The following is a 288,358-nucleotide window of genomic DNA, read 5'->3' as shown; positions in this document are numbered from 1 at the left end:
ATCTTAAATTAATTAATTTAATATTCATACAATTTAATTATTCATTAGTAACAAATTAAAGTTATGAAATAGAGAAAAGTATGCAGAAATTGAAAAATAAAGTAATTAAATATAACTTTTGAAAATTATTACCATAAAATAAACTGTTGATAACCGAAATACCTCACAAAATAAAATATTTAAAATTAATAAATCATAACATTGAAATATTTACTTTTTTCATGAGTTTTTTATTGATTACAAAATTAACCCGAATCCTAAACATTGTTTTAACAGTTTGAACATTAATCTTTCATCTAAGAATTAATATTCAGGCCGTAAACTTTTAAATTTACTTCGATAATAATTCAAACTGAATCTTGAATTATTCAACACTATAAAAGTTTTCTTTCACTACTCTTTATTAAAGCACAGACACTAAAACAACATAGCGGAATATTTGACTTCTATAAATAAGCCCATTGCATCGATATTTATTTTTTCGATACATCATAAGTCCAGTTGGGCAATGTGTTTTCACTTAAAACCACAAACACAAACTCATCTGGATTTCGTTTCGCTAATCTCATAAATCATCCAGGAACAAACGTTTATCCCTCCGATCAGTCACAAATATTTGCGGACAATCTTCACTTGCACTTACCCGAGTTCCCTCTGTTGTATTTCAATGGTTACAAGATGTGGAGGATTAAAAATAGTTCCTGTTTATTCGGATAAATTTAGATTTTCAATGCGATTTCCTGCATTCCCATCTTTTGCTTGCATCATTGTTTCTGTTACGAACTTCGTTACTGCGCACTAAATTAATGTATTTGTTTATTAGTTTAATTAAAAATCAACTAAAAAGATTTGAGATTGTAAATTAATGGAGCAACAGAAGTTTCAAGTTACACGGAGTTTCAAACTTCATCAGCATAACAGAACAATTAAGACACTTAATCTTAATATTAAGTGAAATTATAATTTCTTGTGAGACTCCCTTTTGTTGAACTGGAAAAAATAAAAAAGGGCCGGTAATTATCGGCAATTATACACGTTTCAACTTTCCCACCGCATAATATTTCACGGCCCCTAAATCATTTATAACCCCATAAAATAAAACCCGAGTTTCCAAGGAATGATTTTATTATACCTGACATTTTCTGCCCGAATAAAAAATTGACTCAAGAAATGAAAATCCACTTGTCAGAATTTTCGTGGGGGCAAATCCAGGTGAAAACGGGGGTAAATACAAAAAATATGCCGGTAAGTGAACGGTTCGCACGCAACGCACTATCGATCGTCGGTTTTCCTTACATTTTCTCGTTATAAAAATGCGTACATAATAAAAATTCAATGTGTGTTTTTGCCGCAACAGTCGATTCAATAACGACCATTCCAGTCCATGAGAATTATGTATACGACTTTCAACCTTTCCTTTATGCCAACTGGAAACGTTTTCAAATGTTTTATTCACACTTCGATTCACTCTTTTTAATTCGTTTCCCTCCAATTTATTTCTAGGTTTCGATACTGAGTCGAGGTGAACACACAAACACGAGACAAGACAATTTAGTGCGACTAAATAAAATTAATGCGGGTAAATCGGTGTGTATTGTAGAGTGTGCGGGCCGCATCACGCCCCATCCGAAATGTGGGAACGAATCGGAGCATGTATGTCATATTTCCGGCCGATGAAGTAGTCTGTCTGTCTTACGGTCGCATTCTGTACGTTCCCCCCACGTCCCCGTCGGAAGCCACTGCCCCATTACCGCCCCCCGTACGCCAGAACGCAGCCCCCGCGTCGCCCAGTCTACCCTCGACAGCATCCAGTTCGACCAAGAGCAGGAAATCGACCAGGAGCGAACCAGGCGTAGTCACCGGACGGTTGGACATCAAAAGCGATTCCTGCAAGTCCCTGAACCCGGACACCGCCAACCCGGCGCCCAAAAGGCCCGAAAGGAAGAAGAGATCGTTCAAGTTCCCCAGCTTGTCCAAGCCCAAAACACCAGTTCCGGAAAGGAAACTGTCGTTTTCCGATTTCCTGCCGCAGAACCGGGAAATCATCTATTCGACTTTGCCGAATCAAAGTCCCAGGTCCGGCGGTACGAACGGACCGAAAGATCCGAGTTTGACGGCAACGTCCAAGAGTTTGGAACAGGTCAACTCGCCGTTCAACCGGCGGTCTTCGAGGAAGGAGAACTCGCCGTCGAAAGCGCCCAAAACCCCCGAGCCGAACAACTCCTTGTCCCCGCGTCGCCAGTTAAAAAAAGAAAGCTCACCCGCTAAATCGCAGACCAAAGAAGACACCAAACACCTCAGACCGTCGACGTCGAAGGACGTAGCGGTTAACGGTGCCAAGCCCGCAGACAAACACGAAACTAGGGAAAAGTCGCCGGGTTTTCGGTTTTTTCGCGACAAGGCCAACAGCACCGGAAGCAAGGACAGGCGTCCGGTCGATTTCGATTCGTTGTTCAATCGCGAGGTCAGTGTCGGAAAACTGTCGTCCGGTTCTTATCACAGCGTGAAGGAGGACAGTAGGAGCAGGCAGCAACAACCACCAGGTGATTGTGGTTAACTTACCTGAGGGTGAAACTAAAACTAACACATAACGGTGTTTTTTTGAGTGAAATTAATTCTTTCTATAATAAGCATGACTAATTTTTGATGATTAATAATAAAATATAAAATAAAATGTTCGCCTTGTCCTTGATCTATTCACTTTCGTACTGAACTCCTTCACTCAGTGTCACCACTTTGAAGAATCTCCAAACTCTATGAGGAGAGAGCTGATTTTTATGTGATATTAATTGTTTTTATGTAATTAATAACTAATATTTGAGGATGCAAGATGAGAATGTGTTTTAATATACAATATTTCTTAAAAATTTGACATATTAGAAAAACATTTGTATAGTCTTACGAGAAAAATGGTGATTTAATGGAAATGAAATATCAAATAATGATGGAAGTTTTCACACATCGTCTATATTTTATTTATAATTTGTTCCCTTTCATTTAAATATACTCAATAGTATATATAAATGTAGTGGTCAGTTAGTCATTAGCAAATAATTCTTCCTAAGATATCTTACTCCAACGCTACCTTTACTTTTAAGGCTGTGGAGATTGAATGTCAGTTTCCAGTCTATGATGTCTCACAAATGTTTAGTTGGTGATAAATTCAGTAATCTTGAAAGCAGTGGTAACAAACGTATACCAGTACATTGGAAATACTTTCAAGAAACCCTGGCAATATGAGAAGAACTGAGTTATGAAGGATAAGACAAAGCACCACATGGGGTTCCATATTTATTGAATGTATGGGTGGCCAAATTATCTCTACTCAATTTAAAGAATATTGAAGATAATGGGACCTTAAAAATAACACCAGTTATTCGATGTATAAACCTTTCTACAAAAAATTGTGATATATACCCAATCATTAAATAAGTCACCAATGAAGATGACCTCATTCGATTCAACTTCCGAAAGATGTTCTTCAACTTCAGTTCCTGATAGATTTATATAAACAAAAATGTAGCACAAAACCTTCAAAATTTAATCATTTTTTGTCCTCGTATGGATAAGTGCACATAAATTTTGATAAAATTAAACCACTGAATGTGTGTTAATAAGTACCTACATATTGGAAAAATAAGCACTAAAATAATAATACGAATTGAAAACACATTCAAGTAGTTTTTACACATTTTTGAAAAGCCTACAAAATTTCAAATAAATATTGTGGATACTCATAAAACACCTGAAATATCCATATAGTTTTTTTATACTTTTTGTACTTTGAATTTAGTCATCATGACAATGACAACAGTGAAGATTAATCGAATTAAAATTATCAATAAGTCACCAATGAAGATGACCTCATTCGATTCAACTTCCGAAAGATGTTGTTCTTCATCTTCAGTTCCTGATAGATTTATATAAACAAAAATGTAGCACAAAAACTTTAAAATTTAATCATTTTTTGTCCTCATGTGGATAAGTGCACATAAATTTTGATAAAATTAAACCACTGAATGTGTGTTAATAAGTACCTACATTTTGGAAAAATAAGTACTAAAATAATAATACGAATTGAAAACACATTCAAGTAGTTTTTACACATTTTTGAAAAGCCTACAAAATTTCAAATAAATATTGTGGATACTCATAAAACACCTGAAATATCCATATAGTTTTTTTATACTTTTTATACTTTGAATTTAGTCATCATGACAATGACAACAGTGAAGATTAATCGAATTAAAATTATCAATAAGTCACCAATGAAGATGACCTCATTCGATTCAACTTCCGAAAGATGTTGTTCTTCATCTTCAGTTCCTGATAGATTTATATAAACAAAAATGTAGCACAAAACCTTCAAAATTTAATCATTTTTTGTCCTCATGTGGATAAGTGCACATAAATTTTGATAAAATTAAACTACTGAATGTGTGTTAATAAGTACCTACATTTTGGAAAAATAAGTACTAAAATAATAATACGAATTGAAAACACATTCAAGTAGTTTTTACACATTTCTGAAAAGCCTACAAAATTTCAAATAAATATTGTGGATACTCATAAAACACCTGAAATATCCATACAGTTTTTTTATACTTTTTATACTTTGAATTTAGTCATCATGACAATGACAACAGTGAAGATTAATCGAATTAAAATTATCAATAAGTCACCAATGAAGATGACCTCATTCGATTCAACTTCCGGAAGATGTTGTTCTTCAACTTCAGTTCCTGATAGATTTATATAAACAAAAATGTAGCACAAAAACTTTAAAATTTAATCATTTTTTGTCCTCATGTGGATAAGTGCACATAAATTTTGATAAAATTAAACCACTGAATGTGTGTTAATAAGTACCTACATTTTGGAAAAATAAGTACTAAAATAATAATACGAATTGAAAACACATTCAAGTAGTTTTTACACATTTTTGAAAAGCCTACAAAATTTCAAATAAATATTGTGGATACTCATAAAACACCTGAAATATCCATATAGTTTTTTTATACTTTTTATACTTTGAATTTAGTCATCATGACAATGACAACAGTGAAGATTAATCGAATTAAAATTATCAATAAGTCACCAATGAAGATGACCTCATTCGATTCAACTTCCGAAAGATGTTGTTCTTCATCTTCAGTTCCTGATAGATTTATATAAACAAAAATGTAGCACAAAACCTTCAAAATTTAATCATTTTTTGTCTTCATATGGATAAGTGCACATAAATTTTGATAAAATTAAACCACTGAATGTGTGTTAATAAGTACCTACATATTGTAAAAACAAACACTAAAATAATAATACGAATTGAAAACACTTTCAAGTAGTTTTTACACATTTTTGAAAAGCCTACAAAATTTCAAATAAATATTGTGGATACTCATAAAACACCTGAAATATCCATACAGTTTTTTTATACTTTTTATACTTTGAATTTAATCATCATGACAATGACAACAGTGAAGATTAATCGAATTAAAATTATCACATGTTTAAATCAATAAAGAGAGTTTAACAAAAATCTGTTGGACGTTGCCTGTGATTCCCCTATGCTCCCCTACCCTTTAAACGATTGTAACTCTAAATCTTTGAGTAACAAAAGATAAAATTTTCACCCATGTATCAAATAATTCATTTATATTTCCTTTACAACTGACTTATTATTGAAATATACTAAAAAACAATACAGTCAAAAGTAATTACGAACTAAAAGCAAATACTGGTAGATTTTAACTCTCCCTAAAAAAACTCTTAATAAATATTGATTTGTTAGTAAAAAACCTTCAGCAAGATACATTTAGTTCTTTTCTACGTCTCGATTATTGATTCATTCGTCATAAAAATGATTTTATTACTTGAACTGTTGTAATTTAATCGAATTACAATTATCGCAGTTGGTGTCTGTTTATAACAAGCATATAAAAGGATTCGCTGCGGTTTTCAGTGCTTTAAACTCTCCCTACACGAAATCTAATTGGGGTAGAAGTACAATAATTTTACACATCTAAGCATCTATATTTTCTTTAAATTAATAAATCGTATTTAAAAAAATACTATTAAACAAGCTTTCAGCAATACACATTTACTTTTTTCACATCTCGACTATTTCCACTGAAGATGACCTCATTCGATTCTACTTGCGAAAGATGTCGTTCTCCAACAGTTCAAAATAGAGCTATATATGAACAAAAATGTAGCACAAAAACTTTTCGATAAACACCATTCAAAATTTAATCATTTTTTGTCCTCAAGTGCACATATCAAATATAGGTAAAATTAGACCACCGGATTTATGTTAATATGTTAAGTACATATTGGAAAAATAAGCTCTAGAATAATAAAAAAATACGAATTGAAAACAAACTCAGTTCTGAAAACCTCACAAAATTTCCAATACATATTGTGGACACTCATAAGAAAATTTTCAGAAATAACCATACAGTCTTTTTATACTTTGAATTTAGTCATCATGGCAATGACAGTAGTGGAGTTTAATCGAATTAAAATTATCACAGTTGGATATGTTTAAGTCAATAAAGATGTAGAGTTTAATAAAAATGCGTTTAGCAAGCAAAGGATGTTGTCTGTGTTTCACCCATGATTTATATTTTCTTTTATAACTGACTTAATTATTATGAAAATGTACTCAAAAAATCAATACAGTCGAAAGCAATTACGAACTGAAAGCAAATACTGGTAGATTTTAACCCTCCCTAAAAAACTCCTAATAAATATTGATTTCTTAATAAAAAACATTCAGTAAGATATTTTAGTTCTCTTCTATTGTTTCATTCGTCATAAACATGATTTTATAACTTGAACTGTTGTAATTTAATCGAGTTAAAATTATTGTAGTTGGTGTCAGTATCTAGCAACAATTCAAAGACAGAATTCCTAAGATTCTCCTGCGGTTTTCAGTGCTTTGAACCCTTGTAACACAAAATCTAACTGTGGTAGAAGTATAATAATAATGTTACACATCTAAGCATCTATATTTTCTCTAAAACAGAGCAATTTTTAATAAATGAAGTATACATTTAGTTTTTGTCTATGACTCGACTATTGTTTTAATTGACATGAAAATGATTTCATAATTTGAACTGTAGTAATTTAATCGAATGAAAATTATTACAGTTGAAGCCATTATCTAACAACTAATTAACAGATTGAATTTCCGGGATTCCCCTGTGGTTTCTACCGCTTCTACTACAATATCTAACAGTGGTAAAAGTATAATAATATTTTTAGACAACTATTTTTCTTATAACAGGGTCAATTCTTAATAAATTATGTTTAAAAAAGTACTAGTAGTAGAAGTAAAAAGCCTTTAGAAAGACACATTTAGTTTTTTATGACTCGACTTTTGTTTTAATCTACATAAAATGGTTGTAAAAAAACCTTTATAAAAATTCATTTAGTTTTTTCTACGACTCGACTATTGTTTCAGTTGTTATTAAAATGGATTTATAACTTGAACTGAGCTATAACAATTTAATTGAATTAAAATTATCACAGTATCTAATCACCATTTGAAAGGTCTAACACAAAATCTGACAGTGGTGGAAGTATTTTTACACATTCACCATAGCTGAGCCAACATTTATTAAAACATATTTACAAAATAAATACTATCTCTCAAAAGGAAAAAGAAATATGAACTTTAATTTTCCTAATAAATATTGAGTGCTAGTGAAGGACACTTATAAGTAACTAAACCTTCAGAAAGATACATTTAGTTTCCAAACAATGCTCGAATCGACGAACAAACTTTAAAACTTAACGGACTTTATAGACTGAAATTGCCCGTTTAAATTGTCTTTGAACTTAATTAAACTTGTTACATTACCATTTACGTTCGAAACTTTAAACGACATAAAAACATACAAACCATCATACCCATTTTTCGTATTAACTTATTGTGTTGACAAATGATACAACATGTAAACGGAAAAAACACGACGTTTCTACGAAACACAAACAGAGGTGGATGGGGGGGAAAATGTCTCTTGACGTTCGCATTGCCTCTTTAATTAATTAGAGCCGTCAGAAAGTTTTCGAGTCTATTAATGATCGTTCGTGTTTATTATTTAAGCAAATAAAACGGGAGTGGGACGGGGAATGTTCCTGGGGACGTATATTATTATTACGGTGATATGTTGGAACAGGGTGGGTACATTACGTATGTGTAGTTTTATCGCTTGACGTATGTGTGGAAGTTTCACTAGAAAATAAGTTTACGAAATGCATTTTTCTTGTGACCGGAGTGATTGATGGAGCGTATTAATCATGGTTAGTTCGCAGTCGGACTCGACTTTTCCGAGATTATTCCCGTTTTTATTTTGACGGTGAATTAAATTTTCGAACGGTGTGTGTCATTCTCGCAATTAGCCACTCAAAAACTAATTCTAATTTACTGCTTATTCAATGCTCCGTCGGCAATTTATCGCTCGCAGCTGGAAGTAATGAAATAAATCGTTTTTCGACGAGTTTCATATTTTTTGATTGATCCTTGCTGGTGCCGGACTGGAAGCGTGATGATTAATATTCATGGTGTGACATAAAAGCAAAATTAAACATTCGCAAAAACTGTGCCAGTCGATATTTAGAATCGTATTTTAAATTAAAGTGTCTCAAAAAGTTTCGGTAATATGCTCAGGAACGTAGAAATTAAAACACATAGACCTTGTGACCAAATTTCATTGATTTTTGGGGTAATAGAAAGTAATTATGAAAAATTCAGACAAAAGTATCGAGTAAATTGATCAGTATCAACTTTTAAAGCTAATAAGGAGCTGGATACCCACGGTGATCCAGACACTTATTGACTCGCCTTGTCGTTGATCTAATAAGGTGGTCAATTTCGAACTGAGCTCCCTCATTCCATGTCATCTCTAGTTGACTCCGAAGGTCTGCCAAAGTCTGTGGAGAGAGAGGGGACTGAATTTTTTATGTGAAATTAATTGTTTTTTTTTTAATTCATAACTAATTTTTTATGATACAAGAGTAAAATGTTTTCTGAAATAAAATATTTTCTTTATAATTTGCTCAATTTCATTTAAACATACTAATAATACCCAATGGTCACTTATCATTAATATTTAGTCTACATTTGGAGATAATAGGGAGTAGTAACTAATTCGTCCTAAGAGATTCCTCTCCAATACTACCCCCATTTGACGCTGAAGGTCTGCCAAATTCTGTGGAGGCTTAAATTCAAGATATTCTGTCCATTATTTCTCACACGTGTTCCATTTGTGATAAGTTCATAAATCTTGATAACAGTGGCAACAAATTTATATGGAGACGTTGGAAATACTACAAAGAAATCCTCACAATATGAGATCAAGGCTTTTGAAGGATTCTAAAATAAGACAACAAGTGGGGTTCTACAATTTGCTGGACATACCTTTAGTTTATTAAAAATAAGCTTTAACATAATAAAATAATATGACCTGAAAACACATGGGAGTAGTTTTTAACAGTTCTTAAACAAGCTAATGAATATTGTATGTTAATAAAGGATATTACTAAGAAAACCTTCAGAAATATACATGTAGTATATTATAGTATTCATAACAATGATAATATAATAATAATATTAACAATAATAATTGGAAAAGTAGTAGTTTAATCGAATTAAAATTGTCAGTGTCTCACAACTGTTTAAAACACCGAATTTCTGGGATTCCTCTACGGTTTTCTGTGCTTTGAACGCTTCTACCACAATATCTAAGAGTAGTAAAGTATATTTTTACACTAAATTATATATAAAAATACAAATAAAAACCAAGCAAACAGTTGAATATGATGATAAAATTTTTATCATGAATGTATATTTATATTTTATCTATAACATATCAAATTGTCATTAGAATATATTCAATACTGTACTGTCAAAGGCATTTAACACACTATAGGCGGGTAGCAAAATAGTCTAAACTAAGTTGTTAAATGATAACAAAAAATAAGAGGTAATTCTTTCAGTTCCATATGTAAACCAATAGTGTAAAATTACCTCACCCCGTTTTTAAAGTAAGTACATTCAAAAAGATAAAAATTACCCGGTCCAATAATAATAATAATCAAGTTCTCGAGACGGGTATTTTTACCCGACCCGCTTATAGTGTGTTAAGACACCCCTCTCCAATATTACCTCCACTTGACGCTGAAGATCTGCCAAATTCTGTGGAGGCTTAATTTCAAGATCTTCTGTTCATTATTTCTCACACGTGTTCCTTCGATGATAAGTTCATAAATCTTGATAGCAATGGCAACAAATTTATGTGGAGACGTTGGAAATACTACAAAGAAATCCTCAGAATGTGAGTTCCAGGAAAACTGGCTTTCAAAAGATCCTAAACTAAGGCAACAAATGGGGTTCCACAATTTGCTGGATATATTTAGTTTATTAAAAATAAGCTTTAACGCAATAAAAAAAATACGAACTGAAAACACATGGGAGTAGTTTTTAACAGTTCTTAAAAACGCTGTAAAATACCTAATGAATGTTGTGTGCTAATAAAGAATGTTACTAAGAAAACCTTCAGAAATATACATGTAGTCTTTTATACCTATTGAATTTTATAGTATTCATATAATAAAAATAATAATATTAATAATTGGAAAATTTGTAGTTTAATCGAATTAAAATTGTTACAGTAAATGTCAGTATCTCACTACTGTTTAAAAGGTCGAATTTCTGGGATTTCCCTGCGGTTTTCTGTGCTTTGAAGGCTTCTACCACAATATCTAACAGTGATAAAGTATATTTTTACACTAAATTATATTTAAAAAATACAAGTAAAAACCAAGCAGACAGTTGAATATGATTAATTAAGTAAAGGTGCGCATTTTAATAAAAACAAATATGAAAAAGGGGTTGTCTGTGATTCCCCCATGGTTTTCTATTTTTTAGAACGTTGGTAATTCATAATATATTAATGAAGTAGATGAATGTATATTTATATTCTCTTTATAACATATTAAATTGTCATTAGAATATATTCAATATTGAATTACGAAATGAAAGGTATATTTTAACTTTCTCTAAAAAACTCAATAAATCACCTATTAAATATTGAGTGCTAGTAAAAAACATTCAAAAAGAGACATTTAGTTTTTTTCTGCCACTAGATTATTGTTCTACTCGTCATAAAAATAATTTGATAACTTGAATTGTAGCAACTTCATCGAATTAAAATTATCATAATTGACGTCAGAATATTACATATGTCATATATTTCTGGTGTACAGTTTGGACTAGTAGAGGGTAATAAATGATTAAAAATTTAGACAAAAATATTCAATATGTTGATCAGTATCATTTTTTAAAAATAATTATAATACTTAGTTGTACCTCCACCATTATTCAAATTCTCATTGCCTGTTTCATCTTTACATGACTGTTTTTTGCTAAAGGCATACGTCTGAATTTCTCCTGTCTAGGATGTCTTACTCGTGATCAATCGGGGATAAGTTTGGAGGCCTTCCTTGATATAGCAAAAATCTGAATATTGGAAAATCTTCAAAGTAACCCTAACAACTCGAGATTGAACATGTTATATTGAAAACAAAATTGATTTGTATCGTTAGGTCGTTAAATTACCTCTATGACTGACTATGACATCTTATTCCATATCTCAAAGTCGTTACCACTACACTTTAAATAATTGGTTGGCAATTGCACAAGTTATCTGACATCTTCCTGAACCTTTTGCACGTCGTCCATGACCTTCATCATACCACGTTCTCCAGACAATTCCAGACAATGCTTCGACTCTGGTTCATTCAATTTCCACAAACGACTTTTTGCCTCTTTTAAAGCGATAATTTGTTCTGCATCAGATATACTTATATGATTAAAATTTGACACTTTTCGTAAAGTACTTACTCAAATGTATGTATATATTAATTAACTAAAAACTGTACAAAAAAGTGTTAGTGTAGACAATAATTTTGTACATTTTGTTTTACTTTTTATGTCACAGAGTATATTTCAGTATACTCTATTTCAATCATATATATATTTTTTAATTATATTTACTTTAATCATTTTAAAAGCAGAAAAATATATATGTTTACATTTAATACCTGAACAAACTGACGTTTGACGTGTAATTTTACTGCTGGGAAAAGGAAAATTATTTTTAAACCCGTCCGTCCTTGATAAAAATCACATTAATATAAATCTGCTGTAAATTTAATAACATAAATCCTTTTTAATTTATTGCCCATTGAAAATAATACGGCTAAACATAGATCAAAGAAAATGTGTATTTTGATACCTTTTATTTATTTCAGCCGTTTTTAATATACATAAAATTTCCTGTTCTACCGGAAATTGAAAATGTTTTTGCAAATGTACCGAGACAAATTATTTTTTCCACCCCAGTTTCTCTTTTTCCCTTGGACTAATCCCTAAAATTCTGCAACTCCGTCTGTTATTTCAACCTAATTCCTTCATTCCACCCAACTTTCTCGAATAAACAACGCACTTTCGGGTCGAACCATTTGAATACGTTTTATAATGCGACGCAAACGTTGCCTCCATCTAATTTATATGTTAATTCGCGTCGGGGACAAAAATTACACCGACGAGTTTTTACCACAGACATTCCGACCACGATTAGGAAATTAGCCGCAACACAAAAAGATGTAAAAAACCATCGTCTGTGCAGGAAAATTTGTCTTCGTCCGTAAAATTAATATGGCGTACAGAAATTTCCTTTGCCCGATTAAAAATCGACAAAAAAACACACACACAAAAAAAGAGAAACATTTCAATAAATCCACCAACAAGATCAAACGGACAATAATAACATTTTCCTACCGTAAAACCGTGTCTCGTCTGGAAATCGAATAAATCGGGTCATTGTTGTCGCCGAAGGAGGGAATATTTCTTCGGGGGTCTCGGTTTTATATTGGATTTTGCTACGTGGGGTTTCCGCGGAAAGGTATTGCATTATCCCCCATCGATTTTCCTCACACACACATTCACAGACGCACACTTTTGTCTTCTTTAACTGGAGTGCATGCACCTCAATCTATTTGATTGCTTCCATTTAATTTTATTTTATTTTATTTTTTTTGGAAGTGGGGCAGTGCGTTAAACTGAGCGTGCAATTATTTTTTATTGACATCTAAATATAATAGAAATTGTGCTTTTTCTGGTGGGCCTATTTTCGTGCGGTCTAATTATAGAGTTGGCACTCTATCTTACAAGTGTTATTGATTGTTATCAGCTTTTTCGAGGATTCACACTGATTTATTTTATATGTTTTATCGTCAGAGTTAAAAACGGATGGCACAGTATTAGTCTAACTACTTAATCGTTCAAGTAGCTTCCGAAAACTCCACGCCATTTTTCATACAAATGTACACAAATGCCGGTGAGACATTAAAATAGGTTAAAACGTTTATTGTTTATATTGCATGCGTTTGCTGTGTTTTTTTTTTCTGTGAGGTGTTCTAATAAACAATTTAATTAAATTGACTAACAAAAGTATTCGAAATGTTGGCGAGGTTAACTACATTTGTAATTTCAACGGTATGAATGCAATGTAATTCCACTCACTGTTAGTGAAACTGAAATATTACAATTTTCGAGCAGTTGAAGTTAATTTTAATAATGCGAATAATATTTGCACTGGTTTTGTCGCAGTGAATATTAAATGATAAATAATATGTATTCGAAATACATTTCATAAAATGAGTATTGTTTGTGTGCTCAATTTTTGCCTTACTGTCTGAATTTAAAATAAAATAAATGTTAATAAAGGAAGTAATTGGAACAGTTTGAGTTTTCTTTTACCTCGTTAGTTTTCTTTGTGCCAGTTAATTTAAGTTTCCTTTGCATGAAGTTAGGTAAGGTTTTGACATTGCCTCAAGGAAATTTGGATGATCCGTTTTACTTAAAATTTATTTTAAAATAACTAAACTAGTGGTAAAATATACTCAGTGACAAAGAAATTGCAACACCAAGAAGAGGGTGTTCAAATTTAATATTCTTTTGATAAAACATAGATGTTGTAGCGAAGAGTAAACGATTAAAACTTGATAATGTTTCGTATAGGTTTTCTCACGTAAACTCATTTTACACCAAATTCAAATAAATTTTATTATTCGTTCATTTTTCCTGTTTTCAGAAAATATTAACAATAAACAATTAGTCAAGATTTTCTATATTGGATGATTCCATCTTTCAAGATTTTTTATATTTATTCCAATTTTTTAAATTAATCTTTATATTATTTTTTAAATTAATTAATTAAATTTTAATATTTTTTATAATCTTTATTAATTATTAAATATTTATATTTTTAATTTTTTCTAATAAAACATGATCTTTTCAAGTTTTACGTTTTTTAGAATTGAAAATAAATTAAATAATGAAATACTTTCAGAATTTTGTAATATCAATTTTCTTTAATTAAATAAATATATAAACTTTAAGATGTTTGTATTAATGTAGAATTTCTGTTTAATTAAGTTTCATATTACTCATATTACTATTTCTTTCTCTTCTTAAACTCTTTCAATTAAATTTTATTTTACTGTAAAATTTTTATAATTTTTTAATGTTAATCTTTTTTAATCAATTAATATTTAAAATTTTATTATATTTTAATGAAAAGAAACAATTTTTCAAGACTTATCATATTTATTTAGAATTGAAAATAAATTACATTTTGTATTACTTCAGAATTTCAACAATTTTTAATGTTAATTTTCTTTAATTAACAAATATTTTATTCAATTCTAATAAATTTTAATTGAATGGAATTTTTGTATCATACTTTAACATTTTCATATTAAACTACTTAGAAAAATATAAGGATATTTTTGTAAACCTTTGAATTTTGTTTTAGACCTTTATGTAAAACCTGTATGTTGAGTTATTTGAATCAATTCTGTATGCAAGAGATCTTAAATCTAAAGGAGTTGTGAATATTGCTCATTTACAGAGAAATTCTTCTTCAAGGTATATCCCACACATAGATTTAAAAGTGGTGATTGTGCAGGTCATAATAAAACCTCAATTCCTTAATTGGTTATTCAATTGTGACTTCACACTCACGACATGTGGGTGGACATTGATGAGAATAAAGCTGAAGTATTCACTAATAACACCAGCCAATGGAAGGACAATTGGTTGTAGAATGCTGTTTAAATATTTCTATGCCTTTAATAATCCATTTGGGAAAACTAGATCAGTTTTACCGCCAATAATGGTACCACCTCTTTATGTAAAAACCTCCAGAACCTGTCTGAGACGTCCTAAATTCCTAGATTCCCTCCAAACTATCTACTCTAAATTAATTTGTCTTGATCTTTATGATCTATCTTCACTTTTATTGTTTGAGTATCATTTGAAAGCATTTTCTGACTATTTTATTAATTTTCTTCCTATATTGTATTGATCACACATATTTAACGTTTGGAAGATACTTTAAGTGATGTAAATCACAATTTTGGTTTCATCAATAGATAATAGACAGATCAATAGATTAAATATAAAAGTTAAGCAATATGTCGTGCAAAATCCTTATGTAACATGTTTGGAAATCATTCACCAGAAAGAAGCTTCATGTAATGAATTACATCAAAAGGTTAGACAAATGGATTCCACATATATTAAGTAAGGATAAGTAAATTAGATAATTACCTCCTTGCGCGCAATTAACAAATATTTTATTCAATTCTAATAAATTTTAATTGAATGGAACAGTATAGAAGGTGGTTTAAATCCCAAATTGTACATTTTCAGCTGTTTCCATAAATGATAATTTACTGCGACACTATCAGAATTTATTGTTGCCCGGCCATAATTTATAGAATCATTTTTGCACCGCCATAACGTTTGTCGCTTCTATCAAGATCCTTATCCGCACGCCATTAAAAAAAACACCTCACGGTTACTGTTCTAATGGGTATTTTTCGTAGAAAAGCCGTCACCAGCAAAGAGAAGGAGTGCGTTCGGAAGGCAAGTAAAAAAAACGCCGCCAGATCGTCCCACTGATCCAGCCGGTAGAAAGATGACGTCCGACTCGGTGCTCAAGGACCTGCTCCATCCCAGCTACAATGAACACCTGAAGCTGCACAATGGTGTCGCCTTCAAGCTGGTGCGAACAGGTAAAACTTAAACTCCAATTGCATGCTATGTTGAAACTTGTATTGTTGTGCGCCTGAAGGGGTGAAACATTGTGTTATTGTGCTCGCGTTGTCTGGCTTATTGGAGAATCGGTTGATTCGTTGAAGGAATATAACGGGATCACGTGCCCCGCTTGCCTTTTGATACCTCCACGGCAATATGAATATTTCAGGATGTTTGCTAGTTTATTGTGACCTGAATTTTATAGCAGGCGGGTACAGTTTTGGGAAGAGTAGCTTTCAGGATCTTAACGTGCCTTTTTTTATCGTTATTCACTGCAGGTCCGACTCGTACATGCACATAAATCCGGAGGAGGCTCTTACCTGAGCTTAGGTAAATTATTTCCCGCAGAAAACAATTTAACTTATCCCGAAGCGCAATAAAAGACGGGAGAACTGCACCCCTCGGAAGATGTACGAATCGGAATTATATTTTAAAAGGTTTTTACGATAAATTTAAAGCACAATAGATTAAACACATAACGGCGAGTATTTGCACGTCATCATTAATTAATAATTACGTGAGGGCGCGGCCCTAACGACGTAAACTTTTCAATCTCCGAAGGCCTATTTATTAATGAGCCACAGACGTAACACAAGGCTGCTGCGAACCTCATTTACCTTTACCGGCTTTGTTCCGCAACGTTTTGTGTAATGCGTTCCATTTACCGAAAAAGACAAACGACGTCAAAAGCTACTTTGACTCAAAGCCCATGGAAATTGTTTTTAACTGTCCACTTTGTTGTCGTGCACGTGGAACGACGTAATCGATACGTTTAGTTGTGCCACGTTAAGTGCATCCCTATCAAATTCCCTTCAAGAATGCGGTATCGGGCATATTTCGTACGGCGGCGGTGAATTTATGACCCGTATGTCCGTACGTGGTGGCCCCGCGAAGGCTTCGTACCTGTTGCACGGCGGAAATCAATACAGCGCACATAATTGCCTCCCAAACAAAAACGTTGGGGGGAAATTGGGGAATCGCGTGTTCGTTTCGGCGGGTTGATTTCTCAACCATTTGTCGCTAGACATCCGTTTTAAATTACGGTCCGCATCGCCATTGTGTGGGGGTTTGTTAAAGATGATGGCCTCTGATCTCTTTATTCCAGTTAATTGTAAATTTTAATTTCCCATTTGTTCACGCGAATGTGAGGGTGATAAATTGGCTTATATCTCTGAACACTTCTGAAATATCTACGAAAAATGTCAGGATACTAAAAAAAATTCTCTTTGTCTATTGTCGGCCATTTTTTTGTCAAATATTATAATTGATATATAATATATAATAATACTATTTTCCTCACAGACTATCGCTCATATGTGAAGCAACTAATTAAAACTCATAATCATTTTATTAATTTATACCGTAGGAAAAGCATTTAACTCGTCTGACTTTAGAGAGAGACATCATGCATGCCAGATACAGTAGCAGTCTGTCCTATGTATATATTACACATGACGTCTTTTTCAGGATTCAGATCAAACTCTTTTTGTACTGTATACCACCGCGCAACGAGTATGTTGAGGCATTACTTGATGTGTTATTGGCTTCCTTGTTGGACTGTTGTGTATTTTTGGTGGGCGACTTTAATGCAACAAATTTTAAAGGCGGATTGCCTGATATAAAAATAATATTCTAAATAATTTCGCTGGATCTATAGCAGTTTAACAAACTTGTATTTGATTTAGCTTACACAAATATATTGTCTAATGTGAAGATTGAACGTGACGAATTGCCATTATTAAGGGGAGATTCGTTTCATCTTTCACTCAGCATCTCGTTTCAAGTTGAAAAAAATCACCGCCCACTAGTGTTTTACCTTAGCAACAACAAACCACTATAAGTTTGGAAAGATCAACTATATATCTCTATATAATTATTTTCTTGCAATTGATTGGACTTAGCTTGCCATTTTTGAAGATGTTGAAGATCGTATCACAGAATTTTTTGGAATGGTTTATGGTATATTTGATGTATCCGTACCGATTTATAACGATTGTTCAAGTACTTGAGCTTTCATAAGAATAATGTATACCCTGCTCGTAACTCTGATCACAATCCAGTGCTGCAAGAACATTCTATGGATTGACTGTTAGTAAGAAGAGACATTAGATTTAACGTGCCAAGACTTAATTCAAGAACCAGCGTTTCTCTCACCATACCAATAACCAATATTCTACTGAAAAGCTCAGTTTTCTGAATGTGCAGGAATGCTAACAAATATTGCGATGATATGGACGAATAATTTCGTCATGCATAGCTCCACCTGTGATTTGGAGTATAAAGTTGTCTTCAAAGACGTCCTTATATGTGTTCACTTGGATTGTATTCTGAAGAATGCTGAGATCAGTACAGTATAGTAATGTGTAATGTCATGATTTTATAATACCAAAGTTGAGCAATTTTCGAGTAAATGGAATAATATTTTGTCGTGGTGGGTTCTAAGTTTAATTCACACAGCCACAGAATCTCCAAAAGCAAGAGTTGAAGCTACTTTTTGCTCATGATATCTCTCACCATATTCACGTCATGATCAAATATGGCTATTCGAGTGATATAATAAATAAACTCATCTGTGAACAAACAATTAAAGCATTCGAGACTTACAGTGTTTCTAACGTCTGTGCGAAGCTGGATGTAGAGAATGAGCGATTTCATCTGTAAGAAATAATCAGAAAACGGCCTCATCTTCTTGTCGTAACTCGTTGTCGACCACCACCATGTCGTATATTGACATTACCAATTTATTGAGAGCAATTCCAAGCTTGACTTGAACATACTTTAGAAGAACTTAAACATTTTAACTCAGATCGCCATGTTCTAAAATCAATAATGGCAAAATCTTTTTTAAAGCACTTTACACACTCAAAGACAATAAATTTGAGACACCTACAATGTAAACTAGATAAAGGCAACTTGTTCCATAGTTGCTCCAAAAAAATTTCTCTGTCTGTTGTCGCCCATTTTATGTTAAATATTATATTTGATATATAATACATAATAATACTATTTTCCAGAAAGACTATCGTTCATATGTGAAGTAACGAATTAAAACACATAATCATTTTATCTGTTGGATCTACAACAGTTTAACAAACTTGTGAATGGAGATGAATGTGTACTTGATTTAGCTTACACAAATATATAGTCTAATGTAAAGTTTGAACATGATGAATTGCCATTATTAGGGAAAGATTCGTTTCACCTTACACTCAGCATCTCATTTGAAGTTGAAAAAAATCACTGTCCACTAGTGTTTTGCCTTAGCAACAACAACAACCACTATAAGTTTGGAAAGATTAACTATATATCCCTATGTAATTATTTTCTTGCAATTGATTGGACTTAGCTTGCCATTTTTGAAGATGTTAAAGATTGTATCACAGAATTTTATGGAATGGTTTATGGTAAACTTGATGCATCCGTACCGATTTCTAACGATACCTGAAGTACTTGAGCTTTCGTAAGAATAATGTATACCCTGCTTGTAACTCTGATCACAACCCAATGCTGCAAGAACATTCTATGGATTCACGCTAGTAAGAAGAGAAAAAAAACGTGAGCGTGAGTTTCTTGTCGATATATTACATATATTAGTAAAATTGATTGTTTTTATATACCGGCCAACATTAGATTTAACGTGCCAAGACTTAATTTAAGAAGCAGCGTTTCTCACACCATACCAAGAACCAATATTCTACTGAAAAGCTCAGTTTTCTAAATGTGCAGGAATGCTAACAAATATTGTGATGATGTGAACGAATAATTTCGTTCACACATTTTTCTCTGAGAGCATGGGTAAGCTCCTTCAAAAGTCCGGTGATTTGGAGTATAAAGTTGTCTTCAAAGACGTCCTCATATGTGTTCACTTGGATTGTATTCTGAAGAATGCTGAGATCAGTACAGTATAGTAATGTGTGATGTCATGATTTTATAATACCGAAGTTGAGCAATTTTCGAGTAAATGGAATAATATTTTGTGGTGGTGGGTTCTAGGTTTAATTCACACAGTCACAGAATCTCAAAAAGCAGGAGTTGCAGCCACGTTTTGCTCATGATATCTCTCACCATATTCTCGCCATGATTAAATATGTCTATTCGAGTGATATAATACCTAGACTCATCTGTGAACAGACAATTAAAGAATTCAATCATCAGTCCAGAGAGGGTGATCGTTGGTCCACACTCTGAGAGCTACCAAATACTCCCTGTTTAGCAGAGTTTCCAAAAATGTCTTTGGGCTCTAAAACCAACTTCATGCAACCTTCTTTTGAGACTTACAGTGTTTCTAACGACTGTGCGAAGCTGGATGTAGAGAATGAGCGATTTCATTTACAAGAAATAATCAGAAATAGGCCTTGTCTTCTTGTCGTAACTCGTTGTCGACCACCACCATGTTGCATATTGGTATTACCAATTTATTGAGAACAATCCCAAGTTTAAGTTGAACATATTTTAAGAGAACTTAAACATTTTGACTCAAATTTAAAAATGAATGATGGTAAAATCTTCAAAAAAAGTCTTCTTTAAAGTACTTTACTGTACTAAATAACTGATAAATTAAGAACGAACAGAACAAAATATGTTCGAATACACAAAATGTGTGTAATCAACAAAAAAATCCTGCACCCTAAAATCAGTTCTCCTTTACCTCGTCTGAAAATACTTGTAACAGTCAAAGACAATAAATTTGAGACACCCTATACAATGTAAACTAGATAAAGGTAACTTGTTCCATAAATATTATGATAAAGATATGCTTGAGGGTGGTTTTCAGTTGTGCCCCTTCGTTACCTTGTTTCCATGTATTTATTTATCCCGGGACTCTCGTTAACTTCACATTGTTGACTTATCCGATTTCTGTTGAAATGTAAAGCCTGAAAAATGTAAGAATATTAAATTTTCCTTCAGACAATTGTAATTTGAATAAATCCAATGTTAAAATTAATTGCGTCTATAATTAAATGCATTAGATTATCCGTGGCATAAACATAATAATATTCACATAATAAATTGGCACTGAAAGTAGAAGCTGATCAGAATTAACAATCAGCACGAACGTTATTAGAAAATTTACGACTTGATTTTCGAACATCGGACAATATAAAGCAAGCTCCGATTTCCGTGACTCATTATAGAAACAAAACGATGACTTAATTCCAATTTATTTATAAATTTGAATCACTACAGTTTAAACAATTACATCTTAAACCAACATCCTTTAATGTTTTAAATAGTCATGGGACAGGTCAACTAACAAATAATCCATTAGTTAGTTTCTGAAATAACCAAAATAATTAGGTTATGGTACATGACTAACGACTGACCACACAATTGATAAATAAACAATAAAAATGGGTTGTAAAAATAACTTACGATATACATTATTCATATTCATGAGTATTCAATTGAATTAAGTCCAATTAAGATGTTTTCAAATAAATCGGTAATTCTCAACTCTAACTTTAACATTCACAGAGAACACGCCCATTCGGGTGCGCCCTGCATTTCTGCGCACCCGCGGCACCCTCTCAACTTGCTAATACTTGTGTTTGCAGTTTTAACACAGAAGATTTGTTTGACTGCGATTTAAATCAGATTGATATCGATGTCTGTGTTCAAGGGGCTAGAACAATGGGCGACCTTTAATTGCGATGTTCTCGCGAATACCGGCTTCCCTTTCCGGTTTGACGGCTGCTCCATTATGCATGGGAAATACATTCGGAGATTGAAATTGAGAGGAAATCCCGCGAGGAGTGTGGATATCTCGTTTCCGGTTCGAAAGTTTTCCGAGTTGAAGAATTCCGGCGTAGTATAATTGTGTTGTGGGATAAAGGTCGAAGGAATATGTTACGGGTATAAATAAAAATAGTGGTTTTATGCGATGCCATAATCCGGACGATAAAATATTTAACACGGGCTTAAACACAAATACCGGAGTTATTGCTTTCGGTCGCATGAATTTCGGAATTAGTTTAAAACCACTAAACTACGGCTAAATATGGTCGTATATCTTTCAAGTGTGCCGCCTATTTGAATTAGATTAAATTAAAATTAGGTGCAGGGAAAAAGTTAATTTGCGTTCATGATTCGGGGTTTATTTAAATAAATTTTTGTATTATACTTTAAAAGTGGTGATTGTGATTGATTTAATGTTTTTTTATTAATTAATATTTAAAATTTTATTCTATTTTAATAAAAAGAATCAATTTTTCAATACTTATTATATTTATTAGAATATAAAATAAATTACATTTTGTATTACTTCAGAATTTCAAGAATTTTTAATGTTAATTTTCTTTAATTAACAAATATTTTATTCAATTCTAACAAATTTTAATTGAATGGAATGTTTGTATTATACTTTAACATTTTCATATTAAATGGCTTTGAAAAGTATAATGATATTTTTGTAAATCTTTGAATTTTGTTTTAGACATTTATGTAAAACCTGTATGTTGAGGTATTTGAATCTATTGTGTATGTAAGAGATCTTAAATCTAAAGGAGTTGTGAATATTGCTCATTTACAGAGAAATTCTTCTTCAAGGTATAACCCACACATAGATTTAAAAGAGATGATTGTGCAGGTCATAATAAAACCTCAATTTCTTAATTGGTTATCCAATTGTGACTTCACACTCACGACATGTGGGTGGACATTGATGTGAATAAGGCTGAAGTATTCACTAATAACACCAGCCAATGGAAGGACAATTGGTTGTAGAATGCTGTTTAAATATTTCTATGCCCTTAATAATCCAGTTGGGGAAACTAGATCAGTTCTACCGCCAATAACGGTACCACCTCAAACAATTATTGTGCCACCTTTATATGTAAAAACTTCCAGAACCTGTCTAAGACGTTCTAAATTCCTAGATTCCCTCCAAACTCTTTTCTCTAAATTAATTAGTCTTGATCTTTATGATCTATCTTCACTTTTATTGTCTGTCTTCTATTAATTTTCTATTGTATTGATCACACATATTTAACGTTTGGAAGATACTCTAAATGATGTAAATCACAATTTTGGTTTCATCTGTTTAAAAGTTAAGCAATATGTCGTGCAAAATCCTTATGTAATATGTATAGAAATCATCCACTAGAAAGAAGCTTCATGTAATGAATTACATTAAAAAGTTAGACAAATGGATTCCTCATAAATTAAGTAAGGATAAGAAAATTAGGCGTTAGATAATTACCAATTACCTCCTTGCACGCAACGCAAAGGGGCCTTTAATTGATAGTATTGTTACATGCGATAGATCTCACTGGTCTGGACAATTGGTTAAACCTGGTAAACTTAGTGAAACTGGGTATAGAATAGCCTTAACTCAAGAAAGATTTAAGCTGGACTCTTCGTGGAATTTTAAATATTGATCAGATCTGCAACTCTCAACTTCTCGCAAATTAACTAAGTTGAAAACTCTAAATCAAGATTGCTTAGAAAATTCTTCTGCTTCTTGATGAAGACATCACACCACACATAGTAGTATAGACTAAGACATAGATTAAAAATGTTATTGAGTTCTACCTCATCTACCATAGTGTTCATGTACTTGTCCATTATTATTTCTCACTATTACACTCCTGGACAAAAGTTTGGAAACCCTAGGATATAATTGTTTAAGAAAAAGTACTTGTTTTGTCATGACCTTCAGTATCATTGGATCTAAACCTTATAGAACATCTTTGGGATTATTTAGAAAGGAATATATGACAGCATATATTAAAAAATAAGACAAAGCTACTGAATATGCTTCAAATGGAATGGCAAAAAATAGTTCCAGAATTTACCAGAAAATTGACTCCATGAACAGTGCAGGAGTCATACAAGTCGATGGTTAAGCAATAAAATTTTAATGCTTCTATTTGTTTTTGGTTTATTATTCGAAAATTAAATTTTGTAATGAGGTTTTCAAACTTATGTCCAAAGGTATATAAAATTTCTAGAAGCATTTTTATTAATCCGTTATACAAGAGATAGAACATTAATTTTATTTAAATCTTTTATTAAACAATTCAGTTTTAGGATTTCCAAACTTTTGTCCAGGAGTGTATATTATTATACTATTATTATTTTTATTTATTATTTATTTTTATAATTGTTTTTACTTAATTACTGACTTAATTCGGAAGAGAAAGTTAAAACTAGTTGAAGTTGATCTTTCTTCAGTTCCACAAATACAGATTTTTTCTTATGATGTGAATTTGCTTGTAGAATAAAAGTATCTTTAAAGAAAGTTATGTTTATCGTTAAAATTAACAATTGTTATATTGAGCTTTTTTCAAGCAATGTTGTTAGTTAATGAAGGAATCATTTTAATAATTTTTAAATTTTCTTTATTAAGTTTGTACAAAATTATTATAAAAATTAATATTATGATCCTCAATAGTTAGAAAATAATGCCTAATGTTCTTATAAATTTTTGGCTGATTCCAACAAATTCATTAGATTTCGTCTATCTGATATAGTTTTTGAATTTATAGAGAGAGAATTTTTAGCATGCTGCTGAAGACTCCAACAGCAGTATCAACCATTATGACTGGCATGTTATTTTCCTGAGAGATAAGTGACAGCAGTTTAATTAGGGTGGAAATTTGCAAAGAAGTTCAGATCTTTTATTGGTGGTAATTTGGTTCAAAATTACTTTCTTCATGTTTTTTTGTGCCACCAGTGCAGGAACACTGCTGAAGGACAATACCAATTAATGTATATTATTCGTGTCTAAGTTTTTAAGAAACAAGAAATCATTGTGATACTTTCTTGGTTTCCTCCAAATCATTGTTACTCCAGACATATCTGGGTCTCTCAAAGAGACAAAGTGTGGTAGGTATTCCGAAGTCAATTATAGGTTTTCTACTTCCTTACAGGTGTTTTTGCCAGACACATAAGAGAGAAAGTTTATGGAAAAAGCAAGAACAAACACCTCTAGTCAATTCACCCATACCATATGTAGTAGTGTAAAGAAGAAAATTAAAAATGTTAGATAAGAGCTTTTATCTCATCCACCATAGAGTTCTAGTACTTCCATTTTTTTACTTAATAAACGATTTAATTCTGAAGAGGAGGTTAAACTAAGGTTGATCTTTCTTCAGTTCCAAGAACCCAGTTTTTTCCTCTCGTGACGTAAATTTACTCGTAGAATAAAAGTTACTTTAAAGAAAGTTATGATCTTTCGACGTTAAAAATGTAAATTGCTTTTTCCAGCACCTAATAGTAATATAAAACGCATAAATATTAAAATAAAGGATCTCTAATAAAAACTTCAAAGTCCCGTGCCGTTGGAAAGGATTTTTAAATGACCTCCTTAATCTTTCATATCTTTTATCGAAAATATCGATTCGTCCCGCATCAAATGAAAATCCACCGTACCAGTTCGCGGATATTAAAAAACGATATTGAGAAACGTACTCAAAAAAATGCTGACCGGCCAATAACCAGGTAATTTGGAGTGTGGCTTACTCGACACAATCCGAAATAATAGAATGGAACTTCACCTTCATCGTCACTCGACATTTCGCGTACACGGGAAAAAATAAATTCACATCGATTTCAGATTTCCAGAAGTGGTATTAAAAGCGTCGAACAATGTGTAATGTAATTACAACGTACAACTGATAGGGGGGACAATATTAATCCTAAATCGTATTAATGTGTTCGGCTATCGATTATCGCTTAACAATTCAATGATAAGTTTTTAATGAGGTGTTAGCACATTCCGGCCTCGTGTTTCATACACTTAATTCACGTAAAGTAATAAAACTCGTATTGATTCAACCGTTATTGCTATCTAAACAAACATTCTATCCTCATTAACGTTCAAAAACAACAAAACACTCGATTCATCTCGCTTTTATTTTAGTCCAATTAGGAGTGTCGACTCCGATTTCGTTTTTGTTACACACGTAAAATTAGTAACAATGCGAGGATTTTAATCAGTCGGTAGACCCTCGTTGTGTTGATAATGGGACAATTAAACTCATTTTTGTGCGCATTAATATGTGCGCACGTTGAACTAGTTAAGTTGGGGTGATTAAAACACTGTAACGAAGAAATTTCCACTTAATCTTTAACGGTAATCGAGGCAATGAATTTTTAAACAGGCTCGTACAGCCATTAATGTTCGCAGTTTGAGGAGGGTTTGACGTGCACAATGTATTAATCATGCCAAATGGAAAAACTCCCCGGCGAAACACTGCGACATTTTTCTTTTATTAACTTGGAAATATTAATTAAAATAATACTATTTTATTAGAACAGGACGTTCCAAAAACGTCAACGTATTATTAATATGCTCTATGGTTTATTTTCGTGCGGATGATAAAAACAAAATCGTAAAACACACGAAAATACGCGTGGAAGATGGGCCATAACGAAAAAAACATTCGACATGAAATTTTTAATTAATTACCATTAAAAAACACTATATAAATATAGAGACTGCGTTTATTTTCGATTTTGCGACGGTGCCAACGAAAATCGTGCTGGCCAAACGAAAAAATAATGTTAAAGGTTAGTTATTTTGTGAATTTAAATTTGGTAATGTGGGAATGTCTTATTTTGTAAATGGAAGCTTCAAAGTTTTTACTAAGTAATGAATTTAAGCATGCACTGTAAAACAACCGGGAGTTTAATATACATAGATTAGTTTGACAATGGGGCAGCTTTTATTTCTAGTTGCAGACGGATTTATTGACGTTTCTCCTATGTAATTCGTTAAAGTAATTTTGTAAAGTTTTATCGCACTTTTTAGTGCTGATTAACTTATCTACACTATAAATTTTATTATCGACTAAAAGTTATGGCTCATCTGCACAATTTAGTTATTCTATAAAATTTCGCTGTCGTGACAAGTTGTTAGTGTAAAATTTAAGTTTTGCCTAAGAAAATTTTTCAACGATTACTAAATGTACTTAAATCTTAAAGGACTTAGAGGTTATAAAAAGAATAAACTGATATTTCCAATAAATATAGTTTATTAAAATTTCACAATTATCCAGTTAATTTAACAATGTTTACTTTGTTCTTCTCCAAATAATGTTACCACTTAAAGGAGGAATAATAAAATTAATATTAGGCTCCGAATGAATTAAGAAAATACAACACACAAATAATAATAACAGACATTTTGATGCCAATGATTTTTCAAATATTTTTAGTAATTTTTGGCTGCAGATTCCAAAAGCCATTCTTCAATCAGATATAGCAAGTAGTATGTACAATATTTGCTGATTAAAGCGTTAAGAAATTAGATTCAAAAGTACTGTCGTTTTGTTCAGTAGACGTTGATGTTTTTGTATACCACCTTCAGGCAGTGCAGGAAGACTGCTGAAGGATGGCATGAGTATCAACAGGTCTTCTTGGTGAATCAAGTTAATGAAAAAAGCAAGAACAAACTTCCTTAGTCAATTCACAATGACACATGTAGTAGTGTAAACCCATAGGAAAATTAAAAATGTTAAATGAGATTTACCTCATCCTCCATAGAGTTCTAGTACTTCTCCATGTCATTATTATTTATTTTTATCATTGTCCAATTTTTTTACCTAATAAACGATTTAATTCTGAAGAGAAGGTTAAAACTAAGGTTGATCTCTCTTTAGTTCCAAGAACCCAGTTTTCTTCACCTTCAGGCAGTGCAGGAAGACTGCTGAAGGATGGCATGAGTATTCCATCAACAGGTCTTCTTCGGGAATCAAATTAATGAAAAAAGCAAGAAAAAACTTCCTTAGTCAATTCACAATAACACATGTAGTAGTGTAAACCCATAGGGAAATTAAAAATGTTAAATGAAATTTACCTCATCCACCATAGAGTTCTAGTACTTCTCAATGTCATTATTATTTATTTTTATCATTGTCCCATTTTTTACTTAATAAACGATTTAATTCTGAAGAGGATGTTAAAACTAAGATTGACCTTTCTTCAGTTTTAAGAACCCAGTTTTTTTTTTCAACTTCAGGCAGTGCAGGAAGGCTGCTAAAGGATGGCATGAATATTTCATCATCTTAATGAATCTAGATCTAAATAATATTCATTGGTGTCTATTGTTCCTATTAATATCTAAGTTATTTACAAGACTATTAATACCCAAGTTGTTTACGAGACAAAAAAACAGTCATTATGATGATTTAATGGTTCCGTCCAAATTATTGTTAAGCGAATAACATATGTTTTACATAAGAAATATGGAATTCAAGGTGATGACAAAAACATACGCCAATTAATTGTACGAGTTGCTCACAAAGCATCATGCTATGATTTAGAGAAAAGGTAACATGAACCTATAAGAGGGAGTTAATCAATATATGAAAGACTGTCGAATCATGGGCTCCAGGTATATTTGGCATATCTGGGTATGTATATTTATATTTTTTATTTCGTATAGATGAAATCTGATGCTTACCTTAATCGGCCCAGGGATCCAATACTTCATCAATATTATGCTCTGTCCCATGTTTCCTGGGTTAGTTTAGACTTTTTTGAAGAGACCCATGTGAATCTGATCCTCATCTAGGATATGATGTTTTATCACCAAATATTAATAAAATTCAGTTAAATGATCACAGGGAGGACAAATTTTGTTTTTGTACATTGTTGAAAAAGATATATAAATAAATGTCTACTATTGAGTCGAGAAACTAAACAATTAATCTGTTCTAAACAACAATTCACATGTTCACTATGTTATGTAAACGTTTATATAGGGTAATTAACTGTAATTCTCCCATGTTGGATTGGTATAAAATATAAGTATATTGGTACATGCCTACTACTGTGTCGAGGAACTAAACAATTAATATGTTCTAATCAACAATTCACATGTTCACTATGTTATGTAAATGTTTATATAGGGTAATTAAACCCACTGTAATTATCCTATGTTCCAATAGGCAAAGACCAAACACAAATATTGTTCACATGTACACATCGGATCCAAAGACAAGGTATTTAAAAAATCTCTAATGGACCCTTTCCAAATCAAAGAACAGTAATCAACTTTGGTCACACAAATGACACGTCAATGTTTCAATAAGAATCTAAGGGATTTATATGTAGGACTAAATATCTCCATAATAAGTTTATTAGAAAAGTTGGTTTACCATCAAACAAAACTCCTAAATCTTTGGTAATACAGTTGCGCTGAAGAAAATTAGAAGGAAAAAAGTAATGGGCCCAAGATTAGATCCTTGTGGCATCCTAGATAATGCCAAGCTCACTAAGGTATGAAGATGGTATCAGGATAGAAGATTTGTTGAATCAAAGGGAGTTTAATTTGCTGGGAATTATAGAATGGTCAATCGTGTCTAACTTTCAAGAAGTCTGTATAAATAACGTCAACCTAACCACCTCTATCAATTTCACCTGACACTTACTGAGAAAACACTATTAAGTAAACCGATGTTGAATGAATTCGTGCCGGTTGGGAGATAGATAGCATCTCATTTGATACAATGACATATAATCTTTTCTTTTATATTTTTTACACACTGGATAGGATGGAAATTGGTTTGTAAATTCTGAAATTCTTGAATTTAAATAAGAGCAATAATTCACACATTAGAATTAAATTAAAATCTAATCAAACATGGTTTTCAAAGGTTCCAGCAGTGTGTCATTAAAAAACATTATGTTACATCATGTCCAAATATAGTTTTATTATGTAAGCTTCTATTATCTTCTATAATATTGTCATCAGTAAAATTTGACAAACTGATGTGGGGAGAATGTGAGAAAGATGGCTCAACCAAAATTGCTGCATTAGTTGTAAAAACATTTTTGAAGTAACCTACAAATCCTTCCAAAATATCCTGACGAGAGTGGAAAATAAAGTCACTTAATGACACCACAATTTTTCAATATGAATCTAAGAGATTTATATGTAGGATTAAAAATCTCCATAGTATGTTTATTAAAAAGTTGGTTTACCATCAAACAAAACTCCTAAATCTGTGGTACTATAGTTGCCTTGAAGAAAAGAAGGGAACTACTACACTAAAATTAATTTTTGGACATGTACACCAATCATCATTATAATTTTCGATTGTAAATTCTCACAATCAGAAACATAGTTAACAGAACTGAACATTTGGAAATCGATAAACAATAGGTTATAGAAAGAAAAGAATAGGTCCAAGATTAGATCCTTGTGGCATCTTAAAGTATGCCAATTTCACTAAGTTTTGAAGATAGTAGCAGTAGTAGATTTGTTGAAATAAAGGGAGTTTAATTTACTGGGAATTATAGAATGACCAATCGTGTCGAACTCTCAAGAAGTCTGTATAAATAACGTCAACCTGACCATCTCTATCAATTTCACCTGACACTTACTGAGAAAACTCTGTTAAGTTAACCGATGTTGAATGAATTCGTTCTGGTTGGGAGATAGATACCATTTCATTTGATACAATGACGTATAATCTTTACTTTTATATTTTTTACACACTGGATAGGATGAAAATTGGTTTGTATATTCTGAAATTCTTGAATATAAATAAGAGCAATAATTCACACATTAGAAAAGTGACTTTAAAATCGAATTAAACATGGTCTTCAAAGGTTGATGGTGATGCTTCATGTCCAAATATAGTTTTATTATGTAAGCTTCTATTATCTTCTAAAATATTGTCATCAGTAAACTCTGACAAACTGATGTGGGGAGAATGTGAGAAATATCGCTTAATCAAAATTGTTGCATTAGTTGTAAAAACATTTTTGAAATAACCTACAAATCCTTCCACAATATCTTGACGAGAGTGGAAAATAAAGTCACTTAATGACATGACAATTTTTCAGTATGAATTTAAGAGATTTATATGTAGGATTAAAAATCTCAATAGTATGTTTATTAGAAAGTTGGTTTACCATCAAACAAAACTTCTAAATCTGTGGTACTATAGTTGCGTTGAAGAAAAGAAGGGAACTACTACACTAAAATTATTTTTTGTACATGTACACCAATCGTCATTATAATTTTCAATTGTAAATTCTTACAATCAGAAACATAGTTAACAGAATTGAACATTTTGAAATCTGCAAACAATAGGTTATTAGAAGGATAAGAATAGGTCCAAGATTAGATCCTTGTGGCATCCTAAAATATGCCAATTTCACTAAGTTTTGAAGATAGTAGCAGTAGTAGATTTTTTGAATCAAAGGGAGTTTAATTTACTGAGAATTATAGAATGGCCAATCGTGTCGAACTCTCAAGAAGTCTGTATAAATAACGTCAACCTGACCATCTTTATCAATTTCACCTGACACTTACTGAGAAAACTCTGTTAAGTTAACCGATGTTGAATGAATTCGTGCTGGTTGGGAGATAGATAACATTTCATTTGATACAATGACGTATAATCTTTACTTTTATATTTTTTACACACTGGATAGGATGAAAATTGGTTTGTATATTCTGAAATTCTTGAATATAAATAAGAGCAATAATTCACACATTAGAAAAGTGACTTTAAAATCGAATTAAACATGGTCTTCAAAGGTTGATGATGATGCTTCATGTCCAAATATAGTTTTATTATGTAAGCTTCTATTATCTTCTAAAATATTGTCATCAGTAAACTCTGACAAACTGATGTGGGGAGAATGTGAGAAATATCGCTTAATCAAAATTGTTGCATTAGTTGTAAAAACATTTTTGAAATAACCTACAAATCCTTCCACAATATCTTGACGAGAGTGGAAAATAAAGTCACTTAATGACATGACAATTTTTCAGTATGAATTTAAGAGATTTATATGTAGGATTAAAAATCTCAATAGTATGTTTATAAGAAAGTTTGTTTACCATCAAACAAAACTCCTAAATCTGTGGTACTATAGTTGCATTGAAGAAAAGAAGGGAACTACTACACTAAAATTATTTTTTGTACATGTACATCAATCATCATTATAATTTTCAATTGTAAATTATTACAAACAGAAACATAGTTAACAGAATTGAACATTTTGAAATCTGCAAACAATAGGTTATTAGAAGGATAAGAATAGGCCCAAGATTATGTATCCTAAATATGCCAATTTCACTAAGTTTTGAAGATAGTAGCAGTAGTAGATTTTTTGAATCAAAGGGAGTTTAATTTACTGGGAATTATAGAATGGCCAATCGTGTCGAACTCTCAAGAAGTCTGTATAAATAACGTCAACCTGACCATCTCTATCAATTTCACCTGACACTTACTGAGAAAACTCTGTTAAGTTAACCGATGTTGAATGAATTCGTGCTGGTTGGGAGATAGATAACATTTCATTTGATACAATGATGTATAATCTTTACTTTTATATTTTTTACTCACTGGATAGGATGAAAATTGGTTTGTATATTCTGAAATTCTTGAATTTAAATAAGAGCAATAATTCACACATTAGAAAAGTGACTTTAAAATCGAATTAAACATGGTCTTCAGAGGTTGATGATGATGCATCATGTCCAAATATAGTTTTATTATGTAAGCTTCTATTATCTTCTATAATATTGTCATCAGTAAACTCTGACAAACTGATATGGGGAAAATGTGAGAAAGATCGCTTAATCAAAATTGTTGCATTAGTTGTAAAAACATTTTTGAAATAACCTATAAATTCTTCCACAATACCTTGACGAGAGTGGAAAATAAAGTCACTTAATGATACGACAATTTTTCAATATGAATATAAGAGATTTATATGTAGGATTAAAAATCTCAATAGTATGTTTATTAGAAATTTGGTTTACCATCAAACAAAACTTCTAAATCTGTGGTACTATAGTTGCGTTGAAGAAAACAAGGGAACTACTACACTAAAATTATTTTTTGTACATGTACACCAATCATCATTATAATTTTCAATTGTAAATTCTCACAATCAGAAACATAGTTAACAGAATTGAACATTTTGAAATCTGCAAACAATAGGTTATTAGAAGGATAAGAATAGGTCCAAGATTAGATCCTTGTGGCATCTTAAAGTATGCCAATTTCACTAAGTTTTGAAGATAGTAGCAGTAGTAGATTTGTTGAAATAAAGGGAGTTTAATTTACTGGGAATTATAGAATGACCAATCGTGTCGAACTCTCAAGAAGTCTGTATAAATAACGTCAACCTGACCATCTCTATCAATTTCACCTGACACTTACTGAGAAAACTCTGTTAAGTTAACCGATGTTGAATGAATTCGTTCTGGTTGGGAGATAGATACCATTTCATTTGATACAATGACGTATAATCTTTACTTTTATATTTTTTACACACTGGATAGGATGAAAATTGGTTTGTATATTCTGAAATTCTTGAATATAAATAAGAGCAATAATTCACACATTAGAAAAGTGACTTTAAAATCGAATTAAACATGGTCTTCAAAGGTTGATGATGATGCTTCATGTCCAAATATAGTTTTATTATGTAAGCTTCTATTATCTTCTAAAATATTGTCATCAGTAAACTCTGACAAACTGATGTGGGGAGAATGTGAGAAATATCGCTTAATCAAAATTGTTGCATTAGTTGTAAAAACATTTTTGAAATAACCTACAAATCCTTCCACAATATCTTGACGAGAGTGGAAAATAAAGTCACTTAATGACATGACAATTTTTCAGTATGAATTTAAGAGATTTATATGTAGGATTAAAAATCTCAATAGTATGTTTATTAGAAAGTTGGTTTACCATCAAACAAAACTTCTAAATCTGTGGTACTATAGTTGCGTTGAAGAAAAGAAGGGAACTACTACACTAAAATTATTTTTTGTACATGTACACCAATCGTCATTATAATTTTCAATTGTAAATTCTTACAATCAGAAACATAGTTAACAGAATTGAACATTTTGAAATCTGCAAACAATAGGTTATTAGAAGGATAAGAATAGGTCCAAGATTAGATCCTTGTGGCATCCTAAAATATGCCAATTTCACTAAGTTTTGAAGATAGTAGCAGTAGTAGATTTTTTGAATCAAAGGGAGTTTAATTTACTGAGAATTATAGAATGGCCAATCGTGTCGAACTCTCAAGAAGTCTGTATAAATAACGTCAACCTGACCATCTTTATCAATTTCACCTGACACTTACTGAGAAAACTCTGTTAAGTTAACCGATGTTGAATGAATTCGTGCTGGTTGGGAGATAGATAACATTTCATTTGATACAATGACGTATAATCTTTACTTTTATATTTTTTACACACTGGATAGGATGAAAATTGGTTTGTATATTCTGAAATTCTTGAATATAAATAAGAGCAATAATTCACACATTAGAAAAGTGACTTTAAAATCGAATTAAACATGGTCTTCAAAGGTTGATGATGATGCTTCATGTCCAAATATAGTTTTATTATGTAAGCTTCTATTATCTTCTAAAATATTGTCATCAGTAAACTCTGACAAACTGATGTGGGGAGAATGTGAGAAATATCGCTTAATCAAAATTGTTGCATTAGTTGTAAAAACATTTTTGAAATAACCTACAAATCCTTCCACAATATCTTGACGAGAGTGGAAAATAAAGTCACTTAATGACATGACAATTTTTCAGTATGAATTTAAGAGATTTATATGTAGGATTAAAAATCTCAATAGTATGTTTATTAGAAAGTTTGTTTACCATCAAACAAAACTCCTAAATCTGTAGTACTATAGTTGCATTGAAGAAAAGAAGGGAACTACTACACTAAAATTATTTTTTGTACATGTACACCAATCATCATTATAATTTTCAATTGTAAATTATTACAAACAGAAACATAGTTAACAGAATTGAACATTTTGAAATCTGCAAACAATAGGTTATTAGAAGGATAAGAATAGGCCCAAGATTATGTATCCTAAATATGCCAATTTCACTAAGTTTTGAAGATAGTAGCAGTAGTAGATTTTTTGAATCAAAGGGAGTTTAATTTACTGGGAATTATAGAATGGCCAATCGTGTCGAACTCTCAAGAAGTCTGTATAAATAACGTCAACCTGACCGTCTCTATCAATTTCACCTGACACTTACTGAGAAAACTCTGTTAAGTTAACCGATGTTGAATGAATTCGTGCTGGTTGGGAGATAGATAACATTTCATTTGATACAATGACGTATAATCTTTACTTTTATATTTTTTACACACTGGATAGGATGAAAATTGGTTTGTATATTCTGAAATTCTTGAATATAAATAAGAGCAATAATTCACACATTAGAAAAGTGACTTTAAAATCGAATTAAACATGGTCTTCAGAGGTTGATGATGATGCATCATGTCCAAATATAGTTTTATTATGTAAGCTTCTATTATCTTCTATAATATTGTCATCAGTAAACTCTGACAAACTGATGTGGGGAAAATGTGAGAAAGATCGCTTAATCAAAATTGTTGCATTAGTTGTAAAAACATTTTTGAAATAACCTATAAATTCTTCCACAATATCTTGACGAGAGTGGAAAATAAAGTCACTTAATGATACGACAATTTTTCAATATGAATATAAGAGATTTATATGTAGGATTAAAAATCTCAATAGTATGTTTATTAGAAATTTGGTTTACCATCAAACAAAACTCCTAAATCTGTGATACTATAGTTGCGTTGAAGAAAAGAAGGGAACTACTACACTAAAATTACTTTTTGTACTTGTACACCAGTCATCATTATAATTTTCAATTGTAAATTCTCACAATAAGAAACATAGTAAACAGAATTGAACATTTTGAAATTGGCAAACAATAGGTTATTAGAAGGAAAAGAATAGGCTCAAGATTAGATCCTTGTGGTATCCTAAAATATGCCAATTTCACTAAGTTTTGAAGATAGTAGCAGTAGTAGATTTTTTGAATCAAAGGGAGTTTAATTTACTGGGAATTATAGAATGGCCAATCGTGTCGAACTCTCAAGAAGTCTGTATAAATAACGTCAACCTGACCATCTCTATCAATTTCACCTGACACTTACTGAGAAAACTCTGTTAAGTTAACCGATGTTGAATGAATTCGTGCTGGTTGGGAGATAGATAACATTTCATTTGATACAATGACGTATAATCTTTACTTTTATATTTTTTACTCACTGGATAGAAAAGTTACTTTAAAATCGAATTAAACATGATCTTCAAAGGTTCCAGCAGTGTCATTAAAAAATATGATGTTGCATCATGTCCGAACATAGTTTTATTATGAAAGCTTCTATTATCTTTTATAATATTGTCATTAGTAAACTCTGGCAAACTGATGTGAGGAGAATGTGAGAAAGATGGCTCATCCAAAATTGCTGCATTAGTTGTAAAATCATTTTTGAAATACCCTACAAATCCTTCCACAATATCCTGACGAGAGTGGAAAATAAAGTCACTTAAATTTGTGAACCAGGTCGCATGTGATCAAAATCCAATATAGGTATATGATTACGATATGATTTGTGAATTTGGATGACAAATTATGGGGCTGAAATGAATTTTTCGCAGTCGAAGTAAATTAACAAATAAGCCGTCTAATAAAATACATCACAGTCCATTATAACGCGATATCTATTTAAAATTCGTACATTAAGCCGTATAATTGAATTTGCCATGGAACTGGGTCAAACGGATCTCGTTGCTCATTTAAAATTAATATTTAAAATCGATATGTGATTCGTACCTGAAGCGGAGCCGCACTCGCCGCCGCCACAAATAATTCATCCAAGAAAAATTGCACTTTTATTTTTAGGCCCGACATCTGTCACACCATCACGCTACCTGACACAAGCACTGATTGCGTCCGCGAAACTCCCCAAGGAGTTCGACGCCACCGCGGTCCGGAATCCAAGTCTCCACTCCGGACTAATTAATATAGAGGTTTTCGTGGGGGTGGTATCAAACGAAATCTGCTCCCCCTTAATTGATTGATGGGCTCCCGAAGACGGTGAACGTAATCCGAAACGGCAACCGAAAAACTCCCGTTCGCCCAAACAAACACCGACACGTGCTCAGCGTCCAGATGTTTCGGACGATTGATACGCGCAAATGTTTACGTTATCCTCGATTCGATCCCCGACGTAATACAATAACGGTGCCGTAAAAACGGGACGTAAAACTCCCGTTCATATTTTACCGAGGGCCTTTGCCTCGTCCGCAGGAAAACTTTACTACACCCGCAGTTTATAAACAATTCATGGCGACGAATGCAACATTCACGCGCGTCGGTTAACGCGTCCTCCTACCCCCGTCGTGTGCATTGTTTAGGAGACCGTGCGGGGTTGCTTGGTTTCTCCATCAACCGGAAAATCGGATCCGTTACTAGAGTGAGTCAGTGGAACTATTTCGATTCGGGATGTAAATAATAACATGTGGAGAAACGTATTTTTGCTCGGCTGTTTCGTCAAGGTTACCAAATTACACGGTGACGCTGTTCAAGATTAAAATAAAATTTGTTACAAAACGTGCACAATTCGTCAGGTTCACTTTAGCCGGTCGATGACTGAGTTGTGGATAAATATGGAGACAAACTGAATCACTGATGTCACCGCGTTTCTGACCAATTATATTTTAACGAAATTTGTAATTGAAAAATTAATAATTATTAATTTAAAAAAAATAATTACTATTAATTATCAATTCTTATAAAAACATATTCAGCCTTTAATTGCAAAATAAACTTCAATTAAAATAAAAACTTTACGTTTATTGATTTTAAAGTATTTTCAATGTTACTTTTTTTATTGTTCTATAAAACTTTTAGGTTAAGTCGCTTTATTAAATAAGTAATGTGGTCCGACGTTTAAACTAATCTAATAATAGAAGTGTTAATAATCCATAAGAAATTAACTAAATTATTTGTGACGCAGGCGTACAAAATAGTATTGTCAATTAGCGACATCTCTCGAACGGCATGGTAAATTTGTTTTTTGAAATTTAACACTTTTATTTTATTTTAAATAGTATCTAATTAGTACCATATTTGGGATGGAGAATTATTTATTATTATAAATTAATAATACAATAGTATATATAACTAATTTTTTTAAGAAACGTGAAATTTGAAACAACTTAAGATTTATAACAATATAAATAAATAACAGTAATTTATCAGTTTTAAAAGTATGTAAATTGTAAAATTCAGCAAAAATATGAACTTGAAAAAAAAAGAGTACAAAGAAAACCACTTTGACAATTTGTCCGCGTTCATCAAATCAAGAAATTCTAATTTTTTTAAAAATCAATTAAAAATTATCAAATTTTTATACTTATAAATAAGGCCAAATAATAAAAAATTATAAAAATTCAACTTTTCCAACTAAGTATTACAAAAAGTAAAAAATGTCGACATATTTTACACGACAAAAATTAAATATCCGACTTTAGTCGGATAACTAAGTTGTACGGTGTCAAAATATGGAGCTAAACTAAATTATTAATGTCACCAGTTTTCCGTTCATTCATATTAAAAATAATTAAATGAAAAGATTAAAATTATTGATTAAAATAGTACTGCAATTTTAAATTAAAGTAAACGTATAAATTATTATTAAATTACTATTGATTAACAATTTTTATAACAGCATATCAGTGCGTTAATTAGACGGTAAAATAAACTTCAATTAAAATACTAAACTTACTTCCATATTTATTTTAATTTCAGAATAACTAATAACTAATTAAGGAATTATAATTAATCCATAAAAAATAACGAAGTTATTTACGACACATGCGTACAATATAGGAAATTCAGTTAACGACATCTATCGAAAAATATAGTATTTAGTATTTTGCGGTTAGAGAAATCTGCAGTGTTAATTTAAATGTTATTCTGACTAGTGACCTTTTTTGAACAGTGAATTTAATAAAAGAATTTTTCCAACATAAGTTTTCACTAAAATATTGAAAAAAAGTAAAAAAAAATTAAGCATTTTTATAAGGATAAAATATATCAAACAGAATAGAAGTTAATGTTTATTTTTAAGAAAAATTTTAAAAATCACAAATTTTTCAGAAACAACCAAGTTATTCACGACGCACGCGTATAATATAGTAAATTCAATTAACGCCATCTATTGAAAAATATAGTATTCTAACTAGTGACATCTTTTTAACACTGAATTAACCAAAACAGGAAGGTGGAATGTGAAAAATATGAATATTTTTATTCATTCTCCTTTTTAAATTTTGTATTTAATAAAAGAATTTCTTGACTAGAAATAATAAAAGTCAATTTTTCATATAAAATTTATGAATGATTTTTTATGAAATGTGAAAATAACAAAAAGTCATAAAAATTCAACTCTTCCAACTAAGTATAACAAAAACTAAAAAATGTCGACAATTTTACACGAAAAAATTTAGATATGGTAAAACTCTAAGAAACTTAAGAAACTTAATTTTAAAATTTTGAAAATATGACAATTATAAAATTTACTAAGACATGAATACACGAAAATACAAAAAAAGTGCAACGTTTGTGAGGTTCACTTTAGTTAGTCGATAACTAAGTTGTACGGTGTCAAAATATGGAGCTAAACTAAATTATTAATGTCACCAGATTTCTGTCCATTTTTATTAAAAATAATTAAATGAATAGATTAACATTATTGATTAAAATAGTACTGTAGTTTTAAATTAAAGTAAAGGTATAAATTATACTCTCCATATTCATTTTAATTTCAGATTAACTAATTATAGAATTATATTTAATCCATAAAAAATATTCATTCTCCATTTCAAATATTGTATTTAATAAAAGAATGTTTCCAACATAAGTTCTCTCTGAAATATTGAAAAAGTAAAAAAAAAATAAAGCATTTTTACAAGGTTAAAACATATCAAACAGAATAGAAGTTAATGTTTATTCGGAAGAAAAATTGTAAAAATCACAAATTTTTCAGAAATAACCAAGTTATTCACGACGCATGCGTATAATATAGTAAATTCAATTAACGACATCTATCGAAAAATACAGTATTTAGTATTTTGCGGTTAAAGAAATCTGCAATGTTAATTTAAATTCTGACTAGTGACATCTTTTTAGCAGTGAATTAACCAAAACAGGAAGGTGCAATATAAAAAATATGAATATTTTTATGCATTCTCCTTTTTAAATATTGAAAACATGTAAAAAATAATCCATTTTTAAAAGGTTAAAAAAACCAAACATATTAGATGTTTAATGTTGAACAATTTAAAAAATAATTAATTGAAGTTCAAACATTGTTAAATCGTCTATGTAACACAATTTTTAAAACTTCCAAACTGATAAAAATTAAATCAAGAGTTGATGATTATTTTTTCATTTTTTTTTTTCAATAACAAATTCTTAAAATTGTATATTTATATACATAGTAAACATATGAAAGTTAGTAGGTAGATAGGCGTAGGTAGGAGTAATAGGCCAATCTTTTTACCACAAAAGTGAATTACAATTTAACATGCGCAGAAGATACATGTTTCAATTAGCGGCATCTCACGAACAGCACAGCAATTTCACATTTTAACGTAACATATCGTGGGAGCGAACCAGAAAATGCGATGTAATTAAATAACTGAAACTTTCCATTGTTTGACGTTTACTTTGCCCACATCGCCAGGCCCCGGAGCGTAATTCGATATGCATTGTGTTAATTTAAATTTGGGAAACATCCGAGGTTGAACAACAACTAAAAGTCGGCTAACACGACCTTTAATGAAAGCATAACATAATTCTAAAATGTGATCGTGTGGAATTATGAATTTGTAAGTCTGTCGAATCACACGAACTAACGTCTGGGATGCGACTTACAAGTTAATGTGGTTTAGATATAATTGGATTTGCGTTTAGCTAAATTGTGACTTTCAATGTTACATAAATGTTTTGGTTGGGAACAAAGTGGCTGTGACAAAACGCGGTGGATAATAGAATTTGGTCGCAGTTTGTGTTTCCCGAGATGCTGTAAAATATGGCTGGCCGATTTAACAAAATAATGCTGACCATTTACCCGACCACTCGATTACAACTCTGAAAACAGTCCGTAATTCCCCTCGGGGTTAGTTACTAAGTAATAATGTCAACATTATTGTTCGTGACAGTACATTAAGGGATGATCCAGGTTGTTTAACTAGTTAAATTCAAACCGCCACGTCACAAAATATTTCGGTCATCGCAAAATAAAAATCCAATCCATCAAAAACGTCGCACCGAGACACTTTTCCAAAGCAGTTTCAATTTATCTTTTGCTTTGGAAAATGCACCCGAGGTGTTTTGGGAAGTTATTCAGTGAATGGCGGCGACTTAATATCTCATTTCCGTCCCGTTTTCGTCGGGCTTGCCGGTTCGAGTCACGTAAGGCATCGCAGCAACTCAAACATGCCGTTAGTTTAATGGATGATCCGATTCGGATCACGTCCGGGTCGTTCCAAACAAAAAAAAAAAAAAATCGACCAATTATTTCGGATTGCGACCGAAAATCGGCTATTTGCATAACGACGTTTCGATCCGCTGAATTTCAGATTTCTGCATTAATTGTACCGGGCGACGGAGGTGTCGAAGGAATTGCCGGGCAAATAATAAGAACAACGTTTACGAGGTAAATATTTACGTCGTCGCCATCGAGAACTGCGAACGGTAAATACAGGGGAGGCCGGCCTCGTTAAAATTTAATAGATTTCGCCCCCGGGATTGTTTTCTTTACTTTCACCGTAATTTTTTGTTTAAGCCGCGCATCTCGGGATTACGTCGAACTAAACAAATTTAACGAATGTAATTTTACTCCCGGAGCTTGCAATTTTTTCTGTTTAATTTTTTTATAAACTGTAAGAGTCTTGTTTTTTATTCACGATCGATGATCTGGTGTCGGTTCTTCGGGAAGGTAAATATACGGTAGGTAGGCGGCGCATCCACCCAAATTTAAAATATGTGTTTAAAAACTGTATTTATTTTTATACACCAGCTCACAATTTCTTTATATTAATTATCAAATATAACAAAAGAGTTTAAAAAAATCCTCAAACAAGGATTCTAATATAAATTTAAAATTGTCTTGTGGGATTCGTTGGGTATTTATTTACTCGGCATTGAAAGTCTCCTCGCAAAAGTTTGACACTAACTGTACATGGAAAAGCTATCAGTCTGTCTAAGAAAAATAAATTGTCTGATATTGGTTGACGATTGTTTTTATCCGTTGATCACAATCTCACATTGAAACCAATTGTGTCTAGGGTTACAGTTCTGAAGTGGAATACACTTTTAATTCACAAGGTGAATCTCGCTATTTCATTGAAAAAATTCAATATAAAAAGGAGTTTGCTTAATGTTCTATAGTCCTACATAGTTGCTGCTATATTACATTCAACTTCCAAAGGATGAAATCTTTCTTAAGAAGAGAAAATTACTGGCAAATTATTTATATACACTATAATCAAAATATTGAAACTAGTTATTATTGACTTGGTAAAGCACAAGTTCAATGGAAGTTTGTGTGGTAAAGCTTTTTATGGGGAAGAATAAGCTTGGCTTTGATGACCGTACTGTCATTAATAAACCAGATTTCCGCCACTGGTGAAGAGCGTTCAAATTTGTAATTTCTTTCAAGAAGAGTAAATTAGTGTACCCAAGAAAATGAAAGTAGTTCAAGCTAATGTGGCAAAGTACAATGAAAGTTTATATGGTAAAGCTGCTACATGTCCAAATGTTGGTTGTTAGAATGTTAGATTCAACGTCCAAAGGATCAAATCTCCTTCAAGAAGAGGAAATTAGTGTTATGGAGTTTATATTTACTGTAACCTTTAAAAGGAAATTAATTATGGCTGATTTGGTCAAGTACAAGTCCAATGAAGGCTTGTGTGGTAAGTCGTTTTTATGGTTTCTAAGTTTCACTTCGATGAGCGCACTGTAATTAATAAACCAGATTTCCTTTACTGATGAGGAAGAGAGTTCAAATTTGATCGAAACAAATCGATATACATGTCCTATACTCTTGGTAGCTTCAATGTTAAATTTCATTTCCACAGGATGTAATCTCTCTTAAGAAGAGTAATTAGTGCAACGAGTTTATATACAGTTCACCCAGGAAAATAAAAGTAGTTCAAGCTGTGTGGCAAAGTATAACTCCAATGAAAGTTTATGTGGTAAAGCTGCTACATGTCCAAATGTTGGTTGTTAGAATGTTAGAAACAAACGTCCAAACGATCAAATCTCATTCAAGAAGAGGAAATTAGTGTTATGGAGTTTATATTTACTGTAACCTTTGAAAGGAAATTAATTATGGCTGATTTGGTCAAATACAAGTCCAATGAAGGCTTGTGTGGTAAATCTTTTTTATGGAGTTTAAGTTTCACTTCGATGAGCTCACTGTTATTAATAAACCAGATATTCTTTACTGATGAGGAAGAGAGTTCAAATTTGATTAAAAAAAATCTATATACATGTTCTATACACTTGGTAGCTTCAATGCTAAATTTAATTTCCAAAGGATGTAATCTTTATTAAGAAGAGTAATTAGTGCAACGAGTTTATATACAGTGCACCCAAGAAAATGAAAGTAGTTCAAGCTGGCGTGGCAAAGTACAACTCCAATGAAAGTTTATGTGGTAAAGCTGCCACATGTCCAAATGTTGGTTGTTAGAATGTTAGATTCAACGTCCAAAGGATCAAATCTCCTTCAAGAAGAGGAAATTAGTGTTATGGAGTTTATATTTACTGTAACCTTTAAAAGGAAATTAATTATGGCTGATTTGGTCAAGTACAAGTCCAATGAAAGCTTGTGTGGTAAGTCGTTTTTATGGTTTCTAAGTTTCACTTCGATGAGCGTACTGTAACTAATAAACCAGATTTCCTTTACTGATGAGGAAGAGAGTTCAAATTTGATCGAAACAAATCGATATACATGTCCTATACTCTTGGTAGCTTCAATGTTAAATTTCATTTCCACAGGATGTAATCTCTCTTAAGAAGAGTAATTAGTGCAACGAGTTTATATACAGTTCACCCAGGAAAATAAAAGTAGTTCAAGCTGTGTGGCAAAGTATAACTCCAATGAAAGTTTATGTGGTAAAGCTGCTACATGTCCAAATGTTGGTTGTTAGAATGTTAGAAACAAACGTCCAAACGATCAAATCTCATTCAAGAAGAGGAAATTAGTGTTATGGAGTTTATATTTACTGTAACCTTTGAAAGGAAATTAATTATGGCTGATTTGGTCAAATACAAGTCCAATGAAGGCTTGTGTGGTAAATCTTTTTTATGGAGTTTAAGTTTCACTTCGATGAGCTCACTGTTATTAATAAACCAGATATTCTTTACTGATGAGGAAGAGAGTTCAAATTTGATTAAAAAAAATCTATATACATGTTCTATACACTTGGTAGCTTCAATGCTAAATTTAATTTCCAAAGGATGTAATCTTTATTAAGAAGAGTAATTAGTGCAACGAGTTTATATACAGTGCACCCAAGAAAATGAAAGTAGTTCAAGCTGGCGTGGCAAAGTACAACTCCAATGAAAGTTTATGTGGTAAAGCTGCCACATGTCCAAATGTTGGTTGTTAGAATGTTAGATTCAACGTCCAAAGGATCAAATCTCCTTCAAGAAGAGGAAATTAGTGTTATGGAGTTTATATTTACTGTAACCTTTAAAAGGAAATTAATTATGGCTGATTTGGTCAAGTACAAGTCCAATGAAAGCTTGTGTGGTAAGTCGTTTTTATGGTTTCTAAGTTTCACTTCGATGAGCGTACTGTAACTAATAAACCAGATTTCCTTTACTGATGAGGAAGAGAGTTCAAATTTGATCGAAACAAATCGATATACATGTCCTATACTCTTGGTAGCTTCAATGTTAAATTTCATTTCCACAGGATGTAATCTCTCTTAAGAAGAGTAATTAGTGCAACGAGTTTATATACAGTTCACCCAGGAAAATAAAAGTAGTTCAAGCTGTGTGGCAAAGTATAACTCCAATGAAAGTTTATGTGGTAAAGCTGCTACATGTCCAAATGTTGGTTGTTAGAATGTTAGAAACAAACGTCCAAACGATCAAATCTCATTCAAGAAGAGGAAATTAGTGTTATGGAGTTTATATTTACTGTAACCTTTGAAAGGAAATTAATTATGACTGATTTGGTCAAATACAAGTCCAATGAAGGCTTGTGTGGTAAATCTTTTTTATGGAGTTTAAGTTTCACTTCGATGAGCTCACTGTTATTAATAAACCAGATATTCTTTACTGATGAGGAAGAGAGTTCAAATTTGATTAAAAAAAATCTATATACATGTTCTATACACTTGGTAGCTTCAATGCTAAATTTAATTTCCAAAGGATGTAATCTTTATTAAGAAGAGTAATTAGTGCAACGAGTTTATATACAGTGCACCCAAGAAAATGAAAGTAGTTCAAGCTGGCGTGGCAAAGTACAACTCCAATGAAAGTTTATGTGGTAAAGCTGCCACATGTCCAAATGTTGGTTGTTAGAATGTTAGATTCAACGTCCAAAGGATCAAATCTCCTTCAAGAAGAGGAAATTAGTGTTATGGAGTTTATATTTACTGTAACCTTTAAAAGGAAATTAATTATGGCTGATTTGGTCAAGTACAAGTCCAATGAAAGCTTGTGTGGTAAGTCGTTTTTATGGTTTCTAAGTTTCACTTCGATGAGCGTACTGTAACTAATAAACCAGATTTCCTTTACTGATGAGGAAGAGAGTTCAAATTTGATCGAAACAAATCGATATACATGTCCTATACTCTTGGTAGCTTCAATGTTAAATTTCATTTCCACAGGATGTAATCTCTCTTAAGAAGAGTAATTAGTGCAACGAGTTTATATACAGTTCACCCAGGAAAATAAAAGTAGTTCAAGCTGTGTGGCAAAGTATAACTCCAATGAAAGTTTATGTGGTAAAGCTGCTACATGTCCAAATGTTGGTTGTTAGAATGTTAGAAACAAACGTCCAAACGATCAAATCTCATTCAAGAAGAGGAAATTAGTGTTATGGAGTTTATATTTACTGTAACCTTTGAAAGGAAATTAATTATGACTGATTTGGTCAAATACAAGTCCAATGAAGGCTTGTGTGGTAAATCTTTTTTATGGAGTTTAAGTTTCACTTCGATGAGCTCACTGTTATTAATAAACCAGATATTCTTTACTGATGAGGAAGAGAGTTCAAATTTGATTAAAAAAAATCTATATACATGTTCTATACACTTGGTAGCTTCAATGCTAAATTTAATTTCCAAAGGATGTAATCTTTATTAAGAAGAGTAATTAGTGCAACGAGTTTATATACAGTGCACCCAAGAAAATGAAAGTAGTTCAAGCTGGCGTGGCAAAGTACAACTCCAATGAAAGTTTATGTGGTAAAGCTACTACATGTCCAAATGTTGGTTCTTGGAATGTTAGATTCAACGTCCAAAGAATCAAATCTCCTTAAGAAAGAGGAAATTAATGTTATGGACTTTGTATATACTGTAATCTTTAAAAGGAAATTAATTATGGCTGATTTGGTCAAGTACGAGTCCAGTGAAGGCTTGTGTGGTAAATCGTTTTTATGGAGTTTAAGTTTCACTTCGATGAGCGCACTGTTATTAATAAACCAGATTTCCTTTACTGATAAGGAAGAGAGTTCAAACTTGATTTAAAAAAATTGATATACATGTCCTATACATTTGGTAGCTTCAGTGTTAAATTTCATTTCTAAAGGATGTAATCTCTCTTAAAAAGAGTAATTAGTGCAAGGAATTTATATACAGTGCACTCAAGAAAATGAAACCAGATGATAATGAAGAAGGTTCATAATTGACTGAACAAGATGGACTTGGAGAGGAGATTGATACATGTACTATATGCTGGATTGCTACAATGTTAGATTCAACTTTTAAAAGTTGTAATGTCTCTCAAAAAGCGAAAATTAGTGTTCACTTAAGCGAAGCTTAAGCTTCAGCTACCACTGAAAGATCATTTGATGCCTTCATTTGATTCATAATAAGTGATTCGAAAGTTGGAGAGCACAAAATGTGACACTTATTGCGCATAATTGGAATTTAAATAACTACAAGGATGGTATCGCTACGTTTTCTCAAAATTAGAGGCTGGTTTCCATTTTCCGCTTATGTCGCGAAAACAGTTATTACAACTCTTAACATACATATTTATGCTCCTAAAATAGTAGGTGTTATCAATCAAACCACTCTGCTAAATAAATCCAGAGTTCCAGAACTAATCAGCTGTGATTTCAACAGGAACAGAGTTTGTTATAATGACCTAATAGCCAAAATGTTAAACTTTGATATTGATAGAAGTGGAGGTTCATTTACCTTTATCCTTTATGATATCAAGAGTGTGGCACTGACACATGGGTCGTCTCTCTCAAAGAGCAATTTTGTCTCCTATTTTATACTATATTTTATTGCAGATATGGGAGTTTACCACGAACCCGAGTGAGATATCTCACCGGTGAGTTAACTCACCTATGAAATCAACGTGGTAACAGCGCATTTCGTGTTTATATTTGGTAAATTTTAGGTTAATTTATATTTACAAATTTAAAATTTGACATCCAAACAAAATTCATACAAGTGTAAACAAGAATATTGAATTAACTTGGAAGAGTCCGTACATAAAACATATTGAAGCAAAAGATAATAATCAAAGAAAAAGGCATAGGAAAGTGATCAAATTCTTGTCGACACTTACGGCAATCTTGCTGTGACCATCAAGTGGCGATTTCAATGTTATTGTCAAAGAATACGAAAATCGACCAAAGAAGTTTGAAGATGAATTACAAGTATTATTGGACAAACATTATATACAAACCCAACAAATGATTGCGGAGGAGTTGAATGTTACTCGGTAAATCATTTCCGATCGCCTGAAAGCCATGGAAAAGATTTAAAAGGTTGGAAAATGGATTTCACACAAGCTGAATGAATAACAGATGGAAAAACGAAAAACTATGTGCCACATGATGCTTTTATCCCATAACGACAGGGTATCATAATCAAAAATGAATATATTTTGAAATTTTCAAAGACAAAAATTAATGGGTAACGCCCTCAACATTGGGTGTAATATCGGATAGGTTTGGGTAGATGAAGATGTAATGTGTGCGATAGGATCCGAAAGTACTAGTGAACTGCGTCCGTTTCCGACAACAAATTATCACTGGAGTTCAATGGAAGATGAAGTTCTTGTTTAGAATGGTACCCAAAAATTTCTTGAGAGATGAGCAAAATGTATAGAAAGAGTGCGCCGATACTTTGATAAAATCCAATCTTGTTTTCTCGTTCCAGTCCAATGTATGTGCCCAAATACATTTTCAATGTTGCAATTATTCTATATAAAAGAATCATTTAATTTTCCAGGATGTATCGTGACATTTGAAATATTTAGAGGTGCCCCACATATCTGCAATTTTGTCAATAAATGATGATGACTTTAATAAGTAAGCATAATTATTGATGGATTGATATCCTTCCCAATTCATACAAATATGTACATCAGTTTTTGGAGGAATAATGGCTACATGTGTGCAAACAATACGTCTTGTGATTTCTGGGAAATTATATTTTTCAGAAAAACAAGAATATATACATTATAATGTTGTATTTATGATTAAGTTTTACTATTTACCTTTTTCGTATAAATGTTTAACCCTTCAACATTTTGAAGATATCCATCTCATCTTGAGTGTTAATAACTTAAGTTTATTCAATGTATTTTTTACTAAGCAATTACTAATGGGAGACTTATAAACTTGAAAATTAACTCAGGTATATAAACACAAAGCTGCAAGTAGCTACAATTTTCAAATTATATATTAACTCATGAAGCATAAAATTAAATTTACCTTACACAGGTAAACCTTTGGTGTTGAGCTAAGGATTTATAAATAGATGGAATATTTCAACTATATGTGAAAGATATCTATTAGTACCCCACACAACTTAATAAACTCTACCTCACTTAATTATATGATACAGTGTACAGTATAAATTAAACTTTCTTCGTTAAGGTTTGACAATTCTTCAATCTTAATTGAAAACACAATCAAATCATTTGTTTTATTAATACTTAATAAACAACGGAATTTATATCATAAATATTTTTTATTGTTACTGACGTAACATGGTCATAATAGATCTAAAAAATATATGATATCAACAAAACATTCAACTTGAACTCACGACAAATTAACCTAAATTTAAAACTTTATATATTCCTAATTGATGTAAATAAATATAATAATGTCTTTAAAACACTCAAGGTATCAATATATATGTCAACAAATCCACATAATCTGAACTCACGCAAAATGTGACAAATCTCACTCACTCAACACCAACCGTGTAAAGTCATCGGGTTTCGGTGACATATTTCACCTATAATACAAGTAGCATTGTAAAAGGAGTTTGGACACCCTTACAAGAATAACGTCATTCGAACCGAACAAAATATCTCATAGATTTTCGTGGAAGTTCTCCTGGACTTTTTTATTACCAAGTAATAACTTATTAATACAATGATTCAATTATTTTTATTATTTTGGACTTTATGGTGGAGAAAATATTGTAAACAAAGTCGAAGTGTGCTGTTGCCACATTGATTTCATAAGTGAATTAACTCACCGGTGAGATATCTCACTCGGGTTCGTGGTAGACTCCCTGATTACACTTATAGATGATGTAATCTTTTTATCTAGCTATAGAAATACTACAATCCTTTATGACAAACAGCAGTTTATCCTCAATGTATATGTTGATCATGATGAAGGTAAAACTTAACCTAGATAAGTGTCTTCTAATGAAGTAAATTTTGACTTAACGAAGCCTTATATCTTGATGTTAACTTTGACTCTACATTTCTTTAACAACAGCAAAATTTTATAAAATTATATTCAGTTTTGTGTAAAACCAACTTCTTTCATTACCCTTTCTGTTAAGGTGAGAATCAATCAGGCCATACCGAAGAGTCAGCTAACTCATATGACGCACAGGTTCCCTCTGTGTGAGGATGTGCATCTAACATTCAACTTGGTAAACTAAGCTAAAAATTAACAAGGTCCTGTTTAGAATGATAGTAAATGTACCTTGGTTTGTACTCAAATACTTTTACAACTTCATTAGGAATGGGGCTGTTAAATTCTTCATTAATTTTGAAGTGCATCAACGTCGGCTCAGAAACCTGCTATATGTCTGGACAAATAAAATGAATTTGAAGAAAGCAATGTGCACATAATTTTACACTCTTTATGTTCACTCACTTTAATTGTTCATTCATGATGTTTTCTTTCAATATGTATAGCCTGATTCAGGAATAACGTGAAGCAAACAAGTTAGACTAAACTAGGTTTCTAAAATCGCTTTTTATACATAAAATTGAAATAAAAGTCAAACGGTTTTCCGCGTTTTTAGTATTTTATTTTACTTTAACAACATAAAAAACCACGAAGAACAATAGATTCCCGTAATAAAAGTAATTTTCCCTTTGTTCCAGTGTCGGACTTCACGCAGCAGCTGGGCCAGATGTACGAGCAGCACGCGGAAGAGCTCCAATTGTTGGTGGCGAACTTTCGCAAAAGAAACTCCGAACTCCGCAAGGAAAGGTGAGTTCCGGGACGACTTTTAATTGGAAATTTTTGCGCCCACTCATAAAATGCACCCTCCCACTCGGACGTTATTAAATTATGAACGAACTAATGATGTTCCGTGTTGATTTGCCTTTTTATTTCTCACCGTTCGCCGAAACGTCGATCGATCCAATCCGACTTTTTTCACTCCACGCGTACCGCTCGTGTTTCGATCGCGAGTGCGGGTAACGACTTGCCGCAATTTACCCCGAAACGGTCGGTCGTCGGGGGTTTTTTCTGTGAAACGCGATGATGACGAAAGTGCATGGACAAAAGCGCGGGGATGAAATTACGACGTGACGACGGGGAAGATGTCGACGCGCCGGCTGTTTCCCTTTATTTTTTTCGACAGTCTTATCTGTCTCGCGTTCGCGATTCACTCGCGACGTTCGCATTAATCACGGCCGCGAACTTGAGGCATCGATTAGCTTGGAAGACGTGAACGTTGTATGCATTATTCTGCGTTGGTAACGTACGTTTTTCAATTTCGGAAGCGAATTTTAATATTGAGCGACGTCTTCGTCGAGCTTTACAACGTTATTATGCGCGTGTTTTAAATCAAATTTGATGGATCAGAATTTGTGTTGGATGTTTAACAACTTATTCGAGATATTTTAACCACATATTCTTTTTTAAATAACAAACTGATACGAAAAAATATTAATAATAACAAAATACCAAAAATATGTTGAAAAACTAGAGTTACAATTTTTTTCAAAAAGAATTTGCTGATAGTCTGTAATTATAATATATATGTACACTGTTACACTCTTATGTATCATAACTGTAATAATTCAGTAGAGTAAAAAAAAATAAAAATTTTGTCTCGTTCACTGACCGACATTTACAAATTATAATTTTTAATATCACTCCTTAATTGACATCTGTAATTCGTACAGTACATTGTTATATTGTTATATACTAAACGTGTACAATTAAGCAAAATTTAAGTAATTATAATTTAAGAATTTTTATCCTATTTAGTTCTTGTTGGGTGAAATTACTACATTCTGTATTGTTTTAATTGGAGAATTATAGTTATTTAATATTTGTACATTGTTACATTGTTATATACCAGACTCGTTCAATTAAGTAGAATTTAAAAAATATAATTTTAAAAATTTTTATCACAATTTTCTGTTGGACATTTACAATTTACAAAATTTGTACTCTTCTTAATTAAACGTGTGTAGTTATATAACAGTTGTACCTTGTTATACTGTTATATACATAGTCACCCACTTAAATAGTATTAAAAAATATAATATTTTATTTCATAATGAAATTTTAAAAATGTTTACCTCATTCACTTTTGCATATTTACATTTTACAAAATATTCAACTCCTCTTAATTAAACGCGTACAGTAATATACTAGATGCATCCTGTTAAAGTGTTATATACTAAAGTCGTCCACTCAAATATAATTAAAAAAATGCAATTTTATTTTTTTTTAATTACATTCAGTCTTGTGCTTTTGAACTTAATATTATATAATATTAATTACTCTATAAATTGGAAAATTGTTGTTATATAACATTTGTAAAATGTTACTTTGTTATATAATCAAACAGATCTTTTATCTCATTCCCTGTCGGACATTAACATTTTACTAATTTTACAACTCTTATTAATTAAACGAGTATAGTTATATAATAGATGTACACTGTTACACTGTAATATACTAGAGTCGTTCATTCATGTATTATTAAAAAAATGCAATTTTACTTCTTTTTATTTCATTCAGTCTTGTGCTTTTGCAATTACAATATTAATTACTCTATAACCTGAAAATTTGTAGTTATATAACATTCATACAATGTTACTTTGTTACAGTTATAGTCACGAGTATAGTTATATATTAGATGTTACACTGTTTTATACTATAGTCGTCTATTTAAAAGAAGATGCACATTGTTACATAGTTATATACTAAACTCGTTCATTATTAGTATTATTAAAAAATGCAATTTTAAATATTTTTATTTCATTTGCAAAAGCACAAGACTAGCTTTTGCAAATTAGAATATTAATTTCTCTATAAATTGGACAACTGTAATTATATAACATCTGTACAATGTTACACTATTATATAAACGGTCCTACAATTAAACAGATTATGAAATAATTGAAAAAAAAATTGTCTTATTCATATTTGGACATTTACAATTAACAAAATATTCAAATTTTCTTAATTAAACGAATATATTATATAATAGTTATATAATAGATGTACCCTGTTACAATTATTAGTCACTGTTTAGGTAGAATTAGAAAAATGTAATTTTAAATTTTATTTCATTTAGTCTTCTACTTTTGCAAATTATAATATTAATTACTCTATAACATAAACATATGTGGTTATATAACATTCGTACAATGTTATTTTGTTATAGTTATAGCTATGAGTATAATTATATAATACATGTTTTATATTATAGTCGACTATTTAAGTAGCATCAATTTTTCAACTCATCTTAAACGAGCATAGTTATATAATAGATGCACACTGTTACGTTGTTCATTCAAGTATTATTAAAAAATGCAATTTTAAATATTTTTATTTCATTTAGTTTTGTGCTTTTGCAAATTACAATATTAATTACTCTATAAATTGAACCACTGTAATTATATAACATCTGTACAATGTTACACTATTATTATATGAACGGTCCTACAATTAAACAGATTAAGCAATAATTGAAAAAAAAATTGTCTTATTCATATTTGGACATTTACACTTAACAAAATATTCAAATTTGTTTAATTAAACGAATATATTATAAACTAGTTATATAATAGATGTACCCTGTTACAATGTTATATATTACAGTCTACGTTTGTAAATTACAATATTAATTTCTCTCTAAACTGAATAACTCTAGTTATATAACATTATAATAACATATTATATAAACGGTCATACAATGAAGTTGATTTTGAAATAATGGAATTTTAAAATCTTTTATCTCATTGAATGTTGGATATTTACAATTTACAAATTTTACAACTTTTCTTAATTAAATTAGAGTTATATAATAGATGTACTCTTTTATATTCTATAGTCATCGTTTAAGTATAATAGTATTAGTAAAATGTAATATTAAATTTTGTTATTTCATCCAGTCTTGTACTTTTGTAAATTATAATATTAATTACTCTATAAATTGAACCACTGTAATTATATAACATCTGTACAATGTTACACTATTATTATATGAACGGTCCTACAATTAAACAGATTAAGCAATAATTGAAAAAAAAAAATTGTCTTATTCATATTTGGACATTTACACTTAACAAAATATTCAAATTTTTTTAATTAAACGAATATATTATAAACTAGTTATATAATAGATGTACCCTGTTACAATGTTATATATTACAGTCTACGTTTGTAAATTACAATATTAATTTCTCTCTAAACTGAATAACTCTAGTTATATAACATTATAATAACATATTATATAAACGGTCGTACAATGAAGTTGATTTTGAAATAATGGAATTTTAAAATCTTTTATCTCATTGAATGTTGGATATTTACAATTTACAAATTACAAACTTTTCTTAATTAAATCAGAGTTATATAATAGATGTACTATGTTATATTCTATAGTCATCGTTTAAGTATAATAGTATTAGTAAAATGTAATATTAAATTTTGTTATTTCATCCAGTCTTGTACTTTTGTAAATTATACTATTAATTACTCTGTAAATTGCTTTACTGCAGTTATATAATATATGTACAATATTATTCTGGTATATAAAGGGTGATACAATTAAGCAGATTTTAAAATAATGGAATTTTAAAAGTTTTTATCTCATTTACATTTGGACACTTACATATTGTTATACATATTTTATATAACAATGTTATATATCAGGGATGGCCAAGCTCCTTGATAGCTCGTGCCATTTTTCAAATTTTGAAATGTTTGGCGAGCCGCAATTAAATACGTATTTAAAAGGTATGCAAAAAAGGTATTAAAAAATATGTTTACAGATATTAAATTTATTGAAAACTTATACATAAAGGCAGGAAATATGTGTATTGAATTTAAATATTAAAAATTAAACACATTTATTTCATTTCTCTTGATAATTCTGGAACGAAAAGGGAACTCGGGTACATTTATCGAGAGCCACAAGTAATCCTTCAAAGAGCCGCAGGTTGGCCACCCCTGTTATATATTACAGTCACCGTTTAGGTAGAATTAGAAAAATGCAATTTTAAATTTTATTTCATTTAAGTCTTCTACTTTTGTAAATTACAACATTAATTTCTCTATAAACTGAATAACTGTAGTTATATAACATTTGTACAATAAATTTGTTCTGTTATATACTATAGTCGTCGTTTAAGTAGTAATAGTAAAATGTAATTTTAAATTTTGTTATTTCAACCAGTCTTGTGCTTCTGCAATTACAATATTAATTACTCTATAAGTTGGATATCTGTAGTTTTTTAACTTTCATACCGTGCTACTTTGTTATATAAACAGTCGAACAATAAACATATTTTGAAATAATGAAATTTTAAAATTTTATCTCTTTTGGATATTTACATTTTACAAATTTTTAATATCACTCATTAATAGACATCTGTAATTCCTACAGTACATTGTTATATTGTTATACTACACGTGCATAATTAAGCGAAATTTAAGAAATTATAATTTTAAGAATTTTTATCCTATTTAGTCCTTGTAGGGTGAAATTACTATATTTTGTATTGTATTAATTGGAGAATTATAGTTATTTAATATTTTTAATTGTTACATTGTTATATACCAGAGTCGTTCAATTAAGCAGAATTTAAAAAATATAATTTTTAAAATTTTTATTACAATTTTCTGTTGAACATTTACAATTTACAAAATTTCAACTCTTCTTAATTACACGCGTGTAGTTATATAATAGGTGTACCTTGTTATACTGCTATATACTTAATCATCTATTTAAATTGTATCAAAATTTATATAATTTTTTATTTCATTTCGAATTAATGAAATTTTAAAAATTTTTAACTCATTCACTTTTGAATATTACATTTTACAAATTTATCAACACTTCTTAATTAAACGAGTATAGTTATATAATAGATACACACTATTACATTGTTATATACTAGAGTCGTTCACTCAAGTATTATTAAAAAAATACAATTTTATTTCATTCAGTCTTTTGTTTTTGCAATTACAATATTGATTACTCTATAATCTGGATATTTGTAGTTATATAACATTCATACAATGTTACTTTATTATATGTTACACTGTTTTATACTATAGTCGTCTACTTAAGTAGTATTAAAAAAATAAAATTTTATTTCATTCAGTCTTGTGCTTTTGTAAATTACAATATTAAATACTCTATAAAATGGACAACTGTAGTTATATAACATTTGTACAATGTTACACTATTATATAAATGGTCCTACAATTAAACAGATTATAAAATAATTGAATTTTAAATATTTTTGTCTCATTCATATTTGGACATTTGCACTATACATTTACATTTAATATAGTTATATAATATATGTACCCTGTAACAATGTTATATATTATAGTCACCATTTAGGTAGAATTAGAAAAATGTAATTTTAAATTTTATTTCACTTAGTCTTCTACTTTTGTAAATTACAATATTAATATCTCTATAAACTGAATAACTGTAGATATATAACATTTGAACAATGTTAGTCTGTTATATAAACGGTCGTACAATGAAGCTGATTTTAAAATAATGGAATTTCAAAACCCATTATATCTAATTAAATCTTGGATATTTATAATTTACAAATTTTTTGAACTCTCGTTAATTAAACCAGAGTAGTATATCTATTATATACTATAGTCGTGCTATAGTACACAAGTAGTGTTAGTAAAATGTAATTTTTAATTTTTTTTTATTTCATCCAGTCTTGTGCTTTTGTAAATTACAGTATTACTCTATAAATTGGATTACTGCAGTTATGTAACATATGTACAATATTATTCTGGTATATAAAGGGTCATACAATTAAGCAGATTTCAAAATAATGGACTTTTATTTTTTTATCTCATTTACATTTGGACATTTACAAATTTTTATATATATTTTATATATTAAATGTATCCTATAGTAACAATGTTATATTCTATAGTCACAGTCTAGGTAGTATTAGAAAAATGTAATTTTAAATTTTTTTACTTCATTTAGTCTTGCACTTTTGTACATTACACTTTTTTTTAAATTTTTATTTCATTCACTTTGGACGTTTACAATTTACAAAATTTTCAAATCTTAATTAAACGAGTGTAATTATATAATAGATGTACTCTGTTACATTACTATGTACTTATTGTTGGACATTTACAAATTACGTTTTCAACTATTCATAAATAGATGAGTGTGGTCATAAAATACATGTACACTGTTACATTGTTGTACGTTTAAGCAGTATTAAAAAATGTAATTTTTAAATTTGTTGTCATTCAGTTTCGTACTTTTACAAATTACAATAATTAATTTGTTAATTGAACTTTAATTAGACTTTTTTTTTGAAATCAGCTTACGGCGGAGTAAGTTTTTTCTTGCATAGTTTAGGGCTGTGTCATAAAAATGTACTGCTCATATTGGACAATTATCAAATGCACTTGCTCTTCCTTTTTTTCCTGTCGCTTTTTTTCTCTGTCGCTTTTACCAGAATATATCAACAACCGTGGCACCGCTATATTAAAATTCTTGAACTCAATCCAACGCAAAGCTAATTAATAAGGATTTTATTTTCGTGCGCTAGATTTTAATAATCCCGTACGGCTAAAATCCATTAAACGTATTGTACGAATTGTACGTTATAAAATTTCGACGCTTTACCAAGCGACTTTCGCCCGTGGCCGGATTACCCGAACGCTCAATAATTACCAGACTATGTGGAAAATGAAAATTTCAGTGTACGTTGTTAATTTGTTCTGTTCAAGTTATAATCGTCTGGTGAAATATTAAAATCCGAGTTGAAACATTTAATAATTATTACAGTTCATAATCAAATAATGCGTGTGATTGTTTTCAATTATAATTTTAATTAAATTTCTAGGCCGGCTTGTCCAAGTTCGTTGTTCCACACCTGGGAAACGTTGCTGCAGGAGGTCGAGATCGATGCCCAGGCCCTGGGTGACATAGCTTCGATATTGGGCAGGCAAGTGTCCAGGCCGTTGTTAGAAAGGTCCTTCCACAGGAAAATCCAGTCCAGGAAAGTGTTCACGCACCGGGAGAGTTACGAGACTATCATATCCAAAACTGAGGAGAAGCTTGCCAAGGTACTCAAAAGATGTCAATATTTACATTTATTATTGTGCTGTTCATTTTTGCAGTGTCGACAGGAGTATAAGAATGCTTATCTGTCGTATTTGGCGAACCCAACGTCGGACAGTTTGAGTGTGTACTTCAACACACACAATGCCTACGTCCAACAGCTGCACGCCACCAACGGAATGATGGAGGAGTACACAAAAGACACTTTACCATCTTTGCTTAAGGTAAAACACTGTATAAATGTAAATCCGAGGCCGAGTCGCAATAATTGCCCACCGATTATCTGTTAATTAGTGGTGTTGGCTTGATTAAATCTCCCCCGGACAGATGAAACGTGTCCGGATGGGCGTCCGCGTCGAGTGCCGGTAATATCCTGTTCGGGACGTCGAAACGCGGAGGGAGGAGATTATCTGGCGAAGTGTTCCATGCTAATGGCATCTGATGAATTGGAAAACGCTGCCAATTGACCGGCTGTCGTTTGCAAACATTACAAAGTCAAATTTGTGTTCCACGTTTCAGGATTCCGGCCGGATCGATGCGCGTTGCAATATTAATTAGAGACAAAATGGAAAATGGAGTGAAACGCTACTTCCACTGTCAAGATTCGCCGTGAAATTTTTATCGTCGGAAGTTGCACGGGAATTTATCTCTCGTTACCGCCTGCAATCGGTCCATTAGGAGTTGCTGTTAATCGATTTGTCTTACTTCGGTCTATTTTTAAGTTTTCAATTTAACATCAATTAGTTTTTGTAAAAAGATACGGAGGCAAAGTTAAATCAAGGAACTTCGTTGTCTTTTTTGCCTCTGTTCTCTCATTTACTTAGTAGTCTCCTTGTAAACCACTTAATTATTTATTACACCTACAAGAAACGAGGCTGAAGTGTGTCGGATCATTAATAATTAATCCGGGGAATGCAACACTGGGAGTTCCAGCAAAAACAACTTCACTAACCGTAGGTATTAAGCCGTCTTCGTACAAGTTACATGCGGAACGTTCTTTCGCTTAACGCAAGCAACACCATTAATTTCCTGACTCGCGAAATATGAATTAAGCCGCTTAAAATTAAATTGCAAAGTTAAATATTGAGCGGGGGAGGCGCGTTTGATTTATCTACCTCTCGTCTCCGGACTTACTATTTAGTCAAATCGGCTAATTTTCCCGTTCGTTAGCGCACACTTAATTTTCGTTGGAAAAAAATTACGTAAAAATCCTCGCAATTGAATCGGAAAAGTAAGAATTGTTCGAATCGAATAATGAATAAAAAATCCGGAGGAAATATTCAAATCTCACACCCGTGACTCCGTAATGTATTCATTTATTCTGCGTTTGATGTTCCCGGCAACTTAGGCAACACAGTTTGCGTCGTAAATCAAAAGAAAAATATTTACAAATGAGTCGCTAATTACTTAAACAAATCAGGATCGAGGGAGCTCCTTAGCGATAAGTGAAGGGGTCCCAATCCGCATCCTTCAACTCATCCGAGTTAATCCAATCCAATTATAACATTAGGCTAATTAATTCATTTTCGAAAGAGCCCCCAGGGATAATGGGTATAATTTCGCCGGATTTCACTTGCCCGTTTACACACGACTCGTTACGAAACATGAAATTACGCATTTGTTCGCAGGAACTGGAGGAGATATACACGGATCTCTGTGGCACCGTTTCCGAGGCAGTTCTTCAAGGTTCCGAAGTTGTTGCAAGCAGAGTAAGTTAAAGAAACCGCCTCACAGGCGCACACAAACTTATAAAGGACCCAATTAACTTTGTTTTGAGTCTGGAGCAGACTAATTAATTATTCCATTAGTTAAGAGCTAAATCAGATTATTTGCCATTTTTATCTCCGTCCCAAAGTCCTTTCATCCCTTTCGTGACTTCAGGCGATGGAACAGTGCAAGAGGTACGAGGGACTGGTGTCGCAGTGCAAGATGGTCTCCGGACCGGCCGATCTGTCTCATCTGTCGAAATCCTTCCCGGCGCCCACAGGACGCGGCCCCGTCACCAAGAGGATCTTCGTGCCGCCGCAGCCGCCCCCGCCGCCCGATCCCGTAGACGGCGAGCCCCCCGAACCGCAGAACGTAAGTTTTTTACGTGTTTCAATTGGTAAATGTAGTAGTAATCCGGGTTGCGTGTGCGTTGTGTGCGTAAACTGATACCATCTGTTGGCAAAAACCCGAGATTATGGGATAATCCTCCGGCATCGACCTAGACGGTTTTCGTCGGCGATTTATCTTGTAATCCAGTTTATTGTTAGTAAGTTGGCGAATAAATAATGTACACAAGGCGCTACTTAGGAGCGTTCGTCGCCTCGAGTTCAACTAATAGTGTAATGGTTTTATCTTGTACGTCCCATTCGTCCGTAATAAAGTTAATGTTGTGTAACTGTCTGTGCAGCCCGCGTTTTCGGAGGTCGTGTCTCCCGCTTTATTATTATGAATTGTAATAGAGTTATTGATTTCGCAAGGTAAAAGTTAAATTGTGGTTTAATGCACTGTTTGAATACGCCGTCACACAAAGCTTGGCGGGTTTAAAACTGATAATTGAGATCGTATCTTCGCGTCAACACAACTAATATTACCATATTGAACGCCCGAAACTTTGTGGCAGAGATCAAACGACCTCGTGTCACGCCAATTATTTTGAATACGTTTTCGATTTATCAACTTTTTCGATGCGTAAACTGATTAAACGTGAATGGGTCTCAGACAGAAGCGAGATCAAAAGCTTTTTTTCAACGTGGAATTATCGCGAGCACAGCATAACAGGCGAAAACAATTAAAACAATGTACGAAACTATATGAAATCACAAAACGCAAATTAAATTCAATAGAGGGCAACACGGAGTGATGACAAATGATATGTAACCCGGATTACACGTATTGCTTATTCATGTCAATGAATATACGACTTCGATATTGCTGTTGGCGGTGACAAATTGTTAGTGGGAATTTTAATGGGGTATTTATCGGTGCGGATGTGAGATGAAACGGTGCTCCCTAATGGGGTACGTTAGTGAATATAAATGCGTGGCATTTATTAGATCTAAGTGACAAGATAATCGCTTTATTGTGGAGCTTGTTAGAAAAATAAATCGTGGCGATTTGTTAAAGAAGTGATTTGAAAAGCGGTTGGTTAATATTGAGTAAAAGACGCCGTAAAATTCGGCTTAATGTTATTGGCGTATTAAATGTATATGACCCACTAAAATTGACAATGTAATACACAATATAATAAAATGTACGGAACCGTTTAGTTAATATTTATCACTCCTCCTATTTTCAGGACAACATACCGCCACCACTGAAAGATGAATTGGTGATAGATCGTTTGTCAGCGGTTCAAGTGAAACCCTCGCACGACGCCCTGAAAAAAGAGGCAATGGATTTGGAGTCGGAGATAAGACAAATCCAGGACGCCCTGGACACCCTCCTGCGTATCCAGCAGCGATCCGTCGAGGCGAATCTCTACAACAAGGCCAACGAACTTCAGGAGGACATATCGATGAAGAGATTCGATTTGCGCGTGGCGCAAATGCACCTGAGCGCTATTAATTCGCAGGTGAGTTAACGAAGTTCGAGATCCAGCAATTCGGTGAATTAATACGGTTCGTCCAAGTTCTATTTTGTCGAATTCAAAGTCTTATCTAGTCGTAGAAGTTTGCCGACTTTATATAGATTAAAGTATTCAGTTCTTGAGTCTGTAAACAACTTAGAATATTAAAATGTCATCAAGCATATTATAATTTTCAATAGAGGGCGACGCAAAGTGTTAACAAACGATCGGCAACCCACATGCCATCAAAAGTGTTTTCTGACTGTTGCATAAAGTAAATCAATATTTTCGAATTGTAATTATATAAAATAAGTAAAATGAAGGTCTTGGACGAATTGTTCTTTGTTGGTTGTCCACTGTAACTTAGCTAATTTGGAAAGAGTTACACTGGATATATCGAAATAGAGTATGTAAATGATTGTATTCGCAGGTCTCACTCTTTTTGCCACTCATGAACAATTACAAACTGGTTAAAGAACCAGAACCGCCGAAGATTAAGGTCAGTTTTGTAGAAAAGTCAGCACGATCAATTAAAATGATTAGTCGCACGAAAAGCACAAGCTTTCAATGTTATTATTTGTATTTATTTGATAAAAAGTACTGAAACAGCTTTAGAATAAAATGTGATTGTTATAATCAGATTTAAGGTGAAAAATTATATCGTTAATTATGGTAATTGGTATCAGAATTGCAAATTAAATCCGCCACGTAACATGTATATTTTAATCCCGGAACATTGAAATTCAGGCGACACAATATTCTGTGAAACGAGTTGAAATTATCAATTAAATATCGACGGGCTTTCATTGGTTTTCCATCGGAAAATTGTAGTTAAATGTTTTTACATTTCGAAACGTTTATTGGACGAGGTTTATTTCGTTTGCTTTTAAAGCTCTCAACAGCATTTAGTTCAATGTAACACACAGTTTAATCTCGTTAGCCTTTTATTAGAGTTTTAAGAAAGTTTGAGCATTGATTCGGTTGTGTGCTTCGCCGTTATTGTTCGAATAAAGGCACAGGAGCAACGTTGAAAATTGAGGTTTGCAGGCATAATTGAAAAATAAAATCGGTCTTTCTTTTAAGCCGTGGGATAAATTGCAATATCACGTACGCGGAACGCTTCCACGTCGCCGATACGATGGGAAATCTAATAAAGCCCGGCAAAAGAAAATCCCCCCCTGAAAATCCTCCACATAAACTAATTAGGAGCGACACAAAAGAATTTTTCCCCCTCAAGTTTCCAGTTTTAACGGTCACCGGACGACAACACAATAAAATTTTCCCGGCGAATAAACAACGGTTACTTCCTTAATTGGTGGTTAATTAAAAATGAGAGGAAATCTTTCGGTAGTTTACATTTAAATTTATTCCGGGAAACGTGACCAATGCGTCTGCCCATCACTTAAAACGCCCACAAGCGCACACAACGAACCGTTTGTGTTCAAACTAAAATCTCCGGTTTTGCCGCGTGCATAAACACGATTTAATCAGAGCGATTCCAAAAGTTTTATTATAATTGAATCGAGAAATTAACTAATTAAATTTTTCCACCAATCATCGAGCCCAAAAACGGGCGATGCGCCTTTCAATTATAACTGACGTTAATTAAACTCCCGGTTGACGAAATGGGAACAGATTTAATCCGCCCGTGTTCGGGATGTATGTCTGAAATACCTTATCTCGTCAAACTATTAAACTGTTCAACTAAAATTCTATTAGATTTTAAGTTTGGGGTTAATTTATATAATTTCTCACAGAATAATCTAAGTCTTGTTGGTAATCATTAAACTAAGCCAATGCATACTTAATACTTACCTTAATTAACAAACGTTTTAAAATAGATTACAGTATCTCGTCTATTTAATCAACAAACTATACAAATGTAGCTTAACTTACCTTATCTTTAACCCAGAATTAATCTGTAACTTTAAGAAAGTTTAAACTATAAAAATTATTGATTAAATTATTATTTATTTTCAATCATATTGTCACATAATAAGGTTTATGAGCTTAGGTCTGATTTATTAAACTAAGCTAATACAACATAATTGTAATTTTTTGAGAGATTGTAATTTACAAATGATTGGTTTAATTTATATAATTTCATAGAATAATCTAATTAATATAAAGTTTGATTAGTTAAGGTTTAAATTATTACAATTAAACAATACTATGTAACATAAATGACCTTATCTATAAACTAGTCATAAACTGTAATGTTTGAGTATAAAGTTTGTACTATACAAATTTATAATTAGAAATGATTAGTAAATTCAGCTGATTTATTAACTCTTAAATTAAGTTAATCAAACTTTCTTTAAACTGTAACCTTTTTTATATATATATAAATAATATAAATATAAATTAATATAATATAAAATTCAATTTCAATTATTTTATCACACAGGGAGATTTATTAATTTAGTTTTGATTTATCAAGAATTACATTAAGTTAATGTAAAACTTGTTTTAGCTATAAACTAAAAGTATTTAAAGATTGGCATATAGAAAACATTGAAATTATATTTATTTTCAATTATTATGATCACACAATAAGATTTATTAGTTTCGACTAGACTAGAAATAAATTATAATTTATTAGTTTAGGTTTGGTTTATTAAAGTTTAAGCTAACAATATCTAAACTATAAACTGGCAATAACCTGTATTTTTTTAATCGAAAAATTATTGATTATTGATTTGATATTTTAATTATTTTAATACGCAATAAATTTTATTAAATTAAATTATATGAATTGTTTTTAATTATTTCACCATACAATAACATTTATTAGATTTCATTTGATATTTATTAACCATTGGACTAAGGTAACTCAACCTACATTAAATATATACTAGAAATAAACTATAATTTTATTGTCAGATTAGAATATAAAAATGAATTGAACAATTACAATAAGATGAATTGAACAGTTACAATAAGATTTATTAGTTTAGGTTTGGTTTACTAAATTGTAGACTCAACTAATCTAACTTAACTTATCTAAACTATAAACTGGCAATAACATGTAATTTTCTGATATCTAAATATGATTGATTTATTTTTAATTATTTTAACACGCAATAAGTGCTTATATTTATTTTCAATTATTTTATCATATATTATGATAAGATTTATTAGTTTAGATTTGATTTATTAAACTAGAGACTAAACTAATCAAACTTAACTTATCTAAACTATAAATTGACAATAATCTGCAATGTTTTGAAATCTAAAAATCTATTATTTATTTTTAATTATTTTAACATGCAATAAATTTTATTAGTTTAAATTTAATATTTATTAACCATTAAGCTAATGTAACTCAACATAATTTAAATATAAACTAGAAATAAACTATAATTTATTCCACATATTGAAATATAAAAATAAATTGAGCTCATATTTATTTTCAATTATTTTATCGTACAATATGATTTATTAATTTAGGTTCGATTTATTAAACTGGAGACTAATTTAATCTAACTTAACTTATCTAAACTATAACTTGTAATGTTTTTGAAATCTAAAAATCTATGATTTATATTTAATTATTTTAAAACGCAATAAGTTTTATTAGTTTAGATTTGATATTTATAAACCATTAAATTAAGCTAATGTAACTGAACCTAATTTAAATATAATCTAGAAATAAACTATAATTTTTTGGACATATTGGAATATATAAATAAATAGAGCTCATATTTATTTCCAATTATTTTATCATATAATAAGATTTGTTGGTTTAAGTTTGGTATATTAAATTGGAGACTAAACCAATCTAATTATAAACCGACAATAACATGTAATTTTTTTTAATTTTAAAAATATTTGATTGATACGTTTGTATTTATTTTATCTCTCAATAAGTTTTATTAGCTTGAATTTGATATTTAATAATCATTAGACTAAATTAATGTAACTCAACCTACTTTAAATATAAACTAGAAATAAACTATAATTTTTTCGATACATTAAAATATAAAAATGAATTGAGCTCATATATATTTTCAATTATTTTATCATACAATAAGATTTATTATTATTAGTTTAGGTTTGGTCTATTAAATTATAGACTAGACTAATCTAACTTAACTTATCTAAATTATAAACTTGTGACAAGTAGTAATTTTTTTATTCTGAAAATTATTTAATTAATTTTTAATTATTTCATCAGACAATAAGATTTATTGTCTGATATTGTGATTTATGTAAATATAAACTAGAAATAAAATATAGTTATTATTCTATATAAAAATGATTGATAGACTTCATATTTATTTTCAATCATTTTATCGTACAATAAAACTAAAATGAGATCAGAGAAAAGGGAATTTAGGAATAATGTTGCTCGGAAACATGTCAGAAACATCGGCCGCCTTATATATATCACTTTTTCATCCCGGACAAGAAATTTAATTTATCCGACAAGTTTCATTGTTCCCCCGGAGCAGAACAGATCGCCAGATATAATAACTGATCCTTTATTTGTCAAATAAAATCGGCCGAATGTTTTCGTTTCCGTTTTAATAACGTGCGAGTGTATGATTTCTTTGTGAGCCAGACGTAGATAAAGTTACGCGATTCGTGTGAGCAAATATCGCTTACGGATTTCAATTTCACGGATTCGATTCGAACTGCGATCGGGATTAAAAGTTCGCCTCCCCGAAGCGGATTATTACCTTACATTGTTTCACGTCATCCGATCCACTTTTAATGCCGTCCCGAATTGGAGTTATTTAGCAGCATGCGTCCGAAAGCGTAAGACTTTTTGAAATTCATGCGGACGCCGTGGCTTTCCCACGTGACATTCTCGCCGGGAAAGCGTCCGTCCGACCGTTGCCGAGCCGAAATTCGGCCGTGCGCACAGTTTGGGGGCGCATTCGCCCTTATATCAATAAAACTTACCTTGCGGAGGTTAAAACGCACGGCCGAGATTCAGCGGCTGCTGAAAAGCTACGTTAATTTTTTGGGGGTTGTCGACGGTCGTGGCTTACGTTTCTGTGATATGCGATTGTAATCGGTGATAGGGGACGATCGAATTAGTTCGTTCGGGTGACGCGACAATAATTGCACGGGGGTTGGGAAAAGCGCGGGATAAAGTGTCCGGTGTTGTGGTGGTCTGGGTTTGAGCGGTCGACAAGTTAACGGCGATATCATGGGGTGGGTGACGCTGAAGACCCATTTGGTGAGTAAAAAAATGTTGTTATGGCTTTTAGTTTTTTTGGTTTTGGCCGGGGAAAGTGGTTGGTTCGCGAAGTTCGGAGTTTGGTGGGTTGGCATTGACGTCATTGGACTCGGGGTGATTTACTGAAACTTCAGACGAAGTTGCCCCGAACAATAAAGTTCACAAACATTGAAAACAACTTTCCAAATTGCAAAATGTCCATAATATCCAACTGTTTACTAATTGCTATTCACATATTTATTAATTTACATAATTTCTAAGTATTATTTAGTATTCATATTTTTCTCTCTGGTATATACATATGATATGATACAAATTATTCATAATAATTAAGGACTTTAGTTTTAATTAAATAAGTTTCTTTGAAGAAAATGAAGAAAGGTAGAATTATAAAAGAAATAAGGGCGTTAAGTGTTGGATAATTAAAGAGCTAGTTTCGAGAGTTGGCACTGACGTCATTGGAGGCCGCAGGAATTTTTTTCTTTCGTTTCATCTTTTCAAGAAACTGTGTTAATTGCAAAATCTGCCACTTAGTTTCGTAATCACAACGATAAAAAGACTGTTTCATCTGTTAATAAACACTAAATAAAAACACTAGTTTCAAGACTTTCAGAATTTATATAGACATTCTATGAAGCTCAATTTTTTATGTAAATTTTCCGTAGAATTCAAAAACGTTAATGGTTTTTTAATGTTAGATCCCGTTTTTGAAGTATTTTTATTAATTAATATTTATCTAAATGACAGAACACGAAATTACATATTGTTTTATAAAAGCAGTAATTTTTTTGAGCCATTTTAAGTCCTAAATCAACTATGTAATATCAGGTATTCGATAGTATGCACTGAAAAAGTATTCTATGCAGCTTTTAATAGGTTTTGCACTCTGAAATTAATTGAAATAAAACAATTTTGCCAACAAAATATTGTTAGTCAATTCAATAGTAATTAAACTTTGATGAAAATGTTATGTATCATTATTTCCATCTAAATTGGACATAATATTATTTTATGAGGGACATGATATCTATAGATTTGATGACTTTTAATCATTAACTATCATATTTCCAAAAAAAAACATGAACAGTAGCCTTAAATTATAACAGAAATTGTCATCTTTCAGCTTGGATATTCGCAGACCTTTAAATAAACATTCTTTAATATTTTAGAAAGACACATTCAGAAGAAAGATGACACCTTATTGAATTGTAGGGCTACGAACATCTAAAGTCTTTTTATTTGACTGATATTTATATGGAGAGGATTTAACATGATTTTATAGAGGGCTCTTCTGCGAATCGAGTCATTTAACTGAAAAAGTGTATTTTACGGGTTTTACTGGATTTTATACTCATACAAATAGTTTTATACTAATTTGCCTTTTTACAATTTAATGGTTTTTATATTCAATATAAAGTATTAGATTACAAAATAAAGTTAGTTGTATAATAAGTCTCAGCCTAATTATAAAGTCACCTAACACCATTTTTTTAATATACCTTGATACCTTATTTCCATAATAATTAAATTTTGATGAAAATGTTACATTCCCCGCCTAAATTGGAAGGAAAATAATCTTTGATAGCTCAGGAATGTATTTACAAGGTCTTATTGACATCTACAGCATAATAATTTAAGTAGTAAATTTAAAAATCCTTACATAATTATCATCTCTTTTGTTTCTGAAAAAACATGAACAGTAGCCTTAAATGTCTAAGAAATTGTCATCATTTGTTAAAAATGGTGATAAAATATTAAGATGGAGGATTTCTAACATCTAAAATCTTCAGTTTTTTATTAGGTAGAGTGTTAATAGAGAAGATTTAACGTGATGGTAAAGGAGGCTCTTTTTGAGTCCAGAGACATATATCTTGTATTAGATATTCGATAAACAGTGTCATTTAATTGAAAATGTGTATTGTATGTATAACTTAGGTAGTTTTTATACTAGAACTGAAATTAAATACATCAAATTCGCTTTTTTTATATAATGGTTTTTATATTGAATATAATGTATTACAATACAAAATAATCCACTACAAAATGTGGGTGCTGAATTTTTTTGTATCTCTCATAATAAGTTTCAGTCCAGTGATAAAATCACCTAGTAATCTCTTTTTCCAATAATCCTGGACCTTATTTCCATAATAATTAAATTTTGATAAAAATGTAGATCTTGTTTGTTACATTCGCCACCTACATTGGAAGGAAAGTAATTTTTGATGAGTCTTCAGGAATGTATTTACAAGGTCATATTGACATCTACAGCATAATAATTTAAAAGTAGTAAATTTTAACAATCCTTACGAAATTATCATTTCTCTTGTTACTGAAAAAAACTTGAAGAATAGTCTTAAATGTCTAAGAAATTGTCATCATTCTGTATCATCTGAGAAATGTGAAGGTCTTTAATCAAACGTTGCTTAATATTCTAGGAAGATCATTTGCTAAAAATTGTGATAAAATATTAAAATGGAGGGCCTCTGACATTTAAAATATTCAGTTTTTTATTAAGTCGAATGTTATATGAAGGGGATTTACCTTGATGATAAATGGGGCTCTTTTTGAGTCCATAGACATATATCTTGTATTAGGTATTCGATAACAGTGTCATGTAACTGGAAAAGTGTATTGTATGTATAACTTTAGGTAGTTTTTATACAGGAACTGAAATTAAATAAATCAAATTTGTTTTTTTATTATATAATGGTTTTTGTATTGAATATAAAGTATTACAATACAAAACAAAGATAGTTATAATCACTACAAATGTGAGTGCTGAATCTTTTTGTGTCTCCCATATTAAGTTTCAGCCCAGTGATAAAATCACCTAATAAACCCTTTTTCCAATAATCCTGGACCTTATTTCCATAATAATTAAATTTTGATAAAAATATAGATCTTGTTTGTTACTTTCTCCACCTAAATTGGGAGGAAAGTAATTTTTGATGAGTGTTCAGGAAAGTATTTACAAAGTCTAATTGGCATCTACAGCATAATAATTTAAAAGTAGTAAATTTTAACAATCCTTATTTAATTCACAATTCTCTTGTTTCTGGAAAAACTATTAACAGTAACCTTAAATGTCCAAAAAATTGTCATCATCCTGTATCAGCTTAAAAATGTGAAGGACTTTAAATAAACGTTGCTGACGAGGGTCACTTAACTGAAAAAGTGTATTGATGTACTCAATATAGTAGTACAAAATAATGTTATGGTCACTGAGAAAAGTGTGAATGATAAATTTTTTTGTACTTTTTATATTAAGCTTCTTTTTTCTGAGAGGGTTACGTACCAACCTCTTTTTTCAATATTCCTGGTATCTTATTTTCATAATAATAATAATAATTTTGATGAAAATGTACATTGTTCATCATTTTTGGCATCCAGATAAGTAGGAAAGTGTTCTAAATGAGTGTAATTATGTATTTTCAAGGTCATATTCTACACCCATAGTAAAGTAACTTTAAAAGTAGTAAATCCTATCCTGAATCAGTTACAGAATTTCTGAAAAATGATTATAAAATATTGAAATAAAAGGCCACTAACATCTATAGTCGAATGTTGTATAGAGGCGATATAACATAATTAATTATACGTGATTCAAGGGCTGGATTAGCAACATTCATGAATTACCTCAGTCTCTTATCTTAATTGCTAAATTGAACCAATAAATTATTTTGATGTTGCTCTTTATGATAGTAATCTTAATGAAAAAAGAAAGAGAATCTAACTAAATCTACCTTCCAAAGTGTTAATTATAGCAAAATGTAAAAAAATAATAAGAAAAGTTTTTATTTGATTTAATCTCAGTTACAGCACTAAATAAAGAAAATGTACGAAAAGCTGTATAAGACCATAATGGCCATGTTTATCCTGTCCTGGGTACTAGATGCATGTCTGTGGTCTTAAAATGTTCGTAAAAGTGTCCCCTGATCCTTGATGCTTGATCGTTAGAAAATGTGATGGAGAAGACATAAAATATACTTTTTTTCATATCCATTAACAATAATTCTGAAGTACCATAGTTATGGACTCATAATTTAAAATGAATCAGGTTAAAGTACAATCAAAATTGTTGTTTAGGAGGGGATTAATTTATAAAAATCATTAACATTTTCTAATTTAAGGTAAAATTTAAAAAAGTTAATTTTCACTTGGTGCGTTTTTTCATTTAAACTACTGTATTTAAACAAGATCAAGTCACTGGTTAAAATTGATTGCAGCTTGCTGTAAAAACACCAATTTGCACATACACCCAGATGATAATAAAATTTTTGACTAGACGACTAATTTGCTAATGTGTTTTTTTTACAGAAAGAACTTTTTAGCAGCAAACTCGAGGGTGAATTAGGCCGCGAACGTAAAATGTCGTCCGCGTCCACGGGCAGCATGAAAAACAAGTGGCTGAAAGCTTTCAAAAGCTTAAAAACACCACCACCCGAAACTGAGAAGTAAGTACCGCTTAAATAGACCACTCCTTTTATTTTTTACTAACTTTAATTACATTCTTTTAACTGTTCCGGCATTATTATACTAATCCAACATGTGAATGTGTCAGAGTTTCTACTGGTGTTTTCTTCAGTTCAAAAACGAGGACCGATGTTCCAAGTTTTAAGCTCGTTAACGGCTTCAGTTGAGTGGAACAATTGTCCTCGTTTTTGTTACTCTTTGTTGTTCTCGTATCCTAACAGAAAAAAAACGTTATTGATGTGTATTGTATTTTCAAATACAGAAAAAACCAAATGTACCATGCAGTTTCCACGATAATTGCGATGAGGTAAAGCCGGTTCATTTTGTCACACTAGATGAGACGAACATGTAGTCCAATTGTGCGTTCAGCTCCTTTACCTTTACAAAAATTATAATATAAATTAACGAATTCACAGCTGAACGCACGATTGTCGAACACCCCCGTATACTTTCCGCTTTCACGGACTGAATCTTTGCCTACCCCTCTTTATAAATGTACTCGACTCCTTTTTGTAAATAAATTTCACCCGGTTTTAGTTTTGGCTTTTTTTTAACCCTTTTATTTATTTGAAACTTATCAGATCGAACTTCGAGTTCAATTTCTAAGATAAATTACTTGGAGAATTGCTGATAAAGTGTAACTTTCCGAATTGCCCGGACTTTAAAATTGTCCTGAAAGGACACAATCACGATGGAAGTTTGTTCGTATATTGAATCGCTGATCCACCATTCGATATGATCCGTGAATAATTCCAAGAATTACATTGAATTATTCCTTAGAAAAGTTACAAACTTGATTTAGAGAGCAAGTCAGTTTTTTTTAATGAGAATACGTTGTTGTAAGTTGTCGGTTTACTCCTAACATACTTACGACATTATCCGAACAAAATTCAGTGATAATAAGTGTCGCGGTCGCAGGAATTATGTGCCGGAGTTGCTCCAACTCGATTTAAGTCCTGCGTTCGCAAACAAAGTGGATTTTGGGGCAATTAAAAAGTTTCCCGGCAAACTAACTTGTCTCAAGTAACGACATACTAAATTAGGCTGAGCGTCCGAACTTAATGGCTCTAATATTCATGTATAAAAACGTTGTCTGGACTTGAATTAATTAATTTTTAATATGTAACGTTCATATTTTATATCAGGGGATCAATCGATGTTTATTTTTTTATGTTTTTTATGTCATTTATTGATGTTGCATGAGATTTGTTTAATGTCTGAGGTGTAAACGATCCATTTTTAAAATTTGAAAATGACTAAAAATCATTTTAAATGATGTAAAGTTGCTTTTTTATATTTTCTAAGTAATTTAAGGTATTTTTAATAATATGTTATTAATAATTATTTAATTTATTTTGAATATTTGTTTCAATAAAAGGCACCCAGTTAATTTTTTAACTCTTTCTACTCAGTGGCAGAAAATTAATAACGATCTATTAGTCAGATTTCATTGTAGTAGTAAATTATTCTGAAAAAAATATTGAATTTATTAATCACTATTATTGTCTTAAATTTAGAAAATTTAAAATATTAAAATTTTATGAATTAAAAATAAACAATTTAATTAAAAAATATTAAAATTGTAAGATTATAATATTAAAAATAAATAATTAAAATTAAAAATATCAAAACTTTAAAATTTATAATAATATTAAGCCTAAAAATTAAAGTATTAAATTTAAAAAAATTGTTTAACTTACAAAATTAAATATAAACAATTAAAATTAAAAAAATAAATTTGTAAGCTTTAATAAATAAAAATTAACATTGAAACTTTTAGTTTAATTTAAAAAAATTATAAAAATTTTGAAATATTAAGCTTAAAAATTTAAAAATAATTAATTGCTTATTAAACTAAAAAAACTATAATTTTAAATTTATAAAATTTAATATTAAATAAAAAATTTATTAAATTTAAAGAAAATTAAAATTTATTTAAATATATTTAGATAGATTTTAATTAAATTAAAAATAAACAATTAAATAAAAAAAAATATATAAAATTTTAATCATTGAGCTTAAATTTAAAAAAATAAAATTTTCTATTATATTTAAATACAAGCTGTTTATTATATTTTTATAACCAAAAAAATTTTAATTATAAAAATTTCATGTGAAACTTATTGTGAAAAAAATATTTCAAAAATTCATTAAAAACGTGAGAAATTACTAAAAACGTAAAGTGATCTAATTCCATACGATCATTTTCCATAGGATTAAAATACATAGGATCATTTCCCATACTATGATTTTCCATACGATAAAAATCCATATGATCAAAATCCATACTACCAATTTCCATACAATTAAAATTTATCGGTAAAATCCATACGATTAAATTCATACTGATTAAATTACATAGTTTCACTTTAATAACTTTATGGATTTTTATTTTTTACTAATAGTAATTTCCTGAAAAATCATTAAAAAATTAAAAATTAATAATTCTAATTCTTCCTGTTTTCTCGAAAATTACTAAAAACGTAAGAAATAACTAAAAAACATAATCATTTTAATAAAAAGAACAATTCTGTTTAATTTAAATTAATTTTATGATTAATCAGCTGTACCCGCGATTTTTAATTCAAATTTATAAAATTTGAAATATTGAGTTTAAAAATTTAGAAATAACTATTTAAATTAATAATTATAATAATAAAATTGTAATTTTAAATTTATAAAATTTAAAATATTAGACTTAAATAATTATAAATAGACAATTATATTAAAAAAAATAAAAAACTGTAAGCTTTAAAAATTAATATCAATTTAATTTAAAAAATAATAAAATTTTTAATTTAAATTTATAAAATTTGAAATATTAATCGTAAAATTTCAAAAAAAAGCACCATTTAAATTAAAATATTATTATTATTATTATAAAATTGTAATTTAAAATTTATAAAATATTAAATATTAGGCTTAAAAAATTTTCAAGGAAAAATAACAATTCAATTAAAAAAAAAGGATTTTTTGTCCCTGAGTATTTTTGAGTAATAAACGACATTTTTTAATTTTAATATATTCACTTTCAATTTATTCTGAATATTCGTCTTGTTTTTTTTTTTCTATTTGACCTGAAGGCCAACCAATATCGAAATTGAATTTTCCTCCGGATCATAAACATGAAATTCTCCCGTCCGAATTCTCAGTACCTCACAGAACAGACGAAATTATGCAAAACAGCAGAACTACGAGACGGCGCGTGTTTTTTGCGGCACTATCGAATTTGCACAAAACACAAAAAGCATTCGATAGTAATTCTCCGGAGCGTTACGTGCGTCCGTCGCATTTGAATAAAACGTCCGGACGTAAAGGCCGTCGGGGAATTACCGACAAGCGTTCCACTTATCGACTGACATATTAAAAATGGATCGTTTCTAATCCCACACGAATTCACCGCCCAGAAAACGCACTGCAGGAGATGAAATAATAAAAGCGTTCCCGTTTTCGCAACACACGAAATACCTTTCTCCAAAAACAAAAAAAATATTATATCTGTCCCAAAAAAATGTCGTTCACTTTTATCGGCTTTAAAGTTTCCGCTGTTCGAGTGTTCCCGTCTTTTTTAAACTGTTTTAAAAAAGTTTTTACTCACTGTGTGTTTTAAACTTTTTCGTTTGCTGACCTTGAAAATTTTTTTGGGACAATGTAAATGAGGATTTTTGGTTTGACGTGACCCCCGCCCCGAAACTTACGATTTTTATTTTTCTGTTGGTGTTTTTTACTTTGTTTGATAGCATTCTAATTTTGCATACCCGCTAGCTGAACACCTTAAAAAAACTTCTACTACTACAGTACGTATGCCTATATTATGTGTAGCTCTAGTCTTGGTTGTTTGTTGTGACCATTATCTGTACTTATGTTGATTTTCATTTAGTACAAACCTTCTTAAAACATTCTGGGATGTGAACGAAAAAATTCTAATAAATAATATGCATCACAATAAAGTTTTCGTTTGCATCAGGTGTGGTGTTTGTCTTTGTTTGAACGTGTATACGTAAATGTTTTAAGAAGTTAATCACAAACAATTAGTCACATTACAAGAGTTTAGTAAATTTAAATTCAGACGACTCTAAAACACACAGTTTTGTGTCACTGAATTTTACCTAGGTCAAGTATTCCTTTGTGTAAATTAGGTGTTAATCGACTGATTTGATTTGTAGAAAATATCAACAATTGTAATTAATTGGTTTCTTTTCGTTCATTTAGGAAAAATGGCTCGGCAGCAACGAGAGAACTTCTAAAAGGCGATCCGGACGCTCATAACTTCCAGGAGTATACGTACAAGAAAATTACACCATGTGACATTTGCTCACAAGTTTTAAGAGGTGTGTATGATTAAGGGGTTGCGTAACAATATTAAGGGTATTCTGGTTTAGAGACATGAATTTTAGCTACTTTTTCAAGGGCAATAAGAAAAAGACAAACAATACTTTTACTACCACTGATTTTACAAAATATTTATTAATATAGAATTTAATATTAGATATATTAGAAAATACAAACTTTTATTCAACAAAATAATTATTGTTATAATAATTGTTTGCAACATTAATTTCCATGAATTTTAATTGAATGTACATGAAATCAATTTACAGCCAGAACACAACACAAGAAAATGATGAATTTAGAAAATTTCGTAATGAATTTGCATGATAAACAATTGGATTAACAAATTTAAATTTAACTCAAATTTAATATTTTCGAATTTTAAAAAGTCTATAACATGTAAATTATATATTTTCAGAGTAAATTTTTGAAATTTTTAAAATATTTAACTACTTTGCCATTAAATACAAAGTAAAATTGTCGTATTAGTAATATTTCTGGATCTTTTATTTAACAAAACAACCATCATTATAATCACACATTTTCTTCAAAGTTATTTTTCATGTATTTATTATTGAATGTGTACAATTGAAAATAATAGAATAAAATTATTAATTTTAATAATGAATTAATATGAGAAACAAAAAAAAATTACAAATCTGAAATTAAAATAATATTTTCATTAAAATATTTTAATAAATTAAAGTTAATAGAATAGTTTTACTTTTTGAGTAAATTTTTAACATATATAAAATTTTTCAGCAAACTGCTTTACCAATAAATGAACAGTAAAATGAATTTCTAGTTAATCTTTTTGAAATATTTAAATGGAGTAGCAGAAAAATTAATAAAATTCACAATAATATTAAAAAATTCGATATTAGGTGTAGAAAAAAGTAGCTGAAACTGAATAACGAATAGCCTAAATATCTTTCATTCAACAAAGTAATCACCATTATAATCAAATATGTCTCCCAACATTATTTTTCATGTATTTTTTATTGAATGTATAACAATAATATAAGAAAATAGTGAATTTTTTTAACTTTAGTAATAAATTTTTATGAGAAACAATAAGATTAACAAATATAAAATTTAAATAACATTGTAATTATCACTTAGATTCAAAAAAAATTAAAAAGTTCAACTAAAGTAATTACCATTGTTCATATCATATCATATCACATCATATATTTTTTCCAATATTATTTTTCATGTATTTTTATTAAATATATACAATACAATGAATTTTATTAAAGAATTCTTATGAGAAACAAAAAAAAAAAAAGATTTAAAAATTTGAAATTGAAATAATATTTTTATTAAAATCTTCAAATTGATTTTTCTTAAAAGTTGATAGAATAGTTTTAATTTTCGAATAAATTTTTAACATATTTAAGATTTTTCAGGAAACTGGTTTACCAATAAATGACCAGTAAAATTAATTTCTAATTATAACCTTTTTGAAATTTTTAAAAGGAGCCGTTCAGAAATTAATAAAATTCTGACTAATATTAAAAAATACTGTATTAGGTATAGGAAAAAGTAATATCATAAACTTTTCTAAATATCTTTCGTTCAATAAACTAATTTCGATTATGAACAAATGTATTTTTCAACGTGTATTTTTTACTGAATGTATTTAATTTTTAACAATAATATAAAAAAATAGTGATTTACTTTATTAAATCCTTATGAGAAACAAGAAACAATAAGGTTAACAGATACAAAATTTAAATAATATTTTCATTATCACTTTTATTTAACTAAACTAAAGAACAGATTCAACAAAACATTCATCATTGTGGTCATATATTGTTTTAAATAACATTTCCTTAAAATCATTCATTAAAAAAATATTTAAAAGTTTATAAATGATAAAACAATTTTACTTTACTTGCTTTATGATTAAATGGTATAATCGTTTTGAATTTTTAAATAAAACATTAAACTTAATAAAATTCACACTAATGATTTAAAAAAATAATTAAGTATCGGAAAAAAATAGATTACGTTATTAAAGTTTAACTAACCCAATTACAAATAAATTTTTTAAAATATCTTTTATACAACAACATAATCACCATATTACAATTTATTAATCATTTTCATGTATTTTTACAATATGCAATTTTCAGTAACAATATAAGAAATAAATTAAAGAATTATCTTTTATTATGTATAAATTAATCACCATTACAATCAAATATTAATAGAACGTAATTTTTTATGTATTTTTTATTGTTTGTATTGAATGTTTACAGAAATATACAAGAATATGATTTAATAATGAATTCTTGTGGCAAACAAGAAAAAATATTGGAATTTTAGATTTTCAAGCATATTTTTAACATGTCCAAGTTTTTTCTCTTCTAATTTTCTCTTCAAAATAAATATTAAAAAATTGACAATAACAAAAATAAATAATCATTGGAGAAATATCGAGAATATATTATATTTAACATTTACTCCTGATGCAATGTGTGGTTTTGCTCTGCCATAAAGAGGAAGAACCAATTTTTTTATCTTTGACCTTTTGGTGGATAGCCAATATATAAAATTCTACTCCCAGTCTACCATATAGATATGTAAAATCTTATTTGAATTAAGAGTTTTCTAGGCCTAGCTTTAACCCATTGTCCACACCGACGAAGATTGTTTTCGATTTGTAAAAAGGTTCATTTGCATTGCGTACAAGGAAAGAATTGGCTATTGTCAAATGCCTAATCCCATTAATTTCACTTAATTTATGTAGAAATCATTTGTCCAACACTGGAACTCTTGGTTACAGTGCCTTTCCAAAAACTTACAGCCTCTGTAGCTTTAAGCTCTCTAGACATTTCAGTTTGTACCTTAACATCCAAAGTCGACCAGTTCTTGATTAATCCGTCTTTTGATTCTTTTGATCAATAATAACATCATAGACTCTTCGTAATAGCGGCTAAACAATTCATTCGAACAATAGAACTAGCACAAATTACTCGAAGGAGATTAATAAAGCTCGTAATTGTAAAGGAAACCGATAATTAATCTAATCACGCGACCAAACATAATACAACGTGAGTCCGCATTATTAATTAAATTTTAATTTGGATTCACGAAGTATGAGCCCGGGGTTTTACACGACTCCGTCTCTGTCAATTTTATGGTTTCCTACACGTAATACGTCGGTAACAATAAGAATAATCGAACTAGTAATTGCGTTTCCACCCTCCATTTCGATAATGTTTGTGTTTTATTCATTATGTCAATATCCAATTGGTTGTTTCCATCATATTTATCAATAGAAAGTTGTTTATGTTTGGACTTATCATTATTATTAGTTTATGTATAATTTGATGGGGTTTTTATTGATTATTTTCTTATAGTTTCACCAATGAAAGAATGTTAAGTATTTATTTGGGTCAATAACGGAATGTTTTTGTTCTAGGTCACACGAGACAAGGATTGAAATGCAGGATATGCAAGATGAACGTGCACGTCGACTGTCAGGACAAAGCCTCGAAATGCCAGACCAAAGCGCGACTCCTCAGGAGACAAAAATCGACGTCAGAAATTGAGACGCGGGTCCCGGAACCCGCCGTCGAGGAAGAAAGTAAGTCATTTTTAACCTTCCTTTGATAATTCCGGCCAATTATTCAAGGGGGGTGATTTTCGTTTGTTGTGGTTGTTGTTGTAATGGCTTGATTGATTTGTTAGGGATCTCTGAAGTTTATTCAATGCCGACGATAAATAGGCGACTGTCAATTAGGGACAATAATAGGCTGCGTCCCCACGGTTCCGCAAACTCCGTCTTAGGTACATTTTTGGTTGTGACTAACGCATTGTTGTTATTTATTCATTATTAATTTACCCCGAGCTATTATGAAAACTGTTTGATTTCATTTCGCTTGATAACTGGAAGTTTGTAATCAGCGTAAACAGGAACAGGAATTCGTGTATGATAGAGAAATGAAATGAAACAACATCGACGTAACAAGAACAAATCATCTGCTTTTGCCGCAAAAACTTCTTTGAACAATGTCAATTGTTAATGAGATTTACTGCGATGCACCGGAGAACTCGTTTTATAGAGTTTTCCATGTTTATACAACTTTAATCTGTTTGCTCATAAAGTGTAAACTTTATTGAAAATGGAATAATGTAGTTTTTGTTTGAGTCGTAAAAGTCGGAGACTAACAATAATAAGAATAAATGTTCAAGAAGAATAAATGTGTATTACAAAGTTGTAAAAATTTAGGTTAACTTCCTTTAGTTTTTATTATTTTATTTACATACTTATTTTGTTTTTCTTGGGAATGCATTTTAGACAATTGTTGTTTATTGTTACATTATACTGTGCAAAACGTTATTATGCTGTGTTTGAATATTCCAAGAACACAAGAGTTTAAAATTTCATTATTAAATAAATAATTGTGAAACATTATGAAATATGGAAACCCTTTGACACTAAGGAAGATAAAGTAAAGTTCTAACGTTAAAAGCAATGTTTTAGATCTAAAATTTAATTAAAAATAATAAAACTTAAGCGTAAACAAAGAACAATTCTTATGATGTTTATTCCCATTTCAAGAAATCATTTTATTTTATAAGAAAGAAATGTTTTTGTTTTTAATAGATTCCAATAGAAATTGTTATCATTATTATTATTATTATTATGTTTTTTTCTTATTATAAGAATACGTTTTATTTTAATATTCTACTCTTTTTAAGAGAGAAATGTGTGTATTTAAGTTTTCAATAAATTTTATTCGGTTATTTTTTAACAATCACAATAATCAATTATCAATAACATAAACTGACTGACATTTTGTATGATAAAGTAGATTTCTATTATTAAAAGCACTGTTTTGAACCTAAAATTTAATTAAGCTTATTCTAAATAAAGTCAATCATTCATTAATTTTAATATTCTGATCATTTTATGAAAATATGTTTTTGTTTCACGGTTTCCAATTTGAATTATTACCTTTATTTTTTAAAACTCACAATAATTAATATATTAAAAACAAAAACTACCCGAATAATATGTAAAATATGGAAATACTTTGATATTATGAATGATAAAGTAGATTTTTATTTTTAAAAGCTCTGTTCTGAACCTAAAATTTAATCAAAAGTTATTCTTAATTCTTATTCAAAGAAATCGTTTAACTTTAATATTCTGATTATTATATGAAATGATAGTGTTTCTGCTTAACATTTTTCAATATCCACAACAATCAGTATGTCAAAAACAGTTTACTATCTAATGACATATGGAAATACTTTGAGATTATGGATGATAAAGTAGATTTATTGTTAAAAGTATTGTCCTAGTGCTAAAATTTTATCTGTTATTCTGAAACAAAAAATGGTGGTGTTATTTCTTATTCTAAGACATCATTTAATTTTAATATTCTGCTCATTTAAGAGAAAAGGGTGCCTTTGTATATTTAAGACTTCCATTATGAATTGTAATGGATATATTTTAATAGGTTTCTATTGTTAAAAGGATTGTTCTGAACATAAAATTTAATCGAAGTAAACAAGCAATATGGTTTTTTCTTATTCTAAGAAATCGTTTGGTTTTAATATTTTGTTGATTTTATGAGATAAGAATGTTTTTTTGTGTTTAACAGTTCCCAATATGAATTATTATCGTCACAATAATCAACATGTTAAAAGAAAAAAAAAAAACTTTCTCCATTTATATATGAAATATGAATACACTTTGATATAATGGATGGGTTTTCTGTTATTAAAAGCACTGTTCTGGATCTAAAATTTAATCAAAGTTATTCTGAATTAAAAAAAAAACAATCATTGTAGTTTTTTTTTGTTCTAAGCAATCATTTTGTTTTAATATTCTACTCATTTTATGAGAAAAGGGAGTTTTTGTGTGTGGCTAAGAGTTTGCATTATGAATTATAATCATTAAATTTTAATATTCGCAATAAATAATTAATCAATGACTTTCTCCAATTGTGTATGAAATATGGAAATATTTTGACATTATGGATGATAAAGTAAATTTATATTGTTAAAAAAATTATTCAGAACATAAAATTTAATCAAAGTCATTCTTAAACAAAAAACAAGCAATATGGTGTATGTTTTATTCAAAAAATTGTTTAATATAAATATTATTTAGATTTTATGAGAAAAGAGTGTTTTTTCGTGTTTAACAGTTCTCAATATGAATTATTATCGTTATTTTTTGAAGACTCACAATAATCAATATGTCAAAAAAACTTTTTCCATTTGTATATGAAATATGGAAATACTTTGATGTAATGGATGATAAAGTAGGTTTCTGTTGTTAAAAGCACTGTTCTGCACCCAAAATTTAATCAAAATTATTCTGAAACAAAAAAAAAATCATAGTGGTGTTTTTTTATTCTAAGAAATCATTTTGTTGTAATGCCCTTCTCATTTTATGAAAAAAGGGAGTTTCTATGTGTTTAAGAGTTTCCATTATAAATTATAATCGTTATATTTTAATATCGACAATAAACAATTAATAAAAAACAAAAATATGGAAATATTTTAACATTATGAATGATAAAGTAAATTTATATTGTTGAAAGGATTATTCTAAACATAAGATTTAATCAAAGTCATTCTTAAATACAAAACAAGCAATATGGTTTTTGTTTTATTTTAAGAAATTGTTTAATTTAAATATTATTTTGATTTTATGAGAAAATAGTGTTTTTTCGTGTTTAAAAGTTTTCAATATGAATTATTATCGTTATTTTTTGAAGACTCACAATAATCAATATGTCAAAAACAAATAAACTTTCTCCATTTGTATATGAAATATGGAAATACTTTGATCTAATGGATGATAAAGTAGGTTTCTATTGTTAAAAGCACCGTTCTGCATCCAATATTTAATCAAAGATATTCTGAAACAAAAAAAAAAAACAATCATTGTGGTGTTTTTTTTTATTCTAAGAAATCATTTTTTTTGTAATGTCCTACTCATTTTATGTGAAAAGGGAGTTTCTATGTGTTTAAGAGTTTCCATTATAAATTATAATCGTTATATTTTAATATCCACAATAAACAATTAATAAAAAACAAAAACTTTCCCGAATTGTGTATGAAATATGGAAATATTTTGACATTATGAATGATAAACTGAATTTATATTGTTGAAAGGATTATTCTGAACATAAAATTTAATTAAAGTCATTCTTAAACAAAAACAAACAATATGGTGTTTTTTATTCTAAAAAAATTTTTAATTTAAATATTCTTTTGCTTTTATGAGAAAATAGTGTTTTTTATGTTTAACAGTTCTCAATATGAATTATTATTGTTATTTTTTGAGACTAGCAATAATCAATATATCAAAAACAAAAAGCTTTCTCCACTTGTGTATGTAATATGGATACACTTTGATATAATGAATAATAAAGTAGGTTTCTGTTGTTAAAAGCACTGTTCAGGACCCAAAATTTAATCTAAGTTATTCTGAAACATAAAAACAATTATTGGGGTGTTTTTTTATTCTAAGGAATCGTTTTGTTTTAATATTCTACTCATTTTATGAAAAAAGGGAGTTTCTGTGTGATTAAGAGTTTCATTAGGAATTATAATCGTTTTATTTTATTAACCACAATAAACAATTAATCAAAAACAAAAACAATTGTGCAGGAAATATGGAAATACTTTGGCATTATGGATTTATATTTTTAAAAGCACTGTTCTGAATCCATAATTTAATCAAAATTATAATGAAACAACAAAAAAACAACCATTGTGGTGTTTTTTTATTCTAACATAAGTAAGAAATATTTTAATTTTAATATTCCACTTATTTTATGAGCAAAGAGTGTTTTTGTTATTTTAATATCTAAATAATCAATATATTTTAAACAAAAACTTCCCCAACGGTATTTGATTTGGAAATATAATAAAGTATGTTGTAGGAATTATTAAAAGCATTGTTCTGGACCAGTTTATTCTGAAACAAAAAAAAATAATGATTATGTTATATTCTTCCTATTCTAAGATATTGATTTTTTTAATATTTTGCACATTTTATTAGAAACTGATCTATGTGTTTAACACACTCTAATGGTTTTAATTGTTAATCTAATATTATTAAACCCTGACAAACAAAACAAATATATCAAAAACCGAAAACTTACCAGAAGGCAACGAGGTGGTGGACCAGATCTACCAGGTGCTGAAGCAGGCCACGGAAATATCGAACAGCCGGCCGAGAGTCAACGTGGAGACGGTGGCCGCCTCGTCGGGCGGCAGTTCCGGCAGCTCGGGCCAAAGTCTGAACCGGAAAGCGGTGGCGGCCCCGTGCAGGGCAACCGGTTCCACGCTGGCGGTCGTCAATCCCGCCCCCTGTTCCACCAGCTCAGGTGGAGACATGAATTTTCAAGTTTCGAGTTTGTTTGATTTGTGCCATTGGTTCGACAGCACCCGAGCACCGTTTATAATAAATAGTCTTAGGAAAACCACCGAAACAATCGTTCAGCATTGGCATGTTGTTTTAGTCAAAAATCGGCTTTGTGCAAAGTGCATTATAAATTTATAAATCAATTTGCCGGACGGTTGAATCGGGAGCGATTCATGTGACAGTAATGTCCGGTTTTGTGGCAACGCTTATCAGTAGAAAACGAATCGATTTTGACTAAATTACAGGCCGAATGATTTATTACGATCAATATTCAATTTGCTTCAGGACTACACCAAATTACGTCCAGATGTTAAATTAATTTTTCACTTGTGGTTTTCAAAGTGTTGTTTTACTGTTCTTTTTAATGTCTAGAATTTTTGCATGCGTTGAAATTTGATTATGACTAGAAAATTTATTTGTCCTTCTTCTCCTGACGTTTTCCTTCGATAAACCAAATTATTTATCCTTGTTTTTAATCTGGGGGATTATTTATTTGTGTATGTATTATCAATATATATATTAATAATAAAAAGGTAAGTTACAAACTAAAAGCTACAGCGTATCATTTCATAAAAGTGTGGAAATATTAACCTACATGATTTATTGCATCGATTTTATTGTAAATATATTTCTATAACAATTGTGTATGTATTTATTATTTACATATTTGTATGTCCTGAACTAATATCAAAATGATGTGAGTTGTGTTTTATCATTATTATTTACAAACTAATATTAATATTTAATATACAAGCTTCTGCTTCTATTAAATAAAAAAATAAAATTTTGGTATAATGTGAATAATTTATATTCAATTTGTACGAAATTTATATAAAACATAAGTTTGTTTTGTTTTGATTTTAGCATTACTTTTATAATAACGGTTTTAGTAGTTTTTACTGTTTTTTACTGTTAATAAAATGATAAAAAAACACAGGTCAACAGCGAGTTTGGTGCTAACGATTTTTCAACTGTCCCTGAAAAAAATGCAGAATCCAAAATAGCCATTAAATTTCATTTACCATATTTAGTTTTTAAGGTAATGTATTTTTCATGTTATTATTATTTTTATTAACTAGGAAAAAACAACAAAAAAAGTTAGATATTTATTTGAAAAAAGTTATATAATATTGGTAACTAAATAAGTAAATTTTCAATCTAGATGCAAGTAATTCGTTCTTTAAGAGAGGAGGTTTTTATGAGATAGTTCAGTTCTTGTTGATTTAAATCTCATCATTCATTTGTTTTCTTGAAGGGCGCTGAAGGATCAGATTGGGGTTGGGATCTTCTATGAGACGTTTCAGTTTTTGTTGATTAAACAATTGAAGATTTGTTATATTTGCTTCAAAATCACCGTTGTCTTATTCAAAACATTTGAAGGTGGAAATGAGTATTCTTTCTTTCCTCTGTTTGCTAAATCTAGATTACGATATATTCAATTGTCTTTATCTTTATCTCTTTTCAGTTAGTGTCGTGTCCTTTAAGACTACTGAAGGTTGAATTGAGAATTTGTTCAGGTCTTATTGCGAGATATAGATTAGGATATGTTATGTCCATTTACTGTAAGTGTAAAACTGTTATCTCGATAAAGAGTATTATTTACATTTAATTAAGATGAAAGTAAGTTGACTGACTCTTACAAGAGGTCCAGATCTGATATGAAATCTTTCAACTTTTTCTGATTAAATGGTTTCAAAATTGTTAAATCTGCTTCAAAGTCAACGTCGTTTTTATCTAAGACTGCTGAACAACGGAATGAGTATATCTACAGTGCTTTTTGGTGAATTTAGATTTAGATATGTTCATGTCTTTTACGATAAAGATTAAAATTGTTACTTCAATAAAGTATATTCTTCCCATTTAATCAAGATGTAGTAGTAATTTGGCTGTCTCTTATAGGAGGTTAATATCTTTTATAAAATCTTTCAGCTCACTGTCGTTTTTTCAAGTCTGCTGAAGGATGAAACGTTTATTTCTTCAGGTCTTTTTGTTGAATTCTGATTAGGATATCTTCACTTATGTTTTTATCATTTAATCAAGATGAAAGTAATTTAGTTGACTCTTATAAGAAGTTGAGGTCTTTTAAAAAGTCTTTCAGCTTTTGCTGATTAAATGGTTTCAAAATTGTTAAATCTGCTACAGGGTTTTATGATGAATTTAGATTAAGAGATGTTCATTTATGTCTTTTATGATAAAGATTAAAATTGTTACTTCAATAGTAACAGCACATTGTCATTTTCTCAAGACTGCTGAAGGATGGAATGTTTATTTCTTCAGGACTCTTTGTTGAATTCTGATTAGGATATGCTTACTTATGTTTTTATCTTTATCTCTTTTATATTTAATCAAGATAAGTAGTAAGTAGAAGTAATTTATTTGACTCCTGTAAGAGGTGGAAGTCTTTTAAAAAGTTTTTCAGTTTTTGCTGATTAAATGGTTAGAAAATTGTTAAATCTATTGTAAAATAACCGTTTTCTTGAAGATTGTTGAATAATATAATGAGTACTTCTTCTTCAGGGCTTTCTGTAGTATTTATATTAGGTTATGTTCATTTATCTTTTTACGACAAAGTGTAAACAAGATAATTACAAGTAATTTGACTGACCTCTGTGAGGGGTTAAGGTTTTCTATGAGATCCTTCAGTTTTTGCAGATTAAAGAGTAGAAGAATTGATAAATATGTTTCAGTGTTACTGTAGTTTTCTTCAAGACTACTGAAAAATAGAATGAGTATTTATGTAAGTCTTATTGGTGATCACTTCGTCATTTCTTCTAAATCATTGGTATGTCAAACTTTAGGTACTTTTTCTCCAATAGTTCCGTTGCAGTAAATATTCAAATGTTTTAAATACAAAATATGAAATTTATCCTTCTAAATGGACACCAAAGCATACTAGGTAGGCTTTTTACACAAAGTCAAATATATAGACCCTCTATTTTTTTTTCAAGGGAATTATCCACATACATAATAGAAACCAATAGGATGATTTAGACAGCCATATTTTCTTATGGGTACCATGATTTCAGTATAATATTTTAATATTAAACAACTCGAAAAATCTAGACAGAAACTGGTAAGGCAGCAGGTAATTTGGGCTAATTGGATTCCAGAGTAACGTCTGTTATGACCTCAAAAGATAAATTTATTTCTTTACCGTTATCTGAACTAAATCCAATTATGGATCTCAAAAACTAAACTTGATAAATAATTCAGAGAGAAATTTTGAATGGATCACATTTAAAATATTAAATATATACGGCACCAAAAAAAAATCAGTTTGTTGGCTCGTGTCATTAATTGAAACAAGACAAACTAATTAAAACAATGATAATAATAATAAAAGACAAGAAAGAACATTGGAAATAATTGAGAATTTCATCACGATTGGTTGATTTAGACCGCAGATACGTGCACCAGGTGCCGGCCACCCCGTCGGCGGGGGAGAGCTCGTCGATGAGGCGGCGCATATTCGCCGGAATGAAAAGCCTGACCGGATTCGGATCGCGGTCCCGCCACGGATCGCCCGGACATCGCTCCATCTCCCTGCCAGAAAGTACGGCCATCCACGAACACGCCGATCATACCGTTGCTCTGTGTCCTTTTTGTCCGTTTGTTCTGTTCGTCCGTCTTTTGATTTTCTGTCAGTCAGTGTCTGTTTTATTTTTATTTTCGTTTCTTTTAATTTGCTTTCGAACGTCACAATCCCCAAAAGGGCGTTGCGTGATTGTGGCTTCGGATTATAGATGTGAAGATGAGAATGTGTGTGTCGTCCTGGATTTACATGCACATGGTTCATTATTAGCTGATGCAATTTGCATGTTCGATGTTCGTTAAATGTGACTACTACTTATTAGATGTACCGTTTCCTTACTTATCGATCCTCGTTCCCGTTCGATAACCGGATGAAAATGTGCAAGTAAATCGCGTTTTTCTGGGTTTGAATGTTGTGCCTTTTTTTTTGTCGCCGCGCTTTTACTATTCCGAAACACTTGTACTTTTCAGGAACGCACACAAGGTTTGTAACAATTGCTTCGAATTGGCCTTTTCAATGGTTTATTTTATTTTGGACGAAAACGACCTTCCGACCTCAGTAATTGTTACAAAATTGATTCGTTTTCTTTATTTATTTTTGATTTACTACGATTCGCTTGCAATTGCAGTTAGATTGTTTTACTCGATCGCTCTTTTTTTACATCAAGTATTTACACAACACTCTCCATCATCATGTTCAAGTTTAAAATAAATCCAATTAAGAAAATAAACTTAGTTTCAAAACTCTTACACAAACACTACTTTTAATTCAGTTTCAGTTTTCTGGGTTAACCATTTTAAAACTGTAAAAGATACACATTGCATGAAAGATCAAATTAGATAACTTTTAATGTGTCACAGAAACAGTTAGATTAGATAGATGGAAAGGATCAAGTTACACATGATGAATAAGCCGGCAATTTGAGGATGTCTCTCTTTCACCTTAATTAAATTTTGCGGTCCTGAAATCCCGGAGATACCGGGGATTTCAGCATCTTAGGTCTTCGGAGCTGCAGCCAAGCAGTAATTTCATTAATTCCACAACATATTAACTTCATCCCACATGTTTTTTTTTTTTTGTAATTTTTTGTTTCTAACATATACTGTTGTTGTGTAAATACACTTTTGTTTTTTTGGTAGTTTTTTGATTTATTTTATTTTCCTAGTAGTAGTTTAGTTGAATTTTTGGCAGGTCTTGCGACAAAATAAAAATGGGAGATGGAGCGAAAGAGTAAAACAAACAAAACAGAACGACAGGCTTTTCTTTTCAGTGAAATTTCCAAGAGTTGAACGCAGCTAATTGAAAAGCGTGCTCCGCATTATATTCTAATTTCTAGACGGTCTTTTTTGATCTTCCTTCGTTTTTATTGTGTTACCGGTGTTTTTCTCTCGTGCGGAATTCACAAACAGGGAACATTAAGCGATTAATTTTTAATTACTTGTTTATCGTTCCAATTCGTTTTTTTACCTTCGAGAAAATTTATTCGAGCACGATTTACAATTGAGTTGTTGTTTTTCAGTTTTGTCATTGACTCGTTAAAGGAAATTCCAATTTGTACAGTAATTAAGTGAATTTCAGTTGACTACGTAATTGTAATCAAATTTTCTGGAGGTTCCACATTTACAAGATGTTCACATTTAAATTAAATTTGTTGTTTTAGTTCATTAATTCACTGCAAATTATACATGTATAATCATTTGTAACAAGACAAAATTTTGTTTATATATTTCATTTTTATTCGATGGAAAGACTCGGTTCTTTTTCGAGAATTCGGCGGGAACACGAGACAAAATCCGGTACTTCCCCCGCGGCCTGTTTTCTCTTGTCGTCATTGATTTGGAAATTTTCAGAGCGCAATTCGCAAGACGCCTCCGGGACCCGACCGTTCGGCCAGCCCTTGTGCATCGGTCCCCAGATGAACAACGGCAACGGCCTCGAACTGTTACCCCCCACACCCCCGTCACCCTCGCCGGGAAAGAGCTCGCCCAACCTCCGATCCCGTTCGAAATCCAAAAAGTAAAAATGTTCCGCCAAAAAATTATAAACCCCCACATGGACGCTGTCGCCAACTTGGGCGCCGAATCCCACAGTTGTTATTTAGTTTTACCACTGTATTTGCTCAATTGTTAAGTCTTTTGATTGTTTTATTTTGTTAAACACCTTCTGAACTGTGATAAATAAAGTTATGACGAATGAACTGGTTTATTTTTTATGCGTGGCACTTCATGTAAGTCAGGGAGTTGATGATTAACGCAGTTTTTTGGAGTGGTTTTTCTTTGTATTAACATTTTCAGCAGTGGAATTCATCCCCCAGTTTAATCCCTCATCTGTGTACTTCCCAACATTTATCCATTTGTCTCATCTGCACGTTTTTTTGAAAGTTGCACATTATCACTTGTTGTCTGTTGTTGTTTGAATCTAACCGTTTTTTGCTTTTGTTGTTGTTGGTTTGTTGCATGTTTGTTGATAGTTGCAGTGAAAAACTGGTAGTTCAATGTAGTTGTAGCTGTTTTCTGTAACGTTGTTTCTTTTTTCTTTTTTTGGTGTTGTTTCATCAGGAACAAGCATGAAGTCTTCTGCCAGCGCTGTGACGTTCGGTCAGTTACTTGGGACCAAGTCTCAATTTGGTCTGTATTAGTTCTCTGGAAGTTTAGTCAGATCCTCCCTCAAAAGTCACTAGAAAAACCCCAATTATTAAATTAAAAAATGAAATAATTGTCCAACATCAAACTTCTTTTTTCTCCCAACTTCCGATCAATTTATATTACTTAAAATGAGTTTCTGTGTCGTAACATTCAACGTCAAAACCATGATAAATTTCTAGTGACTTAATAGAGCAATTTTAAACGTCCCCAGACAGTAATCCCAAAGCTCCAACAAGCCTAGTTTAAAATTGCCAATTTAGCGACCCCTTAGCCTCCATTAAAACGCCCTAAAACGGGTTCCAACGTCACAGTTAGTGCACGACTCTATCCTTCATCCACACTCATAGGTCCTAACTCATACATTTTTCCAATTAGCTCCCCACTCGCCGAGACGCCAGAAACTCAACCTGCGAATGAAAAGTTTGAGCCTGGACTCGCCGGAGAGTACGGAACACGTGCAGAGAAGGAGGCACCACGGAGCCAACACCGCCAGCGATCCGCATTCCACTCAGAGCTCTTCTTCTCGGATACAATGTATGAGAATTGCACCATCATTGAGTTCTATGCATGCTTTGTGTGTAGGTGTTGTTCATTGGTGATGGGTTGGTGACATTTCTTTTGGTTTTAGCCCCTTCCAGTCCAGTTCACAACAGGAGGTTGTTGTCGGCCAAAAACATAAGGATGTCTTCTGTTGAGCTTCCGGACGACAATGAGAAAAGCCCATCTTCTGCCAGTACTTCTCCTTGTCCAAGTCCAGTTGGAGGAAAAGTAAATAACAACATTTAACTCTTAGTTTTTAATATGTTATGTTATTTGTTATTTTCAGAAGTCGCACAGGTTGCTTCCGACAAATTTGTACGTCGTGCTGTACAACTTCAAGTCCAGACATCAGGACGAGTTGGATTTGAAGGCCGGCTACAAAGTAACAGTCATCGATACATCCGATCCGGATTGGTGGAAGGGTAAATGCCTCGGAAGAGTCGGATTTTTCCCGTCGAAATACGTTTCTAAACTGTCATCTGGAGAGAAACCGTTGCAAGTGAGTGCCCTCCTGTCGATTTGGTCCGTGTAACATTTATTGTTAAAATCTGAAACCGCGATCGGTAAAGATATTTGCCTGACGTACCTACCCCAAATAGCGACGACGGAAAATCCATTAGCCGTAATGGCATTCGGGAACGTCGGGAATTTTAGTTCTCTCATCTCCAGTTTCGGTAAAAATCAACTGTAATTTGAGGGTAGTCAATCAATAATTTGAAGGGTTTTGGGACTTGAGTGCCTTTCAATAACACGATTGGGAAGGATTTATATGTCTTTATTAAATTTTAGGACTTGGGGGGTGATTATGGGTTTATGAATTGCCCTGAGTTTAATAGGATTGATTAAATCTCTTAACACAATCTGGCGGCAAAAATTAAAGGATATTAATGGATCTTATATTTAATTATATAAAATTAATTAGACACATTTGTTTGTTATTGGCTTTACGATAAATGTCACAGGAAATTTAAGACCTTGACCTAGACAAATTGATAAGAATTTGTCGCTGCACGATAAACTAATGAATAATTCCAAACTAAATTACGTACTACAAATTCATAAACTGATTTTTTTGTACAGGTGACCCACAACCTTCAGGTGTCTGACGGCGACAACGGTCTAATGTTGCTGCGCGACCAAATCGTTATCCAGATTGGCGAAGAGCTCGACGGCATGGTCATGATCCGTTCCGGGGACAACCGCCAGGGCGTCTGTCCCGTCAAGTTCCTTCAAGAGGTGTGACACCACATCGAAGTCGCCTGCCAAGCCAACTACATGTGCACGTGCGCAGCGACCGGTGCGCCGACGCTGCGCAAACTCTACTACCCCAATCCGTCGCGTTTGGTGGTGCAGAACAACAACTTCAACAGGCAGAGGAACAACGAAAAGAAACCCAGCAACATCAACAAGACCACACAGAATTCGGGCAGCATTCTGCAGTACTACTACAATAACTTCAACAACGCGAAGGCATCCAAGGAGACCAACGTCTACAACAACAACGTGGTCAAGCGTCGCATAAATGAGCTGGCTTTCTTGCACGGCAAGGCGCCGTTCTCATCAACGAAACGTCCCTTGTCGATCAGACTGTCCACCCCCAAGCACGTGGTGAACTTCTTCAGGAACCACAGCAAGTCGGACTCGCAGAAGAGACCGTTGTTGCTCCAGGGGTCGAATCAGGAGGGCAACAGGGCAAATTACAAGGTCCTGCCGGACAAAAACGGCCTGAGAATATCGTCGATTTACACCATCAGCGAGGACGTGGAGAAAACTAATCTGTACAGGAAGAATCTGTACATATCATCGAACAGCAGGCCTCTGTTTGTCAGGAAATAGGGTGGTTGATTTGTTTTCTAGGTTACGTAGTGTTTGGAAACACCCTGTTAGGATTTACTAATTGAGAAACTATACAAAATTTGGTTATTTGTTTTTGTAATCAAACAAGACCACAGTAATACCTTTAGCTGATGCAAAAATATTATTTCAGTTCAGATTAAGAGTCGAAAGGGGGTGTTTCCGTCACCGAAGATAATATTGAACATTAGAAAAAGTAGTCCGACCTATTTTTGTAAATGTTGATAGTTTATATCCTAATGTATGTGATTAAAAACTAACAAAAATAACAGAAATATATCAGCACGTCCTCTTATCTTATGAGCACTTTTTATATCCCGAACGGGCGGTATATTTTAGTGGAGGGTTTTCAGTTGATGAATTAAAATACGTGCACCCAATAAAAAAAATGCTCAACAGGCCCGAGTAAGATAATATTCAATGAACGAAGGTGCATGTGTTTTAATTAATAATGTCTAATTGTCTCTCATACAAAAATTGTTGCTAGTATTAGAAACAGAAGAATTTCAAAATATTTCAAAAACAAAAACCTGCGAGAGATGCTTTTATTTGTAACCCTGATTATATCAAAGTAATAAAACTTAATTTTAGACCGGGCACATTCCATGTAATGAGTATAGAACTGTTTTTATTACGTTTAAGGAATTGATATATACATATATTTAATAAATGTTAACATTCGCAAATATTTAATGAATAATTATAAATGTTGATGAAGTATATATTCATTAGTTGTGACATAGTTCATCCCAAAGACTGCTTGTTAAGCTGCGCTGTGGTTTAATAATTGTTTAAAGCTCAGCACAGTTTAAAAATGTACTGCACTCGACCAAGAACTGTTATATTTACATGTAGTAATAATTTTGTGTATTAATGACGAAGGGACACCCGTTTATTTAATTGAATTGGCTAATAATCAAATCACATATTCCTCTCGTCATTAGCCTAATTATCGTAAATGTTAGGAGTAATTTATTTTAGATTGTAAAATTAATTTCACTTGTTGAATTGAATATTTGAATGCCTAATTCACTGTTCCGTTCTTTCACGGGCACATTATTGTTAATCATCATTTCCAATTAAAGAATACACTCAATAAATGACGTTTTATTTCTACAAACCCAAGCCTACACTTTTCACGCTTTTAGGAACATTATCGTTCGTAGTATTGCGTATTTCCCTCTCATTATCGTAACATTGCACGTGTTTTAAATGCACACAGGAAACAATAAAATACCATTTATTTGTATGATATAATTTTGACATGGAATTAAGCTCATTAAAGAGGCGAATTAGGCCAAGGTAGGCAACCAACGTTACGAAAATGTTTTATTCAGATACTTAACAAGATGATGTTCAGTTCAGATATTTAATAAAAATAATAAATAGTTTATTTGTTACGAAAATATCTACTTAAAATATATAATTTATAGTTGTAAATAGAAACTAATTTGACACGATGTTAAATAAAACTTATACCAAACAAAAAATGTAGTTCAGTTCAGATGTATAACAAAAATAATAAATAGTTTATTTGTTGCGAAAATATCTACTAAAAATAGATAATTTCTAGTTTTAAATAGTAACTGATTACACGATGTTAGATAAAACTTATACCAAACAAAAATGTTATCCTATTTACAAAAATGCAGATTATTTCCGTCAGTTAAATTTGCAGGCCAAAAATTTATCAAAACAAACTTCGAACCTTGGCTTAATTGAACACTTCCACCACCCACACTAAAATCAACTGTGATAACTGTGTGGTCCAGTTTCAGTTCCACCTGATAAATTTGATAAGTAAACAAATATGGTGGGGATTCAAAACTGGACAATTTTGATTGATAAATATTAATTTGAGGAAGTGAAGGAGTTAGTTTTCAGCCAGCCAGCGGGTTGGAAACTTGTGTCGACCATGACGGTCAATCTGTGGGTGTGTTTGTTAATATTTTCAATAATAGCCAATGAACACGTACTGTGAGTACTTTTACATTTTTTTTTAGAAAACGTTCATAAACTTGACCAATTTAATTTTTATCAGGTCACAAAACTATATCCCCCAGGCTCTCAATAAATATAAAATTTCTGGAGGCTATGGAGGGTAAGAAAGAGGTCATTCATTTCTGAACTGTTGAATAACTAATTTTTGTAACCATTTAGTGGTGGTGTGAAGACGTCTTTCACCAAAACCAAAACGAAAACATCTTACGGTGGCACTAAAAGTTTACCAGTGGGTGGTGGAATGAGTTATTCCATTGGAGGAGGGCTAGGGCATGGAATAGGTGCCGGTTTAACCTTCAACGGAGGAGCTAGTCCTTACGCTTCTGGTGCTGCCAATTATTACTCTGCTCCTGGTGGTGGTTCCACCTTCACAAGCGGAGGTAGGAAAATTAAGTGTTAAAGAAAGTTACCATTACACCTATAAAATATTCTAGGATGTACTGGCCTGCCACCAAATCCGATGAACGGAGGTTTGACATGTTCCCAGTATTCCGGATGTAAGGCTAATTGTATGCCCAACTACCAATTCCCCAATGGGCAAACCCAAATCACCATCAAATGCGTAAACCAAAAATGGGTTGTTGATGGAGGCCAATTCGACACTGTACCTTCATGTGAACGTAAGCAGATTTACAATCTTCTAAATTAATTTTAAACAAATTATTTTTAGCTATTTGTTTGCCTGCGTGCATGAACAACGGAATCTGTACGGCGCCGAACCAATGTAACTGTCCTGTTAACTTCTCTGGACCGCAATGCCAATTTGAGAAAAAACCATGTCTTGCTCTTCCAAATTTGCCACAAAATTCCAGAAGAAAATGTTCAGACAAGTAACTACACTGATTTTTTATAATAATTTACAATAACAATCTTTTTTTAATGTAGTACGTGCACTGTAACTTGTATGGAAGGCCACAAGTTCCCAGATGGTTCTTCTATAGCAAAATTAACCTGCAAGGACGGTCTTTGGTTGCCGTCTAAGAGCACTTGGATTACCATACCAGATTGTCAAGGTAAAAAAGACTCTTTACAAGTGTTATTTGCAGCAGTTACAGCTTTTAATTTGTGCAGCAACTTGCAATCCTCCATGTCTCAACGGCGGAAATTGCCTCTCTTTCAACGTTTGCCAATGTCCTCAGGACTTCAGGGGACCACAATGTCAATACAGTACGTACAAAAGTTTTTTTTGAAAAAACCTAATTTACTTATTTTAAGGCCGTGATGTTTGTGATCCCAAGAGGCTTCAGTTTAATGGCGCTTACAATTGTTCCGGAGCCATGGATCACTTCCAGTGTTCTCTTTCTTGCCCCGAAGGAATTCCGTTTTCTTCCCCGCCTGCTCCAGTTTATACCTGTTATTACAGTCAAGGAATTTTTGAACCTTCACCAGTCCCTCAGTGTCTCTACCGTAAGTTATTCAATGTTAATTTATAGAAATTAGATAATTCTAGTTTTTATCTTTAGCTGAAAATATGCAAGTGATTCAGGGACCTTCCAGTTCCCACACCTATTATTCACAAACTTCAAATAGTTCTGGGTTCAATTTGAATTCCTTGTCTTTGAATGGGAAGAAAATTATGACCAAAACCAAATATGACCACGTAAGCTTCTACAATATTTTTTCCATCTTCTATATTTAAAAGTTATTTTCAATATATTTAGGCTAAACCAGATCCTCTCTTCAACGACACTAACTTCCAATTTGTGCCCCTTGGAGAAGTCAGTACAAAAGTTGATCAATTAATGACGCTAGAACAAAAGTTGCCCAAACCCGGAACCTGCTTCACTTGGGGAGGAGCCCATTACAAAACGTTTGACGGACGAATCTTAAGGTAACCCTAATTAAAATGGCCTTTATTATTTTGAAAAATATTGTGATTTCAGCTTCAATTCTCCATGTGCTCATGTTTTGGCTCGAGATTCAGTGGATAACACTTTCAGTATTATTACGCATAACCACAAGAACTGTGCCACAGATCCGAATATGTGTTCTAGAGTTATAAAAGTTTATTTGCAGGATAAGGAATACGTACTGAAAAAATCGGGTAAGTTCAACCTCATTCTTTAATGGACTGAAATAAAACAATATGTTGTGATTTAGACAAAGGTGTCCCAACTTTCTCCCTTGGTAAGAGACTCCTTCCAATTCCTGGACAATTACCAGGCGTCAGAGTAGAAGTTGAAGCTCATTACGTTGTCATGTCTTTGGATACGGTCGGAGCTAAAATCAGATGGGATGGAGAGGTAATAATACGTGCTACTTTAACAAAAAAAGTGCTAAAAATATTGTCTTTAGCTCTTGGTGCAAGTAGAAACGACTGAAAGCCTCTGGAACAGAACGGAAGGACTGTGTGGAAACAAAGATGGTAACTCCAATAATGATGTAGCTACTAAAGAAGGAATCATACCTAAAAGTGCCTTGACTGCTGTAAGCAGCTGGAAAGTTGATAACCTGCAAGGTAAAATCTAGTTTTTTTTTCACTTAGGAACTCGTTTAAATTGATTACTTTTCAGATATTTGTAATGATGAACCCAGAGATACTCACGCCTGCAAAAGTGTGAAGGGGGTTGAATATCAAGCTACGGCTTTCTGTAAAAATATATTATCCGATCCCCGATTCCATCTTTGTAGTAATGTAAGTTTGATTTTGTAACGAATAAACGTTTATAAACTAAAATATAATTTTTAATAGTATCTGGATATTGCCCATCTCTTGGAGACTTGTACATGGGACTACTGTTCTTGTAAAAAACAGGACAAAAGTGAATGCGCATGTGAAACTTTAAACGTCTACATCAAAGAATGCATTTTCAGCGGTGTTAAAGGATTAGCTAATTGGAGGGACGACAAGACATGCCGTAAGTAAATTTTAATTCCAACTTAATTGACACATTTATTTAATCCATTTTTAAACAGCAATGAAATGTACCGGTGGTAGAATTTATAAGTCCTGCGGTTCACCGACTGGACAACCTGTCTGCGGAGGAGTTTCAGTCTTGTTGGGTATAAATGACGGTTGCGTTGAAGGTTGTTATTGTCCCGATGGCACGGTACTTCACGAGGGAAAATGTATAAGTGCTGAAGAGTGTCCTTGTAGATTGCGTGGCAAATTCTTCACGCCCGGTGCTTCTGTTCCTAAAGATTGTAATACTTGTACTTGTAGTGAAGGCAAATGGGTTTGTACTCAGGTAAAAAGCTTCAAATAAAATGTTTCATGGGTTCTTTATAAAGTTTTTTGCGTTAGGTTTCTTGTGGTGCTCGTTGTTCAGCAGTTGGAGACCCACATTACACAACTTTCGATGGTAAATCGTACGACTTTATGGGGCAGTGCAACTATTACTTGGTCAAACATAATAATTTTACAATTGAAGCTGAAAATGTTGCCTGTGCTGGATCTATTTCTCAAGCTATGAATTTCCCAATTAGTGTTAGTTCAGGACTTCCCTCTTGCACCAAGACCGTCACCATAAGAATTAATGGACAGAACATTAAGCTGAAACAAAATCATGACATAGTGATTAATGGTCAAGACATCACTAGAATTCCTTATGAAATCGCTGGGGTCAAAATCAGAGCAGTTTCTTCCATTTTCATTAAAGGTAGAATTATATTGTAATATAAATTCAGCTTGTATGCTCTAACATGTTTATTAAATTACAGTTGAGCTACCAAACAAAGTAGAAGTTTGGTGGGATGGAGCAACTAGAGTCTACATTGATGCCCCTCCAAGTCTTCAAGGTTTCACCAAAGGTCTTTGCGGTACCTTCAACAATAACCAAAAGGATGATTTCTTAACACCAGAGGATGATGTTGAACAGACTGTTGTTCCTTTCGCAAACAAATGGAAAACGCAGGAAAAATGTAACGATGTCCCTGAAAGTCTCTTGAACAATCCTTGCGAGAGGAACATTCACAGGAAAGTTGAAGCCGAAAAACACTGTCAGAAAATCAAGTCCAATCTCTTTGGAGGTAAAATGAAATCAACGTAACCATCCTATATTTATTATTATTTTGTTCTAGATTGTCATTTCTATGTGGACCCAGAACAATATTACCAAAACTGCCTCTACGACATGTGTTCGTGTGAAAACAAAATTAGTAACTGCCTATGTCCAATAGTCTCATCATATGCGGCAGAATGTGCACGAAACGGCATCAAAATCGATTGGAGAAACGATGTTAGAGAATGTGGCATTCATTGTCCAGGTGGTCAGAAATACCAAGTTTGTGGTGACTCGTGCACAAGAACCTGTCAGGATATCGCCACCCAAGACGAATGCAAGGAACAATGCGTCGAAGGATGTAACTGTCCAAAGGGTGAAACACTTGATGAAAATGGTGAATGCATTCCTATAGGGGAATGCAAGTGTCAGTTTGATGGTTTGGAGTTCCAGCCTGGATACAAGGAGATCAGACCAGCTTCCACAGGACCAGAATTATGGTAACATCTAAGTTTACTGAATGTTATAATATTGATTAATTGTTTATTGCTTCAGTACTTGTTTGAACGCAAAATGGTCTTGTAAACCTGCCACTCCAGAACAACTTAATGATTTTCCAAGAGCTCATGATCTCAAATCTAAGTGTAACGCCTCCCTCAACATGATGTTTACCACTTGCGAACCTGTTGAACCTGTCACATGCAAAGTAATATTTCCTAATACTTTCTAACTTCACTATTATTTAAAATTTGTTGTGGTTTTGTTCTAGAACATGCACAATCATGAGTTGTTCAGTGCATCTGTTTGCCATTCTGGTTGCAGATGTAAAGACGGTTACGTTCTGGATACAAAGCACAAGAAATGTGTGAAACCTGAACACTGTCCTTGCCATCACGGTGGTAGAAGCTACAAGGACAAGTCCATCGTACAGAATGACTGCAACACCTGGTAAACTAGGAATATTCTCTATTATTGAAAATTCTAAAACAATTTTTTCAGTACTTGCAAAGGCGGAAAGTGGGAATGCACAGAGAGGCAGTGCACGGCTGAATGTAGCGCCTGGGGCGACTCTCATTACAAAACCTTCGATGGAAAACACTTCGATTATCAAGGGCAATGCGACTACGTCTTGGCTAAAGGATCTATGGGCTTGGAGTCGTTTGACGTTACTATTCAAAATGTACCATGTGGTTCCTTGGGTACCAGCTGTTCTAAATCAATTTCTATTAGAGTAAATGTTGGCGGCGATCAGGAGAGCTTAACTCTGACTAGGGACAAACCTTTGCCAAACTCGCAAACACTTAAACACCTTACTTTGAGGCACTCTGGACTATTTGTTATTGTTGAAGCTGTGGACTTAGGTGTATCAATTAATTGGGATAAAGGTACCAGAGTATACGTGAAAGTTAGTCCCAAATGGAAGAACAAGGCAAGAATTGTAGTTTTATTATATTACTTCTAAATAATAGTACAATCTTTGCAGATCAAAGGACTGTGTGGTAATTACAATGATAACGACGGTGACGATTTCCAAACACCTTCAGGTGGTATAACTGAAGCCTCAGCTACTATTTTCGGTGACTCCTGGAGGTTACAGTCGTATTGTCCTGAAGCTTTGGAAATATCGGTAAGCTTCTAATATACAAATATAATTATCAAATGTGAATATTAAAAATTTAATTCCAGAATACATGTGAAGAACGGCCCGACAGAAGAGTATATGCTTTGAAGAAATGTGGAATATTAAAATCCCCAATTTTTGCTCCTTGCCATTCAGAAGTACCATTGGATCACTACTTTGATAAATGCGTGTTTGATACATGTGCCTGTGATCAAGGAGGTGATTGCGAATGTCTTTGTACTGCTTTGGCAGCTTATGCTCAAGCTTGCAATAACAGAGGAGTACCAATTAAATGGAGATCTCAAGAACTATGTCGTAAGTATAAAAAAACTTTTTTGTCAACAAATCTTTAAACACTTAATTACAGCAATGCAGTGTGACGAAAGATGTTCCAACTATAGTCCTTGTATTTCAACTTGTCCCTTGGAAACCTGCGATAATCTACTTACTCAAAACAAACTCACTAAGTCTTGTTCTGAAGATACTTGTGTTGAAGGCTGCAGCTTCAAACTTTGTCCACCTGGCTATGTCTATTCCAATTCATCTCATTTGGAGTGCGTACCACGATCCACCTGTAAACCGATTTGCTTAGAAGAAAACGGTGTTACCTACTACGAAGGTACCATATTTGTATTTTAAAATTGGTTGATTTTAAATATTATCTTGTGTTTTAGGTGATTTAATCGAGGAAGACGATTGCCACAGTTGCTATTGTTCACGGGGCAAGAAAGTGTGCACTGGGCAACCTTGTTCAACAACATTGCTTCCTTTAACCACACCACAAATGGATCAATCAGTACAGTGTACACCAGGTTGGACGGAATGGATCAACCAAGACAAACCCAAGTTTACAAAAACCAAGACTAAGGGCAGAAAGAAGGAACACGAACCAGTTCCCAATTCATTACTCATGAACAAGTTGAAGGGTGCTAAGTGCAGTTTCAGTCAAATGGTCAACATTGAATGTAGAACTGTTGGTACTCATATTCATCCGAAGAAAACTGGATTAGATGTGGAATGCAGTCTGGAAAAAGGTCTTATATGCAAAGGTGATAAAGGAAGAAAATGTCCAGATTTTGAGATTAGAGTCTTCTGCGAATGCGGTACGTATTTCTGCATAACCGTATAGGAAAGTTTTAACAGGTCTTTTCTAGATTACTTCGAACATCCACCTCCAACAACTGAGTCCCCATCAGCATGCAATATGACAAAACCCAACAAGGAACATCCAACTGATTGTCATCTTTTCTACGAATGTGCTCCAACCGATAATGGATTTGAATTAGTAGAAAAATCTTGTGGAAGGGACATGATGTACAATCCACGAACCATGGTCTGTGATTGGCCAGCAGCTGTGCAACTTCTTAAACCCAACTGCACCGAGTCGAAGGAGACTATAGAAGATGAATCTGAAGTTTCTAGTAAGATTCACAACAATATATTTAATATGATTTTACAATTTCTTTTTGTTTTAGCACACGAATGTCCAGATGGAATGGTGAAAGAAAAATGTGCTATAAAATGCGACAATCTCTGCCTTTATTACGAGTATGTACTTAAGGAACAAGGTTTGTGCCAGCACGACATAAAATGTGAAGCTTCCTGTGTGTCTGCTGAAAAACGTCCTGAATGTCCCGATGGAATGTTTTGGGCTAACAATGAGACGTGTGTCTCAATGTTCGACTGTATGTGCACTGCTTCGGATGGAAGGCCTGTTAAGGTACTTATTTTATATAAAATCTATTTAAAATACCTTAATGTGTAAAATTTTATTAGCCGGGTCAAGTAGTGGAAGAAGATGGTTGCAAACAATGCCAGTGCATCGATAATTTCTATTCCTGTCACAAAATACAATGTGCTGAAGAAGAAGAAAGCAGAGCGGAACTTCCTGAAGAAGAGGATGCACACCAGAAACAAGAAGTCGGTTCTCTGGAATACGTAAAGGAAACTCACGTAGAAGTTGTCACAGTTCCACCGGTTATCATCATACCAACTACTGTAACACCTCCAGAACAATGCGATGAAGATCAGTAAGACTTTTTTTATATTTTAGTGATTTCAATTTTTAAAATAAATGATTTTAGCTACATCAATTTGATACAAGGGGACCAACCATTACCAGATGAAGCTTTTACGGCAAGTAGTGTCCTTGGGCCATCTTTTGCTCCATGGAATGGAAGACTAAACAGTCACGTAACTGAAAGTTCAGGAGGAAATTGGGCCCCAGAATTCACTAATCAAGATCAATATCTAGAAATAGACTTGGGACGTCTCGAACCAATCTACGGAGTGATCGTTAAAGGAAGTCCTTTGTACGACGAATACGTGACTAGCTACAGAGTGTTGTACAGTCCGGATGGCCATGACTTTTTCTATGTTTTGAACAACGAGAAGCATCCACAAAGTTTCAGAGGATCTATCGATCAGAAGACTCCTGTGAAACAGATCTTCGATGTGCCTTTTGAGGCTAAGAAGATTCGTATCAATCCACAAACATGGAACAATGGAATCTCTTTAAGGGTGGAAATTATTGGATGCGGTGAACCAACCACTACTCCTACTGAACCGTACGAAGTTTTCGATGTGAAACCACAGCAAATCAATAAACAACAATGCGATGATGAAATGGGTCTTGGAGATGGTAAAATGTCAGATAGACAAATTTCGATTAGCTCTGAACTTTCTCGCGAATTCAGCAAACAAAATCTGAAAATTACTGGAAATAAATCTTGGCAACCTTTGTCCAACTCTCCCACAGAATGGATCTTAGTAAGTACTTGCTATATTTTTATATTTACTAATTTAAAAATTATGTATTTGACAGTTTGACTTCTTGGAACCAAGAGAAATTACTGGATTGGTGACGAGAGGTGGTGAAAACGGTTGGGTTAAGACCTATACATTGCAATACTCTCAAAATAAAAAGGACTGGAATCCAATCTTGGATTACAATCAGAAAGAGAAGATCTTCTTGGCAAATGTCGATAATAACAGCCCGCATAAGAATGACTTTGATTTGCCAATTAGTGCCAGATACTTTAAGATCATTCCTGCTACTTGGTCTGAAAACATTGCTATGAGAATTGAACTTCATGGATGCTTCAAGCCTTATCGTGAGTTTTATTTAAGTCTACATTACTTGAAGGTATAAATTTTTATGTTTTAGCTGAAATTTTGGAGCCACTAACAACACAAGCGCCGTCAATATGTAACATTTGTCCAGGAACCACTGAACTAGAACTCGGGGCTTGCAAATGTAGCGATCCCCTGTGGTGGGATGGGGAGAATTGTGTCAATCGCACCCAATGTCCTTGTTGGGTTGGACACATTCCGTAAGTAAATTCTAACAATTAAATAAAAGATGTTTAGTAAGTTTTTGATGTATTAGTTATTCCATTGGAGCCTTGTTCGAAGAAGAGGACTGTTCTCAGTGCATCTGTAAACTTGGAGGCATTACCCATTGTACTCCCAAGAAATGTCCACCATGTAGTAATGTGAGTACTTAACTTTAATTGATTTAATTTATAAAACCGTCCAATTTATTTTATTCAGGGTTTGAGAAGTACCGTAACTGGAACTTGTGCCTGCGCTTGTAAACCTTGCCCAGAAGGCACAATTTTGTGCCCAACTAGTAATATTTGCATTAACTCAACTCTTTGGTGTAACGGCATACAAGACTGCCCTGATGATGAAGTAGAATGTACGACAATGGCACCTGAAACAACTACACCTTTTGTCCCCACAACCACCACCAAAAGTTTGTTGATTTACAATTTTTTTGTTCAATTTTTAATTGCTTATTTTATTTTAGAACCAAAGACATGTCCAATTGTGGATTGCCACCCTGGGTTCAAAAAAGTGGAGAAATCACCACACAAAAATGTTTATCTATCTCCAATGTTGGCCACCCAGGGAAGTTCTCCAAGGAAGACCTTCTTCAAGGGTTACTACAAGGGTGTAAAGACTGGCGGCGTCAAAGGAAGTAAGTTTTCTTCATTTTACTTTGGATCAAATAATTATTTCCTCCTTTAGGGTACAGAAAGCCTAATTTGTTGAGGCCAACTCAACCACCACCAATACAAAACGACGAAGAGATTGTGTGCAAGGAATACAAGTGTGTGTCTACGAAACTGCCACCAAAATTCATTCATACTAAAGAAGAATGTCCTCCTGTTATTTGCCAACCCAATTACATGCCAGTCTTCGATTTCGATCAAACTGATTATAAAGAATGTCCTCAGTAGGTTTTATGAACTGTGTTTTGTAACAGATTGTAGTGTTTATATTTTAGATACTCTTGCCATCCACCACCTCCACCAGATGCAATTTGCAACATAACTGGTCGCACTTTCAACACCTTCGATGATGTTGAATACAAATACGATATTTGCAATCATGTCATCGCCAGAGATTTGGAGAACGACGAATGGGACATCTCATGTAAGATTTTAAAAACTGTAACCAAACAACTTTCACTAAGTCATTCATTTTAGTGAAAAAGAATTGCACAACACATTGTTCAAGAGACTTAATTATCCGTCATAAGGATAATCATTTGATAATCCATCCTGACCTGACAGTGGAACTAGACGGTTACCTCTACAATCGCGATCAACTAAAGAAAATTGCTCCAAAACTCACAGAATTCAACATACAACAACTCGGAAATGTTATGTCCTTCGAATCAAATCGTTATGGCTTCTGGTTGATTTGGAACAAATACGGCAACATAAAATTGGGTGTTGTTTACAAACTGAAGGACAAGGTTGATGGTTTGTGTGGTTTCTTCAATGAAATACCCGAAGACGACAAAAGAAAACCTGATGGAACACCAGCTAGGACTACCGTGGACTTTGGAGACAGTTGGGCATTAGCCAGTGACCAACCACAAATCTGCGAAGCTAAAACTTGCCCCATTCATATCCAGAACAAAGCCTGGGAAATCTGCAACAAAGTCAAGTAAAAAATCTGACACTTGTTACGTACCTAAGTCAACCTACGTTTTTTGTAGGGATTATACTCTAGCTGCCTGTGCGAAAGTAGTAGATATTGAAGCCTTCGTCTCACGTTGCCTCGAATCTACCTGCACATGTCTGCAGCAAAGCGAGAAGAACCATACTGCCCAAGAAGAATGCAGATGTCAAACAATGCAAAACTTCGTTACAGACTGCCTTCAATCTGATTCATCCATCGAACTGACCGATTGGAGAATGCAACACGACTGTCGTATGTATCTTAATTATAGTCACTTGAATGCAACTGTTAAGTCATATTTTTGCAGCTGTGACATGTGAATCTCCCTTGGTTTATCACGACTGCTACCAAAGAAAGTGTGAGCCAACTTGCAAATCAATATCTGACCCCAACGCCTGTCCAAAGGTTCCCAATATTTGCTTCCCTGGTTGCTATTGTCCTTCAGGTTATGTTCGCAAAGAAAACAAGTGCATCAAGCCATCAAGCTGCAGGGATTGCGAATGCAATGTCCTTCCGCATCTCCAATATGTCACCTACGACGAATCCAACTTCACAGTTACCGGAAACTGCGTATATGTTATGTCCAGAGATGTACTAATTAACGAAAACAAGCATGCCTTCCAAGTTTTGATTACCAATCATCCTTGCCAAAACAATAATGAGAAGATGTGCGTTGGAAAAGTTACAATCTTATACAAGGGTCACAAAATACACGTGCTCATGGATTATTATCGCAACAAATTGAAATTGATCGTAGATGCTGAAAGGATTGAAGACTTTTCTGAAGTTGCTGATTGGATTAACATCAGAGAAACCGCCACGAAACACTTCAAGTTGCTTCTTACGGAAATCCAGGTGGAAGTTTCTGTGTACTTCCCGTCTTTGGGCGTGTCAGTCAAGGCCCCATCGCACAGATATGGAGGAAAACTTGAGGGTCTATGTGGTAATTGCAACGAAGATCCGGAAGACGATTTTAAAACTCCCAGTGGCAAAGAAGCTCAGGATGAAAATGATTTGGCTTTGAGTTGGTTGTATGAACACCTTCCTGGAGGACAAAGTAGGGAACAATGTGAAAACAAACCCAAAGAAGATTGCCCACCTATTCCAATCGACTCTGATCCTTGTGTACAACTGGTTGACATCAATAAGTTCGGACAGGTACTTCACAAAAACCAACTTTAACTTTAACATGTTTTATCATATTCTTTTCTAGTGTCTTCCAGTTTACGACCCCAATCTGTTTATCGATTGGTGCAGAAAAGACACTTGTGGAGGCCATCCAGAACTATCTTGCAACGCAATTGAAGCTTACGCCAGAGATTGTGCCAGCGCTGGTTTCTGCATTAACTGGAGAACTGACCTTTGTCCCGCCAAATCTTGTCCTGAAGGTCAAATATACGATCCTTGCGGCACTGTTTGTCCTGAAACCTGCGAGAGTATAAAGAATCCTAAGGCTAAAAAGACCTGTAGTGGAATTCCATCTGAGGGATGTTACTGTCCTGAAGGAAAGGTGTTGTTGAACGATACCTGTGTTGAGCCTAAGGACTGCGAGGTTTGCGATAACGAAGGACACCATCCTGGAGATATCTGGAAGAAGGACAAGTGTACAACTTGCACCTGTGAGGGAACAAATTTGAAGTGCGACACTCAAAATTGTATCGGAAGTGATACGATTTGTCAACGTGGATATACTGCTATTAAAATACCTTCCAAGGAAGATGAATGTTGCGACAAATATGCCTGTGGTAAGTTACTAAAATATAAAACCTTGCACGCCTTCTTTCAAATCATTTCTTGTTCTAGTACCGGAACCAACAGCTGGACCAACCTGTGAAACACCTCAAAAGATTCAGTGCGGACCAGGACAAATTCTGAAGCTGGACACCAAACCCAACGGTTGCCAAGTGTTCGTATGTGAATGCAAACCAAAGGACGAATGCGAACCTGTCGATATGAGTACAGAAGAACCTCTAGACGATGGATATTTGAAAGAAGTTGACGACTCTGGTTGTTGTCCGGTGGTAAACACAGTTTGCCGTCCGGAAATATGTCCAGACCCCAAGCCTTGTCCTCAGTATCACAGTTTGAACACCAAAGAAATTGACGGCAGGTGTTGTCCATTACACACATGTGAACCACCGAAAGATAAGTGCATATTCGAAACCGGCTACATAGCAGCTACTAAAGGAGGTGAAAGAGTATTGACGAAGTACGAGAAGCAGAAACTTTTGAAACCTGGTAATTCCACTTGGAACGATGGTCCATGTAGAACTTGTAAATGTTTGTTGTCTAGCGTTGGCAATTATCAATACACTTGCGACAAAACTGACTGTGAAAGTCTGGAAAACCATGCAGATTACAGTGAATTCCATTTGGAATACGAAGATGTGTATGATGAGTGCTGCCCTAAGGTAAAATTGTTTCAACCCTCTCATTAATTCATCTCATAATTATACACTTCTAGATCAAACGTGTGGCTTGCAAGCACAAAGGAAAGACCTACAAAGTGGGCGAAGAATGGGTTTTAGGCGTGGACAAATGTACCAAGATTAAATGCGTTGCCGTCACCAATGGCATTCAAAAGGAAACCCACAAAACAACCTGTGAAACAGACTGCGACCTAGGTTTTGAATACGTCCCACCGCCCGCAACTTCCGACGAGTGTTGCGGTACTTGCAAACCTGTAGGATGCGTGGTAGGCGGCGTCTTGCACAAGATTGGACAAGAGTGGACTTCGAAAGATTTCTGCACGGAATACAAGTGCAAAGACGTGAATGGATCCATGCAAGTCCAGTCCGTTTTGGTCAACTGTCCCGAATTGAGTGATGACACCAAGGAGAACTTCGTTGTGGAGTTTGAGCCTGTTGAGGGAGAATGTTGCAAGAAACATAAAATCACGGCTTGCAAAGTTGGCGATTCTATCTATAAGGTTAGTTAGATAATAGTTAATGTTTAGATTAAGTCTGATGGTGTTGATTTTGTGGTAGGTTGGAGAAGTTTGGCCTTCCCCAGATGGTGACAAATGTAAGAAGTTCACCTGCATTGAAAAATCAAACGGCGATCTCTTGAAACAAGTATCAGTTGAGTCTTGTAGTAAGGATTGTGACAAGGTAAATGATATTTTATGGGCTTTTGTCTAATATTAATCAAATCATTTTTGTTTTAGGGTTGGGAATATGAAGACCTTCCAGACAGTTGTTGTGGCAAATGTAGACAATCAGCCTGTATTGTTGAAAACGAACTTAAAAAACCTGGAGAGAGTTGGATGTCTGCAGATAATTGCACCACCTACGCTTGTGAAAGAATTAACGATCAGTTCCTAGTTTCCAGCACTAAAGTTGTTTGTCCAGACATATCAAGTTGTCCTGACGAAAACATTTACATTAAAGGTTGTTGCAAGTACTGCAACCTCACTGCCGAATCTCAAAGTAACTATACTTTTCATTTTTTAAACAAATTATTTCAAATTAATATTTTTAGCTTTGTGTGCACCAATGGCGTTACCTTTAAACAAGACCATAGGAATCATCAAACATGGAAAATGCATCAACAAATATGAGATTAAAGACTTCACTGAATGCGTTGGAAGTTGCAAATCTTCAACTCTGTTTAACTACAGTAAGTATAACTTAAATCACTGAACCACGATTACCTATTAACAATTTATTTATTTCTAGTGACTGGAATGCATGAGTCTGTTTGTTCTTGTTGTCAAGCAACTGACTACAAAACTTTAGAAATAGATTTGGACTGTGAAAATGGATCAGTTTTCAAGAAGAAGGTGGCAGTACCATCCAAATGTGGCTGCGAAGGGTGTGCTAAAAGTAGTTTACTTTCACATGTGAAAACCAAGACCAAAACTCCAATTAAAATTTAAGAGGCATGATTTATATTAATAAGATTTGTATTCTTTTAAATGTAAATATGTTTGTAATTAGTATCAAATTGCTTTTAGTTCATTAATGAGATTTTCTATTTTTTTAAATGTAAATATAATTTGAATTAGTAACAAATGAGTTTTAGTTCAGTAATAACTTTGCAGTTTAGGGTAGTAAACAAAAAATCCCTAATTCTAAGATCATATATATTTTTCAACAATAATGTGTTTAAATTACCTATAATTTACAAATTTGTGTTTATATCTAAATAATCTATATACAATATATACACCAATGTTGTTTAAAATATTTTCCTTAAATCTTTTATGTAAATTTCTTACAGTTAAAACGTGTTTAAAATCAGTGGTGCACATTAAATTCGACACACATTAAAATATGTTCATTCGAGGCAACACAGAAAATATTTTAAACGCTCTTTTATAATTTCTATCAACATCACAAGTCATATGGTTTTTTTTATCTTTCAAATATATACCTATGTAAAATTATATTCATTCAATTCCAATAAACTTTAAAATATCAACAATAGGATAGTGGAATTACTTATTTTCTATTAAATAGACGGAGAGAAATTTTTCTTAAAAATTGACTTTAAACATAAACAGTGTTACATTAAAATCAAAAAACATGTTAATCCCTACTTAAAGCTATATTTCGTTGCTTGATATTCAATGTTCACATATCGTTTATTCGTTTATTTGTGCGTTTAAACAGTTCGAAACGAAAACTTTGGCGAACTATCAAAATCAACTGAAATGTACTTATCAAATAGCATCGTAGTTTAATCAGGCAGTATTGAAATTTCTTTACGTACTTCAAAAGCACAATTTTGGTAGATTTTATTTAATTTCTTTCTTTTAGAGATATTTGAGCTTTTTTCTGATTTGTCACAACTGGACGGTTCTTTTAAATACTATTTTATTTATTGCAGTGCGTAAATATTCAAATTCAAAGGCGATTTTTTGATATTTATTGCTAAATGAGAAACATATGTACGATACTTATTCACGTTGAATATCAATCGCAACCAGATTTTTAATGTAATACTGCTTGCATGTCGTAACAACGATCTCTATTCATCTTTATTTATTCTCTATTCTAAAATCATGTTTTAGGCCAGAACGGCCCGGTAAAAGTTATATTTTTTGTAACTTTTTTTTTTCAAATTTCGCATAAGACTTTTATATCACCACTCTACTTAAAATAGTCTAATATAATTGGCAGTATATATTACTTTACTTTCTTCTCATAAATGGTAAGTTTGATTACTTTATATTCATATCGAAGACGTAACCAAGAGTTTCAACAACCGATATGACATTTTTGTGCATTTGTGTACATCTAATTTTTACTTATTTATCCAGTGAATTAGTTAAAATGCCACCAAATTAAATCAATAATTTTATATCCAGAATATTTTGAAGTGTTTGTTTAATTATCCATAATCAGATTTCAATTTAAATGGGTGGATTGAAGCTTGATGCACATTTAGTTTGTTGATGTTACGCCCCCGACAAGCCATTGAATAAGATACAGTGGCAAATAGTTTAGTTAGTTATTTTTGTTGTTTAATCCCTTTAAGTAAAATAATTAATGAAATTTATTAACTCTAATAGAACCAGTCCTAGATAAAAGGCGCTGAGGCACTTTGCGTGCCTCCAAAGATAAAGGCTTCTAATAACACTTAGTGGTCGTTTTTATCACTCTACTAATTCTAAGGCCGTTCATTCAATATTTAGGCACCCGTTTCTTTGTCCCGTGCCCAATTCCTGAATTAACGACATCCAATTATATCGTAAGTTATCATTTAAAATTACTCTATGGTAATTAGTCGCGTGTTTATTTTGTTTTTGTTGTATCGTTAAGCAGTAAATCGGCCCCAAATTCTGCACGACAGGACACACAAAATCATTAAATCCATAAAACCATCGACAGTCGATCTTCCAAGGTGACACGAACATTATCACTTTTCTCAAGTGGGATCCGACGGCTCCTCCTTGTCCCTGATCGCCTTGAGCAAGTGACTCCTCAGTTCCGATTCGGAACTCCTCCACAACAACACCAACTCCTCCTTCGACAGTCGCTCGAGCGGCGAACGGCCGTTGGACGAGTTGCGGGGCGAGCAGTTGGGCGGCGGGGGTGCGGGCGGGAGGTTCTCTTCGGGGGCGGGTAGTACGTGGGGCGAGCGGGAACGCGGCGACGGGCGGCGCGACGACGAGCCGCCGTTGCTGTCTAACGATTTCGACTGCTCCTTCAGCTTGTGGTTGCGACGCTGGCGGGGCTCCGGTCTGTCCGGGTTGCCCGGGTTGGTCGGCTCCCCCAAACTCTGATGTCTGAATGCAAAAGAAACGCACCAATTATGATTTCCTGACGTAAGTGACGAATTTTTAATACCTTGTTTTGGTGCGATGAGACAACGGTGGGTGTCTGGAAGGTTTCTCCTTCTCCGCTTTTGTGGTGTCCTCAACTTGTATCCTGATGGTTGGGTTCGTGGTGTTTTGTTTTGTATTGTTGTCTCTAGAATTCTTCTGTTCCTTTTTATTGATTGCTGATTGCAACTCTTTGATGGTCAATTGGTTCCTTCTGGCTATTTCGTCGTCAGATAGGTTGCTTTTTTCGTTCATTGTGCTCTCGCAAATATCGTTGACACTTTTAGCAGCAGGAACCTAAATAAGTACATTTAGAACTAAAGCTAAAAATCAAAGAGAAGGAACTAACTACCTGAGGAGTTTGTAGATCATTCCTGCTCAGCGCTTCATCACTCTTTCCCAAAGCTCCCAAACTGTGTTGCGGCTGAAGCCTGTGTTTGCTGGGAGGTTCTCGATACTTCGGCAAGGTGGCTAATTTTTTCCCAATACTCTCAGAATCCGACAACTTTCTTAAAGCCTGTTCTGATCCTCTTGAACTGCAATCAGATATATTTTCAATGGAAAGTATGGGACTCTTCCCCCCTAATTTGTTCCCAGAACTGATGATGTCTAAGTAACTGGATCTGCGACTGTTAATATCTGGGGGACTGCTACTCAAAAAGGCTGATGCGTCTTTGCTAAGTCGACGACCCACTACTGAGCTATTGGTTTCAGGCTTCATCGTTTGGGAATTGAAAACACTATCAGTGCTAAACCTTCTAACATTGAGCGACGTCTGACTCTTTGCCTTGTTTTTAGATCTGGGGCTGAACATTTGTTTATTAAACAAAGCAGTGGGCGATTTAATTTTGGCAACGTCCGACTTGGGACTGGACCTCATGAACGTTCTTCTTATAATGCTTGGACTTAACTTAGATTTTTTCTCATCAGGTGACAGCTGATACTCCGAATCCACTTCAGTTACCGCTTCTAATGGTGGTTCACGTTCTTCCTGTTGCTGCCTGCGAATTGTACTTCAATTTTAGACGTAAATCTACTATTCCAATTGCCTAATTTTACCTTCGGATCTCCTGGATCATCTCGAAGAACTGTGCCTTGCTCTTTCTACGTCTGCGCTGTTCGTGTTCCTTCTGAAACAAGGACCATCAAGAACATATGTGGAAATGATTTATTCATAGAAAACAGTCTGGCTACGGGGGTCTACACATAAATAATATGCACAGATCGTACCCACAACAAATAGACACAACATGCTGGGAACACACCGAAAACTGCAACATACATAGTTTTATGGGTGGTTCTACTAAAATAGGAAAGTAAAGAGAATGAAAGGTTTCGTAATCCTATTTTCTTAGAACCAACCACGGATATATATTTCGTCTACGAACCCTTTTGATGCTTTTTTGGAACAAACTAGTGATTTGTCCTTGACGAATTGTGTGAACTAACTCCCGAGCTGCGTGATGCGGTGACACCAACTCCACACAGTTTATGAAACGGTACAATTTCTAAAAAAAGGAGATAAGTACTAAATATTAAAAGACAAAATGGCAGTTTGTACCTGACTAAAAAACATTATATTTCTGCTCCTCCAGATTGATCCTTTTGGTTTGTCTCTTAATGCTGGCAACGTGTATTTAAAAAACAAATGCTCGATCAATAAAATTATTAAGCCTAGTCCTATTCCAACTCCTAATAATATAAAAACTCCCGTGACAGCTGCGACCCCTAAAGGTCTAGGTTGGGCTATATCTGTTGCCAGTTTGAAACATGGGAGGCCCCCGTACCACTTCTCTTGCAAAATATCCATGTAACCGTTACTGGAATATTTTGCTATCACCGCTGAAATACTATCCTGAAAAATTAACAATAGTTTTAATTAAACAGTTACAACAAAGTGTAGAAAATATTAAAACCTTTAGAGGGAATCCTTTGGTCATCCCAATGGCATAAGTATCTTCATTGATGGTGTCTCCTATTTTTTGAAGCTTGCAGCCATGATCGGTAGCTCTGTAGTAATCCAGAATAGGTGTATCAGCTATTAATATATCCAAAGAACCATTTCTCAGCCTTTCAACTCCTTCTTCTACGTTTCCAAGAGCATATTTGTTCATGTGTTGCCAAAGATGCTGATTAGCCTTTTGGACGTAGTATTCTGCTGCCGAAGCTTTCGGTGCTCCCACTTTTTGACTCAACAACTAAAATAATTATTACAATAAATAATAACTTACGAATTACAAAAATACTAACGCTTCGATCGTGGTAGTTGCTGACAGTGTTGTGGAAAAAAAGTCCAGCGATGAGAGCTGCAATGTTGGCTGTGTAGCTGGCAACAAAGATGACCGAAAATCCACCCCATACGTTTATCAAGAACTTATTGGGCCAGCTTTTAGGGGCTTTGAAAGCCACCAAGTGACCGCATAACAGACCCCACATCACCCAAAGAGCTGAGCTCATACTAAAGTTCTTCGATCTTTGCCTTCCCCAAGGATTAAGCCCGAAAGGAGACAACCTAAAAATATTACATTATAGTTATAGTTAGGTATAAATGGTGGAAGTAATCACGAACCATTCGTATATAGCTACAGCAATAGCGGTTATGTTTAGACTAGTGAAGATAGCGATCCACAACTCAGGTGAGAAAGGCAGCAGAAACGCCATCAAAGGAATCTCAGATTTTTGTTGTGGCGCAGCCAAGAATGACACACCGCTAAAGAAGTACGGAGCGCTGAAATCTATAACTTCACTACGTGCACTTGAAACGCTAAGTGCTGCGAACGACATATGTGCGGCACCCGAGACCAAATCGCCAACAACACCGTTCCATTTTACGTCCAGTTCGTCACCTTCCAGGTGGGTTTCTTTATCGGTTTTGGTCTGGCCTTCTTTGAATCTAAAACACGAGTTAGCAGTTATGATGTCCAATTATTGATGAGGTTCCATGATTAACCTGTAGCTGAGAAACTTCTTCCCAACGTCCCTCTTGGTCCTGTTGCTCTTGACGGGAATCCTCGAGCCGAAAAGCCCGTCGGCCACGATGTAGAGCCGAAAATCGAACTCCAACTCCTGCGCGATGTTCTCCAGGAGATCCATGGACAGGCCGTAGCAGCAGTTGGTGCGATAGCGGAACTTCTGGAACGGAAAGAACCGCTCCTCGTCGTCCACGTAGTCGTCGGTGAAACCGCGATAGTCGGAGTTGCGGGCCTCGCGGTCCGCCTCCTCCGTCTCCTCCTCCTCCTCCTCGAGACGCTGCATCTCGTTGAAGACGAGAGTCAGATTGTCCTTGTCCGAGGTGAGGACCCGGTGGCACGGCAGTCCGCGCAAACACTGTCCGTCCTCGTCGAGTTCGCTTTCCATGACGAAGGGCGGCGCCAGCGCCGTCACCACTCTGAACACGGTCCTCGCCCTGGAGGAGACGGCGGCGACGGAGAGGTCGCCGCCGGGCCATATTATGGTGTCGAGGCGCACCGATCGTCCCGACACCAGACCGACGCGTTTCCATCGCATGCTCGACGTCGTCGTTTCTGTATGGTCAGGAGAAAAAATAGATAAGGGAAAAGTACATTTAGATAAAGAAATTGTTCTGGGTCGAGGGAGGACAAAGGATGTGCTTGGTCAGAGGGTTTTTGTTGGCCATAGTGGGTTAAAAACGGGATGCAATGATAAATTACATAAATGATCATCAAGAGTGTGAAGTCTTAAAACAAATTCCTTCATTGTAATCACCAGCAATTATGGAGTAATATAATTAAAGATTTTAACACGAATTTATGTTCTACTCTCAAACACCACATAATCTCCCGAAAACGGTTGAGGAGTAACAAGGTTTCTTTAAGCCCATATCATAGACGTATTCGTGGAACGTGTGAGTGGAAAGATAATGATTATGTGTCATTTTTACGGCGTGTTTTTCCGTTCCACGTTTGTCCGTGATATAAATAACACACAACACAACTGAAGAAATGGTTAGTATAATTGACAGGCCTGGGATCCTGTGACATCGTTATTGCTTCTACTTTTTTACGTGCGTTCTCAGTCTCTTGAGACCTCGAGTTTTTGGTTTTAATGACATGAGAGCCGTTATTATGCATAAGAAAATGTCATAATGGACAGCTGATGTGTGAATGATGTTGACTAATTTATTATAAATTGAATAAGACCTGGTGAAAGATATCATTCACTTGATCATATTACTTTCCTCAAACAGGAACTAAAATGAAAGTATGTTTTCCTTACCAGTCTCATTGTCTTTGCTGCTATGTTCAGGAACTAGATTAAGTATTTCGAAATTTGCAACTAATGATTTGTCCACTTTTTCAACGCCAATTTCTTGTGTGAATTTTTTGCCGGCCAACGCGTCAGTGCAGGCGACTTTCAACTCCCTGAAACACAAGAAAATAAAATCCAATAATTGTCGTCGCAATAAAGAAGCGAAAAAATATGAGAGCACTCGAATTAAGCTCACGAGCAAGGAGATCGATGTCGAAATATTCTTTCCATTGAAATGAAATGTATAATCTCGGTTGCCATAGCGCTAGGATAATGCCATTATTCCGCAAATCCTTTAGTGCATCGTAAAATTTAATGGAGACATGGACTGCTACTTCAATTCATCCGACGTTATTGTTCACAACTTTGTAACTTGTTGATTATCACTAACTTTTGATCTGGCACCTTAGTTTTCAATTTACAATCGGATAATCAATTGTAACACACCCAAAAGAAGTAAGTAATGACCCATAAAGGTGTAGTTACTGTATAAAAGTTGTTATCTTAAACCTAAGGCGAATCTCGGAGTGAGAGACTTGATATTCATCCTAAAAATAACTGTGTCACACGTTCAATAAAAGTCTCCAAACACGGGAGGCTTGCAAGTAGAAAGAGTAAATAATATTTCCAATATGTAGCGTTTTACGTGATCTATTCATATAGGCGAAAGCATAAACTGGTAATAACCGATTCGGGAGGGATCTAAGTTTTTTTTTAGTTCACAGACGGCAATATCGAGGTCTCCAGGGAGTAACCCAAACTGATATTTACTGTAGTGTTTTTTTTGTTGGGTAACGAAACCTTTACGGACCATTTTGACCAGAAAAACTCGCCAAGGCTCAGCCCTGAATATTAATGGCCCCATAATGTAAGATCAATGACCAAACTTCAAATCTCCATAGGTATATTGCGCACGTAATCAAAAATTAGTTTTATTGCAACCTGTCCTGTAATGTTTGGAGAGACGAATTCAGGAAAAGTAAACGAGCTCGTCTTTTTGTATCGCGAAGAAAAAACAGCCAATTTCCGGTGAAATATCGCGACAAAACACAGTTTCTCTCGCGAAATGATAAATGGGTTGTATTCATGAAATACATGGAGGACATTTTTCACCGTGTAAACAACGCACAAAAGGCCAAGACTCCGGATTTATTGCTACTCCGCGGAAACGAAGCGTTTATTAAGAGGGTACTTTACTTTACTTATATAGGGAACATTTTTAAAAGCACTTAATGTACAATTTTGACAGTTGAAATGTTGTATGATTTTTTTATAATATAATTTTAAAATTGAGATGTGGTTCCTTTGGTTTAACAACTAAACTCAGCGACACAGAAAATAAATATTCAAGAGACCATTGATCATCATCATTGGTTTTTGGAGTAACTGAGACTAGAATGAACGTCTATGATAATTCATTAACTCGCCTTAGCAATAATCTAATAAGATGGATAATTATTCCATGTCATCTCTACTTGACCTTGAAAGTTAGCCAAGATGTGGATGAAGAGTCCTCTCTATGACGTCGTTGATTTTCAATGATTTTGCTGGTTGTGGTAATAAATGAACTTATGAATGTTAAAATCCAAATTAACCCTCAAAATATGAAGAATAATTTTACTGTTGGAAAACGGGATTTTGAAGGAAAAGACGCTAAATATACTTCTACAATGTCCTTTAGATGTATCACTGGTCAGTCAAATTATCTCTAATAAAAAATAAAGGTGATGAGTTATACGACATTGCCCCCCAAAACATAATTCTACTTGTTCGATGTAGGTCTGGGAGATCTGCTCTCCACAAAATAATGTAGACTACACCTTTCTTCGCGGTACCTCCTGTGACATACCCATCACGGTATAGCCAAACAAAATCGAGAGTCATGACTAATTATCATTTCACACCCTAAAGCTGGCGTTTCTACTACCAGGGTGTGGTAAGAACATGTTCTCATTGAAAGAAGTCTTCCTTCTTCTGTAAACCACTGTCATCAATTGTTCGAGTGGTGACAAAGTAATCTTAAGAGAGAGTAGAGTTAATAAAGTTCTAAGGCAGTAGACTTGACATTTGTTTGTCACTCGACATCTTCCCGAATCTCCCACACGTCATTCACCACCTTTCTCAGACCACGCTCCTCAACAGATCCAGACAATTCTTCGAATCCAATATAATCTGATTGGCAATTTCCCCAAATGAAATTCCCGTCACTTTTAAGCCAATAATATGTTTTCTATGAATCCCACTTAAACGAGTAAAATTTGTACGGCTTCGAACTAATAATATTTGAAAATTATGAATGAAAATTCCTAAACATTTTATAGATCTTTGTTTACCTTTTATAGTTCTAGTCTAAGTAACTTCATTAAGGAAAATATTTTAATAAAAATTTAAATTTTATAATTTGTATGAAAAAAATTAATATCAATTTTAAAATGTGTAAATATATAAAAAGAATTTTGAACATGTTCATTCTCTACAATTAATTTAACTTATTGAAAGGTCAATTAAATTATTAATATAATTTCAAGTCTTCTGTTTTTTAATTTGAAACTCTGTTTGGTTAAAAAAAAATGTTTTTTTAATAACAATTTAAACTTTACACTTTACAATTTGTATAGAAAAGAAATGGAAAAGACTACTAGTTCGGAAATACCTAAATATTTATAAAATTTTTGAAAATTTTTACTACTACTAATTTACTTTATTGAGAAGACAATAAAATTGTTAATATGATTTCAAGTTTACTGTTTTCTAATTTCCAACAAAATTTAGTTAAGAAAATTGTTTTATTATCAATTTAAACTTTACAATTTGTTTAAAATAGAAGTGGAAAACACATCAATTCTAAAATGATATATTTTTGAAATATTTTACTGTTTACTGTTAAATTACTTAAATTATAAATTTAATTTCAAGTTTACTGTTTTTTAATTTAAAACTGTGTAATTTGGTTAAGGAAAATGTTTTAATAACAATTTAAACTTAACAATTTGAATAAAAAAGAATTGGAAAAGAATATCTGTTTTAATATTCCTCAATATTTATCCATTTTTAAAAAAAATTACTCTCTTTTGTTAATTTACTTTATTGAGAAGCTAATGAGATTATTAATATTATTTTAAGTCTGCAATTTCCTTAAAGAAAATGTGTTTAAACTTTAGAATTTGAATAAAAAAGAAATGGAAAACAATATCTGTTTTAAAATACTTCAAAATTTATCCATTTTTTGAAAATTTTTACTATCCACAGTTAATTTACTTTATAGTGAGACTAATGAAATTATGAATATAATTTCAAATCTTTAATTTCGTTACAGAAAGTGTGTTGGAAGGATTTTATACTTTGGAATTTGAATAAAAAAAAATGGAAACCACAATTAATTTACTTTATTGAGAGACTAATGAAATTATTAATATTATTTCAAGTCTGTAATTTCTGGGTTGAAATGCGTCAATATTTATCCAGTTTTGAAAATTTTTACTCTCCTTACTTAATTTACTTTATTGAGAGGCTAATGAAATTATTATAATAATTTCAAATCTGTAATTTCTGTTTTAAAATGCCTCAATATTTATTCATTTTTGAAAATTTTTACTCTCCACAGTTAATTTACTTTATTGAGAGGCTAATGTAATTATTAATATAATTTCAAGTTTGTAATTTTGTTAAAGAAAATGTGTTAGAACAATTTATTTAAACTTTAGAATTTGTATAAAAAACAAATGGAAAAGTTTATCTCTTTTAAAACGCCTCGAAATTTATCCATTTTTGAAAATTTTTACTCTGCACAGTTAATTTACTTTATTAAGAGGCTAATGAAATTATTAATATAATTTCAAGTATGTAATTTCGTTAAGGAAAATGTGTTAATGACAATTTAAACTTTATAATTTGTATAAAAAAAATGGAACAGAATATCAATTCCAAAATGCCTAAATATTTAAGATTTTTAAATATTTGTATTTTATGCAATTACTGTACTTTATTGTAGTTTTGTTAAGAAAAGTGATTCAATAACAATTTATAATTTGTGTAAAAAAGAAATGAAACAGAATATCAGTTTTAAAATGCCTAAATATTTAAGATTTTTAAAAATTTGTATTTTATACAGTTAATTTACTTTATTGAAAGGTCAATAAAATTATAAGCATATTTGAGGTTTTTGATATCGATATCTGTCAATAAAAAAAGGTGCTTTACCACCACCTGCATTAAAAAGCCCTTCGGTTGTCTGGGGGCAATTTGACAAGCCGAACAGCGTTCGATTATTTACAGACATCTGAGATAAGAGAGCGGGTTGTAAAAATATTCACCCCCAAGACGTTCAACTCCTCCCCTCAATATTCCGATATCGAATTTTAAATGTGAAACCGTCATTTTTCACTTTCCGATAGTGAAAAAAGGTCCCGTCGAGGTCGCACGATTTATTATCCTGACAAATGCCGGCAGTTCTATTAATTACGTAATGGAATCTCGCCTTAATAAGGTCGAGGCTGTAATTCATTCTATTTAAAATCGGCTTTCGATGCGAGAACTGTGACAATTATTCACCGGATTTTTGCCGGGATAAATTTCACTTTGCCAGCCTGCACTACTCGCATATATTTTTAGTTTTATGTTATCTTGGTAATTATAATTTCCGCCATCTACACTAATTTCTCTCGGGTAATCAAAACTAATGTTTTGACACGTATTGTTAGTAAATTGTGCGTGTTTTCTCTTAAACACAATGCCGCACAAATGACGTACTATTTAAACGGATAACGGGGCGGTTTCACCGCATTATTTAGGGTACGCGGTATTGTTCGGGAGCGGGTGAGGAATCGTGTCACAGGATTCGATGAACGACACATAATTTCGATGTGAAGATGCTCGCTAATTGAATTTCCTGCGATCCGGCAAAGGTGGCTGAACACAAGGGTGAAAGTAACGATTTTCTATCTGGGATTAATTAATCACAACCTGGATCGAAGTGCCTTCTCTGACAAATTATAGGGAAATCCGAACACGAAATCACCAAAATCAGTAATTTACTGTACTGAATACACTCTCATGTACGAAAAAATAAAAAATCTATGTTTGGGTTTAAACATTTTAGAACATACATTCTTTTTATTTCTTTTTTATACAAATTGTAAAATTTAAATTGTTATTGGTACATTTTATACTTACCAGTTAAGACAGTAAAAATTTTCAAAAATGGATAAATTCTGGCATTTTAAAACCGAAATTCTTTTCTATTTTTTTTTTATTTAAATTGTAAAGTTTAAGTTGTTCATTTTCTTTAACCATATTGCAGGCTTGAAATTATGTTAATAATTTCATTTGCCTCTCAATAAAGTATATTAACTGTGGAGAGTAAAAATTTTCAAAAATGGATAAATATTGAGGCATTTTAAAATAGATATTATTTTCTATTTTTTTATACAAATTCTAAAGTTTAAATTCTTCTAACATATTTTCTTTAAGGAAAGTCTGTAATTAATAATTTCATTAGTCTCTCAATAAAGTAAATTTATGTGTGGAGAGTAAACATTTTCAAAAAAGGATAAATATTGAGGCTTTTTAAAATATAAATTATTTTCCATTCCAGTTTTATTCAAATTCTAAAGTTTAAATTCTTCTAATATATTTTTTTTAACGAAATTACAGACTTAAAATAATATTAATAATCTCATTAATCTCTCAATAAAGTAAATTAACAGTGGAAAGTAGGAATTTTTAAAAATGGATATAATGAGGCATTTTAAAACAGATGTTCTTTTCCATTTCTTTTTTATTCAAATTCTAAAGTTTAAATTCTTCCAACACATTTTCTATAACGAAATTAAAGATTTGAAATTATATAAATAATTTCATTAGTCTCATAATAAAGTAAATTAACTGTGTATTGTAAAAATTTTCAAAAAATGGATAAATTTTAAGGCATTTTAAAACAGATATTCTTTTCCATTTCTTTTTTATTCAAATTCTAATGTTTAAATTGTTCTTTATACATTTTCTTTTACGAAATTACAGACTTGAAATTATATTAATTATTTCATTAGCCTCTCAATAAAGTAAATTAACAGTGGAGAGCAAAAATTTTCAAAAATGGATAAATTTTGAGGCATTTTAAAACAGATATTCTTTTCCATTTCTTTTTTATTCAAATTCTAATGTTTAAATTGTTCTTAATACATTTTGTTTTACGAAATTACAAATTTGAAATTATATTAATTATTTCATTAGCCTCTCAATAAAGTAAATTAACAGTGGAGAGTAAAAATTTTCAAAAATGGATAAATTTTGAGGCATTTTAAAACAGATATTCTTTTCCATTTCTTTTTTATTCAAATTCTAATGTTTAAATTGTTCTTAATACATTTTCTTTTACGAAATTACAGACTTGAAATTATATTAATAATTTCATTAACCTCTTAATAAAGTAAATTAACTGTGGAGAGTAAAAATTTTCGAAAATGGATACATATTGAGTCATTTTAAAATAGATATTCTTTTCCATTCCTTTTTTATTCAAATTCTAATGTTTAAATTGTTCTTAATACATTTTCTTTTACGAAATTACAGATTTGAAATTATATTAATAATTTCATTAGCCCCTTAATAAAGTAAATTAACTGTGGATAGTAAAAATTTTCAAAAATGGATAAATTTTGAGGCATTTTAAAACAGATATTCTTTTCCGTTTCTTTTTTATTCAAATTTTAATGTTTAAATTGTTCTTAATACATTTTCTTTTACGACATTGCAGATTTGAAATTATATTAATAATTTCATTAACCTCTCAATAAAGTAAATTAACTGTGGATAGTATAAATTTTCGAAAATGGATACATATTGAGGCATTTTAAAATAGATATTCTTTTTTATTCAAATTTTAATGTTTAAATTCTTCTTAACATATTTTCTTTAACGAAATTACAGACTTGAAATTATTTTTATAATTTCATTAGCCTCTCAATAAAGTAAATTAACTGTGGAGAGTAAAAATTTTCAAAAATGGAGAAATATTGATATAGATAAATAGATATTCTTTCCCATTACTTTTGTATTCAAATTCTGAAATTTAAATTCTTCTAACACGTTTCGTTTAACGAAATTATAGTCTTGAAATATAATTAATATTTTCATTAGCCTCTCAATAAAGTAAATTAAATGTGAAGAGTAAAAATTTTCAAAAATCTATAAATATTGGAACATTATTTAATATTCTTTTATATTTCTTTTTTATACAAATTCTAGTATTAATTTATTGAAGGGCCAATAAAATTATATATAAATAAATATGTATATATTGTATTTTAAAATCGTATTGTAATTAATGTTAATATATCTATTTAAGTAATTAACGTTAATATATCTATTTAAGTAATTTCGTTAAAGAACCTGAGTTGATAACAATATAAATTGATAAAAGAAAACTTAATAAAAATCTATGTATAAAATGTTTAGCCGTTTTCGAATTGATCTGCTTTTCCATTTCTCTTTTACGCAAATTGTAAACCATTTCCCTTAACAAAATTGCAGCGTTCCACTTTAAAACACAGCAGAATATAATTTTTCCCGCTTTCATCTGATCATAAAATCGAAATAACAACATATCAGCGTTCCTCCAGTTTTGCCCCGTCGTAAAATCACAGCTCGCGAGTTTCCCTTTTATATCTCGCCCCCGGTAGGATATATACGGGTCCGGGATGAGCGGGGGATAAGCACCTGGATTTATTTTCGAGTGCGCCAAATCCGGGACTTGTGCGTTTTTTCGATTTGCCCGAGGCGAATTGGAAAAATAGGTCGTCGTGACGTCGGGGTGCGATGAAAAAATTGGAACATAAGTCGTCGGTCTGATGGATGGTTTCGGAAAAAGTTTCGTCCTAATTGCCGTCGGACAACGCCGTTAATTATCGATTGTTTAGGGGTGAAATAATGTGTTTTTCTAATGGATTTATGTTCGCAGTCAAAGTTATTGGAGTCAACAATTTAATGGGTAATGAGCAGGAACTAACTTGGAACAGTGATAAAGTTTCACTGACTTCTTTATCAAGTTTAGTTGAACTTTAAAAAATGGAAATGTAATAAATTGTTAAACTGAAGATAAAAGCGTTGATAATAAAACATAATTAGCGTATAATATAATAGTAATTAAAAGTTATACAAAGAGTAACATAACCTAGAAGAGCTCTTTATCATCTTTAACAAAGCTAATAATTCCATACTGCATAAACAGGCGATGTTGAAAGTTTCTAATAGAAATCGACCTACTTTTCTCACTTTTGGTTTAAATATACTAAAACGCGTTAATCTAACGAAATGTTGCTCCTTTTCATGGAAGCTTACACATCAAAGCGCTCATTAAAACTAAGAGGATTTTATATTTACCTAAACACAATTTAAAACATACATCCCGCATCATCAAGACAAGTTACCAGTTTAAATTTTTCATACCTGTTGATTCCTTATTATTCTATTGTCCTGAAGGACTAAGTAAATAATGCAAATGCGAAAGATTTAATTTTCCTTCGTCGCAGGAGAAATAATAAAAAAATCCGCTTCAATATCACGATGGAAGGAAAAGTTAAATTGCAAATTTTTGCCCTGCATAATGAAATTGACTCTCCAACTATTACAGGATATTAATGTGGGACTTAAATTTTGCCTAAAAAGTCCTCTATTATGTGCATTTTTATCCTAAACGTTTTCAGAGTGCCACAATCTAAAAATGATGCGTTTTAATGTTATGTTATAATTTTAAATGTTAGTTATCTGATAAAAGTAATTTACCTTGTTGCTTCAGTCAGTCAAATATTTTAAATAGAAAAGATGTAATCTATCAAACTTAACCTGATTTGACTTTGACTTTTTAGAATACAGATCGTGAACTAAACCAATTTTATGATCCAATAGTCAGATATTTTATAAAATGCAATTATAATTATGATTAGGTTGATATCTAAACTTGACACAACATAACCTAACTAAACTAGTCAGAATCTATTTAACCTAACCTCAAATAATTATTTATTTTTTGAAAATATTACGTAATATTACTTACCCAATTTAACATAACTTTCTTAGTTTAACCTAACATTTAAAGTTTTCAGATAATAAAAATAATTTTACAATTTTTCTAAAATCATTCATACTGATCAGATTCTAATGATAACGACACGACAGGAAAATAGTAAAATTAAGTAATTAATTCTTGATTTCTAAATAACTACTAATTGTGTCAGATGATTTATGAAATGTACTATAATTATAAGTTTAAAATTTTGCAATTCAATTGTCAACTGAATATTTCAAACATTTTATAAAAAGTAATTATTCGTTTTATTTTTCCAATTAAAAGTAAAATGAAATAATAACCAACGTAACCTAAATTAACAGAACTTAACCTAACCTAACTGACAGTAATTTACGTTGTTAGTATGTGATTTATTTGAATAAATTTTTATGTAATATTTTATATTAAATTATGTGTTTTATGAAAATAATTTTATGCTTTTTCTGACTATGCCATTTATTTAATGAAATGAATAAATCTCAATTGTTGACTGTCTGTGTCAGATATTTAATTTTTTATTAAAAATATACTGAAATTATATTAAGTAAATTTTGATTAAAATGGGAACAGTTAGATAAAGGGTCAAATCAACCTAACAAAACCAGAAACTACCTAACCTAACTTTGTTTCGAGAACACAAGATTATATCTCTCATTAGAAACTTAAAATAAACTTCAAATTTTAAATGGAAAATTGTACCTCATTTGCTATATTCTCCAGATATATTTTCAAATTACATTTTTTTTAATAATTTACTTTTAAAGAAGGCATGAAAATTGAGATTCTTCAATGTCAAGAACTCAAAACGTTTCTGACATAAATTTTGTTTAAAATAGAGAAAATGTTGTTGAATAACAGTTATTTTAATAATTTTAAAGGTAACGTTATTTTAAAATTAAACCTAAACTAAAATTTGTTGATTATTTTGTCGAGTAACTGTTATTTTAAAAAAGGTTGTGTCAAACTTTACATAACATGACCTAATCTTACCCAGCCTAGCATTAAAAAATTAAGGTTTTTAAAAATCGGAGAAAATGTTGAATCAGATAATTTAAAAAAAAAAATATTGTTAAATAACCTAATCTATCAAAAATAGCCAATTGAATGTATCAGACAATTTATAAAATATAATTTTTTGTATAATATTGTTTTAATTGTAAATAAAATGAAATAATACCCAACCCAAGCTTAACACAACTTAACCTAACTTTAACAAACCTATCCTAACTTAATCAAACTTTACTTAACTTAACCTAATCTTACCCAACTTAGTCTCAAAAAATTGAAATTTTTAAAAATCGGAAGAAAAGTTGAGTCAAATAATTTAGATAAAAGAGATTATAATTATTTTTTTAAATACAAATCATAAAAATAAAATAAAACAGCCTAATCTTTAATCCTCTTTAACGTAATTTAACCTAGGCTTTTAAAAATTTTTTTTAAAATTAAACCTAACCTAAAATTTGGCAAAATGTTTAAAATTGTGATTATTTTGTTGAATAACTGTTATTTTAAAAAAGAATATGTTATATTAAAGTTATATCTAACCTAAAAATTTAAATTACTTTTTCCAGTGTCTAGTTTTAATGTATAAAACAATTAATTTAAAGTAAACTAAAGATTTTATATTTTCCTGTTTATTTTTCCTTCTTGGATTAAAGTTAAAATAAAAAAACCAAAAGCTTTACTGAAAATATTGAAGTTTAATCCATAAATGTTGGCAAGAACCGAGAACAAAAGCATTAATTCTTTTTAGAACAAACTTTCAAGACCTTCAACTTAAAATTACGTTTAAAAGATAAAAAAACAATGAATCGATAAAATCCCATAAAAACCGTTGTAAAACGTTGGAACATGGAAGAGCAATTATCCCATTATCCTGGAAAAAGTGCTACGGAAACGGAACGGTTGACATTCGATCGCATACGTTTTGCGCCCCACACGGCGAATCGATAATTGCGGGAACGTTTCCAATTAAAGTGTGCGCCTCTATCGCTCTATCTCTCTATCGGCTTTTAATTTGTGTGATTTAATGCATATGGAAATTTCGAATAAGGCAAAAGCGAAACAGATGTAGAGTGCATCAAATGATACATAAAAGTTAAGTGCTAGTACGCTTTTTTTCTTTTTTTTTTTTTTTTTTTTTGATTTTCAGATTAAAGTGGAGCTTCGCCAAAGATAAAACCGAGTGAATTGCCAATTTGTAATTTTGTTACAGGCTTCGGATACAATAATCGATTTAACCGTTAATATTTAATCGTGATGACAAAAATAAACCGGTCTTACCTTCCGAAAAGGTTGGAGAAGTTGGAGTGTTGTTTGTCGGCGTCGTCCGCCCAGCATCCGTTGTTGATCCTGCCGCCCAGCACCGACCTGAGCACGTCCTCGGGCGCCTGGTCCAGCACCAGCCTGAGCGTGCCGACCAACAGCCTGACCGCCCCCTTGACCAGATGCCGGTCCACCTTGATCGGCACCGGCTTCAGGCTCAGCAGCCCGGCCGGCAGCTCGCCGCCGACACCCGCCGGTTCGCGTCGCTTGTGCGGACGTCGCGGCGCCGGCACGTCCTGCTGAACGTCCTCGCGGTTGAACAAAAGATAATAATCGTTTTTCAATAAGTAATTAACGTGCACCCCGTCCAGGTCGGCGATGCCGCGGCGGCCGCGGTGCTGGGGAGGCGGCTCGGGGTCCTTGCGCTCCCGCTCCTTGTCCTTCTCCTCCTGCGTGACGTTGCGGATGCTGATCGCCGTCGCGGTGTCGATCCACAGCCACACGAAGTGGCCGTCCATCATGTTCAGGCGCTTGGCGTCGTCGAGGATGCGGATCGCGCTCTGGCGGTCGCTCAGCAACACCACCACGCCCCTGGTCGATCGGGAGATGTCCGCCAGTTTTCTGGAAGCGGAAACAACATAACAATAACCAGGGGGTGAAACCTTTTATTATAAATCACTCGTACGTTACATAAATAATCAAAAAACTTAAATTAACTAACTGTGTACTGTGTATGTTCGACGATAAATAGCAACTGCGCCAATTTAATACACAACAAATTGCACTTCAGTGTATAAATTGGAGGCAGCATCTGATTAGGACCAAAACCACGTTAAATTTATCAAACGTACGCATTCATATTAACTCATTTTAATCGACACCATCCATAAATACACGTGTCGTTCCGTGTCTGTGTCGATTCGCTTTTAGTGTACGCTATCGTACATCTCATTAGCGTTGGGCGCGTCACCCGATATGCGGAGACAGCCAAGGGTAATTTATATAAAAGCATGTCAAATTTTGCGACAGCCCTTGTTGTTTTGCGGCCTCGCTCCTCCATTATACCCCATAAACAATTCACTGTACCTACATTTATGCTCACCCTGTTATTGCTGGGAAAAAACTATCTGCGGGAAATCTGTTCTATAAATAGGTCGTAATGGAGGACGATTTTGCATGTTACAGTTTTAGCAATTTTAATTGTTCTGTCAAAAATTTCTTGATTTGTTAGCAAATAACTAATTGAATCAGATATTTAATTGGATAGGTGATTATTTTATTTTATTTTTTTAATACTATGAAATAAAGTCCTTTCTAACCTAACTAATATTAACTTTTTGATAAATTCTTGAATAAAAAGAATATATGAAAACAATCAGGCCATTATTTATTTAATTTTTTTACTAAAAATATATTGAAATGATTAGGTTAGATAATTTTGATTAAAAAATCAACTTAATCAAACTTGACATAACTTAACCTAACCTAACTTTATTAATTCTACCCTATTTTATTCAAAATTTACTTAACTTAACCTAATCTTACGCTACTTAGCCTCAAAAAATAAAGGTTTCTAAAAATCGGAGGGAAATATGAGTAAAATAATTTAGACGACACTTAAACAATAACCAACGGAATGCATCAGATAATAAAATATAATTCTGTAATGAAATAATACTCAACCCAGCTTAACACAACATAACCTAACTTTAACAAACGTACTCTAACTTATTTAAACTTTACTTAACCCAACTTAATCTTACCCAACCTAACCTCAAAAGTTTCCAGAAATTGCAGGAAAATTTGTATCAGGTAATTTAGACAAAAAAGTTATTATTAATTCTTTAATAAAAATCCTATGAAGTTAAACAACATAATCTATCAAAAATTAGATCAATTATTCGTATACTATTTTTTAATAAAAAAATGAAATAATACCCAACTCAATCTAGCTTATTACAACTTAAATTAAAATTTTTGTTTCAATGGAATCAAAATTAAGTCAAATAATTTATACAAAAAAGATTATGATTATTTTTTTAAATAAAAATTATGGAAATAAAATAAAACAACCCAATCTATCTAATTTAATCTAATTTAACCTTGACTTTTTAGAATAGGAAGAATAAATTAAAACAATTATATAATTCAACAGTGTATATTGGAGCCATATTTTTTATAAAAGACAATTATAAGTTTAAAATTTTGCAATTCAATTGTCAATTGTATTATATATTTTATAAATATTATATATTTCTTTTTGTAATTAAAAAAATAAGACCAACCTGTCAATCAGTACAACTTAATTTAATCTAACTTAACCTACTAATCTAATTTACCCAATTTTGACCTCAAACTATCAAACGAAAAAATTGAGTCAAATAATTTATTAAAAAAGATTATGATGAATTAAAACAATTTTACAATTCAATAGTCATCTATTTGAGTTATTTATTTAATAAATCGGAATTATAAGTTTAAAATATTGCAATTAATTTGTTAACTGAGAATATATCTTATACATAATTTATGAAATGTAATTATTCAATTAATATTTTTAGTTAGTAATAAAATGAAAATAAAATAATGCTGAACTCAGCTTAACACAAGATAGCTTATCCTAATTTAACCCATCCTAACCGAACTTTCTTAACCTAAACTAACGTTACGTAACCTAACCATAAATGTTTAAAATTTTCAAAAATTAAGCAAAATTAGAAATTATTTTATAATTCATTCTGTCAAAATGACACTTAGTGATCAGGAATCAGAATCTAATGATAACAACACAACACAAAAATGCATAAATACCGCTAGAATCGATTCAACAAATTAAAAAGGAGTTTTATACAAATAAAAAATATATCTATGATTTATAATAATAGAAGAATAAATTAAAATGTTATTATAATTTTCAAGTTTTTTTTATTTACATAAAAATAAAACGAAACAATACCCAACCTAACCCGATGTAACAAAGCCTAACCTAAATAATTTATATTATTATTATTTTTTATTTGAGATTTAGAGTATGGTGCTATTTGAAGACTATTGCCGGACTGGTGTGGCAGTCATATATATTTATCCCAACCATTAAAACTTTTTCCCAATATTCTTCCAACCATATATCACCAAAATTCATTGTTCTTACTAATTTTGTTTATCCTAACCAAACTTAATAGAACCTGACACAATTTAACCTGACCTAACCTCAATTTTTTTTAAGTTTAAAGGAAGGAAAATATTATTAAAACAATTTTACAATTCATTCGACTAAAGCCATCTTTAGTGATAAGAATCTAGAGTTATTAATTGTTGTTGTTATTTAATTATGAAGTTTCATTTTTCTTTTTCGTACAAATACAACGTAATAATACCCAAACTAACCCGATGTAACACAACCTAACCTATAAAATCTAGACTTTTTTTGTAATATCAGAAATCCTCCTATTTGATATGAAAGTCATGTACAATTATCCTAACCACTAAAACATTTTCAAAATATTCTTTTTTTTTACTAACCCTACTTAATCTAACCAAAATTAATGGTTCCTAACCAATTTAACTATACCTAACCTCAATTTTTTATGTTTAGAGAAGAGGAAATAAATTAGTACAATTTTACAATTCATTCGTTTAAAATCATCTTTAGTGATAAGAATCTGGAGATAAAACAGTTTAAAAATCGATCTCTGCGAGACACGACAGGAAACTAGTAAAAAGAATGAACCGGGCGGACGAAAAACACACAAAAAAACAACGTCAGAATCGATGCGACGGAATAAATCAGTTTCGAATCTTACACGACATCGATTCGTTTTTGTTCATGATTTTCGTCGTCGAACGCGAATAACATAGTCGACCTTTGAACCGGCTGAGATAAACGTATTTATTCGTTTATGTGTGCTTTTCTCCGAGATTTTCATATTTCATATTTTTAATACCGGGAAATGCTTTTATCTCGTCGGAAAACGCACAAAATGTCGACGATGGAAATACATACATACAAAGTTGAGATGCAGTAAAAGATGTATTATGTAATCGATGTCTATTCTATTTTAGAACTTGTTGAGAGAACGCACGACAACTATAAGCGTTGTTTTTTTTTTGTTTTCATCCAATACCATTTTCCGAAATTAAAACGGACCGAGTTTTAATTCACTCGCATTGTTTTTGCGGCGCTGAGTAATGAACACCGACGAAACAGACGCAGAAAGAGGAGAACCGACCGAAGGTTTGAAAAAAAAAGGGGTGGTGTAAAAGGTCAGTCCCATTATTTTATATTCAACACCTCCAACTCATTTGTAGGCATTAGGCGGAATTTGTTTTGCAACACGCGCAATAACTTTCATCGAATTTGCCAAATTCGCCGTTTTTCACGCATGTTTTAACGTTTTACACGGGATGGTGCGATGTTTTCTAGTTTGTTGTTCACCGTTTTGGCTCAAAGGTGTCCTTTTTTAACTGGTTTTACATGTTGTAATGCACTGAAACTGTGATTTAACTTTACTGGTTGTTTATTGCTGTTTTAACATGAAATTTAATTTAAATATAGCACAAATTCATTTACGGTTTTGGTTCATTAATTATTTCATCAAATGTTCATGCCATATTTTAAGATTTTTGTGTATTACTGTACCTATACCAATCGAAAACTGTTTGATCCTACTGAATTGTAAGAGAGACATCAAGCACGACAGGGACAGTAAATGTCAGCCAATTTACTTCGTAGTGGGAGTCTTTTACTGTCTCTGTCATACATGATATCTCTCTCAAAATTCAGTAGGATTAAAGACTTTCCAATCGGTATATTATTATAAAGCAATTTTATGGTCCATCTGGCCATACTACGTTTCTCTATATGGTATTTGAAACATTTTATATTATAAATAGTATATTCAAGTGCTGCAATTTGTGCAAATTTACTTTATGGATCCAAAAATCAATTTACAGTAACGGTACATTTTTTGGTTTAATTGATTATTAGTACATTCAAGATTAACAACATCGAGATCATCCTGAAACATGTAAAAATGAAAAATATAAGCGTATATAACGTCCTCCAACCTGTTTTGAAATGGGCCAGTCATTAAACTGCAGTAAATCAACCAGTATAAAGAGGCTTTACGTGTTGAATTTCATCAAAATGTTAGACAAATGGGTTTCACCCTAATTATGTGAGGTTAATTCTGTTAACAATTTGACAATTGCCAATTCTCTCCTCGCACGCAACGCAAATGAGCCTTTTATTGATCATATTGCTACGATTACATTTTCTGGTCTGGACAGTAGGTTGAAACTGGCAAACTTGATGGAAATATTATTCGTATTTTACTTTTTAATTAAAGATAAAATGAAATTGTAGGTTAATACAACTTAATCACACTTTACTTAACCTATTCTAAGCACCAATGAAAAAATTATCAGCTATGAGGAATGAACCTTTAAAAAGGAGCTTCATGAAATGAGCTTCATCAAAAAGTGAGACAAATGAATTCCTCTTAAATTATGTGAGATTAATAAAAATGGACGTTTGGCAATTGCCTTGCACTCAACGCAAATGAGCCTTTTATGGAATGCATTGTTTATTGATCATATTGCTACAATTATATTTTCTGGTCTGGACAGTAGGTTGAAACTGGCAAACTTGATGGAAATATTATTCGTATTTTACTTTTTAATTAAAGATAAAATGAAATTGTAGGTTAATACAACTTAATCACACTTTACTTAACCTATTCTAAGCACCAATGAAAAAATTATCAGCTATGAGGAATGAACCTTTAAAAAGGAGCTTCATGAAATGAGCTTCATCAAAAAGTGAGACAAATGAATTCCTCTTAAATTATGTGAGATTAATAAAAATGGACGTTTGGCAATTGCCTTGCACTCAATGCAAATGAGCCTTTTATGGAATGCATTGTTACTTTGCACAATCTACTGAAGCACGTAAATCTTCACGGTTTAATATGTTAAATGTCTCATTCACCACATAGTGCAGATATTTTTTGATAGACAATTATTTATTGTTATTGTGCAGATTTTTAAAGGTTGTATAGTAATTCTCTGTTATAGTGATAAATATTTTGTTGTTTTGTTATTTTAAAGATAAACTTTAAAAACGTAAATTACGTTTCCCTTTAAAATCTTTTACTGTTAATGCTATTTATTTAGAAATTTTCAGAAGTTATATCTGATTATTTTATTTCATTATTTAATGGCAAAGCAATACAATATTAAAAATTGATTGTAAACATTTTATATACTTAAATAAAACTGCAAAAACAATAAAGAGTACACGTTTTAAAATGATTGATTATAATGATGAATATTTTGTTGATTGATTGATTCAATTAAATAGATATTTTTATATATAATCCCATATAAATTACCATTCCATATTCACGGTTTCTGTATTCGCGGCATATTTACGGAACATGTAACCCACGAATAAAGAACTTTTCCTATATTTAAATAAAACAGTACAAACAGCAAAGAGTACATGTAGTGTAATTTTTTGGGAATCCAGGAAGAATTATAATTATTTATTTTTACTTTTTTAATGATTTTTCAGGAAATTAGTATTAGTAAAAAATAAAAATCCAAAAAGTTATTAAAGTGAAACTATGTAATTGAATCAGTATAAATTTAATCGTATGGATTTTATCCTCTAAATTTTAAGTGTATGGAGATTGATCGTATGGAATTTGGTTCTATGGAAAATGATCATATGGATTTAGATCGTATGGAAAATGATCGTATGGATTTTGGTCGTACGGAAAATGATCGTATGGATTTTAATCGTATGGATTTTGATCGTATGGAAAATGATCGTATGGATTCTGATCGTATGGAAAATGACCATGTGGATTTTGACCGTACGAATTTTTATCGTATGGAAAATGATCGTACGGATTTTAATCGCATGCAAAATGATCGTAAGGAATTTGATCGTATGGAATTAGGTCACTTTACGTTTTTAGTAATTTCTCACGTTTTTAATGAATTTTTGAGATTTTAGTAGTTTTTTACATTTTTAGTAAATTTTTACGTTTTTCGTAACATCGCTATATTTATATATAAAATAAATATGATTTTGATGTTTAATAAATGTTTAAACAACGTTAATGCGCAAGCAAATGGTATAATTACAACTACATCCAAAAGGTAATTAATTTTATGTTTTCAAATATCTTATCCTAATTCATTTGAATATTTTAATTAAGTTTTTTGAACGCATCCACCATTTTTACAAATGTTGTTAAAAATGGCGAATGCGCAGCAATCGAATAATTAATTACTGTTAAACAAATTCTAAGAATAATTTGATTATATTAAAAGTAATTTATTTTATCTGCTATTAAATCCATTTGTAACAGGTACCATTTAATTTTTTTTTTAATTAATCAGTAAAGTAACCTTTAAAATACTATAAAAAACATGATTTTGATGTTTAATAAATGTTTAAACATCGTGAATGAGCAAACAAATTGTATGATTACAACTACATCTAAAAGGCAATTAATTTTCCTTTTTCAAATATCTTATCCTATTCTTATTCATTTGAATATTTTAATTAAGTTTTTTGTTTCGCATCCACCATTTTTACAACAGTTGTTAAAATGGCGAATGCGCAACCAATCCAATAATTAGTTACTATTAAACAAATTCATAAAGAATAAGTTGATTACATTAAAAGTAATTTATTTTATCCACTGTTAGATCCATTTTTAATAGGTACTATTTGATTATAATGCCAATTAAAGAAAGGTTATTTTAAAGAAAAACTTAAAGAACTTAAATTAGCTTTCTCTTTAAAATCTTGTAATTTTATTGTTTATTTTGTTTATTTAGAAATTCCTAAAAATTTATATCTGTTAATTTTATTTTTCATTTAATGGCAAGGCATTAAAAATATTAAAAATGATAGATAGGTAGAATTAGTTTACCAATTGTAAACGTTGATATATTTAAATAAAACAACAAAGTACAGTAAAATTTGAAAGCATAACAAACAATTTTTCCTTGTTTGTCATAATTTTTTTATTAAATTTAAAAAAAAATCTTTCACCATTGTCCTGTATTATTTCCCTAAAATGATGTTGTACACATTCAATAAAAAATACATGAAAAATAATATTTATGTTTGCCTATTTCATTTTCTTGCCCATAATGGAAGACATTTTTGGCTTCCCTTTTCGTAACATCCTTCACAAGCGCTTAAATCAATTACCCCCCAATGTAATTTATCGAATTTAAAGTGGGTAAATATTGGTATTTCGTTGGCGGGTTATTTAATGGCTTTCATCGAACAAACAACTTTCCACTCCCGACCATCGACAACTTTTCCCTCTTCCACAGTCGCCGACAATTAAGTTGGCACCGATTTCAGCGTCGAGTTGTAAACACCACTCTAATTGGACTGTTCCATATTAATTATTGCCATTACGTTCGTGGCACACTTTACTACACGGACTTCCGCAATTTCGTGCACGGGCCAAATTCCAGCAATTATTTGTTTGTCCGTTTTTTTGTTGTTTCATTAAGCGCGGCTTTCCGGCTATATATTTAAGTCGGACGGCCGAGTATTTTTCACCGATGCGCCGCGAGGGTGAATACGATCATCCGATCGGATTCCAAGTGATTAATGGACTGCGAAAGTTGCGAGAGAAGTTCAGCGAAAATCACGTAGTGTATCGATGAAAGTTTCCCCGAGGTCGGGAAGTCCAATAACCGGATCGGATATTTCGGATATTGCAAGTTGGACGACCGGATTGTCGGCAGGTAAACCGATTCCGGATTGAAAAATTTGATTTGAAAACTTCCAACGACCACCGCGAAACTTCCGCACTTCCACTTGCAGACGGTGATTAATAAAACTTAATGGAAGCCTTACCTGAAGAGGGACTGGGGCCGTACGGGATTGGGCAAGGTCACCAGGGTGGGATGCAGGGGGGCGGCGTCCAGCGCCCGCCACAGCTCGGGGCGGCGGAGCGCCGTGGCCGAGGCGGCGTCCGCCATCACCGTGAACGTGTGCCAGTGTGCCTGCAGCAGCAGCCCTCTGATTGCCGCCACCACCTCGCGACTCGTCGGCGCCAGGTGCACCTCCAAACCGCGGGACTCCTGCTTGAAAAAAAAGAGAATACTTTTCTTAAGCTTCTTCTTTTTAATTAGATATAACGTTTTATGTTGAACAAACTTGCCAAAAGTATTTGCATTGCCTAACTTTCCTCGCAATTGAATTATCCTAGTTGAAAGAAAGGAGAATAATTTTCGAATCTACTCCAATTAGATAATGCCCTAATTAGAGTAAACTTCACGAATGTATTTGCATAGTTAAAACAATGCATATAGTTCGTCCAACTTTCCTCCAATTAAACTCCCCACAAACAACGGAATTTATAGTCGGAAAAAGTAGCCGGACAAAAAAAAGCTTTGTTGTATTCCACTTAACCCGAATTACTGTAAACAAATCGACGAGCCACCGAAAACTACTCGTTTTGTGAACGTCATCCTCAGCTGCAACTTTATTGGCCGGAATAACGCCGCATTCAAAAACTTCTAATCGGATTTATCCTGCGGGAGTTCAGACCTTTAATTAAAAACTGTAAAGGCAACACAATACCCGCAAAACCTCATAACGTCAATTGTCCGACGACTGAAAGTAGGACTCGTTGTTTTTTGGGGGCCGTGGAGGAAACTGAGGGGCTTAGATTGATTTTCCGTGCATTAAGAGTGAAACTTGTAAACATCTATTCATCAGACTTGCTGAATCAGGCTCCTGAAACGTTCGGTGGCGCTTCGAGTGCCTTGAAAAATCCTCCCTTATTGATGCTAGGCTTTTAAAACAATTCCAGTCAATTATTAATTTCCCCGTAAGTTGGACAATAACCTCAAATTATTTATACTAATTGTAAAAAAACGCAAGAAAGGATTAAAATTTGATATCAATCGAAAAACGTATTGTCGGTTTTTTGTTCTTTTTTCTTCATATCTTTAAGGTATTCAAACAGTAAACAGTGGAATGAAGAGGGCAGAAGAGGTAGAGCAAGGGGTTCCGGAAGACTCAGAGCTACCGCAGAGCCACAAGACCGTCATCTTTGATTATTGGCCCTAAGAGACAGGATGAGTTCGACGCGGATGATGGCTGATGAATTTAGACCAATTGATATTCGATCTGTTTACCTCAGTATAAGACCCTCTGAGCTACGGATTTATCGCCCATTTTTGGACTTACTTCTACTACCAAACCAACGTAGTGACTGGTGTATGAACGTCAACGTCAATGGAATCTAAAGAATCTAAAGAATCTAAAGAATCTAAAGAATCTAAAGAATCTAAAGAATCTAAAGAATCTAAAGAATCTAAAGAATCTAAAGAATCTAAAGAATCTAAAGAATCTAAAGAATCTAAAGAATCTAAAGAATCTAAAGAATCTAAAGAATCTAAAGAATCTAAAGAATCTAAAGAATCTAAAGAATCTAAAGAATCTAAAGAATCTAAAGAATCTAAAGAATCTAAAGAATCTAAAGAATCTAAAGAAAGAATCTAAAGAATCTAAAGAATCTAAAGAATCTAAAGAATCTAAAGAATCTAAAGAATCTAAAGAATCTAAAGAATCTAAAGAATCTAAAGAATCTAAAGAATCTAAAGAATCTAAAGAATCTAAAGAATCTAAAGAATCTAAAGAATCTAAAGAATCTAAAGAATCTAAAGAATCTAAAGAATCTAAAGAATCTAAAGAATCTAAAGAATCTAAAGAATCTAAAGAATCTAAAGAATCTAAAGAATCTAAAGAATCTAAAGAATCTAAAGAATCTAAAGAATCTAAAGAATCTAAAGAATCTAAAGAATCTAAAGAATCTAAAGAATCTAAAGAATCTAAAGAATCTAAAGAATCTAAAGAATCTAAAGAATCTAAAGAATCTAAAGAATCTAAAGAATCTAAAGAATCTAAAGAATCTAAAGAATCTAAAGAATCTAAAGAATCTAAAGAATCTAAAGAATCTAAATAATCTAAAGAATCTAAAGAATTTAAAGAATCTAAAAAATCTAAATAATCCAAAAAATTGTGTTTAGTGATGAATTACGCTTTTGCTTTTACATACACGATGGTCATATGTTAGTAAGACGGTGATGTGGAGAAAGGGGTGACCCTCGCTTTGCTATGTAATGTCATAAAACTATGAGTTGAATGGTACGGAGTGCTATTGTTTATAGTAGCAGGTCACCTTCAGTCTTTATTAGTGGCAATATAACGTACCAACGATATGAGGATGACGGTTTGGAGCCTTATTTTCATCCCTACATACGTAGACATCTCTGACTAATTTTTCAGCAAGATATTGCCCGTCTACATATTGGCAGGAATACATCAAACTTCCTGGAAGTCTCCCATGTGAATTTACTGCCTTAGCTACACAGATCTTGAGACCTTTCTTCAATCGAAAATGTGAGGGATATGATGGGATGACGCTTAAGGAATTACAGCGCCCTCCACCGACTCTTAATGAACTAAGACATCAGATTCAGTTCATGTGGGATGAGATACCACAAGAAAATGTCGATAATCTCATTAGATCGATGCCCCGACGCATCAATGAGTACCTTGATCAAACAGGGGTTCGACCCATTATTGGCTTCTGAGAATTAATGCTTTAAGTTTTTTGTTTAATTTATTCAATTATTATTCACTAATAGGTTAGTATATTTCTAGAAAAAAATTTGGAATAAATGAATTACATCTGGGTGTTGCGCAGTATAATTATTAGATACTCACAACGGCTCCGAAGGTGGGAATGAAGTCCTCCTCAGGTCCTCTGGCCCAGAGGACGGGCACGCGACAAGTGGCCGAGGCCAGGGCGACGGTGAACGAGGCGGGCGACGCCCCGATGACCAGGATCGCCACCACGTGCTTGCCCTGGAACCTGCGACAAACCGTTTCCAGTAAATCGGCGCTGAAGCTGCCGTTCTCCGGCAAGTCGATGGCCAGAGTCTCGAGGGTGACGTTGAACGTGAGGGAGCCGCGCCGGCCGGCCAGGTACGACTGGGTGATGTTGCTAAGGGTGCGATTGAAGGCGCGTCCGTAAACTGGGTTGCCGCCCGACGCCGCGATCGCAAGGTACATTTTCGAGCGGTATGCGGCGCCCGACTGGTGTCCTTCCTGCAACAACAGACTCTGGTGTTTGGTACTGTGGTGGTTTTAATTAAAATGAGTGAGGGCTTACGCATTTCACTTGGATGAGGAGCAGCGCGAACTGGACGAGGATCAACTTGCAGCATGCGTCTTCTCTGAAGTTCAGGATCATCTTCACTTATCGATTCGTCCTCGGGGCGATGTTCTTGCGGGCTGGGGGTCTACCGAAAAGTTATGGTTGGCGTGCGAGCAGTTGTAACGATAACAGTGGGGAATGTGGCGGCGGCGGATCTCAGCAGCGGTGGCGACAGCGGCGTCGCCGGGTCATGCCCGCACCGAGCGTCTGGCGGAAGGGCGGGCGCCGCCCGCAACAGCGCTTGTCATTATCGTGTCCAGGTCGATTATCAGGATCAACGACTTTGACATCTTATGGCACTTCCTATTTTTGTGGTCAGTCTAAGTCTTCTGCCTGGATTTATTTTTTAAATTTGCTTGCTTTTTTTGTTTAGATAAATATGATTTGTTTAGAGTTTTTATTATTGCTTTAGTTACGGCTAATTAAGGCTTATAGGTATGTTATTTAAATTTTACTTTATTATATTTGGGTTTGTTCCATTTGAGACGAATCATGTTCCCTGGAAGAGGTCGCTTATCTCTAGTTTCACCATCTGTAAACAAACAAAAATGTCATAAAGGACGTTAGTCAATTGTAAATCTTGAAATTCACTCGTTTCAGAGTTTGAAAGCACAAATAAACAATTTTGCGTCATAATCTGTGTTCTCCAGTTATGCCGGAATCATTTCAAACAATAAGTGGATTTTAATGTTTCCACAGCAGATTCAGGAAAACCCTCATTTATATTTAATTTGCCTCATACAATTAATTGTATTGTATTAGGTCCATTTAATCCCCTGTTAGGGTCCACAGAAATTCCAGCCACAATCCACCAGGACGTTTATTACGGGCCTTTGTTGTATTTTAACTGGAACATTTTTTCCTCCGGACGTTTTATTAACTTCGCACACTGATGCAACTATATAATTTTCGAACAAACTCCAACAATAAAAATGCCGACGAACTCCACAAACTTTGCCCCAGAAGTTGTCCGTCCAAGTGTAAAATTAACAAAAAAAACTTTTGCAAAAATGACTTATCCCAAAACTACTGACCAACATCAATAAATATAGTAAAAATTTGGGGCACGAGACGTTTGTGGCACAGATTTTTCGTGGCGAGATAATTCGATCTCGCAGCATCCCTCCTCGGGGACTCGGAGATAAAATCAATTCAAATTCAGCCCCAGTTTCGGGGTGGTGCGGGAACACGACGTAAACGTCGTGTTTACTGATCTCGGACAAAAATTGTCTTTACGCGCCTCTGGATTTGACAGAAATTAATTCGAGTTGACGTAGATAAAGTTCAATGTCGACTTTATCTTAGCCTATTGCGCTTTAGTACGGTCCATTGTTATCGGCATCGATCTCCGGATGGTTTTTTAATTTTTGCGGGGTGGCTGAAAGTTTGACCGTTCCGTTGGGGTAATTACCATTAGGCGGGGCCGTAAATTTTAATAATTACTTTCGTAATGAAAGAAACATTTCTGGGTTATGACTGGGGCTATTAAAAAATCCTTTCCCCCTTTCAAACTGCAATAATATCCGAGACTCGGAACTTTTTAATTATCAAAAAAAGCTTTCGTTTTAATCCACGCCCATTATGGGGGGAATCGATGGTTGTTTAAACCCCGTTGCGACAATAAAACAAACACACTGATTTGTAACAGAAACGTTTCTTTTATGAGATAAATCGAGTTTGACCCTTTTCGGGTTACGTGAAATAAACGTTATGGCGACCGTCTAGATTTTATCCCGGGCTCGGACATAATTTACATAATTTTCCCAGTTGCAATCTGTCCCGTTTCCGAGTTCGCTTTTCCATTCAGCATTCCATAATTAAGACCCGAGCTGCGATTCATATCGGGTTGTTTCCTTTTTAAAAATAGACATTCTGCAGTCAGTGAAGGAGTTTCGACGGCGGTAATTAAGACCGAGTAAATTTCATTAGCAAGTTTGCTGGCGAAAAAGTCCGGGGTGAAGTCTCAATTAAAAAAACTGAGCCGGAATTTTCGTTTATTAACACACAATTGATCCGGGTAATTTTTAATTAAATTTTAAGGTAATTTTGTTTAGGAATTAGGTGTGAAAAATGATGGGAACGATGAAATTCGTGATTAAAGGTTCTCAGTCTGAATTGGCAATTTTAAAGATTTATTTAAGTATTTTTTGTAGTGGGTAATTGATGGTGAATGCTTTCAATTGCAGACATGTTATTTATTTGAATAATTTTCTCCATTTATCACATTGGAAGTTAAGTTTAATAATACCTATTTTTTGCTTTATATCTACAATAAATCATTGTAACTTTTAAATGCCACAAAAATATTTGGTTTTGGAAATGACGTTACAATGAATACAATTAAAATTATTATAATGAAATTTAGATTAAAAATATTGCCATCTATGAAAGAGTAGGTAAAACAATATCTTTTAACTTTTCTTCTAAAATGTTTCTATATTTAGGAAGTATTTAATTACTGGTTTCGAATATTATATTAAAATATTTCAAATCAAATTATTTTAATTAAAATCAGAATTAAAATATTACATTCTACAGAAATGGCGCAAAAATACCTCTTTCAATATTTGGAAAGTTTTTATTTACTGGTTTAGAAAGTTAGATTAAAATATTTCAAATCAATTATTTTAATTAAAATCAGAATAAAAATACTACCATCTACAGAAATAGCACAACAATCTCTTTTATTTTTTACTTCTACTAAAATAATTTCAATTTTTAGTAGAATTTAATTAATGAAAAAAATATTATAATATAGTATAATTATAGTATTAATTTATTTTTCCTCCAATATTTGATTTCTGAATTCATGATATTAAAATAATTTCAATTCAATTATTTTAATCAATCTAAAAACAAAAGTGTTGCTATCTCTGTTCGAGTAGATCCAACAATATAATATGAATTTTGATATATAATTTAACTCACAAAAACAATAGTAAAATACTTATTTTCATAATCCTTTTTTATTTTTAAAATGATGATTTGAATTTATAAGTATCTGAAACATTTTAGATTAGGTAGGTTATGACAATTATTTTTAATTTTTTTTATTAATTTTTATATTCTGTAGAATATTGTAAAAGTGAAATACATTACTTTTTACTTGTATTGTAAATTATTTCAATTCTAAAGAATAATTTGACTGTTGAAAATAAATTTGATTTCCTAAATCATGATATTAAAATAATTTCAATTTAATTATTTCAATCAATCTCAGAATGAGTGTTGCCATCTCTGTTAAAGTAGACCCTACAATACAATATGAATTTTGATATTTAATCTTAACTCATAAAAACAATAGTAAAATAATTATTTTCATGAACTTTTTATATTTTTAAAATTATCATTTGAATTTATTAGTATTCGAAACATTTTAAGTAAGCTTATAACAAATTTTAGATATTTTTTATTAATTTTATCTTATATGTAGAATTTTTTAAAAGTGAAATACTTTACTTTTTACTTCTACATAAGTTATTTCAATTCTGAAAAATTATTTGGTTGCTGAAAATAAATTTGATTTGCAAAATTGTGATATCAAAATAATTTCAATGTAATTATTTCAATCAATCTTAGAATGAAAGTGTTGCCATCTCTGTTAGAGTGGATCCAATAATACAACATGAATTTTGATTTTAATCTTAATTCACAAAAACAATAGTAAAATACTTATTTTCAAGTTTTTTATATTTTAAAAAGATGATTTGAATTTATTAGTATTTTAAATATTTTAGGTAAACTTATGACAAATTTTTTATCATTTTTATTAATTTTGACTTTTATATAGTATTTTTTAACAGTGAAATACTTTACTTCTTACTTCTAGCATAAATTATTTCAATTCTGAAGAATTATTTGATTGCCATCTATGTAAGAGTGGACACAACAAAACAATATGAATTTTGATATTTATTCTTAATCCACAAAAACTATTACTTTCATGACTTTTTAATATTTTTAAAATAACGATTTGAATTTATTGATTTTTGAAACATTTTAAGTAATTTTATAACAAATTTTTATAATTTTCATTAATTTTGACTTTTATATATTTTATTTATTACTTTTTATTACTAATTGTGTGTAATTTAATTGCGAGAAAAAACTTTTGATTTTCAAAATTATGACGTTAAAATAATTTCAATTAAAATTATTTTATGAAAGTAAAACAAAAGAATATAACAAAAAAACATAATGTCCGTGAAAATCATAAATAAATCCCGAATGAACGAACCATTTGATACATTAATACAATGAAAATACAAATTTAATTGGGTCAGTAGTCCTGAATGAAAAATTAACTAGACATAAATAATTGATTCGATAAATTTAACGAATTTAACGCCTCGCAATAATTAATCAACTCGTAAAACTTTATCGATAAGTTACCGGTGCCGTTCACCAACAACTTCCCACACAAATCTGAAACTATTTCTTTGATCAAAAATATAAATTGATGCGATTACAACTGTCGGGAAACTTGCTAAAAGTAAAATATAAAACATTGGACCGATATTTCACAAAAGACATTTATTTCCCACTTAATACACAGGAGACTGTGCGGAACTTTTCGCATCTCGAGGAAACTACCGAGTAAGAAAAAGATTTGAATCCGTGTAACTACAATTACAATCCGATAATCGGATTATATATCGTCCGGGTTTTCTCGGACGCCACAAAAGTTATAACTCTCTGTATCTCTTGTGTTTTTGTTTTTTGGGGCGCGGTCAACTTCTACATTGTTATACTCCACATGTCACGGCTTTTTGTTTGCGTCAATGTTGGGTGTCTTGGAACTTTGATTGATGATTTGTTTGTTAAATGTTGTGTTGTCAGTTCAGTCATGGTGGTGGTGTTTTAATTTAATAACGTCGGCTCTTGCTTACCTTAAACGTGCGATAGTTTATACATAAAAATCCGTCATAATGTTCCCCGAAACACTGCCAAAAATTGGTTGAACAGTTCCAACTCACGTACAGTTTACCAAACGAACCACTGTCATCCAAGAACCGAAGCCGACAACAACAAAAAGACCGATCCGCCGGGGGGCACGAACACGCGCGTCCTCAGAAACGAACGTGGGAATTTTCTATTTTTTATTTTTCCTATGGATGGGGACGAAAAAATCGACGAAAACTTTCTGATTTGGGGGGGACAGGAATAAAACTCGAGGTCCACTCACATCATACCGTACCGTGGTCGGTGGTCCGCCACAAGGCAGCAGATATGTGATGCGACCGATGTGCCGAGATCCGGTCGAGGCATGCCCGTCACTCGTGTGCCTGCGGAGTGACGGAAAACCGGTCAGCGAAAGGAAAATTCGGGCGGTGCGCGCGCGCAAACGCCGAATCGATGGGACCCATCCCATGTCGCCGCCGCCACCGCCGCCGCCGCTGCCGCTGCCGCCGCCGGTTTCGCCTCTTTCTTTACGCCGCTTTTGTTCGGGACTAGTGGATTAATACGGCCATCGGACCGCTCCGGTCCTCAACACTCTTCCTTCAAGGACGCTTCTTTCGGGACACACTTTTCCGGACGATTCTATCATTGCCAAGCGGGATCTTGTTGATAAATCGGCGTGCCAACATGTTTTGTACGATTTAATATGAGCCAACTCTTATATTTTTTGATATTATTATGAAATTCAAAATTTTTCCATTAATACTTTTTCCGAACAAAATTTTATGGGAGTTTTTTTTTTTTGGACATACTTTGTTAATCAATATAATATCAATAAATTTGAGAACGGGAAAGTCGTATAACATTTAATAAGTATAATTAAATTCAATTAACATTTCTGATGTACTCCAAAATTTCTTCCAACAATTCCTCTGTTTAATTATTTCAACTAATATTTATTTCAGGCCACACTTTTCCAACGTTTCTGTTACAGCTAATAAATATTGGTAATAAAATTATGAGCTGAAAAGTTATGTAATATTTAATATACACCAAATATGTATTCAAGAAGTCCTCTGTTTAATATTATTATAAAACTCAAGTGATATTTATTTCAAAACTCACTTTTATAACGTTTCTAACAATGCTAATCAACATATTGTTAATAAATCAAAGAAGTGACAAGTCGTATAACACTTAATAAATTCAAAAGTTACCTCCAACAACTACTCTGTTGAATATTACAATCAATTTCAACTAATAGTTCTTTCACGACACACTTTTCCAACGTTTCTGTCACTGTTAATAATACATTGGTAATGAAACAGTGAGCTGAAAAGTTATATAACATTTAATAAACGTCAAATAAGGATTCAAGAAGTCCTCTGTTTAATGTTATTATAAAACTTTAATGGTATTTCTTTCAAAACATACTTTTCCAGCGTTTCTAAGAATGCTAATCAAGATATTGTTAATGAATCAAAGAAGTGGCAAGTCGTATAACACTTAATAAGTTCAAAAGTTGCCTTTATCAATTCCTGTTTAATTATAATCAATTTCAACTAATATTTCTTTCAGGACACACTTTTCCAACGAGTCTACCAATGCTAATCAAGATATTGCTAACAAATTAGAGAACTGAAAAGTTGTATAACACTTAATAAGATCCAAAGTTGCCTTTATCAATTCCTGTTTAATTATAATCAATTTCAACTAATATTTCTTTCAGGACACACTTTTCCTACGTTTCTGTCACTGTTAATAATAGATTGGTAATGAAACAGTGAGCTGAAAAGTTATAACATTTAATAAACGTCAAATAAGGATTCAAGAAGTCCTCTGTTTAATGTTATTATAAAACTCAAGTGACCTTTGTTTCAAGACACACTTTTCCAACGTTTCTACCAATGCTTATTAAGGTATTATTAATGAATTAGAGAACTGAAAAGTCGTATAACACTTAAAAAGGTTCAAAGTTGCCTCCAACAACTCCTCTGTTTAATATTACAATCAATTTCAACTAATATTTCTTTCACGGCACACTTTTCCTACGTTTCTGTTACTGTTAATAATAGATTGGTAATGAAACAGTTAGCTGAAAAGTTATATAACATTTAATAAACGTCAAATAAGGATTAAAGAAGTCCTCTGTTTAATGTTATTATAAGACTTTAATGGTATTTCTTTCAAAACATACTTTTCCAGCGTTTCTAAGAATGCTAATCAAGATATTGTTAATGAATCAAAGAAGTGGCAAGTCGTATAACACTTAATAAGTTCAAAAGTTGCCTTTATCAATTCCTGTTTAATTATAATCAATTTCAACTAATATTTCTTTCAGGACACACTTTTCCAACGAGTCTACCAATGCTAATCAAGATATTGCTAACGAATTAGAGAACTGAAAAGTTGTATAACACTTAACAAGGTTCAAAGTTGCCTCCAACTACTCCTCTGTTTAATATTACAATCAATTTCAACTAATATTTCTTTCACCAAATATATATTCAAGAAGTATGTTTAATCTATACATATAAATAAAATTGGGGTGTCTGTTTATAATATTGAAATAATCTATATATATAAATAAAATTGGAGTATCTGTTTGTAATATTGAAATAACCGTTTTTACAATTTACATTTTTTATTTACAATAACATTTTTTACATTCTCTCTGTCTGTCTGTTTGTTCCGGCTAATCTCTGAAATGGCTGGACCGATTGATCATATGGATTTTGATCATATGGAAAATGATCGTATGGATTTTAATCGTATGGAAAATGATCGTATAGAATTTGATCCCATGGAAAATGATCACATAGATTTTAATCGTATGGAAAATGGTCGTATGGATTTTGCTCGTATGGAGAATGATCGTATGGATTTTGATTATATGGATTTTTATCGTATGGAGAATGATCATATGGATTTTGATCGTACGAATTTCCATCGTATGGAAAATGATCGTATGGAATTTGATCGTATGGAATTAGGTGAATTTACGTTTTTAATAATTTCTCACATTTTTATGAATTTTGAGATTTTAGTAGTTTTTTACGTTTTTAGTAAATTTTTACGTTTTTCGTAACATCGTTATATTTATATACATATATATATATATATATATATATATATATATATATATATATACTGTATATTACAACTGCTAATAATAATAAATTAGTACTTAATAAACACCAGATATAGATACAAGAAGTCATCTGTTTAATAATATTATAAAACTCAAGTTAGTTCAGGACACTCTTTCCCAACATTATTATTCAATATATTGTTACTGAATCCCTATAACATTTAATTACCTTCAAAAACTTAAGTGTATATTTAACAAAAATTTAAAGATTAAATTTTTTATTATACATAATATAAAATAAATATTATTAATATTAAAATGAAGTTATATCACTGGTGTGGGAAAACTTTAAACTAGTTATAAAGTCACAGTTGTGTTCCATTATAATGAAACAGATAATCGTAAACAGTGATGAGTTAAATAAGTCTAGGGACATTTCACCCCTCCTCACACAGTAGTTACCCCCGCAGCGAAACCGCACAAAAGATCATTCACGCTAACAAAAACCATTTGTGCATCTTTGCGGTTGATGTTATTCAATATGTTCGACTTTCAGATAATTTGCATTTTATGGTAAAAAGGAGGAAAAAGTCATTTCCTGTTACAAGACGTCACCTTTTTCCGCTGCGTGGACGGTTATTAATTGTGTTTTGATTATTTTATTTGCAAGACGACTGCGAGGGTGGCATCTGAATGAAAAGTGGGTGCGATTAAAGGACGAAAATAAATTTAATCGGGATAGTGATGTCTGTTGTGGTAAAATCTGAACGATTAATGTTTCGTTATTTTACTGTGGAGTGTAACAAGATAAATTAAGGGTTTTCGCTTTATTTTTTGTTAAATCATAGTGGACCGTTATTTATTAGTTACCTATTTTATCTGGGTTTCACTTAAAAAAAGGAACGGAGATTACGTAGACACTTTAAGACTCACCGTTGACGTAAATTATTACAGTGACTTTATTTCACCTTCATTTAAAATTGAAACGTCATTTTAACAAAGCTAATTCACCCATAATAAACCGTATAAAATTTCACTCAAGTGTTCGCATTTAACGTGCCTCGTTCAAAAGTGAATTTATAAACCCTGACAATCTCCCAAAAATGTGAAGAAAGCAGCCCCGAACATCCGTGTCGTTTCCGCAATGGATGCCCGGACATTTTTAAAGAGCATGCGAAATCCCCAACAAAAGAATAAATAAATATTTAATGTGTTTACGGGTGGCCCGGCAAAACCAACCCCAAGAACACTGTGACAAATTGATGAGCCACATGCACAACTGACTTTTCAAACATTTACCTAACACATTCGGGGATGATCATTGTGCAATATGGATATGTGTGTGAAGTGCGAAGTCAATTTCAAAGGTTTCGGATGTCTGACTGTATTTGTTCGATTTAAATGGGAACCCGACATAAACGGTCGCACTAAACGATTTATTGTCAATTGAGATCTTAAATTCGGAACGATGATACGTTTATTTATGCGTTTGTCGATCGTCCAATTACTGAATGTTTTATTTTAACTGGCTGACAATAGAACTTCGAGAAAATCAGAGTTTAGGAGTTGGATAAATTTAGTTAATATAATTTGCCAAAAACCATTACATTTTCTCGCTTATATATTTATAAATTCATAGATACAATTGTCCAATATTTCTATTTTCTGCTTCTAATAATGATAGTCTAGATATTTTTTGTATTCTAATATTCAAAACTTTGGTATTTCAATATAAAAAAATTTGAACATTAATTTATTTCGGTAATAAATATATGAATTCATATATAAACAATTACCCTATATTTTATTATTTGCTTGTGACTGATTAATTAGAAATTCAATTTTTGGAATAAGATAAATAAGTTACTTTCAAATTTAAAAAAATTATACAAATATTTTGATATAATTTTTATATTTTCTTATGAGTTTCTGAAAGATAATATTTATATATATATAATATATATATATATATATATATATATATATATATATATATATATATATATAATATGTATAATTAATTCAAATACATTTTTTATAGTTAATTAATTAATAATTAAGAAATAATTTTGGGCTTAAAAAATATTGAAATTCTGATGTTTTAAAAATTAAATAAGATTTAATTCAATAATTAATTTATGAAAACATTAATTGACAATTAGTCAATATTTTATTATTTTCTTGAGAACGATTAATAATAATTAATTCAAAATATTTCAGTTTTTGGAAAAGAGATTTTATTAATCGATTAATTAAATTAAAAAAAAATTGTTGTACCAATATTTTAAAATAATTTTTTATATTTCTGTAAATATTAATTAATTCAAGGACTTTTTTATACTTAATAAAACTTTATTAAGTAATAATTGTTTTAAAAAATTATAGAAAATTTAATAAAAATTAATAAATTTATGAATTATAATCAATATTTTATTATTTAGATAATATTTTATTATTTAGATAAATTATTTAACACGAATAAATTGCTTTGACAATTAAAAAATTTTGTTTTTTTATTGTTTGAATTATTGTTGAAAAATAAGATATTTTTTGTAGTTAATAACAAAACTTTATTAAATATAATTTTAGACATAAAAATGTTGGAATTATAATGTTTCAAAATAATATAGAAAATTTAATTCAGCAATAAATTTATGAATTTGTTAATTAACAATTAATCAATATTTTAATATTTACTTGTGATTAATAATACACAGACAGACACACAAAATTATCAGTATTTACATAAATTATTTTAATAATCAATAAATTGGTTTCACATGTACAAAATTTTGTTTTTCCATCATTTTGAAATAATTTTAATACTTTCTTGAATCACTAAAAAACAGAAAAATAAGATATTTTTGGCAGTTAATAAAAAGCAATAATTTTGGAAATAAAAAATATTGAAATTCTAAAAAAATAATTAAATAATTAGTTATAATTTTGGACATTATTTTAAAATAATTTCAATATTTTCTTGAATCACTGAAAAAGAGAAAAATAATTTATTTTTTGTAGTTAATAAAAAACCTTTACTACGTATAATTTTGAACATAAAAAATGTTGAATTTCGAATGTTTCAAAAATTATAGAAAATTTAATTCAGCAATAAATTTATAAATTCATTATCTAACCATTAATCAAAATTTTATTATTTTCTTATGACTAATTATAATAAGAGACACACAAAAATTTCGTTATTTAGATAAATTACTTTAATATGAATAAATTGCTTTGACAATTAAAAATTTTATTTTTTTATTATTTTAAAATAATTTCAATATTTTCTTGAATCACTAAAAAATAGAAAAATAAGATATTTTTTACAATTAATAAGAAAACTTAATAGTATAATTTTCAACATAAAAAATGTTGAAATTCTAATGTTTTAAAAATTTATAGAAAATTTAATTCAGCAATAAATTTAAAAATTCATTATCTAAAAATTAATCAATATTTTATTATTTTCCTATGACTAATTAATAATAACAGACACACAAAAATTTTAATATTTAAATAAATTATTTTAATATGAATAAATTACTTTGACAATTAAAAATTTTGTTTTTCTACTATTTTAAAATAATTTTAATATTTTCTTGAAACACTGAAAATTATAAAAATAAGATATTTTTTATAGTTAATAAAAAAAACTTAATAGTATAATTTTTGGAGATAAAAAATGTTGAAATTCTGTTTTAAAAAATTTATAGAAAATTTAATTAAGCAATAAATTTTTGAATTCATTAATTAACAATTAATCAATATTTTTTTATTTTCTTGTGACTAGTTAATAATAACAAACACACAAAAGCTTCATTATTTACATAATTTATTATAATAATCAATAAATTCCTTTAACATTTAAAAAAATTGTTTTTTTATTGTTTTGAAATAATTTTAATATTTTGTTGAGTAACTCAAAAATTAGAAAATAGTTAACATTTAATAATAAAAAATCTTTATTAAGTAATAATTTTGGACATTATTATTTACTTGTGAGTAATTAATAATAATAACCACACAAAAATTTCAATATTTATATAAATTATTTTTATAATCAATAAATTGATTTGTTAATTAAAAATATTTGTTTTTCTATTATTTTGAAATAATTTTAAAATTTTCATGAATCACTGAAAAATAGAAAAATAATAATATCTTTTATAATTAATAAAAAAACTTTATTAAGTATAATTTTGGACATAATTAATTCATCAACAATTAATCACTATTTTATTATTTACACAATTATCTGTATTTACATAAAATATTTTAATAATCAATAAATTGCTTTGACATTTTAATATATTTTGAATCACTGAAAAATAGAATAAAAAAATATGTTTTGTAGCTAAAAATAGACACAAAAAAAAATAATTTAGATAAAGGATTTTAATAATCAATAATAATAATTCCGATATTTTGAAATAAATAATATTTTCTTGAATTATTAAAAAACAAATAATTTTTCAATTCATTTTTGGTAGTCAAAAAAAAGAACTTAATAAAGCAATAATTTTGGAAATAAAAAATGTTGGAATTATAAAAAAATTTGATTTAATATTTTGTAATCATTTTTATATTTTATTAAAGAAATATAAACTGTTAATTCAAAAATATTTGTACTATTAAGTAATGTTTCGGGATTGATGATTTGATTTTTACACAGATAATATAAATTAAAATATTTCATCAGAAAAAAAATATTTTTATTTAATAAATAGATTTTTTTTTTTAAGATTTATATTATGATGTTTTGTAAGTTTTTGAATATTTTCTTGTAAATGACTGAAAAATTAATTCTAATATACTAATATTATTAAATAGAAAAAATATATCAATTTTAGAAACTGAAATAAACTATAAAACTAAAAGCTAAAGAAAATTTGATGAATGTATTTAATTCAAATACATTCCCTGTAATCAAAAACAATTCTCTTTGTGGCAGAAGCAGAAAAACCTAAAGTGCCTCATTATATAGAAAGAAACCTTAACAAAAACCCGTGATCGAACCGCAAACATCCAAGCCAAAAGACAAATCTCCATAAAACACCTAAGAGATAGAGCATAATTCTCGCGCGCTGACCATACAATTTCTCTTTTCGATTGTCACGCGTTCGATTGTTCGCGTTGCCCAGCTGCCACTCGATTTCGATAATAAATAATGGAAAAACAGTTGAAAGATGCCTTTTCATCTGTTCTTTCGCTCCGATGATTTTTATACACGGTCTGCGGTTCCACTACCTTCGCCTCTCCGTTCGCATCTTTTATTCACCGTCCGTTTCCTTCGCAGTCGGGACTGGATTTATGGTGAAACGGCACACGACACCCGAAAATATCAATAAACAAACCGAAATCGGATCGGTCCGGTTCAATATCCAGTCCTTAATTCGATTTGCATCCGGACGCTAATTAAATGAAACCAATTATCTCAATAAAACCACCCCGAGTGCTGGTAACAATGGTGGTGTTGCACAATAAATTGCGTACATGCACACACAGGAAGAGTAATAAATAGTTTTTGGGTTGACGACATCGCAGCGGTGCCATTATTGGTGGCCGGGGGACCCCACCCCATTCATCCACCCCGTGGGGGCCGTCGATGGGTTTTGAAAAACGTCACAGATTTATGGTACGGGATGAAAACCATTTCGATTGTTCCTATGCGGTAATTGATTCGGGATGTTCTCAAGAGGGAGACTGTGTTGCGGTTTATATTGATCCGGGTGAATTTGATTAAAACTGATTATATTTTTCTCTTAATTGCGTCGTAAAACAAACGTCACGGACGTTTGCAACAGTCTGAAAAATTATAGTTGCTAGAATGCGACGAACAAGGAAAACAGAAATAGGCGGAGACTTCAAGAGCGTCTTTATGTACAAATTATAAGCCTTCCCTTGTTTTCTCTCTTATGAATCATAAAGTGATATGCCGGACACGAAATTGAATAGAAATGGAAGGGATCAGAGAACATAAACACTCAATTTATGCTTGATATCATAAAAATTAATGTACGTCCATTAAAAACAAAACTTTTACTGTTCAATTAAATTTTTGTAATAAAACTGAAACATACTGGTGTGTTGTAATAATAAATCGTCTTGAAAATAAAGGTTTATTGACACTATAAAATTGACAGACGATTAAAAGCACTCGAAAATTGTGTAAGTAAAAGTGCTGAAGCGTTTATTTTCACATAGATTTTCGTGGTTGACGAGACTGTTTGGAGGTGAACAATATCTGAATCACAGATCCATTGTCAGAAAGACCGGGATGAAAGCAAAATGGCAATAAATTCCGGACCGTGTCAATATTCGCATTTTTCGAGTCTATTAGGCGAGTATTCATGTGGGTGGCAAAAGACGTAAATTTAAACAGTCAATAATAAATAAGAGCCGAATAATCTAATCTTAATTTTCAATCTAAAATTTTAAAATCAATGTATTAAATATTTATGCAGTTGTCGATTTACCAATAAACAGAATTAAGGTTTTTTGAATTTTTATTGTAAATATTAAACTTTGATTTTCTAGAATTTTATAGTAATCTTCAAATTCTTTCTGTGTGCGTATATTCTTTAATTATTTACTTTCTTTAAAGTAGAATATGATTTTTAGATTATTCTAATTCATTAAATTCTGTAAGTCATTTAAGTTTTATATAATTAAATTATTTTATTATTATTTTTTTAATTCCTTACTTTTGTTTGTTCCCCCCATTACCAAAAGAACATTTTGAACATAATCTACTAAATGTTTATGGTTTATTTTATAATTCTAGAAAGGGATCATAATAGTAGACTTTAAAATGTTTATCTGTATAATTTGGTAAATTTATAATTTGTCTAAAATACATAGTCCTTTTTTTTCCTTAAACTATTTATAGTTTTTAAATACGTAAAATAAATTCAAGAATTTTTTATTAATAGTATTGTTAAAATTTACAATTTTTGTATTTTTACTAAAGGACTAAATTTCAAGATTTTTTAGAATTTTTGTAGTACTCTTTAAAATGTTCATTTGTATAATTTTGATTCTTTTTAATTAGTAAATTTATAAATTATATAAAACACATGTAGTCCTTATTTTCATTAAACTATTTACATTTTTTAATTACCTAACATAAATTCAATAATATTTTATTAGTAGTATTGTTAAAAAGTTATTTTTTTTGTATTTGTAAAGAAGGACTAACTTTTGAAATTCTTTAGAACTCTGTAGTACACTTTATAATGTTCATATCTGTATAATACGGATTATTATTAATTAGTACATTTAAAAATTATATAAAACACACGTAGTCCTTATTTTCATTAAATTATTTATGGTTTTTAAGTACCTATAATAAATTCAAAAATTTTTTATTAATAGTATTGTTAAAAATTTTTTGTATTTTTCATGAAAGACTAACTTTAAAGATTTTTTAGAATTTTTGTAGTACTCTTTAAAATGTTCATTTGTATAATTTAGATTCTTTTTAATTAGTAAATTTATAAATTATATAAAACACACGTAGTCCTTATTTTCATTAAATTATTTATGGTTTTTAAGTACCCATAATAAATTCAAAAATTTTTTATTAACAGTATTGTTAAAAATTTACAGTTTTTGTATTTTTACTGCAGGACTAACTTTCAAGATTTTTTAGAATTTTGTAGTAGACTTTAAAATGTTCATCTGTATAATTTGGAATATTTTCAATTAGGAAATCTATAAATTATATAAAACACATGTTCATTAAACTATTTATGGTTTTTAATTACCTTAAATAAATTCAAGAATTTTGTATTAATAGTATTGTTAAAAATTTACGTTTTTTGTATTTTTAATGAAAGACTAATTTTCAAGATTTTTTACAATTTTGTAGAACACTTTAAAATGTTCTGTATAATTTAGATTCTTTTTAATTAGTAAATTTATAAATTATATAAAACACATATAGCCCTTATTTTCATTAAACTATTTACATTTTTAAATGCTTAAAAAAATTATTTTTTTGGGAAGGTCTAACTTTTGAGATTCTTTGGAATTCTGTAGTACACGTTACAATATTCATCTGTATAATTTGGATTATTATTAATTAGTACATTTATAAATTGTATAAAACACATGTAGTCCTTATTTTCATTAAACTATTTATGGTTTTTAAGTACCTATAATAAATTCAAGAATTTTTTATTAATAGTATCCTTACGTATTTATGTTTTTTGTATTTTTAAGGAAGGACTAACTTTTAAGATTCTTTAGAATTCTGTAGTACACTTTACAATGTTCATCTGTATAATCTGGAATATTTGTAATTAGTAAATTTATAAATTGTGTAAAACACATGTAGTCCTTAATTTCATTAAACTGTTTATATTTTTTAATTATCTCAAATAAATTCAAGATTTTTTTAATAGTATTCTTAAAAATTTTTTTTTGTATTTTTAATGAAGGACTTTCAAGATTCTGTAAAATTCTATATATAGTACACTTTAAAATATTCATCGGTGTAATTTAGATTATTTTTTATTAGTAAATTTATAAATTATATAAAACACATGTATTTAATTATCTCAAATGAATTTTTTATTAATAATGTTAAAAATATGCATTTTTTGTATTTTTAATGAATGATTAACTTTCAAGATTCTTTAGAAAACTATAGTAACATTTTTGGAGTTTCATCTTTAAATAATTGTAAAAGTGATTTTTAAAATCTATTCTGTAGATCGTAGAGTACATATTCTTTCTATTATTCCGATTCATTGACCAAAACCGAATGAAAAAACTTCTTGCCACCGCAATCATTGTATTTAAAGTGGATTTTGAACATAACAAGTGTCTACTAGCAACATTTTCCCATAGATTGTGATACTTGACGACATAATTGGAGCACACACAGAGCAACAGTTCCAATTGTCCGCAGTGACCACAACGAAACGTTCGGTCATAAATCCACCCCCGCGTCAATATCGCATTATTCGCAGTCCATTAATGGACCGATACACTTGGGTGGCAGAAAAAAATCCCACTATTTTCTCATAATAAATTTGGGGCATATCAAATCTACGGGACGGGCGAAAATCTACATTTCAATTGATGATTCCAGTGTCCATTCAGTAGACTTTTCGTTTTCATTGAGTCCGGCGATCGGGCAGGTAGCAGTTTTTACTTTCGTTGACCTAATACAATGGCACTCGTGTAATTTAGTATGCGGGTCCCGTTTTCAAAAATTTTCAACCCCCAGAAATATAATGAAAACGCGGAGACAATCGCATTGTGCCAATCGGACAAAACCGCAGTTTTATTGAAAGTCTGAGAGTTTTTTTTACTATGTTAGTTTGATTGTGCGTCGTTCATATCCATGGATTAACAACGACAAAGGATTAGTGGGCAGATCTTGTTTTGAACTATGACAAAAATTTAATCCAGTGTCATCTTATGAAAGATGGATTGCGATGCATTGTGGGTGTAATAGCGTTTTTTTTTTGCTGGGGATTTTAACGAATTTTATTTTTAGATGGATATATATGGACGGTTATCTGGGGCACCAATGGCAGTTTTAATTTATACATGGTTGCGATTTAGGGGCGGACCCTATTATAAATTATAGGGGAGTATTGGTGAAGGGTTGACAAGAGTCTAATGCACAATTTTAGTTCGTCCGTTGGACATATTAATAAAGGGATGTGTTTCATTCAGTCTTGCTCAAATAAAACCTATTTTACAATGCCCAATTTTGAGTTTTACATTTACTAGTTCACAGTATTAGACCATTGATGATTTACTGTTGACATTTGAGTTTTCGTTAATTAATTAACATTAATTAATTAAATTTCAATTCATGTGAAATTTATAAGTAAACATGTAGAACAAAAAAAAAAATAAAACTAAACATTACAGTTTAAAAAACTATAAAATTTTAAAAGATAGGATAAGATCTCTAAAATCTATAAGATCAAGACATATAAGATCTTATAGATCTATAAAATCTATAAAATCTTTAAAACCTATAAAACCTATAAAAGCTCTAAAACCTATAAAAGCTATAAAAGCTATAAAAGCTATAAAAGCTATAAAAGCTATAAAAGCTATAAAAGCTATAAAAGCTATAAAAGCTATAAAAGCTATAAAAGCTATAAAAGCTATAAAAGCTATAAAAGCTATAAAAGCTATAAAGCTATAAAAGCTATAAAAGCTATAAAAGCTATAAAAGCTATAAAAGCTATAAAAGCTATAAAAGCTATAAAAGCTATAAAACTATAAAAGCTATAAAAGCTATAAAAGCTATAAAAGCTATAAAAGCTATAAAACCTATAAAACCTATAAAACCTATAAAACCTATGAAACCTATAAAACCTATAAAACCTATAAAACCTATAAAACCTATAAAACCTATAAAACCTATAAAACCTATAAAACCTATAAAACCTATAAAACCTATAAAACCTATAAAACCTAAAAAATCTCTAAAATCTCTAAAATCTCTAAAATCTATAAAATCTATAAAATCTATAAAATCTATAAAATCTATAAAATCTATAAAATCTATAAAATCTATAAAATCTATAAAATCTATAAAATCTATAAAATCTATAAAATCTATAAAATCTATAAAATCTATAAAATCTATAAAATCTATAAAACCTATAAAACCTATAAAACCTATAAAACCTATAAAACCTATAAAACCTATAAAACCTATAAAACCTATAAAACCTATAAAACCTATAAAACCTATAAAACCTATAAAACCTATAAAACCTAAAAAATCTATAAAATCTCTAAAATCTATAAAATCTATAAAATCTATAAAATCTATAAAATCTATAAAATCTTTAAAATCTATAAAATCTATAAAATCTATAAAATCTATAAAATCTATAAAACCTATAAAACCTATAATACCTATAAAACTTATAAAACCTATAAAACCTATAAACCTATAAACCTATAAAACCTATAAAACCTATAAAACCTATAAAACCTATAAAACCTATAAAATCTATAAAATCTATAAAATCTATAAAATCTATAAAATCTATAAAATCTATAAAATCTATAAAATCTATAAAATCTATAAAATCTATAAAATCTATAAAATCTATAAAATCTATAAAATCTATAAAATCTATAAAATCTATAAAATCTATAAAATCTATAAAATCTATAAAATCTATAAAATCTATAAAATCTATAAAACCTATAAAACCTATAAAACCTATAAAATCTATAAAATCTATAAAATCTATAAAATCTATAAAATCTATAAAATCTATAAAATCTATAAAATCTATAAAATCTATAAAATCTATAAAATCTATAAAATCTATAAAATCTATAAAATCTATAAAATCTATAAAATCTATAAAATCTATAAAATCTATAAAATCTATAAAATCTATAAAATCTATAAAATCTATAAAATCTATAAAATCTATAAAATCTATAAAATCTATAAAATCTATAAAATCTATAAACCTATAAAACCTATAAAACCTATAAAACCTATAAAACCTATAAAACCTATAAAACCTATAAAACCTATAAAACCTATAAAACCTATAAAACCTATAAAACCTATAAAACCTATAAAACCTATAAAACCTATAAAACCTATAAAACCTATAAACCTATAAAACCTATAAAACCTATAAAACCTATAAAACCTAAAAAATCTATAAAATCTCTAAAATCTATAAAATCTATAAAATCTATAAAATCTATAAAATCTATAAAATCTATAAAATCTATAAAATCTATTAAATCTATTAAATCTATAAAATCTATAAAATCTATAAAATCTATAAAATCTATAAACTCTATAAAATCTATAAACTCTATAAAATCTATAAAATCTATAAAATCTATAAAATCTATAAAATCTATAAAATCTATAAAATCTATAAAATCTATAAAATCTATAAAATCTATAAAATCTATAAAATCTATAAAATCTATAAAATCTATAAAATCTATAAAATCTATAAAATCTATAAAATCTATAAAATCTATAAAATCTATAAAATCTATAAAATCTATAAAATCTATAAAATCTATAAAATCTATAAAATCTATAAAATCTATAAAATCTATAAAATCTATAAAATCTATAAAATCTATAAAATCTATAAAATCTATAAAACCTATAAAACCTATAAAACCTATAAAATCTATAAAATCTATAAAATCTATAAAATCTATAAAATCTATAAAATCTATAAAATCTATAAAATCTATAAAATCTATAAAATCTATAAAATCTATAAAATCTATAAAATCTATAAAATCTATAAAATCTATAAAATCTATAAAATCTATAAAATCTATAAAATCTATAAAATCTATAAAATCTATAAAATCTATAAAATCTATAAAATCTATAAAATCTATAAACCTATAAAACCTATAAAACCTATAAAACCTATAAAACCTATAAAACCTATAAAACCTATAAAACCTATAAAACCTATAAAACCTATAAAACCTATAAAACCTATAAAACCTATAAAACCTATAAAACCTATAAAACCTATAAAACCTATAAAACCTATAAAACCTATAAAACCTATAAAACCTATAAAACCTATAAAACCTATAAACCTATAAAACCTATAAAACCTATAAAACCTATAAAACCTAAAAAATCTATAAAATCTCTAAAATCTATAAAATCTATAAAATCTATAAAATCTATAAAATCTATAAAATCTATAAAATCTATAAAATCTATTAAATCTATTAAATCTATAAAATCTATAAAATCTATAAAATCTATAAAATCTATAAAATCTATAAACTCTATAAAATCTATAAACTCTATAAAATCTATAAAATCTATAAAATCTATAAAATCTATAAAATCTATAAAATCTATAAAATCTATAAAATCTATAAAATCTATAAAATCTATAAAATCTATAAAATCTATAAAATCTATAAAATCTATAAAATCTATAAAATCTATAAAATCTATAAAATCTATAAAATCTATAAAATCTATAAAATCTATAAAATCTATAAAATCTATAAAATCTATAAAATCTATAAAATCTATAAAATCTATAAAATCTATAAAATCTATAAAATCTATAAAATCTATAAAATCTATAAAATCTATAAAATCTATAAAATCTATAAAATCTATAAAATCTATAAAATCTATAAAATCTATAAAATCTATAAAATCTATAAAATCTATAAAATCTATAAAATCTATAAAATCTATAAAATCTATAAAATCTATAAAATCTATAAAATCTATAAAATCTATAAAATCTATAAAATCTATAAAATCAAATCTATAAAATCTATAAAATCTATAAAATCTATAAAATCTGTATAATATAATATTCGTGAAATCTCTATAAAATAATGCTCATAAAATCAATAAATGGAAATTTTAAAAACGCCTTAAATTATGTATAAAATGTATAGAATATATAGAATGTACAAAATGTACAGAATGTAATGAATGTACAGAATGTACAAAATGTACAAAATGTATAAAATGAATAAAATATTGAAATGTATAAAATGAATAAAATGTATAAAATGTATAAAATAATGTATAAAATGTTTAAAATGTATAAAATGTATAAAATGTATAAAATGTATAAAATGTATAAAATGTATAAAATGTATAAAATGTATAAAATGTATAAAATATATAAAATGTACAAAATATATAAAATGTATAAAATGTATAAATGTATAAAATGTATAAAATGTATAAAATGTATAAAATGTATAAAATGTATAAAATGTATAAAATGTATAAAATGTATAAAAAGTATAAAATGTATAAAATGTATAAAATGTATAAAATGTATAAAATGTATAAAATGTATAAATGTATAAAATGTATAAAATGTATAAAATATATAAAATGTATAAAATGTATAAAATGTATAAAATGTATAAAATGTATAAAATATGTGAAATGTATGTATAAAATTAATGAATAAACTGTATAAAATATTTAGAATCAATAAAACGAAAAAATATATAAATTTGTCTTATTTTAATCAGTAAATATATATTAAAATTTTAACTACCGTTAAATGAGTCTAAAGATTTAATTTACTGTGTTAAATTACTCGTTAAAAATCGTTATAAAAACATTAATATTAAAATTTAAAACTATTAACATTATTCGAGTATATAAGTCAACATAATAATTAAATTTGAATCTTGTACTTGAATTGTCTAAAGAATTACCGAAAAAGTGGCGGAACGAAATAAAAATCTTAAAAAGCCTTAAATCTTTTAAGATCATTCATAAAACTGTCTTATCACATTTTTAGATGCAAATCCATTCAGCCGTTGTCAGTTGTTCTCATTCAATTTTCAGTGCCTGTTCAGCACTTTAAATGAGTTGTCACCACTCAAACAGCCAAATGACGAAAAAGACCCAAATTGCCGTTCCAAATTCCCAAACAATACCTTGACCGATTTCCAAACCAAAACGTATCGACTGTCGGTACGTCCTAAACCGCATGCATGTTTCACGTATTTAGCTGCGTCTAATCCGACAAACACAACAAACAAGAGCGGCTCGAGTGTGCGAAAGGGCCGCAAAAGGGGGCCCCATTGTGTCCCGATTGGCAAGTGTGAAGTGATTTTGACGCGCGCACAATGCCAGTACCCCGTCGCGGTACTTTACAGCCACCGCAGCAAAGGGACGCGCCGCAAACACACTCATCCGACTGAACGTAATTTGGCTTCGTGATGACACCGACAAACGTTCCGTTCGGCTCGTTCGTACGGTAGCCCTTTGTCGAAACGGGGACCGTCTTGACTTTTCGGCTTTTGCGTTCCGGCCATTTATCCCGTTTTAGTTCGTTCCCGATCTGTCCGCACACGGTTCGTTTAACGAGATCGCAAAACGTTACTGACAAATGGACAACGCCAGACGTGGAGCTCTTAATTCGACGATTAAGGGATGCCGGAATGGGGCGAGGAGAAAACGAAAAATCACACCGTCTCCTTTATTGGGTTTTGTTACTTTGTTTGCAGTTGTTTTCTGCGGGCTTTCCTTTGTACGTCCAACACAATTAACTTGGACACACTAGAAAAATACAAATAAATGACGGGAATGAAAGAAAACCACATGGACAGTACACAAACAAGTTACAGTAATATCTTTTAGTTGGGGAAACTCAATTATATAAATATAAGGATATTAATCAGTTTGAATCAATTATGAATTGTCTTAACATATTAAAAAATATTATAAAAGTAAATATAATATATATAATAATTTTTAATTAATGCAACCAATAGATGTGTTTCATAACTTATCCGAAATTGTTTAACCACTTCTAAATAATAAGTCAATTTAAAAAAAAATCTAGTAAAAGTCCAATAGAAAACGAAATAAAAAATGTTAAAGCTTATAACAAACTTTACTTTTGTACTTTTTTATGCAGTGTTTTCTTCTTAATATTCTCAATTATTGTAACCCAAACAATTTTTATCTGTTTTTTTATTGTTTCAACAGAAGTATACCGTACGGAAGTACAAAATATCGGTAAATTGCGTGAACAGATCACAACGGCTGCCTATAATCTGCGTCTCCGAGAACAGCAGCAAGGAGGAACATTGGAACTAATGCGACGAAACTGTATAAGTCTGGTCCAAGTTTGCTTGCAATTCAATGGAGAAAACTTTGAACAGCTTTTGTAGAATAAGGTTTGTAACTTTTTTTACCTCGTTTTCTATTGGACTTTTATTAGAAAATATTTCGGATAAGTTATGAAACAACCTGAATATAAAACGTCAGTTGATGTTGATGTTGATGTTGATGTTGATGTCGATGTTGATGCTGATTAATCTATTACAATTATATTATTAAATATGTATAATATTTTCTTACCATTTCCACTCTTACTTATCACTACATCAAATATGTTATACGAAATAATTGAAACAAAACATTTCAAAATCAATCATTTTAAAACCTAAAAATAAGATTAAGAAAATATTTACATTGTTTGAATTTGAAATTAAGTTGAAGAATTTTTTTATACTTTTAAATTATTAATAATTAAAAGAATATTAATTAATTAAATGTTTAAAAAAAACTTGTTTTTTTTAAAACTTCAAACGACAATAAATCAAATAATAAATAAAAATATATGTTTAATTTTTGAACCAAAACATTACAAATTCAATCATTTAACTTAAATTTAAGATTAAAAAATTATTTTTATTGTTTGGTTGAACAAAGTTGAACTAAATTTTTATAGTAATAAATTATTAATAATTATAAAAATATTGAGACAAATAATTAAAAAAAGATCTATTTTCTTGCCATTTCCAACGACAGTATATCAAATAAAATAAAAATTATGATAAATATATATTTAATATTTGAAACCAAACATTTCAAAATCACTCATTTTGAAACATAAAAATAAGATTAAAAAATTATTTATATTGTTTGGATTTGAAAGTAAGTTGAAGAAAATTTTTATACTAATAATTTGCTCCTAATTAACACAAATTATTTACAAAAAACTATTTTCTTACCACTCCGAATGACAACAGTAAATCAAATAAAATAAAAATATATGTTAAGTATATATTTAATATTTGAAACAAAACATTTCAAAATCAATTTTTTTGAAATCTGAAAATCAGAAATTATTTATATTGTTTGGTTTTGAAAGTATGTTGAACAAATTTGTTTATACTAATAAATTATTAATAATTATAAAATTATTAATTGAGATAAATTATTTAAAAAAAGTTCTATTTTCTTACCATTTCAAATTAAATTATATCAAATAAAATAAAAATATTTGATAAATATATATTTAATATTAGAAACAATTTAATCATTATGGTATCTAAAAATAGGATTAAAAAATGATTTATATTGTATGGATTTGAAAATAATTTATTTTTTATACAAATAATTATGAAAATATTAATTAATATAAATTATTAAAAAAAACTATTTTCTAACCATTTCAAAAAACAGTAAATTAAATAAAATAAAAATATATGTTAAATATATATTTAATATTTTAAACCAAATATTTCAAAATCAATCATTTTGAAACCTAAGAATAAGATTAAGAAATTATTTATATTGTTTAAATTTGAAAATAAGTTGAAAAAAATTTTTTATACTAAGAAATTACTAATAATTATGAAAATATTACTATAAATTATTTACAGAAACTTATTTTCAGTATATCTAATAAGATTAAGAAATGTTTACATAGTTTGAATTTGAAATTAAGTTGAACAATTTTTTTATACTTTTAAATTATTAATAATTATAAAAATATTAATTTATTAAAGTATTTAAAAAACTTGTTTTCTTAAACCTTCAAACGACAATAAATCAAATAAAATAAAAAAAATTGTTAAATATGTATTTAACATTTGAAATTATTTACATTGTTTAGATTTAAAAATAAGTTAAATATTTTTTACATTAATAAATTATTATTAATTATAAAAATATCAAATTAATATAAATTTTTACAACAACTTATATGTTAAATAGATATTTAGTATTTAAGACCAAGTATTTCAAAATCATTCAATTATTGTAAAAAATAAGATTAAAGAATTATTTATATTATTGGGATTTAAAAATATGTTGAATAAAAATTTTTATACGATTAAATTACACAATAAAAACATTAATTAATATAAATTATTTACAATAACCTATTTTTTTATTACTACAATCACATTAACACATTAATTAAAGATATATTTAATATTCTAGACAATATTTTAAAATCAATCATTATAAAACCTAATATTTTTTATACTAATTATTATAATATTTACAAAAACTACAAAATAAAATATATTAAAAATTAAATAAGAGGAGAAGTTATTTTCTCCTATATACATACAAATAGATATTTTTTTCATTAAAAAAACAATGATGAATATTTTGATACCTAAAAATACATTATTTTATAATTATAATATAATTTTATAAACTGTTTCACTGATAACTGATGTAATCTGCTTTTTGTATAAGATAATTATATTATATATTAGTAAAAAAATAATAAAAGTGATATATTTAAAAAGAGAATATTGAAAAGATTTTATTGAAAAAAATTACCTGTTTATGATGTATACTAATATTAATAATATTAACTCTATAAAAATTTTATTCAAACCTAAGAAATTAATATTGATATTAAATATATACTGAATTTTGCAAAATACTTAACAAAATCTTAAGTAACCAACTTAAAATTCATTTTTTGTAATAAGTATTATAAATATTCTATGTTGCTATGCTATGCTGTGCTATCCTCCATCACCCATACTAAGATTTTTTATTTTATATTTCCATAACAAATTTCCATCCAACGACGAAACCAAATAAAAACGATAATTCGTCCATAAAGCAAAAAACCCAGATACATGTACAAATCGCTTGTTCCCCCGGGGCCGGAAGAGTGTCGCTCGAGCCCCTTAATCCAATTACGCTACACCCCGTCTCCGGGAGTCGAACCCCACGGCGGCCCCCTAGACGAACGGCCGCACCATGATTTATGCATTCGGTGGCCATTTTGGATTTTTCCCCATTGTTTATACGGCCATTGGTGATGGGTGCAACCGGGGGCCCACGCTCGTACGGTTTGCCCGAGTGTGAAAATCGCCGGGAACAATAACGCGGACCGGCCACATTTGTATGACTTAGGTATATCTAAGTGGCACTGGAAACGTTTCTCCGGTTGCACATGGTAATTTCATTATGGGAAGCCGCAATAAGGGTAAGACGCGCGTCGTTTGTCATCCTGGAAATTGTTGTTCGTGATAAGAAGGGTGGGTTTTTGGAGTTGTGATTCATTGTTAAAGTTTCAGTGATACTGACTGTATAAACTAATAACAGTAGGGGAAATTAAATTTTCTAATGGCCTTTATTAAAGTAAATTAATTTTCGTAAACTGTCGGCATGCAGTGAAAATTCAATTGAACATCAATAACTTCAATGATTCAAATGTTTTTATAATTACAACAAATTAGCGGTCGCTTCATTCAATTGTAGACTTTCTGTTTTCAGACAGTGAATTAAGTGATAATTTAGAATAGTCAATATTCTTTCGAAAAAATCTATGAGAGAACTAAGATATCTTAAACTCATGATGATTTCAACTAATTATATGGCACTAAATTCGATATGTAGAGTTTTTGGAGAGAATTCTTAATTCTGTTGGTCAGATTTTCATAGATATCGTAAACCAGGCACTATATTTAAGTGATAACTTGGAATATCCAATATTCTTTTGAAAAAATATTAGAGAACCTAGATAACTTGTATATCTTGATAATTTCAATAAATTATCTGACACTATATTCGATATGTATCATTTTTAGAGGAAATTCTTAATTCTGTTGGATAGATTTTGATAGACCTTGTTCACCAGGCACTATATTTAAGTGATAACATGGAATATCCAATATTCTTTTGAAAAAGTATTAGAGAACCAGATAACTTGTATATCTTGATAATTTCAATAAATTATCTGACACTATATTCGATATGTATCATTTTTAGAGGAAATTCTTAATTCTGTTGGACAGATTTTGATAGACCTTGTTCACCAGGCACTATATTTAAGTAATAACTTGGAATATCCAATATTCTTTTGAAAAAGTATTAGAGAACCAGATAACTTGTATATCTTGATAATTTCAATAAATTATCTGACACTATATTCGATATGTATCATTTTTAGAGGAAATTCTTAATTCTGTTGGACAGATTTTGATAGACCTTGTTCACCAGGCACTATATTTAAGTAATAACTTGGAATATCCAATATTCTTTTGAAAAAGTATTAGAGAACCTAGATAACTTGTATATCTTGATAATTTCAATAAATTATCTGGCACTATATTTGATATGTATCATTTTTAGAGGAAATTCTTAATTCTGTTGGACAGATTTTGATAGACCTTGTTCACCAGGCACTATATTTAAGTGATAACTTGGAATATCCATTATTCTTTTGAAAAAGTATTAGAGAACCTAGATAACTTGTATATCTTGATAATTTCTATAAACTATTTGGCACTATATTTGATATGTATCATTTTTAGAGGAAATTCTTAATTCTGTTAGACAGATTTTGATAGACCTTGTTCACCAGGCACTATATTTAAGTGATAACTTGGAATATCCGATATTCTTTTGCAAAAGTATTAGAGAACTTAGATAACTTGTATATCTTGATAATTTCAATAAATTATCTGGCACTAAATTCGATATGTATCATTTTTAGAGGAAATTCTTAATTCTGTTGGACAGATTTTGATTGATATCAGTGACCAGGCACTATATTTAATTAGGAATATCCAATATTAGACAGAATAAAACTTAGATAACTTGGATATCTTGATAATTTCAATAAATTATTTGATCCTACATTCGATATGTAGAGTTTTTAGAGGGAATACTTAATTCTGTTGGACAGACTTTGATAGCTCTTTATAACCATTTAAATAATAATTTAGAATAGCTAATATTCTTCTGAACAAATCTTTGACAGAACTTTGAAACACATCAAATATATTGAAATTACAATTCAATTTCAATATTGTATAATGGATATATTGATATTTAACAACAAATGTAAAAAGTTATAAAATATAAAAAATAGACCAAATTATACTCTTTCTTTTGATGCTGAGTTTGCCAACTTCTATAGAATTTAATCATTTTCAATGTTCAATAAATATTATAAAAAATTTTACAAATGTTTTCAAGATAATTAATTAAATCTTGATAAATTCGTAAATTACAAAGAAAAATTGATCTTTCTTTCAAGTTCATCCTGTTAAATAACTTTCACTTTTATTAATAATAGTTTTCTACAACTATTTGAGTACTTTCTAAGATATGAGGATGACTTTTTATATTTATGTCGTCCGGATAAATCGAATTTTTCTCTGGAAAATCACCTACAATATTAGTTTATCTACAAGAATATATTGTACTAAACAAGAATTAAATAAATAACTTTTAAATGATGAACTTTATTTCGGAAAATGTAAACTGTAATTTTATAAAAAAGTTTTAACTTTATTTTTTGATTGTTGCACATTCAAAAAGTCGGTATTAGAAACATTTAAAAGATTACTGAATGATAAGAATATATATTTTGAATTATTTTTGTATTATAAAACATTTTAATTTAATCGTTTCAAAAGATATAAAAATCATTTAGTTTAATCGAGTTTAGTTAAAAGTTAAGTAATGAGATTTAATTAAAAAAGTTGAGAAGAGTATGTTTTTATTATCAATTATTTTTTCAAACTAACTAACTAACTAAAATTTCACTTTTTTATCTGCTTTAAGACAAGAAACTTTTAATTATTTAATTGTTAATGTAAAATACTAAAATACAATTTTCCATTTAACATTTTTCCCAATTATGTTTAAAACACCACAAATCATAGAATATAGTTTGTTGTTTGAGTGGGTAAATATTATACTTTTAAAAATTATTTCAAAAGATGTAAACTAAGTTTTCTAATTGCCATTCGCCATTTAAATAAAAAAACATGCAAAAAATATTTATAAGAGTAAGATACTGATTATAATACGTTTTAAATGTATGTAAATGTATGTAGATTATGGATAAAAATTAATTTTAAAAATAAATAAAAATTCAGCAAAAGAAGCAGATAACTAAATATATTAAATATTTTATCATCATTACCTTTCCAGTCTACAACTATGTTACTACAACTTCGTAAGGCAAAGCCTTAAAAAATGTGTAAATATAGAATAGTTTATTTCCTCGAAATTGTCATCAATTTTCATTCAAATAAAAACGTTACATCATCATATGTACATACACCCTTAAGTGATCAAGTAATTGATCTGGGAACAACCCTTTGGAGGTGGTTGTGAATTTCGAGTGGCAATCCATCAAAATATGTCGATTGTGTGTGTTCAGTAGGGAATTTCGCATTCGAGTGGCGGATTGAAACGTATCTGATATTAATTGCCCCAAATTGGACCGTGCGAGAATACCTCAACTCTCCGCCTGATCGTGGATTTATCTCACGTAGACCGTTTCATTATCATTCAAATTAAAATCGGAAATTTCTACCAGGAAAACGCTTTCCTTTGTACAAAATTTATTAACGAGACCTTCCTTTTTTTTCGATTTCTATCCAGCTGAAGTCGCGAACATGCTAAATTATTAAAACCAAGCTAGGAAATGTCCCATTTTTTTAATAAAAATTTATAAAGTCACTTAAACACTAATTAAATTAAAATATGTATAATGCCCCCAACCGTGGACACATTTTGATCGATCTCCGATTCAATTTAAAAACGTACGTGCATTGAAAACCGCAACCGATGCATACAAAGTCATCGTAGTGCAAAGGGGTGCGTTACCCACTTCATATTGGGCAGGCCCCCGAGGTTCGAGGGTGTTGCGAAACTATTGTCGTCTGTCCCCTCTCAGCCCTTGGGCTCGTGGTCCGGCCCCTTTTTCATAATTCGAGTGCCCTCTTTAACCGGTGTAGTTCGGCCAGTGGTTCAGTCACCCTCTCAAGTGCCTTGCGAATCGGTCACCATGTTCGATACCTACCAGAAGTGTTCGAAAATCTTCAGGCCCTGGGACAACGTGCAAAAAACCAGTCCCGCCACGCCAACACCCCCGCCAAGTGAACCGGAAGTGTCGCAGAGTGCTTACAGTTTGCCCGGAGCTTCCGGGTTGTACCAGGATTACCCGGTTTATCCGCCGCAAGGGAATATCGCCCAGTATTTGGGGCTGACGTCGGGGGACGCCATGTTCTTGGAGCAGCTGTCCAACGGTTACGCGCTGGAGGAGTACAACAGGATTTTGACTCAGGAGCAGCAGCAGAAACTGATACAGGCCCGGAAGCAAAGACCGAAGAAGTACAAGTGTCCGCATTGTGATGTTGGGTTCTCAAACAATGGACAGTTAAAAGGACACATCAGAATTCACACCGGTAAGTTACAGTTTCAAAAAATTATGCTACAGTCCCAATTAAATAACTCAAAGCTGCGACTTAGTTTCTAATGTAACCTTTTCTTTCTAGGAGAAAGACCCTTTAAATGTGATGAAAAAGACTGCGGAAAAACGTTCACCAGAAACGAAGAGCTGACGAGACACAAAAGGATTCACAGCGGCCTTCGTCCTTTCCCTTGTACCCAATGCGGGAAACGTTTTGGTCGCAAGGACCACTTGAAAAAACACCTCAAAACTCACTATCCCACTCGGGGGATGTACGCCGTCCCCATCATGCTACCGTACGAGGCGTTCACCTCTCCCTCCCCTTACCCCCTTATGAATCTAATGTATTAAACGGGGGATTTTAGTTGGGGGTGTTAAAGCAATGTATTATATAAAAGTACTACTTTATTATTCATGAAAGACTGTACATAGTGATTGTAAATAGGATAAATTATTTATGTGATAAAATTTGTATATTCTATAATAAATTTATTTTTCTAATGACCGACAAAGCTTGTTTTTGTTCTATTGTTGCGGTCACACTTTTAAGAACCATCCTTTAAAATTTGACGTAAAGTTGCATAAAAAATAATTGGGGTGATTTCACAGATGAATTTGAATGGTTCCATTCATGTGTCATGTAAATGATGGAATGGGAAAGTACAAATTCTTGAGGTTTTGTCCAAAAAGTCTCAAACAAATGATTGATCGGACGTGTGGCGGTTTTATATAAAATTAAACATCATTGTTTACTGCGGTGGTGTTTCCAGTTTTGCGCAAAATTCGAAATTGATGTGTAGGCTTAATTTGAGCCCATTGTTAAAGAAAATGGGACATTAAAACAAGGTTATTGTATAAAAAATGTTTTTATTGATTTGCAGTTATTGTAAAATGCAGTTTGAATAGTATTTTTTAAATACAACATTGGACAAAAGTTGTGAATTCTCCGTTTTCTATTCGGTGCTCCCCAGTTTTTGGACATAGCCTTGAAGTTATATTCCTGAAACGATAAGTTGTGCAAAAAATTCTAAACAACTAAGCCTTAAAGTTTCATTATGCAAGATATTACACACTTCAAAATGAAATATTAAGCTAAGTCACATTAAAACGACACTATTTCTTTCTGAATAACAAGTTATTAAGTCAACTTTAAGTTAGTGTATTCCTTAAATCGGTTTAAAAGATTATCCTATTTATAAACCCTATAATCCGACCACAATCCATGTTCAGTATACGAACAAAACGGTCACTTAACCCCGCAAAACCGACAATAAAAGAAAAATTTACATTCAAAATAAGAAAATCCGGGTAATAAACGAAAATAAGTACGGCCACTTACGATCCGTCGGGGTCTAAGAGGCACACATCGATGAATCGGACGCTCACGTATTGTTCGCAGTTGATGACACAAAAGGACTTCGGAGCGGTCCACCTGACTTTTGCCTCCTTTATGCGCCCCAATTTGGGAGACTTGCCGTAATACAAATAGCCATTGTCCGAGGTCGCAATGAAATACCGATACTCGTACCTGCACCAGAAAATAACTAAGTTCATCTGTATTGTTCTTGGTGTAAAGTTAACGTGATCCGAACAGTTTTGTTGGGGTGTTAACAACTTGTTGATTGAAGCTTATAGTTTAATAACAAATTAATTACAAGTTGGGAACTGAGACGCTGTAAATTGTAAACTTGATACGAACACTCAAACGTTATAGGACCTTTAAACTTAAGCACGACAAATTAATACACAACTTGGATGAGAAGAAAGAGTAATTTGCCCGTCGCCAATTTGTCCATTAGCGGGGTAATGGAGGCGGCGTCCGCGGAGGCCCTATGTCGGACAGAAACACGTTCCGTCCCCCCGGAGAGCTTACCAAGTGCCGTACCCCGATAATGGACCCGGTTTTTGCGACGTGCATACGAAAAAAGGGCCGTGATGTCCGCGGGGATGGTCTCCTCATACGAGTAACGGCGGACGATGAGTCTGGCACGTTTTTACATTTGTATTCGCCGACGGAATTAATTTTGTCGACGGCGATTTTCGGTCGTTAGGGTTTTACTCACTTACTGCCAAGGAATGTTACGTTGGAGGCGTCGTCGTTCTCGTCGATCAGTATGAAGTCGAACGCGCCGTAATAACTGATGCCTTCGTTCAGAGTCACCCCTATTACGTACGGGTAGACTGAAATGGTTCTAAATTTATTAGAAAGTACGGTGATTGCTGCAGTGCTTACGACAAAAAGGCGGATGATCGTCAGTGAAGAGGTTAAACGAACCGGGTTGACCTTTTTCCAATTTTTCAGAGAAATAATTGGAGACAACTTTTTTGCAAGACGGCATAGTGTCCTTAAAAGCACAAATAAACTAAAAACTTCAATACTTGGTAGCTTTTTCCTTCAATTTTACCACTCTAAGATTAGTTTTGTTGTCGTTTAAAATCCCCAAAAACCGACACTTTTCCTCCTTAACAGCTTCGATGAAATATTTGAAGGACCTTTTGTGGCTGCAGCCCGGTAAAATCCTACTTTCGTCCAAATCCTCAAAAGTAACCTCGTCCAATTCGTTGTACGTTCTTTCTTCGATACACCCAGGTTGAGTTTTTGCCTCATTTAAGTAATAATCCACATGGCCAAACTGGAATTTAGTACCTTGACTGAGGGCTATAAATTTCCAACAACTACATCAATGTTTTAGATTTATTAGTCGGTCAGATTCAATTACAATCGGAGGCATCAGTGTGAAGCACTTCAACGAAAATGGCGTTGTTTGGGTTCAATCTCACTGCATCAGGCATTCCTGCAAATTTCAATCCTGTGGGATCCAGTGCTAAATAATTATACAAATGAATTGATGAACATAATGAATTATCGATAACAATACCGGTGATTTTATCAACTCCGACATCACAAGTTGCACCGACATATCCAGCAATGTGTGCCCCCATGCCATGTCCAACAATGTGAAGCTTTGCTCGTTTACATGTCTTTTCCTTTAAAAAATTATTATAATTATTACATTTTTTTATTCATACAACCTGTGCAACCTCTAATTTTTTGACAAAATACTTTATTTCTAAAGCCACAACTCTCGCATTAGCTGCGGCTTGATCGAACGGGGGCTCAGCCCCTTTTTGCCAATCCACTGATAAAATCTTGCGATTTTTTGACTTAATCAGCAACTGCAAAGCTAAATTCTACAACCTTAACAGTAAATGCCACAATTAAATCGAATTATTAAACCACCTTGATCCAACCAGTGTACCCATTACTGGTAAAATCATGCACCAAAATCATTAGAACATCCTCCTTACCAAGATCGATATCATTACAATTTGTCGTATCAGGATCCGTCATTGTCCTGAAAAGTAGCTGCGAACTATCCTGCAACTCATCACAATGCAACTTTTATATAATGCACCATTCCAATTACTTACATTAGCATGGCTTTTCGTTATGAACAGAAACTCGGTCTTGATTATATTCCTATCCAAGGCTTTCAAATTAATGGGCCTTACGCTCGAATTGTACCAAGTGCTGTCTGTGTTCAGGCAACCTAGGTCGCCGAAGCACTGGCTGAAATATTCTGAAAGTTCGGTATTAAGAATGTACGTGGGGCTAACGGGGGCTTTACCGTTTTGTTCGTCTTCTGCGGTTACTGTATTGGTTTCAAGGGTTAAAAACATGAAAATTGTGAATATTACTACTATTAAGACAAATGTGACACTTGAACATGACATAACAATTTAAAGAAATAATCTAATATTGAAGGGTAATAATTAGAACTGGTTTATATTAAAATCATCATGTATGTTGAGATTTTATGGATACTGTGCATTTAATAATACTAATATGTATTGAAAGTTCTAGAAAAATTATTTAATTATTAGAATATTTCATTATGTGTTTATGGTAAGGCATAGAAACAATAAATATAAACAAATATAATTGATTAATAGAAGTAACAAGAATACAAATAGATATTTATTCACATATGTTTCAGTTTTTCAAAAAAGTTGACTTAATTGTGTATTTTATGGTAATTCACTTTAACTTTTTTCAAACATAAAACCTGAAATATATCAAAAACGATTATGACAATTAAAATTAATCAAGAGTACCCTTTTTCTTGTAAATTGTGATCAGATAATCAGTGGTATAGAAAATAGGGTGAAAAAGCTTATTATATTGAATTGTGGGTGTTTTAGGAAAATATATACAAAATTTATTGGTTCAAATATTACCAAAATATGAAAATTTTTAAAATTAAACTTGGGGCCTGTATCTTCTTCGAGAAAAACCAGAAAAATATTTTAATAAGATTTTTTTCATTATTGACGTGTTCCATCCATTTCCAAATTTTGATTACTGATGTTTCTAATTTCGTCAGTAATAGATCAATAAAACTATAATTTGTTTTTTTAACAGCTAAATATTGAAAATATTGAAATATTATCACAATATATTTTAATATAATTAATTATAATTCAATTTAAAATAAACAGTTATCATTTAATCCTTGGGAATCCATAAGGTTTATGATACATGTTACATAACAAATACATAAAAAAATGTACGGACGTAACTGACAATTAAAAAATTGATAATTATTATAATAATTACAATAGAGATATTATTTAATAAGTTTAATATTTCTGTTACATGACATTCAATTTCACTGTCCATCAGTGTATATTAGGTTTTATAAATGTCTGTAGGCAGCAAGCAGAACTTTTATAGAATATAGCATATTTATTAAAACTAATTATTATTATTTTTATTTTTAATATCCATTGCTGTTTATTAATTAAAATAAATCAATATTTGAAAAATGTTAAAAATATAGAATTATGTTATAGGGGTTGCATAAACACTGATTCAGTGACAGCGCTGACAACTAACTGGAACAACACAACCGGCCACGTATGACATTTGACACTCCGCGAAAACGTCAACAAGACAATCTGTGTTTTATTAATTTTACCTGTATGAACTGTTTTTTTCTGTTAAATATATAGTACGCGTTCAACATTCAAAAATGTTGACAAAATTTGAAACAAAATCCGCCCGAGTCAAGGGCCTTTCCTTCCACCCAAAAAGGCCATGGATCTTGGCCAGTTTGCACAACGGCTGCATCCAGCTCTGGGATTATCGCATGTGCACATTGCTTGAAAAATTCGACGAACACGACGGCCCCGTACGCGGAATCTGTTTCCACAACCAACAACCCCTGTTCGTGTCTGGCGGAGACGATTACAAAATCAAGGTATGGAACTACAAGCAGAAACGTTGCATTTTCACGCTGCTGGGCCATTTGGATTACATCCGAACCACTATGTTCCACCACGAGTATCCGTGGATCGTTTCCGCGTCCGACGATCAAACCATAAGAATCTGGAACTGGCAAAGCAGGACATGTATCTGTGTTCTGACTGGTCACAATCACTATGTAATGTGTGCCACGTTCCACCCCAGTGAAGACCTGCTTGTGTCCGCCTCCTTGGACTCAACAGTCAGAGTATGGGACATATCTGGACTGAGGAAAAAGAATGTTGCCCCAGGTCCTGCTGGGCTGGAGGAACACCTGAAAAATCCAGGCTCAACAGACCTGTTTGGACAGGCTGATGCTGTAGTTAAGCATGTACTTGAAGGACATGACAGGGGAGTAAACTGGGCTTCTTTCCACCCAACTTTACCATTAATTGTGTCAGGGGCAGACGATAGGCAAATCAAACTGTGGAGGATGAATGATTCCAAAGCATGGGAGATCGATACATGCAGAGGACATTACAACAATGTATCCTGTGTGCTCTTCCATCCTAGGCAAGAGCTCTTACTATCCAACAGTGAGGATAAGAGCATAAGAGTTTGGGATATGACCAAAAGAACTTGTTTGCACACCTTCAGGAGAGAACATGAGAGATTCTGGGTGATGACTTCCCACCCCAACTTAAACTTGTTCGCGGCCGGTCACGATTCCGGTATGGTCATATTCAAGCTCGAAAGAGAAAGACCCGCCTACACTGTCCATGGCAATTTGTTATATTATGTAAAAGAGAGGTTCTTGAGGAAATTGGACTTCACAACCGCCAAAGACGTAGCAGTAATACAAATCAGAGGTGGGGGCAAGGTCCCAGTTTTCAAAATGTCCTTCAACCCAGCAGAAAATGCCGTCTTGTTGTCGAACAGGCTGTCAAACTTGGACAACAGCACCTATGATCTGTACACAATCCCCAAAGATTTGGAAAGGGACGACTCCGTGCCGGAGGTCGAGAGCAAGAGATCATCGGGTTTGACCGCCCTGTGGGTGGCCAGAAATAGGTTCGCCGTGCTTGACAGGTCGCATCAATTGGTTATCAAGAATTTGAAGAATGAGGTCACCAAGAAAGTGCAAACTCCTCCATGCGATGAGGTATTTTATGCTGGCACTGGTATGTTACTCCTCAGAGATGCTGAGCATGTTACCCTGTTTGATGTGCAGCAAAAGAGGACACTTGCCCAAGGTAAACATTCTTTTCTATCATTAATATTCGTTTATTTAAATAATAATCCAACTTTATATGTTTAAATTATTGTTTTTTTTTTTATAGTGAAGATTAACAAGTGCAGATATGTTGTTTGGAGCTCAGACATGAGTTATATAGCACTATTGGCCAAGCACAATGTCACAATTTGCAACAGGAAGTTGGATGTCTTGTGCAATTTGCATGAGAACACCAGGGTGAAATCTGGAGCTTGGGATGATTCAGGCGTTTTCATTTACACCACCAGTAATCACATTAAATACACTTTAACCAATGGGTAGGGTTAATTAATTTTAAACTTTTTGCATTATCTCATAGTTTCTGTTTACAGTGATCACGGAATAATCCGCACTTTGGACTTGCCGATTTACATTACACGTGTGAAAGGTAGTCAAGTTTTCTGTCTGGACCGGGAATGTAAACCACGCGTTTTGACTGTGGACCCGACTGAATACAAGTTTAAACTTGCCCTCATCAACCACAAGTACGAGGAAGTGTTGTACATGGTTCGCAATTCACGGCTGGTCGGTCAGTCGATCATCTCCTATTTGCAACAGAAAGGTTACCCTGAAGTCGCCTTGCATTTCGTAAAAGACGACAAAACCAGATTCACATTGGCTTTGGAGTGCGGTAACATCGAAATCGCCCTAGAGGCCGCCAAATCCCTCAACGACAAGTCATGTTGGGATGAACTGGCGCAAGCTGCACTTTGGCAGGGCAACCACCAAGTGGTGGAGATGTGCTACCAACGCACAAAAAGCTTCGACAAATTGTCGTTTTTGTATTTAATCACCGGCAACTTGGATAAACTTGTTAAGATGACCAAAATCGCGGAAATCCGCAAGGCCAGGTCGTCTCAATATCACGGTGCTCTTTTACTCGGCGATTTGAAGGAAAGAGTGAAAGTTTTAAAGGAATCCAAACAGTATGCGTTGGCTTATCTGACGGCTGCAACTCACGGAATGGACGAAGAAGCCGAACTATTGAAGGTACAAATAGGAGACGACAAAAAACTGCCTGATGTTGATCCCAACGCCGTTTTCTTGAAACCACCGCCACCTGTTCAGCAAGCCGAATCCAACTGGCCACTATTGACAGTCACAAGGGTAAATTTCAATTAATGTTAATATGCTGAGGCATAAATAACATATTTATTTTCACAGAGTTTCTTCGAAAACACCGCTGCAGCAGCCGTCAACCCGAACATGAAGTCCTTGATGGCGGAACCAGTCGCAGACATGGAGATGGAAGACGCAGGCGGTTGGGGCGACGACGACGATGTGATCGCCGACACGGAAGCGAAAGCAACCGCGATCGACGCTTCGGGTGACGGGGAAGGCGGATGGGACGTCGAGGATGCTGATCTGGAGATTCCAGATTTGGGACCTACTGAAACTGTCGCCACTGATAATTACGTGCATTTGCCCACCAAGGGTGTTTCACCCACTTTGACTTGGACGAAAAATTCGCAACTGGTTGCCGATCACGTTGTTGCGGGTTCGTTTGAAACTGCTGCGAGATTACTGCATGACCAAGTTGGAGTCGTCAATTTCAAACCCTATGAGGCTCTTTTCACCCAACTCTACAGTAGTTCCAGAACCGTTTCAACTTGGCAAGGCAATTTGCTGCCTACTTTCAGCTATCCATTGAGGAATTGGAAAGAATCTGGTCCTAAAGGAGGTCTTCCTAGTGAAGGGGTCAAACTTAATGATCTTGTGTCAAAACTACAAGTAAATAACCTTTAATATTTGTCTTCTTGAAATATAATTTCTAAATTGACATTTTTCAGGTGTGCTATCAATTAACAACAGGAGGTAAATTCACAGAAGCAATTGAAAAACTGCACACGTTACTGCTCTCAGTTACGTTGCTGGTAGTCGAAAACAAACAAGAGATTTCCGAGGCACAACAATTATTGCGCATTTGCAGCGAATACATCTGCGGCCTGGAGATGGAAACGCTGCGCAAATCTCTGCCGAAGGCGACAGCCGAAGACCAAAAACGACAATGTGAAATGGCTGCGTACTTCACACATTGCAAACTCCAGCCAATCCATCAAATACTTACCTTGAGGACAGCATTGAACATGTTCTTCAGAGTTAAGAACTACAAAACAGCCGCGTCTTTGGCGAAGAGGTTGTTGGAACTCGGACCACGTCCAGAGGTTGCGCAACAAGCCAGAAAAATCTTGCAAGCCTGCGACTCGAATCCGACGAATGAATTGCAGTTGAACTACGACGAGCACAATCCGTTTGCTCTCTGTGGTTATTCGTACACCCCGATTTACAGGGGAAAGCCCGAGGAGAAATGTCCGTTGTGTCTGGCGTCCTACTTGCCCAAGTACAAGGGTTGCGTATGTAATGTCTGCAAAGTTGCCGAAATTGGAAAGGACACTATTGGCTTAAGAATCAGTTTGCATCAATTTAGATAAGTTTATTAACCTTGTATTAGTTTTATATTTTATCTATTATGTATTGTAGGATTAAGCATACATGTATTATATAATAAAAATCATTCTATTCCATTCAGTTTATACGAGTTTTATTTATTGACCTCACAATTGTTGCATATCAAAGAACCAAAAATAGTCAGTTTACAATAATTATTTTATTTACCATAAGTATTTTATTGACTTGACTTTCGAATGTAATTAATTTTTCATTTGTACACTATACATTATATTTTCAATAAACTTTTACCACGACTACTGCATCTTTTGAATTGGTATTCGGTTGTCGTCGAAGCCCATAAATTAGTTTTCAACGTGTTCCTTTTAACATTTTAAAATTTGATGTGGCATTAAAATCGGTAATGTAGGAATCTGGTCTGTCAGTAGAAATAACCTATGATTCATTTAGCAAAACATTTCATAATTTTTCATAATTAAACATATAAAAGAGAATAAGCAATAATTTTATTAATCATTGTGAATTATTTGCCAATCCCAGTAGTTCCAACTACAACTGCTCTGTAGTTCGAAAGATTTAAGGGGTGAAAAACACATGCCAACATCACAGAAGTGAAAACTCCGTATTGATTTTCCCGATTTTCACCCGTATCTGCATTGCAGTTTAGTTGATTTTGGGATAATCGTAAATATTTACATCGAGTCCAAGCATGGTACTTATTACAATTATTTTATACAACCATATTGCATGCAACAACTACTGTTTACTCTATACACAAATAACAACCCCATTTTAATCGACAATCGTGATTTATTTCAGGCGCAGTGCAGAGTTACAAAATGTCCAACAGATGAACTGTCACTGACCAATTGTGCCATAGTGAATGACCATGATTTCCCAAGTGCTAAGTAAAACTTCCTAAATTAACAACAACTCGCACTAAAATAAACATTTTTAGACACATTGAAGTTAACACTGGAGCGGGATATGGCAGCAGCTTTGTGTTTTCAATCAAGTCCCATCCAAGCATTCCCAGAGCAAACATTGGCTTCAGTTTGCCACAAAGGAAATGGGCTGTTTTATCCCTTAATCAGGACATTACAGTCAAACCATACACTTGTGATGACTTCCTCTCTTCCATTGTACTGGAGGCTGACTACATGCAGAAAAAAACGTGTGTAAAACAACCATATTTGTAGAATTGTAACAATATATAGTGTTTTTAGTACCTCTCAGGAACAGTATGACAGTGATGAAATGGCTAAGGAGTTTTTGATAACATTTGCCAATCAGGTGTTTTCAGTGGGGCAACAGTTAGCTTTTTCATTCAGGGACAGAAAATTACTATCTTTGGTTGTCAAAGACTTGGAAGGTAATAATACAATAGTCGAGTTTAAAATCATATATACACATATTTAAAGATATAAAACATGTCTCCATTATATTTTAATATAATATATATGAATATTTCTGTTTGTTGTAGCTGCAAGTTTAAGTGCTTTAAAAGAAGGTAGCAATGAGAAACCTAGAAAAACCAAAACAGGTCAACTAATTCCAAATACAATGGTGCAGTTTGAGAAAGCTGAAAACTCTTCCTTGAATCTGGTTGGAAAAGCTAAAGGGTACTAAAAAAGTCATATACTCATTACACATTAAATCATAATAAACATTATAATTGTAGAAAAATAGTAAGACAATCCATCATTAATCCAGACTGGGACTTCCAGAAGATGGGAATCGGCGGTTTGAGCAACGAATTCAACGCGATCTTCAGAAGAGCGTTTGCCTCCCGAGTTTTCCCTCCCGAAATCGTCGAACAGTTAGGCTGCAAACACGTCAAAGGTTTAAAAATGCGTTACAGTAATCACAGTTGTTACATAAATAATTATTATAGGTATTCTTTTGTATGGACCACCTGGAACTGGTAAAACTTTAATGGCCCGACAAATTGGTAAGATGTTGAACGCCAGAGAACCGAAAATCGTCAATGGTCCTCAAATTCTGGACAAGTACGTCGGCGAATCAGAAGCCAATGTTAGGCGTTTGTTTGCTGAAGCTGAGGAGGAAGAGAAAAGGGTACTTCATTAGATTTTGCATCTGAGTTTAATGTTAACAAAATTTGTTATGTTTAGGCTGGTCCGAACAGCGGACTTCACATAATAATTTTCGACGAAATCGACGCCATTTGCAAACAAAGAGGGTCTGTGGCAGGAAACACCGGTGTCCACGATACTGTTGTAAATCAACTGTTGTCGAAAATCGACGGCGTGGAACAACTGAACAACATCCTAGTCATTGGTATGACTAACAGGAAAGACATGATCGACGACGCTTTAATGCGTCCCGGCCGTCTGGAAGTTCAAATCGAAATCAGCTTACCCAATGAAGAGGGCAGAGTACAAATCTTAAACATCCACACGGCGAGAATGAGACACTTCAAGAAAATCTCACCAGACGTTGACTGCAGGGAACTGGCAACTTTGACCAAAAACTTCTCCGGCGCCGAACTCGAAGGTTTGGTGCGTGCCGCCCAGTCAACCGCCATGAACAGACTAATCAAAGCCTCCAGTAAAGTCGAGGTGGATCCAGAGGCCATTGAGAAGCTGCTGGTGACCAGAGCCGACTTTTTGCACGCACTAGAACACGATATTAAACCAGCTTTCGGCACCGCACAGGAAGTCTTGGACCAATTCTTGTCCAGAGGCATTATCAATTGGGGATCTCCCGTCGCCAGTATTTTGGAAGATGGAATGCTGTTCATTCAACAGGCAAAGGCCACAGACACTTCTGGTAATACATCGGAACAATTAATTGTTGGAGTACATATTAAAACGAATTTTGTTTCAGGTTTGGTATCTGTTTTGATCGAGGGCCCTCCGAACGCTGGCAAAACAGCACTGGCCGCTCAATTGGCGAAAAATTCCGACTTCCCGTTTGTCAAAGTTTGTTCGCCGGAGGAAATGGTCGGCTACACCGAAACGGCGAAGTGTTTGCACATCAGGAAAGTGTTCGACGACGCTTACAGGTCGACTTTGAGCTGCGTTCTCGTTGATAACATCGAGAGATTGTTGGACTACGGTCCTATTGGACCCCGTTATTCGAATCTCACGTTGCAGGCACTTTTGGTGCTGCTCAAGAAACAACCTCCACCTGGCAAGAAACTGTTGGTATTGTGCACAAGCAGCAGAAGGTAAATCATATTAATATATGTAAGACTAATTTTTAAATCACATTTGACATTAATTAAAAGAAAACGTCTAAAGTTCCATTGTGTCAAATATGTTATAACATTTTTAGGCAAGTTCTAGAAGACATGGAAATGTTGTCTGCATTCACAGCGATTTTGCACGTTCCTAATTTATCACAGGCCGAACATCTGTTGAACGTGTTGGAAACATCCGACGTGTTCAGTCCTCAAGAACTGAACCAAATCAGCAGGCACGTTCACGGAAAACGGTGAGTACTTTAAATTGACCCAAACAATCGTGTTCTTACGTAAAACATTGAATTTTCCAGCATCTTCATCGGTATTAAAAAGCTGTTGGCGCTGATCGACATGGCACGACAGACGGACGAAAAACACAGGGTGATGAAACTGATCACCAAGTTGGAGGAGGACGGTGCGCTGGAGGATCCTGGCATGGCATAAGTGTGAATATGCAAGATGTGGGTTGTACGTTTAACACTCGACATCTGATTTCCAAAACGGAACCGTTGCGAAATGCAAATCCCCGAGCACACGTTGTTATTGTCCTGTATTAGTAGTTTTATCTGTTATGTGTAATTGTAGTTGGTGTTGAAATAACGGTGGCGGTTTTGGAAATCAGTCTGGTTTTATGATTTTAAGCTTCAAAACACGTTGTACACACATGTTCATTATATTATTATATGTTAGAACCGCGGCAGAAAAATAGTAGGCCTATAGAAATGTACTTACACATATTTATAATGTATGTAAACATATAACCCATATTTATATATATAAAAATATATTTTACGAATAGCATAGGCTCACTTTAGCAATATGTCATGGCGAAAATTAGTCAATTGAGTATTTATTCAGTCAGGTAAATTAATCGGACTCACGAGCGGATTATTTTAGCTGGCTTGTGATAATTTATTGTAAATTAAGAAATATCAGGGCGGCAATTTGAAAATTGTAGCAGGAATATCAATTTTTTAAAAGTAACATTGTAGGAAATTTCCGAGAAACTATAACGGTAGATTTAAATTAGGATATCTCGGTTGAAGTAGTCCTTTTTTCTAGACGTGTCAATGTGCTGAATTTGTATTTTTCCAATAATTTCGCGCATTTTTATAATTTTAAGTGCAATTTAGGATTACTACTAAAAACTATAAAAGCATTTCCACGATTTGTTTCGAAACAAATGTGATATGTATATTCTTGCAATTGTATTTTTAAGTAAATATATTTATTTAATTCCATAGCGGGGCAAAAGAAAAAAGTACAGTGTTACGTTTTCTTTAACCGCGCTCTAATATGTAAATACTTTCCATTAGTTTTAGTTAGTCTTGTTTCTGTTAAGGACAAATTTTATTATTGTAAGATAGGCGATAAATGCGTGTTGTAAATCGTTGAAGCTTGTTGAATTCTAAGAAATAAAAACTAACTCGTCGATCTTTGTTTTATTTTTGTAAAGTAAATGATAAACATGTAAGTGATACTACATGTTGAATCGCATGGAATGTGCGTTCGTAAAGATTATTTATTGTTAATAAAGCAACGAATTAAAACATTTAATTTTTAAAACCAATATCAATGTAGATTTCTCTGATACATTAATTAAAATCTTATATATTAATTATAATGAATGAAAAAGTGAGCACGTATTATTCTGAACATATTTATGTTGTCTTAATTTCTTGTGGTATGTTTTATTTAAATATTGTAAGTGACTCATGAAATTGCTGAAGATCGCATAACCGGCGTAAAACAGATTAGTCTATTCGAAGTATTGCAGTGCTTCACATGGTGATTGATCATTGTTTTAACAATTCATTTTTGTATAATATTTATATATTGCGTTAATTCTTTTTGTGTGGTGATACGTTTGGATTAATTATGCTAAGATTATATTATGGAGATACTGTTGTATGGTAATTACTTACTATTTTTTTAAAAGTAGACTTTTATTAATTTGTAAAAAAATACAGCCAAAATAATTGTAATATTTTGAGGGCCGAAATGCGGGTTTTTATATTACCGACTTATTTTAAGAATTTTATTATATTACCACTGTTAGTTAATTTACAACTCTTAAATAAAAATTATAAAATGAAGAATTAGTAAATATATTAGATAATTTGTGCTTTTATTTAATTGAGTTACATGAAGTTACGTCATAATTTTTTTATGTACATCACTTCTTCCAGTCACATCATTATATTAATTCTGCCAATTTTTATCAATTCCAACTAACAATGTTAGAATGTATACAGAAATTTATAGAAAACAAAATTAAGACACGTGGATTAAACAGAACAAAACCAATCGATGGTGTATAACGGGTTGCATAATTAGAATTCGCTTGTGAATATTTTTTTATAACGAATTACACTTTTATTAAACTGTATTGTGTTACAAAAACACGTCGCATACTTAAAAGATAACGTACATACTGAGTTTAAACAATATTTTTGCCTGACAGTGCCGTTTTAGACAAATTTAGTAATGCCGGAAAAAACGCCCACTTTTGTAATTCACAGGCGACAAAATAGGCGATTAATCCCGTGTTGTGAATATACGATTTACACGTAAACGATTAGAAGGTATAACAACAATAAAACAGGATGCAATAAAACATGCATTTACGACCGATTTAATTCAAGCTGTCAAAACTGCGCTCCCATAATTTCGCCCATGTTTGCATCAAAAACCCCAGATCGTCCGTTAATCAATCATTCAAAAGGACAAATCACCAAGTTGAATATTGCAAATCGTCATTTTAACGACGGCGTCATCAAATTCTCAACGACTTGCGTTCTTATCGCCGTCTAAACGACCACAAAAAAAATACCAAAACGCGCGCGCTCCCATTAAATCACCGTAGAATCGTAAAACGCGACATCGCAAATCGAATCGAAATTAAATGGAAAGTGCGTGCGTGTCCGGACAGCCGGGCGCAATGTCGGCATGGCCGATGGAAGCGGTTTTTTTTTCCTGTCGCACCGCAAAAAGCCGAAAAATGCACGCCGAGGCGTAAACAACTGCCTCAAATCTCCGTTGCGAGATACGCGCGCACGCGGACCGTACCGGGCGTGTGAGGCGGCGGCGTACGAACGCGCCGCGCGTCTCACGAGCCATCGGCGTCGTTAAGTTTCGCTTGTCTAGGGTTTGCGTTCGACTGAATTGTGCGTTGGACGCAATTTATTGAATATGTTTGAATTATGCTGCCTCGAAATTAGGTGGCTGGTCTCAGATAAGCGAAACGGGTAAACAAATCGTAATTTTAATATTATTCGTGATTTACACCACGTTGGAATAGTCTAAAATGATTTAAAACAAAATTGGAAGTCATTCTTTGCTGGGACCCGTGGCACCGTACTTCTTTTATGAACTCGTAATGCTCATGACCACTTTAAGTTTAGGGAATGGACAGAAGATAGTAGTGCTAAATCTGGCGAATATGACGGACACTCCTTTTAGCCAAAAACTCATTTACTATGTTATGTAATAGGCGTCATGATCCTTGCTCTCGATATTCTGGCCTAACACGGGTAATTCTTTTCGGCAATCGGTCCGGAACCTGCAAATAATACGTACCCGTGATATGATTTGATTTTAAAATTCATGATTTTCGACGACAAAGTGACAAAAGTTGGTTTAGAAAAAATGGAATTGTGAAAAAAGTATAAACACTAGAGAGATGGAAATTTGGTGTGTGATTAAATGTTTGTTATGTCAGTTTTCATATTTTGTGTGGCACTCACTTGAAGAAATTTATGACACCACTCACCTAAGGTTACAGACAGACCGTGTATGTATATGTATTTTAAATAATTAACGGTATACGACAGTGTAAGTGTTATAAATAAAACAAACAACAAGTATGGTGTTTATTAACAGCATTATTAAACACATGCATCAACAAATTATTCCCTTGAAAAAACAGAAAAATCGTCCCCCATTAACGAGCCGCCTCGGGTATCGAGCGTCGTCGAACCGCCCCGAACGCCGTTTGACGAACGTCCATTCCGCCGTGCCGCGGGGGCGCCGCGCGAGAACTGTCAGGAAAGCGCGCGCATCTGCGTATCCAGACACCGTGATCAACCCTGCCGCAAACCGACCGAACCAAACCCGTGCGAGCGCTCGTCCGGTCACCGTGCCACATTGAACGAACGCTCCATTGTGCGTGGACGCAGGCGGATCTTTTTGCACTGGTGTTACGGGGGCCCCCGGTCCGGCTCGGTCGCCGCCGAAATGTCCGCATAAGTTGAACGTACGGTGGTGGCAGTGCAACAGTTGGGGCGCTGCTGTTGCCCGGAGGCGGCACGAACAGGTAAAAACGGTGATGAATGTGGACGGTGCATGTCGGCGCGCAGCGTGTTTTATTTTATTGTATTTCGGCCGCCGGTCCCACGTCGTCCGTGTGTAACTTGCCCGACGTTCGGCAGTCGGTTGTGCGACAGTTTTTGCTTTTAAGTCGGTTAGTTGTGCGTGCATGCGGCGGTCGAAAAAATCTCCGTCGCGATAAACCTAACTGTTATCTGATTGCGCACCCGTTTATTTTTTTTTTTTGGTTTCCGTCCGTTTTTCCCGACCGACGTCAGGATGGCACAGAACGGCGATGCGAAAAACTGCGAGCGCATCCTGGAGGCGATCGACCAGCTGAGGAGGCGCAAGGCACGGCCGGACATCCAGCGTATCTGCAACTACTTGTTCCGGAGATTCGCCATCAATTCGGCGGAGGCGAAGAACGATCTGCAATGGTGCGTCGACAACAAGATCGTGCTGCGGGTCGAGTACAAGGGCAGCATTTCGTACAGGAACGCGGCGAAGAAACTCGCATTGAGCAACAAACATCGGGACGCACAGGCGGCCGGCGTGCCCGACAAAAAGACGGTCACGAACAATCGGAAGTTCGCCCAGTTGCTGACGAACGCGTTCGGCGAGCTGATGTTGCAGGAACCGGATTATCTGGAGACCGGGGTGCCCGCACCCGAAATAATCGCAAACATTTTATCCAAGGACAGCGTGCGCTACACGAAAAAATACATCAGCATCCTGATGGACAAGGAGGTGGAGCAGGGCGGCCTGATACGGATGCCGGACGGCAATTATTTAATGGGCCCGTCCAAGTTCGATCGTGTCGAGACGTCGCAACACAAGATTGCGGAGGCAACGTCGCCGCCGCAGCCGCCCCAACAGTGGCACGCGGACGACACGACGTTGACTAATTCAAATTTGAGCCACATTACGAATACCAGTCAGAGTGACTTCAACGACAGCAGTCCCAACGATGAAACGTATTATTCGTCACCTCATATCGTCGTCCAGGTGAAGCAGCGCAAGAAACCGGGACCGAAGGCGGGATTCAAGCGCAGAAAGAGCGCGGACGACACCAGGGACTCGGACGATAGGCGGACGGACGGCGACCATCCGCGGGTGGGAGGCAGACGGAAGGTTAGTGACGTTTCATATTCAAACCGCTGTCAAAAATTTACGAACGCGCTGTCATTTTGATTTCCAAACAGCTGTTGACGCCATGTCAAAATACAAAACGGTACGCATTTGTTTATTTACGCTAAATCTTGTTGGCTTTTTACACGTTTCCACGTACCTTTTAATTAAACTGCTGGTTTTAGTTTGTGATTTTCGTCGTGCACTCGGTGGTGGTTTGTTGTCTTAAAGTTCATTCAACCCGAATCCTTACCATAATTTAATCGTTCCAGTTGGAAAAATGTTTTGTTTATAAGTCGTATTTGATCGAAATTCCGTCAGTTTCTGTCATAATTTGATTGTAACGTTGACGTCAATGGTTCTAACCTATAAATATTTTATTTACAATTCCCTAAATGAACTCCACAAAAGTAAGTGTTCCCTTGTTCACAAATTTTTGTTTATTTTATTTGTCTACACCACCGTTATTTTAAATTGTGTTCTCAGTTTTGTTGCATAATTTACTATCAATATTTATTAGTGACAATCTAATTCTGATTTTCTAACCAACAATTTCCACACCAAATTGTGCCCATATAACATACGTAAAATCTTAATACAAAAAGCATTGAGGTCTATTTAATTACTTACACCCAAACTAATTTTTTGTTTTTTTAATCTTTAAAATTTATTTTTCCTAAAATCAATACTAACCTAGAATTAAATGCTATTGATGTGCTACTATTTTTGTGCTTTCAAGTTATATCATACACATTTATTATTAATTAAATAATAATAATTAAATTCCTAGGTTAACGTTTTCATTATTCTTATCTAGTTTTCAAAATCTACAATTATCTTACTAATAAAGCAGATAAATATAATATTAATATGCGATAAATCCCAATTTGACTATACTAAACGATTTCCGAGTAAATGTGAATGAAAGTTAATCTAAATTTAACATACAAATTATACATTTGTAGCAAACTTTATGTTTTAAACTTAATACTTTTTTTGTTACATTTTACGTCAATTTAAAGACACATTTGAAAAACACAAAGCAAAGTTAAATGAATCATTTTGTTATAAATTATAAGTATTCAGCTTATTTTGATCCACTGACATAATAATCAATCCAAGATATACATGTGCGTTATCTCATTTTCATTATTCTAATCTAGTTTTTTCAAAATCATCAATAAATTTAATATATCAATGTTCGATAAATTCTAATTGTTTTGTTCTTTTTTTTGTAATCGATTTTTGTATATCAATTTCTGCCCTACAATAATTGTTAATATGAAATTTAATATATTAATATTTGATCTACTTTTTATATTTGTATCAAACCCTACTAGAACACTTTGCACATTATGTTTATGTCACTTTTTATGTTATTTTACAATTCTACATATATACGTGGGGATACCCCCATAAAATTTCTATATTTTGGCTGATTTTGACTTTTTGTAAAGCATTAAAATATCTACTTTTAGACAGAATGTCATATTTTTTTACCCAAAACCAAAATTTACAGGTTAATTTTTATAGAAAATTTAATTAAACCACAAGATTGGGGGTGCTTAATGTGTACATACTGAATTATAAAAAAATTATAAAAAATAAATATATTCTTATGAATTTATTATTTCAATTAATGGAATAAGCTGGCATCATTATTAGATAATAATACTAGACTAATTATATTATACTTAGTCTAATACTCTTCAAAATCAAATTTATGTAAACATATGGTATAATTAATGAATCATGTTGGGATATTACTCCAATTGGCAATGTTACCCAAGTACTTACAAAAAACATTGAATAGAACAGTGGGTTGATTGAAGTACATAAAATTTTGGTATTAAAAGTATTAGTATAAGTATAGTATTATTTGTATAATATTCCAATGTTCTTAAAAAGTAAGTCAATTAATAATTTGTGATATTTTTGATCATTTATTATACAGAGTACTTGATCAAAAGAATTTATTCAAAAAATTAATAAAACTCTGTATGAGATTTTCTATAAAAAATTCAATAGTATTATTTCTTCACTTTCATGGGTAAAAAATTACGCTGTACGTTTTGGTTTTGGCCCATAAAATGACAATTTCTGTATAAGTTTCATGCTTTAGAATTGAAAAGAAAGCTTGTCAAAATCGGACAAAAAATACAAATTATATGAGTGTCCCGCCTTCAAATAGGCCACCCTGTATACATAAAAGATAATTATAAAGACGTAATCCACAGCCCACTTTGATTAAACTACATAAATAATAATAAGTTTCTAGATTTAAACGTGTAAATGTGCATATTTTAGTTTCTAGTATTCTGATATCCATATCTTAAAATCAACAACCATCACATTAATTTAGTTAATTTTCCTATTAGACTCTTACAAACGACTTTTTGATAAATCATTGTAAACTAATTTCTTCCCTAAAATCATCATTAACCTAAAATTGATTATATTAACGTCTGAACTAATTTATACATTTGTAACACACATTTATATTTACTTACGTCATTTTACAATTAGAATTAATCTACACACGTTTTAGAAACTCAAGACAAAAATAAATTACATGAATTCATTACCTAAGTTCAAAAAGTATGCCATCCATAGACTACTTTGATCCAGTGATTGCAAATTTCATATTTCAATTTTTTTGTTCTGATTCAGTTTTTAGGAAGAATCACACTAAAATGGTAGACAAATTTTACTCATTACAGCATGACGAAGCTCACCTAAACTGTTTTATGGCTCATTGTTGACGGAAAATGTCATCACTAAAATCACATTTCACACAGCCGAAACAAAACATTTATTCCACAGCCTACTTTGATCTAACGACTTAAACTTGCGTAATTCAATTTTTTCTAATCTTGTTTAATTTTCGGAAACAATAATATAACTTAGTAAATGAAATATATTACAGCGTGATGAAACTCGTAAACGATTTTATAACACATATTTTGATGGTACCTGTGCAATTAAAAATTCCAACCCTAAAATCACGTATCACACAGCTGAAACAAAACATTCAATCCACAGCCTACTTTGATCCAACGACGTCAACTTACGCAATTCAATTTTTTCAAATTTGGTTAGTTTTAGCAACAATACAACAACGTAGTAGATAGAATATATTAAAGCGTAACGAAGCTCATAAACGATTTTATAGCACATATTTTGATGGTACCTGTGTAATTAAAAATTCCAACCCTAAAATCACGTATCACACAGCTGAAACAAAACATTCAATCCACAGCCTACTTTGATCCAATGACTTAAACTTGCGTAATTCAATTTTTTCTAATCTTATTTAGTTTTCAGCCACAATACAATAACGTAGTAGATGAAATATATTAAAGCGTGACGAAACTCGTAAACGATTTTATACCACATATTTTTATGGAACCTGTGTAATTAAAAATTCCAACCCTAAAATCACGTATCACACAGCTGAAACAAAACATTTAATCCATGGCCTACTTTCATGTGACGACTTGAACGTGCTTGTAACTATTTCTCATTTCTCATTTAGCGTATTTTAAAACAGCAACAATCTCACAAATATTGCAAAAATTATATTAACGAGCAACGCAATTCCAGAAGGTGAAAAAGGTGTTCGACCCATCGGATACGCACGTGCCGAAGAAACGGGGTCGACCGGCCGGCTCGTTGAACAAATCGACAATCGAGAAAAATAAACTGCAACAGGGCATCGGTGTGGGCGGCGGCGAGGATTCCCGTCCCGATTCGCGGACGTCGTCGAACGGACGCGAACAGGGCGGCGTCTGTTCGGTGTGCCACAACCAAAATAAACGGGGGCCGAACGATCGGATGGTAGCGTGCAGGGAGTGCAGCAATAAAGGTAACGAAAGTCTTAACTATGAGTTGACGGTTGTTTAACTGATTGTCGTGGTTTCAGCACATTTCAGTTGTCTGAATGGTGACGACATGATGCTCAGAATGTATCCGGACAACACGTGGCAATGTCCGCATTGCAAGACCTGTGTGGTTTGCGTCGAGACTTCAGATGCAGTGAGTTTAGCTCTGTAAAGATTTATCGTCAGCTGAACGTGTCGTATGTTTTCAGGGTTATTTGGTGGTGTGCTCCGTCTGCGCAGACGCATACCACGCCGGTTGCCACCAGCCACCCATCACGGAGAAGATCAAGAACGGCCAGAGATGGTTGTGCATCAACTGTCAGAAGCCGGACGAGTTGATTATCAACGATTTGCAATCGAACCTAGGCAACCAGTATCGCCAAAAGCAGTCCAACGGCAACAACAACGGTGCGTTAACAACCACTTTATTATTGCAACACAATGACCAGTTTTTCCCACAATTCCAGATGATAATGACTCAGCTTCGGGTTCTGAGACGTCGACGCCGTCGCAGTACCGTTCTCCTGTGCCGTCGCCCACGCCGCCTCAACTCAGTCCTCAGACTACCGTCAATGACACGCTGGGTAACGTCTCCGATTCCCAAAGCAAGGACAGTGATCTCGATGATCCGTTAATCGATCCCAGCATCCCAGACGCGTCCAATTGGACTTACGATGAGGTTTATCAGTATTTCGCACAATATTTTCCCGAAGAGGCGAAAATATTCAGGGAACAAGAGATTGACGGTAGATCCTTGTTGTTATTGAAGCGCTTGGATGTGTTGACGAATTTGAATTTGAAACTCGGTCCGGCGTTGAAAATCTACAGACATGTGGTGAAGTTGCAGGTCAGGAGAGATGACCCTAAATTGTATTGGCTGTAATTTATATTTGAACTTGTTATTATGTCTTTCATTTTCCTGATACATTAATTATCAGTTTACACTTAATATTAATTCATTGTTTTGCTTTATATTGGTAATGTATATAGTCATAGAATTATCAAATTATCATGGCACATTATATGTTTTTGTTATATTTTGTGTTTTATTTCATTTCATTCAACCATAAATTTAATAAACTCTATCAACACTATATTTTACAATCAATATTTAATAGTCTAAGCAGTTCTTCAGTACGTCGTTCCAATTCTTGTTGTAACTCATTTTCATGCATATCACTTTGTGCCACTTCCAGAAAATATTTCGCCATTGAATTCCGCACTTTTGAGTTTGTAAAAATACCTGAAAATATTGTTATGCATTTAAATAATACAAAAACCAGTGAATTTAACCTTGCATTTTTTCTGATACATTTACTTCACCGGTGTCCAAGTTTACGAACACGTCATACAAATCAATTCTGCGAGATAAATCAGTGTGGACGCCTGCTAAATAAAAACTTCTCTGAAACAAAGCTTGTGAGAAACTACAAAAATTAACTTCTGCAACTTACTTTAAGTTCTGAGGGAGTTTCAACGAGTGGCAAAAAATATTCGGACAAATTCCACCGCGAAACCAAACATGCCATTGACAATATTTCCTAAAATCACCATATAGTCATAGTAAATAACCGAATAACTGATTAAATAATTATTACATCTTGCAACTTCTCTAAATCTGAGGAATAAACCAACAATCTTGTTTTATACAGCAGTGCTAGATATATTAATACAGTTTCCTGCTGGAATTTCTCCACTAGTTCTGCAACAAATATGGTGTTGAAGAAGGATTAAAAATACAGTAGGACAAGCGTTTGACCTGTCTGAATTTAGAAAGAGACATCATGCATGACTGAGACAGTAGAAGTCTGTCCCATAGTGGAAGACTTACTGTTTCTATTGCTCATGATGTCTCTTTCAGGATTCACACGGATCAAACTCTTTTCGTTCTGTATACATTTACAGAGAGAAAATACAGTGTGGTTTATTTGAAAGAGGGACTCATAAAATTTGTATTTTTGGTCCAATTTTGATAAACTTTTTTTCAATTGTAAAGAGTAAAAATGTGTATAATATTTTTCTTGAATTAAAACCAAAATCAACTGAGCCTTTAGCCTAAAAATTATACTAGCAAATCTAACGAAACCTCTGGATTAAGCATCCACTGAAATGGGTATATATCAAATTGCATACAAAAATATGATTATTTACAGTATAATCCTGTAGAAAAATCAAAATCATATTCTTTTTATGAACGTATTCTTTTGATTAAGTAGTTTATGGAAAAAATTGTCAAAAATATCTTATTTTTCAACAATATAGGAATTTTTTATCAGTAATACTATTCTAGTAAGACTATACTTATACTAATACCCTTAAAACGCAAATTTTCGTAAGATATAATAAATGCAAACCCATTTCAAGAGGTGCTTAATTTAGTGATATAGTCAGATTTTCTATAAAAAAATTGCTAGTATGATTTTATCAATTTTCTCACTTTGCAGGTTCTGGTTTTGGGCAAAGAAGTGACATTTTGTCAATAACTACATATTTTGATATGCTACACTTGAAAAAAAAAATGTACGGACAAAAAATATAAGAGTTTCTTGCCCTCAACTGGGTCACACTATATATTTAATTTTTGGTTGTATGTGACTTATTATTTTTATTTTTACCTTTGGAATTCGTTGGCTTTTTATCGTATACTAATTGTCCTCCACCACTCTTAAATTTCAAGTGCAATTTGACCAAATCAACTGGATTCTTCTTAGACAGGTAACATTTAATAAACAAATCACTTATAAATTTGTACTTGGCAACGTCGCATTCCTGCGAGACAATCACGAGAGCGATGTTGTTGTTTTCGTGCAGGATTTGATGGACATACACCCATAAATTTTGATTGCGCAAACAATAGAAAATGTTCGACTGTTTGGCCACGACGAAACACTTCCCCAAAATAAACTGTCGCATCTCATCCGTGATCGACGGAAAAGACCATGTTAGCAGATTTTTGCCGTTCACACTTTCTAAAATCAACAGGTTTCACACACACATACACATGGCTTCGAGTGGCAAACAAAAACATACCGATCAAATGGTGGGAAATCACTTTGTATACGTGCATAATGAACGACAAAAACAATGTGTGTCATCGACACGACAGGAAAATAACGCGTGTAGATTAGAGTGATTCATAAACAAAATTCGAGGACGCAATTTCAAACGCTCGAATCTGATTGGTGCTTTCGAACAACACGATTACATCATTGGTTTGAATTCAAACGCTTCGCATTCCTTGCTTAATAGTTTATTAATTACAAATCCGCTCTGTACATAGGAAAGCCCTTCACCCCTAAGTTGACAACGGCGAAAACGCTTCCGGCGGCGGGTTGTTTGGCACCCTCCGCTTCCGTCAACGAAACCCTGGACGTGGTGACGAACAGCACGTCCAAATTGGGGCCGCCGAAAGCCACGGAAGTCACACATTCGGCTGGCAAAGCGATTCTCCTTAAAATCTTGCCAGTTTTCGGATTCACTTGTATGACGGAACCGCCGCCGTACAGTGCGATCCACAAGTTGTCGTCCGTGTCGATCGTCATACCGTCCGGTTCGAAATTTAAGTCGTGCTCTTTTAGGTCGATTACGGTTTTTCTATTGCTGATCTCTCCTGCAACGCATAAGGAGTGAATAAAAGTGATTAGTAAGCGTTTTCGTTCTAATACCTTTCAGATTGTCGTAATCGTATTCAGCAATTTGAAACGATTTTGAATCAATGTAATAAAACTTATCGTTGGCTTTGTTCCAAGCCAAACCGTTACTTATGTTTACTGGAGATAATACGGTTGTGGGTTTGTTCAATGTCGGTTTTGTAATTTTATGTAATGCTCCCATATTTTCCAAATAATTCCTTTCGGTATCTTGACCCATTGTGCCTGAACAAATCATTGCAGTACGATGATAAGATATGTTTTTTGAAAATAGGGGAAATACCTACCGTACCATAAACGACCTTCTTTATCGGCTTTTCCGTCATTTAATCTGCATTGTTCGGTATCTTGTAAGTTTACCAATGTTTTCTGGTTCTTTATGTTTTTAGTTCTGCCATCCCATTCTAAGGAAACTATGCTTTTGTTCAGACCGACTATCAATACATCCGGATTGTTTTTCGATGGTGTAACAGGAGCGACCTATAAGTTCCAACAATGTATACAAAAAAATTAAGAAATTATATTTTTAAATTGGTACTTGGCCATTTAATTTGATATAGTTAATTTCTTTGGTGCTGTAATCGTAGGTGTAGATTTTTCCTTGGTGAATATCAACGAAGTAGAGCAAATTTTTCTTTTCATCCCAATGCGGACATTCACTGTGTTCCAAAGGTTCCGTTATTTGATAAATTCCAGGTCTTGTGAAATCAGAATCACTGTAAAAGTTGTTTTGTTTCCTGTTATTTTTTGCAGGGTCAAGGTAAGTAAATTTGAGTACAAAGTACGTTTTTTAAATTTTTTTCCAAGTAACCGGCAAAATTTTAATTTGCAAAAAGGTCAGTATTAATATGAAATTAAATTTGGAATTTTGCCACATAAATATATAAATATTGGAATAAATAATACGAATAAATCAGCAATTGAATTTCCTGATTTCCATTTTTAAGCGGTTTATTTATTATAAACATTTTATGAAGTACAAAACAAAATCATAAAGAAACAAATAATACATACTGTGCAAATGATAAACCAATAAGAGCAAAAACCACAACAAACAACATTCTTCACGTGTGAAACTGAATATTACCAAACAAAGAAATGTTTACCGATCATTAACTGTATACAAATGGTGGGGACCATACCATAATTAATTCACCTAAGTGCAATTATTGTCTGAATATTAATTGGCGCTTTCAGCGCGAGGTTAAATCGTTTCATCTCAATGTTTTGTTATAATTATTGTACTAACCACATTATATTTGAAATAATGCTATATCACTACTTGAAAACGGTTTAACTACTAAACTATGATCTATTTTTATGTTTTATGTCCAGATCCGTACTGATTAAATTCCTAAACCTCCCGAAAATAAAATAAAATAATTTGTCTTAATTATTTGCAATCAGTTTTGGATCCGGAAAGATTCGCCTGATAAACAGGCAAACCTTTAGTCTTCAAATTTTTGATGGCGAAAACCGCACCGGCCGCTGGTTGCTCCTTCTTCTGTTGCTCCGAAAGTGTAAATCTTGAGCTGGTGACGAACAGCACGTCTAAATTCGGCCCTCCAAACATCGCTGAAGTTATATTCAGGGCGGGGAGGGCGATTCTCTTTATCAGTTTACCAGTTTTAGAGTTAACGTGTAGTATACTTCCACCACCGTACAAGGCGATCCACAAGTTGTCATCTTCGTCGATCGTCATTCCGTCAGGATGACCTACAATCCAATTAGAATAGCTTAAGTTTGAAAGGATTTAAATGAGACTTGTACCAGCAATATCAGGGTGATCAGCCAAGTCGAATACAACCGTTCTATTCGAAATCGTTCCCTCCTCCAAGTTGAAGTTAAATGAAACTATTTTATTGGTAGGAGTGTCGATGTAAAACAGTTTATCGTTGGCCTTATTCCATGCCAAACCGTTACTGATATTCACAGGTGCCAATATAACTTGCGGATTCTCAAGATTATCGGCTGTGATTTTGTAGAAGACTCCTTGGTTTGGCGTCAGGTTACCGTTGCTGTCTTCATAACCCATCGTTCCTAAATTTAAATAAAGATAATTTCGAGATTTTAATGAGTGACTGTGTTATTACCCCACCAAAGTCTTCCCTTTTTGTCAGCTTTGCCATCGTTGAACCTGCTGGTGGGATACTGTTGTGAGACTGTGGTTAACACTTTCTGACCCTTCAGTTCACCTAAACCGTTCCATTCAACTGCCACGACCGACCTATGCCAACGTTAATTTTGCATTTTAAACATGTTTTAATAATTAATCACCTGTTAACTCCGACGAGTATGACGTCTTTGTCTACTGATTGGACGACTGGCGTCACTTGGCCGTCTAAAGTAATATACTTGACGTCACCATTTTCGTAATTGTAGCTTAGAACTTTGCCGGAGTGTATGTCGACAAAGTATAACAAATTGGTCCGAGGATCCCATGACGGCCCTTCAGAATGATCCACCGGTTCGGTAGCCTGGTAAACGGCTGGTCCGTCCTCAAAATTATGTAAAACCCTAAATAAATAAATGAGATGAAAAATTTTCTAAAACATTTGATTATTACTACCATTGGAGATTATTATGAGAGAAGGCCACTGAAAAGTGTCCCAAGTAAATTAGTACGACAAGCTTCAACATTGTTAACACTTGAACTGAATGAAATCACTGATAAAAAACGAAAAATGTAAAATAAATTTTAATTATACTTCAATCGCGAGTTTTAAACTACTACTGACTTAAAAATTCAGACACATGCTTATTTTAAGTTGTTTTCATTATTAAAATTATAATATTGTGATAAGAAATGGAATGACATATTTTTAAAAAAATGTTCTTCCAACTGTTTGTTAGTAACAAGTTTCAATAGTCTAGATTACAATCAATCACTTAACAAATTTAATCTGAATGCAAACAAATAAAACTAACAAAAATATCACATAAAATATGTCAAAAGTATAATTAATTAGACTTCACTTACTTTGTTGAAATAATAATAAGTGCGTTTATCAACAATGTTTTAGTCATTATGATATAAATTGAACTAAAGTAAACTTTGAATAAGTAATTTTGAAATTTGTGCTTCCTGATTTTAAAACCACAAAATTACAACGCATCATCGGTTTAATTACCATTATGTTGAGAAATCGATATAAATCAGTTTTTTGTAATTCCTCTTTATTATATAAATTAGAAATCGGACATATAATCATAATTTTAAATATGTTAAAGATTAAATTAAGGGATTGTACAGGATGTCCCGAGAAATTAAAGTTGTATTTAAAAAGGTCTAAGAATCATTTCTGAGGGAAGAACCCGCCTATAAAAATGTATCAGGATTTAGAAATATTCGAAAGTATTGTGACATCTGTGTAAACGTGGTTGCCTACCTCATTTGTACAAGCAACTGCTTATCGTAAAATAAACTTTATTATTTTATTAATATTTATAATTAAAATTGTAAATATAGTACATATGTATATTTAGAAATTAAATTATAATAAGTAATAAAAATTAAATTCAAATGTTCAAATAAAGTACAACTTCACGCCGATGACTTAACCCAATTTTTCGTTTGTAACCTAAAATTTTCTATTTTCTAAATTAATTTACATTAATTAAAATAAAATGTCAACAATAAAAGGGTTAATAAGTGTGCGAAATATCAGTTCATTGTCTGCAAGTATAACGAGGCCGCACAGGACGACATATACAAGAGCCTATCCAACTGTTTTGGTTCATCCAAATGGTTCCACAACTACTATCAGATATGATGAACCACGACAAATTATTAAGGTACATTTCTGGTTGATAACATTTTTGTTGAATAAATTAATTACTTTTCCCAAATTCTGCTCTGTATAATATATAAACAATTATATAACAATTAAAAATTAAAATTCGTTACGCACCAAATTATAATAATTGAAGCGAGGACGTAAAACATTGATAATTTTTCATAATTAAAGCAGCGATTTCCAGGAGGAAGAATAACTTAATCCTTGCTAAAAAAACTTTAATAACAATGATTTAATTTAGTAGCATTCAACCAAGAAATATGAAAGCAGGAAAAATTTCAACCGAGTTACTTAACGTGTATTTTAGTTAATGAACATGTTTGCACACCGCACTTCGTTAAGGTACGATTTAAAAATTGTCCCTTTGAATGGGTGACTCACCTCGAAACGAACAACCGCAAATTAAAACACCCCAGTGCATAAATTAATTGAGCAAATTGATGCAGTTTGAACATTATTATTGTATAGGCGAATATTCTGAAGTTCGGATTGAAAGTGAGTCAAATTCCAGAAACGCATAAAGAAATTTATGTAAATATAAGTTTCTGGTACAGTAAACTTATGTATATTGTAATAATTTGAATTGATTAGAGGTGAAATGTTTCGTAATTTGTTACAGTTGCCGGTTAATATTTGGCTTTTGAGCGAGGCCGAACGCAAAGAACGTTTAGAGAAGAGGAAACCGAAGAAGAAGGTCGTCATTGATGAAGATTTCGAGGAGGACACCTATGACTCGCACGAATATTTGAAATACTTAAAGAAATGAGTGGTAAATTATTGTGTAAAAACAGTAGAATTGTATTTGGTTGTTGAATAAAGCGATTGTTTGTATGCTGTTGTGTAATTGATTCACAAAAAACAACAAAAAGTTATATAACAGAAAAATTTAACTAACAGTGTTTCCGAATTATCATATTAACGCATAATATGTAAGTTAATTAAATTAAATTCTCCACTTTCATTATGGTAATTAAAGCGTTCTCGAAAACAATTGTGCGACTTGGGAATGAAAAGAAAGTATGCGAATTAATGTGTGTTTGCGTTTCCTGCACAATTTTCACTTTTTCAAAACAGATTTTCTTTAATCTTTTAACCATGCTGGTTCTTTAATAACATATTAAAAATCGATTTTATATTCAAACTTTGTTTCTATGTAAAAAGAAGCTGGTGAAATTAAAAGAAAAATTAATAACATAATTAGTATTTATTTACAGAATGAACTACTTTTGAAAATAACATAAAATTTAATTAATTATATTAATTAACTGAATAAAAAACAAAATATTGTGAATTTAGAAAATAAGGTTAAAAATATAATTGTGTAAAAAGAGTATTCAAAGACTAATTTGTAATAAAATTAAAAAAAAAATGATTGTGATTTTAATTTCTAATTTTTATTGTTGTTGAAAAATGGGTTTATTTTAAAATTATAATTAATTAAAGGAAAATAAACTTTTAATAAAGTTTATAAAACCGGAAAGATTTTTATGAATTGAATGCACATTTATATTTTAAATTTAAAGAATAGATTAAATAATAACAAATTTATGTTGAAAAGAAGTATTTAAATATTAATAACAATATATTAATTTAATACGCCACAATTGCGAATATTTTATATATAGTATTGGCCTCTAATTAAATGCAATCAAAATATTTTATATTTTATTTAAAATAATTACACTATATTCTTTCTCCCATTATTCATTTTGTACACAAAACAAAATAGTTCCTCCTAAATTAAATCTTATATAAAATAAATGTGAAATGTAGCTGGTCACAGAGATGGCACACTTTTGAAAAATATATATTTGTTAAATAATTTATATTTTAAACAAAATTATGAATATTTTGTTGGGTATATTTTGTTCATTATAACCACTTATAAATGACGAAGCAAAAATTCAATAAAATATCAGCATTGGACGTTTGAAATTATATTTCACGACTCTTCAATTAATAACCAATCTAAATTTGATGCCTTTTGGTGTTTTGATCGAGATTACAATAGTTCCATAAATCTTCAATTGTATTTAGATGTGGACTTTACGTTGGTCAATAGGGAACCTCAATATTTTTATCTTTTAACCAAAAGCTTTGGATACAGGCATTTAAATACATAAAGTAATTGAGTAATTGAGTAATATCGTTGGTAAATGGTTCCACAACATCTCTCATAATGTCTCTATATACGAAATGGTTCATATTACTAGTAATGTTGTGAATTGGTCCTATACCGTTCCAAGGAAAGGAACCCTAGGCAAAACTTTTCCTCCACTGTGTCAAAGTTTTTATAGTTTATCTGGGATCCAAACTTTGATTAGGAGGAGGACGGTCTAATTTAATTATATCACTTCAAAATACCTTAAAACTAAATTCTGCAAGATAATACATTTTTGTGTAAGCTTTTAGTCTTGTTCCAATGGTTTCTTTACTGAAATATAGTTAAGTTTTGTTCATTCAGTCGACATCTGATTATTCTACTAGACACACTGATATTATATGACTCAATTAATTCATTTTTTACTTACCTAGAGGACAAGAAAGGATATTGTTTTTTGTTTGCTGCAGTATCAGCAATATTTAGTCCTTGATGTTTCATGTTAATTATTATACTCCTTTTCTCTGGAGTACAATGATTTTTTCTTCTCACTGAAAGTAAATTTATTTAATAAAGTAATAAATCCTACTGAGACTAAATTCTAACTATTAAGAATATTGTTGGATATATTCATAAAACGTAAATACATTTGAAAAGGCTATTTCTATGGCCAATCTAATTAGACTATTATATGCGTTTAAAATATAAATAATATAATTTTTATACTGACTGGACAAATTTGTTTAATTCTAATTTTTTCTTACCGCCACTGTAATTTGTTACAATTTACAAACGTAAACTTTTAATAAAATTTACAAATCGAGGTAGAACTATTTAAAATTAAAAATATACATTTTAAAATGATTAATTCGCTAAAATTAAAAAGAAATTTAGATAAAAAAAGAGTACAAATATAAATTACAATCAAAAATGGCAAAACAATATTGGTTTACTCTATTTTTCCACTTAAAATGCATATTTAAAAATGATTAGTAAATAATTCCCCCGAATCGAAAGTACCGCAGTGCGCAGCCGCGACGCTCCATCGCGAAGTTAGCTGACCAGACCCGCATTTGTTATGGTTTCGTGCAGTTGTCAGAACACCTGAGTTGCAGGCTCGCGTACTCGTCCAACCTCAACGAAAAAAAAAAAAAATGGCATAATCTCCAATCGGAGGTGCCACAGCGTCGTACATCCCCCGGTGATCAGATGGCTCCGCGTCCCGAAACGTTCAGTGACCGTGCGACCAGTGCGTGAGTGTTTGTGTGCGAACAGTGACGTACACGTCAAAGAAGACGAAACAAAAAATAAAAAACAACCAGCGACAAAAAGTCAATGTTTCCCGTAAAAAGCCAAAAGTATGCGTGACGACCCGTTCCCGAACAGATCGGAACAATGTACGAGGTCGGTTAGCCGGCCCAATTGAGACGAACCGACCGAACCGCATCTCGCATAACATGTACGGACCTGGGAAGAATGAGTCCGGTACGACGATCGCGTGCATCTACGATACGCCGTGCGATCCGGCCGACAGCGACTACGAGAAGCTGTTCTGTCCGAACAACGAGCTCAGCGAGCCGCCGAAAACCAGGAGCGACAGACTGAAAACGGGATCCAGCTGCCAGGCGCTCAAGCACGCCTGCAAAACGCTGCACAGGCTCGACGATTTCCACAAGGAGAAAATCGGATCCGGTTTCTTCTCGGAGGTGTTCAAGGTAAATGCACCCGACTTCATTCGCGGGCCCAATTCGATTTGGGCCTTTAATTGTCAGTGTTGTAGCAATACAAGTTCATTCAACAAATCAAACAATCAAATAAGATTTTCATACAAAAACATCGATAAAACTCAGGGAAAACAAACTGAAAAATACAAAAAAAGTTGTTGTGAAATTATAAATGGATTATTGATAAAATTATCTGGTTAATTTATTCTATGATTAACAAAAAATTGGTGATTGTCATCACTGATAAGTATGACACGTCCGATAAAGATTTACATTCCTGAAATACTTGACAAATCACTAAAATCTCCAAGTACCACAAGTAGGTGATTTTTTATTCACGTACCAGTTGCATAGTATCAATTCTTTTTGGAGCGTCGTCGTGTTTGCGGGTAAACAAAAATCCGTGAATAACCCGGCGTTTTATTTTGGTACTTGTGCGTGCGGGCTCGCCAACAAAAATGCAACACTTACCTTTCCACCAGCTGAAACGATTTCGAGAGGTTTCTCTCGCAAATAACTTTTGAACATTATGGTTCATTATTTTTTTTGTTATTTGTAACGTGAAATTCGCGACTTGAGCGAGAGTTGGAAACTGTAACGGGTCACATTTTCGGTCTGTACCGTTTTTAATCGGACAATTAGCTGTAAATTGCGTGTTATTTACCACAATTTAGACGGCATTAAATTTTACAGTTTCTGCGATAAAAATCTCTATAATATTCTTCCTTGATGGCCATTAAGAAAAGGCAGTTTAGGAATTAATAAACAATTATTTAAATTATATTGTTGCTTTGTGGCTGAAATTCATATTTTGTATTAAAACTAAAAAACTAGATTTTATTCTATATTTTAATATATTTTTGTATTTAAAGTAAGAAATAATTGAAAACATGTTTAATTGGATTAGATATTTTTTGAATTTAGAAGAAAGTATGAAAAATTGTTGCTGAAACAGTTATTCAAAGATTATTTTGCAATAAAACTAGAAAAAGTTAAAAGAAACTAAAAAAAAATGTGTTGAAACATTTATTCAAAGTTTAATACTTAATAAAACTAATAAAATGAAGAATGATTTAAATTATTTTTATAAATATGTGTAATTTAAAAAAATAGCAAATGTTTGTTCCCAATAAAAAATATTTTTAGTTTAATTCTTTGCAATAAAAAAGATATATAAAATTTGAATTGAAATAATTTAAAGATTAATCTGTAATAAAATGGATAAGACAAGATTAATTTTTGTCATTTTTAATTTAATTAATTATTATTAATTAATAAAGTACATAATTTTAACAATTAGCAATTAATTGTCCTCAAGTGAAAATGTTGACTGATAAAACATATTTAATTATTTCAAAACTTTTATTTATAAATGTACATAATTTAAACAATTATCAAATAATTGACCCCAATCGAAAATATTCTTTGTCTAATTTAATAATACTTTGTGAATTTAGAAGAAAGAATAAAGAATATAAATAAATTTGTAATTAAACTGATAAAACAAGATTAATCTATATTATTTCAAAACTTTTGTTTAATACACGTACATAATTTAAATAATTAACAAATATAATTGTCCCCAATTGAAAATATTTTTAGTTTAATTAAGTAATACATTTTGAATTTATATGAAAGCATAAAGAATATATAAAATTTGAGTTGAAATAATTATTCAAAGATTAATTTGTAATTAAACTGATAAAACAACATAAATTTTTGCATAATTTAAATAGTTAGTAAATAATTGGTCCAATTGGAAATATTTTTAGTTTAATTAAGTAATACATTTTGAATTTAAAAGAAAGCATAAAGAATATATAAAATTTGAGTTGAAATAACTATTCAAAGATTAATTTGTAACAAAAACAGATAAAACAACATTAATTTGTGTTATTTCAAAATTTTTTTTGTTTATAAATGTGCATAATTTAAATAATTAGCAAATAATTGTCCCCAATTGGAAATATTTTTAGTTTAATTAAGTAATACATTTTGAATTTAAAGAAAGCATAAAGAATATATAAAATTTGAGTTGAAATAATTATTGAAAGATTAAATTGTAATTAAACTAATAAAACAACATTAATTTTTGTTATTTCAAAACTTTTTTTGTTTATAAATTTGCATAATTTATATAATTAGCAAATAATTGTCCCCAATTGGAAATATTTTTAGTTTAATTAGTTGAATTTAGAATAAAGCAAAAAAATATATAAAGTTCGAGTTGAAATAATTATTCAAAGTTTAATTTGTAATTAAACTAATAAAACAAGATTAATTTTTGTTATTTCAAAACATTTTTGTTTATAAATGTGCATGATTTAAGTAATTAGCAAATAATTTTCCTCAATTGAAAATAATTGCATTGAAATGATGATTGATAACTATTCAAAGAATATTTTGTAGTAAAACTGATAATAAAAATTAATTTTTGTTTGTTTGTAACAAAATTAATAAAATTTGTCTTGAAAAAAATATTTAGAATATTTTTCAGTAAAACTGATTCTTTTATTATTCCATTGTATTTTCTTTAATAAAACTGATGAAAAGGATTATTTTTATTTTTTCAGTGTATTATTTTTGTTTATAAATGTATTTAATTTTAATATTTAACCAATAATTGTCATTAATGATAAAATTTATATAAAACTAACAAAATAACATTAATTATAATAGTTTTGATCCATTTTTCTACTTAAAAATGCGCATGTGCGTGTATTTCATTCAACAATTAGAGTGTAGAAAAATTTAATACAGTTTCTGCCATAAAAAAACAGATAAGAATATTCTCGTCAATTCGGAACTAACGAACAAACATTCCGATTGTGTTCACGTCGTTTTACGTCCGACGACGAGGATTTCACAACAACGACGCACAGAACGAACGGATGAATCCGCCTCGAATAAAAAAAAACAATGGACCGATTCACGTTGAAACGCACGAATATTTTTTATGTAACCACTGCGACGTAACGTAACGGAACGCCGGAATTTTCGTTGCGATGCGAAGAATTACGCTACACATACGAACGTATCGGCGGAGTGAATGTGCGAATTAAAAATCGTCGCTTTCAATCTTTCTTCCTTCACTTTCAACGCTCCGTGTTTTTTTTTCGTTCTTAATAGATTCACCGTGCTGAGACAATATTTGTGGATATGGAGAGAAAAATCTGTTACAAGATGACGACGACAGGTGTTATTGGAAAGGATATTAATTAATTGGGGAGCGTGCGCACGATTATTTTCTTTCTCTTCGCGTCGGAAACGAAACTGAAATGTTTGTGAGTCGGTTTTAGAAAGCTTCCATAGTCGAATGAGTCTTTTTAATTTTGATTTTCTATGGTTGTCTATTAAAATAGTTATACGGAGTGGTTAAAAGGTTAAATATTATGGTGGCAACTATTTTATTTAATGTGAACCGTTAAAATAATATTAACTTACTAATGTTGTTTTCTACTGTATTCTAAAAAGTAATTATTTCTTGTACTAGAAATTATATTTTTCTTAATTGAGCTGGACTCTAAATGACTTACTAAATTAGTAACGTTTAATTACATTAATCCACATTCATTCAGGAGGCAGTCATTTTTAAATAAATTAATTTTAGACTAGTTACTAAAAATTGATGGTCTCCACTGTTCTGTGGTCCAGTGAATGTGATCCTGGGCAAATCAAAATCGGGTTTTCACATTCTTAGTAGAAAGCAGGGGTTTTTTGCAGGTCACTGACCTTCTTCTCACAGTCCTTGAACTAATTTCAGCAAGCCCAATTTCCTCCAGGCCGTTTAATTTGAGTAGACGATAAGAATTGATTATTATTTGACATTCAAATTATCCAGTTGTCGATTTTCTTGAAGTTTGTTGAACTCGCCCCATATTTTTCGTAGCTACGTGTACCACCAGGAGGATCACTATAATTTTCTTAATAATACGCTAAGAAAAGGACCTTAAGAATCTCACTTATTTCTCTTAGTTTTTGTAATGCTATCGAAAACCGTTTTAACCGACTGAATTTTGAGAGTGACATCAAGCACGACAGAAATAGTAAAAGTCTGCAAATTTGCTTCATAGTGGGAATCTTTTACTTCTCTGTCATGCATTCTTATTCTATAAAATGTTGCATATATTTTTCTGAATTGAGCTGGACATAAATATAACAATATTAGTTTTAATAGGAATTTTTAATGATTAAATCTGTGTCATTTAATTCAATAACATCGATGCTTTGGCCATTTCATCAATTCATAATCATAATTTTGTATTTGTGTTTAGGATCATTTTCATATTGAAATACATTTTTAAAAGCATCATTTCTTCAGTATACGGGAGCAAATTGTTGTTTTATACATCAGTTTAAGGGGGCTTGTCACAGAAGTATTGAAGCATCCCTATGACATAATTGAACCTCCACCATGGGTATGCGTATAAAAATCTTTTTATATACTTTTGTCTCTGTATGATGTTTAAGTTAAGCATGACCATCATATTTTTATATATTAATTTAAACTAAAAACTATTTTTTGTTTATAAATGTGCATAATTTAAATAATTAGCAAATAATTGTCCCCAATTGAAAATACATTTAGTTTAATTAAGTTTTGAATTTAAAAGAAAGAATAAATAATATATAAAATTTGAGTTGAAATAACTATTTAAAGATTAATTTGTAATTAAACTGATAAAACAACATTAATTTTCTTTATTTCAAAACTTTTTTTTTATAAATGTGGATAATTTAAGTAATTAGCAAATAATTGTCCCTACTTGAAAATATTTTTAGTATGTGTAATTCAAATAGATAATTTGAGTTGAAATAATTATTCAAAGACTAATTTATAATTAAACTGATAAAACAACATTAATTTTTGTTATTTCAAAACTTTTTTTGTTTATAAATGTTCATAATATTAAATAATTAGCAAATAATTGCCCCCAATTGGAAATATTTTTAGTTTAATTAAGTTATACATTTTGAATTTAAAAGAAAGAATAAAGAATATATAAAATTTGAGTTGAAATAACTATTTAAAGATTAATTTGTAATTAAACTGATAAAACAACATTAATTTTCTTTATTTCAAAACTTTTTTTTATAAATATGCATAATTTAAGTAATTAGCAAATAATTGTCCCCAATTGAAAATATTTTTAGTATGTATAATTCAAATATATAATTTGAGTTGAAATAATTATTCAAAGGTTAATTTATAATTAAACTGATAAAACAACATTAATTTTTGATATTTCAAAACTTTTTTTGTTTATGAATGTGCATAATTTAAATAATTAGCAAATAATTGTCCCCAAGTGGAAATATTCTTAGTTTAATTAGTTGAATTTAGAATAAAGCAAAAATTCGAGTTGAAATAATTATTTAAAGTTTAATTTGTAATTAAACTAATAAAACAAGATTAATTTTTATTTCAAAACGTTTATAAATAAATGTGCATGATTTAAGTAATTAGCAAATAATTGTCCTCAATTGAAAATATTGATTGACATGATGATTGATAACTATTCAAAGAATATGTTGTAATAAAATTGATAATAAATATTAACTTTTGTTATTTCAATGTATTTATTTGTTGATTTACTAATGTACATAATTTAAATAATAATTTACCATAAACTATAAAAAATATATATAAAATTTCTGTCGAAATGATTATTCAAAGCATAATTTGTAATAAAATTAATAAAATTTTATAATCTAATTATTCACATTATTTTTTAGTAAAACTGATTATTTTATTATTCCATTGTATTTTTTAAAAACTATTAATCTCTACTGTTCTGTGGTCCAGTGAATGTGATCCTGAGGAAATCAAAATTGGAATTTCACATTTCTTCCAGGTTGGTTTAAATTTCGGTTGACAATAATATTGAATTGTTTTTTGACATTCTAATTATCCAGATCCTTGTCGTACGAGAGTTTGGAGTAAATCTGGAAATTTGCAAACTTTTAGACGTCCAGGAATAATGGTTTCGGTGGTATTATTGGTGGAATTGTTTTCTCAAATGGGTTTTTAAAAATATAGCAATAGTTTTTGCCTAGAGAATGAATTCAAATACTAATAATAATATTTCATTTTATCTATGCCCAACAGATGTAAAACAACTATAACTAATGATGGACGACATATTCTTTATTAAAATTATTATTGATTAGTTTAAATTACATTTAATGTCAAGCTAAAAACAAATAATATGTGAATTAACTTTATGTGTGTATTTAACTTTAAATTGGTTTAAAATAAATTATTATAAATTATTATTAAATTATAAATGAAACAAAATTCAAAGGTTTACAAAAATACCCTTAGACTTTTCCTCTATGTGTAATTTATTTAATAAGTTGCGATAATATGGCCACACTACTGAAGTTGTGCAACTACTTCACTTCAATTTGTCTTAATTGATAAGATAGTAAGGATTCCAAGGATACCGATAATTAGTTTTTTAGTTGTGCCACTTCACCTTGTTTGCACGTTTTTAATACATACAGGGATTCACCGTCTAAATACCCCCTCAATATTTTATTCGCAGTTGCGACTGGATGACTTTTGTCCATTCCCATTAAAACCATGTGTTTGTTGCAAAGAGAAACTGGGTCATTAAAAAGGTAATAGTCCTTAACCTCGCGTACTCCATATACGAACCGTGTTAAGGTGTTACAAACGACGTCAGTCATTTTTTTTTTTAATCTCGTTTGCAACAATTGCAGTTTTTACTGAATCACTGTTTAAAAATAAAAGTGTCGCGGTTCTTTCGTTATCTTCTGTTGTGTTTTTTGCGGTTTTTACGATTGTCCACACATTGGTTTTTTGTGGTGTGTATTTTTGACTTGTTTACCACTTTATTTGCAATCGTTGTGGATTTGCTGTGAGTGGAAAACGTTTGCGAAACGTACGTGCACATATCAATCTGTCGAGTTGACACGTTTTCAGTTTGTAAATCTGTGTATTGGCGAAACGGCGACGCGAAAATCCGATTAGGCAATTTATGAAGCTATAAAAATATGATCCAATGACTAAAACTTTTGGCAATGTTAAAAATATCAAATAAATAATAATTCAATTTTATGTTTTATTTATTTATGACATCTTTATCACTTTTATTAGTTTTTATGGATTATTTATTTATTACAGGATAATTCACGTAACTTATCGATTTATTTATGGAGAACGGAATAGGCATTAATTTAATTTTTCTATAACAATTATAACTTGACTTACAACACTACTTTTAAAATTTATTCTGAACAAAATTTCGTTTCCGGTTTCGCCGGAAGTGATATCAACTTTATTATTTTCATTGGGACACCTTGTATATTTTTGGATCTTTAGTACTATCCTATAAGGAGCCATTATTAGCACTCCCAAATTTTATACAGGGTGTTCGTTATTTACCTTAAAACATCAGTAATTTAGTTGTTTTCAGTGGAACACAGTTGTACTATACTGATTATTATTTAATTGATTAATACTTAAAAATTTAAAATGTTTTTATGGCATACATGGTGTGTCATTGAAAATAAAGTTATTGATGTTTCAAGATATCAAAATTAAACGTAAATAATGGACACTAATAATGGACGTATAAATTTTGTGAGAACTAATGATGACTTCGTAATAAAACTTAAATAACGAACTCACTGTATAAAATTTTGTAGAATTAATAGTGGTTTCTTATTGGATGATTCTTGGTTAACATGTACTCCAAAAATGAACTTTCCAGCAGCAAATTTGGTGATTTTAAAGATATTTTAGTTAGATTATCTATCAATCTATCAAAATTTTGGAAAAAAAAATAATTAACTCAAAAACTATTGGATTTAGGTATAGGACATAGTACAGCCATTTTATTTGTAATTACAAGTAAAAATGAAAAATATAAAAATATACAGGGTGTTCCATTGAAAATAACAAAGTTGATGTCGTTTCATGTCGAAGCCGAAAATGAAGTTTGGTCCAAAATAAATGAAAAAAAATAGTTCAATACATATTACAACTTCTAAAAAAATTTGAATTCAATACCTTACTTGCTTTTCCGCAATTTACTACAAAATTTCAGTTCGATTTAAATTCGAAGATTGTGAAGGTTTCTTCAATACACAGATCCCATTTAATTAGATCATCAATCTGGAATTGGAAAAATATTAATTAACTCAAAAACTATTGGGTTTAGATATAGGAGGACATAGTATAACCATTTTATTTGTAATTACAAGTAGAAGTGAAAATTCCAAAAATATACAGGGTGTTCCATGGGAAATAACAAAATTGATGTTCTGTCATGTCGAAATCGAAAATGTAATTTCCAAAATAAATTAGAAAAATAGTTTGAATCATATTACAACTGCTAAAAAAAAATTGAAATTAATACCTTACTTGTTTTTCCAACATTTTCTACAAAATTTTATTTGGATAAATGTGAAGATTGTGAAGGTTTCTTCAAAACATCGATCCCAATTAATTGGATCATCAATCTGTTAAAATTTTGGAAAAATATTAATTAATTCAAAAACTATTGGGTTTAGATATAGGACATAATCATTTTGTTTGTAATTACAAGTAGAAGTGAAAATTCCAAAAATATACAGGGTGTTCCATGGGAAATAACAAAATTGATGTTCTGTCAAGTCGAAACCGAAAATGTAATTTCCAAAATAAATTAGAAAAATAGTTTGAATCATATTACAACTGCTAAAAAAAATTGAAATTAATACCTTACTTGTTTTTCCAACATTTTCTACAAAATTTTATTTGGATTTAAATGTGAAGATTGTGAAGGTTTCTTCAAAACATCGATCCCAATTAATTGTATCATCAATCTGTTAAAATTTTGGAAAAATATTAATTAATTCAAAAACTATTGGGTTTAGATATAGGACATAATCATTTTATTTGTAATTACAAGTAGAAGTGAAAATTCCAAAAATATACAGGGTGTTCCATGGGAAATAACAAAATTGATGTTCTGTCAAGTCGAAACCGAAAATGTAATTTCCAAAATAAATTAGAAAAATAGTTTGAATCATATTACAACTGATAAAAAAAATTGAAATTAATACCTTACTTGTTTTTCCAACATTTTCTACAAAATTTTATTTGGATTTAAATGTGAAGATTGTGAAGGTTTCTTCAAAACATCGATCCCAATTAATTGGATCATCAATCTGTTAAAATTTTGGAAAAATATTAATTAACTCAAAAACTATTGGGTTTAGATATAGGACATAGTATAATCATTATATTTGTAATTACAAGTAGAAGTGAAAATTCCAAAAATATACAGGGTGTTCCATTGGAAATAACAAAGTTGATGTTCTGTCATGTCGAAACCGAAAATGTAATTTCCAAAATAAATTAGAAAAATAGTTTGAATCATATTACAACTGATAAAAAAAATGAAATCAGTACCTTACTTACTTTTCCACAATTTTCTGCAAAATTTTATTTAGATTTAAATGCGTCCAATTAATTGGACTATAATTCTGTCAAAATTTTGGAAAAATATGTAAAAACTACGTTTAGGTATGTGACATGGTATAGCCATTTTATTTGCAATTACATGTAGAACTGAAAAATCCAAAAATATACAGAGTATTCCAAAGTTGATGCTTTGTCATGTTGAAACTGAAAATGAAATTTTGTCCAAAGTAAATTAGAAAAATAGTTCAAATCACATTACAACTACTATAAAAATTTGAAAACAATACCTTACTTGCTTTTCCACAAAATTTTAATTGGATTTAAATGTGAACATTCTGGAGATCCCTTCAAAACATCGATCTTGTCCCTGAAAATTCATTTTTTAACTATACGTATTAAATATTTTTATGACATTTTTGGTGTTGTTGCTGAAATACAAATTTAACAGACATATTCCACATTATTATTTATTTTCCTTTGAGTTCTTTTGAACATTTTTCTCAGTTGATAATCTTTCTTCTTCTCTTATAATTTAAAATTGTACAAGTAACTACACTTTTTGAAATAATAAATCTTTTGGCAATATTGCTTGCTAAATAATTGAAACTTTTTTTTAAGATCATCAGAGTAAGAGGCATTTTTCTTCGATATTAAAAGCAAACCAAATATGTGGAGCACTTAATAGTTTTATTTAGAAAATAATAGATATAGTTAGTTACTTTCTTTATGTCGTATTATATTTTGTAAATTAAATATACCATTGAAGCGTATACTGCCTTTAAAATAGTATTTAAGTAAGTTTATTCAGCAAAACATTTTATTAAATTAAAATACATCGTGTACTTTTTAGGTTGTTGGGTTAGGTCAAGTTAGGGTAATAAACGGTCAAAAATAGAGCCAATTATATTAGTTTTCTTGCTTAATCAATTTATTGTTTTCTAATTCGGATGCAACGGGTAAATATTTTTATAAATTCCTTGTTATTGCATCGGAACAAAACAAAAAACTCGGGGATCGGTGGGCGGACGTCCTATAAATAAAATCCCCGATGACTAATCCGAAAATTTCGCAGGATTCCTGTCAACACGCACTCACATACGATTGACGCAATTTCCCGTTGCAATTTTTTCCTCGCACATTTTACAACGTGTGTTTGAGCGTTATCTCGCCGTTTGTTTGACGTTCGTGCTAATTTTACCTGCCACGTTTAATATTTACTTTTTATTGTTTTATTGTTTAATTAATTTACGGCCCCGAACTATATAAAAAAATCGGTTCACAATTGAACCGTCTATCTATCATCCAGTCAACTGTCGTACTTGACTGTGTGTTTTCCCCGAAACAAAATTGCGATAATCAAACGACATTGACCAATTTTGTTGTTATTGTTGTTTAATTAAAGTGCATTTACGTGTTTGGCGTCCTTATTAACAAATTACACAACGGACTCGGCACCAACGGTCGACAGAATCTTTTCGTAAAGGTGGAAAAATCGATTTTCCTCTTCGCGTTATGTATTTTGGGTCGCGGAATTTTTGGATTCGGGCCATTTGGCATTTGATCCGTCCCCGATTTATCGGACCAGGAAATCGATGAAACGTACGCAAAATTCGCGGTGATTCTCCGGCGAGAAAATCACTTCGTCATCCGCAACACATGGCCGATGAATATGATGTGTCACACGAAATCGTTGAAAAAATTGAAAAGCTATGCTCGTCCGTGCGCTCCAGTTTTCTATGTTATTTATTGTTTTGAGGCACACTAGTTTCTATGCTTTGAACATGTTACTTATATTTTATTCATTTCAATTTGTAAATTAACCGTCAGAAAATTAGTAAGCTTAAAAAATTAATAAGGAAGGCCATGTTTAAAAATATGAATATAAAAAATTATTATAGTTTCTTTTGAAGGCAAGTTGAATGCAATATTTTTTAGTTATTAGTTCACATATGAATTAATAAATAAAATATTACGAGTGAATTTCATTAGTTTTATAAGTGTTGAGTTGATTTGAATTTGAAAATTTTAATAAACGCTGGATAAAAACAGGTTAAAAAATGATTAATGAATAAAATGATCTTTCCTCTTTTGTAGATTTAATGTTTTTATAATAACTTGGATTTTCTTTTGTATACACACATTGAAATGAATTTTATTAGTTTTCTAAACGTTGGATTAATTAGAATTGGAACATTTTAAGTAAAGCTGGATAAAAACATGTTAGAAAATATAATCTCACAAAATTAACATATTCTCTATTGTAACTTACATATACTTAAAGAAAAATCGAGATTTTCTTGTGCACACAACGTTTTACATTTGAATTTAAAATTTTATTAAATTCTACGTCTAAAGTAATAAATAATATATTAAAAATTAATTTTATTAGTTTTCTAAACGTTGGATTTTTTAGAATTGGAAAATTTTAGCAAAATCTGAATAAAAACTTATTATTATTATTATTTTTTTAAGAATAATGGAGTTTCATTTTTGTGGAAAATTGTGGAAAAGCAAGTAAGGTATTAATTTCAAATTTTTTTCTAATTTATTTTGGACAAAATTTCATTTTCGGTTTCGAGATGACAGGACATCAACTTTGTTAATTTCAGTGGAAAACCACTTTTGGATTTGTCAGTTCTACATCTAATTGCAAATAAAATAACTATACCATGTACTATACCTAAACCCAATAGTTATGGAATTAATGCAATATTTTTTAGTTATTAGTTCACATATGAATTAATAAATAAAATATTACGAGTGAATTTCATTAGTTTTATAAGTGTTGAGTTGATTTGAATTTGAAAATTTTAATAAACGCTGGATAAAAACAGGTTAAAAAATGATTAATGGATAAAATTATCTTTCCTCTTTTGTAGATTTAATTTTTTTTTATAATAATATGGATTTTCTTTTGTATATACACATTGAAATGAATTTTATTAGTTTTCTAAACGTTGGATTAATTAGAATTGGAACATTTTAAGAAAAGCTGGATAAAAACATGTTAGAAAATATAATCTCACAAAATTAACATGTTCTCTATTGTAACTTACATATACTTAAAGAAAAATCGAGATTTTCTTGTGCACACAACGTTTTACATTTGAATTTAAAATTTTATTAAATTCTACGCCTAAAGTAATAAATAATATATTAAAAATTACTTTTATTAGTTTTCTAAACGTTGGATTCTTTAGAATTGGAAAATTTTAGCAAAATCTGGATAAAAACTTATAAAATATTATTTCACAAAATTAATATTGTCTCCATTGTAGATTTTATTTTTTTTAAGAATACTGGAGTTTCATTTTTGTATACTCACATTAAAATGAATTTTATTAGTTTTCTAAATATTAGGTTGTTTGAAATTGGAAAATTTTTCAAAAGTTGGACAAAAACATTAAAAAATATAATCATACAAAATTTATATTAGAGAGAAATGAATTTTTATTAAATTCTTCAACAAAAGTAATAAATAATAATTTTATTAATTTTCTAAACGTTGGATTGTTTAGAATTGGAAAATAGAAATTAGCAAAAAAGGACAAAAACTTGTTAATAAATAGAATCTCTCAAATTTAATATTCTCTCTTAGTTTTTATTTTTTTTAAGAAAAATGGAGTTTACTATTTGTATACTCACATTAAAATGAATTTTATTAGTTTTATAATTATTAGGTTGTTTAGAATTGGAAAATTTTAGTGAAAGTTAGATAAAAACTTATTAGAAAATATAATCTCACAAAATTAATATGTTTTCTTTTGTAGCTTATATATTTTTAAAGAAAAATCCAGATTGGAATTGGAAAATTTTAGTGAAAGCTGGATAAAAACATATTAAAAAACCACACAAAATTAATATTCTATTTTTTTACTTTATATATTTTTAGAGAAAAATGCAGTTTTATTTAAACACAACCTTTTACATTTGAATTTAAATTTTTTATAAAATTCTTCATGTAAAATAATAAATAATTTGTTAAAAATGAATTGTGTTAGTTTTTTAAACGTTAGACTCTTTAGAATTGGAAAATTTTAGTAAAAGTTGTATAAAAACTTCTAAAGTAATAAATAATATATTAAAAATTAATTTAATTAGTTTTCTAAACGTTGGATTGTTTAGAATTGAAAAATTTTAGCAAAAAATGGACAAAAAGTTGTTAATAAATACAATCTCATAAAATTAATATTCTCTCTTTTGTAGTTTTTATTTTTTTTAAGAAAAATGGAGCTAAAACTGTACAAAAACATTAAAAATTAAATCACACAAAATTAATATTTTATCTCTTGTACTTTATTTAGAGAAAAAATGGGCTTTTATTTAGACATAACATTTTACATTTGAATATAGGATTTTTACTAAATTCTACATGTAAAATAATAAATAATATGTTAAAAATGAATTGTGCTAGTTTTGTAAACGTTGAACTCTTTAGAATTGGAAAATTTTAGTAAAAGCTGGATAAAACTTATTACAAAATATTATCTCACAAAATTAATATGTTCTCTTTTGTAACTTATATATTTTTAAAGAAGAATCGAGATTCTTTTTTACACTTGAATTTAAAATTTTTATTAAATTCTACACATAAAATAATGAATAATATATTAAAAATTAATTTTAATAATTGTCTAAAGGCTGGATTGTTTATAAATGGAAAATTTTAGCAAAAACTGGACAAAAACTTATTAAAAAATATAATCTTAGAAAATTAATATTCTCTCTTTTGTAGATATTATTTTTTACAGAAAAAAAAAATATTAGGTTGTTCCAAATTGGAAAATTTTGACAAAAGATGGACAAAAAGTTGAAATATTTTAGCAAAAGTTGGACAAAAACATATTAAAAATATAACCCTACAAAATTAATATTTTATATATGATAAATGGATTGGATTCTTTAGAACTGAAAAATTTTAGCAAAATCTAGATGAAAACTTGTTATAAAATATTATCTCACATAATTAATTATGTTCTCTTTTGGAACTTATATATTTTTAAAGAAAAATCAAGATTCTTTTTTACATACAACTTTTTACACTTGAATTTAAAATTTTTATTAAATTCTACATATAAAATAATGAATTAAAAATTATTTTTATTAGTTTTCTAAATGTTGAAATTGGAAAATTTTAGCAAAAGCTGAACAAAAAGTTGTTAAAAATTATAATCTCATAAAATTATTCACATATATTTTCTTTTGTAGATTTTATTTTTTTAAAAAAAATACAATTTATATACTCGCATTTTAATGAATTTTATTAGTTTTCTAAATATTAGGTTGTTTGGAATTGGAAAATTTTAACAAAAGCTCGACAAAAACATATTAAAAATAATAATCATACAAAATTAGTATTCCTTCTTTTGTACTTTATATATTTTTAGAGAGAAATTAATTTTTATTTAGACACAATTTTTTATATTTAAATTTAACGTAAACTAGTTTCTAGTTTATTTAATTTATTAATTTTGTTTGCAGTTAAATTAATTTTATTAACATGATAAATGGTTTTTATTATTGCCTTTTCATTCTGTTAAAAAAAGCTACAAAGATATTTTTATTCAAGAATTTCGTTTTGTTTTTAATTAGCGGCGACAGAAAAAGTGCCCATAAAAAACCGGAAGTATCAATTAGTCTAGAACCGAATGGGAAACGATAATTGACTTATTATGAGAATCTTTGAACAAAACGAGACTTATTTACGATCTTGTTTGGAAATCTTTTATATTTTCTTTCCTTTTTCGTACCCAATTAAAGTATTTCGTCTTATTTGTTTATATTAATGTTGGCGTAAGAGTTTCCAAATAAATACGTTACAAAGTGAACGTCAATTAATGACTCAGACAGTTTCCCCTTCGAACTTTTGGGGTTGAATGAAAGGTTTAACGTCCGTCTCCGTAAGCAATAAGTCGCAAACTCTCCCTCGCTTATAAAACACCTTTGGGCTATTTTTAGCCCGGTCGGGGCCCGTACGTAATTTCACATTTTCAAATTGAATTGTGCCATAGGCGACCAAAGCGAATTTGCGAATAACAATTCCGTGGATCGATTAGCGTTAGTGTGTCGCGTAGATTTTCTAACATAAGGCCCCGGAATTCACGATCAGAAAACGCGTCAGATGGTCGCTGGTCGCCGGTCGCCCACATGGCGTTGTCCGCGTTCAAGTTTCACCCAGATAAAATTTCCAACGGCCACCGCGAACCACGACGGCGATCTTTCTTTCGACAATGTTAAAATGCACATAAAAAAATAATGTTTTGTTTATTAAAATCTCAAATCTCGCAACGGACCGTGGGAGGAACCAGCTCGTAAACTGTCTCGTGTCAAGTGCAACGGAACAAAAAAATAATTACGGGATCTGTCCTCGAAAATCGGTACAAATTACGAAATTATCGCGGTGACTATAAAAACGTAATTCAATAATCGTAAACCGAAAAGGTAAAATTGGATAAATTCACTTAAAACCGGTCGATTGATCGCAGGACAAATCGATTTTGTTGTTGTTTTGTTCGCATTTACCTTGAGGTTTTCGTATTTTCGCTGGACAGATAACCAGATAAAAATAGAACAGACAGTCATAATAATGGTTAACGTAAAAAAAAAACATAAATAAACAACGAAAATTACATTATCCGATTGGATAACATTGCTTTTCGAAGCAAAGCGGAAAACCTAGGACAACTGATACTTATGTATCGGCGTTGATGGTCCAAAAGCTGTACAACGTCGATCTCTCCATAAGCCATGGGCTAAATTACTTATTAAGTTACTGCTATTACTAAGTTACTTCTTGTGAAATACAAATTCAAGTACCTAATTGATCTGAACATTCAATTATACTTTAATAAATCTGCGGTCTTCGTAGAATAATTACTTCTTCTGTATACCGAAAAATAATTTTAAATGCCAAAATAATCTAAATGTTCAATAATACTTTAATAAATTTATAGTCTACATAGATAATCTGCACTTTATATTTTTTTCATAGATGGGTAAGACAATATATTGTTTTCTTCTATATGTAAAATAAATATCACTTCTTATATACACTGAAAAATAAATTTAAATGCCATATTGAGCTAAAAATTTAATTAATTCTGGAGTCTACAAAAATAATCTACACTTTATATCTTTTCCATAGATAGGTAACACAGTTTATTGTTTTCTTCTATATGCAAAATAAAAATCACTTCTTTTGTACACTGTAAAATAAATTTAAAACTAAATTGACCGAAAAATTTAATTCTAATTTAGTAATTCTGGAGTCTACATAAATAATCTACACTTTATATCTTGACTATAGAAGGGTAACACAATATTATGTTATCTTCTATATGCAAAATAAAAATCACTCCTTTTGTACACTGAAAAATAAATTTAAATGCCAATTTGATCTAAAAATTCAATAATATTTTAATAATTCTTCAATCTACATAGATAATCAGAACTTTTATATCATCTCTATAGATATACATACAATATATTGTTCCCTTCTATATGTAATATAAATATCACTTTTATGTACATTGAAAAATAAATTTAAATGCCAAATTAATTTAAAAATTCAATTATACTTTAATAATTCTCCAATGTACGTAATTCTGCAGTCTACAAGATAATCTGGACTTTTATCCCTTTTCCAAAGATGGGCAACACAATATATTGTTTTCTTCTATATGTAATATAAATATCACTTCTTCTGTACATTGTAAAATAAATTTAAATGTTAATTAATCTAAAAATTCAATTATATTTTAGTAATTCTGTAGTCTACATAGATAATCTGCACTTTATATATTTTCCAAAGATGGGTAATACAATATATTGTTTTATTCTATATGTAAAATAAATATCATTTCTTCTGTACACTGAAAAATAGATTTAAATGCCAAATTCATCTTAAAATTCAATAATACTTAAATAATTCTGCAGTCTACAAAGAAATCTGGACTTTTATCTCTTTTCCATAGATGGGTAACACAATATATTGTTTCCTTCTATATGTAATATAAATATCACTTTTTATGTATATTGAAAAATAAATTTAAATGTAAAATTAATCTAAAAATTCAATTATATTTTAGTAATTCTGCTGTCTACATAGATAATCTGCACTTTATATCTTTTCCAAAGATGGGTAATACAATATATTGTTTTCTTTTATATGTAAATTAAATATCATTTCTTCTGTACACTGAAAAATAAATTTAAATACCAAATTCATCTAAAAATTCAATAATACTTTAATAATTCTCCAGTTTACATAGATAATATGCATTTTATCTGTTTTCCATAAATGGTAACACAATATATTGTCTTCTTCTACATGTAAAATAAATATTACTTCTTCTTTACACTGAAAAATAAGTTTAAATGCCAAATTAAACTAAAAATCCTATAATACTTTACATAATCTGCATTTATTTCTTCTCCACAGATGGGTAACATAATATTTGTTTTCCTTTGATACGATATTGTCGGTATAGAAAATAACATTATTCGTTGTATACATCTATCGTCAATATCATTTGTTATGTAAATTTACATAATTTATAATACTTTATTAATTTATAAGTTTACATATAAATAATAGAATAACTTAACCTAATTTGTATGTGAACTAAACTTGGTTTTAGGTTTTTAAAACCATTGGGTTGGGAAACATCGACATCAGCATTTAGCCAACAAGCAAAATTTGCTATTGGTCAAACTAGAAAAACTAGCTGCAACACTAAAAAACATTCTCTAAAAGAACACACACACGGGACACAGTTAAACCCACTTCCTGTCCAAGAACAAACATATGAAAAAAAAAAGAACGGAATCAAAACGGCGAAACGAAAGCGAAATCGATTCCGGTCAATCGGATTTCGCCTTTTGTCCGTCAATTGGCAACGTTTTCGTGTCGCTCATTTTTTTTGTCGTGCCGCGTAATCGAAGGTATTTAAAACCTTTTTTTATTAATTGTAAGCGCATTAACAAATTCTTGAGAAGATTTTGTTCTTAACGGATCGTGAAAGCGTGATTTATTGGGTGATTGTACGTGAGTCCTCTTGAATTTTGCAAGAGGTTTTATGTAATTGTGTTTTTGATATTTCTCACAAATGTTTGAAAAGTTCAAATTTGTACGAGCGTCAATTTTTAGATTCGTTTTTAGTATATTTGTTTTTCAAAGCTAACCATTGCAATAAATATAAATCGTTGGTTTTTGAATAAACAAGTGCTTAAATTACTTAAAATGTTTCATTCCTGTTAAAGTCACAAATATTAGTATTAGTAGACGTTATTGATTCATTTTATATGGAGTACTAAGTATATACATAGCATTTGTTATTGACATCTTAATATCTTATTAATATTCTTCACTTATTGAGTTTTTTCCTTTTAATTTATAAATTTAAATTTGTGAATATCTGATACTTTTATGCCTTTCATTAAACTGAATAATTGGTTTTTGAATAAACAAAAACCTACTATTTTTATTATTATCTCCTCTGATTATATTTTTTCTTTTTAATTTAAAAATCTATAAGAAAATTTATGAAATTATTTAATATTATAATCAATTTACATAATTGGTTTCTGAATACAATTTATTTTTATTATTATTTCCTTCAATTTTATAATCTATAAGAAAATTTGTAAATTTATGAAAATTTTAAACATTTTAGTTTCTTGTTATTTGAATAAATAAGTGCTTAAATTACTTAAATTGTTTAATTTCAATTAAAGTAAATTTATTTAATTTTTATAATCGATAAAAAATTGTAAATTTATGAAAATTTTAAAATTTCTAATCAATTTAACTTCTTTTTTGAATAAATAAGTGCTTAATATACTTAAATTGTTTAATTTCAATTAAAGTGAATATGTATAAATTTATTACTTTTATTACTGACTTCGCTTATTGTCAATTTTTCTTTTAATTTTATAATCACAAGAAAATTTGTTAACTTAAAAAAATTTTTAAACATTCTAGTGAATTTAAATAATCAAGTTTTTACTCAAATTATTGATTTTCAATTAAAATAAATAATATATGGTTCGTATTTTTATTATTAACTTCACTTTCTGTAATTTCCCTTTAATTTTATAGTTTATAAGAAAATTTTTAAATTTATGAATTTTTTAAATTTAATTTCTTGTTATTTGTATAAATTAGTGCTAAAATTACTTAAATTGTTTAATTTCAATTAAAGTGAATTTATTTAATTTTATAATCGATAAAAAAATCGTAATTACTTTTTTTGAATAAATTAGTGGTTAATTTACTTAAATTGTTTAATTTCAATTAAAGTGAATATATATTTATTGTCTTTTTTTGTAATTTTTTCTTTTAATTTTATAATCTACAAGAAAATTTGTTGAAAATTTTTAAACATTCCAATGAATTTAAATTTTTGAATTAACAAGTTTTTTTACTTAAATTATTTATTTTCAATTAAAATGACCTTCAATTTCTGTATTTTCTCTTTAATTTTATAGTCTATAAGAAAACTTTTTAATAAATTTAAATTCTTGTTATTTGTGCTTAAATTACTTAAATTGTTTAATTTCAGGTAAAATAAATATGTATGTTTTTACTATTTTTATTATTATCTTTACTTTGTGTATTTTTCCTCTCATTTTATAATCTATAAGAAATTTTTGTTTGTTAATTTATCAAAATTTTTAAACATTTTAGTAGTTAAATGAATTTTGGTTCATCAGGATTTTGAATATAAAAATGCTTAAATTACATTTTAATTATATTTTACTTACATAATCTATGAGAAAATTTGTTAATTTATGAAAATTTTTAAACATTCTGCCCAATTTAAATTGGTTTTTAAATAAATATGTTTAAATTACTTAGTATTTTTATTATTATCTTCACTCTTTGTATTTTTTCCCTTTAATTTTATAATTTATAAGACAATATGTAAATTTATTAAATATTCTAGTGACTTTAAGACCTTGGGTCTTGAATACATAAGTATCTAATTTATTTAAATTGTTTAATACTAACTAAAGTAAATTTATTACGTACCTAGGGTTTATTTGTATTATCTATATATCTTATCATTCTTATATATTATCTTTAATTACTGTATTTTTTGTTTTTAAGGTCTCATGAAAGCCTGTTTGGTTGATTAATTGTATAATACATAAGCCCATTTTAATTGTGCAAGGTTTTATATAATGGTGCTTTAAACATTCTATACAAACGTATGATATACTCTACTTTTGGTGCAAGCGTGAATATTTAGATATGTTTTGAACCATTTGCCATAGCACCGAATATAGCTTTCTCGCCATTCAATGTGGTTCCCCCCGAAACCGAAACGAAGAATTTTAAACACCGAAACGGTCTAGATGGCATCGAGAGCCCCTCTTCTCGTTTCTACGACTTTCCCCTCACATATGACGGGTTTATGTCGTATTTTTTACAATGGGAAAAGTTTATTTAATACGCCGATAGGAAAGGAAAACTTTTCTTGCACATTTCAAGCATTTTCCGAACTGGTCGGGCCGTTCACACAAGCGAAAAAGTGCAGTTAATGACCGACATTCCGATCTGTTATAGTTTCTCGTTACCAGACACAGTATTCATTTTTTTTTTGTTAAATAAAGCGTGTGACATTTGTGATAAGTTCACACAAAAGGCGAACATATTAGAGAGAGAGTCCTAATTTAATTTTTTAGTTACGTGCGGCGCATGTTATTAAAACCGACGCCGTTAACCTTGTGACATCGTTAAAAAAGAAACACGCCATACAATTAAATAATTGCCAAAAACCCAACCCAAGAGCTACTTCCTTCCTATAATTGTTTTATTGTTTGCCGTTCAATAATTGGGTTTTATTGACCAGTCGTTTACACAATCAATTAGCACACTCAGATGCTCATTAAACGAACGATTATTTAAACAAGAACAGGAAGCGTACAGGTTTGCTGTTGTGGCTTCTTTCAGAAAATCGGAAAGCTTACTTTCTTTGCGTTTTTTTGTTTGACGAAAATACCATATGGTACCACAAAGTGAGCGTAACTGCGTTCCTCATTTTTTGACAATAATTGCGTTAAAAAATGAGCAAGCCGATCGGAATTTGGCGAAAATAAAACGGCAAACGTTGGCCAATTTTTTGTTTACTGCCGACGTTTTTATTAGCGATAATAGACGCACGTTTCCCCCAAACCGTTCACCAATTGCACAATCCCTCTTGTTCTCCGGACAACGCAAAAAAGAAACAATGACAAACGAACAACAATTTCGCATTCTCCCGTTTATCTTGATCGTTTTGACACATCCTGCACTTTTTCGCAACACGGCAGTTTTCACTTCCGCATTTGCGGTTCTAAAATTAAGATCGTCTGGCGTTAAGATGCCAAAGATGTTTCACCAAAACGGCGTCCGCCACGAATATATTGTTTGCGTACGGAATTGCGGCGGAATTTCACTTGCAGATCGCAAAGAAATAAAAGAAATCGAAAGTGCGACCGATTTTTTCCGATAGGTGGACGCTAAAGGTTAATCGACGGTCGTCGTGTCGGTTAATTGGCGAAATCCGTAAACAATTGGCGTTGGCAAAACGGACAACAGGTGGATGGTGTGGGAAAAATTTGTAAAACGATTCATTTTGTTCGATAGAACGATTGATTTGTTTTCGAAAATTGGAGTTCCATTAGTGAAACTGTTGCTGCGGATTAATTGGGACAAAACTGACTGAGGTGTTTCTAAAGTAGTCGTGAATTTAGAGGAAATGATCAAATTTAATGGGGAAATTGATATACAAGTTTCAAATAAAAAGTTTCTAATAAAAAGTATATTTTGTATGACATATTGATTAAAACACATGTTATTCCATTAAATATGGAATTTTAATTACTTGTTGTTATTTATTAATAATTTATTCAATTAATTACTGTATTTTTGTAATTTAAAGTAAATATGTAAATATCTGAGGCCCCTAACAATTCAATGTTTTTAAAACCTTAATATTTTTCAATAAATAAGTATTTAATAAACATAAATTGTTTCGTTTCAATTAAAGTAACATTATGTGGTCTTTCTGAAAATCTTATTATTCTTATTTTTATTATTTTTATAATTTCTTACCTTTGAATTCATACCTATAAGAAATTTTGCAAATGTATAGTGATTTTAAACATTTTAATGTTATCTATTGAATTGAATAATAATTTTTTAAATTACTTAAATTATTTCATTTAGTTAAAGTAACAAGTATGTACCTAATATTTGTTATTAAATCGTTTTCATGTCTATTTTGATTATTATCTTCGTCTTTTATATTTTTATTTATTTTTTTGTATTTCTTCCTTTATCTTTACTTACTTTTACTGAAGGTTTTCAACATTCTAATGAGTTTAAATCGTTAGTTTTTGAATAAACGAGTTTTAAATTACTTAAATTATTTCATTCAGTTAAAGTAACAAATATGTACCTAATTTTTGTTATTTAATCATTTTAATATCTTATTAATATCCTAATTTTTATTATTATCTTTACGTATTGTGTTTTATTATTTTTTCTAAGAATATGTGTAAATTTCTGAAGGTTTTAAATATTTTGATGAATTTGAAGTTTTTAAATTATTTAAATTAATTAATTTACTTATAGTAACAAATATCTGCCTGATATTTGTTATTTAATCAATTCAATATTTATTTTTATTATTATCTTCACTTATTATATTTTTTTCTTTTGAAATCATTTTTCTAAGAACATTTGTAAATTGCTAAAGATTTTAAATATTTTAAGGAATTTGAATAATTGGATATTGAATAAACAAATTTAACCATTTTAATATCTTATTCATATTCTTATTTTTATTATTATCTTCACTTATTGTATTTTTTCCTTTTGAATTCATTTCTCTAAAAATATTTGTTAATTTCAGAAGGGATCAAATATTTTAAGAAATTTGAATCGTTGGATATTGAATAAACAAGTTTTTAAAGTACTTAAATTATTTCATTTTAGTTAAAATAACAAATATGTACCTAATATTTGTTATTTAATCATTTTAATATCTTATTAATATTCTTATTTTTATTATTTTCACTTATTGTATTTTTTCCTTTTGAATTCATTTCTCTAAGAATATTTGTAAATCTCTGAAGGTTTTAAATATTTTAATGAATTTGAATCTTTGTTGTTGACTAAACGAGTTTTTAAATTACTTAAATTATTTCATTTCAGTTAAAGTACCAAATATATACCTAATATTTGTTATTTAATCATTTTAATATCTTATTAATATTCTTGTTTTTATTATTACCTTCACTTATTGTATTTTATTCTTTTAAATTCATTTCTGTAAGATATTTAATCATTTTAATATCTTATTAATACTCTTATTTTTATTACTATCTTCACTTATTGTATTTTTTCTTTTTGAAATCATTTCTCTAAGAATATTTGTAAATTTCTTAATGATTTAAATATTTTAATGAATTTCAACCTTTGTTATTGAATAAACGAGTTTTTAAATTAATTAAATTATTTCATTTCAGTTAAAGTAACAAATATGTATCTAATATTTGTTATTTAATCATTTTAATATCTTATTAATATATTTATTTTTATTATTATCTCCACTTATTGATTTTTTTCCTTAATTTCTCTAAGAACATTTGTAAATTTCTGAAGGTTTTAAATATTTTAATTAATTTGAATCTTTGATTATGGAATAAACGAATTTTTAAATTATTTAAATTATTTCATTTCAGTTAAAATAACAAATATGTATCTAATATTTGTTATTTAATTATTTTAATATCTTATTAATATATTTATTTTTATTATTATCTGCTCTTATTGTATTCATTTGTTTTTAATTCATTTCTCTAAGAACGTTTGTAAATTTCTGAAGGTTTTAAATATTTTAATGAATTTGAATCGTTAGTTATTGTATAAAATAATTTTTAAATTACTTAAATTGTTTCATTTAGTAAAAGTAACAAATATGTACCTAATGTTAAATAATTTTAATAACTTATTAATATTCTTATTTTTATTACTATCTTCACTTATTGTATTGCCTTTAAATTTATGTACGTAAACACATTTGTAAATTTCTAAAGCTTTTAAATATTCTAATGACGTTAAATCATTAGTTTTTTAATAAACGATATGTTATACGACTTTAATTATTTAATGTCCATTAAAGTAACAAAATTATCAATTGAATCATCTTATCTTATTTTTATTATCTTGTGTAATTATTATATTTTTGGCTTTTGAATTATTTCTGTAATAAATTTTGTAAATTTATGACACTTTAAAGTATTCTAATGAATTTACATGAGCTTTTAATATCTAGAATTTGTTAATGAATCGTTTTAATTTCTTAATATTCTTATTATTTTCATTTATTGCATATTTTCGTTAAAATGCATATCTGTAAGAAAATATGTAATTATTTTTAAAATAATTATTTCTATTAGTTCCTTATTGTAACTTCTGTTTATTGTTGCAGGTGACCCACAGGGTGACGGGCCAAGTGATGGTCCTCAAGATGAACCTGCTTCGCTCGAACCGACGCAACATGCTCAAAGAAGTGCAGCTGATGAACCGTCTGTCCCATCCGAACATCTTAAGCCTAATGGGCGTGTGCGTCCACGAGGGCCAGCTTCACGCCCTCACCGAGTACATAGACGGTGGTTCGCTCGATCAACTGGTCCAGAACGGCGCCGTCGATCTGCCTCAGCAGCAGCGCGTCTCGATAGCACGGGACATCGCCGTCGGCATGGCCTATCTCCATTCCAAAGGCGTGTTCCACCGCGATCTCACCAGCAAGGTGAGAGAAATAGTCTATCTATCTGTCTGTGTGTGTGTGGAATCTACGGATGGCACATGGTGCACGTAATGAGATAATGCGATGCGCTTTTAACGAGGGAAAGTGCGCACTTCGTGCGCCTCTCTTCCTACTTCAGAATCGGGACGGGCTAATTGGATGCGTGTTTTCGTGTATGTGTTCGGGGACAAACGATGATGGTAATGTATGTTTTGTGCTGATTTTCAGAACGTCCTGATACGCAAAGCGAGACAACTGGAGTGCGGCACCAACGTACGACTCACCGCCGTCGTCGGCGACTTCGGCCTCAGCACCGCCATCCCCGATCCGACGACCAAGCCGAAACTGTGCACGGTCGGCAGTCCCTACTGGATGAGTCCCGAATGTCTCAAGGGCCACTACTACGACGAGAGCAGCGACGTCTTCAGCTACGGCATCGTCTTGTGCGAGCTGATAGCCAGGATCGAGGCCGATCCCGATCGTCTGCCGCGTACCGACAATTTCGGCGTCGACTATCCCGTCTTTACCGAACTGTGCGGACAAAATGTTGTACCTGATTTCCTCGGTCTGGCCTTCCGGTAATCCCCTACACAATTATTTACATGGTTAGAAGATATACACAACGATATTGATATTTATATAAAAGTATACATATCCATCATGTTATACAGAATGTATCTAAGAGCATGGTTCTTGGGTTCACATTAAGAAAAAAAACTGCATTTGAACGTATGTTCTAAAAGCCTTAAATTTTGAAATACTGGATAACAATTATTACTTTTTTAATATCTATGATACTACTCTAGATATTTTAATAAGAATTATAATTATATAAGCAATGGCGTATCATATTTTTCATTAAAAATATTTAGTTCATATCTAACACGAATGCCACTGAAAAAATAAAAAGTTGTACATTAGAAAATGTATCTTGGTGCATAGAAGGTGTCTATCAAATTAGAGAAAATATATAATTTTTAAAAAAGTTACCACTTATCTCAAAATTTGATACATTTAGTACACGAGTTCATATAAAATGATTTTCAATGAACCGAAGAATCGTTCTATTAAATAAATAAGATAAAAATCTGACAGATATGTCATGATTTTTTTTTCATAATAAAATTCGTCATGTATATCAAATTATTAATTTTTCTACATGAATAAATTCATGCAATTTATCGTGAATAGATTATCCATTGTTTTGAGGGGTTTTACCGATATTGTTTTATTAAATTGATAAGAGAAATAATGATACGAGCTTAAAATTTAATACGAGTCAAAATTGATTTAATAAAGCCTCAAATTTAAATTATGTTACGTTTCATAAATTTGTCAAACTTTGTTGTTAAATATGAATTTTATTTTTCATATTTATTTTTATTTTAAACATAATAATAATATCTTTGAGTTTCTAAGCCAGATAGAAAAAAAATGTCATAGTTCAATTTACTTAAATCGTTGATTGCCATAAAATATATAATAATATCGTGATAATTCCGATTGCTAATTATTTATAAGGTTAACATTAATTTGTCGTTTTGTTAAGGTGTTGCGCAATAGAGCCGAGCAGCCGTCCAACTTTCCCTGACATCGTGGTCCAGCTGGACGACATTGTGGAGGACGTGAAACAGACCGGCGACCATCGAGAGCCAGCACGACTGAACGCGACGCCCGGAGGCGGCGTCACCGCCCGCAGCGAGGAGCAACTGGCCGTCGTTGCGTCGGCTCACGCCTCCGCCCCGCAACACAGGAAAAGTACGTATGGAAGAACCGCTCTCGCCAAGGGTTCCTACATGTTTTGCTGCTGACAAATCGATCCGATATCATTAATTAATTAATTAGAGAGCTGTTACGGAGACATAATAAAGACTTTTTAGATTTGGCACTCGTTGATGTTATGTTTTGGGTTTCGACTGTGAAGTGCAGTTGCGTGATCGCACTGCCGTTACGTAAAGAGTAACGGTGCAATTAGTGGTAATTATGTGGTTGATGCGAATTGAATAATCGCACCTCGTGTGTGTAATTTTAGCAGAGCACTAATTTTCGTCTGCGACGAACGGTTATCGTTGCAAGTGGCATGATATAAATAAATATACAAGTAGAACATATATTTTATTATTATTTTTTGTTGTATTTTTGTCTGACGTAGTTTTTTTTGTTGGCATTCCAGTGTTCCACAGGCGGTCGCTGTCGGAGGACGTGTCAACGTTGGCGCTGTCCGTGCACGCGACGCCCAGCGAGAAGGCGCGTCGCCACGCGCTGATCATGTGCCGCCAGGACCCGCACTACCGGCCGCCCCGCACCACCAACCCGTTCGCCGCCCTCGCCCAGTTCCGCGGCGTCAAAAAGTTCCTCGGCAACTTCAGTTCCTGTTGCGAGCTACCGTCGTCCGCCGACGGCGCTTCGGACTCGCCGAAATCGTTGCCCGGCTCGCCGACGGCGACGCGTCGCTCGGCCGCTTTGCGCAGCCCGTTGCTGGCCAGTGCGCTGTACAAGGCGGGCTCGAGCACCAACCTGAGCGACGTGGGCATAGGCGAGGCGGCGGCGCTGGGCGGCGCGCTTCGTCGCCGCGGCTCTTGCGAATCGGGGTTTTACTCGAGCGTGGGCGAGTGCCTGTCGCCGAACAGCCTGTGGGGCGACTCCGGCACGGCCGTTAGCTCGCTGCGTTCGCTCGACGAGCTCGATCCGGAGCTGCAGGCGCTCTGCAAACGCGCCTCATCCATCTACACCGACTCCAGCGAGGACATATCCAGCCTGACCGGCTCGGACTGGACGCAGGACCTGCAACCGAACATATCCGCGATCGTGGACTACTTCGAGCGGAAGGGCGCTACGCTACGGCATCCGGGCGGCGTGAGGGGCGGACAGCATCTTAGTTCGCGCATAGCCGCCTTGCGGCGGTCGCTCGAAAAGCAAAATTACGGGGGCGCGACGTCGGGAGCGAGTGCGCACGCGCAGCTACAGAAGCCCAAGTGCTCGAGACTTGTGGTGTGCGAGGGCGCGGTCCGGTCTAAGCTGCCGCTCTTCGACAAGAAGTAAACTCGGGTTGTGGTCAGTCAGAGTCAGTCTTCCCTTGTAAACCGAGATCGCGGGACGGCGGTCCGTTTTTTTTCTCGCATTTCGGATATACGACCAGGTAAAATCACGTTTTCGGATGTGTTGTGCTTCAGTTTTTTGGCTGGCCTTTGTTTACAAAGAGTTTGTGTTTGTTTTTCAGACATCGACTGCCGGTCCCTTAACTTGTATTTTTCCTTCTAGTCAGATCGTACACGTAACTAAAAAAAATTAATACATTATTGGTGGCCTCAATGATGCTGTATTTTTCAAATGAAAATCTATATTTTATACTCATAATTGTATATATTTTTGGGGCACGTCAAAAAGGTTGACGTTGTCCGAATTCTTATACCTTGTTTGTGTACGATTTTATCATGCTGTTCATCATTTTATTAATAATTTAATTATTAAATTACATGTAAACGTTAAACAGTAAAAATTGTATACATCCAAGGTGTACACTTGCGACCCTTCATACTTTTCTCAGAAATTAATTCAGCACGTTTATTTTAGGCAGCTAATTTTTATAACTGTTTTATTTTAATCAAATTGCGCTTTGAATGCCGGTTTTATCTGGAAGGAATCGTGTCCATTCGAAATATAAAAGTGCAATTAATCTAGGATTTTTATATACGTAGTTATTTGCAATGTCGAACCGCACGTTTTCGTTAGTGTTTGTTACGTAGTTTTTTTACGTGACGGTGAGACGTTTGAAACGATATTTTTGAATGGAATTGATTTTTTCCGACCGGTTATGGCAATGTTTATTCATTTAATCTGTATGTTTTATATTAAAACAACTGTAAGTTTAGTTTATATAAGACGTTCTTAGAATATACAGTACATAGGTAAGTGTGAGGGCAACTGCTGAATTAATTTCTTTGTAAAATACGATTGTTGTTTAAATCAATTGGAATTTTATAGTATGTAATTGTGATTGAGATTATAACAGAGATTTGTCTTGAATTTGTTTGATGAATGACCGTCCAAACTATGATTGATTGATGATTTTATTTATGAATGATTTTTCTGTTTCAATTGTTAAATGAGTATTAATAACGCAGTTTTGTAACGGTCTGTTTATATATCTTCCATAATTGTCTTGTCAATAATATGTATACCTAAAAGTTGTTTAGTAATAAATAAATTTTTCATATAAGTGGTTGTTGGTTTTACTTGCAATAAATAAAACAATTAAATTAGTATGTCAAATATATTAAACGAAAATTTACACACATCATAGAACGAAGTATTAAAGAAATCAAATTTCATAAAAAATAATTATAATTCTTATAATTCTAGACAGCTGAGCCCGCATCAAGTGCGTTATTTCCTCTGGAACAAAACTTTATGGATTGTGTTGATATCAGGCACTAACTTAGCAGAGTCGGACGATTCCAATGCACTCCTAGCGGCTGTACTGTAACCAAGAAACAATACTTCAATAAAAACGCATAACAATAAGTTGTTTGTATAATACAAAATGAATGGCTGAATGAAACAAAATGAAACAATCCTGCATACTCTCGATAAAAGAAAATTTAACGCGAAAATTAACAAACGAACGAGACTACTTGGAAAATGTTTACACGATTTAACAAACTCACCCTTGTGAATCTGTCTTTGAGAGTGCGGGAGCTGTAGGGTGATTTAATGGTCGCTTATTTACCAGAAGGCATTTCATCGGTTGCCCGTCCAACTGTCGGTTGTGATACGTGTCGACCGCCTTCTGCGCATCCTTCAGACTCCTGTAGATCACCTCGGCGACACCAGGACGGACCAAACGGGCCGCCAATAACTGCCCAATATCTTCAAACAACTCCTGGAAAATGACAACAAATAAACATTTACCACCAAATAAAAGTGGTTTCTCTCACCTTTATATCATCTTGTGAAACCGTACTCTGCAAATTTGAGACAACAATCCTGTGACCAGCTGGAACAACAACTTTAGTTTTGGTCTGGCCTAAAATTCCATGTGTTGTTTCAGTTGGTATCGGGTGACTGTCTAATCTAGAATGAATGTTTGATAGTCTGGAGGTCCCTTGCAAAGCTATAGGTTGTCTCAGTGGAGGCATTAATGGCATTTCCTCATCATCAACAGCATCTAAATCTATGTAACTTGTTTGTAGCAACCTCCCAGGCCTAAAATTTACGAAAATAATAATTTGTTAACAGAAATAAATTACTAAAGCTTACTTTTTGGCCATGATGGGATATTCAGGCCACCCATTGGTTAAAATATTGCTAGTGGCAATATGTCTGTGAGGATCTAAAGACCCAATCATCTGTGAGGCTGTTCTGATATCTGGGTTGGTCCACTTGTACAAACCACTATCATACAGCCGTTCCATCCTTTGTAACCTGGCATTTAAAGGTGCCAAATCAATATTATTCATAATAGTTTTCTTAATGTGTAATGGGGGATTAGCTTTCTGCGCCACATGTCTTTTGACCGGCGATTTTTTAGGACTGACTCGTCCTTGAGCTACCAACCCCAATTGCTTTCTAATGGTCATATTCATATCAGACTTCGGCTTCGGTTTGTTTGTTGTCAGGCTGATTTTGCCGTTGCGATCCGTTTTTTGAACAATGTGGCCTCCAATTACTTTAACATTTTCGTTGGCACGGGAACGACCGGGCTGATTTTCCCTTATTTTGTTGAGTTTGCTGCGGGCGTCTTTAGTTTTGGCCATTTTCGCCAGGACGTCGCGGGCATCGACCACTGTCGTTCGTTTTTTCTGTATGATCTTCTGTCTGGCATCTTGCACACGGGCCTTGACCACCTTCTTTTTGATACCGCCCGTGATTTTCTTGTTCTTCGCATTCCTGAACTTGGCGTTTTTGTTTCTGTAATGATTGCGACATTAATAATACATAATTTGGGTGATTTGAATCGTACATACCCTTGTACTCTGTTCGCCATCGTCGCTGGAATTGTGTACGACCAATTTAAACCTACGCACAGTAGATTAATTCGATTCCAGTGAAAGCAATGCACAAAATTCGATGACGATATAAATAACACAAGCACGAACCATCTGTCAAACAGAAACAAATGGCGGTATTGCAGGGATTTATTTTGCCAACTCGATGCATACGTAAAGTTTAAAAACTTTGGAAAATATTATTTAATTTATTTTAATGGTATAAACCATATAGAAAATTGGGAAGTAACAATATACAATTTTATTAAATTAAATTAAAAATGAAAGTTTTATTCAAATTTATTAATATCTGACAACTGTCAGATGTTTTAACCTCAATTACAGATAAAATCTTGTTCATATCATATTTATAAACTTAGCGTAACATTGAGCAATATTTTTTTATTTATTCATATTATTTTGATATGTAAATCTTGAATAAGATTGTGTCATCACTCCAGTGGTTGAAACAATACACGTTATACACAATTTTATCAAAATGCCTACTGTTACGCCAGGCAACTTCTTTAAAGACTTACACGGTCTGCAACAACTTAAAGAACAACCTATAGAATATCCATCAGCTTCAGAGTAAGTTTTTGTAAAGTTCTAAACTATTTGCCTTCAATGCCACATTTTCCAGGCACAACTTTTATAATTTAGAAGATGTTTTTAAAGACTCAGGTGGTCCGGAGGACCTTAGAAGTCTGGTATACCTGAATTATTTGAAGGATGTGGTTAAAAAGCAGGTCCTAACTAAAGTAAAAGATGATGTGCCTGTAAATGACCAAGTTTTCAGTTTGGTGATGGAAGTGCTTGAACATTATCATCACAAAAATCAATTGCATAGTGCATTGTCATCAAAATTGCCCAGCAACGACTTGGACATCATGAACAAGGTTTTGGAGTTTCTTAATGATAAAATTCCTGCAGAATATTTCAAAAAGAGAACTAAAAAAACTAAACCTGAAATAAAAGAGTATGCAAGAGAAAAAGTTGAATTCAATCCTTTATTTTATGTCCCACTCAGGGAGAACCTGCCTGAATTGGATAAAGTTTTTGAAAGTAATAAGAAAAAAGATATTTCTTTATTGTACAACCAACCACCTGCAGTTCCATCAACCAGTAAAGAAACAAACTCAGGTTATCCATTAGAGACAATGTTTGAATGTTACAGAACAGTAATTCCTAGTTATGAGTACAATGAGTTCAAATCAATTGTCAGGTCTGAGTTGAGCTCCAATAAATCTGATGATGAACTTATGGGATACTTTTTGGAAACATTCGGTGCGGGCGCTTTTGATTTACTGAATGAAATCATTATGCATAGGAAAAAGAAAATTGATTACGGCGCTCCCACTTATGGTAAAATTAATAACCATGAATACTGCAATAATTGTTTATTTAACTGATAAATTTTAGTGCCAAAACCTGGACCAAGCTCCAGTAATCCCACAATTGCAGGACAAGTTACAGTTCAGTCAGAAAAGGAGAGTATGTTGTCCAAGAAATTGAGGAAAATGGAAAAGAAAGACAGATCAAAATATTCCGCAACTGAAATTTACGAGTACGTTTTTATAACTAATACAAATCAGCTTTTATGGATGATTTTTTAGAGTTGAAAGCGAATATGAAATAGCAAGGACAACGCCAATATTCAAGAAGGCTGCTCCACAAAGACTGGATAAGGAAGAATATCCACATGTGCATGACCAAATGAGAAACCACATGATAACAAGTAAGCACTCTTCTAAAATTAAATGTATATAATTAACTGTATTTTTTTAAAGCAAAATTCGAGGGTTATTCTATTAGTCAGCCAGAAAATGCAACCAAGAAAATCACCAGCGATTACGCAGAGTTTACCATTCCTGGAGGTAAGAAGGGCGACATCAAAGACATGGAACTGGTCAAAGTCAACACACTTGACACGACTGGAAAACTCGTTTTCCGCGACATCGAACAGTTCAATCGCATCCAATCCGAGGTATTTCCTGTTGCTTATCATTCTAACGAGAACATGCTGGTTTGCGCCCCGACTGGGGCGGGAAAAACGAACATTGCCCTCCTGACGATCGTGCATCAGATCAGGTCCCACATGGAAGGCAGCCTCATCAAAAAGAACCAGTTTAAAGTAATTCCTTTCTATCACTACAAGACTTTACAACGAATATTAAATTAATTAATGCGTTTCAGATTGTTTACGTGTGCCCTATGAAGGCTTTAGCCACGGAAATGGTGGCTAACTTCAGTAAAAAACTGGGCCCCATAGGCATCACTGTCAAGGAATGCACAGGCGACATGCAACTGACCAAAAAAGAAATCGCGGAGACACAGATGCTGGTAACCACTCCGGAAAAATGGGACGTGATCACTCGCAAGGGTGCCGTGGACACTGAAGTTGTGGGGCTTGTAAAATTGCTGATAATAGACGAAGTGCACCTTTTAAACGGCAGCAGAGGTCCGGTAATTGAAGCTTTGGTGGCCAGAACGTTGCGACAAGTAGTGAGCTCCCAGAGCATGATAAGAATCGTCGCACTTTCCGCCACCCTTCCCGGTTATTTGGATGTGGCGCAGTTTTTGAAAGTCAACAGCAGGACGGGGCTGTTTTTCTTCGACAACCGGTACCGGTCTGTCCCTCTAACCACCACTTTTGTGGGCGTGAAAAAGAGGAACGAAGTGGATACTATGGACAACGTTTGTTACGAGAAGGTTGTCTCGTTTATTAGGGAAGGACATCAGGTTAACATTTCTGGGACTGTTTCCAACCAGTTATTAATTTATTTGTTTTTGGTTTAGGCCATGGTTTTTGTAACGTCTAGAAATGCGACAGCCAGTGTGGCTAAAAAATTAATAGAGCTGGCACAAGTTAAAGGAACTTTGCCTCTGTTTGCCCCGGAAAAATCTGTGCAAACAGTTAAATCCGGCTACAAAAGTGGTGATCTCAGTTTTTTGATACCTCAGGGCTTTGGTATTCATCATGCGGGTATAATAAATAATTAATCATTACCTCATTTACAATCTACAATATATTTTACGTGTTTAGGCATGGTGAGACCAGATAGATTAGAAGTGGAACGTCTTTTCAGGATAGGACAACTGAAAGTGGTAGTGTGTACCACAACGTTGGCTTGGGGAGTTAATTTGCCAGCACATGCAGTTATCATTAGGGTTAGTTAAATTTTAAAATTTAAAGCAAATCTCACGTACGAATTAAATTTAGGGAACCCAACACTATGACGCAACTAAATCCACCTTTGTCGATATGGACATGTTGGACGTACAGCAAATTTTCGGAAGAGCAGGTCGACCCCAATACGACACATCAGGACACGGAATCATTATTACTTCTATGGCAAATATGGCAAATTATATGGGTTTAATGACATCACAAGTTCCTATTGAAAGTCAGTTTTTAACTTGCGTACCAGACAATTTAAATGCAGAAGTACCTACAAATATTACTTTAGTTTATGTAATAGTAATTACGCAACGTTTTAGATTGTATTAGGCACTGTTTCGAATTTGCGTGAAGCGATGGAATGGTTAAGTAACACTTTCCTGTATTGCAGGATTAAAAAGAATCCTTTAGTTTACGGTTTATCATACAACGAGATTTGGGTAAAACATACGATAAAGTCAATGACAAGTAATACTAATTTCTGATTTTTTTTAGGACACCCATCAATTTAATCGTTTCCTACAAACACAACTAGACACAGCCGCAAAAACTTTAGAAAAAGCTCAGATGATACGTTTCGACACTTCCCTAGGCGAATTTAGGCCAACAAACTTTGGCAGAATTGCCAGTTTTTATTATATATCTTATAAAACCATGGAACTGATCTACGAAAAGTTTGAGCCGCATATTTCAGACGCAGATCTTCTTTTACTACTCAGCGAAGCTTCTGAATTCTCCCAGATTCAAGTAAATTCTTGCTTTCATAAAATATAACTTGTATAATTTGGCATTTTAGGTAAGGATGGATGAACAAGTGGAGCTGGACCGTTTAAGAGAGTGTGACGTTTTCGACATGAACCTCGACTTCACTACAGTCTCCTCCAAAGTTGTAATTTTAATTCAAGCTTACGTAGGCAGAGAAATTATACGCGTCTCGTCTTTATCGTCGGACACGATGTTTATTATGCAGGTTTGTCTAAACTTCTTCGGAAATCGGTTAAACGTAACACGTTTATTTTTGTAGACTGTAACAAGATTGGCACGAGCGCTCTTCGAGATCGCCAAAGACAAAGACTACGCGTTACAAGTAACACGCACATTAAAACTGGCACAACAACTCGAGCTGCAATTGTGGGAGGACTCCCACCCCCTGTTACAATTCAAGGAAATGATCCAACACTTAAACACGCATCGAGCCCGCGACATCCTCAACATCCCCATGTATGAGATGAAGGAAATGTCCGAGCGTGAGCTCGAATCGTTGTTTAGGAGCCGTCACGTTGCCGGCAAGGTACGACATTATTGTCAGATCTTCCCTCAAGTCTCCATCGACCTGGTGGTTAGACCGATAACGGACGGGGTGATTAAGATACGTCTGTTAATCACGCCCAGGTTTAGATGGGATCACAGCGTTCACGGAACAGTGCAGCACTATTACGCATGGGTTGAAGATCCCAATCACGACAGTATTTATCATTTTGAGAATTTTATCATCACTAAAAAGATTTGCATCACCGAGGAACCCATTGAACTTATCTTTACGGTGCCTTTGACTAAGCCATTGTCCCCTGAGTACTACGTGCGAGTTGCCAACAGCCAGTTTATGCGTGAGTACCGCTTTTAAATTGTAAGTTCGAGGGTTTAATTGTTTGTTTAACAGATTCTGAGACGACGGAGGTGATCAACTTGGAAGATCTGAAGATTTTTTCCAGCGAATCGTTCCAAACTAAAATACTGGACGTACAACCACTGTCGAAGTCGGTCCTGAGAAACAAATCCTACGAAGACCTGTACCCGTTCACGCATTTCAACGCCGTACAAAGCCAAGTGTTCCATTCCTGCTACCACACCGACACCCCCATCATTCTGGGCGCACCCACCGGTTCGGGAAAGACAATAGTAGCCGAACTGTGCATCTTACGGCTGTTCATGCATCAACCCACACTTAAAGTCGTCTACATCGCACCCATGAAGGCTCTGGTACGCGAAAGGGTGCTGGATTGGTCGAAAAAGTTCGCCAAAATCAAGAAGAAAGTGGTCGAAGTGACCGGCGACATTACCCCACGTTCGGAGATCATCCGTACGGCCAATATTATCATTACGACGCCAGAAAAGTGGGATGCGATGAGTAGGAACTGGATGCAGAAAGATTTTGTTCGTGAAGTGGGACTTATGGTTATCGACGAAATACACTTGTTGGGAGAGGATCGCGGTCCGGTTTTGGAGGTGATCGTTTCCAGAATGAATTATATCAATCATAAATCTAACAAGCAGATCCGGATTGTCGGCCTATCGACGGCTATGGCGAACCCAAGAGATTTAGCTTATTGGTTAAACGCTGATAAGGTATGTATTAATAAGGAACATGTAAAATTTGGAAGAACTGAACTCTGTATGGCATGGTTCATTTAACACTATTATTTCCAGAGAGGTTTGTTCAACTTCAGCTCGGCTGTTCGTCCGGTGCCTCTAGAAATTCACCTGCAGGGTTTCCAGGTGAAAAATTACTGCCCCAGGATGGCGGCGATGAACAAGTCGGTATACCAAGCAATATGCCAGTACGCCGAAACCAGTTCCGCCCTAATATTCGTATCGTCACGTAAACAGACTCGCATAACCGGCTACGAAATGATGAAGTTCCTGTTGACAGAATCGAATCCTCAAAAATGGGTACACATAGATCAGCATGAACTGGAAGCGGTCAAAGACCGAGTGATCGATCAAGATCTGAGTCAGCTACTGACGTTCGGCATCGGTATGCACCACGCCGGTCTGACGGACACGGACAGACAAATTGTGGAAGAACTGTACGTGAACCAGAAGATCCAGGTGCTCATTGCCACCGCCACATTGGCCTGGGGCGTCAACTTCCCCGCCAGATTGGTCATAGTTAAGGGCACAGAGTACTTTGACGGCGCGACGAAACGTTACGTGGACATGCCGGTTACCGACGTCATACAAATGGTGGGAAGAGCGGGTCGTCCTCAATTCGATACGACCGGCATTGCGTGCGTCATGGTCCAAGAGAACAAGAAGGGTTTCTACAGGAAGTTCTTGTTCGAACCTTTTCCTGTGGAGTCGAATCTGTTGGCACTGCTTCCAGATCACGTGAACGCCGAAGTGGCCAACGGCAACATCACCACCAAGGGACAATTGGTGGAGTTCATCGAGAGCACGTTCTTCTACAAGAGACTGTTGAGCAATCCGTCGTACTACCAGATGGATCCGGACTCCGATCCGGATCAGTTTGTTTCCGATTTGGCTGATTCTGTCATACAAACGTTACAGGATCATGAGTGTGTGGTCATACAAGATGAAGTAATAAACTGTCATTGTTCTATATGCTAAATTACAATTCGTTTTATTTTGCAGCAAATGAAACATTTGTACGAGCCCACCTTCTTGGGATCCTTGGCGGCGCAGTATTATTTGTCGCACAAAACGGTGCATTTTTTGAGAGAAAACATGCGAGCTGACTGTTCAATGGACGATTTCCTTCAATTTATTTGCCAGGCTGAAGAATACGCGCTGTTTCCGGTACGACACAATGAGGATAACATCAACAAGGATCTGGCAAGAGAACTGGGTGTTAAGTCATCATTACCCTTCGATTCACCCGCTCTAAAAGTAATGTTAATGATCAAATGTTACCTTTTAGAAGTGAGTTTGCCCAATCAAGATTACGCCATTGATTTGAAAAACGTGTTGGATCAAATTATCAGAATCATTCACGTAAGATATTTAGTTAATGTGTCATATAATTGTAAAAAATATTAATTTTAGGCGATGATGAATTTGGCTGCGGCTAATAATTGGCTTCACAGTACCACAAAACTGATACATTTCTGTCAGATGTTAATACAAGGGATGATGGTTACAGATTCAAACGTTTTAACTTTGCCAAAAATGAATAGCGATACTTACAACAATCTGATTGATAAACTAGTAAAAGCAAAAGTTTTAAATCCATCCCAACAAGACTTAACTATTCCGATAATACGTTTTTTCATGCAAGACAAAGAAATGTCATCGAAGATCTCGGGAGTATTCCAAGAAGTTGTGGGTCATAAAACGGCAACGGATATTATGAAATTGATAAACGACTTCCCTATACTAACAGTTAAAACTTCTTTGAAAAACATTCAAAACTCACAGAGTATTCCAGTGAATCAACACGAACTTGACAAGCAATTAGAGTTGCAATCAGGTGGTGATTATGTTTTTACTTGGGATATAATCAGGGAGGGATCAAGTAAAATGACAGTTTATAGTAAAAAGTTTAATAAACAAAAGGAGGAATTCTGGTTCCTCATTTTCGTGGAAGGCGACAATATAACATTTAGAAAGTTTGCTTTCAACAGAAGGAATAAGAAGATCGAAATTCCTGTTCACATACCTTCAGCAAGAGGTAATTCACAGTTAATTGGTTTGTTGTGTAATAATCTGATTTGTTTTCAGGTACTTACAATTACAAAGTATTGGTTATGAGTGATGTATACATTGGCTTTGATCAAAGTATTTCTTATAAAATAAGGGTCAACTAAATTATCTTTTTATTTATACAAATTGTGATATCCACTTTTTAAATTATATTTTTATTCAATTGTTGTTCATATTATACTTGCAACATTAAAAATGTGTTTTATTAGGTAACAAATTAAACTATTACAAAATATTTTTTTTACAATTATAGTATTCAACAATACCTTAATATCTAATTTAAGTAATTAAACACAACATTAATCCCACTCTTAAATCTAAAATAAATAATTAACCCTATTCTAAAGTACCATCAAGGAAACACAAATTTGGCACATTATTGACTACAACTTCCACATCTCTTTTGAGTACAGTCTTCCTTTTGGTATTGACTATCTGATCAGCAGCTTTTTTGCTCATGAACTCAATGAACATTTCCTAAAATTAAAATTAATTATGATGTTTAAGAATAATTTAGTGAAATTTACCGTTGCTTTGGCCACTAGGAAAACGGCGTCTTGTCCAATAATTTTGACATCAGGGTCTTGTTTGATCATGTGTTTTACCCTGGCTAAAGGTAACCGAAGAAACTTTTTGTTATGATTGGGGCTCTTTTTGGTGGCACCAGACTTTTCCACTTCTGTAGCTTGTGTGTCACCTGTCTCTGCTTCAGGATTTGATTTATCGTGGACGGAAATGTCTTCCTCTTGAATTGATAGATCTAAGTTTGTATCTTCCATTTTTATTTTAGATTTCACGAAAACAATAAATATGCGGCAAAATGTCTAAATAAACGATACCTCTAACGAAAGTGAGGTTATTAATTCTGTTAGGCAACACATGTTACTTAAAATTGAATATAGGCTAATTTCTCAATTATTTTGGAAATTCTAACCTCACTTAACCAGTCTTAACCGTAACAACAATCAAAATGTATTCGAGGCCTAAACCGGGTGAAACGGAGGAAGATTTGCTGAGACAACAAAAAGAATACTTCGAAAAGAAGGCAGCAAATTCAATTAAACCGGCCGCAAAGTTTGTCAGCGAAAAAAGTGAGTACAAATACGAAATGCAACAGGTCTTATAAAAGATCAAATTGTAGAAGCTGAAGAAGAATCCACCGAAAATCCTGTAGAAGTTGATATACAAGAACAACTGGCTAACACTTTTGAAGCCATACCAACAAACATTAACTTGGGCCAAATTGTAGAAAATAAAACTGAAAACCAACCAGTCTCTTTATTTAAATTTAACAGGTCCACAGGTTTTCCTCAAGCTAAAAGAAGAGATGTAACTTTGCAGTTTAATTGTGTGTAATTTATTCTAAAATATATTTTTAGCCTGCAGTTAATCCAAAAAAGGGCAGTATATTCTCACATCAAATTAAAAAACTAAGGCAAAATGATGAACCCATGGATATTGATAGTAATGTTAATGAAGAAAGAACATTTGAAGCCAAAGATGTAATAAAATTGCCTGAACAAAGTTACATTTTACAAGGCCAAGAGAGCAGGCAAATCCATGAAGAAAACTTGAGACTTTTATCAGGAATGTCACAAGAAGAAATAATTAAGGAAAGGCAGAAACTTATTGAAACAATGGACCCAGCAATAATTGCCTATCTGAAATCAAAAAGGGCAAAACAAAAAGTAGAAACCAGGAATCCATCAATAAAAGAACAGAATGAAGCTGCAGATGTTGATATTGAAGAAATTGAAACACCAGCAGAATTGTTAAAACAACCCAAAGCTGAGAAGTGGTTGAATTTTGATGTTGTTGAGTCCAATAAACTAGCATGGATGAAAAATGTGGTTGTGCCCAAAATTGAAAAGGATAAACAATATGAAGCCAGGTAAGTGTTTTTGTTTTCTGTAGTAAAGAATTAAATATGGTTGTGGTAGGTTTGATTTTGAGGGTTGGCTTTTGCCTTATGCTGAACCTGAAATAAATGAAAAGAACAGAATTTTGTATCACCATGGTGAAGAACCAGGAAGACCAGGATATACACTTCAAGAACTATTCCAATTAGCCAGGTAGTTGGTTTAAATTATTGCATTACTTGGGTTATATTTTATTTTTGATTAGGTCCAGCGTTGTACAACAAAAAATAATAGCCCTAAATTCAATAGCGAACATTCTCTCCTTACAGTCAACAGGAATCTACAATAATATAATAGACATACCCATAGAACAAGTATTTTTCGTCCTGAGAATTTGTTTAGATGAAAACACACCTTCAGTTTTGATTGGCAGTATTAAAGCTTTAAGAAATTTAATCTACTATCAGATTGATGAGACTTGTTTGGACGGTTTGCTTGGTTTTGGTTTGGGGCACATACAACCCATTTTGGCTATTGATAATGATCCTGAGGATGATAATACTGTAAATGATCAACAGTTAGCTGAAACCAATTTGGTTAAGTGTGTTGCCAGAACAGATATTCTCATCAGAATTAGGTGATATTTAACAGTATTTATAATTTGAATAATTTTTAATGTTATTTATCTCCTTAGGTATATTCTAAACACTGTAAAACCCGCCTTGGAATGTGTGGTATACTGTTTGGAAACGTTAGTACGCTTGGCAAGGGATTCACAATTTTTATTCAACAAAATCATTTCATGTGAAGGATTAATAGACAATATTGTATTAAATTTTTTGCCAGAAACACACAACGCGAGTAAGATAATTTTATAACATGCTTAGTTTTATCTATTACATAATGTACCTTTCTAGAGATGACCAACGATTCTTGTTATGGATTTCCTTTGTTACAAGCTGTTAAACTGCTAAGAATTTTATCTTGCAGAAGTAGAAATTTTGCAGAAAAATTAATAAACAAATATAAAGTCATGAACTCAATAATAATTTACATTTCAAATGATAATTATTCGTTAAATGCAAATGGTATGCGTTTGCAAACTGAATGTATGCATTTTTGGACTGTTTTACTCAAATACAATCTGGCTTTGGATTATTTTAGGTATGATATTATTAAGGTATTTTGTAGATTATGATTTGTATTTTTATAGTGTTCTGGAACCCGTTTTGTTGAAGTTACTGACGTACCATTTACAAAATACTAACGTCGATAACAAAACAACGTTTGTCAGAAACGGAAATGTTTCTGCGTTTTTTAATCTACTAGGAAATGTTGCGCAAAATCAATTTGTTCATATCCAACCCTTTATTGTGCTGATTCTTGAATGCTTATCAAAATGGGGCGCTCAATTTACACAATTATCAGAGTTTTCTGTAAGAAAATTTTTATAATATTTTCCTTTATAATTTAATGTAAATTTTAGTGTGGGAAATTGCAAATTATATCTTCTGTATTAAATACTGTCGCTTCTCTACGAAAGTCACACCCAGGTTTAAATCCACATTATATAAAAGCAGACGAAGTTATTTTAACCATGATTAATTCCTCGGGATTTTCAACAGTCACCGAATTTATTACGTAAGTCGTCTTATTTAATAGTCACAATATTATATTTCAGTTCGTAAATTATTTTAGAAACGGCTCAATGTTACTGAACAATTTTGAGACGTATAAACCTAGCAGCAACTTGAAAACGATCGAAGGGGCAGCTTGGGACAATGCGGAACATGTGGTGCCAGTAATGCAGACCAAAAGTTGCATTCCCTTCTTGTTTAATCTGTCAGAATACATAAAAGTAACACAGAATTGCGACTTAAAACTGACGTTTTTGAAACACAGCAATGTCGATAAATATTTAAGTGCGCTGAAGAAGTTGGATCAATTTTATTTGACTGGAAACTGGTTTACAAGACCTGAAAGCTTTTTTGTTATGAATCTTTTGAAAATCTCAGTTGAAGTACAAAAAGATTTAGATACTTCCACGTTTTACGAATTGGCTGTTAAATGTTTGTGCGCTTTTAATTCGGAACAGAAGCGAGACATTGAATTTGTGCTCAGAAATATTATATTTTGTCCCAGTTTTTATCCCAGTGAAGTGTTGATGAAAAATTTGGACATAAATCAAAGGTCCGATAGTTTGGAAGTCTCCTTGAATAATTTGGACGAGATTTTGAATGTGTACACCCAAGTTTTAGGCCTTGAAAATGTAAACGTTCTTCCATTAATCAATAAAGCAAATTTTACCTCTTTCATTTTTAGAACATTCCATGCTTTACCACAAATCAATGCATAGACGTCAGTATAGGAAGTGTCATCCCAATTGATTGGATTTACACCCCAATAATACTGTTGTACTCCAACCAACAGCAGAATAAGAGTGCGAAAGAAAAAGAGCAGATTTACGTCATTAGAAATTGTTTAAGGTGGATTTTAATTTATGAGACGTATTTTCCAGCTTTAGCGGCTTCAATTAATCCCACAGACAGATTCTGTAGATTAGCTTGTGTATTTCTAGGCAGTGATAGTTTGTTTCTATGTGAAGAAATACATACGTTACTAGAAGTTTGTTTTAAGAACGTTATAAAGTTTGAGAAAGACTTAAACTTTAATAAAGAGATACAAGGTTTGAGTAATTTCCAAGATTTTTATACGCAATTACTAGAACAGTATCAAGGAGTGAGTTATGGTGACTGTTTGTTTGGTAATATTATATTAGTACCTTTAGCACAGAAACATTTGAAACAATTCAAAAAAACTTTGTGGTCTGAATACATGGGAGCTGTCCAAATATTCAACGTGACTCCAGAGAAGTTGATTTCTTCCATGGAAATGTATTTAGAACCTCCAGAAGAAGATATGTCGTTGCTTAAGTCGTACCAAGCTGCACTGATCAGTAACAGTGTGAGGAAAAATACTGTATTGTATGAAATTGCCTCAAAACATGTTAATGAATTTATTAAAAGAATAAAAAAATAGTTTGATTAATGTGTGTTTTATTTTAACTGGATAGGGATTAAAATAATAAAATATATTCTATATTTTTTTTATTTAAAAAAATGATGGCAGCACCATACACTTGAATGAAGCTTTTTTATAATTTGGAAATAAATAAAAACATAAAAATATTAGGTATTTAATTATAATAAAAGTTGAGCAAGTGTATACATTAATGCTAATAAAAACGTACTTCAATCTTACGTGCCAGAAAAAATATAAAACCTTTATGTACATAGAACGTTCGTCGAGCGACCGACATTTCAGTCGTATACATTCAAACGACCAAAACATGGATCGCTCCCCTTAATTTAAACATATTGCAGTGATGGCACCCTGAGTTAAAATCAATTTGTAACTAGCTAGCACTGGAATGTCCCCGGTAGCACCGTACTATGATTACTTGAACAAAACAATTAAAAAAATCTAAACAAAAAAATCTACGAGTGTGACTGCATGACTTTGTGCTGTATCCTGGCGTCCGTCATTACGTAATTGTTCGGCGTGGCTCTGGGGATCTCTGGCAGTTTATCACCGGGATGTCTATGACTGACCGACACGGTTTTCCTTGTCGGCTTGTTGATCTGCATGCTGCTCAGCCCCGAAACGGGGTACTTAGTCCTAGAGCTGCTCAGAGAGTGCCTCTGACCCACCACCTTCGCTCCCGGATGTTTGGGCATCACGAAGGCCTTCGTTTGCTTTATAAGCGAACGATCGTTGCACAGGGCCGATATCAGGGGCAGGTCCATCTTCTTGCTCTTCTCTCTCAGGGTGCGAATATCCAGTGCGGAACCCCGTTCATCTCTAGTCTCACCCTTCTCCTCAGTCTTCACCTTCGGATCGTTTCGGAGAGCTGTGGGCTTTTCCGGAATCGGAGGTGGAGGCGGAGGAGGCAGTCTCCTGAATTTAGGCGGCTGAGGCGCCTCGAACGAGTTCAAGATGTTGTCGTCCGATCTGGTACGCATAAACTTGCCCGGTCTGTTTGGAGGCAATGGTGGAGGCGCCGGGTCCAAACTGCCTGTTGAGGATATGCTTGGAGCACCGTAGACAGGTAGTTGCACGTAAGTGTCGGACAAGTTCTGGCTTGACGCATAGCGGTGTAGGAAGGGCGTACTTCTGTAGAACACTGGTTGACTGTGGGCGAGAGCTGCCAGCAGTGAACCCTGTTTCGCCTCCAAGTATTCCTGTTTGCTGATTGCTGGCTCCTTCAGTGGAAACACTACGAAGTCCACGTCGCTATACATCTGCTGTTGGTACTGTTCGATCTGTGACCTGGACAACTGACTGGTGTAGACCGTGGCTAAAGCTGGAGGCGGAGGTGGTGGAGGTTGCCTCGGCGCAGGTGGTGGTGGAGGTAAAAACGAGCACGGCATCAAAACACTGGCCTTACTGGCCGCCACGTCCAGGTAATTAGCCTGGGAAATCACCGAACTGACCTGCTGATGCGCATGCCTCGGAACTTTGGGCGGAATCGGAGGCACCGATGAACTGGGCGTCGAATAACTCGGCGAACTGCTAATACTGACCGCACTCGCGTGCGCCGTCAGAACACTGGGCGAGCGCGTGGTAATGAAACGGGCGCCCGCCTCCTCGTACGGGTAACCGGGAGGAGGAACGGGCGTCTGGTTCTCGGGATATGGCGGCGGATGACGCATCGAGTCCTCGGACAAGCTGGCGTCATCGTAGTCCACCGAACTGTCCGCACTGATTTTAGTCAATTGGGCGCCGTAAGGAGGCGGCGGTGGCCTGAACCGGTGGTCCACACTGTCTATTCGTTTCGGTGGTACCGGCACATAACTTTCGTACGTTGACGGCAACGTAACGTAATCCGAGTCCGAGTCTAGAGTGTTGCTGACACTTTTGCAGGACGGATACCGTCCCACTATCAAATCCGACAGCTCCTCAGCCGACAATAACGCCTGTTTATTGTCGGTAGGATCACTACCGTCACCGTGAAACGACCCGGAGTTGCTTAATGTTGAGTTGGTCCTGTCTCTAAAGTGACCGTCGATTTGATCACTGGGCAAACTGTATTGTTCACTTGGGGCGGCATATTGGTCGCTTAGGCTGGAGGTGTATTGATCGCTGGAGGTGAGGGTGTAGACGCCGCTTGTGTGACTGCTAGGAGCTGGTCCAGAGGTGTAAACGGCATCTGTTGTCTCCAGTTCTATGCAGGTGGCGTCGCTCACTGCTGAGTTCTGAGCGGTGTGTGAGTAACCCAGTTCTAAGCTGCTGCTAGTCGACGGTCTTCGACCCTTGGTTTCTAAAACAAAATGGCACGATTTAATAAAGTCCTCGTATGAATAACATTAAGAAACTTACTGGATTGTATAGGTGTAACAACGACTGTACTGCACGACGAACTGCACTGCGATCCAGCGCATTTACTGGCAGTTTTGCCGGAGCTCTCACTGCATGGTGGCTTCGGCACCTCATCTTCCTCCTCTTGCAAACTCAAAGTAGCCAAAGCCGCCGTGGCTGACGCCGCCGAAGTCCTGCTACTAGCTGGTGCGCTGTCCAACAGATGCGCCAATGCCAAACTCTCAGTCGAAGGTGCCGGAGGACTCGTAATCATTATCTCCAGCTCGTCCTCCGAGTGAACCCTATCACTGACAATTCCCGAGGTGGTGTTGGAGGAGGTGGAACTGATAACTGACACCCTCTGGTTGCAGTCCCATCGCTGTTTCTCCTCCTCCTCGCGTTTGACTTCGTTGAGTCTAGGCGCCACCGCCATGCTGAACTGGTGGGCGGCTTTGCACAGCGAAAGCAGCAGACGACTTTTCTCGTCGCTGCTCGTGTACAAGGTGATTTTTTCGTGACCAGTCCGAATTTCGAATTTCTTTCTCTCGAAGCTCAGCTTGCCAATACTGCTCCAAAGGAACGTGGACGGCGGATTGTTGTCCGGGCAGACTCTCAAACCTCGCGGGCAAACTGCCAGTAGCAGTGAACCTGGAGGCTGTTCCGCCTTCGATGCCCTCAATCTGCGTGGACAATTAATTGTAACTCGTTCTTATATTTAAATAAAGTGTGATGTTTACCTGAAAACGTGTGCGTTGACCGGTTCCTGGAGCTGGCAGGCCTCCGCTATGAAACGGGAACGGGCCTCGAGCTTGGTAAGGCCGCGATGCGTCCTGTGGGCGGTCTCGATGAGTTTGAGGGCGGCTGGTCCTCGCATGGCCGGAGGCACGTAGTCCTCCGGTCTGTACGCCACCGGCTCCTTCTGGTCGCCCAGGTCCGCTTGAAGCGCCAGACCTGACGGAAAAATTGGCAATTGTATTCAGATGGTCGTATGACTTTATTGGGCTAGATCTTACATCAGAGATGTGGAATTTATTACTTATATACTAATTTAATTAAATGTATTGTGCTAATATATGCGGTGTGACGTTATAGCATTTTATCTGAGGAACCATCTCCATATCTAACAATGTATTGCACAAGTGTGGTGGCGACAGTTGAATAAAATAAATAATTGTGAGGTGCAATATAATGTAAGTCATTTATCTGTGACTCAATGTGTATTCTTCCACTAATTATTGTTGTAGCTAGTCAATTATATTAAAATAAGAGTATATTACCTGCAAGATGGGTGGCATGTTCGGCAGCCGCCCCCGATGCGACGTTGAGGCGCAGCTGGAGGTAGTAGTGGTGGCGGGTGGTGTCGTCGCGCAACAGCAGCGGACTGTCCACGTAGAACTGCACCCGGAAGTAGAACGCCAAGGCCGGACGTCCGTTCGCGTCCAGCCCGTGACTGTGCGACGAACGCCAACTTTTCGGTGCATATTTCGATAGCTTGCTCTCCGGATCAGCAAACAAATACTCCCCATCTACAACAACCGAAACATGACAGTTACGGTGAGTCGTCCAACAAAACGAAAAGAAAAAAAAATAAAATAAAATGCGCAGCCAATAAAGAATAAAAAAAGAAGAGGAAAAATGGAATGGATTTCGTGCGCGCCGTCACTGGTCCAGTGCCGGGCGGGTTCGGATGTTGGTCGGTGTGGAATGCAGCAGCGCCGGACCGCATTCCGCCGGGCCGTCACGTCAGTGCACGCCCCGGGCACCAGCTACACCCGGCACACCATTGCCACTCTCCTCTTCCGCGCCGATCGCGCGCTCGCCCCCCCTCGTCCGTCAGACGCTACTCCAGATTTCGATGGATGCTGGTCCGTTTTTTTTTTCATTAATTTTCTACTTGAAATGTCGACTCTTAGGCAAGAACCCCCTTTTTCGAAATTGATAACTTTTATTATACCACTATAAATACAATAGTGTGGTTTCGTGCTTTTTTTGGGTATGTAAAAGACTCGTACTCATTTCTAAAATATTAATCTAAAATCTATTTCGTTTTACCAAAAATAAATCAAACCTCTATTAAATCCTTTGTTTTTTATTAATGTCGGTAGCTCTGCTGATTTTCGCTTTGAATTCTATCTTAATAATATTAGTACTAACGTAAGTACTCCTTTTTATAATTGATAACTAGTTGATTACGTCACCTCTAATTGTTTGACTTCATTAATTTGTAACTGGCTTTAGATATTTAAAAGTCTGGTACTAACTTCTAAAGTATTAAGTGTACTTCTATTTACCAAAAAGAAAACCAAGTATTTGCAATAATTTGATGCTGTACTATTTATTCTTCGATTTTTAACTTGAGAATGTTAGTACTGACGTAGGAACCTCTTTCTGTAATGATTACTTCCATTACACCATCATAAATTGTTTAATTTCATTAGTTTGTAGTTACTTTTGAATATTTAAATGTCTGATACTGACTTTTAGAATATTCAGTCAAAATGTTCTTCTATATACCAAAGATAAAACAAAGTAATTTAAAAAGCATCCTTTATTATTTTCAATTTGGATGTTGAGCTAATTTGTCTTCGATTTTTAACTTGAGAATGTTAGTACTGACATAAAAACCTCTTTTTGTAATGATTATTTTCATTACACAATCACAAATCGTTTGATTTCATTAATTTGCAGCTGGCTTTGGATATTTAAATGTCTCGTACTGACTTTTATAGTATTAAGTGAAAATATATTTCAATATACCAAAGATAAAATAAGGTAATTTAAAAAGAATCCTCCATAATTATTATCATTTTGGATGCTCTGTTGCTTTTTCTCCGATTTTTAACTTGAGAATATTAGTATTGATGTAATAACCTCTTTTTGTAATTGATTTCTTCCACTATACTACTACAAATTGTTTAATTTCATTAGTTTGCAGCTGCTTTTGGATATTTACATGTCTGGTACTGACTTTTAAAGTATTAAGTGAAAATATTCTTCTATATACTAAGGATAAAACAAAGTAATTTAAAAAGAATCCTCCATAATTATTATCATTTTGCATGCTGTGCTATTTTTTATTTGAATTTTAACTTGAGAATGTTAGTACTGACGGAAAAACTTTTTCTAATGATTATTTCCATTACTTTACCACAAATTGTTTGATTTGACTAGTACTGACTTATAAAGTATTAACTCAAAATATTCTTCTATGTACCAAAGATAAAACGAAGTATTTTAAAAGGAATCATCTATTATTATTATTTTGGATGTTCTGCTATTTTTCTTAACTTAGTACTGACGTAAGAACCTCTTTTAGTTTGGTAATTGATTACTTTCCTTACATCACAAATTGTTTGATTTCATTAGTATGCATCCTTTGGATGTTTAAATGACTTATACTTCCTTCTAAAATATACTTATATACATTAAAAACCAGAGTTATTTAAATGAATTCCTATATTATTTATTTTATTATTAAAATTATAAGTACCAAAGAACCTCTTGCAGAAACATTAAGTGTCGTGAGAACCAATTCACTCCTACAAATTTAGAAATGCTTTAACCAAACACATTATTTGTACTGTTGTTACTTTACCAGTTAGTGTTCATTATTACACATTATTGAATATAGCAAATCCAAATTACAGAACGAATGCCTCAAAAATTTCAATAACGGACCCACAAATAACTGAAACCGTAATTTTTTCATTTAAGTGAAACATATTTAATTTCTGAACATGCCACACATGTTACGAGAATCAATTTGTAAATAATTTTGGGTACTGTTCTTTTATGGACAGGTAATAAATCAACAGGTAGAACAAAAATAACAAACTGTTGCATTTTGGCTCGGTAGCTGAAATTATGGGAAAGCTATAATAATAGAAAATTCAAATTAATATAGACGGAATAATAATTGTGAGTCATACAGGATGTATTTTAATTGGTACCTGTTTTTATAATGAGCAGTAGGTAGTTTTAGTAAATGTTTAAGATTTTCACGAACTGATTCAATTGTACGATTCCTCTTTCCTAGCCGTTCGTTGTTTTTTGTTCAAAACTTGTGTGTAGCTAATTTGTAGTACCGTACGAAAGAAAAAGATCCGAACAAGTGCAGAATCACTCGTTTATTTTAACAAGACGCTCTCGACAGGCACAAGCATAAGTGGATAACCAAAGACGAACGGAGAACGGTTGTTTTTTACCGTCGTTATTATTAAACACAAAAGTACGTTTTAGAACAGTAGGAACTTTATTAGAAAAAGTGGTCGGTTTCTCGAAACCATCGGACGGCCTGGCTGGAACGGTTTCGTGAGGAGAGGAGATCCGGCGCGTAAGCGCGACTCGATCGTGAGTGTGTGTGTGTGTCTCTCCGGAGCCCCGCCGCGGATTGTACCGGCCCGGGCACATTCCCCAACTATACAAATGATCCTTATATACGCCCCGGTCGCCCCTCGGCTCGGCCCCGCGGACCCCGTCGCGCCTCCAGACCGCTGCTACCTGTCTTTAGCCTCTCGCACACACACACGCTCCCGCCCCGCCACTCCATCCGACGCGCACCGTTGTCTCAATCTCTGTCTCTTCAGCATTTTTTGGGCTTGTGGAGAAATAGTTCGTTGTTGTGGTTTTCTTATTTTTGTTATTGTTGTAGTACCCAAACTTTTGCTTGCTTTCTTAAAACTAATTTCAAAATTTTTTTTGAGATACAACCAATTTGAGATATCCAATTGGAATTTGTACTTATATTTGACAGTTTTTAATCTTTTAAAATCAAATAGTAAATTGAAATTTAATATATAAAATGTAATGTGATGTTGGATTCCTTATCATTTTTGTCTTAAGCTTCATAATTTTTAAAACTATTTATCTTCATATTCTTCATAGAGATTTATAAAAATTAGAAGGATTTTCTAAAAAATTGATATATATTTTTTAAATTTTCTGCTAAAATTGATAAATTTTATTATTTTCTTAACATTTTTCTCAAATATTATGGATTTTTCTTAAAATTTGTTTCCTTTTAAGTATTTCTGATGTAATTTCTTTAAATTTGTTGTTTTTTTGTTAAATTTTGAACATTTTTTTATGTAATAAATAATAAATATTTGATTTTTTTTTAATCAAATAGTAAATTGAAATTTAATATATAAAATGTAATGTAATGTTGGATTCCTTATCATTTTTGTCTTAAGCTTCATAATTTTTTAAACTATTTATCTCGATATTCTTCGTAGAAATTTATAAAAATTAGAGGGATTTTAGCAAAAATTGGTATATATTTTTTTAATTTTCAGATAAAATCGATAAATTTTATTATTTTCTTAACATTTATATCAAATATTAGTGGATTTTTCTTAAAATTTGTTACCTTAGTTATGATTTTTTGTTAAATTTTGGAAATTTTGAACATTTTATTCTATAATTTAATAATAATTTTATGTAAAAATAATAAATATTCGATTGTTTTAGATTTTTATATATAATCGAACAAATTAACCAAAAATTTAGAAATATCAATTGATTTTTCTTAAAATTTGTTACTTTTTAAGAATTTCCGACATAAAATCTTCAAACATTCATTTTGTTTTTTAGTTATATTATATTTGTCCATTTTTAACTTAAAATTCGAAATCTTTAAAAAAAAATGCATGAAAAAATTCGAAATCTTAGAAAAATTTTACTATTTTTTATGTTTTGATACCACTTTTTGTCCTAAAATTCGTAATTTTTAAAACAATTATCAATTATTCTTGTTTTTTGCTTCAAAATTTACAAATATTTAATTTCAAATTTGTCACTATTTAAGAATTTAAGACGTAAAATCCACAAATATGACCTAAATTTTTGGTAATTTTTGTTTTTAATTGTAAAATTTTTGAAAATTTTAAAATTTCATCTTCCCTCTGAAATTTTACAGATTATTATATAAAATCGGTCACAAAATCGTAAAATTTTGGAAAACTCAGTGTCAATTTTATGAAAATATTCGAAATATTTAAACATTTTATTATATTTTGAATTTTTATCTAAAAGTGGATAAACATCAACTGATTTTGTCTTGTTGTTTACTACTTTATGTAATAAAATTCGTAATAATTAAAAAAAAATACCACTTCGTAATAATTATTCATGTTCTTTGTCTCAAAATTTACAAATATTTATTTTAAATTTGTCACTATTTAAGAATTTTTAAAATACACAAATATGGACTAATTTTTTGGCAATTTTGACCATTTTTGTTTTATAATTATATTTTTGGAAATTTTAAAATTTTATTGTTTTTCCCCAAACAAATTCAGATTTTCCTTGATTATTAAGTAAAATCTTTCATTTTTTCTCCTAAAATTTGTAATTTTTAAAACAATTACCACTTTCAATTTGTCACTATTTAAGAATTTAAGACGAAAAATCCACATATATGACCTATTTTCATGGCAATTTTTGTTTAAAATTGTAAAATTTTTGAAAATTTTAAAATTTCATTATTTTCCTCCTGAAATTTCACAGATTATTACGTAAAATCTGTCACAAAATTGTAAAATTTTGGAAAATTTAGTCACAATTTTATGAAAATATTCGAAATATTTAAAAATTTTATTATATTTTGGATTTTTATCTAAAATTGTATAAACATGAATTGATTTTGCCTCGTTGTATAATATTTTTGGAAATTTTAAAATTTTATTGTTTTCCCCAAAAGTTTTCAAATTTTGACCATTTTTGTTTTATAATTATAATATTTTTGGAAATTTTTTCCACAAAAAAATTCAGATTTTCGTTGGTTATTACATAAAATCTCTCACAAAGTTGTAAAATTTTAGAAAATTCAGTCATAATTTTATGAAAATATGATTTTTTCTTGTTGTTTACCACTTTTTGCCTTAAAATTCGTCACTATTTAAGAATTTGATGTAAAATTCACCAATTTTTAATTTCAATTTTTTGTAGTTTTTTGACAATGTTGTTTTAAAATCGTAAAATTTTTGGACATTCTTTTAAAATTGTCAAATATAATTGTTAAATTAGGTTGACGAGACAAAGAATATTTAACAGTTAAATAACTAGATAAATATAATAACCAAAAGAAAATATTAAACGAATACCAAACGAAAGGAGGAAGACCAAGTATTAAAAGACTTTGGATGAAGTAACAGGCTTTTTCATTAAAAAAAAAACAAAAAAATCTAACAGTAAATTAAAATTAAAGAGCGAATGTATATCCATCCAGTTGAAATATTTGGTGTACGGTGCGTCTCGCGTTCCTCCTCGCTTCTCATTTTTTTTTTGTTCGTCGTTTCGATCGCGTTTTTTTGCCGCAGGCCATCGTAATTTTTTATTGACCTGGCCCGAGATACGTATGTGTGAGTGTGTGTGTGTGTGTGATGCTACCAAATGCCTTCCATCCACGCTCAAAGGTACACCACTCAATGGTACTACCGGACGTCTTAAATCTCGCCATCTAGGAATCCGGCCTCGGCCGCCGACCGTACCGATCCGCCGCGTTCGACCGTCCAATTTGTCGATCCGTTCCCCGACGTCAAAACACGTAGATGGGGTGGCTGGTAGCCGTAACTTACCGCAGATGATGGCAAGGCCGAAGAGGTCGGTGTCGAGCATGCCCTGCTGCTGGAAGTGACGGCATGTCTGGCGGTAGAGCTCCCGCACCCGGGACTTGGCCTGGACGACGAAGTAGAGTGTGTGGTGGTGCGGCAGCGGCACGTGGAGCGCCAGCAGACGGGCGGCGGGCGGCAGCGCGGCTACCGGGCTGCACGCGGCCAGCGGGGCGCTCACCGTGCACAGGCCGCCCACCGCGCCCCGCATCGCCCCACCATCCTAACGACACGGACGAAGGCGACGCCGACCACCGCCGCCCCCTCGATGCGACGCGACGCTGTCCTCTGCCCGTTCCACTCTCACCTGAAACACAACGGGAAAAAAAAAAAAATTATGAACTGTCGGCGACGGTCGACCGATGGGAATGTTGATGAATGGTCCGTTTCGGGTTTTGCGACATTGGTGCGTCGCGTTTAATTGAAGCAATTTAATTCATGAACCGCACAAAGGGGTCCCATTGCGAAAAACGTTTTCATTGATCAGTTTCGCGATCACAATCGGCGAAACGTATATGGGTAAAGGCATTCATCTGAAATAAAAGCGAGCCCGACCGGTACAGCATCCCACAAGTGGCCGGTTTTCCTTTTACAGACACCAGTTTTACCCGCCGACCGGACAAATCAAAAAATCGTGTGCACGAACGGATGTTATTTGGTCGCGGTGCGCATCAAATGTGTGATCTAGTTCTTCGATTAGTCCATTATTCACGTTCGGATTGCTCAAATGCCGAAAGGTTATCGACGTGCGGAGTTTTCCACGAATGATTTCACCATCCACACCTGATACATCACCCATTGAGCAATTGGTCGGCGCACGCATGCCCGACTAATTATATAAGGCGACGAGGCGGGCCTGTGTGCATGTTATCTGATAGCGAAATTCTTCGCTATGTGCCAACTTTTATTTTATTTACACGACGTGTGAGTGTGTGTGTGTGTGTGTAGTGTACACACATACAAACAAAACACGCCCATATTGACCATTGAAGGTCATCTACATTCCAGCATATTGTAGCTCGGCGCCCATTACAAATAAACATATCAAATTACTCCTCATAATTAGCCACTGACCATCTCCGACCACCACATCAAGCATTCCTTCTTCATATCATCAATTTTGGTACTGCGGTCATTTAAAGGGAATTAATTTTTGATGATACAGGAGCAGCAGTAAATAGTTTTAATGTGAAATCTTCTTGTGATCAATCACTTTGATTATTAACTTTATGAAAGTTCCACCTCTTCAAAAGTAATCTAGATCTTAGGAATAATTGTTTCAATTAATTAAATAATGGCTTTGAAACTGACTACTTTTTCATTCTTGATTTGACAGTTACAAAGATCTTCCTTAGTTATTAAGGATTTTTCATAATTTTTTTTCAGAATAAAGATGGAAACTACAAAGTTACAAATAGAAGAACTATGTTACTCCTAACAATTTGCCACAGACCATATGAAGTGTTGCTTCTTTAGGTCTTCAATTTTAGTACTGTAGTAGTTTAGAACCAATTCTTGATGAAACAGGAGTAATTGTAAAGAATTTTGATGTGAAATCTTCTTAATACCCATAACTTTGGTCATTAGCTTTCAGCTTGACAGTTCAAACTTCTTCAAAAATAATTTAGATATTAGGATTATTTATTTCAATTTTTTAAATGTTCAATAAAGATTATAAAACTGTCAATTTTTACATTTTTGTCGTATAATCTTATATAATTGATGAAACTACAGTGATTGAATGTAAGATATTTTTCTAATTTTACCATTCATCCTTATTTAATAACTCATTAAGAATGCGTTATGTTCTAGATTGATAGACATAACATATCTCAAAGCTATAATTCTTACATGTAATATTGAAGAAAAAAGGTGAAAGCTACAAAGTTACACATAGAAGTATCAAATGATTCTTAATAATAACTGATCAATGACCTTCAAATGAAGTATTCCTTCTTCATACCACCAATTTTGGTACTGTGATCACTTAAAGGGAACTAATTTTTGATGATACAGAAACTGTAAACAATTTTGATGTGGAATCTTCTCAAGACCCGTAATTTTGGTTACTAATTTTAGAATGAAAGTTTTACTTCTTCAAAAATGATTTAGATATTAGGAATATTTATTTCAACTTTTCAAATCTTCAATAAAGGTCTTAGAACTGTCTTTTCTTACTTTTTTGACATATGGTCTTATACAAGGAAGCTACAATGATGGAATATAAGATATTTTTTTAGTTTTATCATTTATATCTAGTTATTAGAGGTTTATAAACCATTAAGAATCGACATTTTAAGTTCTAGATTGAAAAATACATCTTAAAGTTATCTTATTTTTACATGTAATTTTTTAGAAAACAAGTGGAAACTATAAAGTTGTGTATAAAAGTTTCAAATTATTCCTCATAATGATAGTACTTTAGTGATTTAAATGAAACTAACTTTTGATGATACAGAAGCAACAGTAAAGAATGTAAAACCTCATTTTGGTTAACATTCAAAATAAAAGTTGCACCCCTTCTAATGTGATTTAGATATTAGGATTAGTTATTTCAACTTGTCAAATGTTCAATAAAGGTTTTAAAATTGTCTTAGATGTTTGTCAAATATTTTTACAAAAGGAAGCTACATTCATTGAATTTAGATACTCTTCTACTTTTATCTTATTTTTTTATTTTCAATTTACAGGAGAGAGGTGGAAACTACAAAGTTACATATAAAAGTATTAAATTATTCTTTATAATTAGCTGACTCATCATAGGATCTTCACATCTTCTTTCTGCATGTCATCATTTTTTCTAATATGGTCGTTTAAAGGAAATTAATTTTTGATGACACAGAAACCAGAGTAAAAACTTTTAGTGTGAAATCTGTTCAATATCTATCATTTTGATTATTAACTTTCAGAATAAAACTACCATATTTTCAAAAATGATTTAAATATTAGGAATATTAATACTTTAGTGATTTAAATGAAACTAATTTTTGATGGTACGGGAGCAACAGTAAAGAATTTTAATGTGAAATCTCAATACCCATCATTTTGGTTATTAACTTTCATAATGAAAGTTGCATCTCTTCCAAAGTGATTTAGACATTAGGATTATTTATTTCAATTTGTCAAATGTTCAATAAACGTTTTAAAATTGTCTCTTCTTAGATTTTTGTCAATTATTTTACATCAGGAAGCTACAATATTGAAGATACTTTCTAGTTTTGTCTTATTTTTTACATTTATTTTACAGAAGAGAGTTAGAAACTGCAAAGTTACAAATAAAAGTATTAAATTATTCTTTATAATTAGTTGATTGACCATAATCTTCACATCTTCCTTTTACATATCATAAATTTTTCTAATGTTACTCTTGTTTCTGTATCATTTTTGATGATACAGAAACTGCAGTAAAGAATTTTAATGTGAAATCTGTTCAAGATCCATCATTTTGGTTATTAAATTTCAGAATAAAACTTTTCAACAATGATTTAAATATTAGGTATATTTATTTAAACTTTTCAAATGTTTAATAAAGGTTAAAGGAAAGGAATGATCGAGTATAAAATATTTTTCTAGTTTTACCATTCATCCCTAGTTATTAGATTCTTATAGACCATTAAGAGTGGGATATTGTATGTTCTAGATTGGTAATTTAGAAGGTTTCTAAAATTTATCATTTATATATAATTTTGCAGAAGAAAGGAGGAATCTAAAAAAAGTATAAAGTATAAAGTACCAATCATATAATTATTCATAATTAGTCTTTGATCATTTAACTTCCATGTGCAGAAGTCCCTTCTTCATCTCATAAGTTCTACCACTTTAAAGTTATTTTAATTTGATGTACCATTCATTTCTATAAGAATTAATATTTAATTTGTAAATTGATAAATTGAATTGTCATTTTTTGACACCATAATTTGTAGAAAAAAAAGAGGAAGACATCAGAAGGTCTCCATCTCGGCTCTTTAAAATCCTTCCCAGACAATTTCGACATCAAGTAGAGACGTTTTATCTTCAAGAACGTTTAATGTACCTCTAGGAAATGATATTGATACTTTTTGCCGTCGATTTCTTAGACACCATCACTAATTAGCATCACGAAAAAACGTTTCGTCGTTGCAAAAAAGACGTGACATCATAAACTGATCGTTTCTTATCCAGAAACGATCCTGGTCGCGAATTAGAAACGGAAATTCACCAGATAACCGACTTATCATACGAAACTCGTCTGTCTAATCACCGTTCCGCCGCGGATTCGTTTCCAAGAAAACCGGGGTCCCACTCATTAATGAAATATTTCAATACCACGCGATTATTTCGCTGTGCGGCGCGCATGAACGATGCCACCGTCCGTTTCCTGCTGGATTAATATTTATCGTTTCGGAATCCGTAATTTATAACGAGCTGGTCTAGTTCCAGAGCCGTACGTGTTTTTTTCCAACGGCTCTTAATTACGTTCATTCGTGGCGAATAACAGCCGGCGCAACTTTCTCTTGCGGACAAATTGCGCCGCAACAACAATGTATGCATCTCCAACAATCCGCGGCGACACGAACAGTACCTTGATTGATGGACGATTGGATTCGGGTCGGGCGCGTACGAGGGCCAAGCGGCGTTTTCACGCACGACGACGCCAAGGTCCGAAAACAATTTGTCGAATGTGGACATTGTTTGCTTTATCGATGGGGTCGCTTAGGGCCGAAAAATTGTATCGATTCGCCGTCGACGTCGGTGTTTTAAGTCACTTCGTTCGTTTCGCAATTAAAACGCCACAAAAACAATTTAATTTAGAATAGCATTCCGCGTTAATTGCCAGTTTCATGGTCAGACAAAGTATAAACTCATCATGGTTTATTATTTCATTACACACTGCCGGCTTTTAAATAATAATAATAATGATGGGTGTTTCTTATCGGTGGTGACGAGTTTTTTGTTTGAGTCGTTAAATAGCTTTTTGCCCACGGTTTCACGCAAAAAAATAAGAATATGGAAAAAGTATTTCTCCATTTTTGTTTTAATTGTGGGTTTTTTTTAATATTTCTTCAATTAATAATTGTAATAAAGATTAAAAGGAAAATTAAAGTATTTATTCTTTCATTTTTAATGAACGTTTCTTTCACTTTAATTAAACTTTTCATTTAGTATAAATGTCAAAGAGAAATTATCTTTTCATTGATTGGTAAATAAAATAGTTTTACAACTCATTACTAATGTGTAAAAATATTTAAAAGGATTTTAAAAATTATTAGCAAAATACAACTGTTTCTAATAAGAATAATGTTCTACACAAATGTTTCAACATTACATTGACAAGCTTCATTTATTCATTTTCTCTTTAAACAACTTAGTTTTACAATTATTCTGAAATATTTGCTTATATTTTTAAGTTATTACAAATTTTCTCAATTTTAAATTGTGTCAAAATATTTAGGTAAAAATTAATACACTAAAAGGAGTTAATAATCAAATATTTAATTTATATTTATAGGAACTCTCTTTTTTTCAACATGTACTGAATTTATTAAATAAATTTAGTTTTAAAATTTTGTCTAAAAAATTAATTAAGAAATGTTGTAAATGTTCAATATGAGGACATTCCTTCTTGAACTAAAAAAATATTGTAAATATATAATATAAGTTGGAAAAAGGATATTTCCTAAAAATAAAAATTACATATTTGATTATTAACATTTTTTACGGTAATAAATTTTGTATTAAATATTATGAAAATTGCTAATAAAATTAATATAATTGTAATTAAATATTAATTAAATATTTTTTATTGTTATATAACATAACATTTTACGAGGTTTCAGAAAATTATTACTAAAATGTTATTAAGATGAAAATAAGTCAAATTAATAAGATATTATTATAATAATATAATTTTTACAAAAAATTTTCAATAGTTTTTATTATTTTTCCTCTTTGACCAAACGAAAATAAACTTTTTAAAAATTAATAATTTTAAATGAATTTTTGACATTTTTTTTTTCTTTTTTTTTATTTTTTATTTAATTTTTATATTAAAATTAATTTTAATAATGTTTTTGTTATTTTTTTTTTTTAAATTTGATTTAAATTTATTTAATATTTTGTAAAACAAAAATGTTACTTAACAATATGACAATTAATAATATTTAATTACGGAAAATGATATTAATTATTATATTTGAAATATTGAAATTAAAATAATATGTAAAAATAATTAAATATTAAATTTATATTTTTCAACTTGTATTTTTTTAGAAAATGGTTTAAAATAAGATTTATTTAAAATTTCCTGACTTGGAACAAAATTAAACAATCTTTTTAAATATTAAAATTCAAAAATGTTTTATATTTAAATTTTTTATATATTTTTGTGTGGATTTTAACTTTTTTATTTTAATAAAATTTTAGCCAATTTATTTATCTTCCAAACAAACGATTTATTTACCATTTTCTAAAACAAAAACATATAATAATTTAATATCTTTATGAATATTAATTTTATTAGCAAGAAGGCCTGACTAAGGTCACTTAACAATATTGAATTAAAAAATATTTAATTATAGAAAGTAATATTAATTTTATTAATAACTTTTTAATATTTTGTAAAAGAAGAAAATATTTTATTATAACGAATAGTATTAATTAACAATTTTATTTAATTTTTTGAATAGTTATTAAAATATCTTAACCACATTTTCTTTTATTATTAACTTTTTAATATTTTGTAAAAGAAGAAAATATTTAATTATAAAAAATACTATTAATTTTATTAGAATTTCAAAAATTCTATTAACCATTTTATTTAATTTTTTGAATAGTTATTAAAATATTTTCACCACATTTTCTTTTCCAATTTAGTATCTTGTTGTTTATCTTAATATATTTTAAGAAAAACTTCATTTTAAAAATTTTCGACTTAATTTATAAAACTAAATCACTTAAACATTTCGAAAAAATTAAAAGAGGTTTTTTAATTACTCCTTTAGAAAATTATCAAATATTTTTGATTTGTTTAAACATAAAAAAAACAATTCCAAAGACTATTTAATAGTTTTTTAAAAATATTTTATTATATTTTCATGTTTTAATCTTGCTTTTTATTATTGACATTCTATAAAAAATATGCTTCACATAGTTAATGATATAAGAATATAGGAATTTCATAATTAAATATATGTGTAATATAAACTATTACAATTAAAGTTCTTAGAAATTATAATGTAATTTACAACTATTTAATCTTTGAATTCTAGTTGTTTGACCTTGAATATCTTTGGAAGGATAAATCGTAAAGAACATATTGGAAAACCATCAAAATTCAAGATGAATCTAACAAAACAAAAACATGAAAGTTCATTGATTTAACTTTTTTAAGAATCTTGTTTGGAAACATTTGTATTCAAATTAATATGCAAAATATCAAACTGTTTCATTCAACAAGCTCATTTATACATTATTCAATAATTAAATTAAATCGAATGGAATAATTAAAATAATTACATATTAATAATATTCCCAGAATTGTCTGGACCCATAAATAAGGTACACGATGCAGTTTCTTATCATCTTTTGACTTCAATATCTTATATGAATCACGTTAAATGCCATAATTGTAATTTTATTAAAAGTTTCATTGGGACGTTTCCCCGATGCGTTCGACGTTAGTACCAAGTGAGGTGAGTACGATTATTAACAATTCTTACCATGCGTTCAAATAAGTATCCAATAAATAAACCGAGCGCGTCTCCATAACATCGAAATCCACAAGATAGAAAGCACAGAAACCGAATCAGTACCGTCGCACAATAAATAAATAAATAAATAATCAAAATAAATAAAAAAAAATAACAGCCGAACGGTCACAGCACCCTCACAAAAAATCAATAAAATCCACGTGCCGCGTCGCAAAACCAAAGGGACCGAAAAGTTCCAGTGTGTACCGGCATCGACGTTACTTGACTAAATTCCCTTATTTTAACTCGGTGCGGTCAGGTACAATCTGAGGCAAAATATCGCTGGAATGCGCCCGCCCAGACGAGTACTGGCGCCGCACGACCGTCCGACCGTACCGTACGTCCACCACTCGATTGGCCGACGGTCCGGTACAGTCGGCGATGGCAGTTTAGTGGATGCCGCCGTACCGTCGAAGCGGTACCACCGCGGCCGGTTTGCCAGGCTGACTGTACGAAACTCAGGTGTGTTTAATACCCGTTTGGAGGTTAAATTCCATCGGTAATGCGGCATTCCATCGGGAGAAATTCTACCGTAGCCTCTGGTCCGGGGCAATCGGCATCTCTGGTGCGTGCGCCGCAGCCGCCTCCCTGCGGCACACCGTTTCGGTTTTTCGAATGGGGGGAAAAATCGGTGCGAGGCTGTGTTGGCACTTCGGTCCGTTTCTAACTCTCGGTTTTCCATCGGTCCTGACCCACATCGGTTTTTCGGGTGCTGGTGACTTTCTTTTGGCGCGCGTCGAATTTTTCTAATCGGTACGTTTCGATCGTTTCGATCGTTTCGTCGCCTCTTTGGTGTTGTTCTTCTTTATTGTCACGTCTAACGAGTTGTCGTCGATGCGTCTTTATATTTGTTGTAACCATTTTGAGTTGAACGAAAACACTGATTTCTTCAATATTTTGTAACAGAAACTAAAATATGTTAATATGTTTTATAATGTTTTAACCTTTGACCAATAAATACTTTAGAATACGTTGATTCGTTAGTCAATATTCAATATTTATTAGTAGAAACTAAAATATTTTTAAAAGTACTGTCTTTTAGTAACAGCAAAAAATAATAATTTTACTAACTAAAACAGATATATGTCAATATGTCTTAATGTAGTTGTATCCTTCAAACTAATAAAAATTTGTAAACTTATAGTCTTTTAATATCCCCTAAATTTTTTTACAATTTATTAACTGAAACTAAAATATGTTAAAATAATTATGTATTGTCCCAGTCTTGGACTAATAAATATTTTTAATATCATTGCATTTTAGTGAATTTAAAAAATTATCGATATTTGTTTATAGAAACTATTATTACCAATAAATATTTTTAAAGATACTGTCTTTTAGAAACTCCAAAAAAATTTCATCATTTTCTAAGTAAAACAAAAATATGTCAGTATATCTTGTATTCTTCAAAATTAATAAACATTTTTATGTTTATTTATGACTATTTATGAACTAAAACTGAAATATGTTATTACATATTTTTGTTTTGTCCCAACCTTAGATTAATAAATAATTTAAAAAGCATTGTATTTTAGTAAATTTAAAAAATATTCAATATTTATTAGTTGAAATTAAAGTATGTGTATATGTTGTATTATTTTACCAATAAATATTTTTAAAAATACTGTCTTTCAGTAACTCCAAAATATGTCAATATGTATGCTTTAAAATAATAAATATTTTTAACAACATAGGTTTTTTAGTATTTCCTAAAATTCTTTACTATTTTTTAACTAAAACTAAAATATGTTAATATATTTTTGTTTTGTCCAAGCCTTAGACTAATAAATATTTTAATAATCTTTGTATTTCAGAAAATTTAAAAAATTCAATAATTTTTAACTAAAATAAATATATGTAAATATGTCTTTATATAGTCGTATCCTTTAAACTTATAAATATTTTTAAAAATGTAGTCTTTTAGTATTACCTAAATATTACCTAAAATTTTTTATAATTTATTAATTGAAACTAAAATATGTAAATAAATTATGTCTTGTCCCAATCTTTTACTAATAAATAATCATTGTATTTTAGTAAATTTAAAAAATATTCAGCATTTATTTATAGAAACTAAAATATGTGAATATGTTGAATTACCTTACGAATAAATATTTTTAAAAATACTGACTAACTCTAAAAATTCTCCAATATTTTCTAACACAAAAATATGTCAATATGTATGCTTTAAAATAATAAATATTTTTAAAAACATAGGTTTTTTTAGCATACCCTAAAATCCTTTACTATTTATTAACTAAAACTAAAATATGTTAATATATTTTTGTCTTGTCCCAGCCTTAGACTAATAAATATTTTTAAAATCATTGTATTTTAATAAATTTAAAAAATATTCAATATTTATTTATAGAGACTAAAATATGTGAATATGTTATATTTTTTGGCCATTAAAAATTTTTAAAAATACTCTCTTACAGTAACTCCAAAAATTCTTCAATATTTTCTAACTAGAACAAAAATATGTTAATATATTTTTATATAATTGTTTCTTTTAAACTAAAATTCTTAACCATTTATTAACTAAAACTATAATATGTTAATATATTTTTGTCTTGTCCTAGCCTTAGACTAATAAATATTTTTAAAATCATTGTATTTTAGTAAATTTATAAAATATTCAATATTTATTTATAGAAACTAAAATATGTGAATATGTTATATTTTTTGGCCATTAAAAATTTTTAAAAATACTCTCTTACAGTAACTCCAAAAATTCTTCAATATTTTCTAACTAGAACAAAAATATGTTAATATATTTTTATATAATTGTTTCCTTTAAACTAAAATTCTTAACCATTTATTAACTAAAACTAAAATATGTTTATATATTTTTGTCCTGTCCCAGCTTTAGACTAATAAATATTTTTAAAATCATTGTATTTTAGTAAATTTAAAAAATATTCAATATTTATTTATAGAAACTAAAATATGTGAATATATTATATTTTTTGACAATTAAAAATTTTTAAAAATACGAGAGTATTTACTGTAAGAGATTACAGTAACTCCAAAAATTCTTAAATATTTTCTAACTAAAACAAAAATGTCAATATATTTTTATATAGTTGTACCCTTTAAACTAATATTATTAAAAACATATTTTATATGTTTTTAGTATCTCCTAAAATTCTTTAATTAGATTTTAGTAATATTTATTAGTCTAAGGCTGACACAAGATAAAAATATATTAGCATATCTTAGTCTTAGTAATTTAAAAAAAATATTTAACATTTATTATATTTATATGCGAATATGTTTCATTTTTTACCAATAAACATTTTAAAAAATATTGTCTTTAGTAATTCCAAAAATTCTTAAATATTTTCTAACTAAAACAAAAATGTCAATATATTTTTATATAGTTGTACCCTTTAAACTAATATTATTAAAAACATATTTTATATGTTTTTAGTATCTCCTAAAATTCTTTAATTAGATTTTAATAATATTATATATAGTAAATGTAAATATTCAATATTTATTTATTAGTAGAAATTAAAATATGTGAATATGTAATATTTTTTGACCAATAAATATTTTTAAAAATACGGTCTTTTAATAACTCCAAAATTTCTTCAATATTTCGAACTAACAAAAATATGTCAATATATAAAGATATATTGACATATATAAAGATATAGTTGTATGTTTTAAACATTTTTGAAAACATCGTTTTTTAATATTTCCTAAAATTCTTTACTATTTATTAACCAAAACTAAAATATGTTAATTTATTTTTATGTTGTCCTAGCCTTTGACAAATAAATATTGTTAAAATCATTTTTTAGTAAATTTAAAAAATATTCAATATTTATTAATAGAAACTATGTAGAATTTTTGAACCAATAAATATTTTTAATTTAGTAATCCCAAAAATTCTTCAATATTTTCTACTAAAACAAAAATATGTCAATATATCTTGTAAAAATAAATATTTTTAAAAACATAGCTTTTTAGTGTCTCTTAATTCTTTACTATTTATTAACTAAAACTAAAATATGTTAATACACTTTTGTTTTGTCCTAACTATAGACTAATAAATATTATTAAAATCATTGTATTTTAGTAAATTTAAAAATTATTCAATATTTATTAGTAGAAACTAAAATATGTTAATATATTATATTTTTTGACCAATAAACAATTTTAAAATACTGTCCTTTAGTAATTCCAAAAATTCTTCAATATTTTTTAACTGAAACTAAAATATGTAAATATATTCTTTTCTTGCTTCAGCCTTACACTAAACATATTTTTGAAGTCATTCTTTTTTTCTTAATTTAAAAAAATCTTCAATATTTATTTATTAACCAAATCTAAAAACGTCAATTTATTTTTATATTTTGTAACATTTAATTAATAAATATTTAAAAAATCATTAGTTTTTAGTATTTTTTACAATTATTTATCAACTAAAAATATAATAAGTTTATATATTTTACTCTCTTTCAGTATTAGAATATATTTTTAAAATCATTGCGTTTTAGTAACAATAATATTATTTAATCCTTTTGAATTAAATTTTTCATTAACTAAAACTGGAAAAAGGTTTATTTTATTGTAACCTTTGATTAATAAATAGTTAAATAACAACCCCAAAAAATTTTTAATATTTGTTCATGGAAAAAGTCGTCAAAATATTAATTATTAACCAAAAATATTTAAATACAATATTACAGACATAATGGACAATCATGTTGTCGAAATTCTACAATTTAAATCCACGTAAACATGTTTATTGTGAACGACGAACCAAACTAAAACTGTGAAAAAATAAACACCTGCAGAAATAAACAAAGAAAATATAGTTAAAATTAAAGTGGAACACCCTGTATTAAAAGAAGAGGTATGTTACCGGCAACCAATTTCATTTAAAAAATTACACTGCATTCCACAGGCAATTTAGAGGCTGCAAGATAGGATCGCGTTAATGTAATCAACATTTTATAATTTAGTACCTGGGGCTCGAAGGTACGTTATATTCTCGGAGACGCTGACCACAAAACCACTACACAGGAATTTGATTATGTGTGTTTTATAATAGTTTCGTCCTGGTCCAGAATATTTTTCTTAATTGTCTACTTTTATTTCAGCCGTTTTCAAAATATCATGAAGTTTGTATGTGTGAATTAACAAGGACATTTTTGTTTTAACTGTGTTGTTAGTGTTAAATTCATTATTTCTTATAAATTATTCCATGAGAAATTAAAGCAATTGTGGTCACTGAAGAAGTTTTAATTTTCGAGAACTTATTTTAAATGCTCAAAAACATTTTATATTTTATAAACTTGAATGAATGAATAACTGACACAAAATGATGAATTTTAATCCAACAAGTTATTTATTTAACGTAATTTAAGAATCCAATTTCAGGATGCAACTTTTCGACAAACCAATTTGGTAAATTCGTTCCCAGAACCGACATCCAGTTCCAATATTTGGTGGACCCCGACGAAATTGAACTATGTTTTAGGTTTGATATTAGATAGTGTATTTGTACTACATAATGTTGTTGTGGAATTGGATATGTGTGAATGTGTCTTGAATGGATTTTTGTTGTTTTCTGTGATTAAGAATAATTTGTTACTGCTGTAGGTTAACACATTCAAATATTTACCACTAGAGATATCAAGGAATATATTGCAATATTTACATAAACGTTTATTACAAATTACTTTGCATATTAATAACAATAATTTATCAATTAAACACGTTTATCTATATCCTAAAATAAACTACCGCATTTATATTTAGTTTAGAATTAAAATAAACCATGTCGTAATTGTTGTTTTTTCTAATTTAGACACACCAAGGTAAAATCCAGTGACAAAATACAACTGCACTTTGGGTAAAATAATTAAAATGTCCATAAATACGTAATAATTACATTAGAATCGAAAGTAAGTGACGGGTCAAAGTTGAATTGCGCATGAATTAAATAAAAACTACCTTAATATAAATTAATTAATTTAAGTTATAGATGATTGAAGGCAGCTCATTCAAATTCGTTCAACATGAAGAAACAGATGCTCAAGTAACAATTGTCATCAATTTAAACTAAAGCGTAGAAGAACATTAATTTATTGTTGTTTTTGGGATGAAGGGTGAAATTAAATTGTACGAGAACTCCCTATAAAATTACTACTTTATGACCTAGCTTATAATCAGTAGTTTCCTTGTATATATTCTTGGTCATGATATTGAGAATGATCTAACATAAACATGTAATTATGGTAATTTATTGATGTGTATTTTGTATTATGTGTTATTTGCTAAATGAAGAAATAAAGTTTATGTTTTAATATATTATGGTTTTATTTTATTTTTATTGCCACAAAAACAATATTTGTTAAATCACTATTTTTTAATATTTACATAAATCGATGATGGTGGTTGATATAATTGAATAATCAATATATTATTAATGCATGATTATCATGAATTAATGTATAACACTTGAAAACAATTAGTAACATTTGTAGGTTTAACCTCGTTGTAAATACATTCATTTATTTACTAATTGTGCAAAAGTAATTAAAGATAGCAAAGAATGAATTGTAATATTTATACACATGTTTGTCACACATTACTTTGCATATTAATTACAATAATTTGAAATCAATTAAGCACGTTTATTTATATCCCCAACTATCGCATTTATTAAGTTAATTAGTTTAACATTAAATTAATTGTGCCTTTTTCTTTTAGTTTTGGATACACCAGTCGCCAAACAAAATTGTACAAATATTTGGTAAAATGACAAAAGTATCTGTAAATACATAATAATTACATTAAGATTGATTTATCGTGTCAAAGTTGAATTGCGCACAATTAATTAATTGGAAACAACATTTAATCAAGCTATAAATGATTAAAAGCAGTTCCAGCTCCTTCAAGTTCACCAGCACTTGAGTTAAGCCTCACCACCAAGATGAAACAGATGCTCAATTAACAAACGTTATCAAGTTCAAACTAAATCATAACAAGAATGTTAATTTATTGTTGCTTTTAGAACAAAGGGTGAAATTCAATTGCGCTGGCTGTTTCAAGAACCCTCTACAAAATTAGTACTTCATGATCTGGAAGTTGCTCCCAATCAACAATTTTAAATTATATATTCTTGTTGGTAATATTGGGGATGGTCTAAACATGTAATTATATTAATTTATGGATGTGGATTTTGTATTGTGCGTTATTTTTTATAGGTAGAAATTAAAGTTATATTATGATTTATTATATGTTACTTTATTCCTTGTTTTTTTTTATACAATTTTCCCTATTAGTATTTTATAATATTTCCGTAAATCTGATAGAATTTTAATATAAGTACGGAATTAATCCACATTTCTTGTATTATATAATTTAACTATAGAAAGATGGCAGTGCTACCTATGTAAGAGTAGCAAAGCATCTTTGATATTCAAAAACAGGAAACTGTAATCTAAGTCTATAAGTCAAATAAGTACAAAATATTATTTACAGATAATTATAATATTATTCAATACCACAAACAAATAATAAATTAATCAAGAACAATAACGACGGATTCGCCGGGCCACAAGGAAATATCCTTGAAACTTATGGTGCTCGGCTTCGAATCAATTCCAGGACTAACGACGACGTTTCCGCTATACAACAAGGTGGACAAATCGACGGTTTTCTTGGAGCTGCCCAAATTGCTGGCAACCACGAACGAGCTCATCCTCGGGTACCATCTTTGAATAACCAAGAAGTCGTCGGCGGAGTATTTCACCTCCATGTTCGCCTTGTTGATGCCGTCCTTGTTCACCGTGTTCATGTAAATGGACGGTGATTCGGCCCGGAGTCTGGTCATCGCCGACACAATGGGTACTTGATCGAAGATGGCGGAAGACCTTTCGGCCGGCATCCACGGGAGAATTTTCGACGTTTTGTTCGGCCACGGCATGCTGGTCAGGTGGTGGAGGTGCTTCAGGTCCTGGCGTTCGTTTTCTTTGTCGTTCACCGCTTGGAGGCCGATTTCGTCACCGTAAAAAATGGAAGTGGTTCCCGGTAGCATTAGTTCGAGGAGCGTCGCACCGATCGTGCCGTTTGCGAAGGGCAGCACGTTGGCGAGACGGTTGGTGTTGACGCTGCCCAACGACCAATGCACCCAGGGCATCCCACGTTTCGAGAACAAGGTGCCGTTTTGGATGTCGCTGATTTGCTTGGTCAGTGTTTGAACTCCTTGCTCGATCTTCAACCTCACGTCCACCAGATCTATGTTGTTGTAGATGATGTTGGACTTGTCAGCTGGGATGTTGTTGATGAACTCTTCGCTGACTATAAAGATGCAGTCTTGTCCCACAATTCTTTTCCACAAACGCAAGGAGTCGTGCAGCTTTGAGTCATTGACGAAATACTCCAGACCCTTCAAGTAGAAACCCTTGACGTTGGAGCTCCTCCATTGTTGCAAAGCCTTGGCAATATCGTTTTGTTCTTGCGTCAAAAACGACTCGTTGCTCTTGGTGTTGATGGCAATAACATTCGGCAGTTGCTTATACAACGGATACAGGGGCAAATCTAGTATAACCGAGATATTTTTCGAATCCAGCCGTTTCACCATCAGCTCGAAGCTTTCTTTGCTACCCAAAACCGAAGCGATCTGAGTCAAACTCGTGATGTTCTCGTAATCCTCCGGATAGTTGGGACTGGCGAATATCGAATTCAACCTAACACCTCTCACCCCCAAAGCGCTCAGATACGGCTCCTGTTGCCACAGGCCCATAAAGTTGCCGACCTGTCCCTCACGGTTGTAGAAACTGGCCGGGAACACCTCGTAGAACACGGAGCCTTGGTACCATTCGACTGGCGGGTTGCAACTGCTCTTAAGGGTGAACATCAGACCCACCACCATGGCCACCATCCCAAACATCGCTGCGAGGAACATGTACATGGAAATAGTACGAATCAAGGGCCAGTTCCAAGTCATGAAGAAATAGTTGTCTGGGGGGTTCTTGAAGGTGAGCTGGAGAGGTTGGGTTTTGCCATTCGTCTCCTACAACAACAACAACAAAGGTTAAGATTTATCAAATAACTGATGGGGGTGGTTACTTGAGCAGCGGTTTCTTCATCTTTAGTGATATGGTGGTAAATATTCCGATGGTTGAGTAATTGTGCACACGCTGGTTCAGCAAGTGCTGACGAACTTGAGGATGCTGAGTCGCCTCCACCCTTTTCATCGTCTGCAAATTAAATTCGTTCAATTGTATTAAAGTTGTTTTCGATCAATTTGCGTGCAATTCAACTCGATACACACTTTTCGTTCCGGTTATCACATATTTATAGAATGAATCGAATTTACGTGCAACAAAAATTGATAACGTAAGTGTTATCGCTGTTAATTTTTATTTGACCCCGTGTCTGAACAATTTTGATTATTGTGCTACTGGATTTTACTGCCTTGGTGTATCAAAAAGTGGACAAAAAGACAAAAATTAACTACGAGATGTAATTTAAATTATTTTGCTGAAGATTAATTCAACTAATTAAAATAGTTGTAACATACTAAGTACAGTAGTTTAATTCAGGATATTGATAAACGTATTTAATTGATATTATATCATTATTATTAAAATGCAAAGTAATGTGTAACCTTTACATAAATACCATAATTTATACTTTGATATCTTTGGTTATTTTTACACTATTAATGGGTTAACAATGAGGTTAAAGCTGCAAATGTTGTTTATATAATAATTCATTGACGCAGCAATTTTTTTATTACAATATTTATTAATTTGTAACGAATTTTTCCTAAATACATATTTATCAAAGTTGACGAAATCAACAATTGTCAAATTCTTTTGCCAAGAAACAGTTTTGAAAACAACAACCTAAAATTCTTCACACACACACACAAATATCCAGTTTCACAACAACGTGATGCAGTGCGAAAACGTACGAAAACACCCAACCTAATCAGATCCACGCATCTCAAATTTCAAACCTTGGACATGGGTCAATTTGACCGCGAGTTCCTCCCCGATGGTGAAATTGGGCGTCGTCGGTTCCGGCAACGGATTTATCAGATCGTTTGTGGGGGGCGACGGATTGATTAGAGGGCACGTAGACGCGTTATCCTCCGCCATGAACGAATTCGAAGGCGATGTCGGCAAATTAGCACCTCCATCGACCCTCAGAAATGCGTCCATTATCGTTGAAAACACACACAAACGACTTGTCGTATTGTTCCACAGTTGTGCTGAGTACGAGGTTTTAATTGGGAACAATTGGTTCACATGGTGCGGATCAGCTGATCCGACTATTTCTGTGGCGTGTCGCGACGCCCGGCGTCGGTATCGACCCGCCGCCAAATTTGAATTTCACCCGACGCGTGGGCGTAAAATTTAATTGTTTTATTTATTTATTTGTTTGAATATGACGTACTCCAATTCATGGTTTGTGTTATTAATTATTAATATTAGTATTATTATGCCTTGTTGTGCAATTCTGAGTTAAAACTTAATGTTATTGATAGCCCAATATACAGTATTAAATAAAAATTATACAATATCTGGACAATTCTTGGAAAAAAACATTAATTTCTCATTGGAATAACAAGTCTTTTTATAGTTTATCTCTTTGTTTTATTAAACAAAGTATAATTTTGAAAAAAATCAATCCCAATTTACACACCTTATCACAATGTATTATCAATATATTACACGTTTTTATTAAACAAAATTATTATTGTTGTTTCCCCCTAAAGACTTATGCAATTCAATGTTTATATTTGTGTAAAATATAATTATTAATGATTATTGCTTACGCATGGAATATTTATTTCTTTGTCGCAATTCAAAACATTATACCTTCAATAATTTTCCCTAGAAAATGTCATTCATAGGTCTCATGGTAACAATAATATTTACACAAAGTAAAGTTCCTATGTTGGTAAACGATCAAAAAATTAGGTTCAAAGGGTCGCTGTGCATTTCCATCAAGATGCCCATTTTATTACAAACATCATTGTTATTCATCAAAACCAGAAGTTACACTGAATGGCTTTTGAACTGTTTTTATCAATCTTACAACGTATCAATTACTACGAGATAAATCAACTAATTAATCGGCGGATGAAAGTCTTTAAATTGACAATTTTGATATAGAACCAATATTTGGCAAGTAAGTGCACACGTAAGTTAGTGAAAAGTAATCGAAAACTTTCGATTACGAAACGGTCAATTTTTATCACTGACCCTTCTTGAAATTTGTGACCGCGGGGCATTTATTAACGCACCATATCATCTTCAGATTAGTCGCTTATAAACATTTGACATCGAATCACCAGACTTTTAACGCGTGCCGCTTCGAACTCTTTATGAGTATGTTAACTTGTAGCCAAATTGAAGAAGAAATAGACGTAAGTTTGACTGGTTTGCCACGGCGATGGGTCGTTAATCATTGTAATTTTGCAGGCATAAATGTATATGGAGAATTTGTTGCTGATTAAATTGTTCGCCAAGTTTTTGGAAGGTAGAATTTGGTGCTCGTTGGATTCGGAGAAGCTCACCACATTTTTGGACGTTTACCACATCGAAAGTCCGGGTCATGGCTCTTGATTTTTTCGCTGGATGTTTGGGGGGTAAGAAAAACCACCATTTTACAACTAAATATAAAAACTAAAATGTGTTACGTAAAAGGTTGCGCCGGTGTGATAGTCGGCCACCCCCTGGACACGGTAAAGATCCACCTACAGACGCAAGACTTCAAAAACCCGAAGTACAGGGGAAGCCTCCACTGCCTCAAGACACTAGTACAGACGCAGGGCATCAGGGGCGTTTACAGGGGCATGTCCAGTCCGTTGGCCGGTGTTGCGGCCATCAACGCCGTCGTTTTTGGGGTGCAGGGCAACGTGCAACGCAACTGCAGCGACCCCGATTCGCTAAGAACTCACGCCTTGGCCGGCGCTACCGCAGGCTTGATGCAGAGTTTTGTCTGCAGTCCCATGGAACTGGCCAAGTCCAGGCTGCAGGTCGAAACTAAGGGGAGCGTTGGGCCTTCCCAACTTTTGGCACAAATTTATCGAAGTGACGGTGTCAGAGGGGTGTTCAAGGGTTTGAACTTGACTGTGGCGAGGGAGGTGCCATCTTATGCCGCCTACTTTTGGACTTACGAAGCCTTGACGCGTTCCCAAACCGGAGTTGTTTCGACCTTTGACATGCTGATGGCTGGAGGACTTGCCGGTAGTACCGACCAAATTTAACGCACCTTTTTGTTTACTAAAATAGTTTTTATGTGTGTTTAGGAACTGTTTCTTGGATTTTGACCTACCCAGTTGACGTGATAAAGTCCAGATGTCAGTTAGACATAACAGGAAGGTACAACAACGCCTTCGATTGTTTGAGGAAGAGTGTCAAGGCGGAAGGATTCTCGTTTCTATTTAGGGGTTTAACCCCTACAATTATTAGAGCCTTTCCCGTAAACGCCGTAACGTTCACCGTTGTAACGTGGACCATAAGATTATTCACCAGTGAAACCACCAAAACATGCCCCAACATATCAATATCGATAAACTTGCCCGAAAAAATGACGAATTAATTTATTCACATATTGGTTATAAATAAATATTTATCAAAATAAAACTGTGTGTTCATTCATTACTAAACAAAGTTATGCGGTTTTATCGCTGCAAAAACACTGACGGTTTAAACCAAAATCCACCTGTTCGTGTCACATTAATTAAACAGCAATTATCAAAATAAACTGACAGTTAATTCGTTTCACGAACTGCACACCGTAATAATTTTCAACGTGCCACCTAAAAAAAATGCATTATTCAAAAATGTCTTGGAAGAAAACGCTATTCGAAATCATTTGTTTTGTAAATGCGTTCTTCCACCTGATAAATTCAGTACTCAAACTTAATAGTCGCAACGAAAAGATTCTCGCATGAGATAAATGGATCGTGTCCCGCGAATATGAATATGCAACGCGTGAATTGGTTTTTTTTCTTAAGGTGTGGATTTATACAAAACTATTCGGGTAAAATATGCCAATAATTTACAAAAGGAAGGTTTATCTGTTGTTGTTTTGTTGCAATAAACGTTTGGAATGTATAAAAGTATAGATAAAAAGATAGAGAAGAAATTAAATATTTAATTAAAACTGAAACTCTTTGTGTTTTCAGTTTTCATGTTTGCATTGTGATGTTGATGAAATGTGCCCGTATAATTATAGTGAACATTTTGGTTTAAACGTATCATAAAAATAGAACACAATGGAGTTATTTGTATAATATAAACCAATATTAAAAGGGCTTGTTTATTAGCAACCAGTGAAAATCATCATAAATAACATATATTGCCAATAAAAGTGTAATATTGTAAAAAAGTGTATGTCTAAAATTCTTAAAATATGCTATTGTATGGATTAAAATTCATTTTTCATCAGTCATCAATCACATCACTGTGCACAAGTCCCATATAAATGTGTCCCGGCATCGCAAAAACTGCCGAGCCAGGACGCACTTTATGTCGATCACATAATGGCTTCGTCTTCATTCTCCTCGACGTCCATGGGCGCCGGCTGGGGCGGCGGAGGTACTGGTTGCGCCTGCGCTGGAGCGGCGGGCAGGGCGGGGTTCAGATTGGCATTAAGTTGCTGCAACAAGTTGAGCTGTTGCATGTTGGCATTGACTGCCGCAGCAACGTTGTCCTGATGGTTCACCTGGAACGAGATTATCGACTACTGAGGAATAAATCTGTTGAATAGCACAAAAAGTTGCAGGTGGTGTGGCTGTGCAGAGCGACGTCGTTTTGATGGACGTACTTGGTTTTGGGCCATCCCCGCCATGTTCCTCTGGTTCTCCAATGCGATCATCTTCTGTCGCTTCTCCTCCATCAGCCGGTCTCTGTGCTTGTGGATGTAGTCCTTGACGTTGGGCAGACCGTCGATTACGCACGCCGACAATGCCGATCTGTATATGTTCATGTCCGTCGCTTCGTACCATTCGTTCGTCTTGTCGTCGTAACATTCCACGTGGTAGATTGTTGTGACACCTGGTAGAAACACTGCGAATGATTAACGCGGGAAACTGCCACACGAACCGGTTACCGTTGAAACCTCCGATCGCGAAGATCATGTCATCGATGACCTCAATTGCGAAGTTACTTCTGGGATTATACATGTCAGGGATTGGTGACCAGGTGTTGTTGGCAGGATTGAACTTTTCGCCGCTGCACATCCTCGAAATTCCATTGAACCCCCCGATTACGTAAACGTGTCCGTGGTAAGCGATACAAGACACCCCCGATCTTCTCGACCTCATCGGGTTGATCAACGACCACTGGTTCGTCTCCGGATCGTACACCTCGGCAGAATGCATACATTCCTGTCCATTAAACCCTCCGGTTATATAAATCTTTCCGTTTAATGTACAAGCACTGGCGTCGGACCTTTGCATGTTCATGGGCGCGATCAGCGTCCATTGGTTCGTGCTGTGGTCGTACTTCTCGGCCGTGTTCTGTCTGTGGTGGCCGTCGTAGCCGCCCATCGCGTAGATCACCTCGTTCAGTACCGCGGTACTCACGTAACATCTTCGCGCGTGCATCGGCGCCACTTCCTTCCACGACTTGTCGACCGCATTAAAGCACCTGCCAAAGTTACTGTTAATTACGGTCAACACGATAGGCGGTTGTTACTTTTGTTACCTGCACGAGTTGAAATAGTCCATCCCGTCGAAGCCCCCTATGACGTAGATTTTGAAGCCGACCACAGCTGTGCCATGATAAGCCCGAGGTCCTGTAGGGTCCACCTCCTCGACTTTCACCCATCGATCGGCCCTGGTGTCGTAGGTCTCTATAAAATTGGTAGGTGAACCGCCACTCCAACCTCCAATGGCAAACATTACTTCGTGTGGTATTCGTGGCCTGGCTATCTCCGGCGTCACCACTTCCCCGTCCCTGTGCGTGATCATCTCCAAGTCGTAGAGGAACTTGAGAGTTTCGATGATCATCGGTCGGCTCTCCTCGCAGGTAGAGACGTACGGATGGTCTTTGACTCGTTCGAGAAAAAACTGCGTGTCCAAGAGGCCCAGGCGTATGCACTTCATTAGTTCGACCACGTGCTTTTTCCTGTCCTCCGGATCGTGGTTTATCCATCGCAGGATCACCTCCCACACCGTCTCCTCACTCTTCACATTTAAATTGTCACCATTTATTATCTCCTAACGCAACAACAACAACAAAACACTCTAGTAATTAGTTATTACTAACTAAACAAACTTCAGTACTTGTATTTCCTTGAGTTTCAATGTGAGGAGCTCATCGCTGGAGGTGGCGACAGCAGGAAAATTCTTCATGATGTACTTCCAAGTGGCGGTGGCCAATTCCTGGCAGAAGTGATCCCTGGCGAACGTCAGCACTCCAATGCAGTTCTTGGGCGTCAGCGTCTTCTCTAAAAATTTGCAGCACATGTCCAGCACACCCAGTATGCTTAGATAATCGGCGGTGATCAGCAGCTTGTGCACGTTCTGGTCGGTTATCTCCAGCTTTCGCAGATAGATGTACATCAGCAGTGTGTGCAGCATATCCGGACTAATGCCCGGCAGGTGGACGCGATGCCTGTCACGATTGTAGAGCGGGGTCGTGAACAATGCCCTAAAGAGACAAACTATCAGAAGATACAATTACAACTTTTGTATTCCAATATTTTTATACTAATACAGATAGATTATAATACATGAATCAGATTTGTTTCTTTTATTTTTCCCCCTTGTTATATTTGTGCATTACTTTTCATTTAGGGGTGACTGAATAATGCATTACCATCATTTACAATTTACACCTGTTTAGCAACACATTCATTCTGTTTGACCTTGTTTTAAAAAATAACATGTTATATTATTCCTTCAAGTAAGGTGTGAGCATATTTTTTCAACCTTCATTATTAAAAGTAAACACTGACACATGAAGGGAGGAAAGGAAGTGTATCTTTTGCTAAAAATATAATAAAAAGAAATTCCATATCTTCTGCAGTTTTTACATTTATCCACTAATTTAAAATGTGGTATTGGGGAGTTATAGAAACTATTTAACACTATTAATAAATCTTGTTTTCTATTTCTTTCTATAAAATTTCTTAAGGTATTAAAGATGTTTTTAGCACTTGTTTTTTCATAATATCTAGTTAACTCAACTCAACGGTTGCCATCTTCATTAGAAAAACACTTGTTATAATTATATCTCTTTATCATTTTTAAATGTTGTTTTGCAAACTTATGGTGACTTTTTCTTGCACATATTACAAGTGGTTCATCTTCTGGTAATCTTCCACATAAAAATATGATGTTTCCTGTCTCGCACGGAAGAAGGAGCGTTGAAAAAACCGTATGGTTTTGTCGTTAGGGTGTTTACCTGAAATAAAGACTGCAAGAGCAGAGAATGGCGCTGTGGACCGGAACTTCAGATCCGTCATCCAGTATAAGCTTAGCGTCACACAGCTGGTTGCTCTCCTTCAATTCGAACAGGTTCTGCATGGCCTGGACGCTCATACTTCTGCCAGGCCTGTCCGGCTCTTCGGGCGCATCGATTTGGGAGCCCACGATGATATTGGATTCACCCATTTCATTATTTTGAGCCAGATTGGAACGCGAACGTCCGCAAAACGAAGGTTAAAACACGAATAATTTAGTTTTTTGGGTATGTTTAAGTGTGATGGATGAAAGTCAAAATTTGATTGATCTGATTGTTGGCAACGTGAGGATTGTTTCCACGGTTATTCCAACAGTAGCCAGTTGTTGTACTTCCTTCTAGCCGTTTCGTCACTTCCTTAACCATTTTTTACTTGAGGATTCTCGAATATCTTTCAGTAGTTTCTCTTGTTCACACATTCAGACTTCGTTTCTAAATTAAAGTGTGTTTCTGCACATTTCTTTAGCAAAATCAACAGGTTTTAACATTGAAAGTTCTTCTGGAAGAATTATTTAATTACTTGTTCAAATATTCTTCAAAAACTTTTTATTTTTACATATATAATTCTCCATAATAGATACCAGAAAAAGCAAGTTTAACAAGTTTTAATTTAACATACTTTAATATATTTTTTTTATCTTTTAAACATGTTATTATTATTTGTATTTGAAAGAAATGAATCAAGCAGTTCAAAATGGTTTAAGGCAAATTGATGTAGCTGGAAGGTTTCTTGAAGTTTCATAATTTGGTTATTTCGACAATATGTTAGTTTAGTTGAACAGCATGCAGGCCGTTAATTGTTCGAAGACAACCTTCTTACCACACGTGAGTTGGTAGCAAAGTTTCAACAAGCACATAATGGAGTCATTAGTGAAATTAGTGTAAGAAATCGATTACATGAAGTCAATCTACTTTCTAGAGAACCAATAAGATGCCCACCTTTTACTAGAGGCACTCGTGGGGCAAGATTAGATTGGTGTAAAGAATTTCAACACTATGTTGAAAATGAATCGACGACAGTTTTATTCACCAACGAATCCCGATATGGTTTTTATATAATTTCTCTTCAAACATAAGTTTGGTGAGGATCTGGAAATTTTGTAAGTAGTAATTTAATAATAGTGTGGATTGGTATCATTATTGGCGGGAGAACAATACCTGAGTTGGTAGCAAAGTTTCACCCAACATATATTGGGAGTCATTAGTCAAAATAGTGTAAGAAATCGATTACAAGAAGTCAGTCTACACTCTAGAAGACCAATAAGATGCCCATCTCTTACTAGAGACAGTCGTGGGGTAAGATTAGATTGGTGTGAAGAATTTCAACACTGAGTTGAAAATGAATCGACGACAGTTCTATTCACCAACGAATCCCGATATGGTTTTTACAAAATTTCTCTTCAAACATGAGTTTGGTGAGGATCTGGAAATTTAGAAAGTAGTAATTTAATAATAGTTTAGATTGGTATTATTATTGAAGGTAGAACAACATCTGAGTTGGTAGCAAAGTATCATCCAATATATATTGGAGTCGTTAGTCAGAATAGTGTAAGAAATCGATTATATGAAGTCAATCTACATTCTAGAAGACCAATAAGATGCCCACTTCTTACTAGAGACAGTCGTGGGGCAAGATTAGATTGGTGTGAAGAATTTCAACACTGAGTTGAAAATGAATCGACGACAGTTTTATTCACCAACGAATCCCAATTTGGTTTTTATAAAATTTCTCTTCAAACATGTGTTTGGTGAGGATCTGGAAATTTAGCAAGTAGTAATTTAATAATAGTTTGTATTGGTATCATTATTGGCGGTAGAACAACACCTAAGTTGGTAGTAAAGTTTCACCCAACATATATTGGAGTCATTAGTCAAAATAGTGTAAGAAATCGATTACATAAAGTCAATCTACATTCTAGAAGACCAATAAGATGCCCACCTCTTACTAGAGACAGTCGTGGGGCAAGATTAGATTGGTGTGAAGAATTTCAACACTGAGTTGAAAATGAATCGACTACAGTTCTATTCACCAACGAAACCCGATATGGTTTTTACAAAATTTATCTTCAAACATGAGTTTGGTGAGGATCTGGAAATTTAGTAAGTAGTAATTTAATAATAGTTTGAATTGGTATCATTATTGGCAGTAGAACAACACCTGAGTTCGTAGCAAAGTTTCAGCCAGCATATATTGGAGTCATTAGTCAGAATAGTGTAAGAAAGAGTGAAGTGAAGTGAATGAAGTCAATCTAGATTCTAGAGAACCAATAAGATGCCCATCTCTTACTAGAGAGCCGTGGGGCAAGATTAGATTGATGTGAAGAATTTTAACTCTGAGTTGAAAATGATTCGACGACACTTTTATTCACTAACGAATCCCGATATGGTTTTTATGCAAATTTCTCTTCAAACATCAGTTTGGAGAGAATTTGGAAATTTAGAACGTCTTAGGAATGCAATAATGGTTTGCAACGGTATCGTTATTGGCGGTAGAGCTGACCTTGTTTTTCCAAATTTGCCTTTAACAGAGTAGCAATATCTAAATAACATTTTGCAACCAACTGCTCTTGTATTTATTATTGCTATTAGTGAAAACTTCCTTCTTTGTGATAAATTGAATGACTAAGGAATTGAGGTTTTATCATGGCATACACAAGCACCAGACTTAAATCTGACTAAACAAGTGTGGCATATGCTTCAAAGAAAACTTTCTCCACAAATGAGCAATATTCACAAGGTCTTTATGTTTAGTGAGCTCTTGCAAAGAGAGTTAACTCAAATATCTTCAAATAATACTGACTATCTTATTTTATCTATGCCCAACAGATTAGAGTTATGAACAACTGTAATATTCTTTAGAAAAATTATTTTTAGTTAATTTAATTTAATTAATTAATATAAAATATATTTCATGTTATGCTAGAAACTAATGACACACACTAATTAAATTTTTTATGTTTATATTTCAAATTTAACAAATATTAATTAATATTTATTTTAATTAGTTTTATATAAACAAGCATATATCAAATTTCATATTTTAGTCTGAAACAAAGGTTTATAAAATTATTATACGTTAGACTTATATTTATATTTTCAATTTAACAAATATTTTTTTACTTTACTTTGGTTTATATAATATGAAATGGTGTGTGAAACAAAATATAAATGTTTATAAAAATATTATACGTTAGTCTTTTATTGTCTTCATGAAAGAAATGAAAAAGCTTTCAGTTTTTTGAAAATTAAAGAAGAATTAAGAAGTATTCTTAATCCATATAAAATTAACTTAATTTCTTCATTAAAAACAGCTTAAGAGGCAATCAACAATGTAATTTTTTAACTATTACTCAAAAAAATGAAGATTTCTCATTATTAAAAACTATTTCAAGAATGTCCAACTAATAAACTTATTTAAAATTTGCCAGATTAAAATTGAGAAAACGTTGACGTTGGCATGTTTGTGCAAACATTGTTAATTTGGGGCGTCGGACGAGAATTTCCAATTAAAATCGCGTCGCGACGCTTCCATGCGCCGAGATGCGCCGCCCGTACGTACGAATTAACCGCGCCACAACTTTTATATCTGAACAAGTTGTTCTTCGTGATCAGATCCGATTGTGGGAAACTGCGAAAAACAACAGGTGAGTCCAACGTTTTCACTCTCGTTTGTTTCGTCTCAGTTTTTGTTTAATTTGTTACAAAGGGACTTTGATCCATTATTAAATCATGATTGTTGTTGTAAATGCACGATAAACATTTTAGTTTTGTGATTTCGTGTCGGTTTTGTTCCTCCAACTTGCTTATTCATAATTGTGTCCTTAGTAAGTTTTTTGTTACGTATCCTACACAGTTATTTTTTTATTATTGCTTGGTTTGGTTGCTACAAGTCTGATTTGAATTGTTAACTTTGAAATCCTCTGAATCGATGCGTTTCCAGTGAAGTTAAGGATGTCAATTCCTCCACTATGGCTGACGTTGGGTGTTTGTAGTCTGGTAATCGGCCAGAGCATCATAAAAGCACCGCCCGAATTCGTGGAAGTGTCCGAAACGTTGGACTGTCACAAACGCATGTACACATATCACGTAACCCAGACGGACGAGAACGGCAGATCGTGCAGGGATAAGGTGTCGGTGATGGCGTGCTGGGGACGCTGCGATTCCAACGAGGTAAGATACACCCCGTTAAACATTCAATTTTTTAACGTTTCCGTTTAGATTGCGGACTGGAGGTTCCCGTACAAGAAGTCTAACCATCCGGTCTGCGTGCACTACGGGAGGAAACGTTCGGAGGTGATATTGAGGAATTGCGACGAAGGTGTCATGCCTCTGACGAGGATCTATCAGTATTTGGAGGCGGACGAGTGTAAGTGTCAGCAGTGCTCGTCGTCGGACACGAGTTGCGAAGGAATTACGTACAGACCCCATCGATCCCATCCCGATTCTTTGGGTTTTAAGATCAATTAATTGTACTCATGTAATTGTCCAAGTTAGATAGAGTATATTGTTTCAAATGATGTAACAGTGGATTTTGTTGTAACATTAACGATGTGAATAAATTAAAAGACTATAAACATGGCTTTTTTATTTGTGTCTTAATTAAACGGCAGTAAGAAATAACAATTAACATTTAAGTTGGTTTAAAGTCCAATTAAATGCTGAATAATCTGAAACGAAGGTTTAATTGATCCGAACCAATTTATTTAATGTGGGTAAGTACAAGCTTAATACGTGGTTAATTGTAAATAATAATTATTATTGTTATAAATTGTCTATTAGCAATTAAGCCATTATTTGTGATTATTAGTTTTCGTATTCCTATTGAATTAACCACACTACATTTGTGGCTTTTATCCCGATTTGATAAGGAAATTTAAGTAGGACATTCTCATTTCTGGTAAGCTTTCACGAAGGCTAAGACGATAACAACAACATAAAAATAAATTGCTGAGATTTAAAATTCAATTTCCTTGTGCTTGCACAAAGATCTAGTTTTTAACCTTACACCATTATTTAAGATTATATATAAGAAATTGTTAATAAATATTAATAAATGTGGATATTTCAACAAAAATCTAGATCATGAGTGTCACTTTCAGTGTTATTTTCGATGTTTGATGGCACAAATTCGTAATATATTCCGACACACGCCGTCGTGATTTTCAGGTATTACCACGCGCAACCCTTAGCTGAAACCGCCATGCATTAGCGCACCCCTAAAAGCTCCTCAAACACAACCGACTAATTTTATGACAATGTGTTTTCTAAATTATATTATTCAACTCTTTCATTTTTGTCATTTTATTGCTGATTATTTATTATTTTTGAAAAATAAATTAATATTTATTAACATGTATTTAATTTTCAAAGGGATTATTCTTAACCGGCGCATTCGCCATAATTTAAACAACAAAATTATGGAATTTGTGGTGGCGTTATTAACTTTAAAATAAAAAGTATTTGCACGTTTATCCAATTCTAATTTAAGTTATTGATTCATGATTTAATAAAATTTATTTCAAAATATATTTTTATTCATATTCATTTTTAGGGATATAATTGATGATAATGTCAAACTAAAATAGAAGCTCAAAATGTTAAACTAGATGCTTTTTCTATTTTTATAAGGTTAAAGATAAAAACTGGGTTGTTGATTGTTAATTTACTTTGAAAGAAATGAATCAAGCAGTGGAACAGCTTAAAGGTGGCATAGGACAAATCGAGGTGGTTGAGAGGTTTAGTGTTTTCCAAACTGTCATTAATCGGTTGTGAAGTAGCATTAAAGAAACTGGCAATTCTGTTAAATAGCATCCGTATTGTAGAGATTGTTCAGGAAAGATATTTGACAATAACTGCTAGAAGATAAACTTTTCTTACAGCACTTGTCTTAGTAAAGGAGCTACAGTAAGTATAAATGTAGTATATAGTCAAGATAGTGTAAGAAGCAGATTATAGGAAGCCAATTTACACTCTAGAAGACCAATAAGATGCCCATCTCCTGCTTCACCTTAAAATGTGAAGATTTTCAAAACTGTATTGAAAATATTAGGACATAGGTCGACAGTTTCATTCACAGAAGAATCTCAATTAGTCCAGATTGTCATTGAAACAGAGTTGAAGAAAGTCTGGGAATTGAGAAGATTTTAATGGGTATAGAAGTTAAAAATAATTTGTGATGACATTAAATTGAAAATAGTATTTAAAAGTATTTGTACTGTTTTTATGTTTTTTTCACTTATTTTTCTGAATAATTTCTAAGGAAAGCTTATATTGCTATTAAAAATAGTTTATCTAACACTAATGTAAGTCTTTGATTCTTGATTTAATAAAACTTATTTCAAAATATGGTATTTATTTTTTATTACATTATATTTACATTATTTTTTAGAGTTATAATTGGTGATAATGTCACATTAGAAACTAAAATAGAGGCTCAAAATGTTAAAGGTGCTTTATCCATCATATAAACTAGATAGTTTTTTATTTTTATCAGGTTAATGATAAAAACTGGGTTATTTATTAACTTTGAAAGAAATGAATCAAGCAGTGAGACAGCTCAAAGGTGGCATAGGACAAATCGAGGTGGTTAAGAGGTTTAGTGTTTTCCAAACTGTCATTAATCGGTTGTGAAGTAGCATTAAAGAAACTGGCAATCCTGTTGAACAGCATCCGTATTGTAGACATTGTTCAAGATAGATATTTGACATTAACTGGTAGAAGACAAACTTTTCTTACAGCAATTTAAACTCTAGAAGACCAATATGATGCCCATCTCTTGCTTTACCTTAAAATGTGAAGATTCTCAAAACTGTATTGAAAATACTAGGACGTAGGACGACAGTTTTAGACTCATTGAAACAGAGTTGGAGAAGGTCTGGGAATTGAAAAGATTTTAATGGGCATAGATGTTATAAATAATATTTTGTAACCATTTCATTTGCCGGTGCTATTGAGGTTTTACCATGGCCAGAATAATCACCAGTTACGTTGTTTTAAAGTCACCAGTAAAAAACGTAAATTACTTTTTCCGGTACTTATTGACACACTAGTGCCTATCAATTACACCACATCGATAGTGGCAATTAAAACTTCATAAGCCCCATTCAAACTAAAAATACTCCAATGAAGTAATCACTTTGTGTGTGTCGTGAACGAAATTAATTAAACGAAAAAAATGGGTGCGACACTAATTAATAATTCCCAAAAGATTACCGTTCTCGAAACGGTCGATAATCGAATTATAAATTTTTCTCATTTTTTTCCAGGACTGTCAATTTGAATCAATCACGATTACGCCGATGTTATTTCAATAAGAATATAATTAAAGTTTTTCCAAGTGTGCAAATATAAAAAGTGATTTCCTTTGGAAGTTTCGAGTTGAATCTCTTGATATTTACACAGTTTAATCGAAAATCTTCGCACCGATGCAATTTTCAGTCATAATCGGGATTTAATTTCTATTGGGTTGTCCGTGATTAGTTTATTATTGGAAGCATATTTTATTGGGGATTCCTGCAGACATGGGTGTTTAATAGACCGTTTTATGGCAGGATCTTAAGTGTTATTCGATGCTCACGCCTACTTTTATACCGGTGTT

General features: G+C 32.0%; 22 protein-coding genes and 1 long non-coding RNA gene across 46 annotated transcripts in view; 12 read left to right on the top strand and 11 right to left on the bottom strand.

Annotated features, from left to right (window-relative positions):
* Nucleotides 1–91,941, top strand: part of LOC109597113 (uncharacterized) — a 94,281-nt gene extending 2,340 nt beyond the window's left edge. The window contains exons 2-21 of one of the 13 annotated variants that reach the window (XM_049967070.1): nt 1,601–2,543; nt 15,961–16,149; nt 50,585–50,693; nt 57,803–58,025; nt 58,080–58,244; nt 59,649–59,729; nt 59,902–60,099; nt 61,304–61,579; nt 62,004–62,072; nt 71,079–71,215; nt 71,497–71,541; nt 75,447–75,565; nt 78,997–79,161; nt 79,266–79,364; nt 83,711–83,932; nt 90,061–90,129; nt 90,523–90,681; nt 90,776–90,915; nt 90,974–91,186; nt 91,768–91,941. In XM_049967070.1, the coding sequence (XP_049823027.1) occupies nt 1,652–2,543; nt 15,961–16,149; nt 50,585–50,693; nt 57,803–58,025; nt 58,080–58,244; nt 59,649–59,729; nt 59,902–60,099; nt 61,304–61,579; nt 62,004–62,072; nt 71,079–71,215; nt 71,497–71,541; nt 75,447–75,565; nt 78,997–79,161; nt 79,266–79,364; nt 83,711–83,932; nt 90,061–90,129; nt 90,523–90,681; nt 90,776–90,915; nt 90,974–91,186; nt 91,768–91,929 (3,732 nt within the window). In that variant the 5' untranslated portion in view covers nt 1,601–1,651 and the 3' untranslated portion in view covers nt 91,930–91,941. Of the gene's footprint in view, nt 1–1,503; nt 2,544–15,960; nt 16,150–50,584; nt 50,694–57,802; nt 58,026–58,079; nt 58,245–59,648; nt 59,730–59,901; nt 60,100–61,303; nt 61,580–62,003; nt 62,073–71,078; nt 71,216–71,496; nt 71,542–75,446; nt 75,566–78,996; nt 79,162–79,265; nt 79,365–83,710; nt 83,933–87,367; nt 87,615–89,352; nt 89,700–90,060; nt 90,130–90,522; nt 90,722–90,775; nt 90,916–90,973; nt 91,187–91,767 lie in introns of those variants that run through there. The other 12 variants (XM_049967069.1, XM_049967078.1, XR_007547974.1 and 9 more) reach the window with 12 other exon arrangements.
* Nucleotides 91,942–94,445: 2,504 nt separating this feature from the next.
* On the top strand, nt 94,446–109,091 carry LOC109597110 (hemocytin). 2 transcript variants are annotated; one of them, XM_049967083.1, is made up of 46 exons: nt 94,446–94,518; nt 94,583–94,642; nt 94,702–94,922; nt 94,977–95,162; nt 95,213–95,372; nt 95,428–95,555; nt 95,614–95,709; nt 95,758–95,949; nt 96,006–96,142; nt 96,204–96,373; nt 96,426–96,586; nt 96,643–96,785; nt 96,838–97,000; nt 97,056–97,177; nt 97,235–97,400; nt 97,459–97,730; nt 97,787–98,141; nt 98,203–98,511; nt 98,563–98,983; nt 99,039–99,189; nt 99,253–99,431; nt 99,483–99,912; nt 99,967–100,110; nt 100,170–100,419; nt 100,472–100,723; nt 100,779–101,207; nt 101,259–101,824; nt 101,881–102,134; nt 102,189–102,873; nt 102,929–103,217; nt 103,271–103,436; nt 103,493–103,598; nt 103,657–103,861; nt 103,916–104,086; nt 104,137–104,344; nt 104,396–104,544; nt 104,598–105,063; nt 105,116–105,330; nt 105,386–106,236; nt 106,292–106,823; nt 106,882–107,489; nt 107,543–108,007; nt 108,066–108,188; nt 108,245–108,506; nt 108,559–108,696; nt 108,756–109,091. In XM_049967083.1, the coding sequence occupies exons 1-46, from the start codon at nt 94,457–94,459 to the stop codon at nt 108,953–108,955; spliced, it is 12,018 nt and encodes a 4,005-aa protein (XP_049823040.1). In that variant the 5' UTR covers nt 94,446–94,456; the 3' UTR covers nt 108,956–109,091. The 2 variants fall into 2 exon arrangements, with proteins under 2 accessions (XP_049823040.1, XP_049823039.1); XM_049967082.1 differs by lacking the exons at nt 94,446–94,518; nt 94,583–94,642; nt 94,702–94,922; ... (10 more) ...; nt 97,056–97,177; nt 97,235–97,400 and having other exon boundaries at nt 97,422–97,730; nt 101,259–101,525; nt 101,580–101,824.
* A 57-nt stretch (nt 109,092–109,148) lies between these two features.
* On the bottom strand, nt 109,149–144,464 carry LOC109597115 (uncharacterized). 4 transcript variants are annotated; one of them, XM_049967084.1, is made up of 16 exons: nt 144,109–144,464; nt 139,175–139,751; nt 138,727–139,110; nt 135,844–136,073; nt 126,966–127,568; nt 115,583–115,728; nt 114,297–114,870; nt 113,916–114,239; nt 113,597–113,858; nt 113,263–113,544; nt 112,908–113,201; nt 112,735–112,854; nt 112,406–112,476; nt 111,699–112,359; nt 111,372–111,643; nt 109,149–111,310 (listed from the first exon to the last, which is right to left on the bottom strand). In XM_049967084.1, the coding sequence occupies exons 2-16, from the start codon at nt 139,253–139,255 to the stop codon at nt 110,950–110,952; spliced, it is 4,665 nt and encodes a 1,554-aa protein (XP_049823041.1). In that variant the 5' UTR covers nt 139,256–139,751; nt 144,109–144,464; the 3' UTR covers nt 109,149–110,949. The 4 variants fall into 4 exon arrangements, with proteins under 4 accessions (XP_049823041.1, XP_049823043.1, XP_049823042.1 ...); XM_049967086.1 differs by having other exon boundaries at nt 111,699–112,347; XM_049967085.1 differs by having other exon boundaries at nt 112,406–112,473.
* Nucleotides 144,465–169,783: 25,319 nt separating this feature from the next.
* On the top strand, nt 169,784–170,575 carry LOC109597109 (zinc finger and SCAN domain-containing protein 2). Its single transcript, XM_020012737.2, has 2 exons — nt 169,784–170,183; nt 170,274–170,575. Exons 1-2 carry the CDS (start codon nt 169,784–169,786, stop codon nt 170,537–170,539), a joined length of 666 nt encoding a protein of 221 aa, XP_019868296.2. The 3' UTR covers nt 170,540–170,575.
* A 394-nt stretch (nt 170,576–170,969) lies between these two features.
* On the bottom strand, nt 170,970–173,973 carry LOC109597128 (inactive pancreatic lipase-related protein 1). Of its 3 annotated transcripts, none has more exons than XM_020012760.2 (11): nt 173,818–173,972; nt 173,621–173,769; nt 173,430–173,567; nt 173,231–173,380; nt 173,068–173,176; nt 172,909–173,013; nt 172,594–172,847; nt 172,422–172,533; nt 172,252–172,369; nt 171,528–171,716; nt 170,970–171,188 (listed from the first exon to the last, which is right to left on the bottom strand). In XM_020012760.2, the coding sequence occupies exons 1-11, from the start codon at nt 173,921–173,923 to the stop codon at nt 171,101–171,103; spliced, it is 1,518 nt and encodes a 505-aa protein (XP_019868319.2). In that variant the 5' UTR covers nt 173,924–173,972; the 3' UTR covers nt 170,970–171,100. The 3 variants fall into 3 exon arrangements, 2 of the variants coding, with proteins under 2 accessions (XP_019868319.2, XP_049823455.1); XM_049967498.1 differs by having other exon boundaries at nt 173,621–173,759; nt 173,818–173,936; XR_007548087.1 differs by having other exon boundaries at nt 171,065–171,188; nt 172,256–172,369; nt 173,818–173,973.
* Nucleotides 173,974–175,119: 1,146 nt separating this feature from the next.
* Nucleotides 175,120–179,238, top strand: LOC109607144 (coatomer subunit alpha). The gene is made up of 5 exons (XM_020023670.2): nt 175,120–176,686; nt 176,774–176,984; nt 177,039–177,813; nt 177,871–178,437; nt 178,497–179,238. Exons 1-5 carry the CDS (start codon nt 175,222–175,224, stop codon nt 179,136–179,138), a joined length of 3,660 nt encoding a protein of 1,219 aa, XP_019879229.2. The 5' UTR covers nt 175,120–175,221; the 3' UTR covers nt 179,139–179,238.
* A 327-nt stretch (nt 179,239–179,565) lies between these two features.
* Nucleotides 179,566–183,752, top strand: LOC109607524 (vesicle-fusing ATPase 1-like). Its single transcript, XM_020024002.2, has 11 exons — nt 179,566–179,827; nt 179,935–180,023; nt 180,074–180,289; nt 180,342–180,487; nt 180,599–180,737; nt 180,797–180,957; nt 181,010–181,191; nt 181,248–181,905; nt 181,963–182,305; nt 182,413–182,571; nt 182,632–183,752. Exons 1-11 carry the CDS (start codon nt 179,825–179,827, stop codon nt 182,762–182,764), a joined length of 2,229 nt encoding a protein of 742 aa, XP_019879561.1. The 5' UTR covers nt 179,566–179,824; the 3' UTR covers nt 182,765–183,752.
* A 2,660-nt stretch (nt 183,753–186,412) lies between these two features.
* Nucleotides 186,413–192,674, top strand: LOC109597146 (uncharacterized). Of its 2 annotated transcripts, XM_020012778.2 has the most exons (6): nt 186,413–186,635; nt 186,907–187,759; nt 191,360–191,621; nt 191,679–191,791; nt 191,847–192,045; nt 192,105–192,674. In XM_020012778.2, exons 2-6 carry the CDS (start codon nt 186,908–186,910, stop codon nt 192,518–192,520), a joined length of 1,842 nt encoding a protein of 613 aa, XP_019868337.2. In that variant the 5' UTR covers nt 186,413–186,635; nt 186,907; the 3' UTR covers nt 192,521–192,674. The 2 variants fall into 2 exon arrangements, with proteins under 2 accessions (XP_019868337.2, XP_049823124.1); XM_049967167.1 differs by having other exon boundaries at nt 186,413–187,759.
* Nucleotides 192,644–194,818, bottom strand: LOC109597147 (DENN domain-containing protein 10). Its single transcript, XM_020012779.2, has 6 exons — nt 194,668–194,818; nt 194,253–194,606; nt 193,236–193,339; nt 193,092–193,178; nt 192,931–193,042; nt 192,644–192,880 (listed from the first exon to the last, which is right to left on the bottom strand). Exons 1-6 carry the CDS (start codon nt 194,702–194,704, stop codon nt 192,729–192,731), a joined length of 846 nt encoding a protein of 281 aa, XP_019868338.2. The 5' UTR covers nt 194,705–194,818; the 3' UTR covers nt 192,644–192,728.
* A 53-nt stretch (nt 194,819–194,871) lies between these two features.
* Nucleotides 194,872–196,663, bottom strand: LOC109597123 (regucalcin). The gene is made up of 5 exons (XM_020012753.2): nt 196,302–196,663; nt 195,826–196,003; nt 195,575–195,767; nt 195,303–195,512; nt 194,872–195,247 (listed from the first exon to the last, which is right to left on the bottom strand). The coding sequence occupies exons 1-5, from the start codon at nt 196,346–196,348 to the stop codon at nt 194,895–194,897; spliced, it is 981 nt and encodes a 326-aa protein (XP_019868312.1). The 5' UTR covers nt 196,349–196,663; the 3' UTR covers nt 194,872–194,894.
* LOC109597122 (regucalcin) lies at nt 196,221–198,314 on the bottom strand. The gene is made up of 5 exons (XM_049967946.1): nt 198,268–198,314; nt 197,565–197,804; nt 197,381–197,514; nt 197,058–197,327; nt 196,221–197,003 (listed from the first exon to the last, which is right to left on the bottom strand). The coding sequence occupies exons 1-5, from the start codon at nt 198,312–198,314 to the stop codon at nt 196,681–196,683; spliced, it is 1,014 nt and encodes a 337-aa protein (XP_049823903.1). The 3' UTR covers nt 196,221–196,680.
* Nucleotides 198,315–198,835: 521 nt separating this feature from the next.
* On the top strand, nt 198,836–199,915 carry LOC109597130 (39S ribosomal protein L55, mitochondrial). The gene is made up of 2 exons (XM_020012763.2): nt 198,836–199,082; nt 199,704–199,915. Exons 1-2 carry the CDS (start codon nt 198,915–198,917, stop codon nt 199,848–199,850), a joined length of 315 nt encoding a protein of 104 aa, XP_019868322.2. The 5' UTR covers nt 198,836–198,914; the 3' UTR covers nt 199,851–199,915.
* Nucleotides 199,916–200,813: 898 nt separating this feature from the next.
* LOC126265489 (uncharacterized) lies at nt 200,814–202,305 on the bottom strand. Its single transcript, XR_007547970.1, has 3 exons — nt 202,206–202,305; nt 201,616–201,736; nt 200,814–201,518 (listed from the first exon to the last, which is right to left on the bottom strand). It is a non-coding gene; the product is annotated as an uncharacterized LOC126265489 (long non-coding RNA).
* LOC109597137 (dual specificity testis-specific protein kinase 2) lies at nt 202,279–232,367 on the top strand. 2 transcript variants are annotated; one of them, XR_007547969.1, is made up of 6 exons: nt 202,279–202,900; nt 227,828–228,148; nt 228,374–228,723; nt 229,695–229,903; nt 230,319–231,284; nt 231,366–232,367. XR_007547969.1 is itself a non-coding variant. In XM_049967056.1 (5 exons), exons 1-5 carry the CDS (start codon nt 202,643–202,645, stop codon nt 231,185–231,187), a joined length of 2,007 nt encoding a protein of 668 aa, XP_049823013.1. In that variant the 5' UTR covers nt 202,279–202,642; the 3' UTR covers nt 231,188–232,367. The 2 variants fall into 2 exon arrangements, 1 of the variants encoding a protein (XP_049823013.1); XM_049967056.1 differs by having other exon boundaries at nt 230,319–232,367.
* A 37-nt stretch (nt 232,368–232,404) lies between these two features.
* Nucleotides 232,405–234,249, bottom strand: LOC109606498 (polymerase delta-interacting protein 3). Of its 2 annotated transcripts, none has more exons than XM_020023043.2 (5): nt 234,112–234,249; nt 233,405–234,055; nt 233,083–233,350; nt 232,813–233,027; nt 232,405–232,625 (listed from the first exon to the last, which is right to left on the bottom strand). In XM_020023043.2, exons 1-5 carry the CDS (start codon nt 234,129–234,131, stop codon nt 232,532–232,534), a joined length of 1,248 nt encoding a protein of 415 aa, XP_019878602.1. In that variant the 5' UTR covers nt 234,132–234,249; the 3' UTR covers nt 232,405–232,531. The 2 variants fall into 2 exon arrangements, with proteins under 2 accessions (XP_019878602.1, XP_019878603.1); XM_020023044.2 differs by having other exon boundaries at nt 232,875–233,027.
* Nucleotides 234,250–234,512: 263 nt separating this feature from the next.
* Nucleotides 234,513–241,977, top strand: LOC109597136 (activating signal cointegrator 1 complex subunit 3-like). The gene is made up of 18 exons (XM_020012767.2): nt 234,513–234,723; nt 234,776–235,497; nt 235,555–235,699; nt 235,749–235,870; nt 235,923–236,266; nt 236,329–236,874; nt 236,932–237,118; nt 237,179–237,303; nt 237,356–237,580; nt 237,634–237,753; nt 237,809–238,060; nt 238,110–238,283; nt 238,338–238,920; nt 238,974–239,659; nt 239,741–240,631; nt 240,686–241,045; nt 241,097–241,721; nt 241,772–241,977. Exons 1-18 carry the CDS (start codon nt 234,632–234,634, stop codon nt 241,855–241,857), a joined length of 6,285 nt encoding a protein of 2,094 aa, XP_019868326.2. The 5' UTR covers nt 234,513–234,631; the 3' UTR covers nt 241,858–241,977.
* On the bottom strand, nt 241,888–242,536 carry LOC109606500 (DNA polymerase epsilon subunit 4). The gene is made up of 2 exons (XM_020023045.2): nt 242,281–242,536; nt 241,888–242,230 (listed from the first exon to the last, which is right to left on the bottom strand). Exons 1-2 carry the CDS (start codon nt 242,530–242,532, stop codon nt 242,090–242,092), a joined length of 393 nt encoding a protein of 130 aa, XP_019878604.1. The 5' UTR covers nt 242,533–242,536; the 3' UTR covers nt 241,888–242,089.
* A 174-nt stretch (nt 242,537–242,710) lies between these two features.
* LOC109606494 (RNA polymerase II-associated protein 1-like) lies at nt 242,711–246,660 on the top strand. The gene is made up of 11 exons (XM_049967092.1): nt 242,711–242,844; nt 242,895–243,082; nt 243,133–243,644; nt 243,694–243,825; nt 243,878–244,249; nt 244,307–244,473; nt 244,530–244,776; nt 244,826–245,048; nt 245,099–245,253; nt 245,311–245,881; nt 245,935–246,660. The coding sequence occupies exons 1-11, from the start codon at nt 242,724–242,726 to the stop codon at nt 246,649–246,651; spliced, it is 3,405 nt and encodes a 1,134-aa protein (XP_049823049.1). The 5' UTR covers nt 242,711–242,723; the 3' UTR covers nt 246,652–246,660.
* Nucleotides 246,661–246,702: 42 nt separating this feature from the next.
* Nucleotides 246,703–265,237, bottom strand: LOC109597143 (protein expanded). Its single transcript, XM_020012774.2, has 6 exons — nt 264,278–265,237; nt 256,548–256,887; nt 250,248–250,496; nt 249,708–249,921; nt 248,992–249,650; nt 246,703–248,932 (listed from the first exon to the last, which is right to left on the bottom strand). Exons 2-6 carry the CDS (start codon nt 256,789–256,791, stop codon nt 247,110–247,112), a joined length of 3,189 nt encoding a protein of 1,062 aa, XP_019868333.2. The 5' UTR covers nt 256,792–256,887; nt 264,278–265,237; the 3' UTR covers nt 246,703–247,109.
* A 4,740-nt stretch (nt 265,238–269,977) lies between these two features.
* LOC109597119 (4F2 cell-surface antigen heavy chain) lies at nt 269,978–274,615 on the bottom strand. Its single transcript, XM_020012749.2, has 3 exons — nt 274,296–274,615; nt 273,401–273,531; nt 269,978–273,344 (listed from the first exon to the last, which is right to left on the bottom strand). Exons 1-3 carry the CDS (start codon nt 274,498–274,500, stop codon nt 271,851–271,853), a joined length of 1,830 nt encoding a protein of 609 aa, XP_019868308.1. The 5' UTR covers nt 274,501–274,615; the 3' UTR covers nt 269,978–271,850.
* Nucleotides 274,616–275,490: 875 nt separating this feature from the next.
* On the top strand, nt 275,491–276,932 carry LOC109597124 (mitochondrial basic amino acids transporter-like). Its single transcript, XM_020012754.2, has 4 exons — nt 275,491–275,711; nt 275,767–275,933; nt 275,992–276,534; nt 276,597–276,932. The coding sequence occupies exons 2-4, from the start codon at nt 275,900–275,902 to the stop codon at nt 276,887–276,889; spliced, it is 870 nt and encodes a 289-aa protein (XP_019868313.2). The 5' UTR covers nt 275,491–275,711; nt 275,767–275,899; the 3' UTR covers nt 276,890–276,932.
* Nucleotides 276,933–277,598: 666 nt separating this feature from the next.
* Nucleotides 277,599–281,019, bottom strand: LOC109597116 (kelch-like protein 10). Of its 3 annotated transcripts, none has more exons than XM_020012744.2 (6): nt 280,705–281,019; nt 279,582–279,948; nt 279,001–279,515; nt 278,405–278,943; nt 278,120–278,349; nt 277,599–278,035 (listed from the first exon to the last, which is right to left on the bottom strand). In XM_020012744.2, the coding sequence occupies exons 1-6, from the start codon at nt 280,911–280,913 to the stop codon at nt 277,829–277,831; spliced, it is 2,067 nt and encodes a 688-aa protein (XP_019868303.1). In that variant the 5' UTR covers nt 280,914–281,019; the 3' UTR covers nt 277,599–277,828. The 3 variants fall into 3 exon arrangements, with proteins under 3 accessions (XP_019868303.1, XP_019868304.1, XP_049823853.1); XM_020012745.2 differs by having other exon boundaries at nt 277,599–278,017; XM_049967896.1 differs by having other exon boundaries at nt 279,582–279,961; nt 280,705–280,912.
* Nucleotides 281,020–284,191: 3,172 nt separating this feature from the next.
* On the top strand, nt 284,192–285,312 carry LOC109597129 (thyrostimulin beta-5 subunit). The gene is made up of 3 exons (XM_020012762.2): nt 284,192–284,405; nt 284,702–284,931; nt 284,980–285,312. Exons 1-3 carry the CDS (start codon nt 284,219–284,221, stop codon nt 285,226–285,228), a joined length of 666 nt encoding a protein of 221 aa, XP_019868321.2. The 5' UTR covers nt 284,192–284,218; the 3' UTR covers nt 285,229–285,312.
* Nucleotides 285,313–288,358: the final 3,046 nt, after the last annotated feature.

The sequence above is a fragment of the Aethina tumida genome, chromosome 5 (assembly GCF_024364675.1).
Source record: "Aethina tumida isolate Nest 87 chromosome 5, icAetTumi1.1, whole genome shotgun sequence".
Classification (NCBI taxonomy): Eukaryota; Metazoa; Arthropoda; class Insecta; order Coleoptera; family Nitidulidae; genus Aethina; species Aethina tumida.
The sequence above is the reverse complement of the archived record's forward strand: the minus strand, read 5'-3'. Positions and strand labels throughout refer to the sequence as shown.

What these genes read in the sequence shown, in the direction of transcription:
- LOC109606494 (XM_049967092.1), top strand. Translation starts at nt 242,724, where the DNA reads ATGTATTCGAGGCCTAAACCGGGTGAAACGGAGGAAGATTTGCTGAGA. An exon ending in GATAAACAATATGAAGCCAG is followed by an intron (nt 243,645 to 243,693) that starts GTAAGTGTTTTT and finishes TGGTTGTGGTAG; the next exon opens with GTTTGATTTTGAGGGTTGGC. An exon ending in CTGGCTTTGGATTATTTTAG is followed by an intron (nt 244,777 to 244,825) that starts GTATGATATTAT and finishes GTATTTTTATAG; the next exon opens with TGTTCTGGAACCCGTTTTGT.
- LOC109597136 (XM_020012767.2), top strand. Translation starts at nt 234,632, where the DNA reads ATGCCTACTGTTACGCCAGGCAACTTCTTTAAAGACTTACACGGTCTG. An exon ending in GAGAAACCACATGATAACAA is followed by an intron (nt 235,871 to 235,922) that starts GTAAGCACTCTT and finishes ATTTTTTTAAAG; the next exon opens with CAAAATTCGAGGGTTATTCT. An exon ending in CTGAATTCTCCCAGATTCAA is followed by an intron (nt 238,061 to 238,109) that starts GTAAATTCTTGC and finishes TTGGCATTTTAG; the next exon opens with GTAAGGATGGATGAACAAGT.
- LOC109607524 (XM_020024002.2), top strand. An exon ending in CATGATTTCCCAAGTGCTAA is followed by an intron (nt 180,024 to 180,073) that starts GTAAAACTTCCT and finishes AAACATTTTTAG; the next exon opens with ACACATTGAAGTTAACACTG. An exon ending in GGTTGTCAAAGACTTGGAAG is followed by an intron (nt 180,488 to 180,598) that starts GTAATAATACAA and finishes TGTTTGTTGTAG; the next exon opens with CTGCAAGTTTAAGTGCTTTA.
- LOC109597116 (XM_020012744.2), bottom strand. Translation starts at nt 280,913, where the DNA reads ATGGGTGAATCCAATATCATCGTGGGCTCCCAAATCGATGCGCCCGAA. An exon ending in TCTTGCAGTCTTTATTTCAG is followed by an intron (nt 279,949 to 280,704) that starts GTAAACACCCTA and finishes TTGTCTCTTTAG; the next exon opens with GGCATTGTTCACGACCCCGC. An exon ending in CGGGGATGGCCCAAAACCAA is followed by an intron (nt 278,036 to 278,119) that starts GTACGTCCATCA and finishes ATTCCTCAGTAG; the next exon opens with TCGATAATCTCGTTCCAGGT.
- LOC109597147 (XM_020012779.2), bottom strand. Translation starts at nt 194,704, where the DNA reads ATGCACGTATACAAAGTGATTTCCCACCATTTGATCG. An exon ending in AAAGCCAACGAATTCCAAAG is followed by an intron (nt 193,340 to 194,252) that starts GTAAAAATAAAA and finishes TATTTGTTGCAG; the next exon opens with AACTAGTGGAGAAATTCCAG. An exon ending in ATTTAGAGAAGTTGCAAGAT is followed by an intron (nt 193,179 to 193,235) that starts GTAATAATTATT and finishes TGGTGATTTTAG; the next exon opens with GAAATATTGTCAATGGCATG.
- LOC109597110 (XM_049967083.1), top strand. Translation starts at nt 94,457, where the DNA reads ATGACGGTCAATCTGTGGGTGTGTTTGTTAATATTTTCAATAATAGCC. An exon ending in ATAGCCAATGAACACGTACT is followed by an intron (nt 94,519 to 94,582) that starts GTGAGTACTTTT and finishes AATTTTTATCAG; the next exon opens with GTCACAAAACTATATCCCCC. An exon ending in GAACAATGCGATGAAGATCA is followed by an intron (nt 102,135 to 102,188) that starts GTAAGACTTTTT and finishes AAATGATTTTAG; the next exon opens with CTACATCAATTTGATACAAG.
- LOC109606498 (XM_020023043.2), bottom strand. Translation starts at nt 234,131, where the DNA reads ATGGCGAACAGAGTACAAGG. An exon ending in TTTCACAAGATGATATAAAG is followed by an intron (nt 233,028 to 233,082) that starts GTGAGAGAAACC and finishes GTCATTTTCCAG; the next exon opens with GAGTTGTTTGAAGATATTGG. An exon ending in TCAAAGACAGATTCACAAGG is followed by an intron (nt 232,626 to 232,812) that starts GTGAGTTTGTTA and finishes TCTTGGTTACAG; the next exon opens with TACAGCCGCTAGGAGTGCAT.
- LOC109597143 (XM_020012774.2), bottom strand. Translation starts at nt 256,791, where the DNA reads ATGCGGGGCGCGGTGGGCGGCCTGTGCACGGTGAGCGCCCCGCTGGCC. An exon ending in CGGCCTTGCCATCATCTGCG is followed by an intron (nt 250,497 to 256,547) that starts GTAAGTTACGGC and finishes CGGTTGTTGTAG; the next exon opens with ATGGGGAGTATTTGTTTGCT. An exon ending in TGTTACACCTATACAATCCA is followed by an intron (nt 248,933 to 248,991) that starts GTAAGTTTCTTA and finishes ATTTTGTTTTAG; the next exon opens with AAACCAAGGGTCGAAGACCG.
- LOC109597130 (XM_020012763.2), top strand. Translation starts at nt 198,915, where the DNA reads ATGTCAACAATAAAAGGGTTAATAAGTGTGCGAAATATCAGTTCATTG. An exon ending in AACCACGACAAATTATTAAG is followed by an intron (nt 199,083 to 199,703) that starts GTACATTTCTGG and finishes AATTTGTTACAG; the next exon opens with TTGCCGGTTAATATTTGGCT.
- LOC109597122 (XM_049967946.1), bottom strand. Translation starts at nt 198,314, where the DNA reads ATGACTAAAACATTGTTGATAAACGCACTTATTATTATTTCAACAAA. An exon ending in CTTATTATTATTTCAACAAA is followed by an intron (nt 197,805 to 198,267) that starts GTAAGTGAAGTC and finishes TTATTTATTTAG; the next exon opens with GGTTTTACATAATTTTGAGG. An exon ending in ATACTCGTCGGAGTTAACAG is followed by an intron (nt 197,515 to 197,564) that starts GTGATTAATTAT and finishes ACGTTGGCATAG; the next exon opens with GTCGGTCGTGGCAGTTGAAT.
- LOC109607144 (XM_020023670.2), top strand. Translation starts at nt 175,222, where the DNA reads ATGTTGACAAAATTTGAAACAAAATCCGCCCGAGTCAAGGGCCTTTCC. An exon ending in AAAGAGGACACTTGCCCAAG is followed by an intron (nt 176,687 to 176,773) that starts GTAAACATTCTT and finishes TTTTTTTTATAG; the next exon opens with TGAAGATTAACAAGTGCAGA. An exon ending in ATCTTGTGTCAAAACTACAA is followed by an intron (nt 178,438 to 178,496) that starts GTAAATAACCTT and finishes GACATTTTTCAG; the next exon opens with GTGTGCTATCAATTAACAAC.
- LOC109597124 (XM_020012754.2), top strand. Translation starts at nt 275,900, where the DNA reads ATGGCTCTTGATTTTTTCGCTGGATGTTTGGGGG. An exon ending in TTTCGCTGGATGTTTGGGGG is followed by an intron (nt 275,934 to 275,991) that starts GTAAGAAAAACC and finishes GTTACGTAAAAG; the next exon opens with GTTGCGCCGGTGTGATAGTC. An exon ending in GATGGCTGGAGGACTTGCCG is followed by an intron (nt 276,535 to 276,596) that starts GTAGTACCGACC and finishes ATGTGTGTTTAG; the next exon opens with GAACTGTTTCTTGGATTTTG.
- LOC109597137 (XM_049967056.1), top strand. Translation starts at nt 202,643, where the DNA reads ATGTACGGACCTGGGAAGAATGAGTCCGGTACGACGATCGCGTGCATC. An exon ending in TCTTCTCGGAGGTGTTCAAG is followed by an intron (nt 202,901 to 227,827) that starts GTAAATGCACCC and finishes TTATTGTTGCAG; the next exon opens with GTGACCCACAGGGTGACGGG. An exon ending in ACCGCGATCTCACCAGCAAG is followed by an intron (nt 228,149 to 228,373) that starts GTGAGAGAAATA and finishes GCTGATTTTCAG; the next exon opens with AACGTCCTGATACGCAAAGC.
- LOC109597146 (XM_020012778.2), top strand. Translation starts at nt 186,908, where the DNA reads ATGGCACAGAACGGCGATGCGAAAAACTGCGAGCGCATCCTGGAGGCG. An exon ending in GGGTGGGAGGCAGACGGAAG is followed by an intron (nt 187,760 to 191,359) that starts GTTAGTGACGTT and finishes ACGCAATTCCAG; the next exon opens with AAGGTGAAAAAGGTGTTCGA. An exon ending in CAGGGAGTGCAGCAATAAAG is followed by an intron (nt 191,622 to 191,678) that starts GTAACGAAAGTC and finishes TCGTGGTTTCAG; the next exon opens with CACATTTCAGTTGTCTGAAT.
- LOC109597123 (XM_020012753.2), bottom strand. Translation starts at nt 196,348, where the DNA reads ATGTTGTTTGTTGTGGTTTTTGCTCTTATTGGTTTATCATTTGCACA. An exon ending in ATTGGTTTATCATTTGCACA is followed by an intron (nt 196,004 to 196,301) that starts GTATGTATTATT and finishes CAACTTTTACAG; the next exon opens with TGATTCTGATTTCACAAGAC. An exon ending in ATATCAAATTAAATGGCCAA is followed by an intron (nt 195,768 to 195,825) that starts GTACCAATTTAA and finishes TGGAACTTATAG; the next exon opens with GTCGCTCCTGTTACACCATC.
- LOC109597129 (XM_020012762.2), top strand. Translation starts at nt 284,219, where the DNA reads ATGTTTGTGCAAACATTGTTAATTTGGGGCGTCGGACGAGAATTTCCA. An exon ending in GAAACTGCGAAAAACAACAG is followed by an intron (nt 284,406 to 284,701) that starts GTGAGTCCAACG and finishes ATGCGTTTCCAG; the next exon opens with TGAAGTTAAGGATGTCAATT. An exon ending in GACGCTGCGATTCCAACGAG is followed by an intron (nt 284,932 to 284,979) that starts GTAAGATACACC and finishes GTTTCCGTTTAG; the next exon opens with ATTGCGGACTGGAGGTTCCC.
- LOC109597115 (XM_049967084.1), bottom strand. Translation starts at nt 139,255, where the DNA reads ATGATCCTGAACTTCAGAGAAGACGCATGCTGCAAGTTGATCCTCGTC. An exon ending in TCCTCATCCAAGTGAAATGC is followed by an intron (nt 139,111 to 139,174) that starts GTAAGCCCTCAC and finishes CTGTTGTTGCAG; the next exon opens with GAAGGACACCAGTCGGGCGC. An exon ending in GCAACTACCACGATCGAAGC is followed by an intron (nt 113,545 to 113,596) that starts GTTAGTATTTTT and finishes TAATTATTTTAG; the next exon opens with TTGTTGAGTCAAAAAGTGGG.
- LOC109606500 (XM_020023045.2), bottom strand. Translation starts at nt 242,532, where the DNA reads ATGGAAGATACAAACTTAGATCTATCAATTCAAGAGGAAGACATTTCC. An exon ending in TCCTAGTGGCCAAAGCAACG is followed by an intron (nt 242,231 to 242,280) that starts GTAAATTTCACT and finishes TTTTAATTTTAG; the next exon opens with GAAATGTTCATTGAGTTCAT.
- LOC109597109 (XM_020012737.2), top strand. Translation starts at nt 169,784, where the DNA reads ATGTTCGATACCTACCAGAAGTGTTCGAAAATCTTCAGGCCCTGGGAC. An exon ending in ACACATCAGAATTCACACCG is followed by an intron (nt 170,184 to 170,273) that starts GTAAGTTACAGT and finishes TTTTCTTTCTAG; the next exon opens with GAGAAAGACCCTTTAAATGT.
- LOC109597128 (XM_020012760.2), bottom strand. Translation starts at nt 173,923, where the DNA reads ATGTCATGTTCAAGTGTCACATTTGTCTTAATAGTAGTAATATTCACA. An exon ending in ATTTTGTCAAAAAATTAGAG is followed by an intron (nt 173,177 to 173,230) that starts GTTGCACAGGTT and finishes AATTTTTTAAAG; the next exon opens with GAAAAGACATGTAAACGAGC. An exon ending in CGGAGTTGATAAAATCACCG is followed by an intron (nt 173,014 to 173,067) that starts GTATTGTTATCG and finishes ATAATTATTTAG; the next exon opens with CACTGGATCCCACAGGATTG.
- LOC109597119 (XM_020012749.2), bottom strand. Translation starts at nt 274,500, where the DNA reads ATGGACGCATTTCTGAGGGTCGATGGAGGTGCTAATTTGCCGACATCG. An exon ending in CAAATTGACCCATGTCCAAG is followed by an intron (nt 273,532 to 274,295) that starts GTTTGAAATTTG and finishes TTTAATTTGCAG; the next exon opens with ACGATGAAAAGGGTGGAGGC. An exon ending in ATGAAGAAACCGCTGCTCAA is followed by an intron (nt 273,345 to 273,400) that starts GTAACCACCCCC and finishes TTGTTGTTGTAG; the next exon opens with GAGACGAATGGCAAAACCCA.